Genomic DNA, 288,358 nt, shown 5'->3' with positions numbered 1-288,358 from the left:
TTAATGGGCCCCACGTTTTTATTTTAGTCTAATATGCCTAAAAGCTATTCTGCCTAGTACTAAAATATTTCTGAACTAGAAGGTCAAAATACCTACTTGTTATAGTGTGGGCTGCTTAGTTTACCTACCAAGCAAACCCTGGTATTAGTGTTCTCTCATGAACTGCCTTTCGGCCGCTGACATGGTTCATGTTATGACAACCACTACCATCAGAGATATTAATGACCGAGATCACCTACGTAGGTTGATAGGTAAGTAACTATTTATTTATTTTGTAGTTTTCAGTGCACATAAAATAAAACCGTTTAACTTAAAAGTTTTTTTACCAATTTTTATTGAGATAGAGGGCGCAAAACGCGCAGCGCTTAGGTATTTACAACATAATACAAAGTCAACCGTTCGTCTCGTTTTACAACACGCGATATAAAGTCTGTAAACCTTAAATAAATATATAATTATAGATAATTTTCTTTTTTATTTAATTTTTGCTCAATATTCAATAATATTTAATATCTGTTCGTGTAATTAAAAAATTGTTATCTGAAATTATAGATTTACTCTAATAACGTTTTAATTACATTTTAAGTAGGAAAAAAAGTTAAGGAAATTTTCTTTAAGATGTATAAATCTACATTACAACGATCCGAATGAACAGAGCACCTTCTGTTGGATAAAAAGAAGGGTAAAGGACAAACCTGGTTCACTTAGTCCCCGCGTGTAGGTGTTTTGTACGCGTTCTCGTTCTCTCTTCTAAATATCCAACACTTTTGTTGATATTGCTTAAGTATCACTGTATGTTGCGCGGAGATCGCGGCTGATTGACTAATTCGCAACTGGCGGAGAATTTTCGTAATCTTGGCGGAACTTGATCAGCTCGACACGCAGTTGTATTATAGACTGATTTTGTCCATCTACCCCCCAATGTGATCCTAGATTTGATAGGAAATATGGATAGGTTAGGAGGGTAGAGGGATATTGCGTTCGGAAACTTTTAATGCATATACAAATATTTACCACCTTCGATCCCGAAATCCTTGAAGATGTGGGGACAAATATTGTTGACAGCGAAACTAGTGGCAATGAATTGGAATTTTCCATGCGACTGGAGGACGGACTGTCAATGAAGAGCAAGAGGAAGAACGAATATAAGATATCGTCTCATTGTAGAAGTTTTTGTAAAACCTCCCTCCGCCCGCACCTGACTGTCAATTGTAATAATTGTATGAAATAATAGTACTAAATTTTTTTTTTTTATACAACTTAGAATGGCAAACAAGCTGACGGCCCATCTGATGTAAAGTGGTAACCGTCGCCTACACACATGAGCAGTACCATGCACATAACAGAGTATACTGTTTCGCCCATGATACCCCCCGTGCGTTGCCATTCCTGAGGACTCAGGTGTTATTCCCCTGTACCGTGTAAATTCACAGTCATATCCCACCCTTTAAACAGAAACACAACCATGCAAACACAACTGCTTCACGGTAGAAACACGTTAAATAAGAATATAATAAAATTTATTGTAATTGAAATAATTAAAAGTGCTTATAAACAAGTCTATTTGAATTAAGTTGTTCTAAATCCAAATATAATACAGTAAAATATGTGTTCTTTGTACAAACCCATTGATGTTGTTAATTGGATTCAGTTTTGTCCCCGCAAATCTTAAATAGTAAATTAGAAAAAAGTCTTTTTTAGTGCACACTTTGTGTTTTTAATTTATTTTATACATTACAAGTCATCTACTTAGATATATAATTAGTAGATTTAAAGACTTTATTCAGTTAAAACAACAAGCATTTCAAACGTAATGAAATTATTAATTGTAGTGTCAATCAATCAAGAATCTAAATCCTGTCGATTACAAAGTCACTTATTAACATCAGTTCAAAATAAACGGTTCCGTTTTTAGTCTGGTGATTGGTTCATTGCAGACGTTGATTCTTATTTCAAACAAAAGATGCAATGGACGGCTAACAACATCTCTTCCATGGAACCTTTGCATGGAGGGAACTAACTACCGCCACTGATTACATAATACGAGTACTATACCAGCACTACTACACATACAATATTATAAGTACATGTTGTAACACACATTCACTAATAATTCTAAACGAGAGGCATGTGTTGTATTTAATACCGACCCTGATGTCACATTGTGAAGGGATTTCAGGAATTCAACGAGGGAATTTAAACTTATTCCGGATGAGTGGCGCCGCGGGACTACAGCTAGGCTTAGTGACCCAAAGTAATTAACATTCAAGTCTCATATGAGCAACAAAGGAAAATATCACGTCAGAGGTCTCATGCTAGGCCGCGAACGGCCATGAATTCGTAAGCAGGCCCAGTATAAGTGAATATCCACGGGTGCACGAACATTGGAACTAAGGTAGCGGCAAGGGCCATGCACGGATTAGCTAAATTGCATTATTACATAATTAAATAAGTACAAACTGATTTCTTTTTATTTTTAATTATATGTATATATTATTAATGTATTTATTAATTTGATAACATTTAATAAAATTATATTTTAATGGTTTAAAAATATAAAGCACGCTGTTGTATGTAACTATTATTATATTTAGAGGCATCTAAATGTAAGAATAGTCAGTCCTAATCCACTAGTGTATTGTGTAACCACTTATGTTGCGGCCCTATAAATAAATAAATGAGAAATTAACGTTTATCTTAATTATTAGAAATTTAAAACGATTGCCTGATAATGGAAAACATATTTTTTCTACTTTTTCGTAATCTGAGCTTAAAATAGTTAACAAGCAAACGGCCTGATTGAAAGTAATAACCGTCGCCTATAGACATGGACAATTTAACAGCACCGTCCATGGATGTTAAAGAAAACACTGTGACGCCCGTGATACCCGTTTACGTTACTATTACTGTGACAACACCGTACTGAGGTTCTACCTTCATATACTGTAATATCACTATTTATGTACCACTCTTTATGCTTGTTTATATACCACTCTTGAAACGATCGAACGAATTTGAAACACACGTGAGGAGCCATTGTTCTAAATTTAAACACGATAAACTTTTTGTCTTAATTAATGCTGGAACTCATTCTATGTGATTCATCAAGTGAATAACAAAAATAGCCAAACTAAGTATAAAAAAATATACTTTAAAAAATTTTAAACATAGTAAATATGGTAGGAAAAAATGAAAAATGAGTATAAATAATCGATCGACTTATCCCCTTCTCCCTTTGGGAGATCATCGATAATACCAATATTTTCGCTGAGTTTTGAATTATTATAAAAGCTATTATATTTCATTTCTACTATACCTGTTTTTTTTTTTTGGATGGGTAAAAATGGAATGGTAACCCCGCCTGCGCTAACGGAATACGCAGGCGAAGCACCAGCGAAGGGTGATAGATGAGAATGAAAACAGGCCAGTTAGCCTATCATGATGAATTCATCAGGAATTAACCATGATAGTTTCCAGGGGGAACCGCGAGGAGGTCGACCTGGTTGGGTATATTGCTAGCAATGGGATTTTCAGTCTCCATTACTAACAATCCCTTTCTCCCCTCTACTATACCCTGTTGTATATTATACCTAGTAGCAGCAATAACATACAAGCTATATACTACTATCACTTTGGGGGGAAGGGGATTATTAGTAATAGAATCTAACTGTCCCATTGCTAGCAATACACTCTATCCGGTCGAGCTCCATGTGGTTCCCCTTGGAAACCATCGTGATTAATTCTAGTAGATTTGGCATAATGGGCTAATTGACCTGCTTTATTAGTTCTTACCTATCATACCTTACATATACCGATAGCGCAGGTGGAGTTACCATTCCATTATCACCCATTAAAAGACTGCTACTTTGGAGGATATGTACAGTACCAGAGGGAGACTTTGTACAAAAGTCGATTGCTTGGGTACCTCTGTCCCATTTGTGTTTCAACCGTGAAGCAGTTGTGTTTGCATGGCTGTATTTCGGTTTGAAGGGTGGGATATGGCGTGAGTTTACTGGGTACAGAGGAATAACACCCGAGTCCTCAGGAATGGCAACGCATGGGGGGTATCATGGGCGAAACAGTATATACTCTGTTGTGTCCATGGTACTGCTCATGTCTATAGGCGACGGTTATGGTATATATATCTGTGCCTCTAGTGAGAAAGGGTATAACTCAAGTTATAGCCTTTTTCTTTTTTAGGCTACTTTAAAAAAGCAAATTTTTCTCTTTCGAATGGTATAAGAATCGTAACGATATCTTTAAAAACAATAGAGATAGTAAACATGTAAAAGGCTACAATTAACAAAATATTTGTGGTAAAAAAGTCATAATTAGAAATAAAACTACAATATTTTACAAAAATTATTTTTGTAAAATGAATCAGTTCGATTTGAACCCTTTTACACCATTTAATAGCGATTATTTTTTTTATAGCGTAAAATACACATCATTGTTTTTCTTCAATACTTCAATAAAATAGTTTTAATTCAACTTAAAACTATTTTCACATCATAATTTTAATATTTTTGTTAAGTGTGATTAGGTATAATAGAATTATTTTTAAAACTATAGGTTTTACACAAAAACCGACAATTTCATAAGAAAGAGGAGAAAAAATTACTATAAATGCAATCATTGACTTGTTCAATTAGCAAATAATAAAAGCAGCAGAATTTTTTTTCTTTATTTAAAATAGTTTTTTGGCTCTCCTGAAAAGTGACCATTTTGAATTGAACCCTTTCTCACTAGAGGCACAGATATATGCTCAAATAAAAATATAGGCGACACAAAAATTGTGTGTCAATTTAAATATCTAACTCCCGATTATAAAAAACACCATTAACAAATCAAATTAATACAACTCGAGACCTGGATTTCGAATTAATCCGCAAATGCTCCCTTATCCTGCGAAATACAACCGAGTCGAGTGCTACGTTCGCGCAACGAGCTGCCCACTGAAACACCACCGCCTGGGATTACAGACCTCAGCATATTTACTTTACCTTCTTTTATCTGTTTCATATTTGTTTTTCGTCTGCGTTTATTTTTAAATGAGGACGCGAAGGTCATAAAAGGTCCCTCGCATCATCAAAAACGGCTGCTACGAGCGTAACGCCCGTGCGGGCTACGACGTAGCGCCGCTACGCTTGAATACGTCACTCCATAATCGTAATTGGTAACATACCCTCGTGGAGCCCGCATTACTTCGCGGAACCTTTTAACGTGCCCTCGTCTTGGCTAAATCAAATTCTGCATACGTTTCACGTTTTTCTGGGACAGCATTATGTATGTAAATGCTAAATATACTTTTATTTCTTACTTGATCGTGTTTTGTCCCAATTTATTATCAAGGACGAATACTTTGTTTATTTATAGCGCTGTTTACCATAAAATTTGCGGTACGTGAGACGAACTTTAACAGTAGTCTCTAGCAGTCAAAGTTTCTGTAAAGATATCTTTGGATGCGAGTACATAGATCTAGTGTAATGCGAGTTATGTGAATAAATATGTGAATTTACATACATCCAATACATATTAATAAGCGCAGTAATAATATATTCCTTATGTATATATCGTTATATACGTACACGTTTTAGAGAAACTATATTAGAATATTTGTGCCACAGAACTTGGCATCTTATTTGAAATGAGGCTGTATAAATATTGAGCTCAAACTAACAGACAGTGGTAGTTAATAAAGCTTTATGAAACATGACTTTATGAATATATACAGTTTATAGCTTTATAAAATTTGGACGAGTGGCGGTCCTCCACCGTGCGTTTTTCAAGGCACTTTCTATCACGTACAACCACTCTTTGGGATCAACTTCCAGCAGCAGTATTTCCGAACCGATATAACAATATAACCTTCAAGAAAAGAGCATATTCCTTTTTAAAAGGCCGGCAGCATCCCTGCAATGCTGCTGGTGTTGTGGGTGATCATAGGTGGCGGTGGTCACTTACCGTCAGGTGACCTGCATGCTCGTTTGCCCCCTGTGTTACAAAAATTTCATCATATTGGAAGTACGATTCTAATGAATGTTGGAATAATTTCTTACATCTAATATATCTCTGTATGGTGAAGGAATAGTGCCTTTTATCCTCACGATAACGTGATTACGAGAACAAAGCACAACACAGCGCAAGAGCAGAAAAAGGCCTAATAACACTATTGTGATCAGTGTAATAATGTTTGAGGAAAGACACGCGAGCAACAGCGATGTTGAGATTTACATTTATTTAAAAATAAGATAGATAGATAGATACTCTTTATTGTTTCCTCCAAAAGATTACAATAGTAAACCTATTATAAATATAAACAATTACAAGAAATAATGATTGAATAAAAGGTAACATTTCAAATAAGATGTGTACTCAGATTATATTAGATAGAACATCGAGCCTCAAAAACTGGTCTAGTTGACCAGTTTGTCAGCTAATTGTCAAATTAGCTAACTCGTTTTTTATTACTGTTGTATATACTTATGCACAAAATTTACTTTGACGTATCTATATTTAATTATTTAATATATAAAATGAATTTTAAAGCATTAAAAAGATGCAAAAATTAGAAGACAAAATATATATAGGTTATAAAATAAACACTCATAACTATTTGTCACGCAAATTTGTATGAAAAAGTCGACCAGCATTTCTCGAAGCATTTGTATGGAGACACTCTGTCTATATAGTCTAAGATGTATAAGTATTATTCGTATATCGTACTCAGTAAACTGACTTGACGTCACTGAAAAATAGCGCCATGTTGCCAACAAGACGCTGATTAAAAAGGTTATAATAAAATAACTTAGGCTTTGATGGTAATTTGTTTTTTACTTTTTAGAATCATCATATCATATCAGACTTAAACTGTTCACTGCTAAACATAAGCTTTCCCCTTGGGGGGTTTTGCTAGCAGTTGCCACGTTTGGCAAGCAAATTAGCAACCGCAGTTAGGCTTTTAGAGATGTTTTAAAAAGGACGCTACTGCCCGTCCCTCGCTCTCCCTTAGTCGTACCTTACGACACGCACGGGAATGGAAAGGGTAGTCTATCCTATGCCGGGACCAGACCATCCTTTTTCAATTAAAAGTAAATTAAGTACTTACTATGAATACAAAAAATATTTTTTATACGACATTGAATGTAAGTGTTTTTTTTTGTGCTTTAATTTATATGAAATATTAATTTGAGAGTGCTACAGTCTCTAATTGGATATTGATTGGACAATCTTCCAACTAACGATGCCTTCACAGATATACTTGTAACTGCCGACGACCTTTGTATGCGTCCACTACGGTCACCGTTCAACATTCTAGGTCGAATAACATACAATATAAGCAACATAAATCGTTAAAATAAAATTCGACGCGTGAAGGGTATTATGGAGCTCGTAAACCCTCGTCACCGTCGCTGCCAGCAGCACACGCGAAGAAGTGATGGCGATTGGCGTGATGACCTCCCGCCGGTCTGCGGCCGACGACGCGTCAATTTATTAAATATATATATTTGTCTATTTTATGACATCGCGGGAAATGTGTTCGATTACCGTGTACCATCGACCGGTTTAAAAAGAGGTCGCCATCTGTATTTTTGATATTGTTTTGTACGTAATATTGACTATTGAGTTACATAGCTAATATTTTTATTCGGGAGAAGCAAAATATATATATACATATACAATACGTTGACGTTGACATTTAAAACTAGTGATGTGCATGTAAGAGATGTTCTATTACAATTACCTTTTTTATAAGCGCCATCTATATTTACGATTATCAATTATGATATTATACCACAATAGCGAGCCACTATCAAGACTGCTGACACGGCATCGCATCCAAAACTGACGTAAATACCTTACTAGATAATTCCTGATGTTGTAGGACGAGGCTGGTCTACGTGACGACTTCAAAACGCACTCCTGGTGCACACTTCGAACTGAGCAGTCATTTTTTTAGAATTAGACAGGAGTTTTATATTACAACGTCTCCAATTTTCTAAAGTCTCTTAGCGTAAAGTAAATCTTATCGATTGGTTTGATTTACCTCTGGTCCAATCTGTTGTCTATTATTATTATTTGTTGGTCTAATAATAATTTCGTGACGATTGTATTTGCAGAAAAAAATCGTACTTTTTCTTACAATCACGAGAGGACTCTAATTTTTGATAGTTAGTTAAGAAGTTACTGAAGTAAGTCAGAGCTCTCTTTCCATGTTTCAATGTGATCGTTGTGTTTTAATAATTTACATTCTAGTCTACAATATTTTCACAATTAAGATAAACAGATAGATATATAATTTATTTACATTACTTACAGCATACAAGTAACAATACATACGAAAGAAAATAAATAAATAAAAGGGTATATTTCTATACAAAAAAAGGGAAATACATAAAAGAAGTAACATATTTTTTAATTTCGTGAGTGTACCCCAGTAACATTGTAAGATGGCTCTGAAATAACATTGATTAAATGGATCGTTCGAACTATACATTGTACATTGCAACCATTGACTATTCAATGAATTTTCCTGAATTCTGCCATAACCGGTAATTGGTTTTACTTACTTACCTTAATTAAATTAAGTAGCCTTTTAACAGATATAATTATCAAGATTACAAATCAATATGGCAACAATGATTGTTACGCGGTCTACAGGCTCTAAGAAACGATATTTGAAATAATTACTTTTATGTTCCATTTGTCTGCTAGATAAACTGTCATATCTGTCTGTTTACTGTATATCTGTCTATTTACTATACGGATAATCTGGTGGTATTGTTTTATTGTTACCCTATTCCCTTTGGCCGCAACAGAATATCAGTGCTTTGCTCCTTTGAGGGCGAAGCAATAAACTGAGTTGTGGCCATTTTGTATTGCTATGGCACACTCACAAACGAAAATTGTATTTAGCTTTGTGTATTTTTTTTTTTATCATTTATGTTAGCTCGCTTTTTTTTTGTATATGTATGTTGTAATTTGTGTGCTGTAAGTAAGTAATGCAAATAAATTATCTATCTATTTTTACAAATTGGAATCGAAAAAACGAATTTGGAGCGAGCACTCCATCTAGGACATTTAAACAAAATATTTCCCAGCAGGGACGGCGAATCAGTAATATTATTAATTATATATATATAGTCCTTATGCTCCCGGCAGAGTTCTAAAGACAACATAACATCGAGTACGTCAACCTTAAACTAATATCGTAGTTCACGAAGGAATCTAATTGATCCTTATATGTATTTAGAATATAATAGATACCATATTATAAATGCGTATTAAAAATGACAAGTGAATTATATGAAATTAGATATGTATTTAAATTCCAAAGGAATGTATAAAAGCATTAAAAAAAGAAAGTGCCAATTTAAGGCACTTTCTTTGATACTGACGAAGAATGGATTCCAACATTTTATTAGGTATGCAAGGCGCCTGGCTAGACGCGAGAGGTCTAATTTACAAATAATTAAATTAATTGCCTCACAATCTGAAAATTTCTTTTGCCAATTGACGAGGTGTTAACGAGAATATAGTGCCTCCAATACTCACACAATGATAAAAGGAGACAAGATAATTAATTTACTCTGTTCTCCAATATTCTTGCTCGGCGCAAGTGATTGATAAACTTATTTTTTTTCCACCGAACAAAATACTACGAAAGGTAAGAATGGTTAACAATATCGTGAGTCCTCAGGAATAGCAACTCATGGGGGGTATCATGGGCGAAACAGTATACTCTTTTATGTCCATGGTACTGCTATGTCTATAGGCGACGGTTACCACTTTCCATCAGGTGGGCCGTCAGCTTGTTTGCCATTCTAAGTTGTATAAAAAAATATTTGTTTTGGCCCGCGACTTTCTTTACGTTACATATATTATTAGGAAGAAAGTTAGATAGATAGATATATAATTTATTTGCATTACTTACAGCACACAAATAACATAAAGACATACACAATAAAAAGAGGTAAAAGAATGCATATATATTTGTTGAGTTTGGATTGCAGCTAAAAGTTCTCTCTTATGAGTTTGGCTCGACGTCGATGTTTTTATGTCTTATATACTTATATTAAAATTAATACTATATACTCTTTTATATATATATATATATATATATATATATATATATATATATAAAAGCTAACTATATAAAACAAGTAACAGTTTTATTCCTTCATGTCTGTGCCACAGTAACACAATGTGGTCACAATACAGTTTATTGTTTTGCCCTTAACTAGAGCAAAACACTAGTTAACCATCACAAACAGTTAACCCAGTTCATCTCAAATACTGTGTGTATAGAAAATTGTATGTATGGTTAGGCTTTTTTAATGGGTTTTAATGGAATCGTAACCCCACCCGCGCTATTGATATACACTGGCGGGGCACCAGTGAGAGGTGATAGGTGAAGATGAAGCAGATCAGTTAACCCGTCGTGACGAATGCAACAAGAGTTGTTCAGCATGGTTTCCAGGGGGAACCACGTGAAGGTCGGTCAAGTAGTGTATGGTATATTGCTAGCAATGGCGCTGTCAAACTCCATCGCTAACAATCCTTTCCCCCCAGACGGTTAGGTTAGATTACGTCAAGACGTGAGTTAACAAACAAACACACTTTCATACTTTTAATATTAGTAAGATGGTATACATTTATATGCATACAATATAATTTAATATGCTCACGACCTATAACCCCTGATGGGGTATTCTGACACGTTTATCGACAGTTGCCCTTATGGTAAATAGAACATATTGAAATCCGACATGACACGGGACAAGCCCACCGCCGCCCTCAATGTTGACAGGCAATAAAAAATATAGCCGTATGAAGTATCTTCTCTCCTACTTTTAAAAGACGGTTAAAGAGACGTTGACTTGAATATCTAAATGTGAAATAACTGTAATTTTAAACGAGAATTATCAGAAGAAAGGCTTACAAACTGTATTATAATGTATCATGTTTCTTTTATGAAGGAGGGGAAAGGGGGAGAGCAGTTCTTCGTCAGAAACCATCATGATTGTTTCCCCTAAAAAAGCCATTATGGGCTAACTGTTCCGACATCTTCCTTATTGTTTCATCTTTCCTGGTGTTCCATTTTTTTTATACGACTTAGAATGACAAACAAGCTGACGGCCCACCTGATGGAAAGCGGTAACCGACGCCTATAGACATGAGCAGTACCATGGATATATCAGAGAGTACTGTTTCGCCCATAATACCCCCCATGCGTTGCCATTCCTGAGGACTCAGGTGTTATTCCTCTGTACACTGTAAATTCACGCCATATCCCACCCTTCAAACCGCAACACAGCCATGCAAACAACTGCTTCACGGTAGAAACACGAATGGGACAGAGGTACCCAAGCAATCGACTTTTGTACAAAGTCTCCCTCTGGAATACTTTGTACGAGTACCATTAGACACCATTCCATCTTTATGCATTAAAAAGTGTCCTTTATCTTTTGATATTGTCATACGGCCCACTTACTGGTATTTGCTTACTGTAAGCACTATTTCGGTACCTTTCTTGGAATGAACAAAAATCTATTTCGAAATAGTTCAAATTATTTTTTGCTACTCTGTAATTATACACAAAGTTTTATCTCGTAAACCATCAGGGAGGCGAGCGGCGCTGCCCGCCTCAGACTTTACAAACCTTAAATAATTCAAGTGTTGATATAGCCAATGGCACTGACCTTGCGCTACAGAGGACGTTTTCATGTGACCTTTATAGATATTTTAAGGCGTTGTCAAATCTTCAGTGAACCGATAGGTTGGAGATGTTATCAGAGTCAATTTATGATTGCGTACTATAGAAACATGTGTATATATTGCAATATTATATCATCATATTATACTAATTATATAAATATTAATCAAATATTTATATATTTGTCTATAATAATATATCCTATGTTAAAAATGCTGGATTCTGGATAATATTATTACTCAGTAAATGAGTTTTTAAATGATAAAAAAAAATATATAAATTATAATTAGATATTTTTTTTTATACAACTTAGAATGGCAAACAAGCTGACGGCCCACCTGATGGAAAGTGGTAACCGTCGCCTATAGACATGAGCAGTACCATGGACATAACAGAGTATACTGTTTCGCCCATGATACCCCCATGCGTTGCCATTCCTGAGGACTCAGGTGTTATTCCTCTGTACCGTGTAAATTCACGCCATATCCCACCCTTCAAACCGAAACACAACTATGCAACCACAACTGCTTCACTTTGTTGCAACGTTTATAATTATGTATGTTATTATTGAATTTATATTAATAATGAATTGTCATGACTACATAAACAATTAATATACAAAAAGTGACAAAACATTATTGCTATATGTATATGTAATTCTGATGAGATTTGTTTTTTTTGTATATTGTTTTAATTAGGTTTTAAGATTTGCACGCCTACAGCGCGATAGTCAGCGCCTTACAGTCCGACTCGACCCACTGAAACTGCGCAGAGATGTTGCATCTCTGTGCATCTTCTATCGAATTTATCATGGGGAGTGTTCTGAGGAATTGTTCGGATTGATACCTGCTGCTGATCTTCACCACCGTACAACCCTCAAGTTTCATCCCAATCCTCTGGACGAATGGAAATTTAAGGGTTTCTAATGTGATGTGATGTGCACCCGTGCGAAGCCGGGACGGGTCACTAGTATATTATAATGTGTGAAGGTAAAACAGTAAAATAATAACAATACCGCTATATGGTTGCAGCAATCAACGGGCCATAAACAGACGCCCGTCCGTCCGTCCGCCGATACGATTACGAGATATTACAATAATAGCCAGTGTGCCCATTGATTGGCAATCTTCTCTTTGAATGGGGACTGTTAACCTAATTCATTATGGTAGCCAACCTTAATTAATTAAGTGAACAGTGGTTAATTAAATTATATATATATATATATATCTTATACACAATCATTATATTTAATTAATACATAATTACGAGGAACATGAAGTTTAGAAGAAAGATAATTATTAAGTTCATGTTCCGCGTGAATGGAAAAAACGGAATATATGTACTATGTATTGTGAGAGCTATGCCGTGTGTAACAATTACACAAAATGCAATGCAACATCGGTGTCACGATATATTTAGTGCAAGTGATGTCTATAAGTGACGACTAACACTTATCATGTAGTAGAACTTCAATTTATTTAACATATGGCAGTGAAATTATACGTGACAGTTACCATTTTCCATCAGGTAGACTGCCAGCTTGTTTGCCTTTCTAAGTTGCATAAAAAATCCAAGTTATAAAATGTGCCACACCTTTCTTTCCTATAGGAATCGTAAGAGACGACTAAGTGAGCGCGAAATATGGCAGCAGCGTCCCTCTTAAAACATTTCTAAAAGCGTAACTGCGGTTGTCAACCCGCCTGCCAAGAGTGCCAACTGCTGGCAAAACTCCCCTTCTTTCGAAGGCTTATGTTAAGCAGTGGACAGTAAGTTGACATGGTGATGATATGTATTAAAGAAAACCCATGTAGACAGAATTAATTAATTATAATAACAATCAATAAGAACGGAACAGTGATACATCGATCAACGTCGCCACTAACGATGCCGCACGTTACATTACGCTCACCTTGTCCACTTCCAACAGATTTGTGTGTATAATTTGTGAAGCATTACGTGCCGGGACAACTGTTGTCAAATTTAACGTAAACTAACAAACCCAAACCCCAACTGCCTCACTAGCACTATTCCACTAATGATGAACAAACACAAACGCTGTTTGTATATTCTAATAGTAATCTCATTTTGCAAGCGGTTGATTATATATAATGAGATCAGATTAGCTGAGCAGACAATAACGTAATGGTACCGCGTGATAATTATGTAGCGAAGAGAGTGCTGTATATACTCTAGTGGATTTTTTTAATAAATCTTATATTCTGAAGTGAATAAAAATAATAAACAACATAAATATAACAAACAGAAGTTACCCCAAAAGTAAAAAGTAATTGTAAGTGATTAGCAAAGTTATCCCGACAGTAAAAAGTAATCGTAAGCAATTATTGAAGTTACCCCAAATGTAAAAAGTAATTGTAAGCGATTAGCAAAGTTATCCCGACAGCAAAAAGTAATCGTAAGCAATTATTGAAGTTACCCCAAATGTAAAAAGTAATTGTAAGCGATTAGCAAAGTTATCCCGACAGTAAAAAGTAATCGTAAGCAATTATTGAAGTTACCCCAAATGTAAAAAATAATTGTAAGCGATTAGCAAAGTTATCCCGACAGTAAAAAGTAATCGTAAGCAATTATTGAAGTTACCCCAAATGTAAAAAGTAATTGTAAGCGATTAGCAAAGTTATCCCGACAGTAAAAAGTAATCGTAAGCAATTATTGAAGTTACCCCAAATGTAAAAAGTAATTGTAAGCGATTAGCAAAGTTATCCCGACAGTAAAAAGTAATCGTAAGCAATTATTGAAGTTACCCCAAATGTAAAAAGTAATTGTAAGCGATTAACAAAGTTATCCCGACAGTAAAAAATAATCGTAAGCAATTATTGAAGTTACCCCAAATGTAAAAAGTAATTGTAAGCGATTAGCAAAGTTATCCCGACAGTAAAAAGTAATCGTAAGCAATTATTGAAGTTACCCCAAATGTAAAAATAGTCAAAGGCATTCTTTTTACTGTTTGATAATGGAATAACAACTCCGTCCGCGCTAACGGTATACACTGGCGGAGTACCAGTGAGAGATGATAGATGAGGAGGAAAAGGCAGGTCAGTTAGCCCACCGTGATGAATACACCTGGGATTCAGCACGATGGTTTCTAGGGATGGTTTCTATTATATAGAGTTCGACCTAACATGGTATATTGCTAGCATTGGAACTGGTAGTCCGCATTACTAACACAACAGAATATCATGGCCACAACAGAATATCAGTGTTTTGCTGTTTTTAGGGCAAAGCAATAAACTGAGTTGTGGGCATTATGTATTACTGTCGCACACGCATGAAGAAAAAAAAATTGTTACTAATTTTATGCATTCTGATTTTGTTTTTGTTTTTATTTTTTTTTTTTACTTTTTGTACATGTATCTTTTTTTATCTTTTTTCACTTTGCATTTGTGTCTGTCGCTGTTTGTGTGCTGTAAGTAATTCAAATAAATTATTTATCTATTTATCTATCTATCTAGAATTCCCTTCCCCCCAGTCAAAGGCACTTGTCGACTATGACCGTTCTGGTGAACGTAACACTCAACATGATATCATATGGCGGATTTTATTTGAATAGGGGGAACATACCGCTGTCATTTCGATGAATTTGGTTTGGTAAGAATATTTTTCATTACTAAAGATTTAGTCTCAACTTTAAATTGACACAATTTCATTAGTATTTAACGTCTTCAAACTAACGTCCGTTAGTTTAAACCAAATCGAAGTAGTATACACTAAAACAAGAAAGTTAAACTGTATAGTTTATTTAGTAAATTTTATCTGAAGTAAGCTTTGTACAAGGTCGTTTGCATGGGTATCTATGTCACGTATTACTCTGTCGCCAATCTGTTTGCGTGTTGTGTTTGTAAGGAGAGCTATAGCAGTGATATTACTAGCTATTGTGTCAGGATCTTTGTCTGTAGGGCCGACAATGTGGAGTAACAATATGAATGTATTTATAAACAGATGTGGTTACTCTCCATTAGGCAGACTGTCAGGGTATTTCAACAATATTAAGTTAATTAGGCGTCATTAATTCAAATTGATATTATTATCCCATTAGCCTAATTATGTACATGCATGCCCCTACATTTGACTCTGAGTTGCCGCTACAACACTGACCTGTTGATATTAAAAAAAAGTGTTTATAGCTGTGGATGATACTGGCACCCTGGTTTTTTTGGTTTCTTTTTTTATTATTTCTTAATATACAAAATTATCATTTTACGTATTCTAAAAATCTGTTGTTTATATACAGTTATTTTCCTTGTTATTGTACTAAATAATTTATTGTTAATAAGTGTCGTAAAGTATGCACCATTTGAGAAATCTTGCGATTGCATCAATAGGTATGCGTGCTATGTCTTTCATCAAATTATGTTTGATTTTTATTAAAATAAATTTTAATAGAATTAAAAGAATTTATATTTAAATGTGCAAACATCCGAATTATATATCAATTTTATTTAAATATTTCTTGCACTCTACAATGTTGTAAATTTTTCAAAATAAATATAATCGTTACTAGTTCTAAATGATAACGTTAAAAGTATTCTACAACGGCGAACTATAACGTTAATTATGCAAATGTTTTTGTTAAACTATGTTGGAATTTTTAATTTAGGCAGTATTAAAAAATATTAATTAATATAAAAAAATTAAGTATTAGAAACTTCAAAAGCAAAATGCGATATAATTATAAAATTTTCAACGCAATAATTATGCTTTATAAGTAATTATTACTTAGATAACTTAGTTATTACTTACATTATTAAATTTACCACTATTCAAAATTTCATACTAATCCATTCAGCAATAAACTTTTTTTTATACAACTTAGAACGGCATACAAGCTTAACGGTCCACGTGATGGAAAGTGGTAACCGTCGCCTATAGACATGAGCAGTATCATGGACATAACAGAGTATACTGTTTCGCCCATGATACCCCTCATGCGTTGCCATTCCTGAGGACTCAGGTGTTATTCCTCTGTACCCAGTAAATTCACGCCATATCCCACCCTTCAAACCTAAACACAGCCATGCAAACACAGCTGCTTCACGGTTGAAACACGAATGGGACAGAGGTACCCAAGCAATCGACTTTTATACAAAGTCTCCCTCTGGTAAACATACAAACATCAAAATTATCACACTTATAAATAGTTTTTTTTTTAAACTCAAAAACGCATATTTTCTCACATCTGTGTATGAGCATAAAGTAGTACAAATAATATAGTACCTTGCCATGGATAATAAGAGGGGAAAGGGATTATTAGTAATCGAGTTTAACTGCCCCATTGCTAGCAATATACCCTAACAGGTCTACCTCCACGTGGTTCCCCCTGGAAACTATCGTAGTTAGTTCTAGTGTAATTATCACGATGAACTAACTGACCTGCCTTTTCATCCTCATCAATTATCACTCATAGGAGCCCTGCCAGTGTAAACCGACAGCGTGGGCAGGGTTACCATTTCATTATCATCCATTAAAATAAACCATGGATAATAAACATACTATGTCATTCTTCATATTTTTCATCGTGCCTCCCACCAAATTGTTTATAATTACTCCTCTCCATCCAAAGGTTGCCTGCAAGAGATCGCTCTTAGCGATGAGGCCGCCTATTGTTTTCTCATTGTGATTATTTCTTGTAATTATTTATATTTATAATAAGTTTACTATTGTAATCTTTTGGAGGGAACAATAAAGAGTATCTATCTATCTATCTATCTATCTATGTATAGATAATTAGAGATATTGCAGAGCCGACCTATCGATCTAAGCCACTGTAGTCAGATTACATTGATTACGGGCCATTAAACGACTTCTGAACTGGATGTGAACTATTAATCTTGAACCGATTACGTACAGGCGCACACTGCGCTCATCACCACACTTCCCATAATTATAGAAGACTCAATTTAGAAGTAATTATCTATTTTTTTTTATACAACTTAGAATGGCAAACAAGCTGACGGCCCACCTAATGGAAAGTGGTAACCGTCGCCTATAGACATGAGCAGTACCATGGACATAACAGAGTATACTGTTTCGCCCATGATACCCCCCATGCGTTGCCATTCCTGAGGACTCAGGTGTTATTTCTCTGTATCCAGTAAATTCACGCCATATCCCACCCTTCAAACCGAAACATACCCATGCAAACACAACTGCTTCACGGTTGAAACACGAATGGGACAGAGGTACCCAAGCAATCGACTTTTGTACAAAGTCTACCTGTACTTCTGTAAATATTTGTGTGGTGTTTGAGAGCTCTGGTAGACATGATCTTTAATCTATGTACACGTGATACAAGTATATAATATTAAAATACATCCCCAGTTTATCTCCCTACCTTAAAGATTGATAGTCGTGTGCAGCGCAGTTTCAGTGATGCTTCCTTCTACGAACACTCAGGTTACAGAATGAGCTCTCTGTAGATGTTTTCTCAAGAGACTACAGTATGGGGTACTTCAAAAAAGGGTTAAATAGGCTTTTTCACGGTCGTTATGCACCTGGTATTACAGGCGTTCATAGGTTATATACTAGTGGAAAAAATTAAGGGATCAGAAATAAATGATAAATTGTTTGAAGTTTTTCAAGTAGCTGTATTTCCTTTAAAAATGATCGTATTGGAATTAAAAAAAAAGGATTTTAAAGCTCAAAGTTTCTAGTTTTGAGATCCTATGATGAAACAATTTTTTAAGCAACGTGTTCTGCTCAATCCTAATGATTACCGAAACGACAATTTTTTCAAAACTTTTTGGTTCTTTTTTTTTGGTTTTTTTCACTAGTGTAGTAACCGCATGCCATCAGATGGGCTGTATGTTTGTTTGCCACCTCAGTAATATATGAAAATGCAAATAAATAATTAATTAATTGTAAATTAAAATAAAAAAGTACGTCGTTCTGTACGTCAATTCAAAAGAATGTTTCCTTCTGTGCACTTACATTTTATCAAAAATCCATTCAACCTTTCAACCGACTTCAATAAGAAGATGGTTCTTTAATCTGTGTATTTTTTTATATATCATAACCTCATAACTCCATCAGTTGTGGTCCGATTTGAAAAATTCTTTTTTTATTTGGAAGAAAATATTAATAGAACGTTCTCATAGGAATTTTATTAAAATCCATTCAGTAGTTTAGTTTTTAAATAAAAATAACTGAGTTTTGCCACAATTGAAGTCGGTTTTTTGTAAAATACTCTTTACGGTTACCTGGAAGAGATCGCTCTTAGCGATAAGGTCGCCCATTGTTTTCTCATTGTGATTATTTCTTGTAATTATTTATATTTATAATAAGTTTACTATTGTAATCTTTTGGAGGAAACAATAAAGAGTATCTATCTATCTATATCGAATATATGTCTATAGTCGAAGATATTTGTATGGGCGTTTAGACATTTCATTCTTAAAAGCAATTTAAATAAAATCAATACACACAGGGACATAAGTTTTTTTTAATGGATGATAATGGAATAGTAACCCCGCCCGCACTATCGATATACATTGGCGGGGCAACAGTAAAGGATGATATGTGAAAATGAAGCCCATCGTGACGAATTCAACAAGAATTGTTCCCGATGGTTTTCAGGGGAGGTCGACCTGATAGGGTATATTGCTAGCAACGGGGCTGTCAGACTCCATTGCTAACAACCCTATTTCCCTCCCGGACATAGGTTGATCATGATAGGTTGCATGATGGATACACATAGGTTATTTGTTATATACTTCACGCAAACAAGTCCACGGGGCACAGCTAGTGCTAAAATAATCCTGTTATTTAACTTCAACCAATTCAAGTCAAGAGTAAACAATAAGGCGTGAACTTGACCGTCAAGAAACAACAAACAAAATTATAGAGAGACAGAGAGTAAATGGAAAGTCCTTCGCTCCGGATCTCCTAAACAAATAATAATATTCTCGTTAAATAATTTCACTAAGTATTTAAACTGTAACACTGTTTAAATGTACATTTATTTGTATAATTTGAATACAGAAGTATAATTAATTTATTTATTTATTCTTTATTGCACAATGAAACTATGTACAAGTGGCGAGCTTAATGCCATATTGGCATTGGCATTCTCTACCAGCTGACCATTAGGTAATAACAGAAAACGCATGAAAGGCAGATGTGGTGGAAAATATGTAACATAATTATAGCAACGTACCGAATTTATGCAAATTACGAAATTTTTTTTTTTGTTAAAAAAGTAATAAAATATTCTGTGCTGTCATTGATGCGATTGATTAATGAATTGGTTTAAGTCGATGTTTCTCGCAGTTTCCTAAACATAAAACATAAATAATATACAATGGCGAGTATTCACTATATACGAATGTTAATTAATGTTATAAAATTGAAAATTTATAAAGAATTTTTTTTTACAACACAGGGGGAAAACGAGCATGCGGCTCACCTGATGGTAAGTGACTACCGCCGCCCATGGTCACCCACAACACCTACGGCATTGTAGGTGTGCTACCGGCCTTTTAAAAAGGAATATGCTCTTTTCTTGAAGGTTATATTGTCGTATCGGTTCGGAAATACTGCTGCTGGAAGTTGATTCCAAAGAGTAGTTGTGCGTGGGAGAAAGTGCCTTGAAAAACGCACGGTGGAGGACCGCCACTCGTCCAGATGGTTGGGATGAAATTTTAGTTTATGGCGGGTTGTACGGTGGTGAAAATCAATAGCAGGTATCAGATATTAGGCAGATATTTGGACATTTATTACATAGAATTAAACAGGTGAGTGGATTGTACCAAAATTTCATAAAATCTCTGTTTGTACTGTAACTTCTTGATAAAAATAAAAACAGTGGAACAAAATACTAGTATTATGAGTAATATCATATAATAGCAATTTTGATAAATAACACACAGTATGTTTATATTGAAATTACAAAACCAAAGTAGAGGACGCAGCTAATAGGAAATATATCGTTAATTTTCAGTATAAACTTTGGGAAATTTTGGAACAGGTGATCCAAATATCTACACGCAGTAGTCTTTGGGGGAAAAGCGCACAGAGAAGTAATAAATTAAAGCCGCCCAAACTGTACGTGCATCCCCCGCAGGCTGCGAGGTAGAAAATGTTAATAGGACCTATTGACTAAGTTATTTTGATTGCAGACAGTTTGATTAAGATTCCACGAGGATTTTAAATTGCCTAAGTTTTGTTCACATCAAAACTTCACTCGGAACAATAAATATGCAATGAGTATTTTGTACCGACTTCAAAATAGAAGGTTTTCGATTCAATTGTATTTTGTTTATGTTTGTTACTTCCTAACTGCGTCATTTTTAAACGGATTTGGAAAATTCTTTTTTTTTTTATCTGAAAGTTAATACTTTCAGATTCTATTCCAGATTCCGGTGCTATAGAAATTTTAGACAAAATCGAAAAAACAGTTTGGTTTTTAAACAAAAATAACTGGTATCTGCATTATTGAAGTCGGTTTTTATCCTTACCACACCTTTGATGTAACAGCTTTATACTGTGACAATACTTAATAGTTGCAGCTAGTATTTATACCAACTTATGAAATACCTACCCTGTAAGTTTGCTCTGTTATAAATTCAAGATACAGGTCGTTTTTTTGTTTAATTTCATTTGAATCTGTTCTAACGTTTATGCATATTTGAGTGATAGACAAGTAATAAAAATCCAAATTATCTTTCTTGTATATAGTACTACTTAACCACCCTGGCTTCTGTAACGGTTCGTCATAGGGGGGAAAGGGATTGTTTTGAATGGAGATTGACATCTCTGTTGATAGCAATATACCCTATCAGGTCGACCTCCACGTGGTTACCCCTGGAAACCATCGTGAACAATTCTTGTTGAATTCGTCACGATGGGCTAACTGACTTGCTTCATCCTCATCTATCATCCCTCACTGGTGCCCCGCCGGTGTATACCGATAGCGCAGGTGGGGTTACCATTCCATTATCACCCATTAAAAAAAATGGTTCGTTATATGTGTAAAAAAATACAGTTAACGCCATCTTGTGGAGAGGTGTTGAACTTGCAATAAATTGAAATAGTAAATTAATATTTTAATGTTTACAAAATATTTATAAAGCTAGAAAACGATCTAACAAAATTAATACTATATGAACATTCATTTAATATTAATTTATGATGTTTGATATTGATGCATTGTTAAATCGATGTTCAAAATTGTACGTCATAACGGATTTGAATTAATAAAACTACTTTTTTCTTATGAAAATCATTAATGTTACAATATTTATGAATTAGAACATTTAATAAATTTTGAGGAGGCCTTAGTGAACTTATAGGCATACAATAAGCACTTACAATTAATTATTTCTCTGTCGAATTTTACAGAAGAGTAGGAAGTTGGAAACATATTCTACATTTTAACGTGAAGAGGACGCTTTGCATATACAAATTAATAGAAATCCATTGATTATAGGATATTATTTTATGATAAAAGTTTGTAATAAAATAAAAAAGCATTATTGTGAACGTGTGATTATTTAACTTCAAAAAGAAAAATCTATTTAATCGGACACTAAATTTACTACCACAGATAAACTATGAATTGAATGATATTTTATGTATGTAGGCGGGAAGAATTTAAATTTATTTCCTGACTAGGTAAAGTAATGAAAGAAAGTGTACGATTATATGTCCATTAGTTTCATTAGTAACGAATGTTATCGTAGATTAGTTATTTATACTAATATAAACTACTAGTATATAATAGTACTATATAATACTATAGATCTAATATGATTAGATCAGTTGGCCTATCATAACAAGTTCACCGTGATAGTTTCCAGGGAACATCGCGTGGAAGTCAACCTTATACCGTGCACCTGGCAGGAGAAAGGAGATTGTTACTGATAACGGTATACCATCGGTAACGGTATTAATCCATGATACAGGCTTCACTTATTTGCAAACATACATACAAGCAGTATAGTCAGCTAAAATTGTATCCCTTTCTTGTCTGGCGTTGCTGTACTTAAGTAAAAAAAAATTGTATATGATAAATATTTACGTCAAGATTTTGTTTTACTAATAGAAGTTGGGGGGAAAGGGATTGTTACTAATGGAGACTGAGAATCACATTGCTAGCAATATACCCAACCAGGTCGACCTCCTCGCGGTTCCCCCTGGCAACTATCATGGTTATTTCCTGATGAATTCATCATGATGGGCTAACTGGCCTGTTTTCATTCTCATCGATCACCCTTCACTGGTGCTCCGCCAGCGTATCCCGTTAGCGCAGGCGGGGTTACCATACCATTTTCACCCATTAAAAAAAAAAACTAATAGAAGTTATTCAAGTAAATTTTGTGTAAAATTAAAACAAGAGCTCTTGTTGCTAAACCTTTTTTTATTCAAATCACATCATAAAATACAGTATGGAATTGCCAATAAACAACAATGTGTAGGTACGTTGCTTTGTGTAAATGTACAGGGAACAATCCTTAATAGGACAGATTCAAACTATTCTACAATTGCTCGGGTTTGCGTAGACTGAGTGTGAGTGGTCGTGTCTCTCTGACTGTACTCAATTGAATAAAGTTAGCAACTGTATGTGCTGTGTCGTTAAATTCATGGAAGACAAACGGAAGTGAACCCATATATATTATAAGATATCTTTCACCATACCAAATATTGCGTGTTGTATATGCTACATTTTATGACGATTATTAGCAGTAAAATGCTAGAAATAATAAATTTAGTCGGACATTTTTGAATTAGGAAGGGTTCCAACTAACTGCTCACTGCAGCTTCGTCCACCCAGAACTCTTTCATTTACGTTAAGTTTTTATCAATTTCAATGGAAATTTGGAACGAAAACCATTATGGTTACGTTTCTACTCAAGCGGTTATAAATGTCCATCAATAGATCCGTCACTCAGCATAATTTTTTCAATCAACCTCAAGAAACTTTCTCCTTCCACAGAAGAAGAAGGATTTTTCCAAAAACAATAAAACTCTATATAAAACTTAATAGAAATTATGAAAATTTATGTTAGAAATTACTTTGTTTTTTTTTTTATTATAAGAATATAAATATTTGTTTGTTACGTATTATCTATAGGTGTGCATATCAGCATGCTACACAAAAATGTTATTTAAGTTGTGTATAATATGTATACTGTTGGTGTGCCTAATTCGAAATAAATAAATAAAATAAATAAATAATATATTTTTTTATCATTTCAACGGGTTATGTGACCAGTATCAGTTAATATTATCCTCTAGAAGGAAGTCTGCGAGCCTCTCGCCAAACGCGATGACAGCGGCGGCGACGATGCCGCGCGGCAGCCGCGGCAGTGCGCTCGCATCGGCCACGCGCAGTCGCGCCACCCCGCGCACGCGCAGCCGTGCGTCCAGCACGCGGCCCAGCGCGCTCGTGCCCACTGTGTTGTATGTGGTGGCTGTCAAATGGCGCGCGTAACAGCGCCAGTACTCGTCTGAATCCTGCTGCTGGCCGCCGCTAAGGCAGTCCTTCAGTTCCAATCGCACCAGCGACGCGCCCGCAGCCTTGAACACCGGCGTCTCTATCAACTGCTCAATAATCCGAATGCCGCGCACCATCTCATCCAAGTCACGATCATCAGACAGATAATTAGGGAAAATGGCAGGTGCTTGAAGCGGATCCACGCTTGCCAAACGAATCGTTCCGCTAGACTTCGGCTGCAATGGTACTGTCGCCATCGTTATAAGAGAATAATTTTTAATAACCTCAGTTAATTGATTAACTATAGAGTCACCCAATCCCAGATATCTGAAGATGACTCCTTTGACTATAGGCGTACCACTACCTGTATACAAATGATAGAACTGTGTTGTTGGCAACTCACACTCCGTACTGTTTCTCGTAAGTTGTCGATTAACAAAATCATAACACAATGTGTTTACAAAAGTAGCTATATCAGTGATGCCGATGGAACCACTTGGAGATACCAACATACCCGATTCAGAGCTATTTAACGCCACTTTGATAAAAATTGACACCATCGATTGATCTTTCATATAGTTGCCTACTGGCAGATCTACGCGAACTGGAATACCCATTTCATTTAAATGATTAGCAGGACCAATGCCCGACAACATAAGTAGTTGTGGAGTGACGAGAGCCCCCGCGCTCAATATAACTTCTTGCGACGCATATAGTCGTAATGTAGCATTAGAAGATCCATGAACGACTGTAATGCCACGAGCCACATTGTCATCGTCTATGATAACTCCTGTGCACCTGGTGTACTTGGCCACTTTTAGTTTCCTCTTTACATCATCTCTTCCGAGATATCCTCGTGCAGTACTCATGCGCTTATTTTTATATGTATATCCAATAATTCGAGAAGCTCCAACTTGAGATACCCCGTTAACATCAGGATTACGAGGGATATTGAGAGCTTCGTACCCATCAATGATTCTCGAATGCCACGGATTTTTAGAGTCTTCGAAGAATCCTATCTTCATAGTACCTGTGGTATTATGATATGGTTTGGAAGATGGGGGCAGAAGATCCAAATCTTGCAAGCCTTCGTAACGTAAAAAATAAGGCTCCATATGTTTCCAGGACCAGCCCGTGATGTTCAGCTCATCGAAGTCGCGTCGATTACCGCGGATGTACATCATAAAGTTGATGCTGGTGCTACCGCCGAGACCCTTGCCGCGGCGGGTTTGGCATGCTCTGTTCCGTGACAACAGACACGACACATTGTTAGAAATTGTTTCATATCGATAGTTCATGGCCGGGTTCGCTGGCGTCACAAATGAAGCTGGTACCTGTAATAAATAGTAATTATTTGGTATATCTACTAGCTTCTGTGAGCGTGCGTGCGTGCGTGCGTGCGTGCTTTCGGGCGTGCGAAAATAATTAATATAATAGTAAGGGACAGGTCAGCAAAAACTGAAATAGTGAATTCAGACTATTATTCTGAACCGAAAGTAAAGTCGGAATAACCGAAAGGTAATTCTTTACGGATAAATTTCTTCCCTTATTTTTCTCATTCAAAATCATGTAATCTATGATATTGTGTCATAATATAAAGAAAAATTAATATTTTATAGTGACATACTATGAAATATACAAAAAAACAGTAACAGCAAACGTACCACGCGTCGTATGGATGGTAAAATTTCAAATACATTGTGCGGCGTCAAAACTAAGAATCGTTAATTATATGGCTGTGGTTCATTTTCGATGAGAAAATAATCTGCTATTTGATTCAGACCATTCATCTGGATCGGTTGTTTTTGTTTCGGCCAACCTATTCCTTACACCCTGTATATATTTGTTTGTATAGCACACATACATCCGAATAAAATGGCGAAGGAAAATAAAGGGAGAGAACACAGGAAAATAGTACTAAAGGGAGAGTTAATAGGATTTAACCGAGATTTTGAAGCTAGTGAAAGTTTGAGCGCATCGAACAGAGGCAATTAGTAAGTTCCATAGGCGAATTGCTTAGACAGTAAAGGATTTAGAATAAAAGAAAAAAGAATGAGCGGGAAGTTTAAGGCGGACGTTATTGACACTGCGTATAGTATGTTCATTAGCCTCACTGAGAAACATAAATCGGTCTTTTAGATAATCAGAAGCAACGAGTTTAAAAAGGATTGCATAAAAGAATCAAAAAGAAGAAGAGACAGGAGTCGCTGATATTGTAGCTTTATAGATGAAATTATTTTTAATGTCAGTTGAGTAGTTTTTGAAATTATCCAATATAAACAAAGAATTAAATCTTTCCTCTTTGTAATATTAGTATAGATTACATAACATACCCAGGATGTGGGGTCCGGGTCTCCGCCCGCCTCCACGAGCAGCACGCTGGCGCCGGCGAGCGCGAGCCGGGCGGCGACCGGCGCGCCCGCCGCGCCCGCGCCCACCACTATGTACTCGAACTCCTCGCCATCTGTACCGCCAAAACAGAGCGAGGGCATTACGAAGTTGATGATGGATAATGTTCACACCGAAACTGGGCCCGGTGATGTTTCGTTTATTATAAACCGTACTGTGAAGTATCCGGACAAGCAAAGTTGAACAATATGCGAATTTCTTTGATCTGATGGCACTGAGGATATCTGTCGGACATATCGCCATCCCAGAGAGTCACTCGAACATGTGCTCTCGGATTGTTCAGCTCTTGCCAACAGTGAGTTGGCAAGAATATAGCCACAACCAGGAAGTCGAAATACTCCATCAAGACTTGACTCGTATGACTTCATGAATGAGAGGCTGCCGTATTATAAATAGGAGCCTCAGCCGGTCCTTGTTGAGATTCAGAAGCGGTGCACTTCTGGGAAAAATGCAGAAGGCGGTGTTTTTTTATACTGCCCGCATAGAACGTCGGTTTCTCTTCCTGAGCTCCTGAGTTCCCACCAACTGTGTTTCTGCCGTAGGTAAATATATTGACTCGATGGAGTCAATATATTAATATAGCCTTAATTATAAATTCACTTAAAATGTTATATAAAAGTAAATTGTTTTTTTAATATTCAATAGAATATGTTAACTCCGGAGTTGTTCTGCTTACCTAGAACTCTATGAGAAATTAGATGGGTAATATGAATGTATCCGTTATGTAGGTCTTCTGGGTATTTATTGTGGAAAAAAGGTTATCAGCCATTTCGATATCGCCCATACCGGTCGGATATCTATTTTCGAATATGTTAAAAGCTTAGATTATATAGATAGTGCCTCCATAGAAATACATCGAGAAAAACTGATCAACTTTTTCTTACAACTTTGCGTGGTTAATAGTTGTGAGTGAATCCTTTATAAATACTATATTTAATTTGTCTTATAAAGTCTGCATCTTTTTAATGCATTTATACTCATTTTATTTATTAAATTATACGTCAAAATACATTTTATTCGTAAGTATATATAATTCTAATAAAAAAACGATAATTTGAGAATTAGCTGATAAATAGTTGACCCGTTTTTGAGGCTCGATGCTCTCTCTACCTATATAATCTAAGGTAAAAGTCTGTAATCCAATATTATTTTTGGATAACAGACTTTTAACATATTCGTTATTGGACCAATATATAAATATTGTAACTAAAATATATAGATATTACCATATGTTACCCACCGGTAATGGATACTACTAACATTCTGATACGGCACGCAAGTGATCCTATATAAATATTAGACTCAGTTTTAGTGTTCTCTCGTGTTGAAAGAAATGTACAAAATAGGAACTTTTGTACTGGAATGTATAATATCATGTAACAATTACGTTTTGTTTTTAACTTACAGATGAATTACTTTCATAAAATCCATACTTAAACAATTTTATCTTTCTAAAAAAAATTGTAGATATACGAGAAACTTTAGCGATAGGGCCGCCCGTTGTATTCGCGCCGTCATGGTTAAGCCAGCCATCATTGCGCTCAACCATATTTTAGGAAACTTAATAACCACGCCACTACCTGTCTGGACAGCAAATTAATCCCCGGCAAAAGCTGGCGTTTAGGGCCCCAGGGAGAGAAACCGGCGTGTTATACAGGCAGTATTCAAAAGCACTGCTTATGTATCTTTCCCATGAAGTTAGCTGCTTTGGAATCCCAATCGTCAGAGGTATTGTTTCAGACCGCTTGGGATAAGACCGTGCACCGACAGAACGATTGGAATGATTTCGGTGCATGTAACCCCTCTACATTTCGGTCACCTTGTGAGCCAAGTCGAGATACATTCTCTTCTTCCCGGTTTTAGCTTTCATGAGGTTCTCTTTATGCGGCATGGTGATATCCACCAAAAAAACCCTCGAGAGTGCTCGATCCATCAATATGGTACTATTTATAATTACATTTAATTTTAATTCCTTTAGGTAACTTCTTGACATTTTAAATATGTCTGGATGCAAGACAGTCTAAGATAGGTCAAACACTGACATTGCTTGCATGCACTGGCAATGCTTGCTATTACCTGTAAGGGTCACTCCAACAGGCATTGAGAAGCTCGGCAGGAGAGCTCTCGCAAACTGGGTGGTGCCAAGAACCGACAACAGTAGTAACACCAACCTGACGGTAACAAACAAAAAATATTATCTTACATTTCACTTACTTTTTGTTGTATTGTTATCGGTTTTATCATAACAATAAAATCAATAATGGTTTTAAATAATCAGTTTTAGAAATCTACATCATGACCTACGAATAAATATTTTTCAGCGAGAACACTTGCGTCAGAGAAGAAATCCACGACTTCAGTTGGTGTCTGAATGGGGTGATACTAAAACTTTATTACTACCAAGACATAGTTATGTCTCTTTACTTTCAACTTGATAAACATTTTACGTAATATATTTTTTCCAATTTCTAGGTAAATTTATCATCTATTCTTAACTTCGAGCGATATATCGAGTCCAGAGTAAAATTGCATCGGAAAAAATTAAATGTCCTTCAAGTGTCATGAAATACCTTACACCTAGATAGTTCTTAACACATTACCAAGCACAAGTAGAACAACGCGTGGAGTGTGTAAATTATTGTGTTGAATCCGTTCACTAGCAGCGCAGGACTCTATATTGACAATCGTACAAAAGTAATCGTTTAATATTAGTTATTTGTATCTGAAGATCCTCAGTCTTGGTCATCACCGTATGATAATGTGTTTGTCGATGTTCTTCGGGTTGTAATTTTTTTATTTTGTCTTATCCATGTTAGTAAATGAGCAGTCATGACGGTCTTGCATCGATAACCTGTCCCATTCAATATTTTAAATTGGCAATTGTCTCCAAGACACTGTTTGAACTAACACGCACCCTATTCAACGTAACATATATACATATATATGCACTGATTGAGACACCCTATTCATAAAACATAACATGTATATATGCACTAGTAGATAATCCAAACGTCTCAATATAATTAAATCTCCAACACAAACATAAAAATTGAAATTATCCATTTGAGAATTATATCTATGTCCCAAATCAAAATCAATTACAAACATTCCAGTAAATATAGAAATACAATAGCAATAATGCTGCCGAAAACACATATTAATATATAAAACCTTGATTCTAAATATTGCAATTATTCTTTTCTGTAACATTTTATTATATTCATAAAATAAACACTCAAACACGCAAATCAAGACAATACACGGGCGAAGATAGACATTTCAACTATTACTTATAATTAGAACTGAACTTGTATCCGCACCGCGCACCATAATGGAGCAGTTCTACACCCAAATATAGGCATATTTTTTTTCCTCTGGCTATTTTCTTTGCAGATTGTAAAAGGTTTAAGGATGTAAAAGGTTGATTGTACGAACTTGGAAATTTTTTTCTAACTTAATCACTATATGGATCGGATAGTTTGTTCATTTAGCTTTAATTTACTCTTTGACAAAAATGTTTAAATTTATAGATTTTTTTTTTAAATTAAAAAAAAATTATGAACAATTTTGTATTTTTTGAATGACTCCAAAAATTTAAAAGAAAAATATTTGCTATTTTTAACGCGATTCTGTTATTGCATTCCATGATTTTCCTGATTTTTAAACTTCAGCTGAATTAAAATTTTTATTAAATTTAAAATAAAATTGATATACACAATCGAATTTCACACTCGATCTACACTATTTCCAGAAATTGCTTATCATTAATTTTCGTGAACTCTTAGAACACTTAAAAACAGTTTTTTTCAAAATTACTCTTTCTGAATTTATTCAAAAGTTCAAAACCCTCCTTAATTTTTTTATGCGATCAGCAGTTACTGAGATATTGATGGTTAAAGACAAAAAGATCCTTTTTCATTCAAAGTTTGATATTTCAGCGAGAAGTAGTCGTATCGAACTTTGCAAACAGTAAATTAAAGCTGAATGAACAAGCTATCTGATCCATATAGTGGTTAAGTTAGAAAAAAATTTTCCAAGTGCGTGGACCAAAAAAAAGAACCGAAAAAAATTTGAAAAAATTTTCGTTTCGGTATTTATTAGGATTAAGCAGAACACGTTGCTTAAAAAAATTTTTATCATAAGATCTCAAAATTAGAAACTTTGAGCTTTAAAATCCTTTTTTAATTCCAATATGATCATTTTTAAAGGAAATACAGCTACTTGAAAAACCTCAAAAAATTTCGCATTTTTTTTATCCCTTAATTTTTTCCTCTAGTGTAAAAAAAAAACTATTCAATATTTCGTTTAATCTTAATTAGCCCTGTGTAAAAGTTCAAATTTTCTTTTATATAGGAAACTTGCAGGAATTTAGCCAGCTTAGATATGGAGAAATTTAATTTTGACCTCAATTTTGAAATTATTTTTTTTCTTGATATTCTTTGGGTGGCTGGATTTAAAAACTAAATTATATTGTAGCTTAGGCTAATGTTGATATGCCCTAATATTTTGAAACGTGTAACCCGCAGGATCTGCGAGTTATGAAGATTCTAAAAATTAGGTCAGGGTTGCTACCTGCTCTTGAGATCAAAATTACTTTAGATTTTAGTTTTGGTACATAATTAGATAGAATCAATTTTATCCACAACTTGCGCGGGCGATGCTTTGTATATCCCTAAAACCCCCACTATCCCTCCTACACACCCTTTTTTATAGCGGGATCAACCCGTATTGTAGTCCTTTAGAACTCGGCGTGCCAACCCTAAAACCATAGAAATAAATACAAAACTCGAGAAGCTTGTAACTCAAAGATCCTGCACTATTAGGATTTGATTTTTTTTTCGTGTTACTGGTTCTATAGGGGGCTAGTTATTTATTAAGGTTTTGAATCCAGCCAGGACAAGATATAGCTATAAAAAAATAAAACCTGAAATAACGTTTTTATTTTTTATCTCGCGTATCTTTCATACGTCACGGTTCATATTTTTGTGTTATTTGTGTATGTTAAAGCCGCATAGAAGGACACTAGTAGATTTATAGAAACACATATGGAATCGAAGATCTTAATAATTTTAATTTTTTCGAATATTTATAAAAAAAAAACATATTTTTTGATCAAAGCACATTTGAACATCGGGAGTTCTATTCTTACTTTTGTAATGATCTATTCTATAAAATAAAAATATAAAAAGAGGATGGTTGTTTTTTGGGTCAAAAAACACACTGTGCGCTGCCTGTGTACTTGGATACTCACATTGTTTCCCCTGGCCCGAATAGCACGTCACTGTACTAAGCGACAGCCGGCACTCACGCTATATATTGTATACTTGCTAATTGTGACGTGACGTAGGCTTTAAATATTTATTTATAACTAGTCGAGTTGGTTTCGTCCACGTGGTAGTAGATAGTATTTTGGTGGGAAAGGGATTGTTAGTAATGGCGTGAATTTACAGGGTACAGAGGAATAACACCTGAGTCCTCAGGAATGGCAACGCATGGGGGGTATCATGGGCGAAACAGTATTCACACATTGAACTGGAAAGAACAAATTAAATTTTTATGTGCCCGGATTCGTGAGCTCAAGATCTTATCTGCTAAAGAAAGTTGCTGACCTTGGCGCAATAAAAATGGTTTATTCCGCACTTTGCGAACCTATCTTGACATATTGCATAGTAGCTTGAGGATCTGTTCCCAAGACTTTTCTTATAAAGTTGGAACGAGCACAAAGGTTAATATTAAAAACTGCTTTCAATAACGAATACAGATATCCTACTGATGCTCTATATAAAGAAACCGAAATGCTAAGTGTCCGGCAACTATATGTACTATGCAATGTGCTACGTTTTCATAATACAGCTCTTGCAAATATCTACACACAAAATCGTTCCCAAAGGCGAAACAAATGGATCACTCCTAAGATGCGCACAAAATTTGCTCAAAGGTCTTATTCGTTCACCGGACCTTTCTTATACAGCGTTGTAAACGATCACTGTAAAATATGTGATGTGACCACTGTAAAAAAAAAGGGTCAAACATTCGTTGAAAGAACTCGCGACTCTGACGTATAGGCGTCAAAATCGCAACGTTACTCGCCTATACTACGTAATTATTATAGTTATTAAAATTTCTAAATCTTTTATAACCTTATAGTATAGTATTATATTATCTGTGCTTATAGTCTGTTACGTCCATAGTACTGTTCACGTTTATAGGCGACAATTGCCAATTATAGTCCTAGATTGCTTTCACTTATCGAAGCTAGCTTCATGGTGTGGGGGGGGGGGGGAGAAGGGATTGGTAATAATGGGGATTAGTATCCCCATTGCTAGCAATACACCGTCGACCGGTCAGGTCGACCTCCTCGCGGTTCTCCCTGGAGAATTTATACAAAAGTCGATTGCTTGGGTACCTCTGTCCCATTTGTGTTTCTATCGTGAAGCAGTTGTTTTTGCATGGTTATGTTTCGGTTTGAAGGGTGGGATATAGCGTGAATTTACAAGGTACAGAGGAATAACATCTGAGTCCTCAGAAATGGCAAAGCATGGGGGGTATCATGGACGAAACAGTATACTCTGTTATGTCCATGGTACTGCTCATGTCTATAGGCGACGGTTGCCACTAGCCATCAAATGGGCCGTCGGCTTGTTTGCCAGTGTAAGTTGTATATAAAAAAAAAAAAAAAACTATCATATTTAATTCAGAGTCAGTTGGTTACAATGGGCTAACTGATCTGCCTTTTTATTCTCACCTATCATCCCTCACCAGTGCCCCGCCAGCTTATACCGATAGCGCGGGCTGGGTTACCATTCCATTATAATCCATTTAAAAAGCTTCATGGTGTTTGTTAATTTTGTCAAATTATTATGGAATGAAAATCTATTTTTAAAAGCAATTTTATTTATATGTTGACAAACTTGTGTATCTAAAGTTCAGCTCTTAAAGGCTAATACAATAAAATGGTAGTTTAACTACAGTAAATCAGTAACAGTTGAATGTCTCATCTATACATAACTTATTAATTAAATATGGAGTTTTATAAAATTAATTGTACTTTTCAATACATATTTAAAAAAGCAAATATTTAAAATACAAATATACAGAGTGTCTCAAAAGAAAGGTGACATTTGTTTTGGTTATTGCATGAACGCAACTACTCTGAGGGGCGCGGAGGGTATGTCATTCGGTAGCCTAGCTTCTGGGAATTTAGTCGCTATGAAGCGTTTCTCGGGAACGGGCCGTTCCTTGTGCGTACACGAGTTTTACAAAAACGGTAATTCAGCGACTGTAGCGCATAGAAAATTTTGCAATATTTGACATTTAAATGACGCGCGAAGCCCTAAACTCATTGATAAATGGGTCAAAAAGTTTGAAGAGACCGGTTCAATGCTGGAAAAATCAAAATCTGGACGTCCAAGGTCTTCGAGAACGGTCGAAAACATAGTGTTTCTCAATCTGTTCGTGACAAGTCAGACCTTTGGATTCGGAAGCGTGCTGATGCTTTAAACGTGCATAGATCGTCATTGTTCCGCATTTTACACAAAGATTTAAAGCTGCACCCCTACAAAATTCAATTAGTGCAGGAATTAAAGCCTCAGGATGCTGGGCAAAGGCTTGACTTTTGAATCTTTTCCTGGCATATTGATATCCAGGAGAGGTAACATAAATTGGCCTCCACGAAGTCCCGATTTAACACCTATGGACTTTTTCCTGTGGGATTACGTCAAATCTAAAGTTTATGCCAACAAACCGACATCTTTGGTACAATTAAAAGGAAATATTCATCACGAAATGACAGCCATTACGGACGATACATGCCGAGTCGTCATAGAAAATTTAGAGCTCGATTAAATGAATGCTTGAACACAACGGTTGACATTTGGATGATATCATTTTCCAGAAATAAATTACCAAAAAGTGTATTTTAATATGTATTAAACATTTTCTTAATAAATTCCTTGTTTAATTTTTTATCGATTTTTTTAAATGTGAATTCTCTTTTGAGTCACCTTGTAGTTTAAATATTTGCTACTTTATCTCATAGTAAAATACCATTTACAAAACCAATTTGAATAATAAAAGAGTGCTATCAGCAAAGATACATTGCAGGTAGTGTCTCAAAATAATTTAGGGTAACAAACATGTTTTATAAAAATCAACCAGTTTTGGCAATGCGTGTTCTATGAAGCCTTTGTCTTTTTCTGTTATTATTATTTATATTCTAGTTGATATACATCAATAAAACAAATCAAGTAACAATAATTCTTGACGAAGGTCTGAGCTAATGTTCTATCTGTAAAGGAAATATATATATATTACAAAAAAGTATTTAATAAATAAGTTCTGTCGAGTATTTATTTATTAAACATTCTTGAAAGAATATTTCCTTATTTATTATTAATGTCTCTTCTGTACTGCTATGTTAAAGTTGTGTTTGCATGTCTGTGTTTCGGTTTGAAAGATGGGATATCGCAGTGAATTTACTGGGTACAGAGGAAAAACACCTGAGTCCTCAATAATAGCAACGCATGGGGGGTATCATGGACGAAACAATATACTCTGTTATGTCCAAATTTATTTACAATAAATATAAAATTATATTATTACATTGCCGTGTGGTCCCGGCATAGAATACGCCACCCCTTCTTTCCTATGGGTGTCGAAATCTGTCTTTTTTCGTTGTTCGTATTATGAAAATTAATGACAAAAGCTTTGGAGATAAAATATTTGACATTTGGAAATAAAAAAAATCTGCTGACGGTTAGCGTTATGCTGCAATCGAGAAGCTACAGCGCTGATTTCCAAGCCCAAGTAAAAGCCCGTCAGGTTGTATGATAAATATAAAAATATAATCGTATTTATTCCACTAATTAATGTCATTATTTATACGCTGTATTCTGACTTTAAGAATGTAATATATATTAGGGATACCACTTTGTATTGGTCGGCACAAGTGAACCATAAGAACGGATAATTACCAGAGGGAGACTTTGTACAAAAGTCGTCTACTTGAGTATTGGTGTCTCATTCGTATTTCTGACGTGAAGCAGTCATGTTTGTATGGCTGTGTTTCGGTTTGAAGAAGTTTGAACTGGGATATGGCAATGAAATTATCGTAACATTATTCTGCCTATGAATATTTTATAAAACATGTTCAATTTACTCAATACTATTATCGTCTATTTACAATTTGCGTTATATTTTATTATACGTCTGTTTCCAAGTCCATTTTGGTTAGATATATTTTAACGTAATGTTAGAATAGGTCTGGAACATATCACATTGAATTAACATTTATAATAATTTAAATAATTAAATAAATAAGTTCCAATGTTTATTTTGTTTAAAATGTTTAATCGATTTCAATGATATTTTTAAATGACATTTCATTCGAACAATAATACAGTACTTTTTCAATAAGCCCATTACAGTAATTTAACTAAAATTAAGATATTGATAGCCTCGCTTAAAAACACCATAATTACATCGATTTTCATGATGCTTTATTTAAATGCCATTTTGCTGTTAAGCTGATTTTAATCATTTATTTTGTTCTTGATTAAAGCCATTTCAACGACTATTTTATCTAGTTATTATAGTAATGTAATATTAATTAGGTAGATTCGATTATTCTTTACTTAAATATTATTTTACTTCATTATCCAAATAAGCTGAATTTTAACCCGAATTTAGCGAACTATTTATTTAAATACTACATTTTATATTAAGCGATTTCGATTAAGTTTATTTTGAAGTTTTTTTTGTATTTACCATCTTTTACATTATCTAATAAACTGATTATAACTACTTTTATTGAACCATTAGTCGTTCCCCGCGGCATTGCCCGCTTCTAACTATGTAGTTTCGTATATCATTCCCAAAAGGAGTACTCATAAATCCGATCTTATATAATATTATATATATAAATGATAATTACGTATCTAATACCTTCATAAAGCTTCAACCAAAGCAATTGATCGGTCATTTTATAGCATTTCGTAAACGATTATTTAGATTCATATAACATTTTTATTTATGGACCGATTGAAATAAAATATACACTAAATGTCGAATGAAATAAGCCGCAATGCATTGGTGATGACCGCGTTCAAATCATTCAAACCGTTTCTAAGATTATCGTGCACCAACGTACAAACAGTTAAAACAAAAAGACGTTGTTTTTAGCTTTATTACAATTATAAATATCTTTATATATATTTCTTATATTTACGTCTTCTATGAACGGACGGCGACCTGTTGCAATTTTATTATATGAATTAATCGCGAAGCCGACTTTAACGAATCATTTATCTAAATACTGAGTTTACATATTAACTAAGCCGTTTTAAATTACTTTTCTATTTAGTTATTATAGTAATGTGTTAAATTATTAGGTAGACTTTACATTTCTTTACTTACACACCATTTTAATTCGTTATTCAAATAAACTGTTTTTTAAGCAGACTTCAATATTAAGCACATACATTTATCTTATCACTGCGTCTTACATACTAATTTAACCGTTTCTAAATAATTATTATAGTTATGTATTATTCTTTTATTACTTTACTACTGGATAGATTAATTTATTTAAAATGTCATTGTATTTCATTATCCGAATAGGCGGTACACGTAGAATCCTAGTACGTGCAGTGCTAAATTAACTTTACTTAGTAAACCAATAATTTTATCCCCTTACGAACATAGATAGATCTGGCTCCATAGTTTAAATGACGAACTCCAGTCAAATTTCGTTGCGTGTTTAATAAAAAGTAAACGAAAGCGTCGAAGCAGATGTGAACGGAGTCTTTCTTTTATATTTATTTAGAGACAAGTTAGATTCAACTTTAACCATAAAAACTCTGTACTCTTTAATAACTTTTCCAGTATATAATTACTTATTTCTCCGGTGTCGTTTGTAACGCCGATAACAAAAAGTAATTCGAACAGTCAGGGGTTGAATCAATTAAGAAGTTTCCTGTTGGAAGCTGTAGTAATTGCGCCAAGAATAATTCAATACGAAGAGAGAACTCATTTTTATAGCGTTTTGATGTGTAATTAAATTATCTGCTGGAAAAAGTCCGGTATCGAGCTGCCCGCTGTAATCCAGCCAACTTCCGAACAAAGTTAAGGGAGTTCGGGAACCGTTTTGCCCGCCGTTGCAGTATCGTTGACCCAAACACTCGGCTTAGCTTCTCGTTAATTTTTATTTAACTGGGTAATAATTTTCGAGTGTGTATGACATGTCTAGATGTTGACGGACATGGGTCCTTATAGGTAAGGGTATATACCCTTAAAAAATTTTATGTATATAATGTATAAATTTACATTATATACATTAAATTTTATACATTTATGTTTCAGTTGTACTCGTATAAAATAATTCCTTCGTCATCATTTTGTGAATGCTGTAATCTGTATGCTTGTCTCAAAAACATTCCAGTAACAAACTTAGCTGAAAACATAAACAAAAACAAGAACATTAACTGTTAAATAACTAATAACTAATAACCAAAAACTTGCCTTGTGATTCCGCCATAGACTGGGCCACTATTTCCTATCTCGTTCTTTGAAGTCGATTGAAAAAACATTTATCTACAATTTAGTAGTGTTTTATATTTCATGAACAAGATTTTTTTATGCAACTTAGAATGGCAAACAAGCTGACGGCCCACCTGATGGAAAGTGGTAACCTTCGCCTAGAGACATGAGCAGTATCATGGACATAACAGAGTATACTGTTTCGCCCATGATACCCTCCATATGTTGCCATTCCTGAGGACTCAGGTGTTATTCCTCTGTACCCTGTAAATTCATTGCCACATTCCACCCTTAAAAATGAAACATAGCCATGCAAACAATTGTTTCACGGTAGAAACATATTCACCACGATTACATCCTTGTGAGCTCCTTATATTATACTTACACTGAGTAAACGCAAATAGCTGATCATAGAGATGTGTTAATTGGGAATACCTTTGCAAAATTTTATATTGCTAGATTCAGCAATTTTAACTGCACGTTCCTCAGATAAGCAGATTAGCAGTTTCTTCAATTTTATAACACTAGTTGTTCCCCGCAACTCATTATATTCAGTGAGAACATTTTGTTTCGTAACAATTAAAAATTGTATCCCAGATTTTATCGATATCCAGATTTTTTGACCTCAAAACTAAATTACTAAACCGATTTTGATAAAATTTCTATAGGAACTATCTGTAAGTATATCCTTTCGGACCAAAAAAGTATTTTCCATATCGGTTTACAACTGACGGAGTAATGACGTAACAAACAATAAAAGAAATGCAGCCGAATTGGGAACCTCGTTATTTTTAAAGTTTGCCGAGAAAATATACTTCGATCGTGAACTACCGAAGCTGTTAACTGTCCATTGCTGAGTATAGTCTACAACATATGGCAGGGGGAGGGGCTGCCAGTAGTTGCCACGCTTGACAGGCGAGTTCGCAACTGTAATTTGGCTTTTGGTGATGTATTAAAAGGGGACGCTTCCCATCCTTCCTAATTCATAAGCTCCCATAGTCGCCTCTTACGACACCCACATGGGAAGGGGTGGCCTATTCTATGCCAGGACCACACGGCGATATTATAGTGAATATTGAAACCATATATATTCTTTATTGCACTAAAACATACAATAACAACAATAAGTTAATAACAATGTTATAAACTATTTGAATTCATAACGAGGAATCGCGTGTCTACCTGCCAGTGGTATTTTATTCCGCAAAGAACTACATTCATCACAAAATGATAGTGGGCCTAATACAAAAGTAAGTTGGGGGGAAAGGGATTGTTAGTAATGGAGACTGAGAATCCTATTGCTAGCAATATACCTAACCAAGTCGACCTCCTCGCAGTTCTGCCTGGCAACTATCATGGTTAATTCCTGATGAATTCATCATGATGGGCTAACTGACCTGTTTTCATTCTCATCTATCACCCTTCACTGGTGCTCCGCCAGCGTATCCCGTTAGCGCAGGCGGGGTAACCATACCATTTTCACCCATCAAAAAAAAAAAATACAAAAGTAATTCTTAATTATGGTAAAAAATATTATGAAAATAATTTCAGAATTGGCGATGTAATCACGTGACGTAGCAAAAAAAATTTTTAGGCATTGAGAATTATCTTTTTTGGAAATTACTTATTTATTTATTTATTTAAAGAAACACCAACAGCATATTGCATTATAACATATATAACAAACATTACTATAATACAATATTAATGCACACGCCTATTATAGGTATTCACAGCATTCACTTTAACATAGTTATACAGTGCAAGAAAATGAAGTAACAATTATAATGAATTAAATAACACTAGACTATAAATATTTTAAAAGTTGCATAATAATGCAAAATAATGCCTAATAAGGCTTCTTTATTATTACCAAACGTTGTAATATAAAATATTATAATTAGACTAATACAATGGTATAGACCGTGCCACAGGTAATATAATACTATACCGTGCTATGGCTATTAATGGCTACCTAGCTATTAATCAATAAAGTTCAAATATTTTACCGTTTACTTTTTCAATATACTAAAAGTTTTGCTCGGAGACTGTAGGCCCGTACCCTTGCCACCTCTCCGCAATCCACGTTAATTGAATCCTTATCGGACCAACTTGCCGCTTGTAGTTCACTCCTCTCTCCTGAAACGGCTCCCCCTCCCCGCTTCGCCCCTCCCGTCCCGGGCCAATCGATCCGATCTTAGAACAATTAGACGAATGCTGTCGTTCACCAATTGACGAATTACGAAGGACTTTGTCCTGTTTAGAATTTTTATTTTATTTATTACGTAAACTACCTATTTCATTATAAATCTATACCAATATTGTTGAGGAGAAAGATTTGTTTGTTTGTTTGTTTGTAATGGAAGAACTCAAAAACTACTCAAACGATTTTAAAACTTCTTTCGCCTATAAAAAGCTACAATATCAGCGAGTGACATACATATATACATACTTTTTTCGAAAATTCTATTTACCTGTGAAAAGCCAGGCCGCAGCACTAGTAAATTTATATACTCGTATGTTTAAGAAATTTTTTCATAATACATTTTCATTATTTTTTACGAAAATCAAGAAAATCCCGCTCAAATGTCAAGACAATGTTGATTGTTTTTTTCGATGTTCGGGGGATTGTCCATCAAGAATTCGTCCCTCCAGGCCAGACAGTTGATGGAAAATTCTACATCGATGTGCTCAGACGCCTCAAAGCTCGTGTGGCACGAGTTCGTCCAGAATTGGCGCGAGAGGGGCGTTGGATTCTTCACCACGACAATGCCCCTGCCCACACCTCTCTTGTTGTCCGTGAGTTTTTGAGTAAAAATTCCATTACGGTGACCGAACTCCCGCCCTATTCGCCGGATTTGGCCCCGTGTGACTTCTTCTTGTTCCCAAAAACCAAATTGGTACTTCGGGGGCGGCATTTGGGGGACATAAATGAGATAAAAAAAGCTACGACGGGGCAGCTGAGAAACCTACAACCAGAGGACTTTCAAGGAGCCTTCTCACAGTGGAAACGGCGTTGGCACAAGTGCATTATGTCACAGGGGGAGTACTTTGAAGGGGATAAAATTGATTTACCTGAATAATTGTAAAATAAAATTTTTAAAAAACTTTTATACGTACTTTCCGGACAAACCTCGTATATATATATATATATATATATATATATATATATATATATATATATATATATATATATATATATATATATATATATATATATATATATATATATATTTTAAAGTGCAATAAAGAAGATAATTTAAAACTTTATACAAAAAATCATTGAAATTCAATCACAAATCGCAATTGAAGAAAACATATTACGTATTTTTTTTTTACGCAATTTAGAATGGCAAACAAGCTGACGGCCCACCTGTTGAAAAGTGGTAGCTGTCGCCTATAGACACGAGCAGTACCATGGACATAGCAGAGTATACAGTGTCTTCCATGATATTCTTTACGCGTTACCACTCCTGAGAACTAAAGTGTTAGACCTATGTATCCTGAAATTTCATGACCACATCTCACAATTCAAACCAAAACACATCAATACAAACATATTATAATACAGTATGTATTTCTATGTAGGTACATAATATGTTAGTTATATAATTCAGTTTAAAATGCCTGTCTAAAGCTGGTTTAATAGATACATGGACAAATTTATTTTTAAGTTAATAAGTTATTGATGTAGAAAATTGTCTAGAGACGACATAGTATATGCGTATGGTTTTTTAAACAGGGAATAAATAGTAAGGATTCCTATTGGCAATGTACATTTCTTCCTCTGTTTTCACGGCATTCATAAACTTTTACCATCAGACTGGCCTTATTCGGGTTTATATATGCTTTCTGCCACCATTGTAGGTAGATATTTTTCTGTTTTATTTTCTTTTATCTGCTGTATATATATTATATTACAGCACTTCACAACTCAGTAAAAATAATATGAAAGCCTATTTACTTACTATATTTACATCCTTTTTATATATAATCAATAATTTAACACAGTTTGCCAATTGCTTTAACCATGCTATTTGTACAACTGCCTGGGTCTCAATCTAGTTCATACCATTGTTGTTCTATAAATATTATTAAGTATTTGTAATAATGATGTAAAAATGGTGGGGATAATTAGAGCTTAAATTTATCTGTTTCGTTCTGCATTATTCAAGTCACATTCCACATAATGCTATACTCTAAATTTAGCTCCAATCATATTCTATCTTTGTTTATACTTAATTACTGATATATTTAGTTAGTTTTAATATTTAGATTTATTTTATTTAATTCCACTACCATTAGTATGACTATAGACTTCGAAAAAGCGAATCTGTCTAATTTTCTTGGGGTGTTTTATTTTAAGGTAGCGCATTGGGCCTTTTAAGGTATGGTAAGCTATGCCCCTCAATGCCCCCCCCCCCCTTATTGCTTATGCTTACGACTGCCAGCACTCCAAGGTTGATTACTATTAGATTTATTAGAATTTCTACAACCCTCGATCATAATTATCTCAGCCATTACCTGTCCGCTGCTGAACACAGGCTTCCTCCATACACAGCTCATATTGCCCCATATTTTTCAAATTTAGTTAGTTCGAGGAGAGAATTAGTTACTTCTCTCCTATAAATCTGCTTACATAGTTTTCTGTCATAATCTATCAACATGTCGAAACCACCGCAATACACCTTTCCTTCTTTATTCCAGTCAATACTTCCTTTTTTAAACTACACCACGTTCTAATGATACTATTTCTCATCCTGTCACGCAAATTTATTCCATTTATACTATGGAAAAAACACCATATTTCAAGTTAGCGCATTATACCAAGTAGCTTGCAAAAAATGAGGTTTGAAAGTAAATAAAAAATCTATACTGATATACTAAAGTGGATGAGTTTGTTTGAAAGCACTAATCTCTGCAACTACCAATAGGATTTAAGAAAATATTTTTGCATTGGTTAGCTTATTTCTTGAGGAAGATGAGTCAACGCCAATATACGACCACGGATGATGCCGAGAAACACAACTAGTATTAAATAAAAAATAGCCTAGCCTGGCTATAAATTTTTTTTTTTTAAATGAAAAATATTTATTTCGTAACAAAATTGATACAATACTAAGATCGTTGTTGTGACCTTCTAGTAAGTGTTATCACCTGTATCAGAAGGTCACGCTCCTCCATAACCATGCAAATACATAAATCATAGTACCATAAAATTAAGACATAAACATTATCTAATATTAGTAATAAGTATATCTAAATGCATGCATGCGTGTGTGTGCATGCATGCATGTGTGTGATGTGTGTGTGTGTGTGTGTGTGTGTGTATGTGTGCATGTACGTGCGCCATGTACCAACTATTGTGTGGTGTGTATGTTGTATGAGTGTTTGTGTAGTTTTACGCTAATCTGTATTGTTAAGATTTTTTAAAAAGTAACTCATCAATATTTTAATATTTGAAAAGTTCTTCTGTTTCGTGGTAATTTAAAGTTTTTAACCATTTAGTAATTACATCTTTACAATCAAATTTGTTTAGTTTATAGATATTTAATTTATTATTTAATAACTTGTATAAATGTGTTGATTGTTTACTATATTGTCGCATAGCAAAACTTGTCCTAACGTTATTTTCCTGGTCCATACAATTTATATCCATATACATGGATGTAAATTGTATGCATAGAATTTTTTTATAGAAAATATTTAAATAATAATGAAATCCGTATTATAATCCGTTGCGAGGAATTGTTAATAATGGGATCTAACAACCCCATTGCTAGCAGTATATCCTATCAGATCTACATCCATGCTGTCCCCATATTGAAATTGTCGTGGTTAATTCTTGTGGAATTTGTCACTATAGGCTAATTAACCCATGGCCGTAGCTAGACCCAAATTTAAGGTAGGGCAAAAGAACTTTTTGGTAGGGCAAAAGTCATAATTAAGTGACTTCGAAAAAGCGAATCTGTCTAATTTTCTTGGGGCATTTCATTTTAAGGTAGGGCATTGGGCTTTTTAAGGTATGGTAATAGGCCTTTTAAGGTAAGGCAATGGGCCTTTTAAGGTAAGGCAATGGGCCTTTTAAGGTAAGGCATTGCCCCTCAATGCACCCCGCTTTCCCTAGCTACGGCCATGAATTAACCTGTTTTTATTCTCACCTAATTAATCAATTGACTTCATATAATAATATATATAATATAGTATTATAATTAAATAACTCTACAATAACATTTGAACAAGTGAGAACGTTCAATGCCTTCTCGATTGTCATTTATAGCAACGCTTCTACCCGCAAACATAAGAGCAAGTTTGCAAAACGAGACGTTCCCAGAGGAATATTGAAAATCGATATAAACGATTCATAGAAATGTATATGCTATCATAAGTCACGTCAACGGAACCGAGCGATTGATTGTGGCACATTAGTACAACGCTTTATAAATATAGAGCAGAGCGTATATTTTCCACCTGCGCCGAGACGCCGACTCGACAAGCCGCGCCGCGCCGCCGGCTAACGTTCCCGCGAAACGTATTTGTTTATAAATACGAACGGTGTTTACATATAGTAATAGGAAATCTAATTTTGTCATTTAATTAAAGTACAAATAATTGATCTGGAAATAACTGTCCTGTCAGGTTTGTTCAGGTGATGGAAGGTGTTGCGTCCCAAGTTTATAACTTTATCGTCGACGAATGGGCTTTAAAAAATATCTACATCTGTGATCATAAGGTTTCTAGTTGATCATCACCAAGTTGTAGCGCGAACTCCTACAATTCATACTCAGCGGGTCGAGATGCCGTAGTCGGGCTCGCGCTAGCGTCACGTCCGCTTATAACTAAAGGCCCCGGATGACTTCGAAACTAGTCCAACATTCTCGATTAAAGTACACGTAATATATAAATCAGTAATTATTATATTAAAATATTATCAAAATAATTGAAATTTAAATAAATTAAATTAATTTTAAATTCATTTATAACCGACTTTCAAAAATAGAAATTTCAAAATTCTTCTGAAATTTTTTGTTAGTGTATTTACATTGTTTTTTCAATCCAATTGATACGATTTATTTTAGGTGTCGAGTACATTTTTTTTAAAGGATTGACCTCTATTTTTTCTGAATTCATATATCTCCACTGAAGTCGCTATTTTTTTTTAAATATCATCATCATCCTACCCTTATCCCAATTATTATTTGCGGTCGGCGTAATATGTTTCTATCCATATTACAAAAAGATTTGACTTATAGTTTCGCAACCGGCCGCCGACCTGACGTCAACCCTCTTTGGGAAATTTGGGAATTTCTATTTTTTTACAAAAGTTGATGGTAATGGCTTTTTGCGGTCCGGTAGCGACAAATGCTCAAAATATCTTTGCGACTTCATATTAAACGGTATTATAGTTAAGACCGCCTTTTGTACTAAACTATACTTATTGAAAATTCTTGAAGGAATCCTGTAATATATAAAATAAAATTAATAAATAGTTTCATAGTATATTACTTTGCCTCTTATTACACTAAGTAATCGTTGAGTGAGGACACGGCTTCAAGTGCCGAATAAATAAATCAATCCCGAGATGAGAGTGTGTAGTACGTTGGCGCGCTCGCCTCCGCCACACAATTCCCAAGTGAGTCCCAGTTATAAGTGAGAGGCAAGTGGGGATCAACTCGCATAGAATAAAGACTCGAGGAGCCGAAGTACGATATATACGCTCTTATACGAGATACCTTCATCAAAACGCGGCGAAATAATTTACCTTTTTACCGGGAAATATTAGTGTTTTCTTTCATTCTTCTCCTCTGAATTCGCTTGTATCCATTCGTGTGTATGACACACGATACCTTTGCTAATTCTAGATAGATTTAATAATAACTTTTGCAATCAATAGGGTTTCCTCTCATTACAGATAATATAATGTTTCGTGTTAGCCGCATGTTAATATATTTACAAATATAGTTGCTCTTTTTAGTTCAATATCTCGTAACGTTTCTCAATATTTTCTTAGATCGAAACAAGATAAATATAATACTATTTTATGACACTGTTTGTAAGATAAAAAATACACTTTTTACTGTAAAATTATCTATACCGATCACTAAAGTTCATATCTAGTATAGATAGGTAATATCCGATATATATATAAGAGTTTTTCTGGACATTGATTTATGCAACATACTGACGCAATAATGCGCAAACAAACTGACGGCCCACCTGATGGAAATTAGTAACCGCCGCCTATAGACATGAGCAGTACCATGGACATAACAGAGTATACTGTTTCGCCCATGATACCCCCCATGCGTCGCCATTCCTGAGGACTCAGGTGTTATTCCTCTGTACCCAGTAAATTCACGCCATATCCCACCCTTCAAACCGGAACACAGCCATGCAAACACAACTGCTTCACGGTAGAAACACGAATGGGATAGAGGTGCGCAAGCAATCGACTTTTGTACAAAGTCTCCCTCTGGTAAGTAATCTGGTGGCCAATATCTGTTTATATATTGTAACTACTATATTTAGATATTGCTATATATTAAATTTATTTTAGCTGGAATAATTGAAACTGATATTTAATCCATTACTGAGGTTTATTTACGGTTTCGTACCAATATAGAGAATTCAAATTTCTGTTTCAATATCCGAATAATAAAAGTTACTGACGCGTTATAAAACCTATTAAAATGGAATAACCAATATCCCGATTTTATACTTTTTGTTTTATTGAAGAACTTTTATTTTGATATTGGCAATAAAATTAAGCTGTTTATCGTTAACGTTATTCGTTGTTTGCTGCCGAACAAGCCTTTTAAGGACAAGCCGTGAATCGCCGTGGGCTCATACTTTTTTCTTATAGCCAGCACACACATACACGCACGCACACGCACCCACCCACACACGTATATACGCACACATAACACACACACACACACACACAGAGAGAGAGAGAGAGAGAGAGATGCACGCACGCACGCACGCACACACAAGCAAACACACACACACACACACGCACGCACACACATAATAAGTTATTGTATTATGAAATCTATTTGTGTAGGCCGAAGGTCCAACGCAAGATTGCATCTAACCTGCGATCTATACGGCTGGCTTCAATACAAGCCTCTTGAAAAAATCCAAGTTATAATTGACAAGAAACACAGATCCCGGGAGAATATTCCGTAACTCGATGTTGCGAGACTGTAAGAGCTGTCAAACTTTTTGCTCTTAGTACGAATCTCATAAAGAGTGTACGAATGTATTTTCTTTGCTGTTTTCATACTAGTCACTACTGTTACTAAACTATTAGTAACTGTATGTATGTGTATTAGTAACTTTTTTTTTATTCAACTTAGAATGGCAAACAAGCTGACTGCCCACCTGATGGAAAGTGATAACCGTCGCCTATAGACATGAGCAGTACCATGGACATAACAGAGTATACTGTTTCGCCCATGATACCCCCATGCGTTGCCATTCCTGAGGACTCAGGTATTATTCCTCTGTATCCCACCCTTCCAACTGAAACACAGCCTTGCAAACACAGCTGCTTCACTGTTGAAACACGAATGGGACAGAGATACCCAAGCAATCGACTTTTGTACAAAGTCTCCCTCTGGTAAGGGCAGGTCAGTTAGCCCATCGTGATGAATACGCTTGGAATTCAACACGATGGTTTCCAAGGAAGACCATGGGGAGGTCGACTTAATAATAATATATAGATAGATATAAGGAGGATATATTGCTAGCAAAAGGACTGGTAGTTCACATTACTAATAATCCCTCCCCTCTCCCCGGGTTGCAGGATTAAATGGATTGTTCAGTGGTTTCAGGTTTGTCGGTTTGCTCAGGTGGAAGAAGCTCACATTGTTGTAATAATAGTAATTATTAACACAGCATTATTATTTGTAGTTATCGTTGTTATTGTACTTGTAGTAGCAATTAGTACTACAAGTACCAGAGGGAGACTTTGTACAAAAGTCGATTGCTTGGGTACCTCTGTCCCATTCGTGTTTCAACCGTGCAGCAGCTGTGTTTGCAAGGCTGTGTTTCAGTTTGAAGGGTGGGATACAGAGGAATAACACCTGAGTCCTCAGAAATGGCAACGCATGGGGGCTATCATGGGCGAAACAGTATACTCTGTTATGTCCATGGTACTGCTCATGTCTATAGGCGACGGTTACCACTTTCCATCAGGTGGGACGTCAGCTTGTTTGCCATACTAAGTTGTATATAAAAAAAAATAATATCGTTTATTGTTTAAATACACTTGTGGATCACAACTATATAAGGAGGATAATGATTCTAACATCATTCTGTAGTGGTTTTAAGCTCGGCTGTTATTTAAGCTGCAGCTGAATAACATGGTCTCGGGGCTATTTGAAAATAATTGTGTTAAATTTTCATTTTTGCATCTCCTGTGATGTCCCTTTAATGAATAGAACCTTCAATAAATTTCCTGTGAAATAGATTAGAACAGCCCTTAAAACAGCGAAATGAAGTTTTCTTGATGAAGTCCTTTAGAAGAGTTGTCGTTGCATCCAATTATATTAAATATTGGTAATCCCAAATTTATAAAAACTATACGTTTGTTAAGTTGAACCTTTTTTATACTCAGGTGGCAAACAAGCTTTCGATTCACCTGATAGTAAGCGATTACCGTAGCCTATTAACACCTGCAATACAAGAGGTATTACGCGCGTGTTGCCGGCCCCGAAGAAACCTCTTTACCTCTTTTTTGAAGAACCCCATACTATAGTCTCTGGGAAAGACCTCGACAATCAGTCGCTCTAAATTTTACTGTTTACCAATATGTCGTAAACCGGTACAGTTCTCGACCTGTCATATAAAGTCAACTTGGGTTTTATTAAATGTTAAAGCCACATAGTCATTAGGCAGTACTAGGTAACTCTTAATTTGTTTGACAGGGGGGAAAGGGCTTGTTAGTAATGGGGTCTAATAGTTCCATTGCTAGCATATACCCTATCAGGTCGACTTCCACGCGGTTTTACTTGGAAACCATTATGGTTAAATTATGTTCAATTCGTCACAATGAGCCAACTGACCTGCTTTCATCCTCACCTATAATTCTTCACTGGTGTCCCGTCAGTGTATATCGATAGCGCGGGTGGGTTTACCATGTCATTTTCACCCATAAAAAACATGTTCGACACTTGCATGTTGCATGACACTAATTGCCGCACAAACTAATTAATCCACGCGAGTGGATGCAACGCAAACCGCAGTGTTCACTATTGCATTTCTTTTATAATCATGAAATTGCTGTGTCGTCCCGGCTTAGAATGAGTCAATCCTTCCTTTCCCGTGGATGTTGTAAGAGGTGACTAAGGGAACTTAATGGTCTAGGAATAGGCAGCAGCGTCCCTTTTAAAACATCGCCACAACCTAATTGCAATTGTCAACCCGCCTGCTAAGCATGGCAACTATTAACAAATTCCTTCTTATGGGATCTTAGGTTTAACCGTGGACTAATATAATAATATATATATTCAGTATTTAAAGTGATAAAGCATATAACATTGAGCTAAACGCGAAAGACTATGTGCATCGTGTACGTTTTTTTTCTATTTTCATCATGTGCATGCATTTGCAGCAACGATGTCAACATTGTAGCGTAAAATCGGTGAAGAAATGACTAGTTACTGAAACATCATTTTGCCATTTGCTCTGAAACCCTGAAACGCTGGAAAACGAAAGATGCACGTCGACCTCATCATGTGGGACGACATTTCACAAACACCAATTGACATCCCGTTGGTAAATATTAGTTCACACTAATATTTACATTTAGTAGCACAATAACTCCAATTTTAATAAATCAAGAGTCAAGCCAATCGCATGGTCTTCAAGCTAGTATACGTTACACACCTTGTCTTGCTCATACCTTGTTTATAAATATGCTGGCTCTTTTATTTATGTTGTTATTTATTAATTGTATTAATTTTAAATGAAAATACCGTCTGTTGATCCGGCTCGAAGGACCACTTAATTATCTTTATAAATATGTTGTCTCTGTTTATTATGCTGTTATTTATAAATTGTGTTAATTTTAAATAAGAATATCGTCTATTAACGCGAATATTAATTTATTTGTAATGTTCTTTTTTTAGAAAAAAAACTGTAATAGTAAATATGTATAAAGGTTCATTTTGAACATACCTTCATATTTATTTTGTCACCTTCATCTTTACATTGTATAAAGCAAATAAAGTATACGCCCTTACCTTGTGATATGAGAAACCAGGTTACGAACGACTAAGGCTAAAACCCACAACATTCAGACCCGAACCAATTTAGAAAATTTCAACTCTTTAGACATTGAACGAAACTAAATTAACCCGATCAGAAATGGAACTTGGGATCTCATTAGGCAAATCAGTATGTTTTATTTCAAGTTGACATTTTCTTTTACTAGTGTATGACAGTAAAACATATTTGTGATAAAAAGTAATGGGTAACAGGTTATGTTCTTAGTCGAGCGACGTGTTGGGCATCAACTATTGCTCTGTGAATACATGGCTTTAATTAAGCTGACACGCGGCCGTAAACCGGACACTTGGAGCGAAACATTTTCCTGATTAGTTGCTATAGGTGCTGACACATGTCTGTGTTTCGGTTTAAAGAGTGGGATATGGCAGTGAAATTACAGGGTACGGACGGCATAATACCATAATCCTCAAGGATGGAAACGCAAGAGCGTCCCGGATTATTCTGTGAGTTTCATGGTGCAGTTTATATTTATAGACGACGCTTATTATTTTCCATACATTTATTATTTCAAGTTGCATAAAGAGTACAGTTAAGGCCGGGTCCACACTATAGTACCGCTCTTGGTTCGCTCTCGGCCTGGTAAAACATTATTATGTAAGAAACAATGTCTGTATTCACACTACAATCAATGGTATGACGATAAACTTCAGAGCAGAGACTATGGGATTTTATTCACCTGCTTAGAAAACATATTAGGAATCCTTGAAATCCAGCAGAAGAGCATGCATTGACGGATATAGAAAGAAGAAAGTAGGACTCACCGACCGGATTAACTTGCTGGATAGTTCAAGACTTTGGATGCGCCCTATGGCTTTGACTCCTTTTCCAAACACCAAAACTGGTTAGATTCACAATTAGGATGTAAAAGACATGCGAACTTTTATAGATTTTCTTATCTTTTTCCACTTAGAGTGAGCAACACAAGCTAAGGAACTAGCGACCGCCATAATGTTATTTTTTTATTTGACATTTAAACACAGATGTCGCTGATTGGCGCGAAAATTTGAAACAGAGTTGTTAATGAGTTAATGAAAATATGTTATTATAAATGAAAAGAAGAATTAGGAAAGAATGTCGGAATATTCCAATTAGGAACGTTCCAATTAGGCTCGAACTATTTGTACTGGCCATATCGAGTGTAGTGTGGATCAGGCCTAAAATGTTCGCCAGCGACTTTAATTCATTAATTCGCCGCCTACCGCCACCGTTTGCGGCCGCTGCGCCGTTCGCGGTGGACGAGCGTGGCGGCGCCATATTTGTGTCGCGAGGCCCTTATATTTTAATTAGCGAGCCTCAAAACGTCCCTGCCCTCGAAGCGACAACGGTAACACAATAGAAACAACAAAGGCTAATCTAGCCTAATGCATGAAAGGTGGGTGGGCAATATGCCATTTTAATTTCGAATGTGTTAATTAAACGGGAATGTTTTGCGTCATTTGCATACCTGCTTGTTTGTACGTGCTGCCAGTGAATTTGTTTTTGCGACTCTATTATGTGATTACGTCGCCAATTCTGAGCCATTAATTTTTGCAATTATTTTTTTAATCCATATTGTTTATTGCTGTAATGGTTGAATGTTTATATTAGACTAAGGGTCCCGGATGGTCCCGAAACTAGTCGAGTTTTCTGGACCAAATTATATATAAGTTAAACTTTTAGTTATTACATTAAAATATTAATATTGTAATATTTGAATTTTTTTTTTTATTGGAGTGTGTATATTATCACTGTCATATCTTTCGTATTTTTCTATTTTTTTTTTTGAGAATGGTAATCAAGATAGAAATTACTAGATAGAGACTTTGTACAAAAGTCGTTTGCTTGGGTACCTTCGTCCCATTCGTGTTTCAACCGTGAAGCAGTTGTGTTTGCATGGTTACCACTTTCTATCAGGTGGGTCGTCAACTTGTTTGCCATTCTAAGTTAAGTATAAAAAAAATATTGGAATTTAAATCTAATCTGAATTTTGTATAATTCCAATTAGATTTCGGAAAAATCAGGTTTTTTAAACCTATACGCTAAAAATACCTAGTCTGTGTAATGTCCGCTCACGGGACGCTACAAATGTGGATTTTCCACCATTTTGCATGACACAGTTGAAAGGATATTTGATGAAAAAATACCTTACTAAGTCAATACAACAGCAAACAAGTATTACAATCTCACAAAAGATTATATCACTCTGCGTACATAACTCGTCTAACAATTGCCAACTTTTTACAGCGACTGTTTTCACATCAAGACGTTAGAAACAAGTTGATGACAACAGTGAGTGCGCGGCGCGGCACGGCCTGACAGATGACGGGCCGGGCGGCGACGCTCTACCCGCATTCCAACTTCTCACATTACTCTCCCGCTCAACCAACTTTCCCACTTAATATGTCGCCAAACATATTCTCTATGATATAACACTCTTCAAGTTTACGCCCCGAGTTATAGTCGAGAAATCTTAAAAATATTACAAGTGTTGTTGAAAGAATACGTTGATTTGCATTTATATGTATATTATTTAAAGATTTAATCTGTTAAATGGGGAAGAGGGATTGTTAGTAATGGGATCTAGTTTCCCCATTACTATACAGGGTGTATTGCTCAGGTCTTTTTAAATAGAAGATAATGGAATGGTAACCTCACCTGCGCTTCGGTTTGAAGGGTTCCCACCCTTCACACTAACACGAAACACAGCCATGCAAACACAACTGCTCCACGGTTGAAATTCGGTTCTAAATTCTACTAAGTATATCTACGGAACGTTTAGTCGAACCTAATTAGAAATTAGAAATTTACTATTTTCAATCACCAAGCACTATTAATGTATAGATATAAACAGTTCCATGATTATCACAGAATATACTGTATCGCCTATGATACCCCCATGGTGAGTATTATACCGTCCACACTTGGACGCTTGGATAAAACTATTCAAGTGTAGTTTTTAGGAATTGCCATTCCTAAAAACTACACTTGAATAGCTTTATCACCATACCCTGTAATTTTAGTTTGTATTTTTTTATATGTTTATCATATCTATTACACTGAACAGTCGTATTCTAATATTAATTAAACAAACGCAAAACGTAGCTACGCCATTTAATTCCCAAGGCACGAGAGAGCGCCACGCCGCAGCGTCGCCGCGTCGCCGTCGCCGTTGCCTGCACGTGTAGGATTTTTTCAAACCACAAAAGGGCGGGACTCGGAAAAACAATAATTGTTTCCATTAAAAAGCTTTTACTCACCAGTAATTCTAGGCACTTAAAAGATTTGTTATTTGTTGTTACAGATTAGGTACGTAATGGCGATAACGCAAGTATCGCCATGGGCTGGGAAGGAAATTAGGTGGCTTTGAACTGAGAATGCCTATACTTTTTACAATAATCTAAAAATCTAACCAAAACATGTCGGATGTGAAATAATTTTAATATACTCATAATCTACCTTATATATAACGTACCTTTCCTACACTAGATTACTCGCCAATTATTTATTTTTTCTCTAACTGCACTGGGTTAGCTGAAAGAGATCTCTTTTAGAGATATTTTTTTATACAACTTAGAATGGCAAACTAGCTGACGGCCCACTTGATAGAAAGTGGTAACCGTCGCCTATAGACATGAGCAGTACCATGGATATAACAGAGTGTACTGTTTCGCCCATGATTCCCCCCATGCGTTGCCATTCCTGAGGACTCAGGTGTTATTCCTCTGTACCCAGTAAATTCACGCCATATCCCACCCTTTAAAGCGAAACACAGCCATGCAAACACAGCTACTTCACGGTTGAAATACAAATGGGACAGAGGTACCCAAGCAATCTACTTTTGTACAAAGTCTCCCTCTAGACCTCCCTTGCTAACGCTTCCTAAGAATATATAAAATGGAATGGTAATCCTGTCTGTACTATTGGTGTACGCTAGCGGGACATCAATAAGAGATCATAGGTAAGGATGAAATAAGGTCAGTTAACCTATTACGGCGAATTTACTAACTCAATCTTCTCAGCAAATTTTCCCCACCATTTTCCTGCACTACACTTCAAAGAGCTTAAATTTATCTGTTTCGTTCTGGATTATTCATGTCTCACATTCACATAATGCTATACTCCAAATTTAGCTCCAATCAATAATTATGTTCCATCGTTTCATCAATCAATTGGTTTTGTGAAATTCCAAAAAATCTAAAAATGGGACGCTTTTTATAACGGCACAAACAACAAAATCAGCGGAGCAAAATAATGAATCAAAAAGCAATGAAGTAAATTAGAAACTTCAATTCTCTGATCTCCTTAACTTTTAAGAGGCGAAACTGAATGGAGTTGTGAATAAGTTTAAAATGTAATAACGTTTTAATCGAGCACCTTGAAACCCAGAGTGAATTCCGAGAATCACTGGAGTGGTCTTGAACGAGATAAAGTACCCAGTAGCCAGCTGCTTGGATAGTCGGCGACTACACTCTGCCGAGGAGGGAAAGGGATTGTTAGTAATGGAGACTAAGAATCTCATTGCTAGCAATATACCCAACCAGGTCGACCTCCTCGCGGTTCCCCCTAGAAACTATTATGGTTAATTCCTAATGAATTCATCATGATAGGGTTACCTGGCCAGCTTTCATTCTCATCTATCACCCTTCACTGGTGCTCCGCCAGCGTATCCCGTTAGCGCAGGCGGGGTTACCATACCATTTTGAATTTGAAAATTTGAATTAACTGACAAAAAGTTGAGCTGTTTTTGAGACTCGACGCTCTATTTATATAAACTAAGGGAGTAAATTATATTATAAAGAAATTTGTTAACTGTTAATTTAGCAGTGAGCGTGCTAAGAGTGCCAACAGAGATATTACTCCATAATATCTAAACTTGCTACATTAGAATGGTGATGTTCGAGGCAGTGCGCAGTGCAGATGCTTTCCGGTGAGTGCTGGAACAAAGCGTGTTTTACTAATGCAACAGCCCGCCGGCGATGCTGGCTTTCAACATAGACAATTCCAGTAAGAAATACGATTCAAACAGCTACAATATTCTAGCTTTTATAATAAATAGGTTTTGAACAATTTCTAAAAGAAAAATGTTCTAAATTAGCCTTAAATATTTTAAGACACAATTGCACAATTATATCGCCAATTATGAATCGATTTCGATTATTCTTTTTAAAATAATATGACCAAAAACTGTCCTATATGAATAAATTATATTCGTTTTATCTTAATTTTTAGTTGTTCGTGGAGGTCGACCTGACAGAGTACATCGCTAGTAACAGGGCTATTTGACCCCATTACTAACAATCCCTTCCCCCCACTTCACACCTATTTACCAAACCGACAGCGTTTAAATATTACAGTTTAAATGTAAATAGTGATATTAAAAATGTGAATCCAAAAATAGTCCGAGGTTAGTGACGGCGATGTGCTGTGTTATTATTATTTCAGCGTATGTAATTAGAGCTGCTGGAGGCCAGCGCTGAGCTCCTGAGGCGGGTGGGTGCCGCCTCACCACACTCACCACAGACTACTGTAACCAAGTAGTGCTACGCGCTTTCATCTACATTACTGAGGCCCGCGAATGATTTTTTATGCAACTTATAATGGCAAACAAGCTGACGGCCCACCTGATAGAAAGTGGTACATCGTCGCCTATAGACATGAGCAGTACCATGGACATAACAGAGTATACTGTTTCGCCCATGATCACCCTATGCGTTGCCATTCCTGAGGACTCAGGTGTTATTCCTCTGTACCCTGTAAATTTACTGCTATATCCCACTTTTCAAATCGAAACACAGCCATGCAAACACAACTGCTTCACGGTTGAAACACGAATGGGACAGAGGTGCCCAAGCAAATGACTTTGGTGCAAAGTCTCCCTCTAAATATCGTAGTCGTTTGAGACGTAGACTGACCAAGATAACAAGCAATATTTCCATAACATATTAGTGTCCGACTGAGCATTCGGTTTCGGTATCAGTTCAAGAGTTTTCGGATTCAATACAAAATTGGCCAATGCCAAAACTAGATTAGGGTTATTTTTTATGTTATTTTGACTCACCGGGAGACTTAGTACAAAAGTCGATTGCTTGGATACTCAGGTGTTAGTCCTCAGGAATGGCAACGCATGGGGGGTATCATGGGCGAAACAGTATACTCCGTTATGTCCATGGTACTGCTCATGTCTATAGGCGACGGTTACCACTTTCCATCAGGTGGGCCGTCAGCTTGTTTGCCATTCTAAGTTGTATAAAAAAAAACAATTTTGTAGTTTTTATCTATTTTTTTAATGGGTGATAATGGAATGGTAATCCCGCCTGCGCTATCGGTATACATTGACGGGGCACCAGTGAGGGTATGATGAAAGCAAGTCAGTTAGCCCATCATGAAAAAATCCACAAGAATTAACCATGATGGTTCTCAGGTGGGGCCACGTGGAGGTCGACCTGATTGCTGGCAATAAGTCCGTTAGACCACATTACTAACAATCTTTTTCCCCCAGTTTTTATCTAATAGCTTTATAGTTTCTCACGAATTGAATATGTTATAGCTTTCAGCCAAAATTGACGTAGGATCCTAAATATTACTTCATTGTGAAACCTTGTTCCGATCTAATATAAACCCTCGTCTTATATTGAAAGTTACTTGATAACCTCACGTGTTATTCGCCAATTGAATTCTATTAACAAGTGGCCATCGAGAGCTCAGAGACTTAGCGGCTATCTAAATGAATTATCTTAATTATGATTACAAACCGCACGGCAACCCAACCTGGAGATAATGTAGCAATAATATTACAAGTCCCGACCTACACGAGTCAACCTTTGAAGATGGAAATATCTAAGTCTCGGATTAGATTAAATTGATAACGAGAACGTAGATAGACTAGGCTAATTGACAATATTAATAGAATACTGGCTTTTATCCGCCACTTCGACCACGTTTTTTTATAATACAGGGTGCAAACGAGCATGCGGCTCACCTGATAGTGGCTACTGCTGCCAATGGGAGGACAGGGATTGTTAGCAATGGAGTTTGACAGCCCCATTGCTAGCAATATGCCTTATTAGGTCGTTCCACGTGATTCCCCTGGAAACCATCGTGAACAATTCTTGTTGAATTCGTCACGATGGGCTAACTGACCTACTTCATCCTCATCTATCATCCTTCGCTGGTGCCCCACCGGTGTATACCGATAGCGCGGGTGGGATTACCATTCTATTATCATCCATCAAAAAAAAAACTGCCGCCAATGATTACCCGCAACACCAAAGGCATTGCAGGTGTGCTGCTGGCCTTTTAAAAAGGAACATGTTTTTTTATTGAAAGTTACGATGTCGTATCGGTACAGAAATACTGCTGCTGGAAGTTGATTCCAAAGAGTGGTTGTGCGTGGAAGAAAGTACCTTGAAAAACGCACGGTGGAAGACTCGTCACGTCACGCCACTCGTCCAGATGGTTAAGATGGAACTTTAGTTTATGGCCGGTTGTACGGAAGTAAAAATCAGCAACAAGTATCAAAATTTATTAATAAGTCTGGATAAAAATTAACATGTGTCTTTCTCCATTCCAAATAGTAAATTACCAAGTACACTGCAATGGCAATGGTACTCCTCATTCCTCTAGCGTTACTTCTCCTAAGGACTAAGGTGTAGACGCATAACATTGCGTCCATAGCCTGTAATTTTACTACCATGCATTCTTCAAACCGAATCACATTTATGTAAACTGGTGGCAGGAATACAAGTGACGCAGTAATGCCCAAGCAAATAACTTTTAAACAGCCTCCCTGAAATAAAAAAACAATCGTTTTTTTTCTCAATGTCCTCTAAAGAAAAATTGTACGCAAGAATTTTTTGGCGATAAGGTCGCATTTTTGTTTACTTCGCAATAAAATTTACTGTGTTTATATTTTTTTATACAACTTAGAATGGCAAACAAGCTGACGGCCCACCTGATGGAAAGTGGTAACCGTTGCCTATAGACATGAGCAGTACCATGGACATAACAGAGTATACTGTTTCGCCCATGATATCCCCATGTGTTGCCATTCCTGAGAACTCAGGTGTTATTCCTCTGTACCTTGTAAATTCACGCCATATCCCACCCTTCAAACCGAAACACAGCCATGCAAACACAACTGCTTCACGGTTGAAACACGAATGGGACAGAGATACCCAAGCAATCGACTTTTGTACAAAGTCTCCCTCCGGTATATTTAAAGTATAAAAATAATCACATTACTTAAACATAATATCTGTAAGTAAATAAATAACAAACTAAATTACATTAACATTTCTTTTAGTCTAAATTGTATTTTAATTCACTAAACAGCATTAGACTACTGCTCCGCCTCAATCTTACAATATCCTGTGACGCCCAGTTTGAAATATTCAGCAGATTAACAGAAAGGTTTGCAGCTCAGTTTGAAACATTAATGTGTAGTTAGTTGCAAGGGCGCCGCGACGCGCCGCGGTGCAAACTGGACCTCTGACATTTCAAGCCACGTTTCCATGCGGTCAGTTGTTGCTATGGTAAACGGTGAATTGAATTTCATTTTCTACCGACTTCGAAAAAAGGAGATTTTCAATTCGATTTTTATTTCTTTGTTTATTACCTTATAATTGCGTTAGTTGTAAACCGATTTGGGAAATTCTTTTTTATCTGAAAGGATATACTTATAGGTTGGTTTCATAGAGATTTCATCAAAATCGATTTAGTAATTTAGTTTTTAAATCAACTTAACTGGTTTTAACAACACAAATGGGGGGTATCATGGGCGAAACAGTTTACTCTGTTATGTCTATGGTACTGCTCATGTCTATAGGCGACGCTTACCACTTTACATCAGGTGGGCTGTCAGCTTGTTTGCCATTCTAAGTTGTATAAAAAAAAAACCTGTAAATTCACTGCCATATCCCATCCTTCAAACCAAAACACAGCCATGCAACACTACTGCTTCACGGTAGAAACACGAATGGGAAAGAGGTACCCAAGCAATCGACTTTAAGCCTAACTGCAGTTGCCAGTCCGCCTACCAAGCAAATACTAGATAGACCTGCCTTATAAAGAACAGGCCTAGGTCCAGCAGTAGACAGACGGCTGATATGTTAATGTATATGCATTATTTGGAAGATTTTATTTGTAAAAGTGTTTACATAATGACCACGTTAAAATGACTGAAATAACTGGGATAAACATTGTCCAAATGGAGACAGAATAATTTTTATTGTAAATCACAATTTCAAATCAGGATATAACAAACCGACGGCGGCGTGGTGAAGCTTGAGCGAGTTAATAATAATATTGTTAGGCAGCTTAATTGAAATACTATTAAGTGAGTTTCAGCCACAATTCCGCTCGGATGGAATCCTTCCCTCATCTTTCTTGAATTTCAGCACTTTACTGTACCTACTTGATCTTTTATCCCTTCTTTGTAAATTAAGTACACATTTTAAACTTATTTAAATGTCTTTTTGATCTCGTCTTTATTTAACCCTGAGAGATTTAACTAGAGATTTGGATGGACTGTTAGTACTCAGTAATACCTGTTGATATTATTACATAAAAATTATGTTCCACAAGTTTTTTTTTTTTTTTGATAAATAAATACCAAATAATAGGTTTTTTTTTCTTTTGTATACAATTTAGAATGACATACAAGCTGACGGCCCCCGTGATAGAAAGTGGTAACCGTCGCCTGTAGACATGAGCAGTACCATGGACATAACAGAGTATACTGTTTAGCCCATGATACAGCCCCATGCGTTGCCATTCCTGAGGACTCGGGTGTTATTCCTCTGTACACTGTAAATATATAGAATATTATGAATTATGTATAAAAATGTTACATGCCAAATTGGCTGAATGTGCAAGATACTTATTGTCATTAATTCCATCCCGTTACGTCACGTACATTCACAGGAACATCATTTCTTTATATAAATATAATTTCATTTAAAAAAAAAAACTAACTTCAATTGTAGCAGAATCAATGATTTTGATTTAAAACTAAATTACTGATACGATTTTGATAAAAGTTTATTTATTTTATTTATTTATGTATACTTTTGCTCACATTGAAATATTCACATTTTCAACCGTGAACCAGTTGTGTTTGCATGGCTGTGTTTCAGTTTGAAGGGTGGGATATAGCAGTGAATTTACTGGGTACAGAGGAATAACACCTGAGTCCTCAGGAATGGCAACGCATTGGGGGCAGGGGGGTATCATGGGTGAAACTCTTATGTCCATGGTACTGCTCATGTCTATAGGCGACGGTTACCACTTTCCATCAGATGAGCCGCCAGCTTGTTTGCCATTCTAAATTGTATAAAAAAAAATGTCTACAGGGCGGACTTAATACCTGACATTCTCTACCAGTCAACCACCATGCCAGACAGAGAGAGCAAAAAGTTCAATGTAACCAATCTGTAAATATATCCTTTTATATAAAAAAAAAGTGTTTTTAAAATCGGTTTGCAACTGACGGAGTTTAAAAAATACACATTAAAAAATACAACCGAATTGAAAATCTTTTTTTTTTTTAAATCTATTGAAAATATAATGTAAATTTTATACAAAAACCAATGTTATATTTCAATTTCTTTATTTATTTCATATAACTTTGAGTCCATTTTTTATTAGTACTTAACGTATTAATAGAACGCTGATAAAAAACGAGTCAACTAATTTGACAATTAACTGACAAATGGTTGATCCGTTTTTGAGACTCGATGCTCTATCTATATAATCTAAGATTATAACAAATTTGTATGCTCTTTTATCTTATTTTTTTTTTTCAATTAAAATATTGTACTAGTTCTTAATATTTATTTCAAAGTGAACCAATAAATGATATACCCATTTGGCAGTTCTGTTTCTATGGAATTCCGTCATGAATACGTGGAGTCTGTTTTAATGTTCTTCTATGTGTTTTAGTGCAAACGATATGAGATATAAGATATTGTGAATTAGCATGTGAAGTACACACGCGAGACTGTCTACGTGTTTATTTAACAGATAAAAATAACTGTTTTTAACGAGCGACGAGCGCTCGTAAATAGTGCACGGCGAGCACTGAAAAATGTAATCGGAACATTCCAGAACATAGTGTATATAGCTTTACGAATGGGACAGAGGTACCCAAACGACTTGTACAAAGTCTCCCTTTGGTGAATATTTTTACCTGCAGTTTTCTTCATACAAAACGCAAAATTATATTCGTAAACAACAAAAATAGTCACGTCCGAAAAGTAGATTTCATTGTCAGCATCCTTTTTTGTTTTCGCATTCAATCGAGAGGATTTTATACAAAGTCGTAGCCCGTTATAAATTGGCACCGTCACTAGAAAACCGACAGAGGAAAACGATTTTGTTTCATAAGTCGCAAAGGAAATGACTGTTAACGATATGCCAAATAAAAATTCGATCTGGAACATTCTCATAATAACTTTTTTTTTATATAATTTACAATGTCAACAAGCTCACAGCCTGTTTGATGGACAATGGTAATCATTACCTGCAGTAGTAACCTTTTCAATTAGTGTCCGACTGAAACAGGTTTTACAGGCGAAACCGAAACCGAAACTTACTGAAACATATTTAAAATTTCTCTTCTATACTGAAATCTAGTGTATTTTTTACACAATTATTTACACAAACACACAGATAGTTGAAGGGATAGTTAAAATAAACACTAATTAAAGTATGTAACAAACATGTTATACATATTTATATGTCTCTTGATACGCATGGGGGGTATCATGGGCGAAACAGTATACTCTGTTATGTCCATGGTACTGCTCATGTCTATAGGCGACGGTTACCACTTTCCATCAGGTGGGCCGTCAACTTGTTTGCCATTGTAAGTTGTATAAAAAAAATTATAGGAGGCAAAATTATTTTATTCATTTAATTCTGCAATATTATTTTTAAGACTTACGTTAACTTTTTAACAATGTCTATCTATGTACGAGGTCTGTCCGGAAAGTTCGTATAAAAGTGTTCTGGAATGCGAGAAAGAGGAGTGGGGAGGCCAGGTAAGCGCAGGACCCCTTCCTTATATCCCTAACAATGCTTCAGTTCTGGTCTGACCGCCGTGCGGTGCGAACTGGCTTGTCACGCCATCTGTGAAGTTACCTCTTAACGAAACCCCGTCGGCATGGAGCCCGCTTCCGTTGAAGAGCAGCGCGTCGTAATCAAGTTTCTCTCGAAACTCGGCAAGAATGGCCGTGAAATTTTTGCCGATCTCAGAACAGTTTATGGGGATGATGCTGTGAAGGAACCAACCGTCCACAAGTGGCTAAAAAGATTCAGAGAGGGCCGAGAAAGAGTTCGATGTTCGGGGGATTGTCCATCAAGAATTCGTCCCTCCAGGCCAGACAGTTGATGGAAAATTCTACGTCGATGTGCTCAGACGCCTCAAAGCTCGTGTGGCACGAGTTCGTCCAGAATTGGCGCGAGAGGGGCGTTGGATTCTTCACCACGACAATGCCCCTGCCCACACCTCTCTTGTTGTCCGTGAGTTTTTGAGTAAAAATTCCATTACGGTGACCGAACACCCCCTATTCGCCGGATTTGGCCCCGTGTGACTTCTTCTTGTTCCCAAAAACCAAATTGGTACTTCGGGGGCGGCATTTGGGGGACATAAATGAGATAAAAAAAGCTACGACGGGGCAGCTGAGAAACCTACAACCAGAGGACTTTCAAGGAGCCTTCTCACAGTGGAAACGGCGTTGGCACAAGTGCATTATGTCACAGGGGGAGTACTTTGAAGGGGATAAAATTGATTTACCTGAATAATTGTAAAATAAAATTTTTAAAAAACTTTTATACGTACTTTCCGGACAAACCTCGTATATGTAAGTCACATCCGAGCACACCAATGCCAACAACAGCCCTCTATTTATTTATTTATTCATTAGTATATGTATGTATATAAGACGGACTTAATGCTGCATACTTTCTTCTCATTCCTTATCAAAATCATCATGATTTTAGCCATTATTTGTCCACTGCTGGACATAACCCTTCCCCATAGACTGCCATAAGGAAGGGTCCTAAGCCACCTGCATCCACTGACATTCTGTAATGCATTTGAGATCGTCACTTCATGTAGTGGAGGGGTCGTCCTACACTTCGTTTGCCCGTACGGGGTCGCCACTAAGGAGCCTTTCTTCCCCACCGGTTGTCGGTTCTTCGAGCCACTTGACCAGCCCATTGCCACTTCAGCTTGCTTATTCGGGCTATATCAGTTACTTTGGTTCTTTTGCGGATATCCTCGTTCCTTATGCAAACAATTAATAATAGCGGAGTCAAATCGGTTGCCAAAAATGGAAACAGGACTCATCATCGTCATCGTATATAACAGGAATTTTATGAACTCGCTATGTTTGTCGTTTGTCATTTATAGGAAACTTCTTCATAAATTAGTTATTATATCCCCATATATTAACTACAATTTCGCTATAATATTTAAAAAAAATATAGATTATTACTAACAGACCTGGCAAATGTTTATTTGTCCATGCCGCCACCCACCGGGTTCATTTTAATTTTCCAGAATGAAACTATTACTCAAGTGGGTACGTTACACCCTTACCAACACGGAATTTTCATATATGAAAGAACATTCCAGTACGGTCCACCGTCTGTGGAAATATTCACTCAGGCAAAATTTTGAGCTGGTTTTGGCGAAATGTTTGTAAAGGAATACTCCATCAAGCTCTTAATAAATTAGTTTGGATCCAACACTTACAGAGTCAGATTAAAGACCTTCTGGAGTCACTAACAAAGTTATTTCTGTAGAATCACCAAGTAACTACGAAGCAGTTTCCTACAAAATAATACCAATGAATGACAGAAAGAAAACTGTTTATAGTTCTCTTTAAAAAATGATACAGATAACAATGATTCCAGTTATTCTATTAAAATCATCATCAACATCATATCAGCTCTAAATTGTCCACCGCTGAACATCTTGGGGGAAGGGGTATTGGGGTTTTGCCATTAGTTGCCATGCTTGGTTGGCAACAGCAGTTAAGCTTCAGAGATGTAAGATAAACGATACTGTCCATCCTTAGCCCTCCATTCCTCTTACGACAGCCACAGGAAAGGAAGGAGTGGCCTATTTTATTCTGGGACTACACAGCCAATCTAATACAATGATACTAATTAAAGTTACATCACCTGGATGCTATAACATACATACATATGTATATAACGGGAACTTATTATATATTCTTTCTTGCACTTGTAAATTACATTGTTAATGCATTTATAAATATTGTGAGCAAGGGTGGACTTATCTCTGACAGAGATCTCTTCCAGTCAACCCAATACAGTTAGAAATTATGTTGTTAGCGGGCAGCTGAAGTGCTACAACTATTAATATTTAGAGTACATAAACAAATATACAGTTAAATAAAATATTAAGATACATAATAAAATATTACATAAATACATATACTATAAATAAATATAATACCTACCTACCTACCTACTAATACAATGGATGTTAAAATAAATGAATATACTACCTACAATAGAAATTTAGTTCAATGATTCTAAGGTTTGACAGTTCAATTATAAAAATGAAAAATTAAGATTATGACTCAAACGAAAGAAAATGTAACTTCAACCTTTTCTTGAAAGAGGTAATTGAAGGGCTCTCTTGTATGTGGGAAGGGAGTTTGTTCCATAATTGGGCAGCTCGATACGAGAAAGAGTTGTCCATAAAATGTGTTCTACACAAAGGTAGGTCGAGAATCCTGGACTGAACTTGACAGGAGTGTTTGGGACGGATTGGTGGTGGTAATAATTTAAACCGAGAGCGGAGGTACGATGGAGAATTGGGGTTATTAGGTATGTTATAAAGGAAAGAAAGGATGTGCATATCACGTCGAAGTCAGATAGGGAGCCACTTTAACTTATATATAGATATAAGTAGAAATGAATCTAAGTTTTAAGAATAATATCACCTGGATTGGTAATTCCAGCGTTTTCTTATGAGTAGACATTAAAAGCGATATGGGAAGCTGTCTTTATACAAACTGTATCTATAACAAGATATCACTCAGACTAATTTGCATGGAAATTACTAAAATCATGTCGTTCACTGAAGTCCTGAGCAGACGAGAGATATTTTGCTCCAGGATAAACACTTTTCTTCTTGGAAGCAGTGTACTCTTACAACATAAAGTGCATCGGGGACATAGCCTAGGGATGAGGGGAGGAGGGCATTGAGAGGGGATACTCTACCTTAAAATGAAAGGTGCCTAAAAAATTGGATAGATTTGCTTTTTCGAAGTCATTTAATTATGAGTTCTGCCCTTCCTTAAACTTGGGTCTAGCTACAGCTCCGATCGGGAGACATTGTTAGTTTTTTAATGGATGATAATGGAATGGAAACCCCGCCCATGCCAACGGTATACACTGGCGAGGCACCAGTGAGTGATGACAGGTGAATATGACCTGGTCAGGTTCAACAGATCAGGTAGCCTATCGTGATAAATACATCTGTGATTCAGCACGATAGTTTCCAGGGGGGATTATATAGAGGATGACCTGACAGCAAGCAATAGGACTGTTTCTCCACATTACTAAGAATCCTTCCCCCCCCCCCCTAAAGGGGCTTTTGTTAATAATGACGACTAGGAGTACCCTATCAAGTCAATCTCCCCTTGGTACCACTGAAAACTATCCTGGTGAATTGCGATGAGTCAACTTACTTGACTTCATTCTCATCTATCATTCATCACTGGTATCCCGCCAGCGTAAACAAATACAAAAAAAAAAAAACCATAAAATATTACGTATAGCGCAAGCGAAGTTACATTCCATTATAACTCAAAAAATTACGCCTCGTGGCGTACAATTTCAGGGGTTTCATTGTGATTATTTTACGCCCAGAATTGTCTCTCGTTTGATTTGAAAAGTGTGGGAAGACGAAGTATATATAAAAGGAAATTTTATTTCTCGTGTACTCAGCTCATTAGATTCACACAGGTGCCTCTCGATACCATACATTATACATTATGTGCTTGGAAAAATAATAATCTGTTGACATCTCTCTGCCGATATGATTTATTTTGTGCTTATTTCATTAATTTATTTATAACTTACCAGAGGGAGACTTTGTACAAAAGTCGTTTGCGTGGGCACCTCTGTCCTATTCGTGTTTCTACCGTGAAGCAGTTGTGTTTGCATGGCTGTGTTTCGGTTTGAAGGGTGGGATATGGCGTGAAATCATGGGCGAAACAGTATACTCTGTTATGTCCATGGTACTGCTCATGTCTATAGGCGACGGTTACCACTTCCCATCAGGTGGGCTGTCAGCTTGTTTGCCAATTCAAGTTGCATAAAAAAATAATTTGCATTGTTGCATATAATTTAAAAACGGAAATTTGAAACAATATTACGTTTCGTTAAATATTTTTTAACGTTTTATATTAAATTTTTAAGCGGCATCCAAAAAAAAAATCTCGACTTATTTTTTACCTTAATCGCAAAGGATTCGTCATATTTTTATGCTATGACGCGATGATGGCGTCAATTTTGAACCGATTTCCACAATAAAACATACTTAATTCCTGTATTTCGGTATGAAGGGTGGAATATGGCGTGAATATACAGGGTACAGAGGAATAACACCTGAGTCCTCAGGAATGGCAACGCATGGGGGGTATCATGGGGGAAACAGTATACTCTGTTATGTTCATGGTACTGCTCATGTCTATAGGCGACGGTTACCACTTCCCATCAGGTGGGCCGTCAGCTTGTTTGCCAATTCAAGTTGCATAAAAAAATACATATCTTTTCTTCTTGTAGGGGACCTTCAAGTTGTATTTGTTCGGAAACGCTACTGCAGTATACCTAGTCGTCATTACTAACAATCCCTCCTCCCCGGGTGGAAAGGGATTGTTAATAATGGAGACTGAGAAACCCATTGCTAGCAATATACCCAAACAGGTCGATCTCCTCGCGGTTTCCCCTGGAAACTATCATGATTAATTCCTGATGAATTCATCATGATGGGCTAACTGGCCTGTTTTCATTCTCATCGATCACCCTTCACTGGTGCTCCGCCAGCGTATCCCGTTAGCGCAGGCGGCATGGCGGGGTTACCATTCCATTTTCACCCATAAAAAACCCTCCTCCCCTCCCCCCACTCCCTACACACACGAGTAGGAAGGTATATACGTGTATACGGATTACATCTGTTTCCAATACGCACATACATCTCCTTCATAATAAGAGATATTGCGAGCTTTGTAACGTTAAATTAAAACATTTTACAAAAGGATTACAGGAGGTGATTAAAAAGCCAACTCCAGGTGAGTAGCTGCAGTAGAGTTGCGTCGACTCCTATACAATTTATAGACTGTGGTCTGAGCTCGCTATTAACCGCTACATACTGTCGAAGCATACCAACAGTAAGCCCGAGTTCACACTGAACATAATGTCAGCAGTTAACTGAACAGTGTGAGAATAAGAGGTTCAGTGCCGACGTGACGTCAAACTTCCTTAAGGAGTGTTCACACCAATGTATAAACCGCTGCCGAATACTAGCGTGTATTACATTTTATTTGAAAAGATTTTAAAATGATATCTAACTATATATACATACAAAATGGGAATTTAACAAACCTACTGTAAGTGGGAGGGAGAAGGGATTGTTAGTAACGGAGATTAGCAATCCCTATTTAGGCATGTGTGCGTTGGTTTGCCCTTGCCGATTGGGTACTTTCAAGTTTATTTTACTGAATTTACAGTAATAACGAATTGTTGTTGTTTTGGATTAAATGCAATTAAATTATAACGAATGACGTGAATGTGGCTGCTGATTAGTGGGTCGTCGCAATTTGCTTCACCCTTCACGATCCTTTCAGAAACCATAGATTATGCAGTAACAATCTCATTGCTAGCAATTCTCCCATTCCCTTCCGGGTCGACCTCCAAGCGGTTCCCCAGGAAACCATCTGCCAACTAACCTACTTCATCATCATCTATCATCTCTCACTGGTGCCCCGTCAGTGTATACCGATAGCGCGCGCGGGTTTACCATTCCATTATCATCCAATCCCTTTACAATACCATATGGAGAATTTCAAAAAACGTGCCTACAAACATTTAAAAGACCTGCAACGCACAAACAACTCCTCACGTGTTGCAGGTGTTCATGGGTGACGGTAGCCGCTTCCCATCAGGCGGGCCGTCGGTTCGCTTACCACCCTAACAATAAAAATAAGTCGAGACAATTGTTGGAAACGACAAATACAGTAAGTTAGTTAAATTACCGGCGTATAGTTATATATAGTAGTATATACATATTATAAAAAAAAACCGGTCAAGGGCGAATCGGATTCGTGCAACGAGGGTTCCGTATAAAATCATCAGGTTTATATTTTTTGCGAAATATCTGCAAATTTACGGTTTTCGGATTTTTTCCATTACTTGTGCTTCATGACATTGCTTCTTAGCAAATTTCATGCTTCTAGGTCAATGGGAATTACGAAGTATGAACAAGTAGGTTTTATTTCCTTTGCGAATAATAAAATATACGATAAAAATGGCTTTATCTTTTAATTGCGTCGATTTAGAAGCTTGATTTTTTCACTGTTTTAAGATGTTGCAGGCCTGAGTATATGATAATAATTTCAACTTGATATCTCCACGAGTTCCTAAGAAAAAGGGTCTTGACGGACGGACGGATGGACGGTCGCACAACGAAAGAATCCAATTAGGATTCCGTTTTTTTCCTTTGGAAGTACGGGACCCTAGAAATGAACATAAGTTTTAATAATAAGATTTTAAAACGCGTAATCTTGTATTCGGGAAATCTAAATAACAATTAATAATACAATTTACCGATTTCAGATACATATGCAAATTTCCATTCGCTCTACACTGATACGTTATTTAGCTTCATGAATAAATAATAGTTAACTCGAGGGGGCTTCGTTTATAGTATTAAGATTGTTGTAATGTAAGCTGACTTCAAGTTCACGGTACGGTTCAAATGAACCTGCTTAGAGTCGTTCGCTGATTTGCTGATTTTGCTTTTAAAGGGAACAAAGGCTCAATATACTCTGAAATTTGTAGCACGGTGCGACTGACAGCTGAAATGAAATGAATTTGTATTACCATCATTCATCAGCATTTCAGCCATCATCCGTCCACTGCTGGACATAAGCCTCCCCCATAGACTGCCATAAAGAACGGTCCTGAGCCACCTGCATCCACTGACTCCCTACAATGCATTTCAGGTCGTCACTACATCTAGTGGAGGGTCGTCTTACACTGCGTTTACCCGTACGCGGTCGCCGCTCAAGAACCTTTCTTTCCCATCAGTTGTCGGTTCTTGGAGCTATGTGACCAGCCCATTGCCACTTCAGCTTGCTTATCCTTCGGGCTATGTCGGTTATTTTGATTCTTCGGATATACTCGTTTCGGATTCTATTACGCAAAGAAACTCCGAGCATAGTCCTTATTTATATTACTAGAGTGTCGGTAATTTTAGATGATAGAGGTTTACATTTCCCGTATAAGAAATTTACTTTTCTTCTTTTTTTTTTATACAACTTAGAATGGCAAACAAGCTGACGGCCCACCTGATGGAAAGTGGTAACCGTCGCCTATACACATGAGCGGTACCATGGACATAACAGAGCTGTTTCGCTCATGATACCCCCCATGCGTTGCCATTCCTGAGGACTCAGGTGTTATTCCTCTGTACCCTGTATATTCACGCCATATCCCACCCTTCATACCGAAACACAGGAATTAAGTATGTTGTATTGTGGTAATCGGTTCAGAATTGACGCCATCATCGCGTCATAGCATAAAAATATGACGAATCCTTTGCGATTAAGGTAAAAAATAAGTCAAGATTTTTTTTTGGATGCCGCTTAAAAATTTAATATAAAACGTTAAAAAATATTTAACAAAACGTAATATTGTTTCAAATTTCTGTTTTTAAATTATATTTCTTTTAATGATCAAACTGTTTATAATTACTCCTCTCCATCCAAAGGTTGTCTGGAAGAGATCGCTCTTAGCGATAAGGTCGCCCATTGTTTTCTTACTTTAATTCTTTATATTTATAATAAGTTTACTATTGTAATCTTTTGGAGGAAACAATAAAGAGTATCTATCTATCTGTCTCCATCGATGTTATTGTTTAAGTATATAATGAAATATTACAGACTTGCTCAGAACTGAGCAGATTTGCATGTAAGTTAATTTTATTATTTGTTAATTAATATCGATGACAATATTGTATCTAATGTGTACCTTTTGATATAAACAATTTAGATAAAATCGTAAACTGCATAACATCGGCCCACAGTCGCCGGCTGACTCTGAGTCTAATATGAACACTCCCTAACTGCGAATTAGTGATGTGAAGGCATATTGACTTGAGTATTGACTCGAATACCTTACTACTAGAGTACTTAATATACGTCAATATTCGTATAATAAAATATTAGAGTACATATTACGATTATTTACAGTATTCGAATACAAATTGTATATTTATAGTAAATTTTGTTTGTATTTTCCTTAATTATATAAAATAAACCTATTAAATGACGAAAGATTTATTACAATTGACAAGTAAGCTTCAGAAATCAATTTGAAAAATTATTCGAGTGTAATGAAGCACTCGAATACCCGTACTCGAGTGCTTGCCCAAATTCTCAGACTCGAGACAGGATTTGATTACTTTTTGTAACAAGTACAAAAATACTTGAATACCAAATATTGGCAACTCATCATATACAGCAAAAAAAAACTTATATTTTCATTATCTAAATGTAAACATGCTGTGTACACATGTTTTTGGGTTATAACCTAATCTAATAATAAGTATCATCATCGTCATATCAGCCTTAAACTGTCCACTGTAGAGTAGAATAGAACAGAATAGAACAGAACAGAACAAAATAGAATAAATATTTATTGTGAGCTGTACATTACAATTTTTCGTAAGATGTTATTAACGTCTTAAAGGAAAACACACCCATACATCGTGCATACAATACAATTAATTACATAACTGTCGAACATAAACCTCCTTCTTGGGGGTTTTGCTAGTAGTTGCCATGCTTAGCAAGCAGATTGGCAACCGCAATTAGGCTTTCTAAATATTTAAAAAGAGACGCTGCTGCCCATCCCTCGCCTGCCTTAGTTGCCTCTTAGGACACTCACGGAAAAAAGATGGCCTATTCTATCCATGCACCGACATGGTGACCTAGTATAAACCTGGTATAAAAACTGTAATTACCTATATATAAATCTAATATGGTTATAATTTTTTGAAGCCTCATTAAAATAAATAAATAAACTCGTCACATGGTCCCATCACTACTGTGACTGTGAGCTGAGCGAGCGAAGTTACAAAGCGACGCTGAGATACACGTTTGCTGACGAGACAGTCGATCAGCCCATCCTGGACTTAATTGGAAGGATTTAATATTCAAAACGGTTAACCGTTCTCGTCTAACGCCTGGATTTGGAACACAAAAATTGTTTCCGTTGCCTTACACAATATCCGCCGGTAATCCGGGATTTTTTAACTCAATTAAGGATTCTCGTATACTACAAGACTCATACACTGACTCCAGTTCATACAGTTTTTACTAGTATTTATAAATGAGAAAGAGAATTCGTTTGTTTTCTACCTTATGGCGCCTTAATGTCTTAATTAATCGCTATGAAATTAATTAACATATGGCAGTGAATTTACAGGGTACAGAGGAATAACACTTGAGTACTAGGGGAGAAAGGGATTGTTAGTAATGAAGACTGAGAATCCCATTGCTAGCAATATACCCAACCAGGTCGACCTTCTCGCGGTTCCCCCTGGAAACTATCATGGTTAATTCCTAATGAATTCATCATGATAGGCTAACTGGCCTGTTTTCATTCTCATCTATCACCCTTCACTGGTGTTCCGCCAGCGTATCCCGTTAGCGCAGGCGGGGTTACCATTCAATTTTCACCCATTAAAAAAAAAAACACCTGTGTACTCAGGAATGGCAATGCATGGGGAGTGTCATGGGTGAAACAGTATACTCTGTTACGTCCATGATACTGCTCATGTCTATAGGCGACGGTTACTACTTCTCACCGGGTGGGCCGTCAGTTTGATTGCCATTCTAATTTGAATAACTTTTTTTTATACATATAATGTGGAATTAAATAGGCTACTTTTTATCCCGGTCGGTAAGCATATCTCGGTCATGCAGACGAAGTTGCGGGTAAAAGCTAGTGTGACAATAATAGCTTTATATTTTTAGATATGTATTTATGGTGTTTTGATAGTGAGCGCGAACTGTGAGAAAAGTTATAACTGTTCTATCCCATGGGAAATTAGAAAGACGATTACGTGTTTACTGACATATATTTTTTTTTTAACTTTCCTGTATTGAGAGGGAAGTATCCTAAGTAACGTCAATACGTTACTTAGGATATAATACATACATATACATATGTAACGCCTGTCTCCCATTAGGGTAGGCAGAAACAATGGAACGCCAAATGCTTCGATTCAAACAAACCTCTTTCGCTTCTTCCACATTCATCAATCTTTTCATACATGCTCGCCGGTTACGGGTACTTTTAATTTGGCCCTTCTTCAGCACGTCGCCTCTTTGATCGACATACGTCCAACTAGGGCAGCCTCTACCAACATCTCCGTTCATTCTTGCTCGATAAATCTCTTTCGTAATTCTTCTTTCATCCATCCTCTCCAAATGACCTTACCAATATATAGGATATAATAAGTTGTAAAATACATATATTTATTATTATTAATACAACGATGTAATGACAGAGCTAGAAACAAGCACATTGTGGTGGTGTTGGTATGTTTCCAGTAATTGCCACGCTTAGTAGGCGGATTGGCAACCGCATTTAGGTTTTGGATATGTTTTAAGAGGGACGCTGCTGCCCATTCCTGGCATTCCCATAGTCGCCTCTTACGACACCCATGGGAAAAGAAGAGGTGATCTATTCTATGCCGGGATCACACGGCGATTCTCACGTCACCAGAGGGAGACTTTGTACAAAAGTCGAGTGCTTGGGTACCTCTGTCCCAATCGTTATTCAACTGTAAATCAGTTGTGTTTGCATGGCTGTTTCGGTTTGAAGGGTGGGATATGGCGTGAATTTACAAGGTACAGAGGAATAACATCTGAGTCCTCGGGAATGGCAACGCATTGCGGGTATCATGGGTGCAACGGTGTAATCAGTTGTGTCCATGGCACTGCTCATATCTATAGGTGACGGTTACCACTTTCGATCAGGTGGGCCATCAGCTTGTTTGCCATTCTAAGTTTTATAAAAAAAATCTAGCTAAACAATAGATTTGCGGTTCAGTTTAAACAGAACGTTTATTATTCCCAAATACGTCACTTTACAGACTTCAATCTGGTCTTTTTACATCTGATGTGGCAGGAACGGATACGCAAACCAATACTTTTTTTATACGTTCTTGTAATAACGTAAATAACAGGCAACTTCTTTATTTCAATGGATGGACACATTAATCTAATCAAACATTGTTCACAGGACCGTATGACAGTTTATTAATGAGCAAAGAACGTAAAATCTATTCAGTTCTCTCCCCATTATGCTACCTACCTGTCATGTTACAAAAGTTAAGGAAGAAAAAGACAGAAGCTCGTTAGAGAAAGAGGGGCGTACAATGAGCTAACGCCGGATTAATTCATTAACAGAATTCATTTGCTGTAATTACAGGAGTCTGCCGAGCAGCCACTTGCTTTTAAAATTCTATACGAATTATTCACCATTTAATTTATATTAAATAAGTAATAGGTAGACATTTATTGGATTAAAAAACTTGGTAGTTAATTAATTATTTCTTGGTACAGAGACGCCGTGTACAGTGGTTGGCGGTTTCGAGGTGAACGTCCAGTGAAATGTTTGAAATAAAAAGCTTAAGAGGACGTGTAGTCCCGGCACAGAATGGGCCATCTTTTCCTTTCCCGTAGGTGTCTTTAAAACCAACTAGGAGACTTTAACGGTCGATGGATGGGCAGCAGTGTCCCTCCTAAAACGTTATCAAAGACATACTGCGATTGCTAAATCGCCTGTTAAATGTGACGATTTTGGCAAAACCCTCCCAAGGGGGAGACCAATGTTCATCAGTGGACAGTTAAGATATAATAATCATGACGATTTATGATCATTATATCTTCATCATCTTCCTACCCTTATCCCAATTATTAATTGGGGTCGGCGTAATATGTTTTCCTCTTCCATTCTTCTCTATTCCCAGTCATTTCCGCATTCACTCCCATTCTGGCCATATCGTCCCTCACACAATCCATCCATGTCTTTTTAGGTCTTCCTCTGCTCTCATTGCCATCTACATTCATTCTTAATACTTTTTTTTTTAAATATGCTCCTCATTCCTGCGCATCACGTGCCCATACCAGGATAAACATTTACTTCTTAACTTTTCTATCACTGGCGCTACTTTCATACTTCCTCTATGATCATTATATCTTAATATTATAAAATTATATATCAAAATCAGTAACAGATTACAGGATATACAGTATTACATTATTGTTTTCAGGAATGACAACGCACGAGGAGGACCGTGGTATCAGGGGGGAGAGATAGTTAGTAATACATTTTTTAGATTACCAGTCCCATTGCTAGCAATATATCCTGTCAGGTCGAACTCCCCGTGGTCTCCCCTGGAAACCATCGTTTTGAATTCCAGGTGTATTCATAACGATGGGTCAACCGACCTGCCTTTTCATTCTCACCTATCATCCCTACCACCGTATAGCATTAGCGCGGGCGGGGTTACCATTTCATCATCATCCGGTAAAAAAACAGTGGATCAATTTATTACTATTATAAACGTGAAATCTCAGGATGTTTGTTGCTCTTTAACGCAGAAACTATTGAGCGGATTTCAATAAAATTTGGTACACGGATAGGTTATATCCTAATTTAGCACGTAGGATTACGTGAGCAAAGCCATGGGATACAGCTAGTACAATACAGCTAAATTACAATTTACCAAAAAATATAAACAATAGTAAATACAATAGCCCGATCCTCTCATTGCGAATTAAAATTATTATAGAGGCCATAAAATGATTTGTTTTGTATTTTTTTTACTAACATAGTTTAAGTTAATTATTACTAACAAAAATAGATCTTAGTTATCTGTAATAAAGAATTATTATTATATAACACGATGCTTGTATACACATAACTACACCAGAGGGAGACTTTGTACAAAAGTCGATTGCTTGGATACCTCTGTCCTATTCGTGTTTCAACCGTGAAGCAGTTGTGTTTGCATGGCTGTGTTTCGGTTTGATATGACGTGAATTTACTGGGTACAGAGGAATAACACCTGAGTCCTCAGGAATAGCAACGCATGAGGGGTATCATGGGCGAAACAGTATACTCTGTTATGTCCATGGTACTGCTCATGTCTATAGGCGACGGTTACTACTTTCCATCAGGTGGGCCGTCAGCTTGTTTGCCATTCTAAGTTGTATAAAAAAAAATATATAAAAAATAAAAATCAATAATAACGCATCACTCAGCGAACAAAGACAGCGCACATTGTTATAATTCACGTACTTCGCTCTACTCGCATTTCGTCGCTAATTTGACGTTCTTTTACATTTTCCATTTCAATCGCTCCACTGAATGACAATTGATTCAAAAGAGATAAGTTCTTTTTATTGTGTACTCTGTGTTCACATACGAGTACAGTTGACGTAACAAAAAGTATTTATCTACATTGTTTTGTTCCTTTTCAAAACAGGAAGCTGTGTTCTTTGATTTTTTACGCGACTTACAAAAATAAGGGTGATGATGAGTGTTGAGAACGCCACTAGATATCTACCTTTTATATATTTTTGTGTTTATACCTAACAAAGAGTTTAATTCGGTTTACGTAACGATTTGTGCGGAGATACAATAATTATTGTTATTTTTTTAAATTCTAACATTGATACTAGATGGCGCTTTTTTCTAAAATACGCTATAATTTAATTCGCTTGAAGTCAGATTCTGGCCTAAGAACAAGGAATTACATAGAATGAATGATAAAACAAAACCTTTAAATCATATGGTTGCCTCCAAAAAGAGGACGAAAGATACACCATCAGTTGCTATTTTACGCAATTCGTACTTATAGCAGAAAATGTTTGATATGTTAATTATTTGTCAATGATAAAATTTACTTTACTAGATTATATATTAAACACAGTTTATGTAAGTATGTTAGCAGGTTGTATCTGAATTTGGTAGGGTTATATGGCCATATAACATTTTCTATACACTAGGCTGCTATGAATTGTCAATTTTATCACGCCTTCTATGTAATTCCTTGTTCTTAGGTTCTATCATTGCAAATTTAATATTTATTTGAAATATATATATATATAAATCGAAGTCTTTTAAATCGTCATTCTTCTGCTAGAATCTGAATGTTGTTATCCGCTGAGAAGAAACCGCAAGAAAGATATCAGTTACTCTTTTAAATAATAAACTTTCTTTCTTGCACTAATCTATATAGGTAGTAATAGTAACTATTAGAAATAATGTAAGCAAATGTAATCATATTTCTAAGAGAAATCTCTCCCAGTCAGTCTAACGCAATGATAGTAGTGAGTGGACAGCAACAGCAGTAGTGTAAAAAAGAAATCTAAACAACAATAGTTTTTTTTTTTGGCAGTGAATTTACAGGATTCAGAAAAATAACACCTAAGTCCTCTGGAATGGCAATACGTAGGGGGTGTTATGGGCGAAACAGTATACTCTGTTATGTCCATGGTACTGCTCATGTCTATAGGCGACGGTTACCAGTTTCCATTAGGTGAGCCGTCAGCTTGTTTGCCATTCTAAATTGCATAAAGTAAGTATGTATCTTAAAAATTACCTAAATTTACATATTATTTTATCTATATATGCAATACGATAGCCCGATCCTGTATTTTGGGTCAAAATTATTATAGGGGCGATAAAATGTTTTTTGTATTTTTTTTTTTCTCTACTAAAATAGTTTAAGTCAATTGTTACTAACAAAAATGGATTTTTGTAATCTATAATAAAGATATATTATTATTATAATATACAATATATATATATATATATATATATATACATATTATATAAATGAGAACACAATGATGACAATCAAGCGACAGTGGAAAGGTAATGTGATTTTAAACTTTTCTTGAAAGAACCAATAGAGAGACTATTTTGAATGTTCACGGCAAATTTATTCCACAGCTGCAAAGTTTCAGTAGCCTCCACTGGTTTAGGCAAAGGCGCCAGGGTTTAGAAGGAGGGGGTGACACTTGGAACCGGGAGAAAAGTTATTTGTGGTATTCAGAGATATGATAATATTTACGAAAGTTGAAAATATAAAAATAGTCACGTAGAGTGCAGTTTTAAAGGAATTTACTCCCGGGAACGGTCAGGCTGTGAATAGAGAACCCTGCCGAGGTTTTACTTAGAAACTACAGAAAAGGGTTTTTTTTATAAAAGGTATGTTAAGATTTCTTCAGGGTCGGCAACGCGCACGTGACACCTCTACGCAGGTTGCAGGCATGTGTAGCAGACATTCATAGGCTACAGTAACCGTTTACCATCAGACAGGTTGTTTGCTCATTTGCCATCTTTGCGGTTTATAAAAAAAAATTGTATTTATTTAAATATCTAAAATAACATCGTCCATTAAAAAACCTGAGCATAATCAACTAACACCATGCACGCTTACATTACAAAACTTTGCCCAAAAACAGTTTTAAACTTTATATATATATATATATATAACTTAGAATGGCAAACAAGCTGACGGCCTACCTGACGGAAAGTGGTAACCGTCGCCTATAGATATGAGCAGTACAATGGACATAACAGAGTATACTGTTTCGCCCATAATAACCCCCATGCGTTGCCATTCCTGAGGACTCAGATGTTATTCCTCTGTACCCTGTAATTTCACGCCATATCCCACCCTTCAAACCGAAACACAGTCATGCAAACACAACTGCTTCACGGTTGAAACACGAATGGGACAGAGGTACCCAGGCAATCGACTTTTATACAAAGTCTCCCTCTGGTAAAACCTGTCCCTTCCAACCTATATAGTAGGATTGTAAGAATGTTTTACGGGGTTATATAATATAAAATATCGGCCATTATAGAGCGCGGCGCCCACCGTACCGATATAACAAATGTTACGCGACTGAGTTATGACCGAAACAATTAAGTTATAGCTAACGGTCCATATTTGCATATTAATTGTATTTTCATGTGGCGATGTTACACATACGCCCTCTCATGTACCTACAGGATGAAACTGAAATCTTTAGCAGCCTTTAAAAATAAACACGTGAAGGTAAACAGTAATTAATAATTGTAATAATTATTATTATTATTTTGTAATTATTTCTATTTATAATAAGTTTACTATTGTAATCTTTTGGAGGAAACAATAAAGAGTATCTATCTATCTAACTATCTATTTATTTAGATAGCATAAGACCCATTTTGTTAATTAGAAATTGACTTAACCTATGTTAGTGAATGAGCGGTCGTGGCGCTCTTGCATTGATGACCTGTCCCATCCAATATTTTAGGATGAGACAGTCCATTTTACCGGGAATTGACCCCAGAAGACTGTTTGAGCTAACACGTACCCTACCCAACAGCAAAACAATTCGTTTGCGCCGTATTGCGTAAAAATCATCTATACGCTCTCGTGCAAACATGTGTGAGGCACTATAGCGATAGGGTAGATCCAACTGAGCCTTGAAGGCTTTATAAGTCTTTCAGTGTAATTAATAAGACCCTATGTAACTGTTTATTATAAACAAAATAATTTATACATAATATTAATTTAATAATAATGATGCATAGTGAAATCGACCAGGCGTGCATGGTCACTGCGACTGGGGAACAATAAAAAATATGCGAGTCACGTAAACTGTGTATATTTCGAACAAACAGAATGAAGTGCCAAAAATATATGTACTAAATTCTATCTCGATTCCTCACGCCAAGTCTCTTGGGGGGTAGCCAGAGAGAACCGAGTGCTTAAGACATCAATCCTTACATACATCTCTTACTTTCTGCACTTTCATAATTGATATCATGCATGCGTACCGATTCCGGTACCTTCTTGCTTTCCTTTATATATAAGGAATAAGTATTTTGCTTGCTTACAATTTTATTGGTATTCTGTGGGCAATGGACTGGTTATGTTCGTTTTTACATCGGTGCTGCCCTCTCTCGCCGAATGACTCTCTGTTTCGTACTTTGTGCAAGTAACCGCGACTGGCTACCGTTTTATTTAGCCAATATTATTCTTCTATGTTTCGTGCCATCTTTGTGACTGTTACAACACCGGCCTCTGTAGAGACTACTGTCATTATTCGTAGGTGAGTACTTATTCTATTTTCTACAATAAATTACGAAAGCCTAGGTAAAAAACCGACCAGAGATCTTAAATATAGAAGGGAATAATTGTATTTTTTTAATATTAACTTTTTTCGCCATGTTCTATTTCCCATTGTCAAGGTGAAATACTTAACACCTACCTAAACATAAATATCTTTAACTAACAACGCATTTGTTAAGCAAAACATTGTCGTCATCTATTTACCCCTTTCACTCAATACACGCCTGCAACAAATATCGTTTACTAGCTCAATCCCGCGGCTTTATCCATGCGAATCAGTATATAAAGTATTCTGTGTGCTAAGTTAGGACATAACCTTTATTTATTTATTTTAATAATACCTGCGATTCACTATTCGGAACAAAACGCCCTCCTCCTCATTGCGGGATTCCAAAACAAACCAAGTACGACGTTTAGTTTAGTTAGATTAATGAAAACAGTTTTTTTTTTCTCTAGCGACTGTAATAATTCAAAAAAATTAAAATTTAAAATTGTAACCCGCATGTTTATGTAAAATTGCGTGCGCGTGTGCAAATACGTGTGTTTGTGTGTCAATAAGATTTGAATTGCTGACATAAAAATAATAAATCAGTCTTTTACATACATTTTACATTAGTTATGCACATATATTATGTACATAATAAATTTATCTTATAAATGTATAAATTTGTATAAATTATGTATAATTTTTTGACAATTTGGATTACATTATTGTAATAGAGACCTCTTTACAATATTTAATAACATAATACGTACAAAGTATAAAAAATATTGCCCCATTACTATATTCCTATAAAGAATAGCATGATGAAGTGTATTCTAGTTAATTTCCACACCCTTATGCAATACATTACAAATAACAAACTAAAATTCTTGCCTTTTAAAATTCTTTCACGGCTGTTTGCGTGTTACTCCAACCATACATAGAAACAACAATAATAAACATCTTGGATTCTGTATCGATAGTAAACGATATACTCAGATTAAATTTTCGGTAAAAAATATTTGAAATAACTACATACAAGCAAAATGGCATTGCTGTTTTATACCCATATATCTATATGATAATTGACAATAGATGGCGCTTGTCCTATTATGGAGAAATATTGACTATAAATTGTCTTGACCTTTTTATCAATATAAAATCCGTAAACAGGTGAAACATATTTTCATTAATTTATATGTATTAATATTAAATTATTGATTAAAAATATGTATTAATATTTTTATTTCAGTGTGACAGTGTTTGAGCATCTTTTTTATTGTTCTTAACTGCACCTTTTACTTCATAATAGATTACATTGGCCTCATTATGAATTATAATAATAAATAACTTTTATTCAAGTAAGCTTGATAATAAGCGTTTTTGGATCGTCATTTTTAATGAAACTACCGCTCTATTCAGGATGTAATTTCAGCTGAGAACACAGCTGTTGCTTTTTTCAAATAAAAGTTTACATCAAAACAATATATGAATAAATTATTTATTACATCAATTTTATTAACCTCTTTTTGCTTGTATATTTGCCATATTTATCTAAAACATACTCAAAAACTACTCGACCGATTTTAAAAATTCTTTCACTTATGGAAAACAAACTTAATCCTCAGGGGGGAAAGGGATTGTTAGCAATGAAGTTTGCCAGCCCCATTGCCAGCAATATGTCCCATTACTGGACTGTCAGCTTGTTTGCCATTTTAAGTTGCATAAAATAAAACATTATCAGCAAGTGGCATAGGCTTTATATTGTTTTCTGATATACGATCTACCCGCGAGATGTTGGGCCGGATTACTTTGTTAAAATTTTATTTAAAATTATAATATTAAACTAACTACTGTAACTTGTTTAAACTACAGTTATGTTTTTATGACAATAAAATTTCATTTAATTTTAATATATTTCATAATATATTTTATCCTTTCAGATAACAGAGAAGAAAATCCAAATTTCCTCACCATATAAAAATAACTAGCTTAAAATACAGTAGAATCGTAAAAAAATGTTAAATAAGATAGATAGATAGATAGATCGTTTATTTGTTTGTTACTAATCACACACAACATGTACATAAGAATAGATAATATTTGAATTGATAAAACTGATTTTGATCTTATACTAATCCGATTTTTATAAAACTCTTATGGGTCCGATCTATAAATATATCCTTTCAGATAACAGAAAAAAATCATAAACAACATAAGATTTATAAAATTGTGTTATTACACACAACATGTGTGATCTGCAGCAATACAAAAAGGTCGAAGCTCAGCGTGTAACATTGTTCAAGGAACAAAACACTGATTTTCAGCTTCAACCCTCACCGGTCGATAACTGATCAATTACCAATCGATCAGTTACGTCACGGAGTAGGGATGAGAACGAAGCCGGCCTCCTTTCTCTCACTCTCTATACAGTTTTTGTACATTTTTTTTTTGTGTTTTATTGTATTAATGTCTCGATCGTAGCAGTGACTGTAATACATGATCATATCATTTTAACTTTTCAGTGCGACTCTCATGTTAATTTTATTCTCATAGTGAATTTATTATTATTTTTCAGTGTTATTATTATTTATTTAGATTTTATTATTAATCAGTAAAGACAGTTTTCTTTTTTAAGTTGATTAAGTAATCTGATATAAATCAACACGTGTTGTGATCTTTTGCCAACAACGGCCGTTACTTTACCTGTATATCATACTTAATATTTTGTGAAAAAAGTTTAAATCTCAAGAGGCACGAGATGAACGGAATGAACAGAGACAATTAGAACGAAGAGAAACGCATAGATTTGTAGTCAACGGACGTAGAGCAATTGACCAACAACGCCATTACACAGATTCATTCCTTGTCCAAAAACTTTGGACAAGGAATTCCCGCATTAAGATGTATAAATTTAAATATGAGCCAGTTGGAATGTGTTGCTCAGCAGGAAAAGTGTAACTAACGGAAATTGAAACACCACCTTCAGATCCAGATTCAATCCTTTTTCTAAAGTCAATTAACACATTCAATTCATATTTCCAAATAACATCTTTCGAAGCTCCAGAAATAATTCAAAATATTGCTGCAAAACGGTCAACAATTTGATGGCACGTTCAAAATCAAAGGCAAAGTTTATTACAATGTGGGCTCATTACTGCCAATGCTAGAGAATCTCATAATTTTTTACAAATTAACTTCATGGGTGGCGAGAATTCCGAATGTGCACTTGCGTGGCTTGTATAAAGTATATTTTAATTGTGTACAACGCTTCATTCCTCTTTCAATTGTAATTACATACCTACACACTTATAGTGTTAGTTATTTTTTATTAAACTAAAAAAATATTTTCTAGAAATAATGTATATGGTAAAACAACGTTTGCCGGATCTATATATATATATATATATATATATATATATATATATATATATATATATATATATATATATATATATATATATATATATATATATATATATATATATATATATATATACATATACACACATACATACAATACATGTAACAGTAAGTGCATAGTTTTATGTATTATTAGTTATAAGAGTGAAATTTCAACCTTTTCTTAAAGGAAGTAATGAAAGAACTATCTCGTATATTAAAAGTAAATCTGTTCCACAGTTACACAGCGCGTAGTTTTTTAACTTGGTACCAAGAAACTATATAGGTTATAAAATAATTATAATTTAACCGAAAGTGCCTAGATCAGAATTCACGCTGCATTAGTAGAATCATTACCTATATAAAATGATAATATTTTACTCTTCGACTCGAAATTGTTTCGATTGACTCGAATCACGAATTCTCAGCACAAATCGAAATATCGATTCGAATACGTGATTTGAGATAACTTCGAAATTCGAGTTTTTATACTACAAAAAGGATTCCATTCACTATCTCTATTTCAAGAATATGTCGAAAGAATCGAGACCTGGCCTTTTGGTCAGAAATTTAAGATTCAGCAAACCAATTGTAATTGTTTTGTTTGCATAGTACGTTGTCAAGTATGCACTCGTGTGGCACCTGCGCACACACAACGTTGCGTGACGTCAGCTAATGCTTTATATTGTTTATTAACATTAACTAAAATCAGCTATTAGCTATAAATATTAAAAATAACACTACAATATTATAGATTTTAAGAGCTGTGGATTTCATAATAAAAAAATAAATAAATAAAATAACATAGCGACTGATAATACATAAATATTTTCTATGGATCTTATATATTTATTCTACATATATATCTTTATTTTATTTCTAAATATGAAATAAATATATAATAATTAATTAATTTGTTTTACCCCCTGTCACCGCGAGTCCATTTTTGTAATTGTAATAAAAACTATCCTATCAATTAAATGATACCCAATTTTTTGACGCAATTTGCATCTGAAACCGATATATCGCTCGAAATGTTTGTGAATGTTAAATGAACTAAACTACGAATTGTGGACAATCAGAAATCATGTCAGATAAATGACATAAACTGGGCATCATTCGTGGCGTATTTGAAGTAAAAAAACGTAACTATACGGTATCATTCCATTTAGATACGAACTGAAATAGTTAAGTCATTTATTGAATCTGATCCTTTTGCTAAAATGACTTATTTATAATATTAATAGGAATTCAGACTAAACATAGCAAGTCGGGATAATGATGATTGCGAACTTGAATAATTTAAAAACAATTTAATTATTATGATAATAGCTTTGTTAATGTGTAGTACGAATACACTATACTCAACGACAAAATAAAGAGTTAGTTATTATAAATGTACAGAAATATTTTTTGTTTAATACCGCTAGGTTGGTGTTACTGCTGCTGTTAGTTCTTGGTTCCACCCACACTGCGGTAGCTCTCTCGTCGAACCACTCGCTGCCTCCTGGAGTGACACTTTCAGGTAATATATGAGAACTAGGTACCTACACCAGCATTAGGCCTATCATAGACGGTCTTGCATACAGTCATATTTTAAATATTTAAATTAAATTTTTATTCGTACTGAAATCGGCCTAGTAAATGAAGTGTAACATTTCGTTCAGCATAGTTCCTACCGCAATAGGCCAAAAGAACGAGAACTTAAAATTTTTAATATTTTATAACATATATGTATTATGTAATTTTAGCATCAAATTTGTATTTATTTCGGCCTTGAAATTTTGGAAAATATTTCATGATGGGGTCTCTGTTTTGGCGGTACAGATGGCGAGGAGTTCGAGTACATAGTGGTGGGTGCGGGCGCGGCGGGCGCGCCGGTCGCCGCCCGGCTCGCGATCGCCGGCGCCAGCGTGCTGCTCGTGGAGGCGGGCGGAGACCCGGACCCCATATCCTGGGTATGGTATATACACATCGAAAAAGTCTAAGCAACACATACAAATTTAAATTTTACAATGTGTTTTCGCATCCTTAGTATTTTCTTATTTATATTATTTATAATGCTTTTTTGATATTAAATAACAATTGTTTTTTTTTTATTTTTTTTTAATAATCTTAATTAACAATAATTACGAGTAAGTACTGTATGTAAGTAGTAAAAAGTAAGGCACCTTATCAACTAAACTTAAACTAAAATTGTAAGGTTGTAAAAAATTTGCATAAATTAATACAAAGTGTGGCCTCCTCTGTTATGGAGAACTTGCTGGCATCGATTATTCATAGAATTGATGAGACTGCTAAATATTATCCTGCGGCAATTGCTCCCAATGAAATTTTAGTAAGTCCATCAGTTGTTGGGTTGTTGTCACTCCATGCAAGTCCTTTAAGACACGTCTCTGGAGCATGTCCCATGCATGCTCGATGGGGTTGAGGTCTGGCGATTGTGCAGGCCAAGGCAATACCAAGATGTTTTCCTTGCCAAGTACTCCCGAAGCTGTATGGGAACGCACATTATTATGCATGTTTCTGCGAATGGACGAACATAAAGCCCTAGAACATCCTCAACGTAATTTACAGCGTTTATGTTACCATTTACTAAAACGAGCTCAGTTCGTCTGTTCTTCATAATACCCGCCCATACCATAACTGTTGAACCGTTGTATGGATGCACTTCCTGAACGCACCTCAGTCTTTCAGTATTTTCAGGACGACGGTACACTCTTACCCTTCTAGTATCAGGCTTGAACCCAAATCGAAACTTATCACAAAATAAAAGTTTATCCCATTGTTCCCGGGTCCATGTAATGTGTTCCCTACACCATTCATTTCAACGAGCGCGATTCCCGTGACGTATCGGTGAGCACCTAATTGGCCGTCATGCTCGTAAGCCATACTCATGCAATCGTTTTCGCACAGTTTGACAGCTAATAACAACACCACTTGAATTTTGTAGCCTTAAACCTATCTCTCGGGCAGTTAACATCGGCTGGCGTCTTGCAGTCAGTTGTATGTATCGATCTTGCCGTGTGGTTGTACACCTTCCTCGATCTGGGTGCTGCTCAGCAGGATCTCCCATGTTAGTGTAACGCTGATGAAGACGACAAATAACGCTTCTGTTGACACCAAAATACCGAGAAACCTGAAATTGACATCTTCCCGCTTGCAATATCTCTACAGCTCTTTGCATTTCATCTGCGTTCAAATGACGTCGCTCCATGACGTAAAAAATATCTCAAAATCCAAATTTGTTAAAAACTTTTTCAAATTATTATTTAAATCATAAAATGTACTTGCTGAGAGAAAGCGCTTTGACTAAGAGACGGACAGACGAAGTCACACCATAAGAGTTAGTTTGTACCATTTTTATAAAATCCTAAAATTAATACTTCATATCGTTATATGGTTAGGTATTCATATACCTCTGAATAAAAGATAAAATCTATCTAATATAATCTTAATCTGAACACGGTGTATAAAATTAAATACGTATGTACACATGTATCATTCGCAAACAGAAGCTAATAGTTAACTGCTTATTGCAGGTACCAGCTGCATATTTGTCGCTATATGGATCAGCCATGGACTATCAGTACGAAACAATTTCTAACAACGTGTCGTGTTTGTCATTACTGAATAGAGCTTGCCAGGCCAGCCGCGGTAAATGTCTCGGGGGCTCCACCAGCACGAATTCCATGATGTACGTCCGCGGTAACCGACGCGACTTTGACGAGCTGAATATCACGGGCTGGTCCTGGAAACACATGGAACCTTATTTTTTGCGTTACGAAGGCTTGCAAGATTTAGATCTTCTTCCCGCATCTTCCATACTATTTCATAATACCACCGGTACTATGAAAATAGAATTCTTCGAACAGTCTAACAATCCATGGCATTCGAAACTCATTAATGGGTATGAAGCGCTTAATTTCCCTCGTAATCCTGATGTCAACGGGGTATCTCAAATTGGAGTTTCTCAAATCATTGGGTATACGTATAGAAATGAACGTATGAGTACTGCACGAGGATATCTCGGAAGAGATGATGTGAAGAGGAAACTGAAAGTGGCCAAGTACACCAGGTGCACAGGAGTTATCATAGACGATGACAATGTAGCTCGTGGCATTACGGTCGTTCATGGACCTTCTAATGCTACATTACGACTCTATGCGTCGCGGGAGGTTATATTGAGCGCGGGGGCTCTCGTCACTCCACAACTACTTATGTTGTCGGGCATCGGTCCTGCTGATCATTTAAATGAAATGGGTATACCAGTTCGCGTAGATCTGCCAGTAGGCAATAATATGACAGATCACGCGTTGGTGTCAGTTTTTATTAAAGTGGAGGACAAGTTAAATTTATTGAAAGGGATTGAAAAAAATAGCTCGCTAGCGAGTATGTTATTAACTCGAGGTGGATCTATCGGCGTTACTGATGTGGTTAGTTTCGTGAACACTTTGTGCTATGATTTTGATAAACGACAGCTCATCGGAAACAGTTCCGAGTGTGAGTTGCCGACGACACAATACATTCATCTGTATGCAGATAAAGATTTTATTACGATCGGGGGACCCGAACTCAAAATTCGCATGGGATTAGATGACTCTGTTGTTAATCAATTAAGAGAAATTAATAAAAAATATGCCATTATAACGGTATGGGCAGTAGTTTTGCAACCAAAGTCTAGCGGTACGGTGCGGTTGGCAAACGTGGACCCGCTTCAACCGCCTGCCATTTTTCTTAATTATTTGTCTGATGACCGCGATATGGAGGAGATGCTGCGCAGTATTCGGATTACTGAGCAGTTGACGGAAACGCCGGCGTTCAAGGCTGCGGGCGCATCGCTAGTGCGGCTGGAGCTGGAGAGCTGTCCCTCCAACTCGCGAGATTCGACAGCGTACTGGCGCTGCTACGCGCGCCACCTGACTTACTCTACGTTCCATTCCATGGGCACGAGCGCGCTGGGCCGCGTACTAGACACACGGCTGCGCGTGCGCGGGGTGGCGCGCCTGCGCGTGGCCGACGCGGGCGCGCTGCCGCGGCTGCCGCGCGGCAACACCGCCGCCGTCGTCATCGCGCTTGGCGAGAGGCTCGCAGACTTCCTTCTAAAGGACAACATTAATTAATACCAGTTAATTAACTTGTTAAAAAAGAAAAAGAAATGTTTATGAAATGGACTTTTATTGTTTCTATTTTTTTTTTATACAGCTTATAATGGCAAACAAGCTAACGGCCCACCTGATGGAAAGTGGTAACCGTCACCTATACACATGAGCAGTACCATGGATATAACAGAGTATAGTGTTTCGCCCATGATACCCAGCATTCGTTGCCATTCCTGAGGACTCAGGTGTTATTCCTCTGTACCCTGTAAATTCACGCCATATCCCACCCTTCAAACCAAAACACAGCCATGCAAGCATAACTGCTTCACGGTTGAAACACGAATGGGACAGAGGTACCCAAGCAAACGACTTTTGTACAAAATCTCTCTCTGGTAAATGGACTTTGGACTATGGACTTTCTTCTGCCTTTTATAATCTAATAAAGCTGACTAAATTGTTTTCATTTGTTGGCATTGTTCCCAGATTCTTATTTTTTTTTTCGAAATTATGAAAGGCAAGGTAAAAAACCGGCCGGAAACCTTAAATAAAGAAGGAAATAATTGTAATTTTTAATATTAACTCTCTACACTATGTTCTATTCCCCATTGTCAAGGTGAAATACTTAACACCTACATAAACATGAAGACGTTCAACTAATAACGTATTTGTTACGCAAAACACAATCATCATCTATGTATCTCTTTCACTCAATACACATCTTCAACAAATATCTTTTACTATCTCTATCCCGCGGCTTTACCAATAACGTATTTGTTACGCAAAACACAATCATTATCTATGCGTCTCTTTCACATTGACACATCTTCAACAAATATCTTTTACTATCTCTATCCCGCGGCTTTACCAATGTGAATTAGTATGTAACATATCCTGTGTGCTAAGTTATAACTTTTATTTATTTTGTGAATTTGTGTGTGTACGCGATAAGTACTCATGTACTACTGTATAATATTAATAAGATTTGAATTGCTGACATAAAAATGATAAATCAGTTATGTACAAAGTACATAACTGATTTATCATATAAGTATATATATATATTTATAGCTAACAACGCGTAATGGTTGTTAAAAGTTGATACCTACATAAGTATCAACTTTTCATTTTTATTTGCAATTTCTATTTAGCAGTGTTTGACACTGGTCTCACCATCACGAATTAACAATCCAGCTTCACACGGATAGGTGGAACTTTAAATTACGTTATTGTAATTTTCGAAGAGATCTTTTTGTTTTTATCTTTAGCAGGTTTGCAGTTTTTGTTTTTATTTTTACGAACAAACAAGCAAACGTATAAAAATTCCTCTTTACAATATTTCATAACATAATACGTATAAAGTATAAAAAATATTGCCCCATTACTATGCTCCTATAAATAATAGCGTGATGAAGTGTATTCTAGTTCATTTCACACCCTTATGCAATATATTACTAATAACAAACTAAAATTCTTGCCTTTTAAAATTCTTTCACGGCTGTTTGCGTGTTACTCCAACCATACATAGAAACAACAATAATAAACATCTTGGATTCTGTATCGATAGTAAACGATATACTCAGATTAAATTTTCGGTAAAAAATATTTGAAATACACTTACAAGTAAAATGGCATTGCTGTTTTATACCCATATATCTATATGATAATTGACAATAGATGGCGCTTGTCCTATTATGGAGAAATATTGACTATAAATTGTCTTGACCTTTTTATCAATATAAAATCCGTAAAGAGGTGAAACATATTTTCATTAATTTATACCGATTAAAAATATGTATTAATATTTTTATTTCAGTGTGACAGTGTTTGAGCATCTTTTTTATTGTTGTTAACTGCACCTTTTACTTCATAATAGATTACATTGGCCTCATTATGAATTATAATAATAAATAACTTTTATTCAAGTAAGCTTGATAATAAGCGTTTTTGGATCGTCATTTTTAATGAAACTATCGCTCTATTCAGGATGCAATTTCACCTGAGAACACAGCTGTTGCATTATTCAAATAAAAGTTTACAACAAAAAAATATATGAATAAAAATTGTTTCCTTTTAATACATCAATTTTATTAACCTCCTTTTGCCTGTATATTCGCCATATTTATCTAAAACGTACTCAAAAACTCCTTGATCAATTTTAAAAATTCTTTCACTTATGGAAAACAAACTTAATCCTCAGGGGGGAAAGGGATTGTTAGCAATGGAGTTTGCTAGCCCCATTGCTAGCAATATGCCCTATTAGGTCGACGTCCACGTAGTTCCCCCTGGAAACCATTGTGAACAATTCTTGTTGAATTCGTCACGATGGGCTAACAGACCTGCTTCATCCTCACCTATCATCCCTCACTGGTGCCCCGCCGGAGTATACCAATAGCACAGGTGGGGTAATCATTCGATTATCACCCATTAAAAAAACCTTAGTCTTCAGGAATGGCAACGCATGAATGTATCATGGGCGAAACAGTATAATCTGTTATGTCCACGGTACTGCTCAAGTCTATAGGCGACGGTTACCACTTTCCATCAGGTGGACTGTCAGCTTGTTTGCCATATTAAGTTGCATAAAATAAAACATTATCAGCAAGTGGCATTTGCTTTATATTGTTTTCTGATATACGATCTACCCGCGAGAAGTCGAGCCGGATTACTTTCTTAAAATTTTATTTAAAATTATAATATTAAACTAACTACTGTAACTTGTTTAAACTACATTCATGTTTTTATGACAATACAATTTCATTTCATTTTAATATATTTCATAATTTCCTATGTTTTCTACATTATTTCTTACTCTTGAATCTTATAAAATAAATTAGCAACAATATCATCGAAATCCATTCATATTTGCAAATGATACGCAGTAAACTTGAAAAGTATAGTGTTCAACTGCTCAGCTCCTATATGAAATAGCGTAATGATATTGCTCAATACATAAGTGTAAGTCTCGTCAAAGTTTACCCACGCATTTTTACGTAATACTCAAAACAGAGACAGGCAGAAATATTAAAAAAAAACATTGTTTCGGGTTGGGGAAATATTAGTCAAATATTAAATGTACAAACAAACTGCTGTTTTGCTTTTATTATGGTATAAAAAAGAATATATATATATATAGACAGTGAGTGGCGAGTGTTACTCAGTGTAGTGACTTTAATAAAACGTTGTGTTTGTAACAGTGACGATATACAGTGATCAGGTGATCAGGGGGACGATGTGAGTAAACAAGTGGACAGCCAGCGGGCGGCCGCGACTACGCTCGCTCTCTAACATTTATCAACCGACTACAACAATTATGTATTCCACAAAAATCTGAATTCAATTATGGCTAAACCAGTGATCTTGATCTAAAAAAATAAATTACTAAACTAGTTTTGATAGAATTCCTATGGGATTAATCTATAAATATATATCCTTTTGGACAATAAACAAAATACCAATTTTTCTTAACAGGTAACAATAACTTTTTGAAAATACGATAGAAGCGTGATGAAATGAAAATCTGTACTATAAATTTGTGAATTTGGATGTTCAGGATAACCTCCGGTACTACTGATCCTATTTTAAAAATTCGTTTACTGATAGAAAGGTATATCATCCCTGAGTGCTGTAGTCTACTTTTTGTTTTACTAAGTACATCAATTTTACAATAATAAATGTATTTGAAGTCGGCAAAAATTCTATAATAAGTATGACATGCACTGCCTGGATGGTTTAAAATAAAAAAGTAAAATATTATATATAGCAAAAATGTCCATTGCTTTTAACCTTACCGCGACCGCAACATCATATATCTCAATTTAATATCTCAGCCAAAAATAGACTTTATGTTGAAAGTAAAATAAATATTACAAGATTAAGTTTGGATACAGGTTTGACGTTTACTTTACAAATTCTTATAAAAACAAATAGATAAATCAAAATGATAATTTCATGAAGATAAGGTTTTCTTTTGACTACATGTTAATTGATGCAGTTGGTCAGGAGATAGTGCGAAATAAAAACAATAAGCCAGTAAAATGTTTGCATTGCTGCTGCCGCTGGCTGTGCGGATATAGTAAACGGGGCGCGGTGGTAAGGGGCACAGGTGGGACTATATAAACGCGCCCACATCAGGTTCGCGCACAATCAGGTCTGTGCCTGAGCGCATCTCTTCTATCTCTCCTCCTCGCTCGTTACGACAAACCGACCCTTCGTACCTCGACGGGGGTCAAAGTGCAGCGGCCTAAACCGAGGTCTGAGCCGTTCTGGCGCCTTTGGGCGTATACCGAAGTCCATAAGGAAGAGTCGACACACTGTCGCTCCCCTCTCGCAGGTTCGGAGTGCCATCTGCACTCGCCACTGCACACGCGCCTTGCGAACGTGTAAAAGCCATATGTGGCCAGAAACAATTGTTAAATACCAAGCAAAACAATTTTTAAATAGGCGGTTTATTTTAAAATCGTATAGATATTAGTGCATTACTTACACAAAAAATAACAGCTTTACTTAAATGTGTCAAATAGTTAAAAAGTTACACAAATAAATATTACACACGTGCGAAGTCGGGACGAGTCGCTAGTTTATTATAAAAGCTTTTTTATATAGTATTAAAATTATCTTATGAGGCAAAGAGAAACATGACGTAGTCTTATCAGAATGAGTCTTTATATAAAAGCCGCGTTTTAGTACTTTTGTCTATTTGGCAGACTTTGAACAAAAGTCGATTGTTTGGGTACCTCTGTCCCATTCGTGTTTCAACTGTGAAGCAGCTGTGTTTGCATGGCTGTGTTTCGGTTTGAAGGGTGGGATATGGCGTGAATTTACTGGGTACAGAGGAATAACATATGAGTCCTCTGGAATAGCAACGCATGGGGGGTATCATAGGCGAAACAGCATACTCTGTTATATCCATGGTACTGCTCATGTCTATAGGCGACGGTTGCCACTTTCCATCAGGTGGACCGTCAGCTTGTTTGTCATTATAAGTTGTATAAAAAAAAAAAGTTAAATTACAACATTAGATTACTAGGTACATAGGCATAACATCTTAGTCCTGGAGGGAAAGGGTAATGGGATCTAACGGTCCCATTGCTAGCAATATATCTTATCAGGTGATTATTATAGTTTGGATGCTGGTTTTTGTATGTTTATCCTTGGTTTGTTTTTGAATAAATGACTAATGACTTTGTTGATGTTCGCCATGAATTCAAACCTTCTTTATCCTCACCTATCATCCGTCACTGGACCCCGCCAATGTATACTGATAGCACAAGCGGGGTTACCATTCCATTATCATACCATAAAAAATATCTTGCGTAGCGACGCATATAGGACCGATTTTAGGTCGCCATTCCTGAACACTAAGATGTTATGTTACCGTATTCTCTAATTACACACATTCCATTCTTTAAACCGCAAAACTGCCAAGTACGAATACAGCCACTTCGCGACAGGACACGAAGCATGTAGTGGCGGCAGAGAAATCTGTTCGAATATACGACTATTGCATGAACTCTCTCCCTGGTCAGGAGCAAACCACTTGTACGTTGTCAAGTATGTACTCGTGTGGCACCTGTGCATACACAACGTTGTGTGACGTCAGCTAATGCTTTAAGTTGTTTAAATTAAAATCAGCAATTGGCTATAAATACTAGAAATAACAATACAATATTATAGATTTTAAGAGCTGTGGATATTGTAATAAAATAAAATGAAACAAAATTATATAGTAACGATACTCAACGACAAAATAAAGAGTTAGTTAAATGTTAAACAATATTTTTTTATTTGATACCGCTAGGTTGGTGTTACTGCTGCTGTCAGTTCTTGGTTCCACCCACACTGCGGTAGCTCTCTCGTCGAACCACTCGCTGCCTCCTGGAGTGACACTTTCAGGTAATATACGAGAACTAGGTACCTACACCAGCATTAGGCCTATCATAGACGGTCTTGCATACAGTCATATTTTAAATATTTAAATTTAATTTTTGTTCGTACTGAAATCGGCCTAGTAAATGTAGTGTAACATTTCGTTCAGCACAGTTCCTACCGCAATAGGCCAAAAGAACGAGAACTTAAAATTTTTAATATTTTATAACATATATGTATTATGTAATTTTAGCATCAAATTTGTTTTTATTTCGGCCTTGAAATTTTGGAAAAAATTTCATGATGGGCTCTCTGTTTTGGCGGTACAGATGGCGAGGAGTTCGAGTACATAGTGGTGGGCGCGGGCGCGGCGGGCGCGCCGGTCGCCGCCCGGCTCGCGCTCGCCGGCGCCAGCGTGCTGCTCGTGGAGGCGGGCGGAGACCCGGACCCCACATCCTGGGTATGCTATATATTTTTTTATTATAACACACCTCTATGACTGAAGAGACTCTGTATTATGAATACAAATAATCGTAAAGAAGATATTCTTCCCTCAATAGTGTACAAAAAGAGTCGGAGCCTCTAGTGCTTTTTAGATTGTCACATGTGCATTTTACTTAGCAAAAAAATAACACTTTTAAGTATGAATAAGTCGATGAATGTGAATATATATATTTCGTCATTAGTTATCAGGGGAATTGTGTCTACAAGTTTCCTACTACGTAACAAGCAATTTTCTGTTCACAACAGCAACTTCAATAGTCTCAAAATTAATACAAAACCAGGATAGAAGTGAATGTGATCGACTACAAAAAGTATTGTTACCGTCAGTTTAGAGTGGGCGACGTAAACGCAAAAATAAAAAAAATTAACATTTGTACTTGCCGAGAGAAAGCGTTTTGACTGAGAGACGGACAGACGAAGTCACACCATAAGAGTTACTTTGTACCATTTTTATAGAATCCTAAAATTAATACTTCATATCGTTATATGGTTAGGTATTCATATACCTGAATAAAAGATAAAACCTATCTAATATCTAACTTAACCTTAACACGGTTTATAAAAATAAATACGTATGTATCTCTCGCGAACAGAAGCTAATAGATATATACCAACTAATGACTGCTTATTGCAGGTACCAGCTGCATTTTTGTCGCTATATGGATCAGACATGGACTATCAGTACGAAACAATTTCTAACAACGTGTCGTGTTTGTCATTACTGAATAGAGCTTGCCAGGCCAGCCGCGGAAAATGTCTCGGGGGCTCCACCACCACGAATTACATGATGTACGTCCGTGGCAACCGGCACGACTACGACGCTATGAATATCACGGGCTGGTCATGGAAACACATGGAACCTTACTTTTTGCGTTACGAAGGCTTGCAAGATTTAAATCTTCTTCCCCCATCTTCCATACCATATCATAATACAACGGGTACTATGAAAATAGAATTCTTCAAACAGTCTAACGATCCATGGCATTCGAAACTCATTAATGGGTATGAAGCGCTTAATTTCCCTCGTAATCCTGATGTCAACGGGGTATCTCAAATTGGAGTCTCTCGAATCATTGGATACACATACAATAATGAGCGCATGAGTACTGCACGAGGATATCTCGGAAGAGATGATGTGAAGAGGAAACTGAAAGTGGCCAAGTACACCAGGTGCACAGGAGTTATCATAGACGATGACAATGTAACTCGTGGCATTACGGTCGTTCATGGACCTTCTAATGCTACATTACGACTCTATGCGTCGCGGGAGGTTATATTGAGCGCGGGGGCTCTCGTCACTCCACAGCTGCTAATGTTGTCGGGCATCGGTCCTGCTGATCATTTAAATGAAATGGGTATACCAGTTCGCGTAGATCTGCCAGTAGGCAATAATATGAAAGATCACGCGTTGGTGTCAGTTTTTATTAAAGTGGAGGACAAGTTAAATTTATTGAAAGGAATTTTAAATACTGCTGAAAAAAATAGTTCGTTAGCGAGTATATTATTAACTCGAGGTGGATCTATCGGCGTTACTGATGTGGTTAGTTTCGTGAACACTTTGTGCTATGATTTTGATAAACGACAGCTCACCGGAAACAGTTCCGCGTGTGAGTTGCCGACGACACAATACTTTCATCTGTATGCAGATAAAGGTATGATTGCAATCAGGGGGCCCGAAATCAAAATTCGCATGGGATTAGATGATTCTGTCATTAATCAATTAAGTGAAATTAATAAAAAATATGCTGTTATAACGGTATCGACAATAGTTTTGCAACCAAAGTCTAGCGGTACGGTGCGGTTGGCAAGCGTGGACCCGTTTCAACCGCCTGCCATTTTCCCTAATTATTTGTCTGATGACCGCGATGTGGAGGAGATAGTGCGCGGCATTCGGATTACTGAGCAATTGACGCAGACGCCGACCTTCAAGGCAGCGGGCGCGTCACTGATGCGGCTGGAGCTAAAGGGCTGCCCCTCCAGCTCGCAAGACTCGGCCGCGTACTGGCGCTGCTACGCGCGCCACCTGACGTACTCCACGTTTCATTCGGTGGGCACGAGCGCGCTGGGCCGCGTGCTGGACGCGCGGCTGCGCGTGCTCGGGGTGGCGCGACTGCGCGTGGCCGACGCGGGCGCGCTGCCGCGGCTACCGCGTGGCAACACCGCCGCCGCCGTCATCGCGCTCGGAGAGAGGCTCGCGGACTTCCTTCTAGACGATAATATTAACTAATACCGGTCACATGACTTGTTGAAATAAAAGAAAATTGTTTATGAAATGAATTTTTATTATTTTTGATACACAGTATGGACTTTCTTCTGTCTTTTATAATCTAATACAGCTTAATAAAAGTTTTAATCGGCACGAGTACTTATTCTGTGTCCAGTCTGCTACAAAAATATCTTCAGTTAGTAATCCAAATTCATCCATTATTTTCTACATCCAAATAGGTCATTTTTTAAACGTTGCCTACAGTGATGACTTGTAAGACCGGTCTTTTTAATACAGTATTAAAAAGACTTGGCTTGCAATCTTTTTGATAAAAAATGATGTAATTTTTATAATTAGACGATGCAGCTTGTCCCAATATTAACTATGGTATAGAAATTTAGGTCATTTTTGTCATTTTGCTTACAATCATTAAAAGACCTGGAAAAATTCCCCTTGGAAACTATCGTACTGAAATCCAGGTGTGTTCATCATGATGGGCTAATTGACCTGCCTTCTCATTTTCACTTGTCATCCCTCGCTAATGGCCTGCCAGCGCATACCGTTAGCAAGCAGGATCACCATTCCATTATGATCCATTAAAAAAATCAAGCCAGTCAATTATTCTATTTGCCAGTCAATCAGTCAATTTTTTTGGTGATCTTTTGGTTTATTTAACACACCGATGGGTAGTGGCAATCGAGAGTAAGAAAGAGGCTTTAGCTGTTAGTCTGGATATCGCGAAAGCCTTTGATCGGCTGTGGCATAAAGCACTAATTTCAAAACAAGGTAGTTTTGGAATTAGCGCTGGGGTTGCCTGCAAAATTATGTAGTTTGGGTCGTCAGTTTTCTTAAGGAACGTAGCATTAAGATCGTAGTCGACAGAGCATGCTCTGATTTAAAACCTTTAAATGCTAGTATCATGCAAGGCTGTGTACTATCTCTGACCCTGTTTCTTTTGCATATTAATAATATATTACAGAGATCAGTAATATTCATTGCTATGCGGATGACAGTACAGGAGATGCATTATATAGCAGTCATGCAAAGATCTCGCAGACACATACCGATGAATGCCGGAACAGATTGTGTCTGAATTCCAAACTTCGCTCGATCAAGTTCCAATTTGGCCCGAATGCAATTTTGTACAATTCAACCCTAACAAGTCTGCGCGTTTACCGCAAAAAAGACGCCGTTTGTTGTATCTCGTCACTTTCAGGGCACTTCCATTGATAATAAGTCGAGTCTAGGGGTTCTTGGCGTTGATATATCTAGCAGTTTTGCGGTCATCTGGAGGAAAAAGCTAAGATAGCTTCCAAAAAGTTAAGAGTGCTCAGTAGAGTGAGACGGTATTTTACGCCGGAACACCGCCTTAAATTATGTATAGCTCAAGTTAGGCCACATATGGAATTCCGTTCTAACCTAATGAGCATAAGCGCCACAGGACCAGCTCCTTCCATTAGACCACATTTAAGTCAAGCGGCTCGAATTGTTTTTAATTATTGACGATCAGCGCCTTACTGTCCGACTCAATTCACTGAAACTGCATGAAGATGTTGGATTTCTGTGCATTTTCTACCGAATTGAGCATGCGGAGTGGTCTGAGGAAATATTTGGATTGATGCCTGCTGCTGATTTTCACCACCGTACAACCTGCCATGAACTAAAATTTCATCCCAACCATCCGGACGAATGGTGGTCTTCCACCATGCGTTTTTCAATGCACTTTCTTCCACGCACAACTACTCTTTAGAATCAACTTCCAGCAGCAGTTATTCCGGAATAATACGATATCATAACCTTCAAGAAAAAAGCATATTCCTTTTTAAAAGGCCGGCAGCACACCTGCAATACCGTTGGTATTGTGGTGATCATGCGGTAGTCACTTACCATCAGGTGAGCCGCATGCTTGTTTGCCTCCTGTGTTGTAAAAAAAATCGCCAGCCAATCAATTCATTAATTAACCTATCATCACACCTACCCAATCAACTAATTAGTCAAATGGTTAGAAAATCGACTTGTTATTAAGTCAGTTGGGTCGACATTGATCCACCTACCAGTTACTCGGTGACGATCATTCTCATGTACAAAGTTAGTATTAAAGGGACGTAGGCAGTATAAAATAAATATCGCCGATGGGTAATACGTAAAAATGCCAAATATACGTACGTTATTTATTTACCTCCACCTGAATTACGACTTCAAGTAGATAGATAAACACTTTATTTGAACCATTTATGAGCCACGCAAATTAACAAATGAGTTCATACAAAATATTAATTACACTTTTTTTAATATAAAACAAAAGATAAAATACGAAAATATATTTTCGTCATGTGTGTCGCAGTGACCCAAATACGAGTGACTACAGGAGGAGTTCGAATTCGAACTTTTCTCAATTTCGTAATTGATTTGAATGCACGATTTAAAGGTCTGGAGGCCAATTCTCGTGGTGAATGCACGAGAATTGGCCTCCAGACCTTTAAATTCCTTAGGATGGTCAACTTTAGGAAGAGGAGTAATTAATGCCTTTTACCATTGATGAGTTGAAAGAGATGAAAAGAGACAAGTATAAATTAGTATAAAAAGTAGCCAATGTTCCTTCTTCATCCAAAATACTACGTGTAAACCAAATTTCATGACGATCGATGGAAAGAGGTTAGAAACAAACACATTATACCATTACTTTAAGAAGGATCTGGTTTTATTGTCATAAAAAATATAACCTATGGCCTACCAACTGGCGAGCAACTCTTTTTTATTTTATATTTATTTGTACCTATACTACGAAATGTATTCATTTACATTTTCTTCAACAATCAACTTCCGAACCCTTTTCTTCGACGGAACAACTCTGCACAGCGCTACTCTTTGTCATCGCGATTAAGGTATAATAAAGCGACTTCCATATGGCCCACGGTCAAGTACGAATGTAGCGCCTTAACATATGTTTCCAATGCAGATACAAATGGGTTCTTCTCCCCATTTCCCATCAAGGCCAAATAGTTAACACCTACTTAAATATAATACCATTTATACAAAATGTATTTGTTGTACAAAATTGATATTTATTATGTCTGTGTTTATTTCGTTCATTCAATACGCACCATCGACTAATTAATATTTCTTATTTGAAAGTGCTGACGTAAAACTAATAAAATACACTTATTATGTACAAAGTTGTTAAGTATTACGTAGGTGTCGATTGTATGGAAAATTTAATTTGTGACTAACAACAACTCTGCCCGTGAGAGGAGAGGTCACTACGATTACTTGGTCAAAACAATTATTTCTGACACATATAGTCGTTGGGCTCCTTATAATACGGTTGAACACAACGATGGCTGGTTCGTCCGTTATACTCGTGAACAGGTGCTTCTTTACTTGCTCCCACGTCGGCACCCGAGCTGCCTGATATAGAAGTTCAAAAAGTTTAAAGTTTGCTCGAGATAGATTAAACTTAAATCATCTGTGTTCCGTATATTTGTATATTATTTGTGTTGTGACCAGTGCTGGACACGGCCGGCCAGGAGGAGTTCAGCGCGATGCGCGAACAGTACATGCAGTACAGCAATGGCGACGGCTACTCGGTCACCGACAACCATAATTTTTGTACAAATGTATTACAAATGGATGCCAAATCAGTGTTCAGATATTTTTTTTTACAACACAGTGGGAAAACGAGCATGCGAATCACCTGATAATACGTGACCACCGCCGCCCATGATCACCCACAACACCAACGGCATTGCAGGTGTACTGCCGGCCTTTTAAAAAGGAATATGCTCTTTTCTTGAAGGATATGATATCGTATCGGTTCGGTAATACTGCTGCTAGAAGTTGATTCCAAAAAGTGGTTGTGCGTGGAAGAAAGTGCCTTGAAAAACGTACGGTGGAGGACCGCCACTCGTCCAAATGGTTGGGATGCAACTTTCGTTTGTTTCATATTTAGTATTAAAAGATTTTAGTGGTATTTAATTATTTTTATGTTAAATATATAAAACAAACAGTTCAAAATTTAGTTTTAATAAAGTACATATCTTCATTTTCTGTTTTATAATGTCAGTAAAATCTTTTTTAATAATTTAATTTCTTTAATAAATTTTTGGTGAAATTGTTTTACTTTGAGCATCTATTTTGTAACTGACAATTTTATTCTTAAAATGACATGCAGTTATATATTATTTTGTATATTAATATATTTCAAATTTAGTTTGCAACAAGCTTTTAGACTTACGAATATTAGATGTGTTTGTAAGGTTTTTATTTAACGGCTTTGTTTTTTTTTTAAATTTTTGTCTATCTACACTTCTACATCTACACTAATATTATAAATAGGAAAGATTTGTATTGTTGTGTGCTTACTTTACATTTAAGAATAGATTTTGTTACATACATTAAATTAAATTAGATCTATTGTAACAAACGTTTTGTTTTTTTTTATACAACTTTAAATGGCAAACAAGCTGGCGGCCCATCCGATGGAAAGCGATAAGCGCCGCTTATAGACATGAGCAGTACCATGGACATACCAGAGTATACTGTTTCGCCCATGATACTCCCCCCCCCCTCATGCGTTGCCATTCTTGAGGACTCATATGTTACTCCTCTGTACCCTGTAAATTCACGCCATATCCCACCCTTCAAACCGAAACACAGCCATGCAAACACAACTGCTTTACGGTTGAAATACGAATGGTACAGAGGTACCCAAGCAAACGACTTTTGTACAAAGTCTCCCTCTGGCGATTTATATCATTTATCAATAAATGTATATCAATAATATTCAAAACAGAACAAGAGCAATCACATACAAAAAAAAGTTATTAAATTTTAGATTGGTACAGAACCGGAGGAATATTACGGAAATCTTATTTCACCGCTAAGATCAGCTAGGTAACTGCTTTCCATGTGGATATTTCATCATTGACGGCAGTTTTAAAACTAATTAAGTAATCTTGCCACCTGTTGGTTGTAATCGCCTCCAGTTTGAGGTGCATACCTCGACGTAATAAATGCCACTTTAACGAGAGATATGCTCTTGAAAAAGGATTGTATATTTTACGAAATATTGTGTATAAAGAAGCGTTCTGCGCAATGAGTATTACCGAGAACTAAGCGACGCGATAAGAAATTTTTAACTCGACCGGGTACAGTCTCGTCATCCTGTAGAAACAAAGGATTGGTTAGTTACTTCAATCACTATATGACAACTGCATTTTTTTTAATGGATAATAATGGAATGGTAATCCCACACGTGCTATCGGTATACACCGGCGGGGCACCAGTAAAGGATGACAGGTGAGGATGAAGTAGGTCAGTTAGCCCATCGTGACGAATTCGACAAGAATTATTCACGATGGTTTCCAGGGGGAACCACGTGGAGGTTGATCTAATAAGGCACATTGCTAGCAATGGGGTTGTCAAACTCCATTGCTAACAATTCCTTTAGCATCCTAGACATACTGCATTATTAACTGTATTGTTAACTAAATAGTTCACATACACAAATCAGCGCGATTTGAGGAGTAAGTTTAAATTATTAGGAATTGTTCGGATTGATACCTGCTGCTGATTTTCACCACCGTACAACACGCCACAAACTAAAATTCCATCCCAACTATCTGAATGAGTGGCGGTCCTCCACCGTACGTTTTTCAAGGCACTTTCCTCCACGCAAAACCAATCTTTGGAATGAATTTGAAAACAGACCAGCGATTCACAATAAAGAATAAATCTACTGATCTTTAACGAGTATAAACAATAATTCCGGATTTATATTATTGGTAAGAACTTTCTGATACCACTGTAATAGCTCCTCACGATCGAACTCGAGACCTGACGCCGATATCATCAGTACAAACTTATACCGCTTAATTAGCAAGATAATTGCCTGCTTGAGTCAACAACAATATAGTAAATGACACTGCCTAAATATTATTTAATTTTGACTCGTTTCCGGATCAGTAAATATATTCTTTCAGTAAATAATTTCTTTTTCTTAACGTTGGTTTTTTTTTTTGATGGATGAAAATGGAAGCTCCACCTGCGCTACCGATATACGCTGGTGGAGCACCAGTAAAGGGTGATCGATGAAAATGAAAACAGGCCAGTTAGCCCATCATGATGAATTCATCAGGGATTAACCATGATATTTTCCAAGGGGAACCGCGAGAAGGTCGACCTGGTTGGATATATTGCTAGCAATGGGATTCTCAGTCTCCATTACCAACAATCCCATTCCCCCCTCTTAACGTTGGTTGTCCCTGCATCAGTCTTCGGTAATGCTAGTCTTTTCTTCAGCTTCACAGCTTGTTGAGGCTGTTTTTTTTTTAATTTGCGGGGCTTAACTTATGTGATATATAAAGTCCTTCTTCATCAGTTTCAAACGAATTAGCTAAAGAGCCTGCAATAAGAAATTGCGGCAAATAATCAAGGCTAGTGCTATCCCTCTCGCGAGCTGCCTAAGCGCCCGACGGTCGTCCTTGAATCGGAGAACTGTTAGATATCATTACTAACAATACTTTTCCTACCAAAATACTTATGTTATCTACTATCTATCATCACGTGGACGAAACCAACGCAACTAGTTATAAATAAATACTTAAAGCCTATGTTACGTCACAATTAGCAAATATATAATATATAGCGTGAGTGCCGGCTGTCGCTTAGTACAGTGACAACCTTCTCCAGCCAAGGAAAACAATGTGAGTATCCAAGTACACAGGCGGCGGGCGGCTGCCGCTGTCGCTGCGGCTGCGCTGGCGCGGAATGTGGCGGCCCCTTGCGGTAATATTGTCGTGCTCATGTTAATATAATGCTTCTATTCTTGATGACAGTGCGACCTTTTTTATACCACTGAGGTGGCAAACAAGCATACGGCCCACCTGATGGTAAGTGGTTACCGTAGCCTATGAACACCTGCAATACCAGAGATATTACGCGTGCGTTGGCGACACTGAAGAAACCTCTTTACCCCCTTTTTGAAGAACCCCATGCTGTAAGCTCTTGGGAAAACCTCGAGCTCATTCCACAACTTGAGTGTTCGTGGGAGGAAACATCTCTGAAACCGCGCAGTACGCGACCATTGAGGCTGTAGGACATGAGGATGAACACCCTATATATGGCGAACCGTACGATGGTAGCAAGTGGCTGTGGGCATCATATTGAACAATTCCTCTGAGCACATTCCGTTGTACAAGAGGTAGAACACGCAGAGTAACAAGATAAATCTCTCCTAAGACTTAAGGGTTCGATACTGCTTGTGAGCCTGGGATCATCGACAATTCTCATAGCTAGTCGTTGCAATGAGTCGAAGGGTTCAACCTGGTATTTAAGACAGCAGTACTCCATGTGGGGCCAGAGTTGCGATTTGTAGAGCATAACTTGATGGTTGACATGGCAGAAAATATAAAGAACCCGATGATTAAAACCATTTAAACAATCATATATATAAAACTTCTTATCTCGAGTCAAATAGCTTAAGCTTATAGCTTAAGTGTTGTGACGTTGGTTTACAGGGGGACAATTTCATATATTGTAATAACCACCTCATAAGCTCAAACAAAATCCTTTTACAATCGGCAGAAAAAATATACAAAGGAAAAAATTATGCCTATATTTGGGCGAAGAACTGCTCCATTATGGTGCGCTGTGCTTGACATAACATGGACATAACAGAGTATAATAGAGGAAATATATCGTAGCAAATCTCTCCTAAGACTTGAGGGTTTGATACTGCTTGTGAGCCTGGAATCATCGACAATTCTCATAGCTCGTTTAAAGATTAAAGATTTTCAGTTACAAATAATTAATATTTTACAATTATTCTTGCAAGATTGCAATATAAAGTCCTGCGCTGCTAGTGAATGGATTCAACACGAAATTAAACACACGTCACGCATTGTTCGACTTGTGTTTGGTAAAGTGTTAAAATCCGTCCAGGCGTGAAGTATTTCATGACATTTGAAGGACGTTTAATTTTTCCGATGCAATTTTACTCTGGACTCGATATATCGCTCGAAGTTAAGAATAGATGATAAATTTACCTAGGAATTCTAGATTACCAGAAATTGGAAAAGATATATTTCGTAAAATGGCTATCAAGTTGGAAGTATAAAAACGTAACTATGGCTTTACAGTATTAAAGTTTTAGTATCACCCCATTCAGACGCCAACTGAAGTCGTGGATTTGTTCTCTGACGCAAGTGTTCTCGCTGAAAAATATTTATTCATAGGTCATGATGTGTAGATAATTTCTAAAACTGATTATTTAAAACCATCGTTGATTTTATTATTATGACAATAGCGATAACAATAAGAGTAAGCTAAATGTAAGATAATATTTTTTGTTTGTTACCGTCAGGTTGGTGTTCCTACTGCTGTCAGTTCTTGGCACCGCCCAGTTTGCGGGAGCTCTCCTGCCGAGCTTCTCGATGCCTGTTGGAGTGACTCTTACAGGTAATAACAGGCATCTATATCAGCGTTTGACCTATCTTAGACTGTCTTACACCCAATTATATTTAAAGTTGAGAAGTTACCTAAAGAATTTAAAATTAAATGTAATTAATAATAATATCGTGATCCCTCAATCAAAAATCAAGGGATTTTTAGTGGATATCACCATGCCGTATGAAGAGAACCTCATGAAAGCCAAAACCGGAAAGAAGAGTAAGTATCTAGACTTGGCTCACGAGGTGACCGAAATGTGGGGTTTACATGCACCGAAATCATTACAATCGTCCTGTCGGTGTACGGTCTTATTCTAACCAGTGTGAAACAATAGCTCAGACGATTGGGATTCCAAGGTTGCTAATTCCAAGTAAAGATACAGAAAACGGCACTTTTGGATACTGCCGGTATAACACGTCGGTTTCTCTCCCTGAGGCCCTAAACGCCGGCTTCTGCCAGGGGTTGTGGCGTGGAGGACCGGGTTATTAAATTTCCTAAAATATGGTTAAGTGCATTGATGGTAAGTGGTTACCGTAGTCTATGAACCCCTGCAATACCAGTAAGTCTTAATCCACAAGTCGCTCTTATACACTTCTTCTGAGCTATGAGTACCTTATTCATAAGTTTAAAGATTCTATACATCAACATTGACCTAACGTAACCATGATACTGTGTTTATTCATATATTTTCACTATGTATGTTAATCTTTTGAGTCTGTTGTCTTTACGTAAGCAAGGTGAATAAATAAACATTGATGTATGTATGGTATATGCGACTGTAATATTGACTTAAGTCCTAATGAAACACTACTCATAGTTAAATGTATATTAATAGTGAGTAAATAATGACAGATTAATTCTATTACTTAATCTTGTTTACTACCTCTTTATCATTCTATTATGTTTGTGACTCTAATATAGTTTCCGAATGTAAATGTCTGCTGATAAGAAACTAGAATAGATTCGGCGGTTACTCTTTTAAAATCAATGTGTTACGTGATATTTACGTCCACTGAGTCTATATTTTTTTTATACCACTGAGGTGGCATACAAGCATACCGCTCATGTGATGGTAAGCGGTTACCGTAACCTATGAACGCCTGCAACACCAGCCGCTCGTTGTCGACCCCGAAGAAACCTCTTTACTCCCCTTTTAAAGAATCCTATACTGTAGTCTTTTGAGAAAACTTCGGCAGGGAGCTCATTTCATAACCTGTAGAGTATGAAGATGCCGTACAATGGTAGAAAGTGACCGTGTCATATTTACCCATGATAATATGCATACACAAATTTATTTATTTTTGACCACACATTGGCAACGTGATTTCTCCCTACTCTCGTTGCCAGCGACAGTATCAATGAGTAGCAGCTTCTCTTCGATCCGTGGTTACCCTCCCTATACCCCTTCTGAGTGTTATCATCTTATATCCGTGCTCATGACGAGAGATTTCGAACACTTTTGATAAATGCGACAATAATGTAATAGGTCGGTAAAAAGCCAATTATTTTAGTTATTGCCTTTCTTTTGTAAAGACTTCAATCAATGGCTTTCTTTAGGTTTTCAGGAAATATATCTTGATTTAATGACTCATTAATAATATATGTTAATAGGTGCTATTATGTCAGCACAGGACTTAGTTTTTTTTTTTTTTTATTATATATGCATTTTTCAACAACTTACTGTTTATTTATTTATTGACCAAAAGAAGATATAGTGCAAAAGGTGGACTTAATGCTAATAGCATTCTATACTAGTCAACCTATATTAGTATACTGTTTAAAACATTGTATATTTCCATTAGGTTTTTTACGTATATACACGTAATATATACATACATATAAGACATATGTCTTAACTTTCTTTTATTGCTACACGATATCTTGTATCCTTTAATAAACCATTTAGGAGCAGAAATATTCTTCCTTATATTTATTTTTATAAATGGAAACTATAATTCATGCTACGTCACAAAGTTATCTTGAAAATTCACTACCTACAAACTATATCTACTTTATCTAAAACATCTTGCCATGATAGGCTTAACAGATAATCTCTGAACTTGGCTATATTGTCCTGACTATAAGGAAGCCAAAGAAATTCTTGCATATTGTTCAACTTTGCTTGTCTCGTCCGTTCACAGTACATTGTCCATCATCAACTTCGTAATGCCCTGGCTCTGTTTTGGCGGTACAGATGGCGAGGAGTTCGAGTACATAGTGGTGGGCGCGGGCGCGGCGGGCGCGTCGGTCGCCGCCCGGCTCGCGCTCGCCGGCGCCAGCGTGCTGCTCGTGGAGGCGGGCGGAGACCCGGACCCCATATCCTGGGTATGTTATGTAGTCTAACTTTGTTTAAATATGACATCATCAATTCGCTTCACAACAGCTTACCAAGCTCACATCACACAGGCATTTGAATTATTCCATAACTAGTGAATCTATAAAAGTATTTAAGTATAAGCAAATATCTGGTCTCTGTCGATTATCTAAAGGTAGTCTGTAAGAGATTTTCCTAGTGCTAAGATCATCTTTTACACAAGAGTTAAATAAATAAATAAAAGAAAAGATAAAATGTTTTTAAATTTAACTGATTAACAATATGATTTAATTATGGTACATAAAAGTAGATATGAACTATGGAATCCCTCGCAGACAAAGTAGCAAATAAAAGCTAGTAGATATACCAAACAATTACTGTTTTATACAGGTACCAGCTGCATTCGCAGCGCTAGTGAATCCAGCCATGAACTATCAATATAAAACAATTTCTAACAACGTGTCGTGTCTGTCATCACAGAACAGACAATGCCAGGCCCATCGCGGCAAGGGTCTCGGGGGTTCCACCAGCATCAACTACATGATGTACGTCCGCGGTAACCGACACGACTTCGACGAGCTGAACATCACCGACTGGTCCTGGAAACAAATGGAGCCTTACTTTTTGCGTTACGAGGGCTTGCAAGATTTGAATCTTCTTCCCGCATCTTCCATACCATATCATAATACCACGGGTACTATGAAGATAGGATTCTTCGAAGACTCTAAAAATCCGTGGCATTCGAGAATTATTGGTGGATATGAAGCGCTTAATTTCCCTCGTAATCCTGATGTCAATGGGGTATCTCAAATTGGAGTTTCTCGAATTATTGGATATACATATAGAAACGAGCGCATGAGTACTGCACGAGGATATCTCGGAAGAGACGATGTGAAGAGGAAACTGAAAGTGGCCAAGTACACCAGGTGCACAGGAGTCATCATAGACGATGACAATGTGGCTCGTGGCATTACGGTCGTTCATGGACCTTCTAATGCTACATTACGACTCTATGCGTCGCGGGAGGTTATATTGAGCGCGGGGGCTCTCGTCACTCCACAACTACTTATGTTGTCGGGCATCGGTCCTGCTGATCATTTAAATGAAATGGGTATACCAGTTCGCGTAGATCTGCCAGTAGGCAATAATATGACAGATCACGCGCTGGTGTCAGTTTTTATTAAAGTAAAAGAAGAATTAAATTTATTGAAAGATATTTTGAATACCACTGAAAAAAATAGTTCGCTAGCGAGTATATTATTAACTCGAGGTGGATCTGTCGGCGTTACTGATGTAGTTAGTTTCATGAACACTTTGTGCTATGATTTTGATAAACGGCAGCTCACCGGAAACAGTTCCGAGTGTGAGTTGCCGACGACACAATACATTCATCTGTATGCAGATAAAGGTTTGCTTGCAATCGGGGGGCCCGAACTCAAACTCCACCTGAAAATTTTATGACTCTGTGATTAATCAATTAAGTGAAATTAATCAAAATTATGCTCTTATAACGGTATCGCCCATAGTTTTGCAACCAAAGTCTAGCGGTACGGTGCGGTTGGCAAGCGTGGACCCGCTTCAAGCGCCTGCTATTTTTCCTAATTATATGTCTGATGACCGCGATGTGGAGGAGATGGTACGCGGTATTCGGATTATTGAGCAGATGATGGAAACGCCGGTGTTCAAGGCTGCGGGTGCGTCACTAGTGCGGTTGGAACTAGAAGGCTGCCCCGGCAGCAGCCAGCAGCAGGACTCGGCCACATACTGGCGCTGCTATGCGCGCCACCTAACATACACCGTGTGTCACGCGGTGGGCACGAACGCGCTGGGCCGCGTGCTAGACGCACGGCTGCGCGTGCGCGGGGTGGCGCGCCTGCGCGTGACCGACGCGGGCGCGCTGCCGCGGCTGCCGCGCGGTAACCCCGCCGCCGCCGTCATCGCGCTCGGCGAGAGGCTCGCAGACTTCCTTCTAGAGGATAATATTGATTAATGTCGTCATTTGTAAAAATAATAAAAAATTATGACGTGTGTTTTGTTTCTAATGAGTTTTATTGTATTTATTGAATGAATGAGTATACGAATACTTGTTTCACATCCGTTCTACAATAAAAATCCTTCGTCGGATCGTATTCGTGTGTGATGCAAATTAAAGATTTATTTATAGCAACTGAAATTTTTCCATCATAGAAGAGTTACTAAAAAAACATGTGTATCGACTTATCCAATGTGGAAATAAAAGGGCTCCATTTCCCATTATCAAGGTCAAATACTTAACACCTAAATAAGCATAAATACGTCTATTTGAATTGTATTTGTAATATACTAGGTCACTCAAAAATTATTGCGAGAAAAAGTTTTTATGTATGTGAGATTGGCCAGTTATAATTTATTTTAAAATATAATTACTTATAAGTAAAAATAGGTACGTTCTAAATTCAAAACTTCCCTCCACATTTTTTGCGAGCTAATTACAATAACGAGTTACACACCAAGAGATTCAGCATATACTGCATGATGTTGATGAATAGACAGGTAGGTTTACACTTGGTACGTAAGACACAAATATATTAGGTAAAGATGTGGATATATTGGTTGTTCACTTTACCATAGTGAAATAGTTAACAGATGTCTCTGATAATATCATTTAAGATTAAAGTTATGGAAATATATATTTAATACACCCCCCCCCCCCCCCGCCCAATACGACAAACGGTGTCTTTTTTGCGATAATGCATAGACTTGTGTCTTCTTAGGGTTGAAGTGAACAAGATTGCGTTCGCCCCAGATCGAAACTTGATCGAGTGAAGTTTCGATTTCAGTCTGTCTGTTCCGGACACAAGTCTGTTCCGGAGCTCATCGGTATGTGCCCGCGTAATTTTTGCATTTTTTTTTTACAACACAGGGGGCAAACGAGCATGCGGCTCACCTGATGGTAAGTGACTACCGCCGCCCATGATCACCCACAACACCAGCGGCATTGCAGGTGTGCTGCCGGTCTTTTAAAAAGGAATATACTCTTTTCTTGAAGGTTATGTTGTCGTATCGGTTCATGACCGGTGTATAATGCATCTTTTGAAGAACCCCATGCTGTAGTCTCTTGGGAAAACCTCGACAGGGAGCTTATTCCATAACCTGAGTGTTCGTGGGAGAAAACATATCTAAAACCGTACGATGATAGAAAGTGGCCGTGGGCCATTGAATAATTCCTCTGACTAAAGACCCCTCTCCTAAGACTTAAGGGTTAGTTGTATACGATGTTTCGAATGGATAGTAGATAATTGTAATTAAATTCTGCTTGACACTAAAAGTGTGGTTAACGTAATTTAAAAGATAATTAAAGGTTAGTCGTGTAGGTCCCGGTATAGAATAAGCCACCCCCTCCTTGCCCGGGGCGACTAAGGAAGCTTATGGGGCGGTGGGGGACAGGAAAGAGAATGGGCAGCAGCGTCCCACCCAAAGCCAAACTGCGGTTGCCAATCCGTCTACCAAGCGTGGCAACTATTGGAAAAAGGAAGGCTCGATATAAATCACTATACTCACCAAGTCTACTGCGGCAATTTAAACAAGTAATGAGCAGCCTACTATGGCAACGATTTTTTTTTGATGGGTGAAAATGGTATGGTAACCCCGCCTGCGCTAACGGGATACGCTGGCGGAGCACCAGTGAAGGGTGATCGATGAGAATGAAAACAGGCCAGTTAGCCTATCATGACGAATTCATCAGGAATTAGCCATGATAGTTTCCAGAGGGAACCGCGAGGAGGTCGACCATATGGCAACGATTGGTTAACATTCTTCTCCCGGAGGAAAGGGATTATTAAGAATAGGGTCTGTCTGCCACATGCTAGCAATATACTCTATCAGGTCAACTTCTAAGCGGTTCCCCTCGGAATTATCGTAAAAAATTATTGTTTAATTCGGCACGATGCGTAAATTGTTTAACATAACTATTTCATCCTCACAGATCATACTTCACTGGAGCCCTGCTATTGTATACCGTTGGCTCAGGAGGGCTCACTGTTTTCACCCATTAAGAAAAATAAAAAACAAAAGAAAATAACATGAATCCTCCTTCATTCATTACATACGGTTCATTACATACAGTTAGTAATGTCAACAGAACTAAAGATTCAAAATTACTTCAAAATCGGTTCAAATAAATTTGATCCCAATTTAAATTATAAGATTTTACCTAAACAAATAAAGTAATATACATATATGTAAATTTAATAAATCTATAATAATAAAAAAATGACGTCGACATTTCACGATATCGTGGACGTCCACAGCAAAGTATAAAAGCGATCATTTTCACGACATATCGTGAACTGCACAATAGTTCGTGCTTCCACGTTGGAAGTTCACGATAAATCGTGCACGAATAAAAGCGCTTATTGTCTTATCCAGTGTTACTGGCCGTAATATCTCGTATTCCTTTTAATAACTGTCTACAGTCTTAAAGCTTGCAGCTCTTGCACTTTTTTATGAGTAAAAATATAATGATAACACGTCATAAACCATTAGTTAACACTGGCAACATACCTATAGAGGACGTAACTGAGACTGAAGGCAGGTCAGTTGTCATTAAGTCGATCAATAATGGCGATGGTCTCCAGAGACCGAAAAAAGTTAACCTGATAGGGTATACTGCTAGTAATTGGGTTAGTAACTTATGTGGACCTGGTAAAAGAGAGGACACTGTTACTAGTAACTGTTCAAAATTAACCTTTTTACATATATTATAGTTTTTTTTTTTTTTTTTTTTATAAAAAAAAAAATTAATAAACAATTGAAATAGAACAAAATATATACATACAATACGTCAAGTCAACAGACGACAATTTTATCTTACAATTAATATAATTAAATAATACCTATATACAACAAGAACCAGCATATTTTACAAACATAATTAATAAATAGTAACAGATTAATGATAAAAGAATTATATTAATCCATGATACATGCTTTTCTTACTTGCAAATATACATACAAGCAGCATAGTCAGCTAAAATTGCATCCCATTCTTGTCTGGCGTTGCTGTACTTAAGTAAAAAGAACAGTCTATGATAAATACTTACGTCAAGATTTTGTTTTACTAATAGAAGTTATTAAAGTAAATATTGTCTAAAATTAAAAAGAGCTCTTATTAACAACAACTTAATAACAACAAATTTTGGGAACCTAGTAACTCAGTGGTGTGTAGGTATGTTGCTTTGTGTAAATGTACAGGGTACAATCCTTGATAGGACAGATTCAAACTATTCTACAATTGCTCGGGTTTGCGTAGACTGAGTAGTGTGAGTGGTCGTGTCTCTCTGACTGTACTCAATTGAATAAAGTTAGCAACTGTATGTGCTGTGTCGTAAAATTCATGAAAGGCAAACGGAAGTGAACCCATATATATTGTAAGATATCTTTCACCATACCAAATATTGCGTGTTGTATATGCTACATTTTATGACGATTATTAGCAGTAAAATGCTAGAAATAATAAATTTAGTCGGACATTTTTGAATTAGGAAGGATTCCAACTAACTGCTCACTGCAGCTTCGTCCACCCAGAACTCTTTCATTTACGTTAAGTTTTTATCAATTTCAATGGAAATTTCATAAAACCATTATAGTTACGTTTCTACTCAAGCGGTTATAAATGTCCATCAATAGATCCGTCACTCAGCATAATTTTTTCAAACAACCTCAAGAAACTTTCTCCTTCCGTCCGTTATTTTTTACCCCTTCTATTGACATTTTTTAATATGTAAATTTATTGTATTTATTTATTTATTTATTTATTTATTTTAATAAGGCACACATAACAAATTATAACCTTTTGTTAGGTTTATATATAGATAATTATGGTGTTAATGCTAGGTTATAATTCAAAAACATGTGTACACAACATGATTAACATTTAAACATAACATTTCAATTTCGACATGTGACAGACATAATAATTAATTAGTAAACATTATATACATATATCATAATTTACATTAAAAGAAATTGAAACCATAAAACTATCATCACACAAGAAAAACAGCCCAGCCTTAGGATGGCCTTAACATGAACCACATCACTAAATACCAGTAAACGTGCAAGTTCATTCCAAACGGCTCACGCACCTCCTGAATGATGACAGTTTCATGTCGAATATATCAATGAATTTGTGGTTGAGCATAAGATCATTATATTGTCGGCACATTCTGACAAGTGGATTATAATAAGAAGTATTGGTTCTGTGAACCTGAAGAGCAAACAATTTATGACTAGGATTTCGTGACTTAAATCTTGTATTAAGGCGTATGGCTGAAAGAAGAGGAGGTGATTCAATTATGTTATTGACTATTTTAAATAAGCAAATTAGGTCACTGCACCAGCGACGTGTTTCCAAAGATGTGATACCGAAATACCTAAGTTTATCTTCATAAGACTTTAATATACGGAGTTTATTTGACTTAAATGAAAGTATTTTTAGACACTTTTTTTGGACATGTTCAATGCGATCATTATGGATTTTATAGAACGGAGACCAGACAACGCTATTGTACTCTAAAATACTTCTGACAAGTGCAAAGTATAAATATTTTAAACTCTGATAATTCTTAAATTGTTTAGTACATCGAGTGATAAAACCTAATAATTTGTTACTCCTGTTAACTACAGCGTCATAATGTTCGTGAAATGTTAATTTTTCGTCAAAAGTTATACCAAGATCATTCACAGATCGCTTGCGCTGCAATATTTCTTCATTTATTTTGTAATCATATACAATTTTACGAGCGTTACGTGTAAAAGATACAATAAAACATTTTTTCACATTTAAAAACATATTGTTGCGATTACACCAATCAGTAATAATATTGATGTTGTCTTGAAGCAATTGACTATCACTTTCATCCTTCACCGCACAAAAAATCTTAAGATCGTCTGCATATAACAGGGTAGGGCACGTTAAACTTTCAGCGAGCTCATTAATGAAAATATTAAATAGTAATGGGCCTAAATGTGATCCTTGTGGAATACCCGAAGAGGCAACAACGGATGAAGACAGATATCCTGCCAATGCCACTAATTGACTTCTATTAGCCAAATAAGATTGAATCCACCTTAAAAGATTCCCATGAATGCCATACTGTGCCAACTTATGATAAAGAATCAAATGACTGACTTTGTCAAATGCCTTAGAGAAATCTGTGTATATAGAGTCCACTTGTAATCTTTTAGCGAACGATCTGCATAAATAATCCTTATATTCCAACAAATTACTTGTAGTTGATTTATTACTTATGAATCCATGCTGTTTAGTTGATAAGATTGGTTTGACGTGATTATAAATGAAATCGCAAATAATACCTTCAAATATCCTTGCAAAATGAGACAAAATGCTGATTGGTCTATAGTTCTCACACTGAGAACGGTCACCTGACTTATGAATAGGCACAACATAAGCCATTTTCTTAAAAATATCGTTTTCAGACAACAATATATGATAGATTGAATAATTATGATATATATTGTCGCTGTCATTGCACATAAGATTAGAAGAAGAGGTTTCATAAACTGACCCAAAATATTGAGCAAAAAGTTCACATGCCTCTTGACCATTTGAAGAAATAAGGCTTCTGAATTTCATTGATACTGGCATAGAATTAACAGTTTTTCTACTTTTTACGTATTGCCAAAAAGATTTTACATTAGTCCTAAGTGAGTGTTCAATCGAAGATAAGTAGCTGTTATAACATGACTTCATTAGATTTTTACTTCTCTTCCTAAGAAGAGCAAATGTGTCGTAATCTCTTGGATTTCCGTATTTTTTAAACCGTTTGTGCATTCTATTTTTCTCAGCGATACATTTTTTAAGAGGTAAACTAAACCATGAAGGATATTTTTGTGTATTAATTTTGGTTAGTGGTGTATATTTATTTATTATTTCTCTTAGTTTAGTATAAAAGGTTTCAACGGCGCAATCAGTATTTAAATGAGATAATATAGATTCCCAATCCACTCGATGAAGTTCACTTCTAATTTTTTCGAGATTACATTTTTTATAATTAAGACTCTTATATGCCTTCGGCTTAATATAATGGGGTGATAAGTCATCAATATCTACATTAACTAAGAGACAAGGATGATGATTATCAATCCGAATTAATGGATCACTAGTAGTATGAATTTCAGATAAATTCAAATTAGACAATACAAGATCAAGTAGACGATTATTTTTATTTGGAATATTATTATACTGGTTAAGATTACAAAGAAACATAGTGTCGATTAGGAGGTTAGATTTTAGATCCTTAGGGTCACTCGGCATCATTATATTAGATGAATCTGACCTTGTCCACTCAACTCCAGGTGTATTGAAATCACCAATACAGATGAAATCATTAAACTCATTTGCTTGTAAAATTGTATTTTGAAGTTTCTCGTAAAATTGTTGTAATTCGACAATTGGTAAATCGGGCGGTAAATAACATAAATTAATATTGAGAACATTTTTCTTTGACGAATTTACAGGGAGTATGCTCAACCACAAATCCTCGACTTGACTTTCCCATGATGTCTGACGGACAAACCTGAGATTTTTTTTTATAGCTATAGCTATACCACCCCCTTCTTTCTTATGGACGTTAGTGAAACTACGGTCACGGCGAAGAATGTTATAACGAGCATCCAGTAATTCCGCGTCAAATATAGTAATCAGGTTTGTCTCGGTCAGACATATTATATCATAATTACAATTCAAAATACCTAAATAAAGTTCAGTTATTCTAGTACGAATTCGATTTACATTCTGATAATATATAATCATTTTACAACAAAAAAAAATTCCTTAATGTTTTACCTTTGAATATTTAATTTAAAATAATAGTAATAAAATATGTTAAAAAAATATTATAATGAAACTAATTTAGACTTATTTGGACTTATTTGTCGAGCAGTAGGCACATACTACAGTCGTACCAAATTATCTTCGTTTTTTATGAGAATAGCACCTGAATGATCATCCTTACGCACGTATATACGACCATATTTGACCCAGACATATTTATAATTTTTCTCGGATGCAGTTTGTCTTGTTTTGAGATGTAAAATTTTACATTCAGGAGAGAAATGCTCCGCCATATATATCCTACAGGATTCACCTTGTAGATCCAGGTGCGATGAGTTAAGAGGTTCCTTGGCATGAGCTTTATTATATCGCATGTATGATGATAAAATTGTGTCGCGTAATCGGGGACTAGACACCGTAACTAGAATATTACGCGGCCGTTTGGATGACCTATTCATTTTAGCAACCCGTCTGCATGCTTGTATCTGGATGTCTTCAAGTGGGACTTTTATTGTTTCACATAATTTTTTTAATAGCGATATTAAATTCTCATTGAGGTTTTCTGGGACAGCCTGTATCTCCAAATTACAACTCCTAGAGATCTTTTCCATATTTGATATACGACTCGTCAAGGTGCCGATTTGTTCTTGTAATAATACATTTTTTGATTCTAAAGTTTTTATAATATTACATTTATCGACAATTTGAGACTTTAAAGTCGCTTGTTCTTCTGTAACAAATTCCAATGAAGCAGCAAAATCATTCTTTATTTCCTGAATCACAGTCTTCATCTCAGAGTGAACCAATTTTTTTATATCTTCTTGAAGGAGCTCACGAAAATCACTCATAAATTTGGAGAAACCAGTTTTCAACTTTGAGTCGAGCAATTCACCAATTTTTCCCATAGTGACCAACTCAAAGATCACCTGAGATGAACTGCAAACTGAGCCCATCTGCGTGCTGTCTAACTGAGTGTGGTTTATGTTATCCAGTGACATGTCAATTGAGTCCTCTCCATAAGGAATCTGATGATGTTTAACTGGGGTTTTTATGTTTGATTTGGTACGGCGAGTTATATTATGACATGACGGACACACCCACGAAGAACGATAGTCCTGACTGAGGGATAAAAAATGTTCCTTATCAATATTTAGGCATTGATGATGATATTTTCCGTTGCATTGTTTACATTTCATCATTAGATTTGATGATGATATGTCACGCCGGCAAGCTTCGCAATTCATTGTCACAATATTATTAATGTTGCTGTTATTCTGAGACACGCCGCCCAGCAGTGCCCTCTGCTCGACACACTGATAAATAACTCAATAAATATACCAATTATCCCTCAATAGCATTAGAGTTAACCATACCTATACTTGCTTTATAATTCAACTTGATTATTGAAATTATTCTCTTAATAACAATGTATGTTTATATTAATTTTTAAATAGCGTTGAAAGTATCTGAACTTAGTACATAAATTGGACTGCACATAGTCCAATAATCAATAAAACTTATTCCAGCAATTTTGATCACTTCAGATATCAAATCATACACCTACCAGATCACGTAATTAGTTGTTATGTGTAGACATATGTATAAATGACAATGTACTATAATCTAGACTTTTAATATGTGAGGTCAAATTAAATAATGTAATTGAATTATAATTTAGTTTACCGGTTTTTTTTTTATATAAAATGTAAAATATTTACATGCCTACATCTTGTAAGGCAATTAAACAGGTGCCAAAATAATACCACGTGGCTTGTAATAATTTTAAACTGTTTAATGCAAATAAACTAATTTCATTTAATTTTCACAGAAGGAGACAGATTTTTCCAAAAACAATCAAACTCTATATAAAACTTAAAAGAAACTATTAAAATTTAAGTTAGAAACTATTTTTTTTTCATTAATATCTTATATTAAAAAAAAATGTAAAAACTTGTTCGTTACGTAATATATTTTTTATCATTTCAACGGGTTATGTGACCAGTATCAATTAACATTATCCTCCAGAAGGAAATCCGCTAGCCTCTCGCCGAGCGCTATGACGGCGGCGGCGGGGTTGCCGCGCGGCAGCCGCGGCAGTGCGCTCGCATCGGCCACGCGCAGGCGCGCCACCCCGCGCACGCGCAGCCGCGCGTCCAGCACGCGGCCCAGCGCGCTCGTGCCCACCGAATGGAACGTAGTGGATGTCAAATGGCGCGCGTAGCAGCGCCAGTACTCGTCTGAATCCTGCTGCTGGCCGTCGCTGAGGCAATCTTTCAGTTCCAGTCGCACCAGCGACGCGCCCGCAGCCTTGAACACCGTCGTCTCTATCAAATGCTCAATAATCCGAATGCCGCGCACCATCTCTTCCAAATCGCGATCGTCAGACAGATAATTAGGAAAAATAACAGGTGCTTGAAGCGGATCCACGCTTGCCAACCGAACCGTTCCACTCGACTTCGGCTGCAATGGTACTGACGTCATCCTTATAAGAGCATAATTTTTACTAACCTCACTTAATTGATTAACTACAGAGTCATCTAATCCCAGATATCTGAAGATGACTTGTTCGACTACAGGCAAACCTCTACCTATATACAAATTATAGAACTGTGTTGTTGGCAACTCACACTCCGTACTGTTTCCCGTGAGTTGTCGATTAACAAAATCATAACACAATGTGTTTACAAAAGTAGCTACATCAGTGAGGCTGATAGAACCACTTGGAGGTACCAACATACCCGATTCAGAGCTATTTAAAATTTCTTTCGGTAAATTTAACGATTCTTCTGCTTTAACAAAAATTGACACTAGTGATTGATCTGTCATATTATTGCCTACTGGCAGATCTACGCGAACTGGTATACCCATTTCATTTAAATGATCAGCAGGACCGACGCCTGACAACATAAGTAGTTGTGGAGTGACGAGCGCCCCCGCGCTCAATATAACCTCCCGCGACGCATAAAGTCGTAATGCAGTTTTAAAAGGTCCATGAACGACCGTAATACCGCGAGCCACATTGTCATCGTCTATGATAATTCCTGTGCACCTGGTGTACTTGGCCACTTTCAGTTTCCTCTTCACATCATCTCTTCCGAGATATCCTCGTGCAGTACTCATACGTTCATTTCCATATGTATATCCAATAATTCGAGAAACTCCAATTTGAGATATCCCGTTAACATCAGGATTACGAGGGAAATTGAGAGCTTCGTACCCATCAATGATTCTCGAATGCCACGGATTTTTAGAGTCTTCGAAGAATCCTATCTTCATAGTACCCGTGGTATTATGATATGGTATGGAAGATGGGGGCAGAAGATCCAAATCTTGCAAGCCCTCGTAACGCAAAAAATAAGGCTTCATGTCTTTCCAGGACCAGCCCGTGATATTCAGCTCGTCGAAGTCGTGTCGGTTACCGCGGACATACATCATATAGTTGATGCTGGTGGTGCCGCCGAGACCCTTGCCGCGGCGGGCTTGGCATGCTCTGTTCCGTGAAGACAGACACGACACATTATTGGAAATTGTTTTATATTGATAGTTCATGGCCGGGTTCGCTAGCGCCACAAATGCAGCTGGTACCTGTAATAAATAGTAATTGTTTCGTATATCTACTAATTTTTATGTGTGTGCATGCGTGCGTGCGTTCGGGCGTGCGAAAATAATTAAGATACAGGGTGTAAGGGACAGGTTATCATAAACCGAAACAGTGAATTCAGACCATTATTCAGATCCGAAAGCCAGTGGTAATTCTTTACGGAAAATTTCAATTTCTTCCCCTATTTTTCTCATTCAAAATCATGTAATCTATGATATTGTGTCATAATATAAAGAAATAATAATATTTTATAGTGACATACTATGAAATATACAAAAAAAACAGTAACAGCAAACGTACCACGCGTCGTAAGGATCGTAAAATTTCAAATTTCAAATACACTGCGCGGCGTCAAAACTAAGAATCGTTAATTATATGGCTACGGTACATTTCCGCTGGGAAAATAATCTGCCATTTAGTTCATCTGGATCAGCTGTTTTTGTTTTGGACAACCTGTCCCTTACACCCTATGTATAGCACACATACATCAGAAGAAAACAGCGAAGGAAAATAAAGAGAGAGAACACAGGAAAATGGAAAGGGAGAGTTAATAGGATTTAACCGAGATTTTGAAGTTAGTGGAAGTTTAAGCACACCGAACAGAGGCAGGTAGTAAGTTCCACAAGCGAATTGCTTGGACAGTAAAGGATTTAGAATGAAAGGAAGAAGTATGAGCGGCAAATTTAAGGCGGACGTTATTGACACTGCGTAAAGTATGCTCATTAGCCTCACTGAGAAACACGAATCGGTCTTTTAGATAATCAGGAGCAACGAGTTTAAAAATAATTGCATAAAGAAGAGACAGGACTCGCTGATATTGTAGCTTTATAGATGAAATTATTTTTAATGTCAGTTGAGTAGTTTTTGAAATTATCCAATATAAACAAACAATTGAATCTTTCTTCTATATAATATTAGTATAGACTACATAGCATACCCAGGATATAGGGTCCGGGTCTCCGCCCGCCTCCACGAGCAGCACGCTGGCGCCGGCGAGCGCGAGCCGGGCGGCGACCGGCGCGCCCGCCGCGCCCGCGCCTACCACTATGTACTCGAACTCCTCGCCATCTGTACCGCCAAAACAGAGCCAGGGCATTACGAAGTTGATGATAAAATAAATTATACACCGAAACTGGGCCCGGTGATGTTTCGTTTATTATAAACCGTACTGTGAAGTATCCGGATGAGCAATGTTGAACAGTATGCGAATTACTTTGATCTGATGGCAATGAGGATATCTGTCGGACGTATCGCCATCCCAGAGAGTCACTCGAACATGTGCTATCGGATTGTTCAGCTCTTGCCAACAGTGAGTACTTACATATCCACAAACAGGAAGCCGAAATACTCCATCAAGACTTAACTCTCAAGTACGGCTTTATGAATTAGAGGCTGCCATATTATAAGTAGGAGCCTCAGCTGGCCCTTGTTAAGATTCCGAAGCGGTTCACTCCCGGGAAAAATGCAGAAGGCGGTGCTCTTGGATACGACCCGCATAGTACGCCTGTTTCTCACCCTGGGGTCTTGAACTCCGGCCGACTGTGTTTCTGCTGGGGGTAAATACATGTAATGACTCGTTGGAGTCAATATATGGCCTTAATTTAAGATTCACTTAAAATGTTATTTATTTAGAATCTATATTAATAATTTAAATTACATAAAATATCACATATTTTTTTAAATAACTATGGTATTATATTATTGTATTGATATTGTGATTTAATTAAAATATTGTAAAATTTTTTTGAATGTTGTTTACAACAGGATTAGTAAAATATTACGTAAGTATGTTATATTAAGTATTCTATGAAATAATGTAACAAACGTAATAATAATTTGTTTTTGTTGTAAATTAGTTTATTTATTTATTTATAGGATTATCAACACAAGATACAGCTAAACATTTCAATACAATACACTGGTAGATTAGATCTAACTGTTCTTACATTTATAGGCGACCACAGCATGCTTTGTGGTTGGTAAACATTAAAATAGAATTAAATTATTAAATGTCATTATATGAGTAAAGTTATTAACAATATGAATAATAATATAATATAAATAATGGAAATTGTAATTAAATTATTATAAATTATAAATAAATATAATGTAATGGGAAAGTACATCAATATTTTAATTTAGCCATGAACACAGAGTGACTATCGTTGTGAATATCAAGCACTAAATGTAATATGAAAACGTATGAGTGATATATTAGCTATTATTAATAACTTAGTTTCACTACGAAAGTGTTGTTGATAAGTATAGATTTGATAAGTTAATTTTAAATTTTCGCACTGTTTACATATATTTTATTTTAAATACACAATCGGGACTTGACGAGATGAAAAAACTTGAAACGTCGTCAATAAAGAAGCAAGTATAAGCAAGTACTATTTATCTGGAAAGGATTTTTTCATTAAGTCCCGATTGTATATTAAAAATATGGATTTGATTATTGTTGAATAGTAGCGAGTATTCGATGTATTAAGCACAGTATTGATGTTAATCCTGTATTGGAATCTTGTAGCGACAGACATTCTAACAGTCTAGTGTGGTCCGTCGAACTATAAGGAAATGTGTATTTATATTATATAAAGAAGTTGTTGTTTTTATGTTCAATTAATTAATATATTAATATACCTAATTGCCTATTTGAGATACAATATTGTATGACGTAAATATTACGTAACACAAAGATTTTAAAAGAGTAACTGCTGAGTTCGTTCTAGTTCCTTATCAGCAGACAAATACATTCGAAAACTACATTAAATATACTACAAAAATAACATAATGATAAAGAGATAAGAAACAACATCAAGTAATAGAATTAATCTGCCCTTATTTACTCACTATTAATGTACTATAACTGTGAGTAGCGTTTCATTAGGACTACAGTCGCATATATGTTTATTTATTCATCTTGCTTACGTAAAGTCAACATATTTAAAAGATTAAGACATACAGTTTGTGAAAACATAGGTCTTATTGTGTATCATGGTTACGTTGGGCCAGTATTAAGGTATGGAATTTTACTTAGGGAAATCTTTAAACTTATGAATAAGGTACTCATAGCTCAGAAGAAATGTATAAGAGCGACTTGTGGATTGAAACTTACTGCGATATGTAGGGGTGTTTTTAAAAAGCGTGAAGTGTTGACAGTAATCTCTCTATATGTGTATTCTAGAAATTGACCTCTTTGTATGAAAGCATCACATGATATAATAGTAAATATGTTCAGAGAGCCCTATCTAAATTACGGGCACCTAACTGTAATAGTTTTTTTCAGCACAAAAATATTCAAGTAATGTGCATTAAAGTATTTACGGGCTTCTACAAAATGTATACCATGTGATACAATTCAATTTATTTAAAACTTGTCTACGTAAATGGCCGTATATAAGAAATGTTTTTTTCAATAATAAAAATCTAATAATAATTAAATTAAAGAACTTAATTTATTAATAATTATATAGAAGTTAAGCATAAACATTGGTAACAGCGTGATATAAACCGTATTTCTAATTGGAATTCAATATTTCATTGTAACGTTCTTAACTGTGCCAAAAGTGGATATCTTTGGATATTCAATAATATATATTTGTTGTTCTGTAACATTAGTCATATTATATTATTGTTTCGTTGTTTTAAAAATTAACCACATAGTGCAGGAACAGAGATGGATTGTATTTAATTTGAAATGAAAGTAATTGATTAAAGCAGCATGCCTTTTAAATTAGTTGGAACGAACACTAATTACAATTATTTTATAAATGTTTTTACTTAGCTTTTCTGTTACGTTTTGTCGAGATAAACATTCTAGTCATAAAGACCTAGCATCTGATTCATATTCATGCTAATGTTTTTGCAAATGATTGATTGATTCAGTCCAAACTTTGTTCGCAATGCTAGGTTCATTAAATTTGTTGTCATCGTATCTAGTATTCCTACCATCACGCAGGCTGTGTTTCGATATAAAATCAGAGATATAAAAATAATTTGTTTTTTTTAATATTTAATAGAATATGTTATCTAATACCTCCTTAGTTGTTCTGCTTACCTAGTACTCTATGAGAAATTAGATGGGTAATATGAATGTATCCGTTATGTAGGTCTTCTGGATATTTATTGTGGAAAAAAGGTTATCAGCCATTTCGATATCGCCCATACCGGTCGGATATCTATTTTCGAATATGTAACTTAATATATAACTTAGATTATATAGATACAGTGTCTCCATAGAAATACATTGAGAAAAACTGTTTAACTTTGCGTGATTAATAATTACGAGTGAATCCTTTATAAATTCTATGTTTAATTTGTCTTATAAAGTCTGCATCTTTTTAATGCATTTATACTAATTTTATTTATTAAATTATACGTCAAAATACATTTTATGCGTAAGTATATAGAATTCTGATAAAAAAAAACGATAATTTGAAAATTTGCTGACAAATAGTTGACCCGTTTTTGAGGCTCGATGCTATGTAATCTAAGGTTCTATCTGTAATCCAATATTATTTTTGGATAACAGACTTTTAACATATTCGTTATTGGACCAATATATAAATATTGTAACTAAAATAAATACATAGATATTACCATATGTTACCCACCTGTAATGGATACTACTAACATTCTGATACGGCACGCAAGTGATCCTATATAAATATTAGACTCAGTTTTAGTGTTCTCTCGTGTTGAAAGAAATGTACAAAATAGGATCTATTGTACTGGAATGTATAATATCATGTAACAATTACGTTTTGTTTTTAACTTACAGATAAATTACTTTCATAAAATCCATACTTAAACAATTTTATCTTTCTAAAAGAATTGTAGATAATCGAGAAACCTTAGCGATAAGGCCGCCCGTTGTATTTGCGCCGTCATGGTTAAGCCAGCCATCATTGCGCTCAACTATATTTTAGGGAACTTAATAACCACGCCACTACCTGTCTGGACAACAAATTAACCCCTGGCAGAAGCCGGCGTTTAGGGCCCCAGGGAAAGAAACCGACATGTTATACAGGCAGTATCCAAAAGCACTGCTTTCTGTATCTTTCCCCGAAGTAAGCTGCCTTGGAATCCCAATCGACAGAGGTATTGTTTCAGACCGCTTGGGATAAGACCGTGCACCGACAGAACGATTGGAATTATTTCGGTGCATGTAATCCCTCTACATTTCGGTCACCTTGTGAGCCAAATCGAGATACATTCTCTTCTTCCCGGTTTTAGCTTTCATGAGGTTCTCTTCATGCGGCATGGTGATATCCACCAAATATATTACATATATATTATATATCTATTACATTTAATTTTAATTCCTTTAAGTAACTTCTCGAGTTTTTAAATATGTCTGGTCTGTCTATATATATAGGTGCTTGCTATTACCTGTAAGTGTCACTCCAACAGGCAGCGAGAAACTCGGCGGGAGAGCTCCCGCAAACTGGGTGGTGCCAAGAACTGACAACAGCAGTAGGAACACCAACCTGACGGTAACAAACAAAAAATATTATCTTACATTTAGCTTACTCTTATTGCTATCGCTATTGTCATAACAATAAAATCAACAATGGCTTTAAATAATCAGTTTTAGAAATTATCTACACATCATGACCTATGAATAAATATTTTTTAGCGAGAACACTTGCGTCAGAGAACAAATCCACGACTTCAGTTGGTGTTTGAATGGGGTGATACTAAAACTTTATTACTGAAAAGATACAGTTATGTCCCCTCGCTTCCAACTTGATAGCCATTTTACGAAATATATCTTTTTCAATTTCTGGTCATCTAGAATTCCTAGGTAAATTTATCATCTATTCTTAACTTCGAGCGATATATCGAGTCCAGAGTAAAATTGCATCGGAAAAAATTAAACGTCCTTCAAATGTCATGAAATATTACTCACACCTGGATAACTCTTAACACATTACCAAGCACAAGTAGAACAACGCGTGGAGTGTGTTAATTATTGTGTTGAATCCGTTCACTAGCAGCGCAGGACTCTATATTGACAATCGTACAAAAGTAATCGTTTCATATTAGTTATTTGTATCTGAAAATCCTCAGTCTTGGTCATCGCCGTATGATAATGTGTTTGTCGATGTTCTTCGGGTTTTAATTTTTTTATTTTGTCTTATCCATGTTAGTACATGAGCAGTCATGACGGTCTTGCATTGATAACCTGTCCCATTCAATATTTTAAATTGGCAATTTTTTTTTATATATTATTTTAAGGGCTTTTACCTTCTTCAGGTATATCAGTCCTATTGTACCCTGAACTGATTTCTCAAACAAAACTTTATCTACCTTCCCTAGACGCGGAAAGAGAAGAATTAATGGGCATCAATAATTTACAGAGATGTTAAAAAAATTCTGGTTTAAGTTCAGCTAACATAGATTGAATAAGACCAACATTCAATTTATTTAAGTTAAAGTGGCGCATGAATTCTTCTCTTTCCTTCGTGTTAATACGACACTCTAATAGAATATGATGCACATCATCGATGGTATTACAAGTTTGACAATGGGGTGACAAGGACTTTCCCATCATATGTGCAAATTTTTTTGATGGATAATGACCAGATCGTAGACGAACAGCTAATTTAATACAGTACCTATTGATTTTAGTTCCACAAAACCAAGGAATATGTGGAGGTTCAGCCTGAATAGTTTTGTAGCAAATGCCTTTTTCTTTTGAAATTTCGTTAAAATATTCTTTCCAATCTTTTTGACATAAACTTTTGAATTTAGATATATAATCAGTAAAATGTGGTAATGACTGATGTTCCCTACCTTTCTCTATGCCCAGTTTAGCTAAACGATCTGCTTCTTAATTTCCCCGTAAACCAACGTGTGCTGGAATCCATTGCAGTATTAGATCAATTTTACTTAGGTTTAATTTATGAATGAGTTCTAAAATTTTGTAAGCAATAGGAATTCCTCTTTTTCCGGATGCACAATAAATTAAGTGTTATAATCCCTCCAAGACACTGTTTGAGCTAACACACACTCTATCCAACGTAACATATATATATATGCACTGGTAGAGAATCCAAACGTCTCAATATAATTAAATCTCCACAACAAATATAAAAATTGAAATTATCCATCTGAGAATTATATCTATGTCCCAAATCAAAATCAATCACAAACATTCCAGCAAATATAGAAATACAATAGCAAAAATACTGCCGAAAACACGTATTAAGATATATGATAATATAGATGTTATATTCACAAAGTAAACACTCAAACACGCAAATCAAGACAATACACTGGCGAAGATAGACATTTCAACTATTACTTATAATTAGAACTGAACTTGTATCCGCACCGCGCACCATAATGGAGCAGTTCTACACCCAAATATAGGCATAATATTTTTCTTTGGCTATTTTCTTTGCAGATTGTAAAAGGATTTTGTTTGAGCTTGTGAGGTGGTCATTAAAATATATGAAATCGTTCCTCAGCAAACCAATGTCAGAACGTGAACTCGAGAGCTTTAACTCGAGATAAAAAGTCTAAATATATGATTGTTTAGACGGTTTTGATTATCGGATTCTTTATATTTTGTGCCATGTCAACCAACAAGTGGCACTGTTCACACTGTCAACAGGAATAGAAGCATTATATTAGCACGAGCACGACAATATTACCGCAAGGCGCCGCCACATTCCGCGCCAGCGCAGCCGCAGCGACAGCGGCAGCCGCCCGCCACGTGTGTACTTGGATACTCACATTGTTTCCCCTGGCCCGAATAGCACGTCACTGTACTAAGCGACAGCCGGCACTCACGCTATATATTGTATACTTGCTAATTGTGACGTGACGCAGGCTTTAAATATTTATTTATAACTAGTTAATTTCGTCCACGTGGTAGTAGATAGTAGATAACATAAGTATTTTGGTAGGAAAGGGATTATTAGTAATAGTTGATAATAAGATGGTATAAAATCTCGATCGCTAACAACATACCATATCAGGTCGAACTCCATACTCTGTAGTCAGCGAATAAAATGCAAAGTATTAAAATTTACTCTTTTTGTTAACGTATAAGCCGGAATAGCTGCGTATAGACAGCTGCATTTCTTTAACGATAACAGTGTTTGAGCTACATTCTTAAAAAAAAAGGAAAAAATTAATAAATAACTCAAATTTCATATTGATAAAAACTACAACCAAATACAGTATTTTTGAACAGACTAGTCCCTACTAGAAGCACTCGTTCACGAATATGACGGATAAGCCAGCCATCATTGTGTTCAACCGTATTATAGGGAGCCCAACAACTCAGCCCACAGGGGGGAGAAAGGATTGTTAGTAATGAGGATTAGTAGCCCCATTTCTATCTATATATCTTGTCAGGTCGATCACCTCGTGGTTCCCTCTGGAAACCATCGTGAATGATTTATTGTTAGATTCGTCACCGTAGGCTAACTGACCTGCTTCTTGTTCACCTATCACCCCTCACTGGCGTCCCGCCAGTGTATACCGATAGCGCAGGCGGGGATACTATTCCATTATCATCCATCAAAAAAGAAAACTAGACCCACAACGGCACAACACGTTCCCTGGACATCAAAGTGAGCATGACTTGTTTCAAGATACGGGTCAAAAATATCGTTAGCGGCGGCTAGCCGCCGTTCGCCAAAGGGCTGGGGTGACGACCGCGGGGGCGGTCCCACCCCAATCAACATGGCCTTGGGAAGTCCCGCGCGTATCCTCGCGCGCTTCCCATTGAAGAGTAGGCGGGCGCTTGACATCAGGTGCCTGCTCCATATTTTGAGTCGGGGCCCGCAAGCCAGTGCATGCCAACGCCGTTGGAGCTCGGTGGGCTTCGAAAGAGAACCCGGGTCTCCAACACTTTGGCGCGGCGAGGGATGCCGTGGTGGTTTTAGCCGGTAGGAGTCCGGCAGTACCCATACGCCTCCCCCGGGGCATATGGGTCTACAAGATGCACTTCCCCACGATAAAAAAAAATGTCACTCAAAAATTACTGCGAGAAAAAGTTTTTATGTATATGAGACTGGCCAGTTATAATTTATTTTAAAATATAATTGTTTATAAGTAAAAATAGGTACGTTCTAAATTCAAAACTTCCCTCCACATTTTTTGCGAGCTAATTAAAATTACGAGTTACATACCAAGAGATTCAGCATATACTGCATGATGTTGATGAATAGACAGGTAGGTTTACACTTGGTACGTAAGACACAAATATATTAGGTAAAGATGTGGATATATTGGTTGTTTACTTTACCATAGTGAAATAGTTAACAGATGTCTCTGATAATATCATTTAATATTAAAGTTATGGAAATATATATTTATAAATAGATAGATAAATAGATACTCTGTGTTGTTTCCTCCAAAAGATTACAAAAGTAAACCTACTATAGGTACAAACAATTACAAGAAATAGTCACAATGAGAAAACAATGGGCGACCTTATCGCTAAAAGAGATCTCTTCCAGGTAACCTTTGGTTGGAGAGGACTAGTTATAAACAGTTTGATTGGAGACACGATGAAGATGCTATTATTTCTAAATATGGAGATGTAATCCATGTAATAATGTAAATATATATCCCTATTATATATTCTTTATATTCTTACTAAATACAGATCATATTTCGAGTGACCAGGATAAAAATAGCCAGTGTTCTTCTCCATCCAAAATACTACGTGTAAACCAAATTTCAGGATGATTAAAGGAGTTGTTAAGACGCCGAGAGGTTAGAAACAAACACAATGATATGGTTTTATTGTCATAAAAAATAAAACGCCTACCAACTGGCGAGCAACTCTTTTTTATTTTACACTTATTTATACTTCTACAACGAAAAGTATTCATTTACATTCTGTTTAATAATCAACTTCCGTCCTTTTTTCTTTGACGAAACAATTCTGCACTATCGAGGGCCTACCATGAAATGTTTCCCGAAATTTATGAACGAACCACAAATTTGATGTTAAATTTACATGATGCTTACCGTTTAAAAATATAAATAATCATTCCTTCGGTCTTTTACAATAGGATTTATGATATTATTTACTGGGTATTACTTTATTTATTATTTATTTACTATATTTACTGGCTCTATTTACTGGGTTGATCTCCTTATGAACAGAAACACGAAATTGAGTCCGAAAATTCGGATTTTCATTTCATGGTAGACCCCTGATTACTCTTTGTCATTGTGGCATAGGTAGATAAGCGAAAAAGGTAAAGCTACATCCATATGGCCTAAGATCAAATAGGAATAAAGCACTCAAGTTGAAATATTCAAATATCCTTTCTTAATGGATGCTTACATTATAATTCTAAATTTTAAACTTCTAGCAGTTTTGGCTTTGCGTTGACAGACAGTCAGGACGAACGATTTATATTTAGGTATTTTATTGACATTTTAGTACACACACAAACCTCATCAAACTATTGAAGCGATTATGAAATAAATAAAAATATTTTTTTATTCAAATGAAGTTAATTATAAGCATTTTTGAATAGTCATTTTTTATGAATCTACCACCCGGTTCGGAATGCAATTTCCGCTGAGAAGCACGGGCAAGAAACTCAGGAAACTCAGCTGCCTTTGATAAAAATTTCTAAGGGTCCAATTTGAAAGTGTATTCTTTCAAAAAAAAAAGGATGTTCCAAACAGGTTTATACTCGTAAACGACGAAGTTCTGAGGTAAAAAAAATAAAAAATATAACTGAATAGAGCACTTGCTCTATCTTCGAAGTCCGTTAAAAATACTTATTACTGACAGCTTGACTGGCTGATTTTTATATGTACATTCTTGTCATCGTCATTATCATCATATCGTTTGTTAACTGTCGGCTGCTGAACATACGCATTTGCATTTTTATTTTTTATTAGATTATGTAGATAGAGTGTTTCCACACAAATGCTTCGAGAAAAACGGGTCAACTTTTTCATACAATTATGCGTGATAAACAGTTATAAGTGTTTCCTTTATAACTATTATATTAATTTGACATTTAGCTGACAAAAAGTTGACCCGTGTTTGAGACTCGATGTTCTATATATATAATTTAAGATTCAAACATACGGTTTACGTGACGTGAATTGTTTTTATTGCTCCTCCCGTGATCCCGTCACAACACTTGTTCAACAACTTACTTTTGGTGACTTCGCGTGTGGATTTTGGAAGTAGGTCAGCGTATATTTTTTCCCTCCACATAATAAATAATATATAGTGTACTGTGTGTGATCAACTTATATTAATAGTATTTATGTGTATAGAGTGAGATAGATATGTTTTCCTTTAAAAAAACAAATACTGTGTAAATATCATGCGAACTCACAAACGACCTTCAGAGACAGAAGTATAGTAGTTTTTGCACAACACACAGACAACAAACAATTTATAAATATTATAGCTATGGCTTCTATTGTTCTTATTTAGATACCTTATCTACCTACACATACACTCATATATATATATGGTGTCAGGCGCGTGGTCCTGACATAGAATAGACCACCCCTTTCTTTCCCATGGGTGTCGTAAGAGACGACTAAGGGAGGGCGAGAGATTGGCAGCAATGTCCCTCATAAAACATCTTCAAAGCCTAACTGCGGTTGCCAATCCACCTACCAAGCGTGGCAACTACTGGCAAAACCTCCCTTATGGGGAAGGTTATGTTTAATAGTAGACAGTTAACGGCTGAGCAAATAACAAGTTTAGTATTGCAAACGTACACGTCAATCGCCATTATTGTCTAGAAGGAAGTCTGCGAGCCTCTCGCCGAGCGCGATGACGGCGGCGGCGGGGTTGCCGCGCGGCAGCTGCGGCAGCGCGCCCGCGTCGGCCACGCGTAGACGCGCCACCCCGCGCACGCGCATCCGCGTGTCCAGCACGCGGCCCAGCGCGCTCGTGCCCACCGAATGAAACGTGGAGTACGTCAAGTGGCGCGCGTAGCAGCGCCAGTACGCTGTCAAGTCTCGCGAGCTGGAGGGGCAGCCCTCCAGCTCCAGCCGCAACAGTGATGCACCCGCAGTCTTGAACGCCAGCGTCTCGGTCAACTGCTCTATAATCTGAATACCGCGCACCATCTCATCCACGTCGCGTTCATCCGATAGATAATTAGGGAAAATGGCAGGCGCTTGAAGTGGGTCCACGCTTGCCAACCGTATTGTACCGCTAGACTTCGGCTGCAATACTAGAGATGAGATTATAACAAGAGCATAATTTTTATTAATTTCACTCAATTGATTTATCACAGAGGCTGCTAAACCTATTCTTTGTTTGAGGATGGGTCCCCCGATTACAAGCAAACCTCTAGCTGCGTACTGATGAATAAATTGCGTTGTCGACAACTCACACTTCGTACTGTTTTTTGTGAGTTGCCGTTTATCAAAATCATAGCACAATGTGTTCACGAAGGTAGTCACGTCATTAAGACCGATAGATCCAAGAGATCTACCTCGAGATATTAGAATATCCGCTAACAAACTAAAGATTTTTCCGGCGCTATCTATAATTCCTCTCAGTAAATTTGTTTCTTTTTCTACCTTAACAACAACTAACACCAACGTATGATCTGTCATATTATTACCTACTGGCAGATCTACGCGAACTGGTATACCCATTTCATTTAAATGATCAGCAGGACCGATGCCCGACAACATAAGCAGCTGTGGAGTAACGAGCGCCCCCGCACTCAATATAACCTCCCGTGACGCATAGAGTCGTAATGTAGCATTAGAAGGTCCATGAACGACCGTAATGCCACGAGCCACATTGTCATCGTCTATGATAACTCCTGTGCACCTGGTGTACTTGGCCACTTTCAGTTTCCTCTTCACATCGTCTCTTCCGAGATATCCTCGTGCAGTACTCATGCGCTCATTATTGTATGTGTATCCAATGATTCGAGAGACTCCAATTTGAGATACCCCGTTGACATCAAGATTACAAGGGAAATTAAGCGCTTCATATCCATTAATGATTCTCAAATGCCATGGATTATTAGAATATTCGAAAAATCCTAACTTCATAGTACCCGTGGTATTATGATACGGTATAGAAGATATAGGAAGATGATCTAAGTCCTGCAAGCCCTCGTAACGCAAAAAATAAGGCTCCATATGTCTCCAGGACCAGTCCGTGATGTTCAGAGCGTCGTAGTCTTCCCGGTTGCCGCGGATATACATCATATGATTGATGCTAGTGGAACCTCCGAGACACTTGCCGCGGCTGACCAGACATGCTCTGTCCTTCGAAGATAGACACGATACGTTATTAGATATCGTCTCGTATCGGTAATCCATTTCTGACCCCATCAGCGCCATTGCCACAGCCGGTATCTATAATGAACAGTCATTATTTAATAGACTAGCTTCAGTTTGCGACTTCGTTCGTTTGGGGTGCGGTAGCTTACTTCTAAATACATCCTAATCATATTAAATCTCAATAATATTAAGTTTTACTCGAGTAGTTAAATAAGATTATTAATTACATTTTTGTTTTTCATAGCTTTAATAGGTAGAATGTCAAATTTTTTTTAGAATTCAAGTATAAAGAATTAAAATATAACAGTATTTCAATTATTAATAATGATATTTAAATTAATTCATGAAGTTTATAGTGTCCAGAGATCTATTGATAAAGCAAGTTCATATATTTTTTATTGCACTTGAACAAAACATACAGCGATTAGTTTAACAACTTGTTAGCAAGGGTGGGTCTCCGAAAGAATGAAGTCCTCAATTTGTGTCTCTTATTTATTACGAGATCACATCATCCATTCTGAACTGATTTTGATAATTATTTCTATGATCATCAAAAGTTCATCTCCGTGTTGGTTGGATGTGTGTGTTAACGACCGAAGCCTCAGTTTTTTTTAAATGTGCCTGTGACTTTTCTTATGTAATTTCCTCTGATTGTTCATATTCATAAGCACACCGTCTCTGTGCTGATAGAGTCAGTGTTATTATGCAAAACTCCATAACATACCCTGGAGATGAAACTTGGATCTCCACCTGCTTCCACAAGAAGCACGTTGGCGCCAGCGAGCGCAAGCCGGGAGGCCACCACCGCGCCCGCCGCGCCCGCACCCACCACTATGTACTCGAACTCCTCGCCATCTGTACCACCAAAATAGAGCTAGGGTATTACGAAGTTCACGAGGTGGATGTGATTGATGATTTGAGCAAAATTATTGATGATAGCATTTCATTTATCAAGTTCACTTTCACTTGGTTTAAAAGTTATGATGTTTTTCATATGTTGTTAGTATAGTCCGTAAGGTCCCGATCTAGAATAGGCCACCCCTTCCTTTCCTGCGGGTGCCGTAAGAGGCGACTAAAGGAACTTAATTGTAGAGAGATAGGCAGCAGCGTCCATTTGTGGGGAAAGGATTGTTAGTAATGGGAGATTAGTCCCCATTGCTATCAATATACTCTATCAGGTCGACCTCTACGCGGTTGCTCCTGGAAACTATCGTGACTAATTTATCATTGAACTTGTCATGATGGACCAACTGACCTGCCTTTTCATCCTCACCAATCATCCCTCACTGGTGCCTCACCAGTGTATACCGTTAGCGCAGGTGGGGTTTCCATTCCATTATCATCCATTAAAAAAAAGCAGCGTCCCTCTTAAAACATCTCTAAAAGCCTACCTGCAGTTGCCAACCCGCCTGCCAAGTGTGGCAACTACTGGGAAATCCTTCCTTATAGGGGAAGGCTTGTGTTCATCAGTGAACAATTAATAGCTGAAATGATGATGATGATTGTTAGTATTCTCCACTATTTAAAATCATTGAAAATTTATATATGATATTATGAAAATTTATTATTCAATAGAGGAAAAAATCGAAGGTGAAAATAAAAATACGTACCTACTATGAAATATAATTGTTATATTATTAATAGATTGTTTGTAATTTGACATCAAATTAATAAATTATTCATTAAACATTATTACAAAGGAAAGTTCACGAATAGAATAAATCATTTACATAAATATTATGACGTTAAAACTTTTGTTTGACAAGGCGACGGCTGAGTTATTTGCCCGTTTTTCTCAGCTTCAATTGTATTCCGAATGGTCATAAAAAATAATTATGAAATTTAATGCTTATAACTAAATTGAACAATAAATGTTTATTTATTTTTTAACAATTTCATATTCTTAAAAAATTATGAAGAATCGTAATAATGTTTATTGACTACAATGACTAATTGTAGTTTGAAAGATTAATTTATTTATTATAACTGAGTACAGCATATGATATCCGAATGTACAAAATACAAAACACAAAAGGAAGTATTGGTACAGAGGAACAACACCTGAGTACTCAGGGATGGGAACGCATGGGGGTATCATGGGCGAAACAGTATACTCTGTTATGTCCATGGTACTGCTTATGTCTATAAGCGACGGTTACCACTTTCCATCAGGTGGGCTTGATATTACCTGTAAGTGTCACGCCAGGAGGCAGCGAGTAGCTAGACAGGAGAGCTCCCGCAGTCCGGGCGGCACCGAGAACTGACAGCAGCAGTAACACCAACCTGACGATATGAAGGAAAATTTAATATCTTACACTTGACCGACTTTTTACATCATCGTGGAGCAAATTAATACTTTTTTTACATAATAAATTTTTTTTTAGTATGTCATCGTTTCTGAAGTTACGTTTTTTTTATGGCAAACAAGCTGACGGCCCACCTGATGGAAAGTGGTAACCGTCGCCTATAGACATGAGCAATACCATGGACTTAACAGAGTATACTGTTTCGCCCATGATACCCCCCATGCGTTGCCATTCCTGAGGACTCAGGTGTTATTCCTCTGTACCCTGTAAATTCACGCCATATCTCACCCTTCAAACCGAAACACAGCCATGCAAACACAACTGCTTCACGGTTGAAACACGAATGGGACAGATGTACCCAAGCAATCGACTTTTGTACAAAGTCTCCCTCTGGTAAATATACACATATTTTATTGTTGCAACCTTGAGAGTATATCGTGGACAGGAGACGATAAAACGCCACTCCGTAAGCGCTTCCGCGGGTTTGCAGTATCACCTGCACTAGTCTTCTTTATACTGTAACTGTAAATACCATATATGGCCAAAAGCACTAGAGTAGTTCCAAAAAAACAAAGTTACATAGAACGAACGCAATAATATGACCGGGATCGAATTGGTCCACGCGAATACAGCCGCCGTCGCCCGCAGTATGCGTACTCGGATACTCACATTGTTTCCTCTTATCGGAATAACTGGTTACTGCACTGAGCGACAGCTGCCACACACATTATATATTAACTATTTGCGAATTAGAATGTTTATGTTATACGAATAATTAGTAATTACTAATTTTATAATTCGACTACAAAATAAGTTATATTCTAATTTCCGTATTCCAATGATTTTACTCATTACCAATTACAAGAAAGTCCTTTCTCTGAATCTGTTTACTACTAAATTCATTCCATAGGGTGCATCCATTACTACTACAGTAGTATCTCAGTAAAACCGACGACAAAAGAAAAAGAAACGCCAAATTATAATACGTGTTTTTTTATACAACTTAGAATGGCAAACAAGCTGACGGCTCATCTGATGCAAAGTGGTAACCGTCGCCTATAGACATGAGCAGTACCATGGACATAACAGAGTATATTATTTCGCCCATGAATCCCCCCATACGTTGCTATTCCTGAACATTCGAGTGTTATTCCTCTATACCGTGTAAATTCACTGCCATATCCCACCCTTTCAAATCGAAACACAGCCATGAAACAAAACTTTTTCACGGTAGAAACACGAATGAGACAGAGGTGCTCAAGCAAATGACTTTTGTACAAAGTACGTGTTGTAATACTTTTGCAATTTCCTATAAAAACTGTACTTACTTTTATCAAAACTTTGCAATTTTTACTAGATTTAAATTAGCAACACTTTTAGCCATTAACAAATTAAGACATTTCAACGATCGGGTCGATTCGTACTTAACGCCTACTAATGAATGATATTGGTAGTCGAATGAATCAAATAAGTAGTCGAATAATTTGAAAATCATTCGAATAATACAAATCATTTGCCCAGTCGAATAATTAGTAGTCGAATTAGTAAAGTGGCACATCTCTACTGTGTATTATATACCTGCTCACGGTGACGCGAACGACCATTCTTAGGTGTTTGTAACTAGATTTTCCACTTGGTAATGGAAATTCAATATTTTGCAAGAATTACGTATAATACCAGCCATAAGTTCTGTTAAAAATGTAAATGCATTTTTTTATGAAGTAATGTAATATTACTAACATTTATATCTACATATTTATGACAGTCGCAGCAAAAAATAAATAAATATTCTATTCGAAATTACTACCTTTGGCTTTTGTGCAGGCCTTTAATCTGTCTGACCAGGAATCTATGGATTTACGCATTGTTCTATGGGAATTTTCTCCACTGCTTGCTCCAAAGACTTTTTAAGAGACTCAATGTCGTCATATCGTTTAGAGCAGGCCATGTCCTCTAATACTGACAGCTGCCAGTTTTAGAGGACATGGCCTGGCGGGTGTGCGTGCGTGCGTGCGTGCGTGTGTGCGTGCGTGCGTTCGTGCGTGTGTGTGTGTGTTTATTTGTTTTGTGTTGAATAGATCAATATTGAAGTCAAACAATAACTTGTTAAATTTAACTGGAACTTTGCAGGAATATGAATTTCGTCTAAAGTTGACTCTGTACCGCGGGACATATAAACACGACGGTTTCCTGCGAACTACACAAGGAACAAAAAGATATTTTAAACCAATCCAGAGCAATTAATATCACCTCTTATGATACTTAGTCGCAAACATAGGTCAGCTATATCCCTTCTAATAACAGGAGGTAAGAAATGAAAATGCTTACACGTGGATTCGTAATCTAGGCCGAAAATAGTTCGCGCCTTGTGTTATAAGTACTTTATGAATCTCTTCTGAATGGATTCTATTCTATTGATATAACACGAATTCCACACCTGAAAAGCATCCTCGAGTAACCTACGAACAGTATCTTGATGGGTTTCACTCAACTGAAATTGACTGAGGACCTAATAACAAGAAATAACAAACAAACAAATTCTTGATGCTTTATTGGCACTTGGCACCAAATGCACCTGCATTTGGTGCCAAGTGTGGGTTTTGACCACGTCGATTGTACGTGACTTTTAAAAGATATTGCTAGGCTGCAAAATCAAGCGAGTTCTTTGCAAAAGAAATCCGTTATGATCGAAATGTTTGAACAACTAAAATTTGAAGTGGAAATCATGAAACACGCGTCTGTTGTGAATAATTTCTCTTCTCAAAAATGCATTAACAAAAGAAGAGGAGCATGTTTACAAGACAGTTATTATTGTTACTAAATCCCTGACATGGTCTACCCTCACAGCTGCGAATCCTTCAAGCTATAATTAAATTTTAAAGGTATCAAAGGTATAATTAAATTTTAAAGAAAACAAGCAATTGTTATATAAATTCATTTTATTTATTTATTGAATATTGATCTAGGCTCTCATTTCACATTATGTTTTCGATGAGATTAGACATTAGCAGACTGTCTTATGTCCGGTAGAATTATTCGTTTGTTTACATTTTCATTAACATCTATTGAAACAGATTATATATTTTATGTACTGAGGTAATATGTTATATATAACATATTCTATTATTATTATATAAAGTTATTTTACACTGTCATTCGAGTATTATGTTTTTTTTTTTTCTTCATTTACGTTAAGTGGCACAATGAAGAATAAAAATATATTTTATTTCGGTGTACAATAATAATATTAATACACTATATTATATTTTTTTATGCAACTTACAATGGTAAACAAACTGACGGCCCATTTGATGGAAAATGGTAACCGTCGCCTATAGACATCGCCCGCATTCGCCCATTGGCGAAACAATATACTCTGTTATGTCCATGGTACAGCTCATGTCTATAGGCGACGGTAACCACTTTCCATCAAGTGGGCCGTCAGCTTGTTTGCCTAAAATATTTTTTTTATACAACTTAGAATAAGTTGTATAAAAAAGAAAAAAATTGAATTAGGAAAGATTAACGATTCCAATTAACTGCTCACTGCAGCCTCGTCCACCCAGAACTCTTTCATTTACGTAAAGTTTTTATCAATTTCAATAGGAATTTCATAAAAAAATATTATTATTATGTTTCTACTCAAGTGATTAAAAATGTCCCTTGATAGATCCTTAAGTCAGCACCTTCTATAGAAGAAGAAGGGTTTTTCCTAAAACAATCAAACTCTATATAAAACTTAATAGAAACTATTAAAATTTATGTTAGAAACAGTTTTGTTTTTTTTTTATTATAAGAATATAAATACTTCTTTGTTACGTAATATATTTTTTTATCACTATATATCCTCTAGAAGGAAGTCTGCGAGCCTCTCGCCGAGCGCTATGATGGCGGCGGCGGTGTTGCCGCGCGGCAGCCGCGGCAGCGCGCTCGCATCGGCCACGCGCAGGCGCGCCACCCCGCGCACGCGCAGCCGCGCGTCCAGCACGCGGCCCAGCGCGCTCGTGCCCACGGAGTGAAACGTGGTGGATGTCAAATGGCGCGCGTAGCAACGCCAGTACTCGTCTGAATCCTGCTGCTGGCCGCCGCCGGGGCAAGCTTTCAGTTCCAGTCGCACCAGCGACGCGCCCGCAGCCTTGAACACCGTCGTCTCTATCAACTGCTCAATAATCCGAATACCGCGCATCATCTCTTCCAAATCGCGATCGTCAGACAGATAATTAGGGAAAATGGCAGGTGCTTGAAGCGGATCCACGCTTGCCAACCGAACCGTTCCGCTCGACTTCGGCTGCAATGGTACTGACGTCATCCTTATAAGAGCATAATTTTTACTAACCTCACTTAATTGATTAACTAAAGACTCATCCAATCCCGGATATCTGAAGGTGACTCCTTCGACTATAGGCAAACCTCTACCTGTATACAAATGATAGAACTGTGTTGTTGGCAACTCACACTCCGAACTGTTTCCCGTGAGTTGTCTATTAACAAAATCATAACACAATGTGTTTACAAAAGTAGTTACATCAGTGAGGCTGATAGAACCACTTGGAGGTAGCAACATACCCGATTCAGAGCTATTTAAAATTTCTTTCGGTAAATTTAACGGTTCCTCCACTTTAACATAAATTGACACCATTGAATGATCTGTCATATTATTGCCTACTGGCAGATCTACGCGAACTGGTATACCCATTTCATTTAAATGATCAGCAGGACCGATGCCCGACAACATAAGTAGTTGTGGAGTGACGAGAGCCCCCGCGCTCAATATAACCTCCCGCGACGCATAGAGTCGTAATCTAGCATTAGAAGGTCCATGAACGACCGTAATGCCACGAGCCACGTTGTCATCGTCTATGATAACTCCTGTACACCTGGTGTACTTGGCCACTTTCAGTTTCCTCTTCACATCATCTCTTCCGAGATATCCTCGTGCAGTACTCATGCGCTCGTTTCTATATGTATATCCAATAATTCGAGAAACTCCAATTTGAGATACCCCGTTGACATCAGGATTATGAGGGAAATTGAGAGCTTCATACCCATCAATGATTTTCGAATGCCACGGATTTTTAAAGTCTTCAAAGAATCCTATCTTCATAGTACCCGTGGTATTATGATATGGTATTGAAGATAGAGGCAGAAGATCCAAATCTTGCAAGCCCTCGTAACGCAAAAAGTAAGGTTCTATGTGTTTCCAGGACCATCCCGTGATGTTCAGCTCGTCGAAATCGTGTCGGTTACCGCGGACGTACATCATATAATTGATGCTGGTGGTACCGCCGAGACCCTTGCCGCGGCGGGCCTGACATGCTCTGTTCCATGACGACAGACACGACACATTATTGGAAATTGTTTTATATTGATAGTTCATGGCTGGGTTCGCTAGCGCCACAAATGCAGCTGGTACCTGTAATAAATAGTAATTGTTTCGTATATCTACTAGCTTCTATGTGCGTGCGTGCGTGCGTGCGTTCGGGCGTGCGAAAATAATTAATATACAGGGTGTAAGGGACAGGTTAGCAGAAACTAAAACAGTGAATTCAGACCATTATTCTGAATCAAAAGCCATTGGTAATCCTTTACGGAAAAATTCAATTTCTTCCCCTATTTTTCTCGTTCAAAATCATCTAATAATATGATATTGTGTCACAATATAAGTGATATACTATGAAATACCAAAAAACAGTAACAGCAAACGTATCACGCGTCGTATGGATCGTAAAATTTCAAATATATTGCGCGGCGTCAAAACTAAGATACGTTATTCATATGGCTATGGTGCATTTCCGGTGGGAAAATGATCTGCCATTTGATTCAGACCATTTATCTGGATCAGCTGTTTTTGTTTTGATCAACCTGTCCCTTACACCCTGTATATATTTGTTTTTTATAGCACACATACATCAGGAGAAAATGGCGAAGGAAAATAAAGAGAGAGAACACAGGAAAATAGTACTAAAGGGAGAGTTAATAGGATTTAACCGAGATTTTGAAGCTAGTGAAAATTTGAGCGCACCGAATAGAGGCAGGTAGTAAGTTCCACAGGCAAATTGCTTGGACAGTAAAGTATTTAGAATGAAAGGAAGAAGTATGAGCGGGAAATTTAAGGCGGATATTATTGACACTGCATAAAGTATGCTCATTAGCCTCACTGAGAAACACGAATCGGTCTTTTAGATAATCAGGAGCAACGAGGTTAAAAAGGATTGAATAAAGAAGAGACAGGACTCGCTGACATTGTAGCTTTATAAGTGAAATATTTTTTCCAATTTTTTTTAAACAAACAAGCAAATCTTTCCTCTATATAATATTAGTATAGACTACATAGCATACCCAGGATGTGGGGTCCGGGTCTCCGCCCGCCTCCACGAGCAGCACGCTGGCGCCGGCGAGCGCGAGCCGGGCGGCGACCGGCGCGCCCGCCGCGCCCGCGCCCACCACTATGTACTCGAACTCCTCGCCATCTGTACTGCCAAAACAGAGCCAGGGCATTACGAAGTTGATGATAAAAAAATTTCACACCGAAACTGGGCCCGGTGATGTTTTGTTTATTATAAACCCTACTGTGAATTATTCAAACGAGCAATGTTGAACAGTATGCGAATTTCTTTGATCTGATGGCACTGAGGATATCTGTCGGACGTATCGCCATCCCAGAGAGTCATTCAGACATGTGCTATCGGATTGTTTAGCTCTTGCCAACAGTGAGTACTTACATATCCACAACCAGGAAGCCGAAATACTCCATCAAGACTTAACTCTCAAGTACGGCTTTATGAATTAGAGGCTGCCATATTATAAGTAGGAGCCTCAGCTGGTCCTTGTTAAGATTCCGAAGCGGTTCACTCACGAGAAAAATGCAAACGGCGGTACTCTTGGATACTGCCCGCATAGTACGCCGGTTTCTCTCTCTGGAGTCCTGAATTCCGGCCAACTGTGTTTCTACCGTAGGTAAATATATTGACTCGGTGGAGTCAATATATTAATATGGCCTTAATTATAAATCCACTTAAAATGTTATTTATCTATATTAATAATTAAAATTTCGATTGTCATAACATATCACATATATTTTTTAATAACGTTGTTTTCGAAATTAGTCACGTAGAGCAGGGGCACAGATGACTTGTATTTAAATTGAAATGAAAGTAATTAATTGACTTTAGCCAATTAATTATTTTCGAATATGTTAAAAGCTTAGATTATATAGATAGTGCCTCCATAGAAATACATCGAGAAAAACTGATCAACTTTTTCTTACAACTGAATCTTTTATAAATACTATATTTAATTTGTCTTATAAAGTCTGCATATTTTAAATGCATTTATACTCATTTTATTTATTAAATTATACGTCAAGATACCTTTTATGCGTAAGTACATAGAAATCTGTTAAAAAAAAATGATAAATTGAGAATTAGTTATTCATTATAATTGTTACTTCATTTTCTCGCACTGTCTATGTTAAAATAAATGCTAAAATGTTCACACACCTTTAACAGGCATGTACATTAATATTGTATTATATTTAATGTTTGTTATATGTGTTATAATGCAATATGCTGGTGGTGTTTTTATATAAATAAATAAATAAAATAAATTAGCTGACAAATAGTTGACCCGTTTTTGAGGCTCGATGCTCTATCTATGTAATCTAAGGTAAAAGTCTGTAATCCAATATTATTTTTGGATAACAGACTTTTAATATAATCGTTACTGGACCAGTATACAGATATTGTAACGAAAATATATAGATATTACCATATGTTACCCACCTATCTGGACAACAAATTAATCCCCGGCAGATACCGGCGTTAAGGGTTCCAGCAAGAGAAACCGGCATGTTATAAAGGCAGTATCCAAAATCACTGCTTTATGTATCATTCCCATGAAGTTAGCTGCTTTGGAATCCCAATTGTCAGAGGTATTGTTTCAGACCGCTTGGGATAAAACCATACACCGACAGAACGATTGGAATGATTTCGGTGCATGTAACCCCTATACATTTCGGTCACCTTGTGAGCCAAGTTCTTCTTCACGGTTTCAGCTTTCATGAGGTTTTCTTCATGCGGCATGGTGATATCCACCAAAAAACCCTCGAGAATGCTCTATCCATCAACATGGTACTATTTATAATTACATTTAATTTTAATTCCTTTAGATAACTTCTCGACATTTTAAATATGTCTGGGCACAGATAATATAATACTATGTCTGGGAGCAAGACAGTCTAAGATAGGTCAAACACTAACAATAGGTGCTTGCTATTACCTGTAAGGGTCACTCCAACAGGCAGCGAGAAGCTCGGCAGGAGAGCTCCCGCAAACTGGGTGATGCCAAGAACTGACAGCAGTAGGAACACCAACCTGACGGTAACAAACAAAAAATATTATCTTACAGTTAGCTTACTCTTATTTTTATCGCTATTGTCATAACAATAAAATAAGTATTTTTTAGCGAGAACACTTGCGTCAGAGAACAAATCCATGACTTCAGTTGTTGTTTCATTCATGGATGGATGATATTAAAAGTTTATTACTGCAAAGATACAGTTAAACTTGATAGCCATTTTACGAAATATATTTTCCAATTTCTGGTCATCTAGAATTTCTAGGTAAATATATCCTCTATTCTTAACTTCGAGCCATATATCGAGTCCAGAGTAAAATTGCATCGGAAAAAATTAAACATCCTTCAAATGTCATGAAATACTTCACACCTGGATAGATTTTAACACTTTACTAAGCACAAGTAGAACAACGCGTGGAGTGTGTAAATTATTGTGTTGAATCCGTTCACTAGCAGCGCAGGACTCTATATTGACAATCGTACAAAAGTAATCGTTTCATATTAGTTATTTGTATCTGAAAATCCTCAGTCTTGGTCATCACCGTATGATGATATGTTTGTCGATGTTCTTCGAGTTTTATTTTTTTTATTTTATCTTATCCATGTTAGTACATGAGCAGTCATGACGGTCTTGCATTGATAACCTGTCCCATTCAATATTTTAAATTGGCAATTGGCTCCAAGACATATATATGCACTGGTAGAGAATCCAAACGTCTCAATATAATTAAATCTCCACCACAAACATAAAAATTGAAATTATCCATCTGAGAATTATATCTATGTCCCAAATCAAAATCAATCACAAAAATTCCAGCAAATATAGAAAAACAATAGCAATAAGACTGCCGACAACACGTGTTAATATATAAAACCCTGATTCTGAATATTACAATTATTCATTTCTGTAACATTTTATTATATTCATAGAATAAACACTCGAACACGCAAATCAAGACAATACACGGGCGAAGATAGACATTTCAACTATTAACAACAACCAATGTCAGAACGTGAACTCGAGAGCTTTAACTCGAGATAAAAAAATATGCACGAGCACGACAATATTACCGCAAGGGGCCGCCACATTCCGCGCCAGCGCAGCCGCAGCGACAGCGGCAGCCGCCCGCCACGTGTGTACTTGGATACTCACATTGTTTCCCCTGGGCCGAATAGCACGTCACTGTACTAAGCGACAGCCGGCACTCACGCTATATATTGTATACTTGCTAATTGTGACGTGACGCAGGCTTTAAATATTTATTTATAACTAGTTAATTTCGTCCACGTGGTAGTAGATAGTATTTTGGTGGAAAAGGGATTGTTAGTAACGGTCGATAATAAGATGGTCTAAAAGCTCGATCGCTAACAACAGTATCTCTGTAGTCAGCGAATAAAACGCAAAGTATTAAACTCTTTTTGTAAAACGATCAGCCGGAATTTTTTTTTTAATGTTAAATTATATATACAGCTTTGTTATAGTTACTCTATATCAGTATTATTTTCCCCATAATACTAGAGGAGGGTTGGGGCTGTGACTCCTGTTATTATATTAACCTATTTAGGAGCCCAGTTCTAAAACCATAATTACTGTACCCTTATAAAACTATAATATTAATATTAGTTAAGAGACAGTTATATTTTTTATGAATAAATCTCATTTCATTCGTTTCGTTTTTTTTTTTCTATTTTTGAAAATTGAGGAAAATAGAAAGGGATTGTTGGAAATGCGTAAAGGAAATTGGTAAATGAGAGGAATAAGGAACTTATGTAGGAAAGGAAAGGAGGGAAAACTGCAGTAGCGGAAAAGACTGCGACACTGCAGCGGCTCGGCAGGCCGGGGTTGCATACCCGTATACCTTTATTCTAGAGTCGGACAGATTTCTAGAGAAGAACATCCCTGACGCTGTATTCCCATATTAAATGTATTAAACATAACTATTATTAATATGGTATTATAATTGAGAACTTTTCCTAAATATATAAAGCATATAGAAATACATCAGCTCGATCACGTAACGTGGTGGATCAGCTGAATCTATACTAATAGTATGAAGAGGTAAATTTGTGAGTTTGGATGTTCGGGATAATCGCCGCTACTATTGATCCGATTAGAAATTATTCCAAAGGTATATTATCCCTGTATGCTAAAAAATATTTTTTATATTGGTAAATAAATATTTTCAATAATTAATCGCAATAAATGTAATTAAAGTCGGCAAATATGGCGTGCGTTGCCTGAACGGTTTGAAATAAAGGAATGAAATCTATAGCAAAACTGTTTATTACTTTTAACATTACATTTTTCCGCGATACAAATATTAGCAGTAAAATGCCTATAAATAACAATCTCACTTGCACATTTTTAATTAGGAAGTAGTAACGATTCTAATTAGCTGTTTACAGCGGCATCATCCACCCAAAATCCTTTCAGTTACGTTAAGTTTTTTTTTAATGGAATTTTTGAAAAATATATTGTTATTTTGTTTCTAATCTAGTGTTTTAAGAAACATTCTCCTTCCAAAGAAAAAGAAGGTACTACCAAGAAGGACAATAAAACTCTACGCTAATAATAAAGCTCAATTACACTATTAAAACCAATGTCTGAAACTCTTTTGTTTTTTTATTATAAAAACATAAATACTTGTACGTTACATAATATAGTATGTTTTTATCATTTCAACAGATTATGTGACCACTATCAATTAATATTATCCTCTAGAAGAAAATCCGCGAGCCTCTCGCCGAACGCTATGACGGCGGCGGCGGGGTTGCCGCGCGGCAGCCGCGGCAGTGCGCTCGCATCGGCCACGCGCAGGCGCGCCACCCCGCGCACGCGCAGCCGCGCGTCCAGCACGCGGCCCAGCGCGCTCGTGCCCACCGAATGGAACGTAGTGGCTGTCAAATGGCGCGCATAACAGCGCCAGTACTCGTCTGAATCCTGCTGCTGGCCGCCGCTAGGGCAGTCCTTCAGTTCCAATCGCACCAGCGACGCACCCGCTGCCTTGAACACCGTCGTCTCTATCAACTGCTCGATAATCCGAATGCCGCGCATCATCTCTTCCAAATCGCGATCGTCAGACAGGTAATTAGGAAAAATAACAGGTGCTTGAAGCGGATCCACGCTTGCCAACCGAACCGTTCCGCTCGACTTTGGCTGCAATGGTACTGACGTCATCCTTATAAGAGCATAATTTTTACTAACCTCACTTAATTGATTAACTACAGACTCATCCAATCCCAGATATCTGAAGATGACTCCTTCGACTATAGGCAAACCTCTACCTGTATACAAATGATAGAACTGTGTTGTTGGCAACTCACACTCCGTACTGTTTCCCGTGAGTTGTCTATTAACAAAATCATAACACAATGTGTTTACAAAAGTAGTTACATCAGTGAGGCTGATAGAACCACTTGGAGGTAGCAACATACCCGATTCAGAGCTATTTAAAATTTCTTTCGGTAAATTTAACGGTTCCTCCACTTTAACATAAATTGACACCATTGAATGATCTGTCATATTATTGCCTACTGGCAGATCTACGCGAACTGGTATACCCATTTCATTTAAATGATCAGCAGGACCGATGCCCGACAACATAAGTAGTTGTGGAGTGACGAGAGCCCCCGCGCTCAATATAACCTCCCGCGACGCATAGAGTCGTAATCTAGCATTAGAAGGTCCATGAACGACCGTAATGCCACGAGCCACGTTGTCATCGTCTATGATAACTCCTGTACACCTGGTGTACTTGGCCACTTTCAGTTTCCTCTTCACATCATCTCTTCCGAGATATCCTCGTGCAGTACTCATGCGCTCGTTTCTATATGTATATCCAATAATTCGAGAAACTCCAATTTGAGATACCCCGTTGACATCAGGATTATGAGGGAAATTGAGAGCTTCATACCCATCAATGATTTTCGAATGCCACGGATTTTTAGAGTCTTCGAAGAATCCTATCTTCATAGTACCCGTGGTATTATGATATGGTATGGAAGATGCGGGAAGAAGATTCAAATCTTGCAAGCCCTCGTAACGCAAAAAGTAAGGCTCCATTTGTTTCCAGGACCAGTCGGTGATGTTCAGCTCGTCGAAATCGTGTCGGTTACCGCGGACGTACATCATATAATTGATGCTGGTGGTGCCACCGAGACCCTTGCCGCGGCGGGCCTGACATGCTCTGTTCCATGACGACAGACACGACACATTATTGGAAATTGTTTTATATTGATAGTTCATGGCTGGGTTCGCTAGCGCCACAAATGCAGCTGGTACCTGTAATAAATAGTAATTGTTTCGTATATCTACTAGCTTCTATGTGCGTGCGTGCGTGCGTGCGTTCGGGCGTGCGAAAATAATTAATATACAGGGTGTAAGGGACAGGTTAGCAGAAACTAAAACAGTGAATTCAGACCATTATTCTGAACCAAAAGCCATTGGTAATCCTTTACGGAAAAATTCAATTTCTTCCCCTATTTTTCTCGTTCAAAATCATCTAATAATATGATATTGTGTCACAATATAAGTGATATACTATGAAATACCAAAAAACAGTAACAGCAAACGTATCACGCGTCGTATGGATCGTAAAATTTCAAATATATTGCGCGGCGTCAAAACTAAGATACGTTATTCATATGGCTATGGTGCATTTCCGGTGGGAAAATGATCTGCCATTTGATTCAGACCATTTATCTGGATTAGCTGTTTTTGTTTTGATCAACCTGTCCCTTACACCCTGTATATATTTGTTTTTTATAGCACACATACATCAGGAGAAAATGGCGAAGGAAAATAAAGAGAGAGAACACAGGAAAATAGTACTAAAGGGAGAGTTAATAGGATTTAACCGAGATTTTGAAGCTAGTGAAAATTTGAGCGCACCGAATAGAGGCAGGTAGTAAGTTCCACAGGCAAATTGCTTGGACAGTAAAGTATTTAGAATGAAAGGAAGAAGTATGAGCGGCAAATTTAAGGCGGATATTATTGACACCGCGTAAAGTATGCTCATTAGCCTCACTGAGAAACACGAATCGGTCTTTTAGATAATCAGGAGCAACGAGGTTAAAAAAGATTGCATAAAGAAGAGACAGGACTCGCTGACATTGTAGCTTTATAAGTGAAATATTTTTTCCAATTTTTTTTAAACAAACAAGCAAATCTTTCCTCTATATAATATTAGTATAGACTACATAGCATACCCAGGATGTGGGGTCCGGGTCTCCGCCCGCCTCCACGAGCAGCACGCTGGCGCCGGCGAGCGCGAGCCGGGCGGCGACCGGCGCGCCCGCCGCGCCCGCGCCCACCACTATGTACTCGAACTCCTCGCCATCTGTACCGCCAAAACAGAGCCAGGGCATTACGAAGTTGATGATAAAAAAATTTCACACCGAAACTGGGCCCGGTGATGTTTTGTTTATTATAAACCCTACTGTGAATTATTCAAACGAGCAATGTTGAACAGTATGCGAATTTCTTTGATCTGATGGCACTGAGGATATCTGTCAGACGTATCGCCATCCCAGAGAGTCATTCAGACATGTGCTATCGGATTGTTCAGCTCTTGCCAACAGTGAGTACTTACATATCCACAACCAGGAAGCCGAAATACTCCATCAAGACTTAACTCTCAAGTACGGCTTTATGAATTAGAGGCTGCCATATTATAAGTAGGAGCCTCAGCTGGTCCTTGTTAAGATTCCGAAGCGGTTCACTCACGAGAAAAATGCAAACGGCGGTACTCTTGGATACTGCCCGCATAGTCGCCGGTTTCTCTCTCTGGAGTCCTGAATTCCGGCCAACTGTGTTTCTACCGTAGGTAAATATATTGACTCGGTGGAGTCAATATATTAATATGGCCTTAATTATAAATCCACTTAAAATGTTATTTATCTATATTAATAATTAAAATTTCGATTGTCATAACATATCACATATATTTTTTAATAACTTTGTTTTCTAAATTAGTCACGTAGAGCAGGGGCACAGATGAATTGTATTTAAATTGAAATGAAAATAATTAATTGACTTTAGTCAAAATAATTAATTGACTTTAGTCAATTAATTATTTTCGAATATGTTAAAAGCTTAGATTATATAGATAGTGCCTCCATAGAAATACATCGAGAAAAACTGATCAACTTTTTCTTACAACTGAATCTTTTATAAATACTATATTTAATTTGTCTTATAAAGTCTGCATATTTTAAATGCATTTATACTCATTTTATTTATTAAATTATACGTCAAGATACCTTTTATGCGTAGGTACATAGAAATCTGTTAAAAAAAATGATAAATTGAGAATTAGTTATTCATTATAATTGTTACTTCATTTTCTCGCACTGTCTATGTTAAAATAAATGCTAAAATGTTCACACACCTTTAACAGGCATGTACATTAATATTGTATTGTATTTAATGTTTGTTATATGTGTTATAATGCAATATGCTGGTGGTGTTTTTATATAAATAAATAAATAAAATAAATTAGCTGACAAATAGTTGACCCGTTTTTGAGGCTCAATGCTCTATCTATGTAATCTAAGGTAAAAGTCTGTAATCCAATATTATTTTTGGATAACAGACTTTTAATATAATCGTTACTGGACCAGTATACAGATATTGTAACGAAAATATATAGATATTACCATATGTTACCCACCTACCTGGACAACAAATTAATCCCCGGCAGATACCGGCGTTAAGGGTTCCAGCAAGAGAAACCGGCGTGTTATAAAGGCAGTATCCAAAAGCACTGCTTATGTATCTTTCCCATGAAGTTAGCTGCTTTGGAATCTCAATCGTCAGAGGTATTGTTTCAGACCGCTTGGGATAAAACCATACACCGACAGAACGATTGGAATGATTTCGGTGCATGTAACCCCTCTACATTTCGGTCACCTTGTGAGCCAAGTTCTTCTTCCCGGTTTTAGCTTTCATGAGGTTTTCTTCATGCCGCATGGTGATATCCACCAAAAAACCCTCGAGAAGGCTCTATCCATCAACATGGTACTATTTATAATTACATTTAATTTTAATTCCTTTAGATAACTTCTCGACATTTTAAATATGTCTGGGCACAGATAATATAATACTATGTCTGGGTGCAAGACAGTCTAAGATAGGTCAAACACTAACATAGGTGCTTGCTATTACCTGTAAGAGTCACTCCAACAGGCATCGAGAAGCTCGGCAGGAGAGCTCCCGCAAACTGGGTGGTGCCAAGAACTGACAGCAGTAGGAACACCAACCTGACGGTATCAAACAAAAAATATTATCTTACAGTTAGCTTACTCTTATTTTTATCGCTATTGTCATAACAATAAAATAAGTATTTTTTAGCGAGAACACTTGCGTCAGGGAACAAATCCATGACTTCAGTTGTTGGCGTCTCATTCATGGATGGATGATATTAAAAGTTTATTACTGCAAAGATACAGTTACGTCTCTTTACTTCCAACTTGATAGCCATTTTACGAAATATGTTTTCCAATTTCTGGTCATCTAGAATTTCTAGGTAAATTTATCCTCTATTCTTAACTTCGAGCCATATATCGAGTCCAGAGTAAAATTGCATCGGAAAAAATTAAACATCCTTCAAATGTCATGAAATACTTCACACCTGGATAGATTTTAACACTTTACTAAGCACAAGTCGAACAATGTGTGGAGTGTGTAAATTATTGTGTTGAATCCGTTCACTAGCAGCGCAGGACTCTATATTGACAATCGTACAAAAGTAATCGTTTCATATTAGTTATTTGTATCTGAAAATCTTCAGTCTTGGTCATCGCCGTATGATGATATGTTTGTCGATGTTCTTCGAGTTTTATTTTTTTTATTTTGTCTTATCCATGTTAGTACATGAGCAGTCATGACGGTCTTGCATTGATAACCTGTCCCATTCAATATTTTAAATTGGCAATTGGCTCCAAGACATATATATGCACTGGTAGAGAATCCAAACGTCTCAATATAATTAAATCTCCACCACAAACATAAAAATTGGAATTATTCATCTGAGAATTATATCCATGTCCCAAATCAAAATCAATCACAAAAATTCCAGCAAATATAGAAAAACAATAGCAATAAGACTGAAAACACATATTAATATATAAAACCTTGATTCTAAATATTACAATTATTCATTTCTGTAACATTTTATTATATTCATAAAATAAACACTCAAACACGCAAATCAAGACAATACACGGGCGAAGATAGACATTTCAACTATTAACAACAACCAATGTCAGAACGTGAACTCGAGAGCTTTAACTCGAGATAAAAAAAATATGCACGAGCACGACAATATTACCGCAAGGCGCCGCCACATTCCGCGCCAGCGCAGCCGCAGCGACAGCGGCAGCCGACAGCCACGTGTGTACTTGGATACTCACATTGTTTCCCCTGGCCCGAATAGCACGTCACTGTACTAAGCGACAGCCGGCACTCACGCTATATATTGTATACTTGCTAATTGTGACGTGACGTAGGCTTTAAATATTTATTTATAACTAGTTGAGTTGGTTTCGTCCACGTGGTAGTAGATAGTATTTTGGTGGAAAAGAGATTGTTAGTAACGGTCGATAATAAGATGGTCTAAAAGCTCGATCGCTAACAACAGTATCTCTGTAGTCAGCGAATAAAACGCAAAGTATTAAACTCTTTTTGTAAAACGATCAGCCGGAATTTTTTTTTTTTTTTTAATGTTAAATTATATATACAGCTTTGATATAGTTACTCTATATCAGTATTATTTTCCCCATAATACTAGAGGAGGGTTGGAGCTGTGACTCCTGTTATTATATTAACCTATTTAGGAGCCCAGTTCTAAAACCATAATTACTGTACCCTTATAAAACTATAATATTAATATTAGTTAAGAGACAGTTATATTTTTTATGAATAAATCTCATTTCATTCGTTTCGTTTTTTTTTTCTATTTTTGAAAATTGAGGAAAATAGAAAGGGATTGTTGGAAATGCGTAAAGGAAATTGGTAAATGAGAGGAATAAGGAACTTATGTGGGAATGGAAAGGAGGGAAAACTGCAGTAGCGGAAAAGACTGCGACACTGCAGCGGCTCGGCAGGCCGGGGTTGCATACCCGTATACCTTTATTCTAGAGTCGGACAGATTTCTAGAGAAGAACATCCCTGACGCTGTATTCCCATATTAAATGTATTAAACATAACTATTATTAATATGGTATTATAATTGAGAACTTTTCCTAAATATATAAAGCATATAGAAATACATCAGCTCGATCACGTAACGTGGTGGATCAGCTGAATCTATACTAATAGTATGAAGAGGTAAATTTGTGAGTTTGGATGTTCGGGATAATCGCCGCTACTATTGATTCGATTAGAAATTATTCCAAAGGTATATTATCCCTGTATGCTAAAAAATATTTTTTATATTGGTAAATAAATATTTTCAATAATTAATCGCAATAAATGTAATTAAAGTCGGCAAATATGGCGTGCGTTGCCTGAACGGTTTGAAATAAAGGAATGAAATCTATAGCAAAACTGTTTATTACTTTCAACGTTACATAAAAGTCCGCGACACAAATATTAACTGTAAAATGCCTATAAATAACAATCTCACTTGCACATTTTTAATTAGGAAGTAGTAACGATTCTAATTAGCTGTTTACAGCGGCATCATCCACCCAAAATCCTTTCAGTTACGTTAAGTTTTTTTTTTTAATGGAATTTTTGAAAAATATATTGTTATTTTGTTTCTAATCTAGTGTTTTAAGAAACATTCTCCTTCCAAAGAAAAAGAAGGTACTACCAAGAAGGACAATAAAACTCTACATAAAGCTCAATTAAACTATTAAAACCAATGTCTGAAACTCTTTTGTTTTTTTATTATAAAAACATAAATACTTGTACGTTACATAATATAGTATGTTTTTATCATTTCAATAGATTATGTGACCACTATCAATTAATATTATCCTCTAGAAGAAAATCCGCGAGCCTCTCGCCGAACGCTATGATGGCGGCGGCGGGGTTGCCGCGCGGCAGCCGCGGCAGTGCGCTCGCATCGGCCACGCGCAGGCGCGCCACCCCGCGCACGCGCAGCCGCGCGTCCAGCACGCGGCCCAGCGCGCTCGTGCCCACCGAATGGAACGTAGTGGATGTCAAATGGCGCGCATAACAGCGCCAGTACTCGTCTGAATCCTGCTGCTGGCCGCCGCTAGGGCAGTCCTTCAGTACCAATCGCACCAGCGACGCACCCGCTGCCTTGAACACCGTCGTCTCTATCAACTGCTCGATAATCCGAATGCCGCGCATCATCTCTTCCAAATCGCGATCGTCAGACAGGTAATTAGGAAAAATAACAGGTGCTTGAAGCGGATCCACGCTTGCCAACCGCACCGTTCCGCTCGACTTTGGCTGCAATGGTACTGACGTCATCCTTATAAGAGCATAATTTTTACTAACCTCACTTAATTGATTAACTACAGAGTCATTCAATCCCAGATATCTGAAGATGACTCCTTCGACTATAGGCAAACCTCTACCTGTATACAAATGATAGAACTGTGTTGTTGGCAACTCACACTCCGTACTGTTTCCCGTGAGTTGTCGATTAACAAAATCATAACACAATGTGTTTACAAAAGTAGTTACATCAGTGAGGCTGATAGAACCACTTGGAGGTAGCAAGATACCCGTTTCAGAGCTATTTAAAATTTCTTTCGGTAAATTTAACGGTTCCTCCACTTTAACAAACATTGACACCAGTGATTGATCTGTCATATTATTGCCTACTGGCAGATCTACGCGAACTGGTATACCCATTTCATTTAAATGATCAGCAGGACCGATACCTGACAACATAAGTAGTTGTGGAGTGACGAGAGCCCCCGCGCTCAATATAACCTCCCGCGACGCATAGAGTCGTAATGTAGCATTAGAAGGTCCATGAACGACCGTAATGCCACGAGCTACATTGTCATCGTCTATGATGACTCCTGTGCACCTGGTGTACTTGGCCACTTTCAGTTTTCTCTTCACATCATCTCTTCCGAGATATCCTCGTGCAGTACTCATGCGCTCGTTTCTATAAGTATATCCAATAATTCGAGAAACTCCAATTTGAGATACCCCATTGACATCAGGATTACGAGGGAAATTGAGAGCATCATATCCATCAATGATTTTCGAATGCCACGGATTATTAGAGTCTTCGAAGAATCCTATCTTCATAGTACCCGTGGTATTATGATATGGTATTGAAGATGGGGGCAGAAGATCCAAATCTTGCAAGCCCTCGTAACGCAAAAAGTAAGGTTCCATGTGTTTCCAGGACCATCCCGTGATGTTCAGCTCGTCGAAGTCGTGTCGGTTACCGCGGACGTACATCATATAGTTGATGCTGGTGGTGCCGCCGAGACCCTTGCCGCGGCGGGCCTGACATGCTCTGTTCCGTGACGACAGACACGACACATTGTTAGAAATTGTTTTATATTGATAGTTTATGGCCGGGTTCGCTAGCGCTAAAAATGCAGCTGGTACCTGTAATAATTAGTAATTGTTTCATATATCTACTAGCTTCTATGTTCGTGCATGTGTGCGTGCGTTCGGGCGTGCGAAATTAATTAATATACAGGGTGTAAGGGACAGGTTAGCAAAAACTGAAACAGTGAATTCAAACCATTATTCTGAACCAAAAGTCATTGGTAATTCTTTACGTAAAAATTCAATTTCTTCCCTTATTTTTCTCGTTCAAAATCATCTAATCTATGATATTGTGTCATAATATAAATGATATACTATGAAATACCAAAAAACAGTAACAGCAAACGTATCACGCGTCGTATGAATCGTAAAATTTCAAATGGCTGTGGTGCATTTCCGATGGGAAAATGATCTGCTATTTGATTCAGATCATTTATCTGGATCAGCTGTTTTTGTTTTGGCCAACCTGTCCCTTACACCCTGTATATAATTGTTTGTATAGCACACATACATCAGAAGAAAATGGCGAAGGAAAATAAAGAGAGAGAACACAGGAAAATAGTACTAAAGGGAGAGTTAATAGGATTTAACCGAGATTTTGAAGCTAGTGAAAGTTTGAGCGCATCGAATAGAGGCAGTTAGTAAGTTCCACAGGCGAGTTGCTTGGACAGTAAAGGATTTAGAATAAAAGGAAGAAGAATGAGCGGGAAATTTAAGGCAGACGTTATTGACACTACGTAAAGTATGTTCGTTAGCCTCACTAAGAAACACGAATCGATTTTTTTAGATAATCAGAAGCAACGAGTTTAAAAAGCAATTATGCAATAAAACTGTATTATAGCTTTATAAATGAAATTATTATTATTTATTATTTTTAATATCAGTTAAGTAGTTCTTGAAATTATTCAATACAAACAAAGAATTGAATCTTTCCTCTTTGTAATATTAGTATAGACTACATAGCATACCCAGGATATAGGGTCCGGGTCTCCGCCCGCCTCCACGAGCAGCACGCTGGCGCCGGCGAGCGCGAGCCGGGCGGCGACCGGCGCGCCCGCCGCGCCCGCGCCCACCACTATGTACTCGAACTCCTCGCCATCTGTACCGCCAAAACAGAGCCAGGGCATTACGAAGTTGATGATGGATAATGTTCACGCCGAAACTGGGCCCGGTGATGTTTCGTTTATTATAAACCGTACTGTGAAGTATCCGGATGAGCAATGTTGAACAGTATGCGAATTTCTTTGATCTGATGTCACTGAGGATATCTGTCAGACGTATCGCAATCCCAGAGAGTCACTCGAACATGTGCTCTCGGATTGTTCAGCTCTTGCCAACAGTGAGTACTTACATATCCACAAACAGGAAGCCGAAATACTCCATCAAGACTTAACTCTCAAGTACGACTTCATGAATGAGAGGCTGCCGTATTTTAAGTAGGAGTCGGTTTCTCGTCGCGTATTTGAAATTCGCGTATTTCCATCACGTAATTGAATAAAGCATGTTCCTTTAGTCAATTACGTGATTAATTTTAAAAACAACATTATTAAAATATATGTAATATTTTATGACAATCATAATTTTAATTATTAACATAGATAAATAACATTTTAAGTGGATTTATAATTAAGGCCATAGTAATATATTGACTCCATCGAGTCAATATACCTACGGCAGAAACACAGATGGTGAGAATTCAGGAGCTCAGGAAGAAAAACCGGCGTGTTATACAGGCAGTATCCAAAAGCACTGCTTTCTGTATCTTTCCCTGAAGTAAGCTGCCTTGAAATCCCAATTGTCAGAGGTATCGTTTCAAACTAGTTGGGATAAGATCGTACTCCGACAGAACAATTGGAATGATTTCAGTGCATGTAACCCCTCTACATTTCGGTCACCTTGTAAGCCAAGTCGAGATACATTCTCTTCTTCCCGGTTTTAGCTTTCATGAGGTTCTCTTCATGCGAAATGGTGATATCCACCAAAAAAAACACTCGAGAGTACTCGATCCATCAACATGGTACTATTTATAATTACATTTCATTCCTTTAAATAACTTCTCGAAATTTTAAATATGTCTGGATGCAAGACAGTCTAAGATAGGTCAAATACTGACATAGGTGCTTGCTATTACCTGTAAGGGTCACTCCAACAGGCAGCGAGAAGCTCGGCAGGAGAGCTCTCGCAAACTGAGTGGTGCCAAGAACTGACAGCAGTAGGAACACCAACCTGACGGTATCAAATAAAAAATATTATCTTACAGTTAGCTTACTCTTATTTTTATCGCTATTGTCATAACAATAAAATAAGTATTTTTTAGCGAGAACACTTGCGTCAGGGAACAAATCCATGACTTCAGTTGTTGGCGCCTCATTCATGGATGGATGATATTAAAAGTTTATTACTGCAAAGATACAGTTACGTCTCTTTACTTCCAACTTGATAGCCATTTTACGAAATATGTTTTCCAATTTCTGGTCATCTAGAATTTCTAGGTAAATTTATCCTCTATTAGAATAGAATAGAATAGAATAGAAATCATTTATTCAAATAAACTTACATTGAAGCACTTTTGAAAAGTCATTACATTTTTTTTAATCTACCGCTCGTTCGGAAAGCTGTCTCATCACAAGAAGAACGAGCAAGAAACTTGCGTGTTGCTCTTTTAAATAATTTTATTATTACTTTACATTTTTAAGTTTAATTGTGTGAATACAAACCACCAATTAGCACTAATTCAATTAAATACTCAAAAAGAAAAAATATTGAATACATAACCAACTGGTTAAACAATTAATAAGAGGAAATCAGTCATAGTGATTAGAGCAGACCAGTCCCTACAAGCAGCACCCGTTCACGAGTATGACGGATGAGCCAGCCATCACTGCGCTCGACCATATTTTAGGGAGCCCAATGACCCGGCCCACCACGCCGCCACAAGTCTGGACATTTTAGTGAGCATGACTACTCAAAACACTAGACCACGTCAAAGCTACTCACAATTGCCATCTGATAGTTATAGTATTCACATTTTACATAAGAATGCATGCGGCAATTAATACAAAAAACCGCTACGCTTTCATATTTCTAAAATTAATCAATTAAATCAAGAAAGCAATGAGAAAATAAAATTATAACGTTGTATGCTAATAAACTAATTATTTACTTGATATGTTGTCATCTATGAATTCGTCTATCCTGTAATAGGCTTTCTTACATAAAAATTGTTTAATATAAGATTTGAATTGCCTCTCTGTCAGATTTAATGCAGATTCCGGCAGTTTATTATAAAATCTTATGCAATTACCATAGAATGAATTACTTATTTTGTGCAGACGGCATTTAGGTAAAATAAGCTTATTTATATTGCGTAAGTTTCTACTTGTACAGTCTTTGAGTTTTTTAAAACTCTCTAAGTTCTTCCGTGTATACATAATATTTTCATAAATGTATTGTGAAGTAACTGTGAGGATATTTGAGTCTTTAAAGCACTGACGTAATGACTCTCTTGAACCCATACCATAAATAGAACGTATGGCTCTCTTTTGTAAAACAAATATAGTATTTATATCGGCTGCTTTACCCCACAGCAAAATGCCGTAAGACATTATGCTGTGAAAATAACTAAAATAAACAAGTTTAGCCGTCGCCACGTCTGTTAATTGCCTAATTCTTCTAATTGCATATGCAGCAGAACTGAGTCTACTGGCCAATTTTGAAATATGGGGCCCCCATTGTAATTTCGAGTCCACTGTTATACCTAAAAAAACTGTATCATTAACAAAATTTACTATTTCGTCATTAAGCAATAACTGTGTATTTATTAGTCTTACATTAGGAAGTGTAAATTTTATACACTTTGTTTTGCTGGAATTTAATAATAGGTTATTACATGTAAACCAATTTAATATTGCAGACATAGCACAATTTACATCGTCTAATTGATTACTTTGACGTCCAATTTTAAACACTAACGAAGTATCATCCGCAAACAGCACTATATCTGCAATTTTCTCTACCATAAAGGGAAGGTCATTTATGTAGATTAAAAAGAGAAAGGGGCCTAAGATTGACCCTTGTGGAACGCCCATCTTAATATTAGCTCCCTTAGATTTTACACCGTCAATATCTACAGTTTGAACCCTATCCTCTAAATAAGTTCTCATTAATTTTAGATCATTATCTCTTATACCATAATGTTCGAGCTTGTACAAAAGCGTTTTATGATCCACACAATCAAATGCCTTTGATAGGTCACAAAAAACTCCGAGTGCATCCTGTGACCTCTCCCAAGATTCGAAAATATGTGTCATTAGCGCAACTCCTGCGTCAGTGGTAGACTTGCCGGCGGTGAAACCATATTGCTGACTGTGAAGCAGTCCGTTAACTTCGAGCCATATATCGAGTCCAGAGTAAAATTGCATCGGAAAAAATTAAACATCCTTCAAATGTCATGAAATACTTCACACCTGGATAGATTTTAACACTTTACTAAGCACAAGTCGAACAATGTGTGGAGTGTGTAAATTATTGTGTTGAATCCGTTCACTAGCAGCTTCAGTCTTGATCATAGTCGTAAGATAATGTGTTTGTCGATGTTCTTCAAGTTTTATTTTATTTTTTTATTTTGACTTATCCATGTTAGTAAATGAGCACTCATGACGGTTTTGCATTGATAACCTGTCCCATTCAATATTTTAAATAGGCAATTGTCTCCAAGACATTGTTTGAGCTAACACGCACCCTATCCAACAGCGAAACAATTCGTTTGCGCTGTATTGCATAAAAATCGTCCGTACACTCTCGTGCAAACATGTGTAAGGCACTACAGCGACGGGATAGCCTCAATAATTTCTAATAAATAATAATTCATAAAATGTGACACATATATATGCACTGGTAGAGAATCCAAACATCTCAATATAATTAACTCTCCACCACAAATATAAAAATTGAAATTATCCGTCTGAGAATTATATCTATGTCCCAAATCAAAATCAATCACAAACATTCGAGTAAATATAGAAATACAATAGCAATAAGACTGAAAACACATATTAATATATAAAACCTTGATTCTAAATATTACAATTATTCTTTTCTGTAACATTTTATTATATTCATAGAATAAACACTCAAACACGCATATCAAGACAATACACGGGCGAAGATAGACATATCAACTATTACTTATAATTAGAACTGAACTTGTATCCGCACCGCGCACCATAATGGAGCAGTTCTTCACACAAATATAGGCATATTTTTTTCCTCTGGCTATTTTCTTTGTAGATTGTAAAAGGATTTTGTTTGAGCTTGTGAGGTGGTCATTAAAATATATGAAATCGTTCCTCAGCAAACCAATGTCAGAACGTGAACTCGAGAGCTTTAACTCGAGATAAAAAGTCTAAATATATGATTGTTTAGACGGTTTTGATTATCGGATTCTTTATATTTTGTGCCATGTCAACCAACAAGTGGCACTGTTCACACTGTCAACAGGAATAGAAGCATTATATTAGCACGAGCACGACAATATTACCGCAAGGCGCCGCCACATTCCGCGCCAGCGCAGCCGCAGCGACAGCGTCAGCCGCCCGCCGCCTGTGTACTTGGATACTCACATTGTTTCCCCTGGCTCGAATAGCACGTCACTGTACTAAGCGACAGCCGGCACTCACGCTATATATTGTATACTTGCTAATTGTGACGTGACGCAGGCTTTAAATATTTATTTATAAAGTAACTAGTTGAGTTGGTTTCGTCCACGTGGTAGTAGATAGTATTTTGGTGGGAAAGCCCAGTTCTAAAACCATAATTACTGTACCCTTATAAAACTATAATATTAATATTAGTTAAGAGACTACAGTTATGTTTTTTACGAATGAATCTCATTTTATTCCATTCCATTTCAGTTCATTTCATTTCAATGTTATTATAATACCTACTAAGTGTTAGCTGAACATATTTTAAATGTAAATCCGATAATAAATAAAGATGCGTTGTAATGTTGTAATAGCTGCGTATAGACAGCTGCATTTCTTTAACGATGACAGTGTATGAGCTACGCACTTAAAAAAAAAATTAAAGGAAAAAATTAATGAATAACCCAAATTACATATTAATAAAAACTACAACCAAATACAGTATTCTTGAACAGATCAGTCCCTACTAGAAGCACTCGGTCACGAGTATGACGGATAAGCCAGCCATCATTGTGTTCAACCGTATTCTAAAAAGCCCAACAACTCGGCCCACAGGGGGAGAAGGAAGTGTTAGTAATGGGGATTAGTAGCCACATTGCTAGCTATATATCCTGTCAGGTCGATCTTCTCGTGGTTCCCTCTGGAAACGATCGTGAATGATTTATTGTTAGATTCGTCACCGTGGGCTAACTGACCTGCTTCATTGTCACCTATCATCCCCCACTGATGCCCCGCCAGCGTATATCGAGAGTGCAGGTGGGGTTACCATGGAAAGGAGCCTGCCCTCACCATCAGAGGGCGGGTCGCTACCGTCGAAGATGTGGTAAGTGCGAAAGCGAACCTGTCTCCAACATACGACAGCTTGAGGGTATATCGTCTGGTTTTTGGTGGGTACACCCCCGCCTAACGGGGGGATTCCCACAGTACCCATTCACCTCCCACAAACTGTATGGGTCTGCATAAAGCATTTTCCAGACGTTAAAAAAAAAGTGGGATTTCCATTCCATTATCATCCAACAAAACAAAAACTTGGCCCACAACGCCGCAACACGTTCCCTGGACATCAAAGTGAGCATGACTTGTTTCAAGATACCGGTCAAAAATATCGTTAGCACATTGAATTGTTTTGACCAATTAAGTGACCTCTCTCTCTCTGGCAAAGTTGCTACATATTATTCACAAATTAAATTTTCCATACAATAGACACATGCATGTGTAGTAATTTTATTAGTTTTACGTCAGCACTTTCAAATATTAATTATTAGATAGTGCGTATTGAATGAACGAAATAAATACAGACGATGGCAATGTCAATTTTGTACAACAAATACATTTTGTATAAATGGTATTATATTTAAGTAGGTGTTAATTATTTGACCTTCAAGGGAAATGAGGAGTAGAGCCTATTTGTATCTGCATTGGAAACATATGTTCGTATTGTATTTGTTTTGTGTTGGAAAATTTTCAATCTCTCTGAACTCCGTCGAAGAAAATAGTTCAGAAGTTGATTATTGAACAGAATGTAAATGAATACATTTCTTAGTATAAGTACAAATAAATATAAAATAAAAAAGAGTCGCTCGCCAGTTGGTTGGCCATAGGTTAAATTTTTTATGACAATAAAACGACATCCTTCTTAAAGTTATGGCATAATGTGTTTGTTTCTAACCTCTCAAGCTCTTAATAATTCTATCATCCTGAAATTTGATTTACATGTGTATTTTAGATGGAGAAGAACACTGGCTACTTTTAAACGGACTAATCGTATATATATTATTAAGAAATTTATTGGAAAATAATAATCTACGATATAACAATAATACTTTTAGATACCAAAAAGCAAACGTTAAAATATCACAAAATTCACAAAGTTACCAAAGATCGCAAAGTTCGTTTAATAAAAGCTACATTCTAAAAGCATTATTGCATCTAAACCCAAATTATCAAACTATATGCATTACAAAAATCGGGCCTTTAAATAATACCACTATGAGATAGGACCACAGCTGCGAGGCACAGAACGCAGGAGGTGTTTGGTTATTACTAAAAGGTAACATAGAGTACATAGAAAGATATATTGTAAAATATTGCAGATATGCCAACCAATATGTATTGGAATTGTGCGTGATAGCGTGGCTATATGATATTAGATATATTGATTCCGTAGAGTTAATATATGGCATCATTTATAAGTTAAAAGAAGGTGTTAAATTGATAGATAGATATATAATTTATTTGCATCACTTACTTAAAAAGGTAACATAATTTTTCGTGAATGTGGTAGGTCACAGTAGGCAACACAAAATGGTCACAACTCAGTTTATTGCTTTGCCCTCAAAAGAGCAAAACACTGATATTCTGTTGTGGCCAAAAACCAAAAATCAACTGCAAGAATTCTTGACCAAAAATATATATAAATAAATTAAACTAATTGTGTGTGTCCATTATTAACCACTATTTAATATTTTCATCTAAATTAATAAATGAAAAATATTATTTAGAATGAGGTCACACTCGATCACATTCAAACATTCTAGTGATCAATATTTCCGTTACGTACCTATTTTTTGTGGGTGATAATGGAGTGGTAACCCCACTCGCGCTATCGGTATACACACCAGTAAAGAATGATACCGGCGGAACACCAGTAAAGAATGATAGGTGAGGATGAAGCAGGTCAGTTAGCCCATCGTGACGAATTTAACAAGAATTGTTTACGATGGTTTCCAAGGGGACCCACGCAGAAGTCAACCTAATAGGGCATATTGCTAGCAATGGGGCTATCAAACTCGTTTGCTAACAATCCCTTTCCCCCCGCTACGTACCTATTAGGTATGCCAATTTTCTGTTTATCAATGAAAACCTTTTTAAGGCTCTTATAAATATATATTTAATACTACATAATCTTACCGGTGGTGGTATATTGTTCCAGCAAGTGTGTATTTGTGTGTGTAGCAAGTGTATAGCATTATCTATCTATGTTAATAATTATAATTAAAATTGCCATGAAATATTACATAATTGGTAACAAATGTGACGTTATATCACTTACATATATGTTGACAATGTAATTTAATGAAAATATTGTATAAGCGCTTCGAATGTTGTTTACAACGTGATTAGCAATAGTGTGATAATGTGATTAACGTAATAATCTGTTTTTATTGTGAACTAGTCTAAATATAATGTTTAAAACATGTGAGTGACGTATTAGGAGTTAATAACGTTAGTTTTAATACGAAAGTATTGTTAATTAGTATTGATTTGATTGTTGTTGAATGATAAACATATAAAAACGGGTATTCGATGTATTAAGAACAGCCTTATAAGAGTCTTGTGTGATCCGTCGAACCGTAATGTGTATAAAAAAAAATCAAATATAAGGTATTTGTTATTATTATGTTTAATTAATTAATATATTAATATTCTTAATTACTTACGTTATTATGGTATTAAATTTATTTATTCGTAACAATACTACATTGTGTTGTATATTATTTAAAAGTAACAAAAAGATATCATAATCTTATCTTATAACCGCATATGGGGTCAGCTAAGCCATTGCACGTCGACCCATCGGGATCTTTTGTGCTTCCCCCTGCCTTATACCATCATTTCATAGATCCTTTGTGTTACCTTAACGATATCCCGCGGTTTAAAACATCTGCAGTCCCCTGGCTTTGGATAAGCCGTTCCCAGTAGCCTCATGCGCATGCTCGCTAACGAATCACAGTTGCACATCAAGTGTTCCATAGATTCCGATTTCTCTCCGCACAGTCTGCACAGTGTGTCCGAAGATAGACCCATCTTGTGTAGTACGAGTATATGCCTTATTAGCATATGTCCAGTTAAGGCACCTATAATGAGTCTTGCCTGTTGTCTGCCACCGCTGTAGATGAGTTTATCCCATTCTTCAACATTGTCATTTAAGAACTTTTTAGAATGTTGAAGACCCTTTAAAGTCCTCCATTCCTTTTGCTGTTTTTTCCTCACATACTCCTCAAGGGCAGAGTTAACAACACTTGATGCAAGTTCAACATATGGTTTGGGACCTATCATTTTTGATTCTGATCCCTTTATCGCCAACTCATCGACCTTTTCATTACCTTTAATCCCAATAAAAGATATCTTAAAATACAAAACAAAAAAAAAATGAAGCACCAAAAAAACCAACAATAATTGTCAAAAATTACAAAATTAAAAAATATCATTAGCAAGGCATAGTATAGAGTACATATTAAAATTGCTTGTTCACTCTATGTTCAAAGGATTCGAGATCTAATGTTTTAAAATTCATAATTCATCATATGCACCTTTCCAACAAAAGAGTATTAAAGTTTTATTTTCAAAATTCTATATATATACACATTTTTATACAACTTAGAATGGCAAACAAGCTGACGGCCCACCTGATGGAAAGTGGTAACCGTCGCCTATAGACATGAGCAGTACCATGGACATAACAAAATATACTGTTTCGCCCATGATACCCCCAAGTGCTGCCATTCCTGAGGACTCAGGTGTTATTCCTCTGTACCCAGTAAATTTACGCCACCCTTCAAACCGAAACACAGCCATGCAAACACAACTGCTTCACGGTTGAAACACGAATGGGACAGAGGTACCCAAGCAAACGACTTTTATAAATAATTTCAAATATATATCCTATTGTATAAAATAAACACTATAGGTATGTATCATTGATTTTTAAAGAGTAACTGCTAAGTTTCTTGTAATTTCTTCTCAGTAGATATCTACATTCTGAAACTACATTGGAGTCATAAAAAAGATATAAGAGAATATATTCATAAAGAGATACTTTTTTTAATCAACTTAGAATGGCAAACGAGCTGATGGCCCACCGTGCCACGGGAAAGTGGTAATCGTCGCTTATAGACATGAGGAAGACAAGGACATAACAGAAACTGTTTCGCCTATAATGGGGGAGGCATCTGAGGACTCGGGTGTTATTCCTCTGTACCCTGAAAATTCACTGCTATATCCCACCCTTCGAAACGAAACACAGCCATGCAAACACGACTGCTTCATGGTAGAAACATGAATGGGACAAAGGTGCCCAAGCAAACAACTTTTATACAAAATTTCCTTCTAGTAAATAGATAATAAACAAGTATTGAGTAATGGAATCATTCTATCTTTATTTATTCACCTTTAATTATGAGTTCGACTTTCATCTTTACAAAATCCATCCCCCTATTTACTTAAATGTAACATGTACAATATTGTACAATTGAACTACCAACGTAAAAAATATATTGAAAGTGATTTATTAGAACAGAAGGACGTGTTTTATAGTCATTTAAAATTAATAGATACTAAAACACATAAATATATATTATTTTTTATTCTTTATTGACCACATTACAAAAAAATGTCTGGTACAAATTGTACAAATTGGAACCCCGAAGATACTGTTATTGTAGACTGGGCACAGAACAAGTGTTCATGCCAATCAAAACTGTTTTTAAGTTTACTGTGTTTAAGATTATGGATGGAAGAAGAAAGTCCATGCTGTGTATTAGAAACAATTAGCACAAACTATTTTTTTTATTTCAACAAATTAATTGACCGGTATTAATTAATATTATCCTCTAGAAGGAAATCCGCGAGCCTCTCTCCAAGCGCGATGACGGCGGCGGCGGTGTTGCCACGCGGTAGCCGCGGCAGCGCGCCCGCGTCGGCCACGCGCAGGCGTGCCACTCCACGCACGCGCAGCCGTGTGTCTAGTACGCGGCCCAGCGCGCTCGTGCCCACCGAATGGAACGTGGAGTACGTCAGGTGGCGCGCGTAGCAGCGCCAGTACGCGGCCGAGTCTTGCGAGCTGGAGGGGCAGCCCTCCAGCTCCAGCCGCACCAGCGACGCGCCCACAGCCTTGAACGCCGGCGTCTCCGTCAACTGCTCTGTAATCCGAATGCCACGCACTATCTCGTCCACGTCGCGTTCGTCCGATAGGTAATTAGGGAAAATGGCAGGCGCTTGAAGTGGGTCCACGCTTGCCAACCGCACCGTACCGCTAGACCTTGGTTGCAGTACTAGAGATGATAGTAATAAAAAAGCATATTTTTCATTAATTTTGCCTAATTGTTTAGTGATAATATGATTTAGTCCTGTACTTTGTTGAAAGAAAGTTGATCCGAGTTGGATCAAACCTTTATCTATATACGCAAGTATGAACTGTGTTGTTGGCAATGCACAGTCAGCACTATTATTCTTAAGTTGTTCTTTCTCAAAATCATAACACAGTGTATTCACAAAAGCAATGATGTCAGTTATGTCGATAGAACCGTGAGACTTGCCTTGTGTAAATAATACATCAATTAGAAAATCAATTATTCTCCCAAAACTTTTGAAGAAGGCTTTCAATAAGCTCGAGTTTCGCTCGACCTTAATAAATATCAAAGACAATGCGTGATCGGTCATGTTATCACCTACAGATAAGTCTACGCGAACTGGTATACCCATTTCGTTTAAATGATCAGCAGGACCAATGCCCGACAACATAAGCAACTGTGGAGTGACGAGCGCCCCCGCGCTTAATATAACCTCCCGCGACGCATAGAGTCGTAATGTAGCATTAAAAGGTCCATGAACGACCGTAATGCCACGAGCCACATTGTCATCGTCTATGATAACTCCTGTGCACCTGGTGTACTTGGCCACTTTCAGTTTCCTCTTCACATCATCTCTTTCCAGGTAACCTCTTGCTGTACTCATTCGTTGATTTTTATATACATATCCAATGACTTGGGAGACACCGATCTGTGAAATTGCATTTACATCAGCATTATACGGAATATTTAATGCATTAAACCCATCAATTATTCTGGAACGCCAAGAGTTATCGGAGTTATTGAAGAAGCCAATCTTCATAGTGCCCGTCGTATTGTGGTACGGTATGGAAGACGAAGGTAGCTGACTCAAATCCGTTAATCCTTCGTAACGTAAAAAGTAAGGTATCATGTCGTTCCACGACCAGCCTTCGATGCCGAGGCTGTCGAAGTCTTGTAGATTTCCGCGGATATACATCATGTAATTGATACTAGTTGAGCCTCCGAGACACCTGCCCCGGCTGGCTCGACAAGCTCTATTCTCTGACGAGAGGCACGATACGTTGTTCGATATAGTCTCGTATTGATAATCCAGATTGGAGCCCAACAACGCCATTGACGCGGCAGGTACCTTTAATGGTTAAAAATAAATTTACAATAAATATCAAATATTTAAATACATTTAATTATTATTTATATTATATTATTATATTGCCGTGTGGTCCCAGCATAGAATAGACCACCCCTTCTTATCCTATGGGTGTCGTAATTCTTTTTTCATTGTTCGTATTATGATTAATGATAAAAGATTTGGAGAATAAATGTATGATATTTGGAAATCAAAAATCTTATCCGATAATCCTGACAGTCAGTGTTATATAAGGGGATCAAAAGAAAGTTCACATTTGAAAAATCGATAAAAAATTAAACAAGGAATTTATTAAGAAAATGTTTAATACATATTAAAATACACTTTTCGGGAATTTATTTCTTGAAAATGATATGATCCAAATGTAAGCCGTTGCGTTCACGGCACTCATTTAATCGAGCTCTGAAATTTTCTATGACGGCTCGGCATGTATTGTCCGTGATGGCTGCCATTTCGTGACGGATATTTCCTTTCAGTAGTGCCAAGGAAGTCGGTTTATTGGCATAAACTTTTGATTTGACGTAACCTCACAGGAAAATTAAATCGGGACTTCGTGGAGGCCAATTTATGTCACCACACCTGAATATCAATTTGCCAGGAAAAATTTCACGAACTCGTGGTAAAAACCTGTTGGACGTGTGTGAAATTGCTCCGTCCTGCTGAAGCCCTGTTCTTTGATTATAACCAGAAAAGATCTATGAAGATCTATGCACGTTTAAAGCATCAACACGCTTTCGAATCGAAAGGTCTGACTTGTCACGAACAGAGTGAGAAACACTGTCTATGTTTTCGAACGTTTTCGAAGACCTTGGACGTCCGGATTTTGGTCATGGTTGGTTTGATTTTTCCAAGAAACGCTCCATAGCGACTAAATTTCCAGAAGCTAGGCTACCGAAAGACATACCCCCCGCGCCCCTCAGAATAGTTGCGTTCACGCAATAACCAAAACAAATGTCACCTTTCTTTTGAGACACTCTGTATAGCAGTCGAGAAGCTACAACGCTGATTTTCAGTAAAAGCCCGTCAGATTATGTGATAAATATCAAAATATAATCGTATTTATTCCACTAATTAATGTCGTTATTTGCACGCTGTATTCCGACTTTAAGAATGTAATATATATTAAGGATACCACTTTGTATTGGTCGGCACAAGTGAACCATAAGAACGGATAATTACCAGAGGGAGACTTTGTACAAAAGTCGTCTACTTGAGTATTTGTGTCCCATTCGTATTTCTGACGTGAAGCAGTCATGTTTGTATGGCTGTGTTTCGGTTTGAAGAAGTTTGAACTGGGATATGGCAATGAAATTACAGGGTTTAAAGATATCTTAGTCTTCAGGAATGGCAACACATGGGCGACACTCTATTATTGTCAGGTTGTATTGTATACTCTGTTATTGTCAGGGTACTGTTCATTTCTATAGGTGACGGTTATCACCTTCCGCTAAACGGGTACCTTGGAGATGAGGCCGGGGTCTCCGCCCGCCTCCACGAGCAGCACGCGTGCTCCGGCGAGAGCGAGGCGGGCAGCAGCGGCCGCGCCCGCCGCGCCTGCTCCTACCACTATGTACTCGAACTCAGCGCCGTCTAAACAAAAGTGGAAATTTATAAAGTTATCTTCTTGTAAAAAGGAAAAATTAGGTTTTTGCATGTTTGTCTGTAATGGATGAACTCAAAAACTACTCGACCGATTTTGAAAATTCTTTCACTCACAAAAACTACATTATCAGCGAGTAGATATATATAGCAGCCAGAATTTTAAGAAAAGCTTCATTCTACAAACGCTCAAGTCGTGAAATGACCTCCCTGCCGAGGTTTTCTCTAGAGATTACAGTATGGAGCTCTACAAAAAAGACGTAAGAAAATTGTTAGGGTCGACAACGCGCGCGTTTTATTCCTGGTGTTACAGTCGTCCATAGACTACAGTAACTGTTGACTACATGCTTATTTACTACCATAGTAGTATTGTCACAGATAATATACCAGGTATTATTACTGATTTATAATATCACTTTTAAGTGTTACTCCCTGTGGTAGAGATTGCATCGACGTTGCACGTGGTCCAGTGAGCAGTAACAGGACCAAGAACCTGTGGAAGAAATAAAGAAATATTTTGATTTAAATAAATTTAGATATACTTTAAATTATAAAATTAAATTAATTAATTTCAGTTTATAAAATAAACTTTTTGAAAAGAGCAGCAGTTCAGTTTCTTGCCCGTTCTTCTTGGCTAAAATTGCGTTTCGAATGGGCGGTAATGGGGGGGAAAGGGATGGTTAATAATGGAGACTGAGAATCCCATTGCTAGCAATATACCCAACCAGGTCAACCTCCTTGCGGTTCTCCCTGTAAACTATCATGGTTAATTCCTGATGAATTCATCATGATGGGCTAACTGGCCTGTTTTCATTCTCATCTAGCGCAGGGGTTACCACACCATTTTCACCCATCAAAAAAAAAATGGGCGGCATTAAAAAATTTACTATTCAACAAATGCTTAGATCTATATTTACTTAAATAAAAATATTTCTCTATTTCTTTCTTTCTTTCATTGCTTATATGAATTCTACAAAGCCTATGTCACATCTTTGGAAGCTCTTACATTTACAAAATTAATAGACACCTACTTACTCTGCATGCTAATTCTGTTGTCTTATACCTAATTGCCGAGACCAATGTGACATTTCAACGTCTGTTATTTCATTGAAAGTGGAATATTTTGTTTAAATTTAAATGGGATCCAATTCGAGGTAAAATTCTTTGTACAATAAAAAAGGAACACTCAATTTTCCTTGTTAAAAGTTACGGTATGTGGTCGTCAAATTGAATTCTTTGTTGGTTAAAAATAGTGTATAATATAAAAAAAATTGTGTAAAATAATATGTACTGAGAAAAATATACAATCACATTATTAATATTGTTTTCAAACACTCAAAAAATCCTTATTACACGTTCAAGAAAAAGGTCTCGGGCAAGCGCGAGTCGTCCTCAGTCCTCGGGACTTGAGAGAAAAACATTACATTATCTCATATCCTACGATCACAATCAACAAATGAAGGCGTGATCATGTTTTAACAAGCTAACAGCCCACCTGATGGAATGTGGTAACCGTCGCCTATAGACATGAGCAGTACCATGCACATAACAGAGTATACTGTTTCGCCCATGATACCCCCCATGCGTTGCCATTCCTGAGGACTCAGGTGTTATTCCTCTGTACCCAGTAAATCCACGCCATATCCCACCATGCAAACACAACTGCTTCACGGTTGAAACACGAATGGGACAGAGGTACCCAAGCAATCAACTTTTGTACAAAGTCTCCCTATTTGCTATAATTTGACCATAAAAACCAACAACCTGAGTTAACCATATCGGAATAAAACTTACCAATCCCATATTTTCCACGCACATCTCTGAATTATGTACATAATATTTTATTTTTATTTTATTTTTTTAATCTACATTTAACATAATATTTGAATAATATTCGTCTCGATCACAGAATAACTGCTATAAAGTCTCTATAGATCTGCTTGAATGGACCCACTACTGCCATATGAATACTGTTGCTGTAGAAACAGACATAACGTTTTTGTATGTTTCAGATGATGGCCTGTATCCAATTACGGCTGTTCATTGTCATTTCGAGATAACCAAATAGGCTCATCGCTTAATCCATGTATTTTTACAACGAAACAAAACACGAACCTTGAAAATGTCGCTACAGAACTCGTCCGATGATATAATGACCTACATTTGTCGGAAGTTCCAAACGTGTTACATTCATTAAATTTATCGTTATTCAATTGTATGTAAGCATATTCCTTTTTAAAAGGCCGGCAGCGTACCTGCAATGCCTCTGGTGTTGTGAGTGATCATGGGCAGCGGTAGTCACTTACCATCAGGTGAGCCGCATGCTCGTTTGCCCCCTGTGTTGTAAAAAAAATATAGGATAAAATGGAAATCATTAGTAACTACCAGTAAATAAATACATTTTTTCCAAAGAAAAATGGACGAAAATTGAAAAAATGTAACTGCCAGACGCGCCATATTGCTATGGTGGGTTATAATTTTTTTATTTATTTATGACATTAAACTAATATTAAAAAACAACAAAAATAATTAGGTATGTACATAAATATTCAAGTGTACCTGCAGAATACATACATACATACCCTTTAGAATATGATACAAGTGAATAACAATACTTAGTTTGTCTATACAAATACTAGCCGACCCCGTAAACGTTGTATTGCCACTTATAATCGCAATTAAAATACAGAGGTTGATCGTAAAACGATGAAAATTTAAAGTTGTATGTATTTTTCAATGCTAAATTATAATAAAATAAAAAAAAAATAAATATGACAAAAAAATTAAAAAAAAATCATGCGGCTCACCTGATGGTAAGTGACTACCGCCGCCCATGATCACCCACAACACCAGCGGCATTGCAGGTGTGCTGCCAGCCTTTTAAAAAGGAATATACTCTTTTCTTGAAGTTTATGTTGTCGTATCGGTTCAGAAATACTGCTGCTGGACGTTGATTCCAAAGAATGGTTGTGCGTGGAAGAAAGTACCTTGAAAAACGCACGGTGGAAGACCGCCACTCGTCCAGATGATTGGGATGAAACTTTAGTTTGTGGCGGGTTGTACGGTGGTGAAAATCAGCAGCAGGTATCGATCCGAACAATTCCTCAGAACACTACCCATGATAAATTCGATAGAAGATGCACAGAGATGCAACATCTCTGCGCAGTTTCAGTGGGTCGAGTCGGACAGTACTGAGTCACCCCACCGATCGCCGTCGACAGCACACGCGCAGCAACATACAGCGCGCTGGTCGCGCAGCGCTGCTCCCCAAGTGGGTGTCCTCAAATTTTAAAATTACAAAAATAATGATCTTAATTTTGATGCAATAGTAGAGTACGTTGCTTTGCAAAAATAAGATCCTGAGCTAATTTCTACCCTGGGCCAATTTAGGAAAAAAACTGTTCTTAATTGACTCGAGTCTAAGTGTTGTAACTAATAGTACTGAAGTTCGTTGCCTGATTTCTCACAATAAAATAGATTCTAGCTTCAAAACCAAGCATTTGCTATAATTGTTTGATACTTACCTCTTTATTTATTTATACAATACGGGGTAAAGGAATTCCCAAAAGCCTGAGTGTGATGTGGTGGAGTTTTTAGAAGTAATCGTGTCTGAGGGCGAAGATTTTAGTTCCAATATGTATATACTGGTCCAATAACGGATATATTAAATCTGTTTTTAACTTTTAACATATTCGAAAATAAATATCCGACCGCTATGGGCGATATCGAAATGGGTGATGACTATTTTCAGCTATCAATGTCCAGAGGAACTTAAAATATAGATATTGGATCGGTATCCATATCACCCATGCCTAATACCTATGGGGTGTACTATAGGTTACTTACACTTACATATGTGGTTGCCATTTTATTAATTTCGGGAGAAAGGATTATTAGTAATGGAGGCCATCGTGTTTTTGTTTTTGCACAGTCTGCGCTAACGGGATACGCTGGCGGAGCACCAGTGAAGGGTGATAGATGAGAATGAAAACAGGCCAGTTAGCCCATCATGATAAATTCATCAAGAATTAACCATGATAGTTTCCAGGGAGAACCGCGAGAAGGTCGACCTGGTTGGGTATATTGCTAGCAATTGGATTCTCAATCTCCATTACTAACAATCCCTTTCCCCCCGAGGCCATCGTGTTTATTCGCCAGTGAATTCGTCACGATAATTCAAATTGATCTAATTTCGTCCCCATATGTCATCATTCACTGATAATTTCCAGGTTTACCGACAAAACGTGCGAAATTATCTTATTCTACAATTATAATTCAAAACTTTAAAATTGTAACAATATTCCAGTGTATAAAGTGAACTGTACCGCATCCGAGACATACAAGATTACGTCTAATTTACGGCCAGCCATGATCTCTGAAGCTGTCGACCCTTCTCAAAAACCAGGAACATACAGTACAGTGTAGATGAATCAGATCAATAACACGACCAGACTGTTTTGCGTTATCAAAATCACGGCTCAGTTATCTGTCACATGAAGTTTCATGTTTCACATACTTAAGTATGTAAGTTAACATAAAGTACCTAAATCAAAGACACTTCATTAATTGATGGTATGCGAGAATATAAGTGGACTGTACGAGTATGTACGACGAGTTTTAGAAAATAGATCCGAGAATGCGAAAACGATAAATTGTTTTAAATGTACTAGTAAACTACCTGGATTCCTTGGGTACCTCTGTCCCATTCGTGTTTCAACCGTGAAGCAGTTGTGTTTGCATGGCTGTGTTTCTGTTTGAAGGGTGGGATATGGCGTGAATTTACAGGGTACAGAGGAGTAATACCTGAGTCCTCAGCAATGGCAACGCATGGGGGGTATCATGGGCGAAACAGTATACTCTGTTAGTTAGTCCATGGTACTGCTCATATCTATAGGCGACGGTTACCGCTTTCCATCAGGTGGGCCGTCAGCTTGTTTGCCATTCTTAGTTGTGTAAAAAAAAATTCTAACTTGGTTCAAATGACTTACCCTTTGATTAGCGAAAATTCCTTTTATAACATACTCAGATCACTCAGTTCCCTAAAGCATGCTAAAGTTACCTGAGATTACCTCGTAAATGTTATAAGAACTAAGGGTTGCGATCTTGAGTCGTCCGATAGACGTTTCAAACTTGAAATGTCTTTTAGCAACACAAGAAATTACTTTTTGATAATAAAAAAATATTAAATTCTAAAATTAAAGTCTCACGATTGTGCAATTAAATCTTTTACTTAATAAATACTTTAAGAGCGACAACGACAAAACTGTTCCATTTCTGTTTTTTAAAAGCAGACCAACGACCTTTTTTTTTCTTTCTACCTCCAATGAAAATTATGCATTGCCACATACGAGAATTAAATGTTATTAATAATTATCGATAATGTTGCCATGCAATTATTACATCTAAAGTGAAAAGATGGGATTTAAAGAATATATGAAAGTACTTAAAGTAAATCAATGCCCATTCTTTGCATTAAAGATTATTCGTTCTGATTCTCTGTGGGGTCATTCCGACCGCACTTTGTCAAAGTGGTCCGATTAACAAATGAAAGGGCCAACAAAGTGGAACGAACAACCGTAAAATGTAACTTTACTTGTCCCTAAAACAAATAAATAAAAAGTTGATACTGACTGAAACCAGAGCAAAGACCTAAAACCAGAGCAAAGACCTAAAACCAGAGCAAAGACCTAAAACGTAGTGATATTATCCACTTGGTCAATATTGCCACAGGTACTACCGATGATATTTAGAATGAATGAATGTATGAATGAATGAATGAATGAATGAATGAATGAAAATTTATTTCCATAATAATAATAAACTCTTTATTGCGCACAGTAGAGATGTATACAAGGAGTGTTTATACAGAATGTGCATATACAAAAGGCGGCCTTATCGCTAGAAGCAATCTCTTACAGACAACCTGGATAATTCAATAAACCATAACACTTACATATACTTATTTAGCATATTTGTTATACTGTTATAAGTACATAATATTTTATTATTTGTCTATTCTTTTATCGCTAAATATTAAAAAATGAAATAAAATGTACAAGACATAGTTTAAAAAAATATCAGTATATTTTCTGTCCAACAAACCCTCTATCTAGTTTGTTATCTGACCTGATTAAGAATTGTAAAAGCTTTTCAATTCGACATTTCTCGTGTGTACATACAAATCATCACCAGTTCTGATGGTTTGACAGAGTTCGATAGAGTTGACGGGATAGATTAGGGACAGGTAGGAATCTTGGTCTCATACTAATCTGGTATTGATTTTGTGTTACTATGGCACACGCATGAAGGAAGGGAAAGAAAGGAGATTGTTAGTTTATATATTTTGTTTTTTTATTTTTTTATTTGCGCTTTTTTATTTTCATTCTTTTATCTCTTTTACTAATAAGTATATGTGTATTTTTTTATGGTAATTTGTGTGCTATAAGTAATGTAAATAAATTATCTATCTATCTATCTAAAATCTGTTTTTATGGTATAAAGCATTCCCAAATTCTCAAATGATAACTCCATTATTTATACTTTTTTTTTAAATAATTGATTTTATTACTTATTCTCTGGTTAATAAAATATATATTTATTTATTTAACTCAATCGCACCAGGAACATAAAACTAAACAATGACATATAAATAATTTAAATTAAATACAGTAACATAAAGTGCAGATTAAAATATATACATAAAGGTACAAAAGACGGTCTTATCGCTAGGGCAATGTCTTACAGACAATCTCTGGTTAAAGGAGAACGTATAGAATTAATAATACAATATATATTGCAATGAAGGACGATAGCTAAACTTTAGCGGCGAATCGGCAATCCAAACAGCGCACTATCTGAATCTGTTTATATTGAGACTCGGTGTGAATTATTCAACAGTCTCGAGGCATAGTCGAGACGTAGTAGACGGAGACGGGGAATTATTACCAACAGATGAGTTTTCTATCTGATTGCATCCCACTTTTAGGTCTTTACCATGGTAGGTGTTTTCAAATAACCGTTTTTTTTTATACCACTGAGGTGGCAAACAAGCATACGGCCCACGTGATGGTAAGCGGTTACCGTAGCCTATGAACGCCTGCAATACCAGAGGTATTACGTGCACGTTGCCAACCCAGAAGAAACCTCTTTAACCCCCTTTTGAAGAATCCCATGCTGCAGTCTCATGGAAAAACCTCGGCAGGGGATTCATTCCATAACCTGAGTGTTCGTGGGAGAAAACATCATAGGTTTACCATAGGACGAACGGAATTATTAGTAACTGATAAAATACTTGAATTTTTACATTTTTATTATGCAACTTAGAATGGCAAACAAGCTGACAGCCCACGATCTTAGGGTGACCAAGACTGCAAATCCGCCACTGCCTGTCATCTTCCACTGGTGCCTCGTCGGTGTATACCGATAGCGCGGACGGAATGAAATAGTAACCCCACCCGCGCTATCGCTATACACCGGCGGGGCACCAGTGAAGGATAATAGGTGAGGATGAAACAGGTCAGTTAGCCCATCCTGACGAATTCAACGAGAATTGTTCACGATGGTTTCCAAGGGGAACTACGTGGAGGTCGACCTGATAGGGCATATTGCTAGCAATGGGGCTGTCAAACTCCATAGCTAACAATCCCCCCCCCCCCCGCACGAGCGGGGTTACGATTCAATTTTCACCCATTAAACATACCCCAACGACCCGCGCGTTTACATGTGCGGTGATAGGATGCCACTTGAGGGGGCTATACGCCCGAACAGGTTTCCCTAACTCTGCCGCAGGAGGAACGCGAGAAGACATGCTAGTGGAACAAAGAATTCTTATCTGATACAGCTCAAGTGTGTATTTATTTATTGAAACCTAAATTAAAATTCATCTATACTCGTGGATATGAATAAGGGTTTATCAGCAAGTATTTTGTACTTCTGACTCCTAAAATGTAATCTGAGGTCACAATCCAGCTAATTTCGCCTACGGGGAAATTTAGGAGAGACCTGCGTTATAGAGACGACCAAGGGGACTTAATGATCGAGGAATGGGCAGCAGCGTCCCTGTTAAAACATCACCAAAGCCTAACCGCGGTTGCCAACCCGCCTGTCAAGCGTGGCAAACACTAGCAAAAACCCCCCTTACGGGTGAAGCCTATGTCCAGCAGTGGACAATTAACGGCTGATATGGTGATGATGATGATGATGATGAAGTATGAATAAAACAATAAAATTTTCTACATTAATATTTATTTTACAACATATAAAACATAGATTAACAACGATATACATTCATTATTATGTTACATATACTTACGTACTTACTAACATATATATAATATAATCGTTTTGATCGCATTCCATACAAATCTATTTGTATGAGTCGATTAAAAATGGCTCTCTGTAAGTCCACATTGCGTGTTTCCTATCATTTATTGGGAATTATACTTTTTTCTCATCTAAGTATTCACAATTTCCTTTACGTACCAGGATTCGAACCGAATCACCAAATGTTTTTTAGACCTTAGGTTTTCTCAAAGGGCAGACATAACTAATGGAGAGACGGATGGGCCCTGTCCACCGTAAGATCCCAGCAAAACCTTACACTATGTACATAGACATCTCTGAGTGAAATTATCTACTTTTTTCATGGAGCCACCCCCCTTAACTCTGGAACATAAACACGCCATTGGCTGGTTTTCGTCAATCCATCTCTAAAGGATGAATTCAAAATCATTAACAGCACTCTAACAAGTTAGTATATATTCAAGGAAAACTAAATATTTTACTGTGATAACGACCGGTTTAACTTACGTGTAATTAGATTGAGAGAGCTCGACTAGTTTTAGGATCATTTCGTGATCCTTTATCACGAGCGGCTGTGACGCGAGCGCAAGTTTACTACGCGACTTGACTAGCTGAGCGCGAGCTGTAGGCGGCCGCGGCACCGTCACAGACAAATGTTATTCCCAAAACAAAAAAACAAAAATATTGAAAACTAAAAACGGTAAAATGAATCGAGGTTTCTATGACGCGGCGTGTCACATGAGGCTCTCAATATTAAGACGTCTTTCGCCCTATGTATTTTTAGAGAATATTTAGATAGAACAAAGTATCTATTCCTTTAAAAGAAACTTTTGCTAACGATTTCAAATTCATCCTTAATACATAAAAACACACGCAGATTGATTGTTCTCTATAAGTACTCTGTACATAAACATAAGCAAAAATAGTTTGTTTTTTGTTAACTCCTATTTTTGTCGCTTTATGTACAGCGCCTTTTATCTATATTGTTGCTACTTGTGAAAACCTATTAGTGCCTTTGTTTGTGACCATAAACTGTACCTATTTACTCTAGTGTAACACTGGTTTTCCTGTTAAAAAATAAATAAATAAACTACACAGAGTAGAATGAAATATAGCAAAATTTTAACTAATTTACAATAATACTTTTTCTTTGACGCGACCTCTTAAAGCTACGTATTATGTTGCGTCGATGGAACTAGTAGTTTTCCATACAAGTGTTGAACTAAAACGTCGAGAGAGAAGTTTGTAAGACCCGTAAGCCTTGTAAGTATTAAAAGTTGAACGGTTGGGCTAGTCCGTATTACGTTAGACTAACATTAAAGCTATGTATTATATAGTCATACGATACTTGTGCGAGTCTCGGGGGTTTTTGTTACTTTGTTATCGTTATTAATATCTATATTTATAATGAATGACTTATAATAGAACGGTATTAAATATCTATTTACAAGTTATTGGTAAAATATATAAATTTTACAATTAAAAGGTGTTTTAATTGCAATGAACAGATGTTAAGTGTTTATAGATTTAAAAATATCCCAATTTTTATTGTCCAAAATTAAAGGTGACCAAAAAACCGATTTTAAATATGACAAAACCAGTTCTTTTGATTTAAAAACGAAACTATTGATTTCGATAAAATATCTATAGGCCCAATCTATAAGTATATCCATCCCTACAGATAAAAAAAATATTTCCCAGTTGATTTCCAACTGAAGGAGTTTTGAAAATTCTTTTTAAAGTCGGTTAAAAATACTATTGAACGATTAAGAATTGTAATTATATTATATAAATGAATATTAAATAAAGCAATTATGTGACCTAAAAACTCAGTCATTTTGTAAGTTACTCATTTTAAAACCGAAAGAAACTTTTGCTTCTGGCAACCCTGAACACAGAGATGAAGATAATACCGCTTGACCGTCTATAGAGCCCATTAGGATATCGTTACATACAAGTATAAAACGTACAACGCATACACCTATCCCTAACTATTGATACACTTATTAATAGTTTCAATTCCTTCTCGTTTCTCATTAATTTACTTGATTGCCTAATTTATTATACAAACTTCACAAAAATCTGCGTACACTGTCATGAGCCAACATTTTTTTTTTTTTAATTAATAAACAAACTTAAGAGGCGATAAACAAAACTGAAGTAGTCAACATAAAAGTGGAGACAATTTTGAATACGTATCATAGATATGTATTCTTTATCGTTTAGGACATCTTCCGTCTCGCTTGCACCCTAATGTAAAACATAGAGTAGCTAACAAAAAGAGACTATTAAAAAAGAGGTAAAATAAAAAGATATTTATGCAATTGTTAACGAAAATATTAACTCGGTAAAATTGACGAAAATATCATTTTTTTTACTCTGGATTAATGGACAATATTATTATTTATTACGCATATTTTTATAAAGTATCTTACGATTAATATTTTTTTAATTTTCTTATATTATTATTATTACATGATTATATCTTTGGGATTCGGTTAAAACAATGTTACTGGTACAACATTTCAGCCTTTATATTTATGGTAAATGACATTAGATTATACATCGACATTATTCAGTTAACACACGCATAGACATGGTTAACACATGCAACATACATTTCATTAAAAATATATTTATTATGCGATAAAAATAAATGCGACAAAATACTACCTATGTCATTATTATCTATGGAGTAAATATTTATTTTTAATAACCTATTGAAGACTGCATGTTTTTACGGCACTGGACTCTAGCCATTATGCGCCGGATTAGGAACAGATTTAGTTTTATCCATTAAATGTTATATTAAACATCTGGCAACACTACTGAACAGCAATATAATATCTAAATTACCAACTGTGGTATTGTTCATAACATCTTTGGCCCTAGTTTGTGTTTAGTAAAAATATATAATCTCAAATACACGACAAATGGAGTTAAAAAAATCGCTTTGTGTGAATTGCAATACGGTTAACGTATAACCCGCCGAGTTTAAAAGATGTCCATAAGAGAATTTACAGGGAGAATGGCGACAGGTGGGCCGTACTCGCCTCAGAATTGTCCGGTACCCAAGACTTTAACTGCAAAAACATGTCTATGAATGTTTGTGCGCCATTTCCAACAACAACATGGTCTTCTCTTGCCCGCCGGATAATGAGTGAGCGGGCGAGGTAGGGGCCTCGGGGCGTACCCCATTACCCCGGCTTCTACTCCGGAGGCGACGACCTCCGAGTCACGAAATAACCTCAAATACACGAGACATTTTTTAAAAAGTAGTTTTAATTTGACTGCATGTCGCTAGATGGCGTTGAATATACAATATTAACAAACTAGTACATGTCATCGGCGGGTTATAAGGACCCGTATTATAATTCGTATAAAGCGAGCTTTACCCGCCAGTACGAGTACGTTCAACAAACGCATTGCTATATCTATAATCGTTGTGCTGGGGTTTCTATTCTATAAATATACATACAGCATCAAATATATCATTTCAATTAAAGGCCTCAAAGACAGCTTATAGCAATAAAACAAACTTGTTTTTAACCTATTTCTATTCATATTTGCATCAAATATGTGAAAATAAAGAGTATTTTATATATTTCGATTCGAGGTTGAACTCCATCACTGCAATCAAAGTATCACTTGTAACGCATATCTGACAAAACCAGCTGAATATATTTAAAACGATTCACGAACGAGATTCCAAAATGTGTAAATTTGTTAACAATTATAAAATTAAAACAATATTGAGAGTTAGTAATCCAGAAGATGGAGACTGAGAGAGAATGCTATTTAGTATTAAGTCCGCCTTTTGTACCAGACATTTTTTTTTGTAATGTGGTCAATAAAGTATAAATAAATAAATAAATAAGATGTAATCGGAGGTTAAGCTCTTATTTACTACATATCAGTGAGGCGTTATAATCGCCCCACTTAGTAATTAGAAATATAATATTTGAAAGCAATTGCCGGCAGTCAAAGATATATTTGACGCTGTATACATATTATACGAGGTTTGTCCGGAAAGTACGTATAAAAGTTTTTTAAAATTTTATTTTACAATTATTCAGGTAAATCAATTTTATCCCCTTCAAAGTACTCCCCCTGTGACATAATGCACTTGTGCCAACGCCGTTTCCACTGTGAGAAGGCTCCTTGAAAGTCCTCTGGTTGTAGGTTTCTCAGCTGCCCCGTCGTAGCTTTTTTTATCTCATTTATGTCCCCCAAATGCCGCCCCCGAAGTACCAATTTGGTTTTTGGGAACAAGAAGAAGTCACACGGGGCCAAATCCGGCGAATAGGGGGGGTGTTCGGTCACCGTAATGGAATTTTTACTCAAAAACTCACGGACAACAAGAGAGGTGTGGGCAGGGGCATTGTCGTGGTGAAGAATCCAACGCCCCTCTCGCGCCAATTCTGGACGAACTCGTGCCACACGAGCTTTGAGGCGTCTGAGCACATCGACGTAGAATTTTCCATCAACTGTCTGGCCTGGAGGGACGAATTCTTGATGGACAATCCCCCGAACATCGAAAAAAACAATCAACATTGTCTTGACATTTGAGCGGGATTTTCTTGATTTTTTTGTTCGTGGTTCCCCGGATGTCTTCCACTCTTTGCTTTCACGGCCATTCTTGCCGAGTTTCGAGAGAAACTTGATTACGACGCGCTGCTCTTCAACGGAAGCGGGCTCCATGCCGACGGGGTTTCGTTAAGAGGTAACTTCACAGATGGCGTGACAAGCCAGTATCAGACCAGAACTGAAGCATTGTTAGGGACATAAGGAAGGGGTCCTGCGCTTACCTGGCCTCCCCACTCCTCTTTCTCGCATTCCAGAACACTTTTATACGAACTTTCCGGACAGACCTCGTACTGTATGTGACTGTACCAACAATGTTGGCAAAAACATAAAACAATAAATAATAAAATAAGCATCACTATTTATTAATTCTAATGCAGCACAAAATTCTAATCATTAGTCGCCTTTCAATAAAGCACCCATTACACGATCATTCGCCATCGTTTACGAAATGTTACCAGGTCTAAATATACGCGAAGAATTATACCGTAAAACAATGAATTTAGACTGCATTTTCCGCGCTTAGCCTGACATTTGGATCCTTGTATATCATATTCAAAAGTAGTATACATATACATATACATATACATATATATATATATATATATATATTTAAGTTACTTAAATAAATAAAATTTTAAGAATGACCGAATATAAATACTGGTCAATAGGATGTAATTGTAGTTTGTTACTTATGATAAACAACTTGGGTAAGTATTTTATTCAAAAATCGCGAATGTCCATTTTTTTTATCAGTTAATCACTAATTAAAATTATGAATCAAAAATATATTGTTTACCAATTAAGTAATAAAAACTAGACAATACATTTTACCTAGCTAGTATTATTAATTCCAGAATATTCCAATTTCATGCTGCATTCGAACACGTCCTAATTAAAGGAAGCCTTACACTAAGATAACACAGCGACTTACTCACTAAATAAATGCTATACTTTGGTTAAATATAAATTAATAAATAAACACTCAAATAATAACACTATGTATTAAAATAATAGAATTTAATACTGCAGAAATAGACTAAACATTCTCCCGTAAGGTTCAATACCTTTTAACTGACCAACTAGGCATAAAGTTATAAAAATCTGTTACAATTAAAATATATTAAGCTTTCATGGATATAAATAACAAATTAGTTACCAATACCAATAGAAATTGTGAATTATTCTAACTAGATCCAGATGGGGGAAAGGGATTGTTAGTAATGAGATTTAACAGCCCCATTGCTAGCAATACACCCTATCAGGTCGACTTCCACGTTTTTCCCCCTGGAAACCATAGTGGTTAATTCTTGTTCAATTGGTCACTATAGGCCAACTGACCTGTCTTCATCCTCACCTATCACCCTTCACTGGTGACCCCGCCAGCGTATACTGATAGCGCAGGCGGGGCTACTATTCTAACTTCACTCATTAAAAAAAGCTATCTCCAGATAAATAGAGATAGAGTGAATAGACCAAGAACAGCATTATACATCCTAAACATATATTCACATTTCTGTACATGCCTTATATGATAGACAAGCTCACAGATAGCGAACTCATAAAGCCGTCCATACACGATCCGATAAACAGCAGCTTTATCTGTGCCGTTCAAATTATATAAATAAATCGTATTACGGTCGTATATAATGATTCTCGTTACACATTTATAATTCATCATTGTAGATGTAACTGATTAAGGATTTATCGGAGTGTGTAAGAATGCATTAAATCATTAAACATGCATTAAATGCCTGCAATCAAATCTTCTATTACATTACTGACAGGCTATGTATCCAACATGAAACAACATACATAACACAAATATCCATTATCAGATAAATACCACAGTTATACCACCATGTTCGTCAAGCAATTCAAAAGCTAGCTAAAAATTCGGCCACTGGTTAGTAAAGACATTTATTATGTAGTTTTAAATTAGGGATAGCCACTTTTGGTCAAACACTGGCTTATTTATAAAAACAAATCATGATACTGAGTGAAAAATTAATAATAATAAGTAATAGATTAATTGTATTTTTTTTTTTATCATTATCCTATTTTAGTTTTTTCAGATTTCATAAAAACACAGCTGTATGGACTCGCTTCCTTTGCATCGCGTAAAAAACATTTATAAATAATTATTTTTATATAACAAATAGTATAATACTATTTAGTAAATAAGAATTAAATTAGCATTTATAATTAAAACTGTAAAAGAGTATTTGGATAGACTGTAATCCCATTACATTTTGTTATGAAAGAAAATATTAAAAACATAAAATTAATAACTTACAGTAAAACAGAGCTACATCTACGCCTCCGCGACATCCGACCAACCAACCAACTATACCATACCTAGTAGATCCATCCAGCCAGCTAGAGCAGCGCAGCACACAATTTAGAGGAACATGGTCGCGTGTGACGCATGTACAGCGCATGGGCGGCGTGTGCACACGCACGTGGCGTGCGTGTTGCGCGTGCGTGGAGTGCGCGCTGCAATTTCACAGCAGAGTACATTTGCCGAACTTCCTGCGGCGGCGTTGCTTCTCCTCTTGCTGCGGGTGGTTTCGAATAATGCGCACCAGCTGCGGATCAAACAATATAATTATATATTATATATTATATATATATATATATATATATATATATATATATATATATATATATATATATATATATATATATATATATATATATATATATATATATATATATATATATATATATATTATATATTATATATATATATATATATCCTCAATCTTCCCCGTCCTCCTGGGGAAAAGGAATTGTTAGTAATGGAGACTGAGAATCCCATTGCTAGCAATATACCCAACCAGATCTACCTCCTCGCAGTTCTCCCTGGAAACTATCATGGTTATTTTCTGATGAATTCTTCATGATGGACTAACTGGCCTGTTTTCATTCTCATCTATCACCCTTCACTGGTGCTCCGCCAGCGTATCCCGTTAGCACAGGTGGGGTTACCATTCCATTGTCACCCATCAAAAAAAAAATCCCCTTGCTCTTTTGCTTCCTTCTACTATGCTCTTTATGAAAATCTTCATGTCGTATAAGATGACCCAGCATTTTCCCCCTTCTATTATATAATATTATCATAAATTGATTATAATTTACTGGGTACAGAGGAATAACAACTGAGTCCTCAGGAATGACTACGCATGGGGGGTATCATGGGCGAAACAGTATACTCTGTTATGTCCATGGTACTGCTCATGTCTATTAGCGACGGTTACTACTTTCCGTCAGGTGGGCCGTCAGCTTGTTTGCCATTTTAAGTTGTATAAAAAAAAATTTCATCCAAAACCTAAACAATAATAACGATATCAAACTTCAAAAAATTTAACCCTTTTAATTTATTACAACATTAATTAACCCTTTGCACTCGAGGTCTTTTTTGGCTACAATGTAAGCAGAGCCTAGTCCACGAAAGTACTTCCGAGAAAACTATGTGATCGCATATTGTAAATAAGGAGATTCAGTTACAAAAGACCGTAGCGTCGTAGCAGCGTAGTTCGATTTGAAGTTTTAAAACACTCGGGCGCCGCAGCAGCGCCGCTCGAGTTGCCACTTCGAATCGGCCGGGCGCCGTATCGGCGCCACTCGAGTGCAAAGGGTTAATAACATATTTTCCTTTTCTTACTTGAACTTTATTCTGCCTATTTAAGGTAAACATCATCATCTTCCTACCCTTATCCCTTAATTATTATTTGGGGTCGGTACAAAATGGTTTTATCCATGTTACAAAAAGATTTGGTTTTTAATTTTACGACCGGCCACCTGCCTCACGTCAACCCTTTTTGGGAATGCATTTGTCGGTGGTTTCCGCCACCTACGGTATGGAGGAAAGGATTGAGGAAAAAGGGAAGGGAACGTTGGAAATGTGTAAAGGAAACTGGTAATGAAAAGAATAAGGGACTTATGTGGGAAAGGAAAGGAGAGGACACTGCAATTGCGAAAAGGACTGGGACACTGCAGCGGCTCGGGGGACCCGGGTCGCATACCCGAATGCCCTTATTCTAGAATCAGACAGATTTCTAGAAAAGAACACCCCTGACGCTAGATTAAGATATACAATTTAATGATTATACATGACAAAATCGTAAATAGTCAACGTTTCAGTCAACGCCATTGACGACGAGGTGATATTGTATGAGGAGTGTCGTGTGACCTCGTGGAAGGCGGCGTCGATGTTGAGCGGCGGCTCCTTGGCGCTGGTCTCGATGTAGGGCGCCGCCAGCTGCCGCGCCAGCTCGCGGCCCGCCTCCTCGCCCACCGCGCGCGCCGCCACCAGGTCCACCTTGTTGGCCGCCAGCAGCATCGGGTACGACTCCCTGCACCGCGCCGCCAGCCACACGGCCAATATTATAGTGGGGAGAAGGATGGAGACATGTAATAGGGAGGTCAGTGGCCATTACTATTATTATACCCTATCAGGTCGACCTTTACGCGGTTCCCCCTGGAAGCCATCGTGACTAATTTATCGTTGAATTCGTCACGATGGGCCTGCCTTTTCATCCTCACCAATCATCCCTCACTGGTGCCCAGCCAGCGTATACCGATAGCGCAGGCAGGGTTGCTACCTCATTATCATTCTTAAAAAAAAAAAGCAATTTTATAATCTAGTCAACGTCTACGTAGTCTCTCCTGGAATCCATCATGACTAATTCCTAATTACTTTGTCACAATGGTCCCACTGATTTGACTTCATCCTCATCTATCACCATTCACTTTTACCAGAGGGAGACTTTGTACAAAAGTCGATTGCTTGGGTACCTCTGTCCCATTCGTGTTTCAACCGTGAAGCAGCTGTGTTTGCATGGCTGTTTCGGTTTGAAGGGTGAGATATGACGTGAATTTACTGGGTACAGAGGAATAATACCTGAATCCTCAGGAATGGCAACGCATGGGGGGTATCATAGCCGAAACAGTATACTCTGTTATGTCCATGGTACTGCTCATATCTATAGGCGACGGTTACCACTTTCCATCAGGTGGGCCGTCAGTGTGTTTGCCATTCTAAGTTGTTTAAAAAAAATTCACAGATATCCAGCTAACACAAAATATCAAAAGCACGGTTACCATTCCATTTCCAAGGGGAAAAAATTGTTAGTAATACGAACTACCAGCTCCATTGCTAGCAATATACCCTGTCAGGTCGACCTCCATGTGTCCACTCTGGAAACCATCGTGCTGGATTCCAGGTGTATTCATCACGATGGGCTAACTGACCTGCCTTTTCGTTCTCACCTATCAAACCTTACTGGTGCCTTACCAGCGTATACCGTTAGCGCAGGCGGAGTTACCATGCCATTTATCATCCATTATTAAGCCATTCTATTTCCATTCATTTTAATAGATAGATAATTTATTTACATTACTTACAGCACACAAATTACAATAAAAAAAACATACACATAATACACAGTAAAAGAGATAAAAGAATGAAAATAAAAAAGCACAAATAAAAAAGAAAACCAAAAACAAAATATATAAACTAACAATCTCCTTTCTATCCCTTCCTTCATGCGTGTGCCATAGTAACACAAAATGGTCACAGCTCAGTTTATTGCTTTGCCCTTATAAGAGCAAAACACTGATATTCTGCTGTGGCCAAGAGTCAGTCGCGGAACTCTTCATTAAAAATAACAATAAAAAGAAATATAAATAAACTGCATTGTATGTGTCCATTACATTCGCCTCCATTTGACATTATATTCTAAATAAATAACAGATAGCACAGTCAACACATGGACATGGAGCGGGGGGGGGGGGGGGGGGGCAACAAAGCGATTATCTTTAACGGCCAATCTCATTTTAATAAAACTATGTAGCACCTGTCCTTGACCCTCAGTATCTGTGTGTGGAAGTGGCGTATGTTCTCGTAGCTCTGCTTGTCGGTGACCGAGTACACAAGCAGGAAGCCGTCGCCCTTGCGCATGTACTGCTCGCGCATCGCGCTGAACTCCTCCTGGCCGGCCGTGTCCAGCACTGAGACAAAGAGATAATTAAATAAAGATATATTTATTTGACAAAGTATGTTTGTATTGGCACAGAATTTATCATTGCTTCCTACACTAGGCTGAGCATGTCCTGTTTTGATGGATGAAAATGGTATGGTAACCCCGCCTGCGCTAATGGGATACGCTGGCGGAGCACCAGTGAAGGGTGATCGATGAGAATGAAAACAGGCCAGTTAGCCCATCATGATGAATTCATCAGGAATTAACCATGATAGTTTCCAGGGGGAACCGCGAGGAGGTCGACCTGGTTGGGTATATTGCTAGCAATAGGATTCTCAGTCTCCAATACTAACAATCCCTTTCCCCCCGAGCGTGTCCTGTAGGAAGCAGTACTCGCGTTATCATATACATGCATACAGATATTAAACATAGGCTTCTTAGCAGTACTGACAATTGTGTAACTAATCTGTATAATACAATTATTTCATTTAGATCTCACCACCAATACACGTGTATGGATAAGTATTATGAATGTGCGTGTGTGTGTGTGTGTGTATGTAGTGTGTGTGTTTTTGTGTATGTGTCTGAAACTGGCCGCATCACAAAACATTCTCAATATAAAAAAAAAACAGTAAAAAGCGACACGCGGTCCCCCCTGGAAACCATCGTGCTGAATTCCAGGTGTATTTATGACAATGGGGTAACCTACCTGCTCTTTCATTTTTACTTATCGCCCTTCACTGGTGCCCCGCCGGTGTACACCGATAGCGCAGGCGGAGTAACCATTTCATTATCATTCATTAAAAAAAAAATTAAATACACTATGTTTTTCTTTCTTTAAGTAAACAACTTATTCAAATAGATACAATCACATATATGTTGTTTAATATATATATATATATATATATATATATATATATATATATATATATATATATATATATATATATATATATATATATATATATATATATATATATATATATATAGGAAGCTTACTTAAGACAGGGACGTACGATACGAAGTATGAATGGATTTCATATATAGAAAAACCAACGAAATAGTGTACTTCTAGATGGCGTATCAATACGAAACATACATCAAATTTTAAGTTACACCTTTAGGAATACGACTGCGAAAATCCTCTCCAATTTGGTGCAGTAGGTTTTGCGTAAAGCCAGAACAAACATACAGATAGACAGGTAGACAAAATTTCTAAAAAATGATTGTTTTCACTTCTATTAATCTTATTAAAACATTTTTCTCTCTGATAATTTTTCTTAAACATCCGCTATGTACAAACGTTATTTAGTTAGTTGTTATACTTATTTCCTCTGAACAACTATAAAAACATGCATGAAAAATTGTATATAAAATATATTATAGCAATGTATTACCATCAAGTATGCACCACTGTCCGTCCACCTCAGTGTGCTGTATGTACGAGTCCTCGATGGTGGGGTCATAGTCCGTCACGAACAGCTTCTGGAAGAACTGGATCGTGATGGCGCTCTTGCCGACGCCACCATCTCCCACCACCACCAGCTTCACCTGCAAACCGGAGCACCAATATTGTACACATATGTTTTAATTAAACTAGTTATTTATACAAACAAATATTATCACTACATTTACAAGCGAAGCTAAAAATACAAAAAAAAAATACAATTGACAAATCGAATGTAAGAATTTGGGACAACTCAAGACTAAATCTAGAAATTTAGCCTACGACCAATGTTTTTAAATGCAATTTAGTAACAATTAAAAAGAAAAAGACTTATAAAAATGACAGTGATATTCCAAATAAGGTATGCTTCAATAACACTTGCGCTATATGTAAAACAGTCTCACTTGGCCCAAGTTAGATAATAAAGTTTCCTAAATTGGCTCTGATCTGACGGCCCTTAGTTAAGTGCCCATATCTTTACAGTCTAATTTAATGACACAGTATTTTTTTTTTATGCGTGAAAAAGGGCATGGTTACCTCGCCAGCGCTATCGGTATACACTAGCGGGGTTCCAGTGAGCGGCGATAGGTGAGGATAAAAAGGCAGATCAGTTAGCCCATTGTGACAAATTCAATGATAAATTGGTCACGAAAGTTTCCAGGGGGAACCGCGTGGAGGTCGACCTGATAGGTTATATTGATAGTAATGGGGACTAAACTCCCCATTACTAACAATCCCTTCCCTCCAATGACACAGTATTCTACTCTGGTTGACGTTTGACGGTTACAACTACTGCCACCAGCCCCATTTCTAGGGAGAGAATAGATTACTAGTAATTAGGTTTAACAATCCCACTATTATTAGATCGACCTCCACACATTTCCCCCTGGAAACCATCGTGATTGATTTATTGTTGAATTCGTCACGATGGGCTATCTGACCTGCTGCATCTTCACCTATCATCCCTCCCTGACGCCCTGCCAATGTATACCGTCAGCTCAGGCGGAGTTACCATTCATTCACACCCATTAAAATAAAAAAAGCCCTGTTGTTAGCAATACATATACTCTGCAAAGTCAATTACTGCGCGGCTCCCTCTGGAAAATATTATGATTGATTCGATGGGCCAACTGACCTGCTTTCATCCTCACCTATCATCTCTCACTGGTGCCTCACCAACGTGTACCAATAGCACAGGTGAGAATACCATTTCATTATCATTCATTAAAAAAAATTATCGCCTCTAAACTTCTGATCTGCATGATAGTATAAATTATAAAAAAGTATATTATGGAAGTTTATTATTTACAGTATAAGTGATAATAATATGACAAATTCAAAATTTATTTTTTACATATAATTTAAAAATAATACCACGGCAAAAATGAGAATAACACAGTAAATTGTCGAATTTACAGATGAACTAGTCTAAACAATGTAAACACAGCTAAAATGGGACTAAAAACTATGGAACATGAGTGAGGTTATTTTTCTGCTCGATTTCTGTCTCTGTAACAATTATTGTGAATTGTAATCTGATATTTATATTAAAAGTGAATGTATAAAGGCGTATAAATATATAAACAATTAAAGCGGAGCATGAAGTAGCTTGTGAAGAACAATAAAAGAAAAAATTAAACATTAACTGACCTTCTTATTAAAAAAATAAAATAAAGAAAAACCTATTCCAATTTATTTATTTATTTAATACTTTATTGTACACATTAATTATAAAAATATGACAGAGGTAAACAAAAGTACAAAGGCGAGCTTAACTCTGATAGAGTTCTCTTCCAGCAACACCCAAAGTGGAAAGAAGCATTAATGTCAGCGGATACAGCAGTGTACAATTTTTAAACAGCCAAAATTAAATGAATTACATTATATTTTATCGTACAAATACACATATACATACACATAAATATATACCTACATCTATGCATATACATACACATACATACACATATACATACAATATACCTACATATATAGATAAATAAATATATGTTCATAGAGATAGAAGATGCTGTTTAAGTCTACTCTTAAAAATATTAAAAATATATCCTATGTTATTTATATAGAAATAATTCACATATATATATATGAACATACTTAAACATTATATAATTATTTTATATAGAATTTATTAAAGAAAGTCCAATCCACATCCATACAGATATAAAGGAGACTTATAGAATAATAACTCAATATTATATTTTATGTTGATTTGAACATTTGGAATCCTCTCCAAATTTTTAATAAAAAAAATTTTATGAAAGAAAAATTACGAAAGAGATTTATTGAGCACGAATGTCTGGAGATATCAATAAGGGCTGTGCTAAACGGATGTAGTCCACCAAGTTGTTTTTGCCTCCCCCAATGGAAGACAGGCGGAGATACGCCTTAATACTTTAAGAGACAATTAGAAGAAAAACAACCTCACTCAATTAAAAAAAAGGTAATTCAGCACATACACTGTCACTGTCTTTGAATATAGACATGATACTGCATATGGCAAAAATAAACGTCAGCTCTGAAAACAAATAAACGCCACTTAATGGTGAAGCAAAACACAATACCAAATAAATAGTGAACAGTCTTCCAGCATCCTGAGCATGTTAGTGATGAACATTTGAACAGTTTTATTATCACAATTACTGGTTTTTGTGTTGATGCTGAAGACCATTAACACTTGATAGAATTTGAAATTTTAACTAAGAAAAAACACCAGAGGGAGACTTTGTACAAAAGTCGATTGCTTGGGTACCTCTGTCCCATTCGTGTTACAACCGTGAAGCAGTTGTGTTTGCATGGCTGTGTTTCGGTTTGAACGGTAGGATATGGCGTGAATTTACAGGGTACAGAGGAATAACACCTGAGTCCTCAGGTATGGCAACGATTGGTGGGTATCATGGCGAAACAGTATACTCTGTTGTGTCCATCAGGTGGGCCGTCAGCTTGTTTGCCATTCTAAGTTGTATAAGACATAATGTTGGAAAACTACAAGTGTTCTCAATTATATTGGGTGAAATTGAAATTATTTACATCTTTTTAAAGGAGTATTCCACCCACAAAACTTGAACACTTTTACCACAGATGAAAAAATGACAAATTGGAAACTCCGATACTATCTTGACAACCTAACACTTCCTGGAAGTATTGAAAATCCAATGTTTTTCAACCATTAATTCTTTGAAAAAAATGCTTACTTGACTAATAGAACACTCCTTAACAAGAATGCTAATAACTATTATTATTTTAATATTAAACAATACAGCCTTATGGCCACATAGAATAGGACACCCCTTCCTTTCCCATAGGTGGAGATTAAGAGATCTTATGGTCCAAGAATGGGCAGCAACGTCCCTCTTAAACATCATCAAAGGCCTATCTGCGATTGCCAACCTGCCTAGCAAGAGTGGCAACTGGTAACCCCCCCCCCCCCCCCAATTACGGAAACTGCCTATGTTCAGGAGACAGTTAACAACTGATATAGTATGGCTAAATACAAAATACTGTTTTTTTTTTAATAAACCCGCCAGCGCTAACTGGATACGCTGGTGGAGCACCAGTGAAGGGTGATGAATGAGAATGAAAACAGGCCAGTTAGCCCATCATGATGAATTCATCAGGAATTAACCATGATAGTTTCCAGGGGGAACCGCGAGGAGGTCGACATGGTTGGGTATATTGCTAGCAGTGGGATTCTCAGTCTCCATTACTAACAATCCCTTTCCCCTTACAAAATACTGTTATGTACTGTTAGTATAAACAGCTCAATTATTTGTACTTTAGGTTAAGATCTTTTATTTTGGGTTTTTAATTATAGTGCAGGCAAAATGACTTGTCATTCAACTGATAGTATGTGATCACTATAACCCATGGGGTAAAGGTTTAAATGGATGGCAAATATTAACCAAATATTGATTTATAATTCAGCAGCTTCTTAATTGGGATAAGATTAAGACAATTTTAAATATATTTTTAAATAAGACAAGAATTATGGCTGCCTCTATCAGTTCAGTAGATTTTATGTGACAAAAAACAATTTTGTTTGTGTGCACACTGTTAATCTTTATAAGTCGTATCATTCTTTGAAGGAAATAATAAAGAGTTTTAATTCATTCATTCTAAATGAATGAATGAATATTTAAAAATAATAAATCATATTATATAATTGTAAATTTTAACATAATTAAGATATAATAATTATTATTAACAAACTATCAATACAGCCTGTACAAGCTTGATGAGAGGCAAAAACATAACTGAAGTTCACAGATTTGATACTAGAAAGGTAAATTGCATTGCTAGTTGCAAAATAGAAAGTACAGTGGCACAATTATAATAAGTGCAGGCTAGAACTAGGGTATGTGTGTATCATTACACACTTCATTTAAATACATCAAATATGTGTTTTTTACTACTGACAATGATGTACTGTTAATCTGTAGAGATGTTCTCCAAAAGTACACAACGCTATATGTCTATGCTGCTATGTCCATTTAAAAATATATATTAAACACAGTAATAACTATTCTCCAAATAAAGCGACAAACCTATACCAATAAACTATATATAATATTATATTAACATGTGCAAATATTATATGAAATAAAATGTAAAACATATGTGTGTTTATACATATTTATATCAAATAACAAATGTTACACATAACTAAAATAGATACACTACTGTTTGTATGATAATTATTTAAATGTATTCAAACATTTGTTTATTTTTATAAATACTAATGATATAATTAAGCAAACATTGTATGTAACACTTGATCTTTTTTCATTTTGGTCACTCAAATAAATAAACTAAGTATTACATTTTACTTAGCAATATTTTCCTACTGTTGTTCAATTAAAGGTCATAATATTAAATAATATCATAATAAATTCAGTGATAAATTCCCAATATTCAATACAAGTCTTACATAAGTAAACACATCAGGTTATTAGATCTGAGATAATCAGCTTATCAACATACAAATACCAATCATTAGTAATATAACAACAGTACATTACCGTGGGTAAATTTTCATTAGGGGGCCCGGGTCTCGTCATGTTGCCGCGACGCAGTCCTCCGCCACCTCTGTCCGTTCAACCACCGGCGCGACACGATCATGAGATATTATCTGGAATATCGCCACCAACTCGATAACATAGGTGCTTTGTTTTTACTTACACTAGTTGTCTGTCATAAGAATAGCGTTCTGTGGTCATTAGTCAGTACGTGGGCGACCTTCGTTTAGTAGTCGTTCGTTCGTCGACAATACAATCTGAATTAATGTGTTATACATCCGCAACTTACCTCATTGTCGATCTGTCCAATTGATGAATATTTGTAAGTTGCCGGAATGTTTGTGCCACCGATTAAAATGTGTACAAAACAAATAATAATAGACAAAACGTCGAAAACGCTATTGGTAAAAAATATATTTTACCTGCTAGTCCTGTCGCTGTCATTGGCCAAGATGACATTTCAATGACGTTTGACATTCTTGACGTGTATGTCAAACCACAGATTGCACTAAACGTTCTTGTTTTTCGTAGATAACGGATAGTAACGATTGTTTTACCATTTCCGCTCGGAATTTTGTGATAAGTGACTTTTCTTCAGTGTAAAAAATTTCTCAAGGAATTTATATACTATGTAATGTTACGTAATATATAAATTCCTTGTAATTTACAAGTTACAAATCCAGAAATGTGGGGTAAGTTTTTTTTACTTCTCATAATCATCCATAGATTACGAATTTAAGTCATTATTAAATCCAAAATCATCATAGATTAAAAATAATAGAAACTCACTAATTGACTACTCTCTACTACCCATTCTTCCTCGTCCTAATTTACAAAGAGGACACCTCCAAAATTAGGAATCTCGATACTCCTTAAAAATTAATCTATTTCAATTATTATCAAATTAAAATTCAATGTAGGTAATTGATCAACTGGCCGTTTATCTTAGTAAAAGCTTAAAGTTCCTCAATGAACTATGAAGAGAACTATACTCTTAAATGTAAATATCCATCAATGAGCTAAAGTGACTGATGAAGCACAAAGGATATATAAAATAAAATGGCAATGAACTAATCATTATAGTTCGGGAAACCAACAAATGGTGAGAAAGAAAAGTTCCCATATAGTAAAATAGTTATCTTAAATATATTACCGGTGGCAGGCCTACATTCGTCTGTGGACAATAATTTAACGGCTAAAATTATATAATGATAAAGTGATATTAATACTAATAAGTCTATTTTTATAACCATCTTATGTCCACTAGTTCGCATCTATACAAGTATATCTTCATTAATATTATGAATATGACAGTGAGTTTGTTTGTTGTCATTGTTTTTATGAAAACTTAGAATGGCAAGCAAACTGACGATCCACTTAATGGAAAGTGATAACCATCGCCTATAGACATGAACAGTGCCATGTATGTTACCTCCTGATACCCCATAATGTCTTGATTGCCTAATTGTAATTGTATCAGCCGTTAACGTCCACTGTTGAACATAGCCTGCCCCATAAGGATAGCTTTGCTAGTAGTTGTCACGTTTGGCAGGTGGGTTGGCCAACGCAGTTTGGCTTTTGGTGATATTTTAAGAGGAACGCTGCTGCCCGTCCCCTTAACAACTCAATTAATCAGTGAAAATTGAATTTAGTACAGATATACTACCTATATGGGATAGAGACAAATATAAACTGTATTTTTATTCCGGTCTATAGACGTATACCAGACGCACGGAAGAAGTTCCGGATGAAAGTTAGTACTTTTTATACCTATAAAATTGAATGCTTAGAAGCAGCAAATCATAGCTGGCTCCTGTTGCCAAGATTAAATCACTCAAAAGCTTTGATTAAGGGATTTTCAGAAAATTACTTTAAGAAATTAATTCTTTTGAGTAAAAATAATGTGTGTTAACATTAACAAGGGCTCTCACTGGGCATTGCATACTAAATAAGGGTATGGCCCGCAGTACTTAATATGCGGCTGTAGCCCACTCATTCATGAACGATGTATCTCCTTAGGAAAACACACTCTATATCCTGAGATAAAAACGTCGCTACAAAGAACATCTTAAAATTCCTATCATTGATAGGAATTAGCAGCGAACTTTAAAAAAGGACGAGTACAAAAGATCATAGACAGGTCGCAGTGACTCAGGTATTCTGCCTGAAAATCCCGTAAAAAAAATACCTAAAAAGTTTCCATTCAAAATTTCTACCTATTTTAATATGTGTACATAATTTCACAAAGTGCCTACAATCACAACTATTAAAATACCTATTTTCAGGTTTTTAAGAATGTTTTGTTTTTATTACCGTCATATCAGCCGTTAACTTTCCACTGTTGAACATAGGCCTCCCCATATAGAGAGACTTTGTCCTTAGTTGCCATGTTTGCCAGGCAGGTTGGCAACCGCAAGCTTTGGTGTCGTTTTAAGAGAGATGCTACTGTTCATCCTTCGACCCTTAAGTTCCCTCAGTCGCCTCTTACGATACCTACAGCAAAGGAAGAGAAGAATGTTATTTCTTTGTATATACTATACGAATATACATACATATCACGTAAATATTATCAGATATTTCAGAATCGGAGGCAAACACCTACCTTCTACAACCAACTTTCTGCTGCTTGCAACTCCGTACTGTAGCCTCTTTTATGTTACTCACCTGTAACGCTATTCTATAAAGACAAACTTTAATTTCACTAGCGAAACCATTGGTATTCTGAAAATAAATAAGCTCGTAGAACCGATAATCGATGGAGAAGAAAAGTTCTCGAGTGGCTACCCCGTACTAGATGGAGTGACGACCTCAAATGCGTTACAAGGAGTCAGTGGATGCAGGTGGCTCAGGACCGTTTCTTATGGTAGTCTTTGGGAGAAGCCTAAATCCAGTTATGGGCGGATAATGGCTGAAATGATGATGAAACAAGTAATTTCGCTGACAGCACTATTTTGTTATTGTGGCGACATATTGAACTGGGTTAAGTGTGCTCCCATTCTTGGGTACTCAGTTTTCAGTACTCATACTTTTATTTGTCATACCCAAAGCTTACAGATTAGAAAATATTAAATTAAAACATGGGAAAATTTAAATGAATTCAAAGTGAATTATGTTGCGAAATCAATGCGAATCCTCATAATAATGGTATAGCTAGGTTCATTTTTTTCAATGGGTGATATGGATGGTATGGTAACCCCGCCCGCGCCATCGGTATACACTGGCGGGGCACCAGTGAAAGAAAATAGGTGAGGATGAAGCAGGTCAGTTAGCCCATCGTGACGAATTCAACAAGAATTGGTCACGATGGTTTCTAGGGGGAACCACGTAGAGGTCGACCTAATAGGGTATATTGCTGGCAATGGGGCTGTCAAACTCCATTGCTAACAATCCTGTAAGCGACGCGTCCTGTGCCTCAAAACTAAATTATTAATAAAATAGTTTGTCTATGTCATTGTCTCTGCGTGCAGTCGTTTTTAAACTTATAATCGGCGCAACGGACGCCACACGCCCAGTCTGCACCTAGATACGATCGACATCACACGTCTATTTATTTATTACCTGTAATTAACGATTAAAAACGTAAAATAATATCCAATTGTTAAAGTCTTCGTTTTCTTGCCATCATTCGTGACCTACCATATTCCATACCATACAAATCCCTTTTCCCCTAGCTAGGTTCATTAAGTAGTAAGTAGTTTTTCTGATACTATCTCAAATATAAGCCGAAGTTAGATAGGTTTTCATCAAAGTAAAGTAAAAACAAAGCCACACGAAAAACAATGTATTTCAGGAACGATTGTCTGTAAGATTCTAAGAAATCCAGTTTCGAAGAAACGAAACACTCTCCGATAAAGCACTGTCCGATACGGATTCTATAAAACATGGGAGCAAATACGTACGTAAACGAAGTGGAGTGTTTTGCCTGTAGGATCCCTAAAAATCTAATCAACGTGATGATCGACCTCAGATGTAGTAAATTTATCCCCAATACGTTCGCAATTTATCACTCCCCTGTCTCAGGACAGCAGCGGCACGGGACAGGCACACCCTATAAATACATTTCGCGCGCCCTCGCATAAAACATGCATAGACACGTGTTACCAGATGTATCTAAAGCAGGCCATTTGTATCTACTGAAATATTGGTGAAATAAAGTGAAAAATTTCACCTGCTGCAATAAGAATGTCTGTCTGAAACTACAAGCCATGAAGACGGGTCCTTGAGCATGCATTGGCAATATATATGGGGTAACATGGGCATCATTGAGCATTTTGTGTCTTTATAATGTCCATGATGATATTTAGGTCTAAAGCTAAAAATTACCAATACCAAAGTTAAATGTATCGTTTATTTATTTATCTAAAAACTTACCTGGAAAACCCTTTACACAAAATCGTCCACTTTCATTTTACCTCATATGGTACCTTTGTCTCACATTTCTATCGATCCCCAAGACCAACAAGAGTGTTGACTACAGGCTGTGTTCTGCTTCAAGGGGTAGATTATCAGATATTATGAATCAAGATCTTCTGGTCACTAGATTCTACAAAGTGTTTATGACCTACTTAAATCACAGCGACCATCAGGGTTGTTTACCATCTAATCGAATCATATACTTGCTTGAGAGCCACTCTTGTCTAAACTCGTTTGACTCTTTCTGCAAATGCTTTCGCAGCCGCTGATCAACTGGACAATGGTCTCAAAAAACTATAAATTTATGCAACTGTTGAATTAATTCGTTGCATTCAATACACTAGATCAAAGCGAAAACCAATGAATCGATCACGTGGAAATGATTTTCAATGATTAAATGATTTGCAGCTTGTCTTTAGGGTTTCGTGATAAAATGGACACAACAAAAACTAACCAAATTATCTGTAAATTGTATACATCTGTCATATTATGTAAAATAGCTCGTTTGGGTTCACCAATTGGGTCACTGCAACACATATGGTGAAAATATATCTTCGTATTTTATTTATTTATTCATTACTACATATATGTATACATGGCGGACTTAACACTAAAAGCATTCTCTCCCAGTCAACCATAGAGAAGTGTCAGAATATTCGAACGCGGTACTACTAATTATTGATATACATACATACTAAAATTACATATGTAAACGAACAAATATATATGAATAACAAATATACTTACACATATATGATATATACTATATTATTCACCAAATTGAGAATAATATAAAGCACTTACTGCTCGGATAAAGTAAAAAAGTCAGCGTGAACGCTTTTTTTTGAAAGACGGTTTAGTCTATAGCCTCTTAATGGTTTTCGGAAGCGCGTTCCAGAGCCGTGAAGAAAGTAGGAGAAAAGAGTTTGTTATTTTATCTTTTGTTTTATATTAAAAAAAAAAAGTCTAATTAATATTTTGTATGAACTCATTTGTTTACGTCATAAATGGCTCAAATAAAGTATTTATTTAACTATTTATCACAATCTTTTTTAAGTGACTTACAAAAGAAAAATTCCTAAATTCGTCTGAATATTTTTGTGTCTATTTTACAAGATTACGTTATCCATATAGACAAATACACTTTCAAATGCGTTCTTTTAATAATGCAGATTTTTTTTTATTTATTCAATTAAATCAAAACCCAGCCATAATCACCCAATTAGGGTGTAATGTGTAGTCCAATGGCCGAATCCATGCGTTTGCGTGCCGCGCCAGTCACGAATACGATACGGGAAGGCTGACGCATTGTATTTCCCTACTGTGTCCCACATTCCTTACCTCCATTTAGGAAATGAGGTAATTTAGAATGCATAATGGGCGATTTTGGCCTCACCCATACACCTAATTGTGGAACCCATTCCGTGTATCACTATTTCGTTTCGAATGTGTAACACATATGAAACGAGAGGGAGACTTTGTATAAAAGTCGATTGCTTAGGTACCTCTGTCCTATTCGTGTTTCTACCGTGAAGCATTTGTTGCGTTTGTTTTGTTTTAGTTGTGTTTGCATGGCTGTGTTTCGGTTTGAAGGGTGGGATATGGCGTGAATTTACTGGGTACAGAGGAATAACACCTGAGTCCTCAGGAATGGCAACGCATGGGGGGTATCATGGACGAAACTGTATACTCTGTTATGTCCATGGTGCTGCTCATATCTATAGGCGACGGTTACCACTTTCCATCAGGTGGGCCGTCAGCTTGTTTGCCATTCTAAGTTGTATAAAAAAAAACATAGCGATAGTATTTGATAAATAACTATCTACCCGCCCCGACTTTACATGAGTGTACTAATGAAGAAAATGAGACTGAGTAATTCTGAAACCAAATATTTAACTTTAGTGTACGATTTTTGAACACTTTTTTTTCGTATAAAGTTCGTCTTGACAGTTACCAATACAACAAAAAAAATAACCAAAAACGAGTAAATGCATTCGTTAAATGATGCCCTTATAAGCATACATTCGGAAAAAAATACTTTCGGCAATTGTTTTTTATTAATATAAATTATATTATTCTAAATCTAATTGTTTTTATTTATTTATATTTATTCGCATATTATTAATTATAATATCTAATTTGTACCACGTGGCGGTACAAATTAGATATTGGGGAAAGGGATTGTTAGTAATGGAGACTGAGAATCCCATTGCTAGCAATATACCCAACCAGGTCGACCTCCTCGCGGTTCCTTCTGGAAACTATCATGGTTAATTCCTGATGAATTCATCATGATGGGCTAACTGGCCTGTTTTCATTCTCATCTATCACCCTTCACTGGTGCACCGCCAGCGTATCCCGTTAGCGCAGGCGGGGTACGGGGTACCATACCATTTTCACCCAACAAAAAAAAATTAGATATTATAATAAGTAAGCACATAAGACACGTGACACCCCGTAGCGGCACCGCAACATACAGAAAGAACCATCCACTTTTCATGACAGTTTAATTTACATATTATTTATTTTTATTTATATTATTATCTATCTATCTATCCATTTAAGAGCTGCGCTCTTGTCGGTGGAGCTCTTGCCACTCACTACGATTTTCAGCGAGTCTCTTCACCTCTTGATACGACACGACACCAACTCCTTCCTTGATCTGCCTGATGTAACTATGTCTCGGTCTCCCTCTCCCCCTTCTTCCTTCTATCTTACCTTCTATTATAATGTTCATAAGTTCGTCGTGTCGTATCAAGTGTCCCAACATTTTATATTATTATATAATTAAATGTAATAATACATATTAGCTACTTATCTTAAAAAAAAATCTTTTAATGTATAATACGCTTTATTTATTAGGTACTTTTTTACACAATTGCAAATGTTGTATGACTTTCTAAGTTTTTTATCTCATTAAGTATTTTGTTATATATTTGGAATGTCATTAATTGGGCTTTAAATTAAATACTATTATGGTTACAACAGCAAGGCAACCTAATAATCTAAAGCAATGATTCGTTTTATTTTATCCATTGATATGTCGTTGAAGAGATAGTCACAAATGTCACTAACGATGCCATTAATCTTGTCCGTTTGTCATTTAGTTGTATTTATTTAACGCTAAACAGCCAACGAGCAAGCGGTAAATCCCTTTGCAGTGTCTCTGCTTACTTACCTACCCTCCCTTCTGCGTCTCTGAGGGCCATAAATTTCCGCTAAATATTACACGTGTACTAGGTTTCTAATGTCATATTCCGCACCTTTATTCATCTTAGATCTGATTTTTTTTAATGGTTAATAATGGAATGGTAACCCCGCCTGCGCTAAAGGTATACGCTGGCGAGGCACCAGTGAGGGATGATAGATGATGAAAAGGCATGTCAGTTAGCCCATCGTGTATTCATCACGATGGGCTAACTGATGGTTCCAAGGGGGACCACGTGGAGATCGACCTGACAGGGTATATTTGCTAGCAATGGGGCTCTTAGTCTCCATTATTAACAATCCGCCGCTAGTTTTGTGGGTGATCATGGGCGGCGGTAGTCACTTACCATCAGGTGAGCCGCATGCTCGTTTGCCCCCTGTGTTGTAAAAAAATCCCCCCCCCCCAACACAAGTATGTGCCTAACAAAGTATTAACCTCCTGAGGTCAGAAGTCCTAATACTAGAACGAAAGAAAATAGCAATTTGGAGTCAACGCCCACTGTACTAATACTAGAACAAAATATTTTCCGTCATCTGCCGCGTTTGAATTACGTGCCACGTTGTGTATTCAATGTCGTTTAGTTTGTAAATATATTTGGTATTGTGGCAGTGCACTGCTTTCAATGGACAGGGATTTTTTTTTTCGTTCTTCTGTCATTCTAAGTCGAAGCGATAGTAAGTACAACGATAAAAGGTTTGTTTAATTAATTTATATCTTTTAAATCTTTGTGTTATATTTACGACATTTTGTTTTTTTATCGGGACAAAGGGATGCAGTTTATATAAACACTATTATTTTATCGTAATTTTGTCAATATCAATATGCTTTTTTAGTGATTATTTTTTTGTACTAATACTAGCACTATAAGCGTTTATATGGTTTTTTAGTGATTTTATTTCATGTTAATACTAGTACGGGGGGCATTTATACCTTTAATTATTTTCCTTCTAGTTAGTCTCCGCCATTGTGCTGACACAGTTTTCCCTTTCACAGATAGTCAAATATTAGAGATACTATATCAATCAGATTTCGAAGACGACGAGGGAGATTCTTTTACAGGAGAGGATACTGGCAATGAGTTCGTTCCAGATAGGAATGATGCAAGTGAAACCAGTACCAGCTCAGAATCAGAGTCTAAGAGCCCACCACCAATTCTGAAAAGTAGTCGAGGACGAGATCGATCGCACATGCGAGCCCGTAGTCATGCACATTACAGCAGAAGATGTGAGCGCACTCCGCGATTTACTAGTGCTCGCGGTGGCAGCAGTTCAAATAATCAGTTTACATGGGCTGTAAAGAATTTCACAAAAAACCTTCCTATGCTTTCTGAGCCATCGTACTCGATACAAGACAGAACAAATTTTTCAAAATTAGACTATTTTACTCAATACTTTGATGATGAGCTAATAGATATGATCGTAGATAAAACGAATCAAACAGCCGTTTATAAAACAGGAAAGAGTCTGCTAATAACAAATGGCGAGTTAAAAGTTTTCATAGGCTTGTTCTTGATTATGGCATGTATTGAATATACAGTAATAAGGATGTACTTATTGGGAATTGAATTATTTGTTATATCAGGTGTTTAAATTTCCATTTTCTATGGGTCTTCAGGTTATATGTAGCATCCCAATGTGATAAATATAGAACAAAATATTTTGGACTCTTTTTTTTCTGTCGGGCAAGCCTAAATCAATATTAAAGTATCCCTAAAATATTACACCTTTATCTGTTGTGGTTACCAAGATATGAACAATTTTTGGTCTGGGCGTTTAGGACTTAATTAATTTGTTCTAATATTAGGACACTGGGTCTTCCTTGGATGTACCCACTTTGAAACCGGGCCGCAGGAGGTTAAGACCAGAAAAAATAATATATTCAATAAATTCATGGTTAACGTAATAAGGTTATGGTTAAGGCTAAACTGATGAAGCTATAGGCAGATCGTCTCGTTGCCATAGCAACGCGCTCCCCAAAATGGCGAGCCGGAATTTCCCGCGCTTTCATCGCTTACATTCTCTATTGATTTATTTGTATCATACTTCATACGTTCTGAAATGTTATGAACTTATTGAATGTATTTATTTCTACCTATTTTCATACTATACAGTAGTACAACGTATTTTTAATTATAAATAGATTATTTAAGTCAGCAGTTTTTTTTTTTAAACTAGAAGTCGTCAAGCTAGCCAACCGTTTAGTAACAAATATAGGTGAGTTTACATGGATGATTAAGGAATGTTAACCCTGCCTTCGCTATCGATATACATTGGCAAGATACCAGTAAGAGATGATAGATGAGGATAAAATCAGGTCAGTTGACACATCATGACGAGCTCAACGAGAATTAATTGTGATGATTTCCAGAAGGAACCACGTGGAGGTTGATCTGATAGGGTATATTGCTACCGACGGGATTTTCAAACCCCATTACTAATAATCCCTTCATCTAATTACTTTGTACCATTATACAATAGGGGATTTTGCGCAATTTCTCTTAACAGTAAAATCGATCTTTGGTATATTCATAATTTCATAGGGCTGAAATTTTACTAGCCCTAACAATAGATCGGAGTTCAACGACTGTCCCAGAGTGATCTTCGTACACTACCCTGTTGTCATAATCGCATCCTTTTTACACCAACTGGGTGGCAGCTATAACAGGGCCTCTAGACAAGTGGCAAGCGAATCCGTCGATGGAATCGACATCGCTAGCGAGTCCATGAGTTGAAACGAGTCATTCGGTGTTGCTATCTCGTTCTATCTCACGGACTAGATAACGATGTCGATTCCATCGACGGATTCGCTTGCCACTTGTCTAGAGGGCCAGATAAAAATGAGATCATAGATTTATAAAAAGAGGAGTGCCTATCATAAGTACTATAAATGTAAATGTTCAGTTGCGTGTTGAGCAGCCATACCTCTGCGGTGCTGTGCTAGCGTTGTTGTTTTTTAGTACACGAAGGTCGCTCTGGGACGGTCGTTGAACTCCGACCTATTGTTAGGGCTAGTAATATGATAGCCCGATCCTCTCATTGTGAGTCAAAAATATTGGAGGAGGATAATAGGAGCCATAAAATTATTTGTTTTGTTTTTTTTTTACTAACAAAATTTAAGTCAATTGTCACTAACAATAAAAATCGGTAAAAAATCTTTTAAGTTAAACGGTTTTATTTTATGTGCACTGAAAACTACAAAATAAATAAATAGTTACTTACCTATCAACCTACGTAGGTGATCTCGGTCATTAATATCTCTGATGGTAGTGGTTGTCATAACATGAACCATGTCAGCGGCCGAAAGGCAGTTCATGAGAGAACACTAATACCAGGGTTTGCTTGGTAGGTAAACTAAGCAGCCCACACTATAACAAGTAGGTATTTTGACCTTCTAGTTCAGAAATATTTTAGTACTAGGCAGAATAGCTTTTAGGCATATTAGACTAAAATAAAAACGTGGGGCCCATTAACTATTTCTGTATTATTTTATATTATACTAAGTGTGGATTGCATCGACTTATTATAATCGTCATCATCATCATCCTAGCGGTTTATCTCGGTCGCATCCGAAACCTCATAGCTCCGGAGTCCAGGGTCCGCTGAATCGACTTACTATAATCGTAACTGGAGGTTTTGACCATCAATAACCAGCCGTTACGGCTTCACCAGCGAACGCCGAGCTCATGATCTACCAAAGTATAAGATATGCTCTGCTATAGGTATGATTTCAGAGGGGCCCCACGTTTTTATTTTAGTCTAATATGCCTAAAAGCTATTCTACCTAGTACTAAAATATTTCTGAACTAGAAGGTCAAAATACCTACTTGTTATAGTGTGGGCTGCTTAGTTTACCTACCAAGCAAACCCTGGTATTAGTGTTCTCTCATGAACTGCCTTTCGGCCGCTGACATGGTTCATGTTATGACAACCACTACCATCAGAGATATTAATGACCGAGATCACCTACGTAGGTTGATAGGTAAGTAACTATTTATTTATTTTGTAGTTTTCAGTGCACATAAAATAAAACCGTTTAACTTAAAAGTTTTTTTACCGATTTTTATTTTCTTGTTTTTAGTATTTAGTGAAATTGTTTACCGAATATTCCTCATTCTATTTAATTAATTCAGTGCATCATTATTACATGGTTTCTTACCTGATAATTTAGTACAATCTAATTCCTCAATACATAGCCCTTCCAGAGACTTGACTCGACTTAGAGCCACGTATGCTTGTTCTTCCTCAAACCATTTTGAGGCCAAATATACTACTGCATGGTCGACGGTGCTGCCCTGCATTTTATGGACGGTGAATGCTCATGACAAAACTAAGGGCAACATCCTTTTTTCAGCCGTACCATAATTGAATTTTGCTGGAAACTGTATGGCTTTAGGGTAAATAACGTGCATGTCGTCTGTGCCAAAGTCAATTAAAACTGATGATATATCTGTTTAGTACATTTGGGTTCGACGGAACTGAGGCCAAAAAATTTCTGTAATGTGGCCTATAGCGTCATTTACCAATCCTTTTGTAACGTCAATGTTGGACCGCAACATTACTTTTGCACCTACAAATATTTCAAGTACTGATGGTAAGCCTCCAGTCTTATTTATATTTGTTGGTATTTTTTGTTTATTGTTACCATGTTGTTCTCACGATTAAGGGGCATTTTGACGGTCGACCCCCCCCCCCCCCGCAGTCCAGTAAAGGGGCAAGGCTTAATATACAACAAGATGCGCTCAATCTTGAGGGGGAAGCGCTTACGACATTACATTTTTATCCACCCTAATGCCATACAGTCCTCGGCACGTTTTAACCTATTACCTTAACTTGGGTGGTATAACTACCACTTACTAACGAGGTATCTAATTACCTATTTTTTTTTATCTGCCCCTCTAACGTCACACAATCTTAGACGCAACTGTTCTCGATACGACTAATCATGCCCCCACCTAATACGCCATTTTGTAACAGCGTCCATCTTGAATTTGATATTTTGACATAATGACAGTATTCTGCAGTGTAGTCATATTATTTGATACCCATATTGTGGTGGTTGTGGAAAAATATGTACCTAGTCCGCCATATTGGAACGGCTTCCATCTTGAATTTTAATTTTGACATAATCATCGTGTTTTACTAGTGTAGCCCTTTCATTTGATACCCATATTGCGGGGGTTAAGGAAAAATATGTAATCCGCCATTTTGTATCGGCGGCCATCTTAGATTTATAATGTTATTGATTTTATTATATTGTATTGTCATCTAAATTAAATGTGTGTACCAAATTTCAGATCAATCTGACAACGGGAAGGTGCTTAAATTCTAATTTCTAATTTTGACCCAAATAAATAAATACCGTACAGGTCGAGCTAAATAAAACCGTTTAAAAATGGATCGGAGTTACATGTAATAAAGATTATTATTATTGTAAATGCTTATTATCCTTATGCATAGTTATAAATTAAACAGGAAAATACAGAAATATTGCAATATGAAAACTACAAATATTCCAATAATTGTAAGATTGTAAAATCTTGAAACGGTATTGTCTAATGCACGGAGAAAAGTCTAACGAATAGGTACTTTTGCACATATTAAAGCATGCAAATGATTAAACAATTTGATGGAAGCATGTGGATTTTAATCAAGTAATTAGTCAATTATTAATTATAATTTTGTAGACATTTAAGGTACAGTAGTGAACACGTCCCTTTACGTAAATGAGGTCCCGGGCTCGATTTTTGATTGTGTCAGGTTGTGGCCCCAAATGTCCTTTCCACGATGAACACGTCCCTTTACGTAAATGAGGTCCCGGGCTCGATTTTTGATTGTGTCAGGTTGTGGCAAATGTCCTTTCCACGATTCCCCATAACACAGGAATTCTAGCATGAAGACCAGGCAATTGGTGTGATTGTATGGCACTTGTTATATTTGTTTACAATTCTTTAATAACAATAAAAAAAAATCATTAAATATTATTTGGGGTGTGTTTAACACATATAAAATGTTTTGGTAAAAAAGAATATAAGTGTATCAATCAAAAAAGTTCACGTGCCAAATACATAGAGATACTCGGAAGCAGTCTAAGCGATAAAATCAACGCGCGTGATTCAAGCCACTTGACCGTCTATGAACTTCAAATTCTGCGGGCTGTACAACCGCGTTCCTGACGCAGTATGTCAATAACGTCCGCAGCAAACTCTAGTCCGTTATCAATCATGCTCGTTACGCAAAATTCAAATATCCCACGCACTGACTTATCCTGCGCGCTGAGAACCGAACGGTTCCGATTTCCGAATAGCCCGCGACGCCGTCGCGCCGCTAGAGGCTCGACCTCAGACCCTCAGTGCGTCACGCTACGCGACGCCCGCGTCCCGTGCGTTCTCAAGCTGCCCAGTTCAATGCACTCGCTCGAATATCACATATACGCAAGACGTTCGTTTCATCAGTGTTGTTTTACCAAAACTAGAATATAGAATGTTAAATAGTATATAAATACTAATCGTGAGTGCAAAGTGCTACTTGTCGATGGTGTGTTGACAAACACGACTGGATGGGATCCTGAGGGGCCGGTAAGTAGAATTCTTGGTGAGGGAGACAGCGGAAGCAAAACCCGTGACGCGTGCCGAGGTTTACTTACTGATGTCGAATAATTGGAAATACGAGGGGTCATATGGGGTCTCGATATAATTGGTGATTATTGGACCACTATTCATTGTTGTACCTCGAGTACAGTGAAGCCGTATCGGTTGTTAATTAATAATGAAATAATACTATTATTGTCTATCAAGTAAATTGTTGTAACTATAAATAGTTGACTGTTTTCATTCATTCTTTGAATTTAATTTTAAATTTAAAATTAAAATTTAATTATTTATTTAAATTATTTATTTAAATTTAAAATTTAATTTAAAATTCTTTGATTTAATTTTAATGAAAAGTTAAGCAGTATTGTATATTAATGTTTTTGTTTCACGTTAACCAATTAGAGGGCATAGATATATTTTCTTTCATTTAATCATATTTGGCGCCCAACGTGGGACTGCGTAGAATTTATATAACAATAAAATTACATTAATTATTTTATGTATTTTTCAAAGTGTGTGATTTGTAAAACTTCTAGATTTAATATATCATTTATAAATTGTTCCTTTTCATGTTATTAACATATTTTGTTTACTAAATATTGATTCTGAACTTGGCTTCGACTCTTGGCCAATTAATTGTGTCTGCATATTGTTCACAATAGATACGCTTACTGCTTCAATGTAAGGTCGATAATTTCTCTGGTATGATATTCGATTACCTGTTCGGACACCTGTTATATAAATATAGTTAGATCTTATTATATTCCTTATAAGAATTTACGATAAAGTAAATGCCCCAATGAAAGTTTACGCCGATTTTTGACTATTTAAAACAATTATTAGCCGTTCCCTAAAATCCTTTGTTATTGAAAACTTGTATTATTTTATGTGAGGCGGTAAGTGGTAATAATAAATACACATTTATAATATTAATATAGATTTTATATAAATAAGTAACTAAGTGTCGTGCTCGAACAAAAATCTGCGACATAGCTATTGTAAAATCATATCCGAGACTATAGTACGTTCGCTGTCAAAGAATTCCGTGATAGCTCAGCAAACAATTCCCTTACCGTGATAAATGCCCCCCCACAGCCCCCAGCGATTCTAGCTGATTGCGCCCATTAGACATTAAGGAGATAAAACCCCCACAGTTTCAGAGACTGTTGCTTTACAGCTGAGCAGTATCTTTAATTTTTCATTATCGCTTTTGACAACGTTTTTTTGTAAATAGTTTTTTATAACTCATGACAATACTATAACACATTTGAACAACATGCAAACCGGTGTACTGTATTATAATAAAAATTAAAAAAAATCCGCCATAGATTATAATAGAAAAAAATAGCGGGAAAGAAGTCGCTTGTCATAATTAATATTGGTTATATCCCACTGTTCTTATTTTTAATCACAAAACATACGAAATGAACTACAAATATATGTTACTCATGTATGTAGTTTAATATATACAATACAATAGTACAAACAAATTGACAATACAAACACCACAAAGAGACAAGGAAATGATTACACTAGTGCGCGTGTTCTGTAAAGAGTAGTATTCGTGTGACAGATCGAAATTTATATGGAATTGAAGTTGTAAAAAAAAGCAAAACATCACATATTACATATAAATCATATATTACAGTATAAAAGATTGTGTGTGTGTGTGTGCGCGGGTGCGCGTGCGCGTGCGTGTGCGTGTGCGTGTGCGTGTGCGTGTGTTGTGAACGAGTATGAGCAAATTGCTGCTTATATATATATATATATATATATATATATATATATATATATATATATATATATATATATATATATATATATATATATATATATATATGACATGTATTGTATATAGGATTATTGCCTACTTAAATATATTAAAATGTAAATTACTACTTATTCATTGCATAACAATGTAGGCCTCCTAAGCCACCTCTTAAGCTTGTTAAGAGGTAGAAAAGTACTACACGTTTGTTCTATGTACAACCATAATTCTTCAATACTCTCGACCGATAAAAATGATTTGTAAACATGTACAGACTATTAGAAGCATTACCGCCCTGACTTGCCGACGTGACAGACAAACACACACCGTTGCATAACATTGCTCTTGGGAGGCTCGCGAGGGTCGTTCACCCTCCGCACAGGGGCTGACGACCGTGGCACATCGGAAATAAATAAATACACACTCTAATTATACAGTCGTAAAGTTTATATTACAATAATAGGTGTCCAGTAAACCATGTTCTACAGGAAACTGTCTATAAAAAGTAAACCTTATTACCTGCTCATTATGGGTCATTTTCATTTACGGGGAAGTAAGGAAAATACGAAATAACGAAAAAATTTAATTCCAAATATTGCGTACAAGCGCTGTCGTAACAAAAGAGACTAATTGACATAGTATTTACTAACTACCCGCCCCGGCTTCGCACGGGTAGATAAAGAAAATATATGTATTTTTTTTTAATAAAATACAACCCATATTACTGGCTGACAATGTAGCTTTATATAGGTGGAAATTATTAAAATTGGTTAAGTATTTTTTATGTTTATTATTCAGAAACAAAAAATCTAACTAGCGAGCTGCCCCAACTTCTCACGGCTGCAAGTTGAACATGGAACCCTTACGTATAAAACATCGAAATGATTGTGAAGCCTACATCAATATTATCCATTCCCTAGTTGAAACAAAAAGACATGGACAGTAACTTTGTTTTCTCAAACATGCTTGGAAATGTGAGCATTATTTTGACAATCTTTTTCGAGATAAATCAAAATTGCCGTACTGGCCAGATGTATGCGGGCAGCGGCCGGCAAAGGTTGTATGAAAATCCATATCTGTCGTGTTTTGCGGCCAGATATATTACTATGTAAACTCATATCTGTCCTGTAATTTAAAAATGGAATGACCTTTTACTTCGAAACATGGCTACCAAGGACGTAACTAATAAAAAGTTTTATTTAAATTTCGAACTGCAACTAGAAAGCTGTTTATTGAAAAAAAAAACAAAGGAACATTATGGCGCGTGAAAAATTATTATTGTTCGTTATTCATCATTGAATTTAAAAAGTAAAATTGTGTTTTTGATTTCCGCGCATTGTTTGAGAAAAGTACTATACAAGCCTTGGCCACAACTAGGCATTGATGGACTCACGTATGTGTGCCTCGGCTACGCCTCGGTCCACATTTGTACGTTCGTCCATCAATGCCTCAGTTGCTGGCCGCTGCAGTAATGTAGGTGCTATTAATACTGTTTATAAATAAAATAATAATGTGCATTACTAATGCAATTTTTTTTTATTGTGAGTTATTTTTAACAATTATAAACCGATTTTAATAACTTTTGAAATAAACTTCACATGCGATTATGGGTTCTAAATTCAAATATTTCTCTCAATTAACGTAACTATTTTTCGCAGAGCTACTACATCTACATGTTTTTGTCAACATTTTGAGCAATTAGTTTATATATATATATATATATATAAATATATATATATACACACATATATACATTTACAAGTTCTATCTTGGCATGTACCACTAGAATGTGATATTATTTATTGAACAAAACAAATCCAAAAGGAAACATTTACGATTTACTTACCAAATATAAAATATCTGTTATTACAGATGTCTACAGGTACGAACTATATGCACTCTTTTCATGGAATACATGGAAAATTTAATTTACACTACACTGTTGTTATACTATATGATTACATACTATACAAATACGTTATGTTATTTACTAATACTATTAATAGATGGTCAATTGATTGTTGTTGACGTTATTACAAATAGAAATAGCTTTATTTTGTTTGAAAAAATGGTATAAAAGATGGTATATAATATTTAAATATTGTTCACATTTTTCACCAGGATCTGGCGTACAAAATTTATTTAATTGTGCCACTATACTATGCTAACACAATTTTACTTAAATCGTCATATTATATAAATGTTAATATATTTACGTATTAATAATAAATTATACAGGTTACAAATTACAATTATTTTACAAATTACATTAATTGAGTCACATATTTAAGCAGTAAAATATTCAAAATATTCATTAACCGAGTAAAAGCATTTTTCTATCAGCCATCTTTTTAGTTTTTTTTTTTTTTTTTAATATATTCAAGGGTAGTGTTTTTATTTCGTCCGTTAATTTATTATAAATGCTTATTGTCATACAGTAGGCATTTCTGCTATACAAAGTTAATAATAATTCAATTACTAAATGTTAATATAATATTTTAATAAATACAATACAATGTTAATAATATATTGCCACGTAAATGCTAACTAGATTATTGGAATGTCAATTGTTTTAATTATGAATTTAAGTATTGCAATTGATTCGATCACATATTGGTTTCATTATTTTTGTATTTATAATTTTTGGAAAAGGCAATAACGAATAGACTGGCTGTCATTCATTCCTGCTTTAATTTTTGCCGAGGGAACACGTATTAAACACACGTATCCAAGATTAAAAATATGTTTTATTTCTAATTATAGTCAGTAAATAATCATCCAGCTATTACTTTTATAAATATTTTTTCCAAACGTTTCGTCCTTCTAGTGCCAAGACTCAGCAGCCCCCCGGTCCCGGCCACCGTCCCGTAATCCAGACAGAGTGGTTACAAACGCGCGTTGTTCGCACACAAAGGTGGATGTAGGTGGAAATGAGATTCGCACCCTTCGTCTACACGCCCTTTTGATTTTAAATTTTAGTTTTAACTAAAGATCCGTCTAGAAGTTTGATAATACTCGTATCTCTGTGAATACAAACATTATTTTACATTTAGAACTAACAAAATTTTTCATCGCACCTCCCACCAAACTGTTTATAATTACTCCTCTCCATCCAAAGGTTGCCTGGAAAAGATCGCTCTTAGCGATAAGGTCGCCCATTGTTTTCTCATTGTGATTATTTCTTGTAATTATTTATATTTTATAATAAGTTTACTATTGTAATCTTTTGGAGGAAACAATAAAGAGTATCTATCTATCTATCTATATCTTCTTTGGAAAATACACTTTATATCCTGAGCAGATAAAAAAATTGCAGCGAATTAAAAAACAAGGGTGAGAACAAAATATCATGGGAAAGACGTAGTGTCACAGGCTTTTCTGCCTTAAAAAAGCCTCTCTTTCAATAATAATAAATAAAATCTTTCTTATAGTTTTATAACTACCATATTGTGGAATTCTGAGCCGATAATATGTTTTGCAATCTATAGAATTTACCTCTGCTTTAGTCATAAATAAGTCGTATACCCGAAGGAAAATGTTGCTTTTGGTTGTGGAACAAAAAAAATATTTGTTGCAATGAAAAATCTTCTTTATTGTAGATACACGAGTCCACAATATATTATATATTCAAATATGTTTAATATGACGTGTCTACCATATATAACATTCTTTATAGGAATTAGTATGTTTGTCACGAATGAAGCTGCTTGTATTATTTAGTCCCACTTCTAAGATGCAGCACAGCAGCGCCCCCTAGACAGCCGCCCCGTAATCCAGACAAAGAGTGCGCTGTTCGCGCACAAACACACAAACGAGGGATACCGACAGAAATACGATTTGTTCCCTTCGTGTACACGCCCTTCCGATTTTAAATTTTGTTTATTTTTCAACAACGGGGAGAAAGCTTTATGAACTTATCAAAAATATGGCAAATATTGTAACATAGATTTTTTATTTCAGTGAAATGTATTTTGTTTAATTGTTTTTTTGAACACATATCCGGTTGGGGGCCTGGTTATCTGTAGTACAGGTTTTAATCTATTTCGGACACCAACTCCTCACAGCAGAGTTCCGTATTATTTTAATTTTATTTTATCCTAAATACCTCATGTGTAAATTTAAGTTGTTTTTTAGGAGACATATATAAATATATTATTATAGATTTTATAAACATATTTCAAAATTTTCGACCAATGTATTACTGAAAAACATACCTACAGAATATCAGCTATTGAAATATTTTGTTTTTTTTAAGTAAATTAATAAACGTGTACTTTAAAATTTTATGTAAGTTTATGGGTTGTGAAAAAATCACTAAAGCACTCAAAAGGCTGAATAAATTTAAGTGAAATTTGGCTAATTTAAGAATATTTTTATTCAAGTAAACTTAATTACAAGCATTTTTAATAGTCTTTTAAATTTCACAGGATTCATGTGATTTCGAAAATTCATAAATCAGCCATATCCTAAATTAATATACGAGTACAGGATATGTTTCATAATTTAAGCATATAAAGTCACGGTATTAGATCCATGGCATATACTGATTTAATATACAAATATTTTGTGCAGTAGGTGCAAACAGTCTTGATCTCCCATATATAGGGCTGCTATCCGTCCGGAATTCCCCGGATTGGTCCTAGTTTGAAAGGGTTCCGGGGGCCGTCCGACAGGGGTTTCTGGTTCTTTTGTTGACAGGGGAAATCCAATTTTTTTATAGGTAGGCTATCAATTGAAATAAATCTTAGTTACTAATTCATCCACAATAACCTTGTTTTTATATATCATTGTTTTTATTTGTGTTACAAAAAATATTTTTTTTAAGAAGTGTCCGAATAAAAAACCATATTTCGCCCAAATGTCCGGTATTTTTGCCGTGTTTATCCGGTGTCGGCAATTAAGGTGATGGCAGCCCTACCCATATAGTCCGTTAAATTAGCAGAGTCCAAAAATAGCCACAATTCAAAGCAGAGAACTTCCTATGAACTTCCTCATCTTGAATTATTCATAATTTCTTTCATTTTCATTTAAATGCCGGTTGAATTCTCTTAAATTGTGCTGATAAAGATGTGCTTTCCCCCCAAACGGAGCGGCGGCTGTCGTCAGCCTCACAATTTGCATAATACACAGCTCCGCAGCCGTGCAGCCGTGGCCATCAGTATTCATGGTCGCCATCCACTCGGAAAATGCATACAATTACCGTTGATTGGTCTCTGTATCTCACTAAGTCTACTAATCTAATAATTTTATAAAGTAGCCATGTCTCGCGGCTTTGCTCGCATGAATTTGGATAAAAAATATCCTGTGTGTTAATGTTATCCCGTGTGTAAGATAAATCCGATCAGTACTTAACGGACTAACATACAGGTTTTTTTTTATACAACTTAGAATGGCAAACAAGCTGACGGCCCACCTGATGGAAAGTGGTAACCGTCGCCTATAGACTTGAGCAGTACCATGGACATAACAGAGTATACTGTTTCGCCCGTGATACCCCCCGTGCGTTGCCATTCCTGAGGACTCATGTGTTATTCCTCTGTACCCTGTTAATTCACGCCATATCCCCCCCTTTAAACCGAAACACGGCCATGCAAACAACTGCTTTACGGTTGAAACACGAATGGGACAGAGGTAGCCAAGCAAACGACCTTTGTACAAAGTCTCCGGTAAAATCAACTAACTGCAAATATCAAATTTGTTAACATTATTACATCTAATAGGAATACGAATGCTTGGAGGTTTGTTAAATGCCACTAAATCACTGATGTGAATAGGATTTGATATTTGGGGCAGCTATATTTAAATCATCATTTCAGCCATTATCCGTCCACTGCTGGACATAAGCCTCCCCCATAGACTGCCATTCCTTATGGCTCCACTGACTCCCTGCAATGTATTTCAGGTCCTCACTCTATCTAGTGGACAGCGTATCCCGTTAGCGTAGGCGAGATTACCATTCCATTTTCACCATCTAGAGGAAGATCGTCCTATACTGCGTTTGATCGATGTGGTCGCCACTCAAGAACGTTTCTTCCTCATCGGTTGTCGGTTCTTCGAGCTATGTGATCAGCCTATAGCCTTACTTCAGATTGCTTATCCTTCGACTAATTTCCAGTGACTAACTTATAACTGACAAAATTAACAAAAAAAACTATCTTGTATACTAAATACAAATATAAGAATACTAAATAGAAAAGAAAGAAAAAGAAAAGAAGAAATACAAATATATTTCCATGGATACTTACCGCAACATTTTTGTTACTATGAGAAATACTCAACCAAAGACAATCTCATTCAGGACAATTCCATTTGGAAATAAAAACTTATAACTTATGAAACAGTACACTGTCACATTTATTTTACTGCATTATAGAAATGAACTCGGAATTGTTCCATAACTTCATGGTCTCATAAAGACTAGGGAATGTTACTGTGAAACAAGATTTATCTACTCCAATCTTAGATATTGAATTTAGCGGCCAAAATACTAAAAGTTATACCAAATGTTTACTTTGATTATGCTTTTTCTGCGTAAAAATTTTAATAACATAAGTATAATTTAATGCATGATTTGGATACCAGTGAGAGATGATAGGTGTAGACGAAAACAAGTCGGTCCATCTTGACGAATTCATAAAGAATAAACTACGTTGGTTTCCAGGGAGAACCGCGTAAAAGTCATCCTGACTGTACTGTACTGATGTACTCTACATTGCTAGCCAATAGAGCCGCTATCCCAATAACTAACAATCCTTTCTCCCCTCCTGGACCAATACCCTGATACCAGGAACTTTGCTGAATAGTAAAACACCCCTCTTGCATTACAAATCCTGAGAAATCTTTTAAATTTTCGAACCTCTTGTTAGGTCACCTCCAAAATGTTTAAAATTAAAGCCATATAAACATCAAATTAGCAGGAACACATTAATATTATTTTATTAAATGCTCAATTAAATATACTAACTAGACATGACTGAACTTCCCTTCCCCTATTGGGGGGTTTTTGCTAGTAGTGGCTACGCTAGGCGGGCGGGTTGACAACCACAGTTGGGCTTTTATGAGGAACGCTGCTACCAATCCCTCCACCATTAAGTAGCCTCTTACGACACCCAAGGCTTGGAGTGGCATAAGGAACAGTCCATTCTATACCGGGACCACACGAGCTATTACCTAGTATTTGGTATTATTATTGACCCGTGATTTTGTTTTTGAAATATACTGATTAACTGAATAGAAAATAACCTACAAATATATTCTTTCAGCGATGTAGCTAGACCCAAATTTAAGGAAGGACAAAAAAACTTTTTGGTAGGGCAGAAGCCATAGCTTTGAAAAAGCTAATATCTAATTTTCTTGGTGCCTTTTATTTTAACGTAGGGAATTGGGCCTTTTAAAGTAGGGCAATGGGCCTCAATACTCTAGCTACGGCTATGTATTATTTTCAATTCCAAATACTTTTACCAAAATATTATGCTGATAATACGTCAAGCCGTCGTTATGTAACAAACGTACTTTCACATTTATTATTAGTAAGGATTGGATACAATTTTATAAACCCATTTACAAAAAGATGAAAGCGTTGGGACGACTTCCAATTAACCCGTCTGATGCCGCGGCTTTCCGTTAGCCGCTAAGCGTTGGGTCGAGGAGATAACCGTCCCCCTATCCCATCCCCTGGTCCACCACGTCCCACCCATGTCCCGTTGGCACCGCTCCCCGCCCAATAAACATCTACTCCCGATTTCTAGACAGGAAAGTGTCATTCGTTACAGCCAATTCTATATTGCAGCCAGCTAGACAGTTCTTAAAATAAACTGAAATACTTTTGATATTTTATACATACATACATATCTGTTACGCCTGTCTCCCATTAGGGTAGGTCCAGAAACAATGGAACGCCAAATGCTTCGATTCAAACAAACCTCTTTCGCTTCTTCCACATTAATCAATCTTTTCATACGCGATTACGGGTACTTTTAATTTGGCCCTTCTTCAGCTCGTCGCCTATTTGGTCGACATACGTCCGTCTAGGGCGGCCCTTACTGACATCTCCATTCATTCTTGCTCGATAAATCTCTTTCGTAATTCTTCTTTCATCCATCCTCTCCAAATGGCCAAACCAACGCAATTTTATATGACATAAGTATTTACGATAGTACGACCGGAATAGAAGTGAATGCGGAAATGACTGAGAATAGAGAAGAATAAAAGAGAAAAACATGTTACGCCGACCCCAAATAATAATTGGGATAAGGGTAGGAAGATGATGATGATGATGATATGACAGAAGTATTTAATTAAAAAAAAACTCCTGAAGTACAGTTCTAAAACTGCTCGAACAAATTTTACTAATTGAAAAAAAATGAATCAGAATCGTTATTGGTGAATTACTCATGAAAAAACTTGTAAATTAGTTGAAAATGACCTCTTTTACACGACCGTCTAAAAAGGAAATGTAATATTTTCATAGTACTTGTGTGTATGCGATTTCTTAAAGAAGCAGGTTCTCGATTCGGTTATAATATTTTTAATGTTTGTTCTCTCATAACTCCGTCATTTATAAACCGATTTGGGAAAATCTTTTTTTATCTGAAAAGACATACTTACAAGTTGGTCGCACAGTGGTTTTATCAAAATCGGTACAGTAGATAGATAGATACTCTTAATCGTTTCCTCCATAAGGTTATAATAGTAAAGAGGGAGACATTGTACTAAAATCGTTTGCTTGAGCACCTCTGCTCCATTTGTGTTCATGTCTACGGTTACCACTTTCTATCAAATGGGCCGTCAACTTGTTTTCCATTCTACTTTGTAAAGAAACTCCAAATATCACATTACTCGATCGAGTACGACGGATATAACTTCCTTCAGAATTATCTCTGTTTTCTAGTAGCGTACTCGCGGAGACGCGGCCCGCTCGTGGGAGGGTGAGTAGGTACTATAATATATCAGGCAGCGATTGCTATCTGCCCTCCGTAGATAGATCTAAATGTGCACAGTTCTATAGATATCCACGGGGAAGTCGACCTGGTTGGGTATATTGCTAGCAATGAGGCCCCTAATCTTCATTATCTATATTATAGTAATCCTTTCCCCCCGTGAACGTGAGTTTGTTACCCCTTGACTGGAACAATCGTTATTAAATTTGGTATACACGTTATGAACATATCCTGATCATACAGAAAAAAACTGGTAATTATATACGAGTAAATATGTTATACTGTGTCACTCTGGCGATTGCGAGGTCATTCACTTGACCGTTCACCTCGTTTCACTTCAACAAAAGACCAACCCCATTTTCTTTTTATGGCATTTTTCCGCAGGGGAAGTGTTGTATTCGGTAGTCGCGGTGGCCATGGTAAATAAAGGGTTAGCGCAATGGGGCGACGAGGGTGACGGGGGACACTCTCGTAGTAATTGTTATATTACGCACACGTTAAATATTTAATGAAGATTTATAGGTACGCTACCTGGCCTGGCAAACGGTCCGACGGGCAATAGAATCCTCTGGAATCACCCATCAAACTATCCTAATTCTAAAATCCGGGATAACAATACACGTTTTGAGAATTCATTAAAATCTTTACAGAGAGTAATATAAACGAGGATCGATTTTTGTATACTGGTGCCACGCCCTGACTTCACGTGTAGAGAGAATAAAATACGGCCCATGTTGATCGTTGGTAATATAAGAATGAGTTTATCAGAGGAAATATTAAAATAGAGCTTGTTATAAAAAAAAGTAAGAAGTAACGGACTATCCTGATATGGACGCGTGATGCGCGGAGATGTTGAGCATGTTTTAAGTATTAAGTATAAATGTGGATGGATATAAGAGCAGAGGAAGACCTAAAAAGATACGGATAGACTATTTAAAAGATGATTTGACCAGAATAAAAGTGAATGCACAAATCCGAATGCTTCATGTCTATAGGCAACGGTTACCATTTTCCATAATCCGTAATCTTGTTTAAAGGTTTGTGCGCTACCTTTCTAAGTTGTATAAAATAAATTACTGTGAATAGATGAAAGAGAAGAATATGTAATTGAGAAAAGGATAGAAAGATGGTGATGATTAATCGTTGATAATGTAGCTATCTGTAGATGCATATAGATTTTTTAAATCCATTACAATAAAAAAACAAACATTTCCTCTATATAATATCTTTAGAAGACAAGCTTCCTTATTGTATAAGACGATTTACTTGATCCACGAGAGTCTGTCTCGATCCAGCCTATCGTTGATTATGATAGACAATTCTCGAAGGCACGTCGTTGGCGGAATGCCAAAAGTTGTAGGGGAGTTAAGAAAGTTTTGTCGCAACTTCATCTTACACTCGACGTGGCGGATTAGGGAAGTCATTAATTTAGATTATTGCAGCCGACACTTAGTATTCTTTATGTATGGCGTATTTAAAATCATTTTCTAGGAGGGGGGAGCATGGCTCATACCTACCCCCTTATATACTTTTATAGGATTTAAGAGATTTCTAATAGAAGGCAACTTACCAAATATTTTTATGCCTATGTTACACTATTATGTTGGAAACTAAACCAATTTTCATAATTATTTTTTAATTGATAGAGTTTACACCCATATTGGTTCCAAGTTCCATTTTATGACGATTAAAGCTGTGGTATTTCATTGTAAATACACGTTCAAGATTCAATTTTTTCCAATATCAATTCCGCGACACATCTGTTCATTTGTTATTGTATTTAGGAATGTAGTTTTTTTTCCCATTCGTGTTTCAACCGTAAAGCAATTGAGTTTGTATGGCTGTGTTTCGGTTTGAAGGGTGGGATATGGCGTGAATTTACAGGGTACAGAGGACTAACACCTGAGTCCTCAGGAATGGCAACGCATGGGGGGTATCATGGGCGAAACAGTATACTCTGTTATGTCCATGGTACTGCTCATGTCTATAGGCGACGGTTACCACTTTCCATCAAGTGAGCCGTCAGCTTGTTTGCCATTCTAAGTTGTATAAAAAAAAATTGTTGAATAAAATTCACTTATTGTCTCAAGTGTGTAAAGCTTTTGCAATTTTCGTCAACACACACCTGACTTCAGTTCCGAATAATATTTACATGTTGTAAACGTTAAGTTGCTGAGTAGACCCTCGCTAAAGTAAAGGGCGCAAATTCTCAATAAGCAATACTTATAGAGCAAGGAAGAGGAGGGTCGAGAAACAAGCCCAGAGGGACGCCGGCATTTCATTTCCCCCGCATATGGGACACTTGGTGATTTTATAGGGAGTAATGCGTCTCTCAGATGGGGGATGTTTTATGGAAATGTCTCTGAATTATAACTTGACTTGCTATGTAATGAATTTGAACCCAAAATATTGCTGTATATTCGTACTGTAGGTATATACAGGCGCGGATTAAACCCTAAAAAAGGTTGTGGTTACAGCCCCCGAAAATCGGCCAAATGCGAGTCGATCGATCAATATAGTGCATTCAAAAGAAGATGTTTACAAAATAAATGATGCCCTGACGAAAACCTTGTACAGTGTATAGTTCCACGTAAGCAAAGCCGCGTGACAGATAGTAGTAAATTAATAAACCTGTAAAATGTTATTTTGTACGCTCACGAAAATTACAAAACTTTTTTAGAATAGAATAGAATAGAATAGAATAGAAATCATTTATTCAAATAAACTTACATTCAAGCACTTTTGAAAAGTCATTACATTTTTTTTAATTTACCGCTCGTTCGGAAAGCTGTCTCATCACAAGAAGAACGAGCAAGAAACTTGCGTGATGCTCTTTTAAATATTTTTATTATTACTTTACATTTTTAAGTTTAATTGTGTGAATACAAACCACCAATTAGCACTAATTCAATTAAATACTCAAAAAGAAAAAAATATTGAATACATAACCAACTGGTTAAACAATTAATAAGAGGAAATCAGTCATAGTGATTAGAGCAGACCAGTCCCTACAAGCAGCACCCGTTCACGAGTATGACGGATGAGCCAGCCATCACTGCGCTCGACCATATTTTAGAGCCCAATGACCCGGCCCACCACGCCGCCACAAGTCTGGACATTTTAGTGAGCATGACTACTCAAAATACTAGACCACGTCAAAGCTACTCACAATTGCCATCTGATAGTTATAGTTTTCACATTTTACATAAGAATGCATGCGGCAATTAATACAAAAAACCGCTACGCTTTCATATTTCTAAAATTAATCAATTAAATCAAGAAAGCAATGAGAAAATAAAATTATAACGTTGTATGCTAATAAACTAATTATTTACTTGATATGTTGTCATACCACTGAAGTGACAAACAAGCATACGGCCCACCTGGTAATAAACTTGGGCCGCGAATCACCTATCGTCCCCTTAAGGCGTCTGTATAACGATATTGTAAAAACCAAGCCTGAACTTGATATTCACAACGATAGTCACTCTGTGTTCATGGCTTAATTAAAATGTTGATGTACCTCCCCATTGCATTATATTTATTTATAATTTATAATAATTTGTTCACAATTTTTATTATTTACTTAAATTGTTAATATCTTTGTTCATTTAATGACATTTAATAATTTAATTCCATTTTAATGTTTATCAAACACAAAGCATGCTGTGGTCGCCTATAAATGTAAGAACAGTTAGATCTAATCTACCAGTGTATTGTATTGAAATGTTTAGCTGTATCTTGTGTTGGTAATCCTATAAATAAATAAATATACTTTTAAATTATAGATACTTAGAATAGCAAATAAGCTGACGACCCGCCTACTGGAAAATGATAACCGTCGCCTATAGACGTGGACAGTAGCATGCATATAACAGAGTATACTGCGTCACCTATGATACCTTTCATGCGTTGCCATTCCTGAGGACTGAGGTGTTGTGCCTCTGTACCCTATAATTTTATTGCCAAATCTAGAGCCCTATTGACGTGAATATTTCTTCGCCAGTTGACATGTGGAGTTCGGTGGAGAACGGGTCGGAAGGACCGCGGGCGGCGCCGTGTTCCCGCGGGAAGCACTCGGCCACATTGCTCGGCGGCTACGTATATGTACTGGGAGGTCGCGGCGCCGGTGGCTCCGTCCCTCTGCGGGACTTCTGGAGGTACTGTTTAGGTAAGTTGCAATATCATTTAGGGAAATGTCGAATTTGGTTCCACTGAATTCAATTGCCAGATGTAATTTGCGATCCCATTAGTTTTATTAAAATTAAGTACCTGTATGACAAATTAATAATAAATGTGGTAGTTCATCTACGTATATTGCTTACCCTATGAACTCATTACAGAAATAGTAGCTAATCTTTATCTTTTATTTATTTATATATTACTTATATTTTATATTATTTACATTTCATATATCTCTTTAGTTTTATATTCCTTTATATTTATGTATGTATTACTTATTTTGTATTACATTATTAGTTGTTATTTTCTTTACCTATCCCAATAATGTAGTACCGCGTTCGTAATTCGCTGTTCATCCCAGGAGTTGACTGGTAGAGAACGCTACTAGCATTAAGTCTGTCTTTTGTATCATATTTTATTTTGGTCAATAAAGTTATTTAAATAATTATATTAATAGTCAAATCAAGCATTTTCACAAGCGTTCGCATATGTAATAGATTAGCTATTTCCACCAGCTTTGCCTGCGTAAATCGTACACATACATAGTATCCTATATGCTAAGTTCAGTTTTACAAATCTCATTCAAACCCATTGAGTAGTTTTTGCGTGATAAAGTAACTAGATGTTTTTTTATACAACTTAGAATGGCAAACAAGCTGACGGCCCACCTGATGGAAAGTGGTAACCGTCGCCTATAGACATGAGCAGTACCATAGACATAACAGAGTAACTAGATAGATAGATATATAATTTATTTGCATAACTTACAGCACACAAATAACAACAGATATAGAGAGACATACACAGTAAAAAGAAGTAAAAGAATGCATATGCAAAAAAAAAGGAAAAAAATAAAATAAACCATTTTTTTTCCTTTCATGCGTATGCCATAATAACACAAAACTAACATCCATCCGTCCATCCGTCTATCCATCGTTTCAAACTTTTATAACATAAAAAATCAAATAGATAATATCACGCGCCGTCAAGGAAATAATACTCTCTCTATTCAAAAGGGGTTCCCTTGAGAATACCATAGTCTTGTAATATTTTTTTTTCTCTTAAATCCTTATAATATAATAAGGTATTCATTTATTTATTTATTCAACTTAGAATGACAAACAAGCTGACGGCCCACCTGATGGAAAGTGGTAACCTAAAAACCTGTTCAAAATTAACCTTTTTATATATTGACAATTGTAGTTTTTTAAAAAAAAGAATATTTATAAACAATTGAAAAAAAAACAAAAAATACATATATAATACTTCAAGTCAACAGACGGCAATTTTATTTACAATTAATATAATATAAATAATAACAAGAACCAGCATATTTTATAAACATAAAAAGTAGTCCTTCGAGCCGGATGATGTTATTTTGTGTAACGGATGTGCACACGCACTGGACCTGGCTATAACAGTGCTTGCTGAACCAGGACAAAACCTAAAATAATTTTATTGAAAACATGAACATAACAACATACAGCCGCAACTCACAATTTGATACATGCTCTGGATCTACAAAGTTCTATATGTACAGTACTGCAATGACTTTAGATACTTTTCATGTAACCAAGGCTGTCCTCACATATTACTCCTCTCACGTTGGATATGACTGCTATATGTTCGTGACACCGAATTCCATGCATCTGTTAGAAGAAAAGGCAGTTTATTATTTATAATATTTAATATATATATAAAATAATATGTGGGGTACTACGTAATACTAACTTTAAATATATGTATATAATATTCTTTGCCATATAAAGGTTGTAAGTCTCTTGGTAATAAATAGAAATAAAGCACAAGTTCACTTAGTTCATTTAGTCTAGATCATATTAAATCATATATTTACTTATTTGATCTTGTATTTGATATATAACAAATAATATAACATAAATACCCAACTTCTGTTAGTCCATTGACACTTATTTAAATATAGCTTCTTTAGGACTTCCATTAACAATAATTGTGATATATTTTATATAATGACCACGTGGTTCACTATACTTGTTCACTCTCGATACGTCAGGGAGCTCCGCTCTGTTCAACGGTTGAACAAGAAGTGTCTCCCCACCCAAATAACAATCTTTTATATCTACAGGGCGGAATTCGAGTGAACAAGTCAGTGAGACCGCGTGTTCTTACAATTTCATTACTTTTTATTTAAGTATCATGATAATAAATAATTATAAAATAAATTAAAATATAAATAAAAATGGGTAAAAAAACTTTTAAGTTAAACGGTTTTATTTTATGTGCACTGAAAACTACAAAATAAATAAATAGTTACTTACCTATCAACCTACGTAGGTGATCTCGGTCATTAATATCTCTGATGGTAGTGGTTGTCATAACATGAACCATGTCAGCGGCCGAAAGGCAGTTCATGAGAGAACACTAATACCAGGGTTTGCTTGGTAGGTAAACTAAGCAGCCCACACTATAACAAGTAGGTATTTTGACCTTCTAGTTCAGAAATATTTTAGTACTAGGCAGAATAGCTTTTAGGCATATTAGACTAAAATAAAAACGTGGGGCCCATTAACTATTTCTGTATTATTTTATATTATACTAAGTGTGGATTGCATCGACTTATTATAATCGTCATCATCATCATCCTAGCGGTTTATCCCGGTCGCATCCGAAACCTCATAGCTCCGGAGTCCAGGGTCCGCTGAATCGACTTACTATAATCGTAACTGGAGGTTTTGACCATCAATAACCAGCCGTTACGGCTTCACCAGCGAACGCCGAGCTCATGATCTACCAAAGTATAAGATATGCTCTGCTATAGGTATGATTTCAGAGGGGCCTCACGTTTTTATTTTAGTCTAATATGCCTAAAAGCTATTCTGCCTAGTACTAAAATATTTCTGACCTAGAAGGTCAAAATACCTACTTGTTATAGTGTGGGCTGCTTAGTTTACCTACCAAGCAAACCCTGGTATTAGTGTTCTCTCATGAACTGCCTTTCGGCCGCTGACATGGTTCATGTTATGACAACCACTACCATCAGAGATATTAATGACCGAGATCACCTACGTAGGTTGATAGGTAAGTAACTATTTATTTATTTTGTAGTTTTCAGTGCACATAAAATAAAACCGTTTAACTTAAAAGTTTTTTTACCGATTTTTATTTTCTTGTTTTTAGTATTTAGTGAAATTGTTTACCTGTTTGTCTAGTGTCTGAGTGTCTAGTGTCTGAGTGTCTGAGTGTCTGAGTGTCTAGTGTCGAGTGTCTGAGTGTCTAGTGTCTGAGTGTCTGAGTGTCTAGTGTCGAGTGTCTGAGTGTCTAGTGTCGAGTGTCTAGTGTCTAGTGTCTAGTGTCTAGTGTCGAGTGTCTAGTGTCTAGTGTCTGAGTGTCTGAGTGTCTAGTGTCGAGTGTCTGAGTGTCTGTCTAGTGTCTGAGTGTCTGAGTGTCAGAGTGTCTCGTGTCAAGTGTCTGAGTGTCAAGTGTCTGAGTGTCTAGTGTCTGAGTGTCTTGTATCCGAGTGTCTAGTGTCTGAGTGTCTAGTGTCTGAGTGTCTTGTGTCTAAGTGTCGAGTGTCAGAGTGTCTGTCGTGTCTGTCGGTGTCTGTCGAGTGTCAAGTGTCTGAGAGTCTAGTGTCTGAGTGTCTTGTCGATCCGAGTGTCTAGTGTCGAGTTTCGAGTGTCTAGTGTCTGAGTGTCAAGTGTCGAGTGTCTAGTGTCTGAGTGTTGAGTGTCGGAGTGTCTAGTGTTTAGTGTCTGAGTGTCGAGTATCGAGTGTCGAGTGTCGAGTGTCGAGTGTCGAGTGTCGAGTGTCGAGTGTCGAGTGTCGAGTGTTGAGTGTCAGTGTCGAGTGTCGAGTGTCGAGTGTCGAGTGTCGAGTATCTGAGTGTCTAGTGTCTGGTGTTTAGTGTCTGAGTGTCGAGTGTCTAGTGTCTGAGTTTCTAGTGTCAGAGTATCTAGTGTCGAGTGTCTGAGTGTCTAGTGTCTAGTGTTTAGTAACTGAGTGTCGAGTGTCGAGTGTCGAGTGTCTAGTGTCTGAGTGTCGAGTGTCTGAGTGTCTAGTGTCTAGTGTCTAGTGTTTAATGTCTGAGTGTCGAGTATCGAGTGTCGAGTGTCGTCGAGTGTCGATTATCTGAGTGTCTAGTGTCTGGTCTAGTTTAGTGTCTGAGTGTCGAGTGTCTGAGTGTCTTGTATCCGAGTGTCCAGTGTCTGAGTGTCTAGTGTCTAGGTGTCTAGTGTTTAGTAACTGAGTGTCTTGTATCCGAGTGTCTAGTGTCTGTGTGTTTTGCTGTATTTTTGCTGTAGGGTCTGTGTGTCTGAGTGTCTAGTGTCTGAGGGTCTAGCGTCTGAGTGTCTAGTGTCCGAGTGTCTAGTGTCCGAGTGTCTAGTGTCTGGGTGTCTCAGTGTAGTCCTATTATTTGATACCCATATTGTGGTGGTTGTGGAAAAATATGTACCTAGTCCGCCATATTGGAACGGCGTCCATCTTGAATTTTAAATTTTGACATAATCGTCGTATTTTACTAGTGTAGCCCTTTCATTTGATACCCATATTGCGGGGGTTAAGGAAAAATATGTAATCCGCCATTTTGTATCGGCGGCCATCTTAGATTTATAATATTATTGATTTTATTATATTGTATTGTCATCTAAATTAAATGTGTGTACCAAATTTCAGATCAATCTGACAACGGGAAGGTGCTTAAATTCCAATTTCTAATTTTGACCCAAATAAATAAATACCGTACAGGTCGAGCTAAATAAAACCGTTTAATTAGTGTTCTATATATATTACAAGAATAATTTATTACCAAATTTGGTATAATAACAATTTTAACGTTATATTATATTTAAAGTAGTTAAACTGATTTTTATTAATAAATGTAGGTACACATTTTAACACAAGATGTTTAATTAAATTAATATAATTTAAAATAAATATCTAACACGTCCATATATAGGGGGAAAGGGATTGTTAGTAATGGAGACTGAGAATCCCATTGCTAGCAATATACCCAACCAGGTCGACGCTGTTCTCCCTGGAAACTATCATGGTTAATTCCTGATGAATTCATCATGATGGGCTAACTGGCCTGTTTTCATTCTCATCGATCACCCTTCACTTGTGCTCCGCCAGCGTATCCCATTAACGCAGGCGGGGTTACCATACCATTTTCATCCATAAAAAAGAAATGAATATACATATATAGAGATGATGATTCAAAAAACGTGCCACAATAATAATTTAAACAGATCTGTGTATCGTGTCCGCCGCGAGATATGCACTCCACACATTCAGCATTCCTTTAACGAGCATTCACGGCTCGCTCGGCTGTCTCGCTGTAATTAGGTCGAGCGTATGCTGACACAAGTGCCTTTATTACTGGTCCATTAGCATTTTATCGTGTAAAGAGTCGACAGTCTTCCATATCGTACCTACTGTATTATGTTAGCTTTCTGTACCTGCATTCAAAATTCTGCATGGATCGTCGTCCATTTTGAATATTAATTCAAAGTATGACGTGATATGAAGTGAAATAACTGTGTAGGAACACATAATTATTGTTTATACTGCTGTAGTGACAAACAAGCACACGACCCGTCTGACAATACAACAACTCTGGGAACGTCATAAGCGCATTGCACCATACTATAATACCATAGTTCCAGCCCCATTGCACTATACCCAATACGGCAATAATATGGCAATATACCCTGTCAGATCGACCTCCACGCGGTTTCTCCTGAAATCCATCTTTGTTAATTCTTTATAAATTCCTCCTCACCTCTCATGTCTCACTGGTACCTCGCCAGCGTACACCGACAAAGCAGACGGAGTTATCATTCCATTATCACCTATTAAAAAAACTTTAGTTCCGTTAATTTCGTTAGTAGAATAAGAACACGTGAAGTTATTATAGTATCACTAGTTCTCTTAAGAGATGAAAGATGAAGATGAAAGGAGAAATATGATACATGAGGTAGAAGTGAAGATAGTAAGCCTAATGTGAATAATTCACCAGCTAACCATGACAGTTTCCAAGAAGAAGTGCAAGGAGGTAACCTGACCTTCCTCCCTGATCAACCCTAGTTCATTCTGCAATTTCCAGGGTAGTGTTTAAAGGCAACGACTACCACTTTCAATAAGATCGACCGTCAATTACATCGGGCATAATAAAAATCTTAAAACTTTTCCAGCAAGCGGTGTATGGGAGCGTATAGAGGCGCGCGGAGAGGCCCCGCCGGCTCTGCAGGAGCACAGTGCCAGCGCGCACGGCCAGCGACTGTATGTGTTTGGTGGAGAAGCAGGTGCCTTGTCCAGCGAGACACCGCTCTGGATATATGATACGGAGGTTAATAATTTTTTTCCAAAATTTTACCGAATTTATCATGGAAAGTACTCTGAGGAATTATTCGGATTGATACCTGCTGCGGATTTTCACCATTGTACAATCCGCCACAAACTAAAGTTCCATCCCAGCCATCTGAATGAGTAGCGGTCTTCCAACATGCGTTTTTAAGGCACTTTCATCCACGCACAATCACTTTCTAGAATACACTTCCAGCGACAATATTTCCGAACCGATACGACATCATAACCTTCAAGAAAAGAGCATATCCCTTTTTAAAAGGCCGGCAGCACCTGCAGTGCCTCTGGTGTTGCGGGTGATCATTGGCGGTGGTAGTCACTTACCATCAGGTGAGCCGATTGCTCGTTTATTCCCTATGTTATAAAAAAATTAAAGAACAAATCACACTCCAAGTGGACATCTGAGAAAGACCACTTAAAAAGATAACTCTGCTACCAATTCGCTTGTTCAACGTGGTAATATAAGTTGGTTGATATTCTTCTCTGAAGAAGAGGAGTCCTTCCCCTTGCAATACGACGTCCTTTTGCTAAAATGTTGTAAAAATCAACTTAAAATATAACTTATTCATGTATTCACGGGCACTAAATGATACAGACCACCATACGACCGCCATCAGGGCACGAATCTCTCCATAAGGGCAGGATATTAGTTTACTATTTCACGCTGGCCCACGGTTTAAGTCTGTAAAGATTTTTCCATCTTTGACATTAGAATCTAATTAAGCTTAGTTAGTTTCTTTGCTTGCCTTCTATGACATTCTATAGTTGAAATGTAGTGGTAACATTTAAGATTTTTAGTCACCACACATAGAAAAAACACACGATAGAACTTCAAAAATTATTACAACTGACAGTCTTTCTATGTTTTATAATCCCTACAGTATACCTTAATTTTTTCATAACATCTTGTTCCAGATTCGAGTATGGCGCAAGCTGGCAGGCCAGCCGACGTACACGACAACACTGCGACGACGCGGCTCGAAGGACGCGCGCGGCGCGTGCGCTGGCCCCCGCGGCCGCCGCGGCCACTCGGCCCACACGCTCAAGGACTGCCTGCTTATATACGGGGGGTACAAAGACTTGAGAGGGTCTACAAATGAGCTCTGGGCTTTTCATTACGGTAAGGATTTCACATAAATTTATATGAAATTTTGTCATTAGATTTAGTTAGGTTAGCATTAGTGTTTTGTTTTACTTAATTCTATATTTACCGCACACTGTATCACTTTAACTATGTTTTGTTTGCGATCATGACCATCATCAGCATTTCTTTGTCCAGTGCTGATTATAGTCCTACCCATCCATCGTGGAGGTGGTTTACCTTTCTAATCTCAGTGAAATCACCTCCGAATATTCGGGACCTGAGATGCATTTAAACAGTTCACACACTGACTGCGACGCTCTCCACGCACTTACCTCTGTGACAGAGGATGGGAATCGCGATGGAGCGCGATCAGGGTGTGAAGTGTTCTAAGGTTATATCCCCATTTTTTCTTGAAAATGCAAATTGAAGTAATGTTGAGTGTTGCGTGCGTGCGTGCGTGCGTGCGTGCGTGCGTGTGCAGAGTCGGAGTCGTGGCAGGCGGTGCGCACGGCGGGCGCGGGCCCGGCGCGGCACCGCCACGCGGCCGCGCTGCACCGCGCGCGCCTCTACGTGCACGGCGGACAGTGCGACCTGCGCGACTGCGCCGACCTCTGGCACTACGACACCAGTAACCTCCTCGCACTTATACATATTTTGTTTTATACCACAGAGGTGGCATACAAGTATACAGCCCGTCTGATTATGATCTGACCTATTGCTAGCAATACACCCTATCAGGTCGACCTCCACACGATTCTTCCTGGAAACCATTATGATTAGTTGTAATGAAATTCGTCACAATGGGCTAATTGACCTGCTTTCATCGTAACCTATCATCCCTCACTGGTGCCCCACCAGCGTAAATGAAATAGTAGTCCCGACTGCCTACCTGCTTGGTATACGCTGTCAGGGCATCAGTGGATAGAAATACGTGAGGATGAACTTCTGGTCATTGAGCGTATTGTGATAAATTCATCAGTAACTAGCTACGATAGTTTTCAGAGGAACTACGTTACAGGCGAATCTTATAGAATATTTTGCTAGCAATGGAAGCAGTATTTTCCATTACTAACGATCTCTTCCTTCCTACTAATACCTATTCATTGACTCCTTGCAACTTACAAAAATCATTGCTAAATTTAGTAGAAATCGCGTCTAATTTGTGGACATGATTCTAAAAACTTTTATTCTTCTTGCGCTAATTTAAGCTCTTGTGAGCATCTATAGATTCTGTAATGTTTTCTCAATCACAGTATCCCGTGTGTGGACGCAAGTCCGCACTCCAGCCAAGTTGTCGCCGAGCGCGCGCAGCGGCCACGCGGGGCTGCGTGCCGGCGCTCACTTCTACATATTCGGCGGGGAGGCCAACGGCCACTCCACCAACGAGCTCTGGAGGTTTCATTTTGGTATGCTACTCTATCTTTTATAATAGAAGAATTACTAATCACGTAGATACATTGTTTGATATTGACTACTACATCGTTACATTTTGATACAGAATCGGAAACATGGGAGCGAATAGTCCAAAGCTTAAAGTGGCCCTCCCCGCGAGTGGACTGCAGCGCGCTGCTGGTGCCGTGGGCGCCGTCGCGCGCGGCGGACGCGGCGGGGCGCGGGCGCGGCGCGGCGCCGCCGGCGGCGGGCGGCGGGCTGCTGCGCGAGATCTCCAAGCTGTCCAGCGTGCACCTGCGGCGCGGCGCGCGCTGCTCGTACAGCGTGCTGGCGGCCGAGCGCGACTCCACCGAGAGCCTCGTGCGCCACGAGGCCGCGCTCGCCAAGTCGCACTCCGCCTACGCCATCGACGAGCGGCAGCCGGCCGACGGCCACGACGGGCCGCGCGAGGCCGACCCGCCCGACGGCCGCGGCGAGCTCGCGCGCGAGCCCGTCTCGGTGCCCGACTTCGTGGACGTGGTGCCGGCGCCGGCCGCGCCGCCCGCGCCCGCCGTCACCAAGCTCGTGTACCTGGACTCGGACGAGGAGGAGGAGGCGCGGCGGCGGCGCGCGGCGCGGCTGCCCAAGTCGGCGTCGGTGCGGTTCACGCGCGGCGCGGCCGGCGACGAGGACGAGGCGGAGCTGTCGACGTCGGACTACGCGAGCGCGGAGCGCGTGAACCGCGTGGCGGGGTTCAGCAACCCGCACTACCTGGGCCCGGACGTGCGCGCGCTGGGCGCGGCGCGGACGCCGGACTCGGGCGTGGGCGACGCGCTCGAGCTGCGCGCGCTGGCGCCGCGCCGGCCGGCCGCGCAGCTGCACGTGCTGCTGCTGGGCGGCCGCGAGCCGCCGCACCTCGCGCTGCTGCAGGCACCGCTCTCCATGTGGACCTACCGCCTGCTGTAGGCCGCCGCCCCTGCCGTCTTCTCGTCCACTCAGTAGGTTCTAGGCTAGTTCGTGAGCTTCTTTCGCGGTAGTGTAGCCGTCGATCGTAGAGTAGCTTGCGGCTCCGAGAATAATGATGTTACGTCCAGCGGAGTCTTCGATATACTTTCCAAAAAATTGTTATTGTCTAGATTTATAGAGCGAATGTGTATTGTTCAGCCCGACGGCGGCGAGCGAGCAGAGAGAATTCGTAAAGATGTTTCATAGGGTCGTCGCTCACTGGCCTGCGGCGACATTCTTTGAACGAGTAACAAATGCTACCTTCTTAAAAAAGAATAACTAATCTTTTAATACGCGTTACGTATTATAAAATACGAAAAGTACGTATAAAAGTTTTTTAAAAATTTTATTTTACAATTATTCAGGTAAATCAATTTTATCCCCTTCAAAAACATAATGCACTTGTGCCAACGCCGTTTCCACTGTGAGAAGGCTCCTTGAAAGTCCTCTGGTTGTAGGTTTCTCAGCTGCCCCGTCGTAGCTTTTTTTATCTCATTTATGTCCCCCAAATGCCGCCCCCGAAGTACCAATTTGGTTTTTGGGAACAAGAAGAAGTCACACGGGGCCAAATCCGGCGAATAGGGGGGGGGGTGTTCGGTCACCGTAATGGAATTTTTACTCAAAAACTCACGGACAACAAGAGAGGTGTGGGCAGGGGCATTGTCGTGGTGAAGAATCCAACGCCCCTCTCGCGCCAATTCTGGACGAACTCGTGCCACACGACTGTCTGACCGTTAAACGACGGTCCCCATTAACACAAGTTCGAATTCTTTCCACGTTTTCGTCGGAATGTGAAGTGGAAGGACGTCCTGAACGTGGGTCATCTTGAACGCTTTCTCGACTTGTGGACGGTTGTTCCTTCACAGCATCATCCCCATAAACTGTTCTGAGATCGGCAAAAATTTCACGGCCATTCTTGCCGAGTTTCGAGAGAAACTTGATTACGACGCGCTGCTCTTCAACGGAAGCGGGCTCCACGACGACCGACGCCGGTCGGTCGCCGGGCCGACGGGGTTTCGTTAAGAGGTAACTTCACAGATGGCGTGACAAGCCAGTTCGCACCGCACGGCGGTCAGACCAGAACTGAAGCATTGTTAGGGACATAAGGAAGGGGTCCTGCGCTTACCTGGCCTCCCCACTCCTCTTTCTCGCATTCCAGAACACTTTTATACGAACTTTCCGGACAGACCTCGTATAATTGTATTGCTGTGGTTCAGTGAGTGAAGATCCGTACCCCGAGTGAGAAAAAAAATTATGTATGAGAGTGGGGAGGGCTCGCAGCCCCCCAAGTGTGTGCGACGTGTCGTAGAAGTTTAACAGTTCTAACGTCCAGTTATTGCGAACCAGGCCCATGGTTCGTCGGGTACAACGATGTGCCAACTCCAGTATTTTGAAATTTAGTACCTCATTTCTAATGTTTTTTACTATTAACAATCTTGTCGTTATTTTGACGTGTTGAATGTTGTAATATACCTAAGTAAGTATTATTTATATTTAATTTCACGTTAATTAGTTAATTTATTGTTTGATGTTATGTTTCCATTAGTAGATATGAGTAAATATTGTGTCCCAAACTGTGACGAACCAGTGTAACGTGATCTCTTTATCTAATACTATGTATACTAGAATACTGTCCATGAATATACAATTTAGGTTAATTTTGACGTATAATAAACAGAGGAGATGCAAAAAAAAAATCAACTGCTGTTTCTATGCAACCAATCTGGTTGATAAAATAGAATGATTGATAAAAATGTAATATGCTCATATTTGGTATTTTCTCCACTAAAAAAGTACATAGAAATGTTTTAAATAGCCAAAAACCTATATTTGTGTAAAATAGTTCTAAGCAGGTAGCCTTTTTCTTTCTTGTGAAATGAATATTTTAAATTAACATACCTACCTACCTACAATATACAGAAACAGAAGGCCTACCATGAAATGTTTCCCGAAATTTCGGAGCCGAATCGAACACAAATTTGATGTTAAAATTACATAATGCATACCGTTTAAAATTATTAATTTCGTTTTAAAAATTTTCTTTTTTTTTTTATTAATAATTAATCCGAATTTTCGGATATAATTTCTTGTGTTTCCGTTCATACCTTTCCATACGGTTCCTACCGTAAAAGTCCAAAAGAACGATATTTTATCATTTTTAATATTTTTAAACAGTATATATACCGCTTAAAAATATTAAATCCTATTATTAATTCCTGTATTTTTAACATCAAATTTTTGTTTCGTTCGGCCACGAATTTCGGAAAACATTTCATGGTAGGCGCTCTACTTTAGATAAATAAATCATGGGTTGCATCATTGCAATATAAGTTTTATGCAAAAACGTATAACGGGAAATATTGTCTTCGGTCGACAAACACTTATCTTGTCTGTACAGGCTTCAAAACGTTCTGCTGATGGGCAAACACCTCTATTTAAATAAATATGCTCACGCCCAAACCACCACATTCATACAAACCAAAAAAATATGGCTACCATATTACTAACATGTGTGTTACAAGTTGACCTCCTGGTTTTTTTTGATGGGTGAAAATGGTATGGTTACCCCGCCTGCACTAACGGGATACGCTGGCGGAGCACCAGTGAAGGGTGATAGGTGAGAATGAAAACAGGCCAGTTAGCCCATCATTATGAATTCATCAGAAATTAACCATAATAGTTTCCAGAAGGAACCGCGAGGAGGTCGACCTTGTTGGGTATATTACTAGCAATGGGATTCTCAGTCTCCATTACTAACAATCCCTTTCCCCCGCCTCCTCGCGGTTCCCCCTGGAAACCATCGTTGCTGATCCATTGGTGAATTTGTCGCGATGGGATAACTGACCTGCTTCATCTTCACTTATCACACTTTCTTTTTTCAATGGATGGCAACGGAATAGTAACCCCGCCTGCGCTAACGGTATACGCTGGGGCACCAGTGAGGGGTGACAGGTGAGAATAAAAAGGCCGGCCAGTTAGCCCATTGTGATGAATACACCTGGAATTCAGCGCGATGGTTTCCAGAGGGGACCACGTGGAGGTCGACCTGATTGGGTACACTTATTTTATTGTCTGTTTATTATATTATACTAATTCAAATACTAAATTCCCAAGATATATGCTACAATTGGTGACCGGTTCCCAACGGTGGTGACTTACCCATCAGCAGACCCAAGAATAAGATTGTCATTTTACGTATACATATATCAATTAATCAAGAAAAATAAAGAAACGGTAATTTCCATCTTCATTTAATACTGTTGCGTGTAATTATGTTCTCTTACGTTGTAGATTATGTGCTTATTATGTTAGGGTACAGTCAGCTTCTTACATATTTATTGACATGGTGGGCAATCCTCTTGACAGGGGGGAAAGGGCATGTTAGCATTGGAGTTTGACAGCCCCATTGCTAGCAATATGCCTTATTAGGTCGATCTCCACGTGGTTCCCCCTGGAAACCATCGTGAACAATTCTTGTGGAATTCGTCACGATGGGCTAACTGACCTGCTTCATCCTCATCTATCATCATGCCCCGCCGGTGTATACCGATAGCGCGGGTGAGGTTACCATTCCATTATCTCTATTAAAAAAAATCCTGTTGACAGCACCGTTTTTTTTTTACACAACGAAGAGGCAAACAAGCATACAGCCCGTCTGATGGTAACTGCATGGATGGCAACGGTTACTGTAGCCTAAAAAACCTTAATAGACTCTTTTTGAAAAACCCCATACTTAACGTTGTGTTCTTGAAATGAAGATGAGGATCTAAATCCGACGATGTGCAATCGATGGGGATTGCTCGCATGTTTTTTTTTTTCTTTTTTTAAATACTGATAATGGAATGGTAACCCCGCCTGCGCTATCAGTATACACCGGCAGGTCACCAGAGGGGGATGATAGGTGTGAATGAAGCAGGTCAGTTAGTCCACCGTGACGAATCTAATAATAAATCAATCATGATGGTTTCCAGGGGGCACCACGAGAAGGTCGACCTGACAGGGTATATTGCTAGCAATGGGGCTAATCCCTGTTACTAACAATTCCTTCTCCCCCCGTTGCTCGCGTGTTAGCCGTGATTAATTTTGTCATGATTGAAGTAGCAAATCAACCGGGGGGAAAGGGATTGTTAGTAATGGAGACTGACAATCCCATTGCTAGCAATATACCCAACCAGGTTGACCTCCTCGAGGTTCTCCCTGGAAACTATCATGGTCAATTCCTGATGAATTCATCATGATGGGCTAACTGGCCTGTTTTCATTCTCATCTATCACCCTTCACTGGTGCTCCGCCAGCGTATCCCGTTAGTGCAGGCGGGGTTACCATACCATTTTCACCCATCAAAAAAAAAAATATATAATTAACCATACTTATGATACATATATATGAAGCTGACTGCATCTATACACAACTACAGACTGTTCCGTCGTTCGTGTGGTATCCATGGCCACTTTTGTGACAATTTTACGGTTGATGTAGCGACCGGGAACGGTCGATTCGAAATGTTAATAAATGTAGGTACGTCCATATTTACGCTTGTTTGATTTGCACTCTTCCCAATAAGGCCTTATGCAGATAAGGAACTTGTTCGAGAAAACTACACTAGATAGATAGATAGATAGATAAACACTTTATTTGAGCCATTTATGACACACGTAAATTAACAAATGAGTTTATACAATCAGATTATTTACATTTTTTTCAAATATAAAACAAAAGATAAAGTATGGAAATATGTTTTCACCAAGTGTGTCGCAATGACCCAAATACGCTACAGCTCAGTGATTGTTTTACCTAAAAACAAAGCACTGATTTTCAGCTGCAGCCTGAAGTGAGGCTACACGGACGCGTACAACAAACCCAGTGTAACCTGTGTAACCAATTTAAAAGCCAAAGATAAAATTGTATTATATAGATACATACTTACATAAATGATGCATAAATAATATATTCGATTAATTAATTAAACATTATTAGATCGATCCTGCCTGGGACTCGTCCTGCAAAAATGAGGCATTTTGTCCGTAATCGAAACGTACCTCGTCTACGAAGGCCATTAACACACAAAAAGTACTGTAATATTAGCTCCTTATCTGCGAAAGCCCTGAAGTTTCTCCAGGTAACCAAATTATCTATTGAGGGTTTATGCCACACCTTCCCTCCAAAATACCTCAAACTTTGAAGACGAAGGTCTTTAACCAATAAATATCGCCAGTGATAACCTATGGAACCGCAACCGGTGTTGTGGGTGATCATGGGCGGGGGTAGTCACTTACCATCAGGTGAGACACATGCTCGTTTGCCCCGTGTGTTCTAAAAAAAGCCACGGTCCTATCCTATATCCTTAGCCTACTTATTATAGCCTTTAAACCATAACTTCAAGTTACCCATCAAGCTATGGAGATGGTTAAGCTCAAAGTTTCTTTACGTGATATAATCCGAAATGAGGAAATCTAGAGAAGAACCAGTGACCAACGTATACCGAAGGATAAGCAAGCTGTAGTGGATATTAGCTGGTCACATAGCTCGAAGAACCGGAAACCGATGAGAAAGAAAGTTTCTTGAGGGGCAAATGCAGTATAGAATGCCACAACCCCTTACTAGATGGAGTGAGGATCTCAAATGCATTACAGGAAATCAGTGGACGCAGGTGGCTCGGGACTGTTTCTTATAGCAATATTTGAGGGAGGCCTATGTTCAATAGTAGATAGATAACGGCTGATATGATGATGATGCCATACAATTTCGTCTGCTTGGGTACCTCTATCCCATTCGTATTTCTACCGTAAAGTAGTTGTATTTGCATGGCTGTTTTTCGGTTTGAAGGGTGGGATATGGCCATGAATTTACAGGCTATAAAAAAATAACACCGGAATCCTCAGGAATAGCAACGTATGGGGGGTACCATGGGCGAAACAATACGGCGACGGTTACCACTTTCCATCAGGTGAGCCGTCAGCTTGTTTGCCATTCTAAGTTGCAAATAGCCTTTATATTGCTGGCTGAGAATGATAGTAGAGGTTTTAATCAATTGATTGATTACAATTACATTTGTAGTAAAAATTAACCTATTATGTTTCACCTCTGTGAATGTTGAGTACAACTATAATTGGACTGCAGACTTATAATGCTACTGTTGTATTCTATTGTTAAAAGTTTTGTTTGTAATCTGTTGTTGTAACACAAAAATAAATAAATAAATATATATATATATATATATATATATATATATATATATATATATATATATATATATATATATATATATATATATATATATATATAAATGCTCAATGTCATTCATTTTCCAATATTGAAAACGCGTTTACATTTACCATAAGACAACAACGACCAATTTGACCCGCTACATTTCATAAGATATTCAAAATATGTGTACCATTAAATGAAACTTGTATACTTTTCAATACCGTATGGTACTTTAATCATTAAACAATACAATTACTAAATTATTATGTCGAAAATAATCTTATAGATAGGTATGGAGAATTAATACATTATACACTTATGTAAATAATCATAGACGAAATATAATGGACCTTATATTATATACTGCAATCATAATATTACTCTATATTGGATAATTATAAATAAAAATAAAAACATTACGTAGTCATTGTTAACTTAAGCAAAATGTACAAGTGTGTATGTATTGTCATACAGGACAAGACAACAGTACAAACTGTGATTGTAGAATAGTCTTCTTTATAATATAAATAGGGTTACCGACATAAAAAAATAACAACAACCATGTGTTATTGTTTCCTTCGTAAAGTGTCAAAGTTCAAATCTAAAATCTATTTTAGCATCCGAATGATTCGTCTCTCTAGCAAGTTCTCGATGTAAGTAGAGTGACCAAACCCTTCTCAATGTGTACAGTCATGCTTAGACAATATTACAAATACATATGGAAATGTGATCACACCAGATTATTGCTAATATTGCTACACTTAATCTACCTTATTACAAAACGCAAAATAAAGATGTAATAAACCACAGACTAAATCGATCCCTATTACAAAACGAAGTTTATCAATGAACCGTAGACGATCTAAAGATAAACCTCCAAAATACTTAGTCCTACAGTGGTTTAAGACCAAATATTCATTTTTGAGGTTATGATCACTCTTGTAATAAGACGAGAAATTATTATTTTTATATTCTTTCGTATTTAAAATATTATCCATAGATAGATAGATAGATACTCTTTATTGTTTCCTCCAAAAGATTACAATAGTAAACTTATTATATAAATAATTACAAGAAATAATCACAATGAGACAACAATGGGCGACCTTATCGCTAAAAGCGATCTCTCCCAGACAACCTTTGGATGAAGAGGAGTAATTACAAACAGTTTTTTTTAAGATTTTTATCTAATTTATAAGTTCTGACTTATTAATTAGTTTGTGTAATAATTTTATAAAAAAAAAAAATCGAACTTACATTCCGTTTCATGATACAACTGCTACGAAATAGCGATAAATAGCAATTGCAAAAAATATGTATTAAAATGTCAAAATATGTCAGAACTACTTAAATAGTAATGACGAGAAATTAAATATTATATACAAAACGTATTTCAATTTTATAAACATTGTTTTAAAGTAATAAATTTAAAAAAAAAAACAGTTTTCTGATGAAACGAAACGCACAAATAATTGATGCCCGACACGAATGAATGATTACTGTATACAATCTGTGGAAACATCACATCCACGATTTAAATATGGAATTAAGTATTTCTCTGTTACCTCAGCTGTTGTAATAAAGGCAAATTTACTCTACATATTATCTTTAGGTTTGGTATAAACCTCGACGTATTAAGTCCAAGTATTAACGAATTTTTTGTAGAAGACTGAACATACTCTCTAGTCAAGTGGCAAGCGAATTCGTCGATGGAATCGACATCGCTAGCGAGTCCGTAAGTTGGAATGAAACATACGGCGTTGCTATCTCATTCTATCTCACGGACTCGCTAGCGATGTCGAGTCCATCGTCGAGTTACCTTGCCACTTGTCTAGAGAGACAGGTCACAAAACTCCTCCAGAATTAATAAGAGCACAGCCCACTCATTTGTACTGTACGTATAAATCCTCTCATCTGTATATATAAAATTGGATGATTTGTATGTAATTTGTAAATTAATGATAAATTACAACAATGTAAACAGCAAGACGGTATTCCCTATTATATATAGTTATACAAATTATCATGATGTTACTGTTCAATGATTTAAAGTGGACATTTCTTCCATGAAAAAAATACATAATAATGTACCAAATTTTACGGTGACCATCATAATTTAAATTGCCAAACTAATATTCAATTTTATAAATACAGATTGTGATCGATTGATGTAGAATGTTCCGGAGGTCGATTCTTGCGTACCGTCCCAGCCGAACAAATACAAGGCTAACAAGGCAAGTATTAATGTCCGGAACTATGGTCACTGGTATGGTAAAAGGAAGGATAAGACAGATATTAGCGTGCAATCGGCAACCCTAGCGGTGCGAGGGCCGGTGCAGGCCTACTGCGGCGGCGGCGGCGCGGCGACGGGCGTGTTGGCGGTGGGCGCGTCGTCGAACTTGACGTTGAACAGCGCCTGGCACGCCGCCCGCGCCGCCGCCTTGCGCGCCTCCTTCTTGTTCGACGCTGCAATTAAACAAAATATTTGTTGTCGATTACCCAGTGATTTGAATTTCAGCAAAAGCACACCTAGTTCAATAAAATGTCTCTAATAATCTTCCTTTTTAAATTATATAGACAGAGTGTCTTCATACAAATGCTACGAGAGAAGCGGCTCAACTTTTTCATACAATTTTGCGTGATAAATAGTTACGAGTGATTCCTTTATAACTTCTATATTTATTTTATTATAAAACAAAATAAATATAGAAGTGTACGTCTTTTTAATGCGTAGAAACTCTTTTTATTTATTAAATAACTAAATACATAACACGTTAATAGTACATTACTGCAGCAGCCACCAACTGCGGCATTGATGGACGAATGTGCAAATGTTGGCCGAGGCGCAGCCGAGGCACACATACGTGAGTCCATCAATGCCTAGTTGTGGCCAAGGCTTGTATAGTATTTTTCTCAAACAATGCGCGGAAATCAAAAACACAATTTTACTTTTTAAGTTCAATGACGAATAACGAACAATAATAATTTTATAACGTACCTTTAATAATAGCCATAATGTACCTTTTTTTTTTCAATAAACAGCTTTCAATTTGCAAGCCAGTTCGAAATTTAAATAAAATCTTTTATTAGTGTACCTCCTTGGTAGCCATGCTTCGAAGTAAAAGGTCATTCCATTTTTAAATTACAGGACAGATATGAGTTTATATAGTAATTTATTTGGCCGCAAAACACGACAGATATGGATTTTCATACAACTTTTGCCGGCCGCTGCCCGCATGTATCTGACCAGTACGGCAATTTTGATTTATCTAAAAGAAGATTGTCAAAATAATGCTAACATTTCCAAGCATGTTTGAGAAAAATACATTGCGTGCGTAAGTATATAGAAAATTGATAAAACAACGGAGTCAGTTTTTTGACGAAAAGTTGAAAAACTTTGACGTTCGATGCTCTATCTATATAATCTAAGTGTTCCTTTTGTAGAAAGGGATTTGTTGTTCTGGCAATCTTGTATTCGCATATAGGGTCAGCTAAGCCGTTGCACGTCGACCCAACAGGATCTTCTGTTCTCCCCCTGCTTTATACCATCATTTGTTAGATCCTACATGTTACCTAACTATATCCCGCGGTTTAATATATCTCTAGTCCGTCAATAGTGGCATGTATGTATATATTGCCTACCTTTGCCGACGTAGGTGGCGCCGTCGATGTCGACGCCGAGCGTGAAGAGCATGTTCTGCGGGCGGTCGCCCTCGACGGCGAGCTCGCGGTACTCGAGATGCGGCCGCATGTAGGTGAGCAGCATGCACGGGTGCATGGCGGCGGCGTTCAGCGGCAGCACCTTCGGCGGCTTCACCGCCGCCGCCGCCCCCGCCGCGCGCGACGCTTCCGTTTCCGGCTCGGGCTCCGACACCTACCACAGCCACCTCGTCATCATCATACGTATATACCAGACCAAACGACAAATTATATGTACCAAAGTGCAGGTTAGATTTATATAAAAGAAACGCGTACTGTATGGCTATTAAAGTTTACAACCATCTACCAAATAACATTAGAGAAGTATAGCTATATATAGTATAGTATAAGTATAAGTATAGTATATATAGTATATATACAGTGTTTAAACATTTAAACTTAAAAATTGGCTGTTATGTAATGGGTTTTATACCATTAATGAATATTTCGCTAAATACAAATGTAATTCACTACGTACACTAGAGATACCATTGATGCTTCTGTTCTCGTACACTAATTAATTTTATTAATTTGGACAACTATTGTACAGGCTTTTATTTTCCGTTTACTGTAATAAATATATATATATATATATATATATATATATATATATATATATATATATATATATATATATATATATATATATATATATATATATATATATATATATATATATATATATATATATATATATATATATATATAAATTTCCTATTATTAGTTATTTACACGCCGACATAGAGGCAGAACGTACACGGGAAATATAAACCCCTATCGTCTAAAATTACCTGCATTCCAGCAAAATAAACTCATTACATTATTTCATCATGGGACGCTGCTGCCCATCCCTCACCATCCCTTAGTCGCCTCTTACGACATCCACGGATAAGGAAGAAGTGGACAATTGTATTGCGAGATCACATGGTGTAATAAATATAATGCATGGCACATATTGACTGACCGAAATGGAGGGCGGGCGCAGCTGCGGCACCTTGTGTCCCGCGTACTCCCACTCGAGGAACAGCTTGTGCAGCGCGAACGACGCGATCTGGATCATCGGCAGCGTCTCCTCCTCGTCGCCGTTCTGGGAGCCTGCGCACGCGCACGCGCCTCACATTACGCACCACAACAATATATATATGCATATAGTCTAGAGGCCCATTAGTGGATACGGAGGTATAAACATTAATCCCCAGGCTACCACTTTAATGTAGCAGTCTTAGATTATATATATATATATAGAGTGACTCCATAGAAATGCTTCGAAAAAAGCAACTTAACTTCATACAATTTTGCGTGATTAATAGTTATGAGTGATTTCTTTACAATTTCTATATTTATTTTTACACTTTTTTATTGCGAAAAAACTTATTTTATTTCCCAAAACAATTAAGTATAGATATGTCAAGGTAAATTGTGTACGCAAGTATAAGTATGTACAAAACACTAATCAAAAAACGAGTCATCTAATTTGACAATTAGTTGACAAAAAGTTGACCTATTTTTGAAGCTGCTACCTTATATAGATAGAGCATTGAGCCTCAAAAATATTCTATTATCTAAGTTAATTTGTACACAAGTTGTTGCGGCCAATAATTTAAATCATTCTCCGTCGTTATCCCAATTATTTGTAGTTTGTGTAATATAATTTTATTCATCTATATTTCTTCTGTTATAAAGATAAAAGATTTAAATTTTTTTTGTATGTTTATTTGTTTGTAATAGTTAAACTGTAAAACTACTAAACCAATTTTAAAAATTCTTTCGCTTATAGAAAGCTACATTATAATTGAATAACATACGACTTACATTATATTAAAAAAAAAATAGAGATCTCTAAAAATATTACAAGAATATATCAAAAATTTGTTGATATGAAATACTAATTTATCCTTCAATCCATTTCCCCATACGAAGTACGGAGGAGGGATTGTCAATAATGCAGAATACCAATCCCATTGCTAGCAATATACTCCTATCGGGTCGACCTCCCCGCAGCCCCTTCTGGAAAGCATCATGGTAAATTCCATGTGTATTCATCACGATGGAATAACTGACCTGCTTTTTCATTCTTCGTATATAGATAGCGAGGGGTGGTTAATATTCCATTAATAACAATAATAATAAAGCCTCCTTAATCTCATATTCAACAAGTCTTAAACTGTATTAATTACATTATGGTGAGTACTAAAAATATTAATACCTATGTGTTATGTAGTATTGTAAATATGACCCTCATATTGGGTATTGCCCTCGCCTTGGGAAATTTTAAATAAATTTAAATATAGTATAAATATTGTATATGCATATTTGATAGAATAAACACAACATGGAAGAAATATTGGGCTCAAAAAGAAATCCTTAAAAGGAACTACAGTCTCAACTTAAAAAAAGATAATTATGGATTCCTGCATCCTGCCAAGCCTGACATATGCATGCCAAACATGGACCTATACTGAAAAAATAAAGCACAAAATCCTATCATGTCAGCATGCGATGGAAAGAAGTATCTTAAAGTTAAGAAAAATACAGAAAATAAGAAACACTGATATTAGGAAGAAAACCAAAATAACAGATGCTCTTCAGTATAGTATGAAACAGAAGTGGAGATGGACAGGTCATATAGTGAGGTACAAAGATAAAAGGTGGACTCTCCAAACAACAAAATGGCGAGGTGCAGCAGGAAAAAGAAATGTTGGAAGGCAAAGAAAGAGATGGGCAGATGACATAATAAAGACAGCAGGAAAAAACTGGACAAGTATTGCTATAGATAAGGAGAAGTGGAAAAAGATGGAGGAGGTTTTTTTACCCTTGGGGACCACTGAAGTGGATAGAAAGCTATAATAATAATAATAATGCATATTTGTCCAAATAAAAAAAAAAATAAACTAATTATAAATATGGCCAGTACTAACCATTACCTTCACTGTTAGTGTCGTTGCACGCTTTTGCCAAGCGTTTGATGATGAGGTCCCTGATCGCCTGCTCGGCGGCCGCGTTGCGGGCCATCATCTTGTTCTCGCCTGTGGATCACCACACAAACGACATTTTAAACGGATTCAGTCACTAAATTGTTGATTTATATTAATAAATTATTTCCAACTCACCATAACCCTTGTAAGTCTGCCCTTCCAGTGTCAAGTCAGCACAGAAATTTTGTTTGTTTTGTGATTTAAAGTATGGATTGTTGTCTGCTGGCTCCACTTTAAATTGCTAAAAGATAGAAGCAAAAATAACAAATTTATTACTTTATTTATTTAACTCTCTATTGCACCATTAGTAAAGAATATACAAACATATTAAACATATTTCAACAGTAACACTAAACAAGAAACGCAATAGCGAATCATCTGGACAAGTGGCGGTCTTCCACCGTGCGTTTCTTCCACGCACAACCTTTCTTTGGAATCAACTTCCAGCAGCAGTATTTCCGAACCGATACGACAACATAACCTTCAAGAAAAGAGTATATTCCTTTTTAAAAGGCCGGCAGCACATTTGCAATTCCGCTGGTGTTGTGGGTGATCATGGGCGGCGGTAGTCACTTACCATCAGGTGAGCCGCGTGCTCCTTTGCCCCCTGTGTTGTAGAAAAAAACAAAGATATATTGTAACCACAAACATCATTAATGACGAGATATTTGATAGATAAATTACTTGGAAAAGATCCTAATTAAGGTCGTGAAATCATGTCACTTGAATGCCTAGCCTTTCAACAATTTTTATTTGTGAAAGTTTTGCTTCCCAAATAATATAGTTTCAGGAAAAAAATCAACTTCAATTGTGGCAAAACTAAAAAAAATATTTTGATTTAAAAACTAAACTACTGAACTGAACAGAGGGAGACTTTAGTCGATTGCTTGGGTACCTCTGTCCCATTCGTGTTTCAACCGTAAAGCAGTTGTGTTTGCATGGCTGTGTTTCGGTTTGAAGGCGTGAATTTACAGGGTACAGAGGAATAACACCTGTGTCCTCAGGAATAGCAACACATGGGGGTATCATGGGCGAAACAGTATACTCTGTTATGTCCATGGTACTGCTCATGTCTATAGGCGACGGTTACCACTTTCCATCAGGTGGGCCGTCAGCTTGTTTGCCATTCTAAGTTGCATAAAAAAAATTCACTACAATGAACCAACTGGCCTGTTTTCATCCTCACTGGTGTTCTGCTAGCGTACACCGATAGCGCAGAGATCACCATTCCATTCTCACCCATTAAAAGTACCCCCCCCCCCCCCCACTCCCCAGCGACAATTCTATTGTGAACAACTAACATTGTTCATCTGTTCCTGCAGCATCATCTCGTTGAGCACCATAAGCGCGTTCTTGGGCACGAGCAGGCGGCGGAGATGCTCGTTCTGCCGGCGGCGCCTCTCCCTCTTTGTGATCTTTCTTACTGTGCACAAAAATATCATCAAAGTATCAAACTGACGTGTCAGTATAAATAGATTTAGCTCCACAAAAGAAAAATAGCAATATCAACTAAATCTATGTTGACAAGTAACAAATCCCAATTGACAATTTTTAATTGTTTTAAATTCATTTATTGCATATAAATTTTATTTTGTCTTTGCCTCGACATTTAAATACATGTTATTATTACAATAATAATATTAATATATTATTTACTTCATTCTCGGCTAATTTGCCGGTTTTCTCAGACAACCCGTCCCAAAAACGTTTGGAAAAAAGAAAGCTGAGATCCCAACCCCTTTTATTACGTGTGTGTATGCAAATATGCATATATATTATACTTATGCTTCATAGCTCTATACGTGTGTGTGCGTGTCTGTAGTGGTGTGATGCGGTGCATCTTGTAAGTTTAGTGTGATTATTGTATTTCCTAGTACTTTACATATTATGATCGAGGAATGCATGGCTGCTTGTTTTTGTAATATACCTATATTGATGTTCGCGTGTAGTTGTTCGCAATACCTACTCAAGCTATTCGCTATTACACCTGTCGCTCCCACTATTATTGGCAATACTGTCGCTTGTGTTTTCCATAATCTAGTAATTTCGGTTTTTAATTTATGATATTTATTAAGTTTTTTCATTTCTTTAGCTCCAATATTATAATCTGACGGAACACTGATGTCTAATAGGTATGTTTTATTATGTATTTTATCTATATAGATAAGATTGGGTCGATTGTGATTGACTGTTATATCTGTCTGTACCGGCATTTCCCATAATATTTTTGCTGTATTATTCTCCACTGTTTGTGGTTGTAATGTAATTTATTAAATCATTTTATTTAAGTACACTTCAATTGAGTACACTTAAAAAACTCAGCTGTTACTTTTTTCAAACAATTGAATTTTATAAAATTATGAATTTGTGTGAATATATCACATTACATACAAATCATACAAAACGTTACTGAGAACATCCATTTCAAAAGTTGCTTATAAAAATGAAGAAATCTTATTATTTGTGACATTGTAGTAAGATCACGAATTGATTCAGAACTAGTCAAGTTTTTTCGATCTAATTACATTAAACCACACACGCACGCTCGCACGCACGCACGCACGCACGCACGCACGCACACGCGCATACATTTTTATCACAATTTCACTGAACCCATAAATTATTGTTTCTCTAAAATTATGGGCTCCATTGTAATTTTTGTTTTTGTATTTGTTACTTCTCTGTTTCATATTGTTTCACTAAACATGTAAAACAACAAGATATGGAAGAGGGCACTGACTCCTGAAACACAGGTTTTTTCATACCTACCTCGGGAGTTAGGGACTTAACACTATATTGTAACAAAGAGTGAAATAAAGATCATTTATTATTATTATTAAACCGGTAGTTAAAAATTCTCTGTACTATTATGAATAAGACTGATCGGCTCTATGCCAATTTACTCTATTTGCAAGTGACTCAAAAGGAACGTTGTCAATTCCGTTGTATTATAAAACAAGACTCACGGCCGGGTATTCTTGGTTTCATCCAGTGCGGACGAGTTGCTCCATCTGAATTGGAATCCTCCATATCTCCAATCTCTGGTTTCATTTCAATTTCAGCATTCTGTACAAAATAAAATATAAATATAGAAACAATAAACACAAACAGCTGTTTGCCATGCAAACAACCTTTTGAAAAAGGGATTATGTCAGAGATATGACTTTACAGGGAATGGAAGTACAACACGTTAATTTCTACGAATGGTAATGTATGTGGCGAACCATGAGTCCACAGTATTTTTTACGGGGTTCATGTCCATAGGTGACCACTTTCCACCAGATGGGCTTTTAGCTTGTATATTATTACATATTATGTAATAAAGTTTAATTATTCATATATAATTATTAAAAAATTATATATTTATTTTTTAAATTATTATTCAAGTGTAGTAGTCATACAGAAGTGTCACTGGTGAATCTCTACGTCAAACTGGGCTAACGAGCTGCATCCTTCCACAAGTTTATAAAGTGCTGACCTAAGCATTGATAGACACCTTAATAGATACAGGGACTATAACCAGATTGTCCCCGAAATTTCGGAATAATTTCCATAGTACGCTCTCCGATTCTCATAAAAACAGATTGTTCTCATATGCTTGAATTTGAAATTCATTTATGCTAGTATTCTATTTGGCTTTAGTATACTACAAAGGTAAGTAGGTTGTTTCCAACAAGCATACAACTACAATTTTTTTTTCAGCTAACAATATGAAAATACAAAAGAACAACATCTGACAACTTTATAATCTTAGATTATATAGACAGTGTCTCCGTAAAAATACTTCGAGAAAAACGAGTCAACTTTTTCACACAATTTTGCGTGATAAATTGTTCCGAGTGATATTTTTTTTCCTTCATTCCTTTGTAACTTCTATATTTATTTTGTCTTATAAATTCTGCATCTTTTTAATGCGTAAACACTCATTTTATTTATTAAATAATACGTCAAGATACATTTTATGCGGAAATATTAAGTTTCATCCCAATCATCGTGCGTTTTTCAAGGCACTTTCTTCCACGCACAACCACTCTTTGGAATCAACTTCCAGTAGCAGTATTTCCGAACTGATACGACAACATAACCTTCAAGAAAAGAGTATATTCCTTTTTAAAAGGCCGGCAGCACACCTGCACGCTGGTGTTGTGTGTGATCATGGGCGGCGGTAGTCACTTACCATCAGGTGAGCCGCATGCTCGTTTGCCCCCTGTGTTGTAAAAAATAATATAGAATACTGATAAAAAAGGAGTCAGCTAATTTGAGAATTAGCTGACAAAGTTGACCCGTTTTTGAGGCTCAAGGCTCTCAAGGTATATAATCTAAGTTTATATTATATAACGCTATTCAATACTGATATAGCAAAATAATTTCATATTATTGATGATGCATATGATTGGTGGAATTCATAGACTGTGGTGGGCTCTCACCATAATGCAAAACTTCTTTGCCACGGCTGTGATAAAAAAATGCCATTCAAAACTGTATAAAATCAAAACCAACATCAGATTCCAAATTAGATTCATAGTCCTGCTGCTGCTGTTCAGCCGGAGGCGGCTGCTGCGGTAGAGGCGGCTGCTGCGGCGCCTGGCTGAACTGCTGCTGTGGTATTGGAGGCGGAGGCAGCTTCGACTGCTGCTGCTGCTGCTGCCCATACTGCTGCATATTACCAAACTGCTGCGGCTGTTGCTGTTGGAATAATTATATATAGTAAGCATGTGAATTGTTGATGAGACTGTATTATACATACAATGAAATTTTTTTTTATCAAAATGAAAAAATAAAAAACTATAGAAAACAAGTTATGCACGTTAATTTTAATTTTATTTATTTTTTGTCTATGATTTGAAAACCTGCTAGTTTCAAGGGCTCTGGCTTACAAATAACACAATTTATATATATAAAATGTAAACTTACCTCTGTCAAAACTATATAATAAAGTATAATAAATTAATAACTTCCTAGAAGCATTCTTAACATACTCACTGCTGACTACATTATTTAAAAATGTTAATTGTAGGCAACACTTTATTTTTAACAGCTGATGAGAAGGCAAAACCTAGAGCAGGTACAATTACTATCAACTTTTCGATATCTAAACAAAATTATTCTTGGTTGAACTAGGATAGACATAGATCAATCCAAATCTAGACTCCCTCTGCTATGTACATCAACAATGAATGTGTTACACACTATAGGTACAGTACTTACACCAACAGCCTCATTGGTGCAGGCGACGTGTTCCGTAGCGCGCCGTCGCCGCCGGCCACAGCGCCGCGCCCGACCAGCTGGCCTCAGTCAGCTGCGTGAGCCATGTGCCACACCTCTCACTCACAAACATTCATCACACACACTCACAGCTGCAACGTACACTTGCAGCTAACCTCTTCCACTCATGCTAGCCATTTATGAAGTGTTGCATGTAACTGTCATCTCTTTCACACTGTGAGGGTACGCACACATCACCCATCTCCCTCCATATTCCTATCATGACTTTACCCAATGAAATTGCACCTTCAGTGTTTACTCACATACCATGTATTTCAGTTACAAGTACCTTCTAAGTAATTTCAGTTACAATTCCAGAGGACAGTCATGTGAGGAATCTTGAGGCAGCCTACAGTCTACTTAAGTCTAGAGAACCCCGTATGTGCACGATACCTATCAGTCTCGTGACCATAATGATTTCTCGACCCATTATCACTGCCCTCTGAGAGGCTAACACACTGCAACCTTGACGTAATTGTGCCCAATTATGAAAAAATAGCCTTCTTAGCCAAGGCTTTCTTAAGCAAGGCTAGACTTCTTAGGCAATCTTATTGGTGAGAACCATTCATTGTAATAGACTATGGAGCAAAGTACCATGCTCAAGTCTATGGCAATGCTGGTTGGCAGGTTGTCAGGGTGCAAGCACTGTCAGAGGGAAGCCATCGACTACATCGGGCCAGTGTCGGGGCATGGGCTTGGTAATTCTGTGATAACAGATACCAATTATTATTTTTTGCTTATATAACACTTATTATAAAATAATCTCAACAAGTACACTTTACCGACACAATTGACAACTTAATTATATGAAACATTAAGGACTTTGTATGCAAAAATACATATTGAGAGTAGAAGCCAAACATATTCACAAATTACAAACATTAATAAAAAATCAATAGTTCACTATAAATAAATACTTATTAAAAATAACTAGTGTTGATAAGAAAAATGCAAACCTCTCCAGCAGACACGAACTGTCCCGGCGTATTGTAGCGACCAGTGGAATTACGCGTTCGATCTACAGACAAAAATACCACGTTAAAATAGAACAGCAAAAATCAATAAGCCGAAATGGCTATCTACATAACTATATAATACTTTAGATAGCATCTAAAATAATTCAAAACTTTAAAAAGTGAACAGAAAATAATGGAATTAGTCCAAATTGTTTCATTATACGTCATGTAAAAATAAAATGCACTTACATTGCCTGTTGAAAGACATCTCAGTAAAATATTATAAGAATTCAGAAATATAAATATCAATTTAATTTAACTGATTTATTATTATCACACAATTATATTAAACACGTATATATATATTGTTATTATTGAATTAAGAGTTAAACAAAAAACGAGATATGAGTGACGATGAAGCCGCTCAATATCATAGAGTAGGAGGGACTTTTTTTTTAGTAAAGAGCAAAACAGAATTAAGTGCAACAAAGAGAAGATTTAAAAAATATCTATGGTAGTAATATCATAAGTGGATAGAGTCGATAGGTACTTTGGAACCTATAAGCGATTAACTAGCGTTTACTGCGATTTAGGAACAAAAATTACTGTTTACTAATTATATTTATCCTTTGGCATTAGATTATAAAAAGCAATGAAAAAAATTCTGGTGAATCAACATTTTATTCTTATTAACTACTTATTATAATAGAACTAACAATTGTTCGCAAAATGTTCGTAATATCAATGCGAACACTGTGCTAATGGAGTTTTTATCGATCATAGGTTTCATATTGCTCCTAATAGCCTCGTACACTGCCATAATTGCAAATTATCATTTTTTTGTCATGTTTTTATTTTACAAATAAATATATTTACTTGTTTACTTTATTCGAGTATTATGGAATCTTTAACAATAGTCTCTATTAGTAGTAATACTGTATACTTAAACATACTTAAATTACATGCTTTCGTCTGTATGTAAAAAGATAACAAGTAAACTTCCTTTATGTTCATATTACTAGCAAGGATAGCAAAGAATAGCAATATCGTTATATTTTCTCGTTGTAAAAGGGCGATAAGAAAGTAATACAATGTGGATAATAAGGACGGTACATCACTAATTTGTGAATTAACAGGCAATTTGAAAGAGACAATTATATAGAATGTGAAGAAATTTTTAATATTGGCGACATTGCAAAAACCAAAAATCAAGCCTGCAATTGTCAATGTCCATTGTCAAAGTCAAAACATTACAAAAAAGCCACTAGTATTAGAATTAATTAATTATAATTAATTGGAAATGAAGAAATGAAACACACTTTCACAACAAAATTGTTTGAAATTGTCGTCTTTTTATTAGTGCTTGATAATATTTTGTAGTTGTACTAAATTAACAACCATATCTTGGGCGTGTGACAGTGCAGTGGAGTTGTTTGCATACAAGTTAAAACTTGTGTTGATTGTGTAGTATTGTTCAACAATTTATATTTCCGCCTTTGTTATCACAGAAATGCTCAATATAATTGAGCAATGATTGTTTGTAATTTAAGAAATCATATAAACTCCACTCAACCGCTGTAAGTACCATATCCACAGTATAATTTATATTTGTAATAACCGACAAACGGGAAACTTCAAAATATATCAGTACTAGCTTTTATCCGTGACTTCGTCTACGTGACCGGAATATATATTTGCTGGGATAAAAAGTACCCTTTTTTTTTTTCTTTTCTAAAAAAATTGTTTGTACTAAATTTCATAATGATTTTTTATGCCATAAAAGCATCAAGAGGTAACAATTGAACTAATTCCTATTTATATTAGCTTTTACCCATTACATTGTCTGAATAACTGAGATATATTAATTTGTCATGATTAAAATAACCCGTCCTTCACCTTGCCAAATATGTACCAAATTAAAAAAAAATTGTTAAGTTCTTATGGTGATAAAAAGTATCAAAATAATTTTCACATTTATAATATTAATAACTAGCGACCTGCCCCGGCTTCACTTGGGTGCAATACCGCATCTGCTATGTTCTTGCATTTTAAATCTGTAATATCTTCGGAAATATTCGTTTTAATAACATGCTGTAAAGGGTCATATTGATCTAAATTAGATGGACATTGTATTTAAGGTACTTAATTGAATAAAAATTAATGCTGTTGTTTTTCCATAAAATGTAAAGGATAAAAAATGATTACTGGAAAAATATAGGTGATTTATATGAGTGAAGCTGCTGGATACAACTGGTATTAAATAAATTAGGTACTACGTAATAACATCACTTGTTGTATTCACAGACATATTTCAGACTCCCCAGCTTCCTGGGTGAGCTATCTCCTTCTAGAATTGTTGTACTCTGTATTTGTGTAAAACTCAGGTTTCTTTTGAACAGATAAAAATCGAATTGTAATTCTACATAATCTATTGATTTATATTGAACATGAAAGAGGAAAGAGATAGGTTTATTGGTTTACTGGGATAAGTTCATTAGAAATTTCGAGAGTAATTATGTGGAGGTTCATTTGATAAGAGATACTATATAAAATCATTATGATTGACAATCCTTCCACAATCAGATTGGATAACTGGTGGCGGCACAGAGGATGTGGCAGAGCGCGGGTGGAGGCGGCGGGCACTGCGTGGCGGTGTGGGAGTGGCGCGGCGCGGAGGGCTGGCTGCCGCTGGCGCCGGGCGTGAGCCGCACGCTGGAGCGCGCGCACGCCAAGCGGCTGACGCGCGTGGCGCTGGCCGACGCCGAGCCCGCGCTGCGCGGCCACCACGTGAACCTGCGCGCGCTCAGCATGAGCCGCGAGCTGGCGGCCGGCCGCGCCGCCACCTGCGCCGTGCGCCGCGCGCTCTACGACCGCCGCTCGCCCGCCGCGCGCGGCCTGCGCTGGGACTGGGCCGCCGCCGCCGCCGCCGCCGAGTCGTCGTACGAACCGCTGCCCATGGACGTGCAGTGCCGGCTGGAGGAGGCGTGCGAGGCGGGCGGCACGGTGTCGTTCGCGGGCTGGGCGCTGTGCGCGGCGCAGCGGACGGCGCGGCGCGCGGGGCTGGTGCGGCCGCTGCGCCGCGTGCCGCAGCCGCCCTACCCGCTCGCGCCCGCGCCCGCCGCCGCCGCCGCCGCCAGCAGCCTACACGACCCACCGCCGCCGCCGCCGCCGCCCGAGCGACCCGTGCAGGAAGGTATGTACACGTTTGTACACTGCACGACACCAGCATCATATTAAGTATATTTTCTATCACACAAATACTTACCATACAGGGTCTTTTGATTGGGCCATTGTGAGCATAGGCTACGGGTAATACAGCCAACCAGCTCCACCCAGAAGTACAGAAGCTTCCTGGAATCTTCACAGACCTCACACAGGGACCTCACCATTCTGAGAATTTTTTTTCTATCTAGATATAATAGACGTTTTAATACTCGTTTATTCAACATTGATACAACCAGTTTTGATTGTCTGCAATCAGTAGCCTGTATCCATCTTTTTTTTCTTTTATACCACTGAAGTGACAAACAAGCATACAGCCCACCTGATACCAAAGGTATTACGCGCGCGTTACCGACCCTGAAAAAACCTCTTAACCCCCTCTTTTGAAGAACCCCATGCTGTAGTTTCTTGAAAAAACCTTGGCAGGGAGCTCATTTCTTCATTAGTTTTGTATGTCAGCGAATTTTTGACGAATCCATCTTCGAAACTGCAAGAACGGAAGAGGAAGTGTATACGAGTCCACCACTTTCGTTCCAGAACCCCTTATAACTAGTGGATTTAGGTCTACATTTAGTAGACTGTTCTTACATTTAGAGGCAACCACAGCGTGATTTGTGTTTGAGAAACATTGAATTATATAGATATTAATACTATGATCAACTGAGGATGTCTAATGATATCGCCATCGCTCCTATCAGGGCGAAGAGCACACATCCCGCAGCAGCACACGGGCTCGAGCGTGCAGTCGGTGCAGTCGGCGCAGTCGCTGCAGGCCGCGCAGCCGCTGCAGCCGCTGCAGCCGCTGCAGCCGCTGCCGGCGCGGCAGGGCGCCCGCAGCGCCTCGCCGCGGGAACGCAAGCCGGGGCTGGCGCGGCAGATACTGCACAACTTGAATATATTCAGTTAGTCGACGTTTTTGTTTGCTTTATTTATAATCTATACTGATTTCAAAATCTATATTATACTAGCTGACCAGGCAAACGTTGTTTTACCATATATATTATTTCTAAAACTATACATGAAAATTCATCGTACTTTCAATTGCCATATTGCAACCTTGCCTATCCCTCGCCCTATCTTAGTCGCCTCTTACGACACCCACGGGAAAGGAAGCGGTGACCTATTTTATGCCGGGATAACACGGTTGTCAATTTATTCGGGTACAAATTTTAAAGGTGATATTATGATTGAAGGTAACAACAACAAAGCCAGCGGGCACGCGGACAGCAAGCAGCAGCTGTCGCGTAGCGCGGAGCAGCTGGGCGGCGCCGCGACCCGCGCCCGCCGCCACAGCGTCGACACCGTCTCCACCTACCTCAGCCACGAGAGCAAGGACAGCCTGCAGGTACGACTCCTCTCTAAATATTCATCTATCTATCTATCTATATATGGAATTTAGACTAATTAGAGAATGCTTGTTAAACATGTACTGCCAACATTGCATCTTGAACTTTATAGATAGATAGATACAATACAAATTGTACAAAAGTCGATTGCTTGGGTACCTCTGTCTCATTCGTGTTTCAACCTTGAAGCAATTGTGTTTGCATGGCTGTGTTTCGGTTAGCTTACTTATTATTATTCATGTATAGTTTATAGCTGCTTTTGTTGAGACAATGGTGGGAATTATCAAGTCACTTGTTCTCATATTTTATTTTTTTATTCAGTGAAAATGTCAGCAATGGAACTATTTAAAAATTATTATTATTATAAATAAACTAATATAATATATATAATAGTATATAAGTATATATAATTAGTAGGGATATATGTTTTACATTATTAGATGTATCAAATCTCTATTTTAAGAAATAATAGCATCTTCATCGTGCCTCCAATCAAACTGTTTATAATTACTCCTCTCCATCCAAAGGTTGCCTGGAAGAGATCGCATTTAGCGATAAGGTCACCCATTGTTTTCTCATTGTGATTATTTCTTGTAATTGTTTATATTTATAATAAGTCTACTATTGTAATCTTTTGGAGGAAACAGTAAAGAGTATCTTTTTTTATACAACTTAGAATGGCAAACAAGCTGACGGCCCACCTGGTGGTAAGCGTCGCCTATAGACATGAGCAGTACCATGGACATAACAGAGTATTATGTCCATGTACATTCTTGAGGACTCAGGTGTTATTCATCTGTACATAGTAAATTCACGCCATATCCCACCCTTCAAACCGAAACACATCCATGCAAACACAACTGCTTCACGGTTGAAACACGAATGGGACAGAGGGAAACCAGTGGGAGCTCGTATCATGAAGCAATTGCTTCTGTACTTGGTGTTCAAAACAAAAATATTGTAATACAAACTATGTCATATTTGTAAAATACTTTTTTGTTTCTCTTTTGTTTTAACAGAATGTTTCTTTTGTCTTCCTTATGACATCACAATACATGCACGTCTATAATACAGCATTTTTATCTAATTTTATTATTCTGGTTTAAAATTCCTGCCTAATTTATTTATAACAAAATTAACGACCAGCTAGGAGCTGTACATTGGGTGCAAGTTAGTGGAATATTAACCCTTTTAGTGTGTTAATGATGTGCGTTTGCGTTTCGATGATGAACGGATGATATGATGATAATGATGATGATGATGATGAATAAATACACCTCATATTTGAAGCGGTTTAACTAGCGTAAATAAAAAATAAATAATTTTGAATCGTTGATGTAATATAAATTTGATGTAATGCGTTGAAGTTTTGTTTTGCAAGTAAGTTACAGTTTGAAACCTGAAAGGTCATGTAAATTTCTCCTGCGTTATGATTGGCGTTCTCGTGATGTCGTGATGAGCGGCTCTTGTGACTGGTTGACGTTGTGTGTGATTGTCTATTAATAACTTAGCAGTCGTCCATTGGTGTTACCGCTGAAACCGCTTCATTATATGCAGGAGTGAATAATCTTCATGGCATATTGTTAATGCTTTAACAAGTGCCATTGATTTTTACTCATATCTACTTAAAATGCCAAAGAAATCTTTGTCGTGTTGATGTCATTTACGCTTGTCTCTAAAAAACTGTATCTCCTCTAAAAATTATCCAATTTTAATATTGTTTTTACTGCAAGTTAAACAGCGACTGATTTCACGAGCGCTATGACGCTCGTGGCACTTTTAGTTGCAATGCGCACGCGCGCGATGGCGCTCGTCGGCACTCAAAGGGTTAAAAAATCCAAAATGACGCGAGTTAGTATTAGGAACTTTTAGGGAAATTTTTATAAAGATGTTTCACTTGTAAAAACTACTTTTTTTTAATCTGTGATAATGGAATAGTAACCCCACCCGCGCTATCGATATACACCGGCGTGGCACCAGTGAAGGATGATAGGTGAGGATGAAGCAGGTCAGTTAGCCCATCGTGACGAATTCAACAAGAATTGTTCACGATGGTTTCCCAGGGGAACCACGTGGAGGTTGATCTAATAGGGCATATTGAGGGGGAAAAGGGATTGTTAGTAATGGAGTCTGAGAATCCTATTGCTAGCAATATACCCAACCAGGTCGACCTCCTCACGGTTCTCCCTGGAAACTATCATGGTTAATTCCTGATGAATTCATCATGATGGGCTAACTGGCCTGTTTTCAATCTCATCTATCACCCTTTAATGGTGCTCCTCCAGCGTATCCCGTTAGTGCAGACAGGGTTATCATACCATTTTCACCCAGCTAAAAAATATGGCATATTGCTAGCAAGGGGGCTGTGTAACTCCATTGCTAACAATCCCTTTTCCTCTGTAACAACTACTAGCCTAGTGTTACTGAGACACACATTTTAAATCTCACAGCAAGGTTCGGTGGGTGAACTGCTGAACTGCAGCGCGGGCAGCGACGACGTGTTCGACGCGCCGCTGTCGCCCGCCGAGCTCGACGTGCCCGACATGCCCGACATGCCCGACATGCCCGACATGTCCGACGTGCCCGACATATCCGACATATCCGACATGTCCGACGTGCCCGACATACCCCTCTCGGACGGCTCCATCGTCGGTCAGTGGGAGCATTCCATTTTTAAATTGATTATTTGATTGGGAGGGAATGCGTTTAGCATTAATTCTGTCTTGTACATATATATGTACTAAAGAGGATATTTGTTTTAACCTATACATAGGGTTAAAAACTTTTTTATTCTTGTTTTTCTCTTGTTATTATTGTTTTTACTGATGTTTTCTGTTTTTTTTTTTTTACCTATTGTTTTGCACATATTTGTGTATTATATTACTGTTAACCGTTCGTAAAATAAGATGTTACAAATTGAAATTAATCGTCCGGCAACGGTTATTAGTGGACTGTATGAAAATTATTATGATGATGGTAGGTAAATAATGAACACAAGAGGATAATGAAGGTGGAGACCACTGACCTGAAGCTTTGTAGTTAGCACGATTCGGTTCTGGCTTTAGGCTTTCCAGTACTTCTGACTCGTTCGAACTTACCCTCAGATCCGGGTTACCTATCCACCGCCTTGAACCGACCAGCAGTGCAATGCCCTGCTCTCAATCAGCCTCTTGGTTATATGTTATATAATTAAAAGCGATACGAAACGATATATATTTATTTGTAGGATATTCGCGGCAATATATGCACGCGAGCGATATTTGAAAACAAGAACGACGATAACGAACGCACGTCCTACCGACACATTTGATAACGATAGACAAGATTTTTTTTTCTTTTTTACGATATTGTTGCCAGGCGGAATTTATTAAAGCTACAATTCTTAACAATTACTCTAAATGTTAATTTATGTATTTAATGGATCAGGTTAGGTGATGAGGTGCTAATTGAAAATCAGCGTTTCTGCTTCTGCAGGAACTTCAAGCTGAATTGGCATCCCCTTTCATTTCCATAATAATTTCTGATTTTAACTATACTTTATATATAAAGTCGTTTGCTTGGGTACCTGTCCCATTCGTGTTTCAACCGTGAAGCAGTTGTGTTTGCATGGCTCTGTTTCGATTTGAAGGGTGGGATATGGCGTGAATTTACTGGGTACAGAGGAATAACACCCGAGTCCTCAGGAATGGCAACGCGGGGGGGGGTATCATGGCTCATGTCTATAGGCGACGGTTACCACTTTCCATCAGGTGGGCCGTCAGCTTGTTTGGCATTCTAAGTAGTATAAAAAAAAAACTTTATATATAAATGTAAACTTTTTTTTATGCTTTTTTTTTAAGTATTATTTGCAATCTAAGTATATGTAAGTGTTGTGGATTATTGAAATATTTTTTTATTTATTCATTCATACTAATGAATAATTAAAAAAAAAAACTATATACTTACACTCAATTAGAAATTGGTATGTTGAGTAATGCATGCATGATTTGATCTTGAATGTTTCGTCCACTGTTGAACACACCTCGGCCTGTGGCCTCTCTTACCGTGCCGCAGGCGTGGACGGCGCGTCGTCGGCGGTGTGCGTGTGGGTGCGGGCGGTGTCGCGGCCGCAGTGGGGCGCGCTGTGCCCGGCGTGCCTGCTGCCGCTCGGCGCGCCGCCGCCGCCGCTCGGCGCGCCGCCGCCGCCGCCGCCGCCGCCGCCCGCCGCGCCGCCCGCCGTCGCCGTCGCGCTCACCGGCTGCCAGCACATGCTGCACCTGCACTGCCTCAACGACCAGCTCGAGCGGCTGCGCGCTGTCGGGGTTAGCCTCTACTCTACTCTTGTTTGTAATGACATATTCATAATTATAAAGTCATAAATAAGACGTACAAACAGTTGACATTTATATTAGGAATCAGTAAATTATTTAGACAAAGCGCTCGATTATAACATTATAGATATTCCTGTTTTATTGAGTATAGTTCATTTTCTTGTGTTTCAAAGACGTAAACGAGATTATATTAATAGTACATTACTGCAGCGGTCAGCAATTGAGACATTGATGGACGAATGTGTAAATGTGGGCCGAGGCGTAGCCGAGGCACACATACGTGAGTCCATCAATGCCTAGTTGTGGCCAAGGCTTGTATAGTACTTTTCTCAAACAATTTCTCATATCTGTCTTGTAATTTAAAAACAGAATGACCTTTTACTTCGAAACATGGCTACTAAGGAGGTAACTAATAAAAGGTTTTATTTAAATTTTGAACTGGCTTGCAAATAGAAAGCTGTTTATTGAAAAAAAAAAACAAAGGGACATTATAGCGCGTGAAATAGTACATTACTGTAGCGGCCAGCGACTAAGGCATAGATGGACGAACGTGCAAATGTGGGCCGAGGCGTAGCCGAGGAACACATAAGTGAGTCCATTAAAAATAATAGATGATAAAATTGGTAATCTTAAAAAATGATTTGATTAAAGTATTGAGTTAACTTACTGTACAAATTTGTGCTTAGGTAGGCATTTTCTATATCATATGTTGTCGTGGGAGGCGATACGTTTATTGTTGTAATCGTATTTTGTATGTATTGTTAATTGCACCGTACCGCAGGAGCAGCTGTACATCTCGTGCCTGGTGTGCGGGCGCGTGTACGGGCGCGAGCAGGCGGCCGAGGGCGGCGGCGGCGCGCAGCCGGCCGGCAGCATGACGTGGAGCCTGCAGCCCACGCCGCTGCCGCCCTACCCGCACTGCGCCTCCATCGTCGTCACGTACAGCTTCCAGGCCGGCCGGCAGGGCGCGCTGCACCCGCGGCCCGGCGCCGCCTACTACGCCGTCGGGTTCCCGCGCCGCGTGTGGCTGCCCGACTGCGCGCTCGGCCGCCGCGTGCTGGCGGCGCTGCGCGCGTGCTGGCGGCGCGGCCGGCTGTTCGAGCTGCGGGCCTCGCGCACCACCGGCCGCGACCACGTGGTGGCGTGGCGCGCCGCGCCGCCGCCCGCCGCGCCCGCCCACTACGCGCCGCTGCCCCGCGCCCACGCCGACCGCCTGCTGCTGGCCGCGCTGCACCGCCTGCACCGCCTGCACCGCCACCACACCGCCTGACACCGCCACCACACCGCCACCACACACTTACACATTCACGACGACAAAATTAAAAAATTCAATTTAATTTACATTAAATTACATTAATTTTAAATAATTTAATTAAAATTTTAATTTAAATTAAATTTAAAGGTATATAGCTTTGTTCAACTTTAATTAAAAAATAATACAGCAGAAATCATTGTCTAGCTGTCAAATATATGATTATGCTGTATACATGTAAAAATTCACATTAATACCTTATACATTTTATGCTCCAATTCTCATGTTTATCAACTTTTTAACATACAACGCAATAGAGGGACCAGAAATGAAACATTCCTTAAACTGAGCTAAATATTTTACAGTTCATAGTACATATCCAGTTCCATTAGATAATTAATTGTTGAATTTATTAGAAACTAAGCTCTCTGTGTACTTGACACTCAAAGTTATAACATGACAAAAAGTTGAAACACACTAGTTAATCATTTCCCATTTTTTTTTTTTTCAAAAAAATTCCTCTTATCAGTGCAACTAACTCTAATTTATTATAATAAACAAAATTTATTACTTACTAATCAATGTCTATATATATATATATATATATATAAATAATCAATATACACTGTAAGATGTATCTATTTATATCGGCGACTGCACTTTGTGATAAACAGATGAAGGGAATGTTATAAAATTATTAGTATAAAAGCTAAATAGATAAGACAAGAAAAGAAAAAAGAAAATACTACGCCTACCCTAAATGATATGGAATAAGGGGAGAAAATTATGTTTAATTTGTCGTATTTATCATTCGGTGTCACAAATAATGTTAGACAACTTTTGTTATAATAATGCTTACGTAATTTAAATAATTAATATACACAGTGAATTTTCCAAACACATGTGAAAGGTCAATATAAGAATTACGATTCTAATATACTGGTAATTTTTTTTTCTTGTCTATGGATTCTATTGCCAGGTAGAAAAAATAGTTTTTAGAAATCCAGTGATACCTGTGTGTGTGTTACTATAATTGTCACATATTTTTTTTTACTACATCTGCCGTTCATACGCTCTCTGTTTTTACCCAATGGTTAGCTGGTAGAGAATGCCATATGGCATTAAACTCGCTATTTGTACAAAGTTTTATTGTACAATAAGGAATAAATTAAAAAAAAAAATATCTACAATTTTATTAGAATCAAAATTGGCCTTCCAGTGTTTTCAGCTATTATTTATAGTCTAGAATTTCTCCATTCACGCGCCAATACTTAATAAATTGACCTATATATAATATTAAATACATTTTAACCGTCTTTATAAAAGGAGAAGGTCTATGTACGACCGTATTTTTTAATGTAAATAGTACACTTGACGGCTTGTATTAATTGCCAAGACTGTTACAAGATCTGCATTTATTATTTAATTGAAATAATATTAATCATGTGTATTGTTTGATAATTAAGTTGAAAGAAATTTTAACACAGGGAGACTACAAAAGTCTTTGCTTGGGCACCTTTTTCTTACTACTATGCTCTTAAAAAAAATCTTCATATATTTACATCAAAAATGTCCAAAATAATCCTTAAGAAATTTATAAAAACTTATATTTGGAGCATAGCATTGTATAGGTGTGAAACATGGACAATGACGCAGAAGGAAGGAAAGATACTTGAGGCATTCGAAATATAATTGTTGTAATTATGTTAAATTTATTAATCATATTTATGTAAAGAGGACACGTAGCGCCATCTGTTATCGCTCTGAGAATAACTCTGCGCACGCCATATTGTATTTCTCCCTCTGATTTTCTCTGTTACTTGCGTCGCATGTCTAATATATATATATATACGATAAAATGTAAGGAAAGTATATAAAAGTGTTCTGGAATGCGAGAAAGAGGATCTCAACAATAACGCATTATATATATATTATGTCCCTAAAATATATTTCAGTTCTTGTCTGACCGCCGTGCGGTTCACTGTGTACAAGTCTGTGAAGTTACCTCTTAACGAAACCCCGTCGGCATGGACATTTCCGTTGAAGAGCAGCGCGTCGATACAAGTTTCTCTCGAAACTCGGCAAGAATAGAAATTTTTGCCGATCTCAGAACATTTTTGGGGATGATGCTGTAAATGAACCAACCGTCCACAAGTGGCTAAAAAGATTCAGAGAGGGCCGAGAAAGAGTTCGATGTTCGGGGGATTGTCCATCAAAATTCGTCCCTCCAGGCCAGACATTGATGGAAAATTCTACGTCGAATCGTGCTCATTTGACGCCTCAAAATTTGTGTGGCACGAGTTCGTCCAATATATAAGCGACAGGGTGGATTCTTCACACGACAATGCCCCTGCCCACACCTCTCTTGTTGTCCGTGAGTTTTTGAGTAAAAATTCCATTACGGTGACCGAAACCCCCCCTATGTTTTGGCCCCGTGTGACTTCTTCTTGTTCCCACCAAATTGGTACTTCGCGCGCATTTGGGGGACATAAATGAGATAAAAAAAGCTACGACGGGGCAGCTTGAAACCTACAACCAGAGGACTTTCAAGCAGCCTTCTCACAGTGTAAACGGCGTTGGCACCAGTTCATTATGTCACAGGGGGAGTACTTTGAAGGGGATAAAATTGATTTATATAATTGTAAAATAAAATTTTTAAAAATTTTATACGTACTTTCGGACAAACCTCGTATAATAAAATAAAATATAAGAAATATTAAAAGTTATCGTCTATCTTTCCATCCAACCATCTCAACAATAACGTTATTATATATATATATTAAAATAAATACGCCTAAAATATATTTATGATTATTGTTTGGAGGTTCGTTCACTGTGTACAAGTCTTCCGAGTGTCCCGTTATGTCTTCCTCGATATACATTTTAGTGATAAGAGACTGATACGAGAAAGTATTATGACAATAGACTCGCGGCACGGTGTGATTTTTTTTATTGTCAATGGTATATGAACTAGCGACCCGCCCCGGCTTCGCACGGGTGCACATTATATCGCATCACATTTGAAACCTCTAAAATTATCAGTGTTTCTCTACAATATTATGCATGTATTATACATATAAACCTTCCTCTTGAATCGGTCTATCTATTAGAAAGACCGCATCAAAATTTGTTGTGTAATTTTAAATTTATAAGCACACATAGGGACGGACAGACAGGGACAGCGATTTTGTTTTACACTATGTAATGATAATTAAAACATAAAAATTATGTTTTAAGAGTTATTTTAACGCAGCTGTCACGTCAAATGTATGATTCGCGCGCAGGTTAACATCGGAAATACCATCGTACCGTGCCGCTTGTTTAGTTATCAGACGGCCGCAGTACAAAACGTCTGATTCTATTTTAATATATTAACTCTTGCCAGTAAGTGCCTTATATATTATAAGATTAATGTTATATAAATTATAGTTTGCGGTCGTAGTTCAAAGTTTTTTTTTTTTATTATTTGAAATGATGTATCCTCTACTGCTGACCATAGACAAGTGAACTGTCAAGTTTTTTTTTTTTTATTTTAGTGATATATTGTCTACTGCTGGATATAGACAATTGAACTATCAATTGTTTAATGGTAAACAGAAGTTATGTGCCGCGAACTCCATTATACATTGCAATGTAATGTCTTCCTTTAATAACACGCATGTAAGCTTTATATTAGAGTATATTATTATGTAGAATGCTAAACTCCTGTTAATTATATCTTTTATTAAGTATAAAAATTTTGTTATATCAATTTAGTATATTTTAATATAACGCCTTTATGTTTAGGCTTTAGTATTATGAAATATTGCGATTTATAAGATAGTAAAGTTCTATTATACTAAATTATTGTATTATTTTATTATTATTATTGTTTCAGTCGATAACTGTCCACTGCTGGACATAAGCCTTCCCTTTTATTAATTTCTAACGTTCTAGATATGAACTAAACATATTTTCTCTGACTACCCACAAATTATTCCAAAATAATTCCATCTCATAGGGGAAGGGGATTATTAATAATGCGGTCTACCAGTCCCATTATTAAACAATATGTCCAACCACGTCGACCTCCACGTGGTCCTCCCTGGAAACTATCGTGCTGAATTCCAGGAGAATTTCCTGAATTCCAATTCATCACGATGGGTTAGACTTTAAGAAATGTTGTAAGAGGGACGCTGTTACCCATCCCTCGCCCTCCCTTAGTCGCCTCTTACGACATCCAAAAGGAAGATGTGGTCCATTCTATGCCGGGACATGGCATATTATTTTTTATTGTATTTTTTATTATTTGTTAATACAACGTCACACGCCCTGTACAAACTGTGGTTATCCAAACATTATAATCATGATATTTATATGATAACTCAAACAAATCGTTTTTCTAAACAATAAAAATACCTAATTTGATAAATTGAGATTACGTTCCACAAAAATAAAATCGGCGTCAACTGTAGTTGTATCAGTTATTTTCATTTCACAATACTAAACCGATTTGGATGAAGTTTCTATGGGACCAATCTATAAGTATACATACCCTTTTAGTTAAGAAAAAAAAATCAAATCGATTTCTAACTAACGGAGTTATAACAAACTTAAATAAAAATGCAACCGACTTGAGAACATTCTATTTTTTTGAAGTCGGTTGAAAAAGTAAAAAACAACAGGTACCTACGTTATGAGTCACGAACATTTTGAAACTGACACTCTGTTATATGGATGTTTCTTTTTATGTAATTTGAAATGGCACAGAAGTTGATAGGCCACCCCATGGAATACACGTCATAGAATACTGTGTGATACCCTTGGTGTTCTTATCCCTTTCAGACCTGAACGATACGGGTGTGAGTTGTAACTTTAAAAAATTCTAAAACCGCGCGCAATTCATTTTTGCGCACGAAGCTGAAATAATTTGATAGTGAGATTCTAAACCAGCCAATAAGAAATCAGTTTAACGGTTAGGTGGTGCAGTAGTCTCGTGCCGGCAAGGTGGCTTGGTTCCAAAACACGAAAATATATTTAATATGAATGAAAAAAAATCTTGGGTCTGAAAGGGATAAGCGTTAGTATTACTTTAGATTGAGAGGTTATGTCCCTGTACCTGGTAATCTCATTGCCATCTAGTTTTACTCTTTAATACGTAGCACCTTATAATACTACGTTTATATTTTAAACTGAAACACAGGCATACAAGCAATAGCTGCTCTCAGAAACACAGACAGGTAGAGCTACCATCACACCGAAAGACTTATACGTTTTAACCTTAGATTATATAGATAGAGTATAGAGCCTCAAAAACGGCCCAACTTTTTGTCAGCTAATTATCATTATTTTTTTATGGGTGTAATGGTATGGTAACCCCGCCTGCGCTAACGTGCGTAAACAATCATTTTATTTATTAAATAATACGTCAACATACATTTTGTGTGTAAATATATAGAATACTGATAAAAACAGACTCAGTTAAATGTATAATTATGGGGGGAAAGGGATTGTTACTAATGGAGACTAAGAATCCCATTGCTAGCAATATACCCAACCAGGTCGACCTCCTTGCGGTTCCCCCTGGAAACTACCATGATTAATTCCTGATGAATTCATCATGATGGGCTAACTGGCCTGTTTTCATTCTCATCGATCACCCTTCACTAGTGCTCCGCCAGCGTATCCCGTTAGCGCAGGCGGGGTTACCATTCCATTTTCATCCATAAAAAAAAATCCCCCCTAAAAAACCGTCGTGCTAAATTCCAGGTGTATTCATCACGATGGGCTAACTATCATTTTCACCTGTCAACCTTCACTAGTGCCCCGCCAGCGTATACTGTTAGCGTAGATGGGGTTACCATTGCATTATCATCCATCCGAAGCTCGTATTGGCGTTTTGACGTAGTTTGGCGTAAGACAGCTTCGTTCTTATATAGAACACGCGAGAGGGGTAACAGTATCCTGAACATGTTTGTAAATAAATAGTTCTCTCGTGAGAATGCTTGCCAAAAGGACAAGATCATTATTAGTGATTAAGTATTAACATAGTTTTTAAATACACTTACTAACAAAAATGGGCCCAAGTCGCCTAAAATAAAAAAAAAAACTCTTAAAACGTAACGTCTATGATCAGTTATAAACAGTACTACAAGAATAAATACTGGTAGCGCCTAATAATGATAAGCAAGTTTACCTTCCACTTAGCTACCTTCAGTATACAATCTAAATTTAGAACAAAGTACATTCAATATCACTATAAATTACTGAAGATACATTCAAACTAACAAATATTTGTATCACCGGCACTAATGTAATTAGATATCCTTTTATTACGGCTTACATCACATTGTAATCAATGTCGCTTTTTGAACAAATAAAGTTGAGTATATAACGAGAATTATGTGCTACTACATGCATTTGCAAAAGGTGAAGGGAGCAATGCAAGATGGTTGGCGAAAATGTAACAGTTAAGAACTTGTTGAAGTTGGAAGATGTTTTGAACGAGAAGCAATTGCATCGCGTTATAGAGCAATCGCTGACGGACCAGAGTAATTGGAAAATTTCACATACAGAGATACGATCAGCCACTGATGGTCTGGCGGGCTTCCTCGGCGATCACCTCAGGGCGACGTTGCACGTGATGGTGAATGGATCAACGGAGAAGATACAGCTGTTTATCAAACGCGTACCGTGTGGAAACAAGCCAAAAGCAGAGTTCATTGAAGCCAATAATTTTTTCAAACGTGAACAGATGATGTTTCAGTTAATTGAGGAGATGAAAGCCGCTAATGGTGAGAGAGATAGATTCAGATTTATATAAAATTTTATACTAGTACACTTATCAAAACTCTGTGCTCATATCTACGTGGGCTTCTGCTCCATTTTCTGGCTTATAAGTATAACTATATTTCAGATAATGATAGCTTTTTTTTATTACATAATTGTGTAGGTATATCACTGATTCAAATACTTCATCATGAAACAAACTACATATACTTTTTGATTTTTTTATGCAACTTAGAATGGCAAACAAGATGATGGCCCACCTGATGGAAAGTGGTAACCGTCGCCTATACACATGACCAATACCATGGACATAACAGAGTATATTATTTCGCCTATGATACCACCCAATGCATCGTCATTCCTGAGGACTCAGGTATTATTCCTCTTGATATTTCGGTCTGAATACTGTGGTATGCAATCCTTTATCGGTAAGAATACAACATGTGACCACTCTTTCGTCTTCAGGGTTTTGTGAACTGTAAACCGATCCAAATACATATATATACTTTTATTATTATTTCAGCCGTTAACTCTGTTTAAGTCCACTGCTTAAGCCTTCCCCATAAGGGGAGTTTTACCAGTAGTTGCCGCACTTGGCAAACCGCAGTTAGGTTTTTAGAAATGATATAAAAGGGACGCTGCTGCCCATCCCTCGCCCTCTCTTAGTCGCCTCTTATCACATTCACGGGAAAAGGAGTGGCCCATTCTATACCGGGACCATATGGCGAATACATAGGTTATTAAATAAACCATATGTTTTCAGATTCAAACCCTTGGTGTGCAAAAGCACTAATATACACGAAATTACTTCTCGTGATGCAAGATTTAAGCGAACAGGGATACTCGACACGTCCAACACTCGAAACGTTTGACTTGCCACATGTGCGGATTATTGCATCGACCATTGCTCGCTACCACGCAGATTTAGCCAACTACCAGACGAAGAGAAGCATCGATGAAAATCATCATTGGACCTTCATGGAACAATATCGGGACATACTACAAGAGCCTACGTTCAAAGATTCGCCGTGGATTCGCTGCGCTGCCAAATTAACATCTAACTTCCTGAAAATATTTTCTAATAAATACAATAATATACCAAATATTGAATCGAAACTAACGGAGCTATATATCGAAGGTTGTAACAGCTTTAAAGAATACAGTAACACCTTGAACGTGCTGAATCATAAAGATTTGTGGGCGAACAACATAATGTTCCGATACGAGAAAGGAGTGCCGTGTAATGCATTGCTCATAGACTTCCAGTGCTTGCGCTACGGACCGCCAGCCTTCGATCTCACCTTATTATTGTACTGCACAACCTCTAGATGTTTCCGGAAGCAGTACGAGAACGAAATCTTCCGTCATTACTACTCAGTTTTCTCGGAACAACTCGAGGATTATACTAAAGAGAAACTGGAACATTTAGGATACGATGAGAAGGAATTCTTGTGTTGGTGTGAAAAGAGTCGTATGTTCGGACTAGTGTTCGCGATTACTGTTTTCCCTTACGTGTTGATGGAGCCGAGAACAGCTCAAAGGAATTTCGACGATCCGGAGACATATGATAAATACTTGAATGACGATCGCACGGAACCCGTGCTGGCGCACTGCTATGAGAATGCCGAGTACATGTCAAGACAACTGGATGTGTGTGAAGAATTCGTAGAAAGATATGTCTTAAACTTGAACTGATGTAAATATATGAACAAAATATGCATACAAGTATTTAACAGCGTCCCAAGACCCCGAGATGCTAGTTAAAAACCATGTAGTCAACATTTGCAGGTATTTTAAAGTTAAAATAGAAAGGCAAACTAACCTCCACCTCTCGGGGTTTTGAGAGGCGATTTTTCTTATGGTCTTTGAGATAGTTATGAGCTTCAAAGATTTTTTTATGACTTAGTCCTTTTCCAGTGGCTAAATTTCTAAAGATTATCTTAGGGCTTTCAACTAAGGTGATCGAAGTGTTGCATTACTCTTTATAGAAATAACCGTATTAAACTATTTTTTTTTTTTTATACAACTTAGAATGGCAAACAAGCTGACGGCCCACCTGATGGAAAGTGGTAACCGTCGCCTATACACATGAGCAGTAAGGACATAACAGACACACACATCGAAGTGTTGCATCAGGACTCAGGTGTTATTCCTCTGTTAAATACACGCCATATCCCACAAACCGAAACACAGCCATGCAAACACAACTGCTTCAAGAAACACGAATGGGACAGAGGTAATATAAAAGTCTCTCTCTGAAAATAATGCTACAACTGAAAATATGTATTTTGAGTTTATTTATTTATTTATAGGATTACCAACACAAGATACAGCTAAACATTTCAATACAATACACTGGTAGATTAGATCTAACTGTTCTTACATTTATAGGCAACCACAGCATGCCTTGTGTTTGACAAACATTAAAATATTAGTAGGTTTTCGCTCAGAGTAGCGAGCGAGAGTACTTGTGGATTCCAGAAGTAGAAAAACCAATGAAACTATTCTAGATGACTTATCTATATAAAATATACGTAAGTTAGACATTCACGAACACAACTATAAAAAGCGCATCCAATTTAGTGCAGTATTTTTTTGGGTGATACCGGAACGAAGTTACAGACAGACAAAATTTCTAAAAATTATTGTTTCCACACCTATTGATCTTATTTGTTTTTTATGGATGACAACACAATGGCAACCCCGCCTGTACTAACGGTATATGCTGGCAGGGCACCAGTGAGGGGTGATAGGTGAGAAGAAAAGACAGATCAGTTAGCTCATCGTGATGAATACACCTGGAATTCAGCACGATGGTTTCCAGGGGGACCACGTGGAGGTCAAGCTAACAGGCCATATTGCTAGCAATGGGACTGGTAATCCGCGTTGCTAACAATCCCTCCCCCCATATTGGTCTTATTAAAACCGCTTATATTTCTTAAATATCTTCTATGCAGAGACATCGTCTTGTTACAATTATATTAGTAAGACCTGTGGAAGGGGGAGGGGATCGTTGGTAAAGCGGGCTACCAGTTCCATTGCTAGCAATACTCTATCAGATCGACCTCCACGTGGGCCTCCTGGAAACTATCATGCTCAATCCTAGGTGTATTCATCGCGATGGGCTAACTAACCTACATTCATTCTCACCTGGTGCCCCGCCAGTGTATATACCGTTAGCGCGGGCGGTGTTACAATTCCATTATCACCCATATTTATATTTTATTAAAAAAAAAAGACCTGTGGAACATTAAGTTTAAATATAAAAAATAGGTGTCATGATTTGTTACAACTGCTTCGATCAATATTAACATAAATAAATATGGCTACATTTGTTATCTTGCAATTTATATATTATTTAAATATATATTTATTATCAGACATCTAACGTATCTGTCTACATAAATCAAAACGTCAGTTTATAAGTAAACAAAGTTAAGAATATAATGACTGATTACTGTGAGAAGTCGAACCGTTTAATGACTCGTCAGTCGGGCTTGGTTCGTGTTTATAATAATGTAAGTATGAATAGACAGATAAACATGTTTTTCGATGTCTGCTTTTATAAGAACTAATTTTTATTAAAACATATTTTATTATGAAACCGTGATTATTTAAAGAGTAATAATAAAATTTAAAAATCATTGGTATTTTCTCTAGTCATCAAGTCAGTATAATTTGTTATAATAGGACTAATGAAAATTTAAAAAATAAATCAAAACCCGACCAAGGGTGTTCTTATGTCCAATAATTTTACCAAAGGGAGACTTTGTACAAAAATTGTTTACTTGGGTACCTCTGTCCCATTCGTGTTTCAACCGTGAAGCAGTTCTGTTTGCATGGCTGTGTTTCGGTTTGAAGGGTGCAATATGGCGTGTATTTACAGGGTACAGAGGAATAATACCTGAGTACATGGGCGAAACAGCCATGGTACTGTCTGATAGGTAAACGGTGGCAAACAGGCATACAGCCCGTCTGATGGTAAACGGTCACTGTAGCCTATGGACGCCTGCAACACTAGCGGTGTCACGTGCGTCTTACCGATTTTTAAAGAAATCTTAATACACGCTTTTTGAAGAATCCCATACTGTAGTCTCTAGGAAAAACCTCGGCAGAGAGCTTATTCCACAGCCTGAGCGTTCATGGGAGATTTTTTTATACAACTTAAAATGGCAAACAAGCTGACGGCCCACCTGATGGAAAGTGGTAATCGTTGCCTATAGACATGAGCAGTACCATGAACACAACAGAGTACACTGTTTTGCCCATTATACCCCCCATGCGTTGCCATTCCTGAGGACTCAGGTGTTATTCCTCTGTACCCAGTAAATGCACGCCATATCCCACCCTTCAAACCGAAACAGAGCCATGCAAACACAACTGCTTCACGGTTGAAACACGAATGGGACAGAGGTACCTAAGCAATCGACTTTTGTACAAAGTCTCCCTTACAAAGTTTGATCGCCGGGAATGAATACCTTTTCCTACTGGCGCATACCAACAAGTTGATGTTTATGATTGTAAAATATAACATAAGATTACCCTTAAACGACACACCCCAGTGATGCAAGCGGCCAGCTGTCGCTCGCCCGTTATGGTCACTACAATCGGTGTCACTCGCACAAAGCACATACGTGCACAGCACATACTGCCGCGACAAACTTCGCCATATTCAGAATGACAAATATCCATTCCCTAACTCGCTGAGCTTGTTTTTGCTATAACATGTTGCAAAGTTCCTTGATATCTGCTTAATATACATCATTACGTATAATTAATCTAATGAAAGTGCTAATGGCAGTTTGATGTATTTTTTTTATAGCGAGTAACGGAGATGTATCTATCATTGATCATGCACATTTAATACTAAATGTTTAAAACAGTTTTAGCGATTATATTATTTGCCGCCTTGACGGTTCTTCTTTTTTTTTTAGTAGGTACGTTTGTTCCGTTATGGAACAGGCTAAGGTCGGAGACCATGCTGCCTAATCTTCAGTATGATAAAATTCTTCAAAGATCTTGTCTATTTTTTTTTACAGAATTGAAGGCTCAGGAATAAACTGATACAGTCTCCTTCTGATAATATAATACTAATACCATCAGACGGGTTACTTGCTGGTTTGCCATCTTTATTGTAAAAAAAAAAAAAACAGAATAAAGAAATAATAAAATAAATTCTTTTTAGAGATAAATATTGCGTGACGCCTGAGGAAAGGTCTATATATTGTCAACTTCTGCTGTGAAGCAGCAATGCGTATATACTTCACTCTGTAGGTTAAGATGATAATGCTACCTCTAACCCTAGAAGAATTTCGGGAGCCCTATTAGCAGCCTCTGTGTGTTAATTAATGAGGCATAATCTGAGCGTTCAGTGTCGTGCTTGTTATAGGCAACAGATACCACCTTCAATCAGGTAGTTCTGTAGCGTTAAATTGTACAAAAGTCTAGCTGTATCCTGTGGCTTCGCTCGTGATTGTATCATAGTTAGCCATAAACTATCCACTGCTGAACATAGTCCTCCCCCTATTTGAAGGGATGGGGGGTTGCTAGAATTTTCCACGCTTAGCACGCAGGTTGGCAACCACAGTTAGGCTTTTATAATGTTTTAATAGGAACGTTGCTGCATATCACTCGACCATTTAATTCTCTTAGTCGACTCATACGACACCTACAAAAAGGGAAAAGAAAAGGGTGGCCAATCGTATTATAAACAGCCTTCCTTCCTTGATAAAGGAGTTACCAATGCAAAAACAATTTTTGAAATAAACTATTCCACTTTCTTAATATAGATTCATCACTTAAATGCCTTTAAGAAAATTTGTTTTTTGTAATCGCTGGAATTCTCTGAAAGCGTCCTATTTTGCAAGTTATGACTTGGTTACTGTAGTAGGACTCGAGTCCTACAGTGGACTTGAGCATAGTAGTGTTTATATCATGGAATAGGAATAATAAGAGTCGTGAAGGTCGGCCGGTGCATCCTGCAGCGACTACTCAGGCCGCGCGGTCGCGCTCGCCCGTGACCGGCCGCTCGCCCGCAGGACTAGAATGCATTATAATGCACGTACTTGTGTTTTACATTTACATCATAGTATATATTGCACAACACTAGGTTAAAACAGAAATACTTAATAGAAAAATAGGTAGGTAATCCTTCTAATCATTTCCTATCTCACTGCGTTAGATTGGCTGGAAGTATTATGGGAACAATCTGGAAGTCTTTTTCAAAATCGGTTTACAACTGGCGGAGTAACGTAATGTAATATAAAAATGTTTATTGTACATAATATACATTGAATACATTAAAAGACTGTGTTTGCATGGCTGTGTTTCGGTTTGAAGGATGGGATATGGCGTGAATTTACTGGGTACAGAGGAATAACATCTGAGTCCTCAGGAATGGCAACGCATGGGGGATATCATGGACGAAACAGTATATTCCGTTATGTCCATGGTACTGCTCATGTCTATAGGCGACGGTTACCACTTTCCATCAGATGGACCGTCAGCTTGTTTGCCATTGTAAGTTGTATAAATAAAAATATACGATGACGGACTTATACAATAGATCTCTTGCAGTCAACCTTTGAGAAGCTGAAAGAAAACTATAGAACGCTCATGGGTAAAAACCGTACAGCTAAAGATAAACTCAAAGTTATGAGGTAACTTGGAGTTATGAGACAACACATAAAAAAAAATTATCATGGGGAGTGCTCTGAAGAATTGTTCGGATTGATACCTGCTGCAGATTTTCACCATCGTACAACCCGCCATAAACTAAAATTTCATCCCAACCATCTGGACGAGTGGCGGTCCTCCACCGTGCGTTTTTCAAGGCACTTTCTTCCACGCACAACCACTCTTTGGAATCAACTTCCAGCAGCAGTATTTCCGAACCGATACGACAACATAACGTTCAAGAAAAGAGCATATTCCTTTTTAAAAGGCCGGCAGCACACCTGCAATGCCGTAGGTGTTGTAGGTGACCATGGGCGGCGGTACCAATCCAACCCAATCCAACATCTTTTTCAGACTTCCGTCCAATTTCCATTCTTCCATTTCTTTCTAAAGCTCTCGAGCGACTTGTCCATCAACAACTAAATGAATTCCTATCCAAGAATGATCTTTTTAATCCCTTCCAATCAGGTTTCCGTGCCGGTCATAGTACGACTACTGCTCTTGTCAAAATCACCGACGATATCCGTCATGGTATGGAAAACTCACAGCTTACGGTTTTAACATTGTTAGACCTAAGTAATGCTTTTAATACTGTCGATTTTGATATATTATTAGGAAGATTGCGTTCTCTCAACATATCTCCAGCCGTAATCGAGTGGTTTCAAAGTTACCTGAATGGGCGCCAGCAACGCATTCGTACTGAAGATAGCTCTTCATCATGGTGTCGCATGCTAGCTGGTGTACCTCAGGGTGGCGTCTTATCTCCTTTACTTTTTTCGTTATTTATTAACACCATCACTATTCAACTTCGCTCTTCCTACCACCTTTATGCAGATGATCTTCAAATTTACTCACACGCTCCATTTCATGATTTAGACTCTGCGATATATTCAATAAACAAAGATCTGGCACACATTTCGAGCTGGTGTAAATCATTTGGATTAACTGTAAACCCTAATAAAACGCAGGCTATTATTATCGGGAGCCCCAACTATATTTCAAGAATTTGCTGGGAAAATCTGCCTAATATAATGTTCGACGGGATATCTGTGGACTATAAAGATTTTGTAAAGGATCTCGGAATATATCTTGACAGAACGCTATCCTGGAGCACCCAAATAACAGAGATTAGTAGGAGGGTCTTTGCGATTGTGGGCTCACTCAGAAGATTACGTAATTTTTTACCTATGGCCACTAGAGTTGCGCTTGCTCACTCCCTTGTCCTTCCTGTCCTTGACTATGCTGATACCTGCTACATTGATCTCACCGAAGACCAACTTAATAAACTTGAGCGTCTCCAAAACCTGTGTATTAGATTTATATTTGGACTTCGTAAATACGACCACATCTCTAATTTTCGCACTCAGCTCAAGTGGCTCCCAATACGTCGACGCCGAGATTGGCATATATTATCTCTTCTTTATTCCATTCTATTCAATCCTCTTACACCTCACTATCTTAAAGAGCGATTTATATTTCTCGGTGAAGTTCAGAGTCACGCTTCGCGTACCTCAAATAGTCTCCGTTTAAAAACCCCAGCACATACCTCCGTGTACTACACCAAATCCTTTTCCGGTGCGCCTATGGAACTCGCTGCCACCGTCTATACAGAGTGCGCAATCCTTGGCTTCGTTTAAAGGACAAGTCAAATCACATTTTCTTTCACTGTAGTTACTCTTTTCCACTCCTTTGTAATTTTTGGACTAGATTTGTCATATTTCCTTGTGTGTGCTATGTATGTATTTATATGTGTATGTTTATGTATTTTGTATGTATGTTATATGTGTATATGTATGTATATATATATATGTGTATGTGTATGTGTATGTATGTATGTATATATATTGTTATAGTAAGTAGTTTAATAAATTATATGTATTTGATATTTTTGTGCATTACATGTTTTTGTATTTTGTGCACGAAAATTGTTGATTCACTCTTGCGCCACCTGCCCTTTTCTATCTGTTCTCCCTTAACTAAAGGTTGTCTGTAAGAGATTGCCCTAGCGATAAGACCGCCTTTTGTACCTTTATGTGTATACTTAAATCTGTATTTATGTTACTGTATTTCATTTGAATTATTCACTTGTCATTGTATATTTTTATTTATGGTGCAATAAAGAGTTAAATAAAATAATAAATAATAAATAGTCACTTACCATCAGGTGAGCCGCATGCTCGTTTGCCCCCTGTGTTGTAAAAAAAATACAACCTAATTGATAATTTCTTTCTTTTTAAAGCCGGTTAAAAAGACGCTCAAACCATCTCACAGTAATAGAAAAATTGCTGACTTTGCAAATGTTTTGTCTTGTATCAAATAATACGAGAAACATGCATGACTAATTGACTAGTTTATCAACGCACGAGATGCCATATGTAGGTTCAGTAAATCGAAGGTTGGTCGAATCATGCAGAGTTACGAGCACGACAGCCTATAAATCTTGTTCAAGTATTTCGCGAGATCATCTCAGCTTACATTTTAAGGTGCAATTGAATTTTAACATTTATTTGGTATATAGGGCTGAGTAAATGCGATTGTATTTCGAAATCGTTTCTACCGAATACTGACGCTCTTTTGAGGAATTTTTAGCTCAAAAACCGTATGACATTTAGTTAATATAAAGTAACCAAAGTTCTTCATTACACATTCACATTAAAATTAATTACTAAGTGTGTTTCTTATTCAATTCAAATTCAAATTCAAAAATCATTTATTCATGTAGGACATTTTAGCCGCTTATGAACGTCAAATTTTTACATTATAATTTTATATTTTCCCTACCGTCCAGTTCGGTATATAGATCCAATTGAGAAGAACTGGCAAGAAACTCAATTGAATTACTTTTTTTTTTAAAGCCAGTTTATTTACAATGTATATTTATATAGGTGTCTATGTCTAACATTAAATGAAAATTCAGTGCATGAACAACTATTGCCATGCAGGCTTTGCTCAGTAAATATGATTTAACAGATGTTTTGAATTTATTTAAGGGTAATTCCAACATATCCTTTGGTATCTTATTGTAAATTTTTATACCTATTCCCATAAAAGACCTATTAACTTTTTCTAAACGATAATTGGGGACAGCAAGTTTGTCTTTAAATCTAGTATTAATATTATGAATATTGCTGTTTTTTGGAAATAAGTCAAGATTTTTATGAACATATAGGATATTTGAATATATAAATTGAGAAGCAACGGTGAGAATATTTGCCTCTTTTAATTTCTCTCTTAATGAGTCACGACTCTTCATACAGTAGATCGCTCGAACGGCACGTTTTTGTAATATGAATATATTCTTAATATCTGCCGCTTTTCCCCATAGTAATATTCCATAAGAGAGTAAACTATGAAAATAACTAAATGTAGCAATGTATTTAGCGTTCTATTGTTTCTGCCTACCCTAATTGGAGACAGGCGTGACAGATATGTACGTATGTATGCACCGGTAGAACGCACACTCCCTTAAAATGATTTTTATTTAATATTACATCTGGAATCAACAGCTTGTATCTAGAATAATTAAAAATATTATATTTACACCATACATTAGCCAATTACAGATTCACAATTTGTATACCAGACAATATTACGCTTGTTTTTTGGAGGGTAGGTTAAATTAAATAGAAAAAAACAAAAAAATACAAAACCAAAATCTATGGAGATACTTATTTGAAACGTCGTATCACTGGAAGTTTAGCAATAATTCGTGTAAAAGTGTGTGTTATTTATGTGTGTGTGTGTAGTGTTGCGTGAATGTGGTGTACAAAGAAACATAATGTCATGTGGTGTAAAAAAAGTGTGATATATAGCGATATGAGTGAATAATAATACTTAATTTGTCTATATAAATATATAACAAGGACTTAATATTTGAATTACTAAACGATGTACTTCAGTTTACTACTTTTATAGTTCCACTAGTTATTTTATATTTATTTACATATTAAATTTATAGTTATAAAACATTACATAGAATAGAGATAAAGGAATGGTATGAAAAAAATTAAATGATTCTTTTCTTTTTTTTTTAATATGGCTATATGACTTCTTTCCAGCCATTACCAATCACCATGGGCCAACTGACCTGACTTCATCCTCACCTATCATCTCTCTATATTACTACTACTATTTTATTATCATCCGTTAAAAGTCCCTCGCTTGCTAAACGTGGCAACTACTGGAAAAACCTCCCAATGGCAAAGGCAGTCTATGGGGGAGGCCTGTATTCAGCAGTGGACAGTTCACGGTTAATTTGGTGATAATGATGCTCAAAATAAAACAAATAATACCTCCAGTATTTTATAGACTGCATGTTTAATTCACTTCACCTTAGATTTACAACGATTGCCTCCTAGAATTAAATCATTTAATATCAGTGGAGCTGTTTAAATATATAATCTTGTTTTAATTTACAATTCTGTATAAAAATATCTACCTATAAATATATACCTACACTATAAATAAAAAAAAAAATAGGTCAAGTCTGTGTAGTTTATTTTTGCGCATTACACAGTATTCTGAGGGTCTACCATGGAATGTTTTCCGAAATTTCGCAGTCGAACGAAACAAAAATTTTATGTTAAAATTACATAATACATACTGTTCAAAATAAAGCCTTACTTCCCTTATAATAAAACAAAGATTGTTCACAATATTGGAGTACGTCAATATTGTTTTCCTTCCACCTTAGTTTAACAATAATAAAAAGTACCGACTGAACGAAGGCGTGTACGCGGACGCTTGCTCCTGTACAATATATGTTATTGTGTGTTTTAAACTGTATGTGCCCTAAAGGACCCGTAAGAATTTGTGTGTGCATGCATATACGATTTGAGGAAGAACTGTCGATCATCTACAGCAGAGAGAAGTCACGAAGCCGATGCCAGGTTAGTCCTCCTCGACAGAGAGAATTTTTTATTTTTAATCTTTATAAAACGCTTGCACTGCGGTGTTTTACCTTACACATACCGTTTAAAAAAATATTAACTATGTTAAAATACTTTGATCTTACTACGGATTCATGATGAACGAAATGTTAAGCACAATTTACTGGGTCGATTTCGGTTTGAATGAAAACACGAAATTGAGTCCGAAATTTAGAATTTCATGGTAACCCCCCTGTTTTACCAGTATGCATTATAACGATTCGGATTTGGCAATTTTGTCGTACATACTGAAACAATCGTAAAATTGACAATTTACGAACACTTGAAGTGGCGCCAAGCGATTTTTGTATAAATATAGTTATCTTATGGCAAATTAAATACGATATTGAACGTTTATTTAAGAGTTTTGTAATTCACTAGCAATTTGTTCCGTAATCAAGTTTTTTTTATGGGTGAAAATGGTATGGTAACCCCGCCTGCGCTAACGGAATACGCTGGCGGAGCACCAGTGAAGGGTGATAGATGAGAATGAAAACAGGCCAGTTAGCCTATCATGATGAATTCATCAGGAATTAACCATGATAGTTTCCAGGGGGAACCGCGAGGAGGTCGACCTGGTTGGGTATATTGCTAGCAATAGGATTCTCAGTCTCCATTACTAACAATCCCTTTCCCCTTCCCTCGTGATCGAGTGAGAGTGTTTATTTATATACTAGTCTTGAACTGCGAATTCGGTCGTGTGACGAGGACAATCTTTGGATTGACTGAATTTAAAGTATCCTATGTCTTTGCGGTGTGGTCCCGGCATAGAATAAGGCACCTCTTCCTTACACGTGGATATACATCGACATCCCTCTTAAAACATCACCAGCCTGACTACTGTTGCCAACCCGCCTGACAAGCATGGCAACTACTGGCAAAACCCCCGATAGGTGGAGTTCTAAGATCAACGGTAGACAATTAACAGCTAATATAATATAATAATAAAAGAAAACAACTGCGATAACCGTATACATTCCTGAGTCCTCAAGAATGGCAACGCATGGGGGGTATCATGGGCGAAACAGTGTACTCTGTTATGTCCATGGTACTGCTCATGTCTATAGGCGACGGTTACCGCTTTCCATCAGGTGGGCCGTCAGCTTGTTTGCCATTCTAAGTTGCATAAAAATAAATACAATTTGGTGCAGCAGTTTTTGCGTGATGCCGGAACAAATATGCAAATGAACAGAGTAGTAACAATTTTAAAATAATTGTTTTGGTTTCTTTATCTATTCATATATACCAATCCCTTGAAATCCTTACTGATCCTTACTAAGATTATACCCAGTAAATTCACGCCATATCGCACCCTTCAAACCGAAACACAACCATGCAAACACAACTGCTTCACGGTTGAAACACAAATAGGACAGAGGTACCCAAGCAAACGATTTTTGTACAGTCTCCCTCTGTTAATATAAATAAATTTATTACTAATAAATAATAAAATTAAATTTTCTATTATTATATTATTATTTACGTATTGTCGATCAGTTTAATATATGCGCAACAGCCCTGCCATTCACCCCTGGCCGGCCAGCGGTGGACAGTGGGACAAGGGCGGCCTGTCTGCGTTGGAACACCGAATACGGAGAGATCAATGTCGCTCACATCGATCTCGTGTGAGTCTTAATACGTAATAACATCTCTGTTTAAGATATTATTGCTTAAAAAAAACTATTAAACGACTGCTGCCCATGTAATAATAATAATAAAAATAACGATTAACACGATTACTGTATTCAAAATATCATTAAATTATTTTGTAATAAAACTGATTCGAGAAAAATAACTGCTGAGTTTTTTACCTAGCGATAAATCGTAAGAAAGAGACGTAAAACAAGTATATTATTATTTAATTTTATTATTAAACTATTTATTAATTAATTTTACAATATGTATATAAATAATTATAAACTACAGAATATATTAAATAACTATATTATACTAATAACAATTACGATATGAATAGATACATACCGATCCAAAATGATACCAAATGTTTTTTTTTTTCTTTGAATAAAAATATAAAAATATCGTTTACTTTAGTTGTATATCACAGGTTAATTAAATTGATTTTATAAATTCAAATTATAAAAATAAACAATATGTATAGGAATCAAATCGTTTTGACCTTTTTACTATTTTTCCCCATTACTAAACACAGTAAAGGATACACTTATATATTTTTTTAATTTGATTTAAAAAATCAGTCTTTTAGGGGTTAATACAGTAAAGAATAAGATAATATTAAACGAACTGCTAGATCACAACATAAGTATTGTGACTTATTTTGATTTAAGCCAACTGGTAACTTAATTACCTAAGTACAGTCATCCAAATAAGGTGATCCAGTGTCACAAACAACCATACGACGCTCCGATTAAACGTGTTAGCAGGAAAATTGTTAATTTCTATAATAAACGCATCGTCTGCAATGAGCTCACCGGCCGTGGCATATTTATTGTTGTACAAAATATATTTTTGTGCATTACTTCATCGAGTAATGCATTGTGCTTCGAAGGCGACAATAATAAATGTACCTGCTGCGGTTAGTACACACGAGCAGGTTTTTTTTTTATACAACTAAGAATGGCAAACAAGCTGACGGCCCACCTAATGGAAAGTGGTGACCGTCGCCTATAGGCATGAACAGTACCATGGACATAACAAAGTGTACTGTTTCGCCCATGATACCCCCCATGCGTTGCCATTCCTCTGGTAAGTGACACTACAAATTCAACGTTCACTCTTAACCATTCCTGTTTTGCTAGAAACGTAAAAGTTTACTTCTATCTTCAGGCGTTCTAATGTACAATATCGTACAAATGCTTATATCAACGAAGCCAGTGCTTGTCTATATCTGATACGCCAAGTTTGTTCACAAATAGTCACTATTGATGCCACCAATAAAGCTTTCCTGATGCCTAACAAAACATATGTGGAAATGGCCCAGAAAGGCGTCATTATCATTTATAAAGGCGTCGGGCGGCTCTAGCACAGAGATCTAATCCATGTATAAATAAGAGAAAAATAACAAAAATATGGCATTCCTGTATAGATAGATAAAATAAAAATTAGCTCGTTTACAAGCTCTTCTAAATCATCACTTTCTTATTCTGCCTCTGGATTTGGAAATTTGTTATTTTTCAAGTAGTATTAGTAACTCAACAGTTACTCTTTTTTTTTTTACAACACAGGGGGCAAACGAGCATGCGGCTCACCTGATGGTAAGTGACTACCGTCGCCCATGATCACCCACAATACCAGCGACATTGTAGGTGTGCTGCCGGATTGACTCTTGTCAGATCAAGTATTTATTTATTTGTTTATAAAGTTAAATAAAATAAATTTAATTAGTCATAAGCACTTGAGCTCACCAGTTTCTATAAGCAGCAACCGTTCACGAGTATGATGAGTGAGCTACCCATCGAGACAAATTAACATTTACCAAGCCTAATGCTGTGATGATTAAACCATCATTGCAACTGGCTGTAAGCCAAAATAGGTTGTTAGTTTTGCGTAGTCTTGACCGGAATCTTAGATTTACCTACGTCCTTCTTCAGGTATTTAATCAGACATTTATATGCCTATGTTAAGACATGGCGGCAAAGCAACACCGCTAATTGCTGTAACCACAGGTACCCTGAATGCTAAATGTTCATAAAGATTCTATGACTAATGCATACATTTGTTCTATTCTATATCTTTAACAACTGATGAGAAGCGGTATCCATCGCATATAAATATACGTTTACAGTCCCGAATATGGTAGAATACAATGTGCCACTTATGATAGTCATGCGTTGGTATTCCTAAGGACTAACATGCTTCTAGTACTGATGTTAACTCTAAAAGATCCGGCTCGAAGGACCACAAAGATGTTGCAATTTGTACTTTATATTGCAAAACCACCTTTTAATTTCACAATATATTTATTTTAATTATATTTTTACAAAGACTTGCACATTGGACGATTGTTGTAACGGAAGAGAGCGAAGGCAATTTTAGAGTTGCCATAGTATAATATTAAACTTAGTGTTTCCAACAACCTTTACTGCTATATGTACACAGCATACGTGTAGAATACGCGGGAGTGGCAACAATATTCTGAACATGTTGAACATAAATAAATTAGATAGTCCTCTTGTGAGAATGCTCGCTGAGAGCACTAGATCATTATTAGTGATTAAATATTAACATTAAAATGGGCCCAACTTGTCTAAAATAAATAAATAAATAAAATAGAAATAAAGTCCCGTCCCATCCTGTTCTGTCCTGTTCTATTCTGTTCCATACCATACTTATCCTCCAGGGGGAAACGTTGACAGAAATAAGTGGAACTAGTCAATAATTTCACTGTCATATGTCGTCTTCAAATCAAATTTAATCTATAAGCATGTACTTACATGGTCTCGCTCATTTTCTTTTCTTGGGTATTTTTTTTTTAATGGATGATAATGGAATAGTAACCCCACCCGCGCTATCAGTATACACCGGTGGGACACCAGTGAAGGATGATAGGTGAGGATGAAGTAGGTCAGTTAGCCCATCGTGACGAATTCAACAAGAATTGTTCACGATGGTTTCCAGGGGGAACCACGTGGAGGTCGACCTAATAAGAGATATTGCTAGCAATGGGGCTATCAAACTCCATTGCTAACAATCCCTTTCCCCCTTTCTTGGGTATTTGGAATTTGTGTATACATAAAATATTGGTCGTCTCTCATATAATCTATAGGTTCCTTATTAACTTTTTTGTTTATATTTACTTTTTTTTTTAATTTAGAAATAAAATTACTAGGAATAAATAAGTATTCACAATATAAAACATTCGAAGATGACCCTAATACAATTGAACAATTCTTTCTCCGATTCAAAGTTGGTTAAAAATATTTTTTGCTATTTCAAAGAACCAATCTAAAATCGGACAGATCAGCAGTGTAAGACGTTTGTCACTGCCACATTATCCCGTAGTGAACACCGTATTTGTGATAAGACCCGGTCCGGACCACCGGTCCATTTATCACCGTCACGATCTGCCGAGGACTACACGTAAATATTTTTTGTCAATAGCTCACTCTCACTTTTGTGCAACTTTCCTCGTCTAATATATCAGGTGGGCACTTCTTAGAAAGTGATTTATTAATTATTTTAAGAGCTTTTTTATCTTTACAAAACGCTATTTAGTGTTATCATGTCCTTACGCTGATAAATCGCAGGCACGTTTGTGAATAATGACAGTTTTTAATCAAGTTTGAGAAGATTTCATTTATCTGAATTGGAATGGCAAACAAACTGGTGGCCCACCTGATGGAAAGTGGTAACCGGGCTCTATGAAAAGCAGCGCAGCAATAACGTTAGTTTATTTTTATTTACATACAGACACTGAGATCTCGTTGCAGTTACCAGCGCATTACCTTTCTTCCACGCACAACCACTCTTTGGAATCAACTTCCAACAGCAGTATTTCCGAATCGATAGAACATTATAACCTTCAAGAAAAGAGCGTATTCCTTTTTTAAAAGGCCGGCAGCACACCTGCAATGCCGTTGGTGTTGTGGGTGATTATGGGCGGCGGTAGTCAGTTACCATCATGTGAGCCGCATGCTCGTTTACCCCCTGTGTTGTAAAAAAATTACCGAACTAACTCTTTCAACAACAGACGTAGAAGTATTTCATATGTAAAAACTATTTTGAAAAACAGTCTCGATAGTCGACATCCTGGAGATGAATCTCCAATGGATCTCCATGGATTAAGAGGCTAATAACAAATTAAATAATAAATGAACAAAGCGCAGTACTCTATTTCCAGAGAAAGAAATCACGAAACACACTTTTATACCGAGCTTCCTGTTACAAGAAGAAATCTGAGCTTAGCAGTAAAGTGTTGTCTATTTTTTTATGGATGAAAATGGAATGGTAACCCCGCCTGCGGTATCGGTATACATTAGCGAGGCACCAGTAAGAAATAATGGGTGAAGATGGAAGCAGATCAATTAGCCCATCGTGACGAATTCAACAAGAATTAATCATGATAGTTTCCAGGAGAAACTTTCGTGGATATCGACCTGGTAGCATATATTAATAATGGAGTTCACACATAATCAGTATACTCTGTTATGTGCATGGTTACTGCTCATGTCTATAGGCGACGGTTACCACTTTCCATCAGGTGGGCCGTCAGCTTGTTTGCCATTCTAAGTTGTATAAAAAAAAACATCATGTAACTAATAATCCCTTTCCCCCCAGTATACTAATTCTGTAATGATGTTTAACTCTTTAGATGTTTGTACGTTTGTCATTGAATCACGATTAAACAAGTAAACGAATTTAAATAAAATTAAGTAGACAGATACGTTATATGCCAATTTAACATATACGATACTTTATATTTTAATTCACGTGGACAAAGTCGCGTGAAAAAGATAGTTGACTATGATAATA

At 36.9% G+C, this 288,358-nt stretch overlaps 17 protein-coding genes across 25 annotated transcripts; 7 read left to right on the top strand and 10 right to left on the bottom strand.

Moving 5' to 3' along the window:
• Nucleotides 1-23,944: 23,944 nt before the first annotated feature.
• LOC113512024 (ecdysone oxidase-like) lies at nucleotides 23,945-25,462 on the bottom strand. Its single transcript, XM_026895817.2, has one exon. The coding sequence runs from the start codon at nucleotides 25,460-25,462 to the stop codon at nucleotides 23,945-23,947; it is 1,518 nt and encodes a 505-aa protein (XP_026751618.2).
• A 61,472-nt stretch (nucleotides 25,463-86,934) lies between these two features.
• On the top strand, nucleotides 86,935-88,362 carry LOC113516368 (ecdysone oxidase-like). The gene has a single exon (XM_026900785.2). The coding sequence runs from the start codon at nucleotides 86,935-86,937 to the stop codon at nucleotides 88,360-88,362; it is 1,428 nt and encodes a 475-aa protein (XP_026756586.2).
• Nucleotides 88,363-91,507: 3,145 nt separating this feature from the next.
• On the top strand, nucleotides 91,508-96,968 carry LOC113510336 (ecdysone oxidase-like). 2 transcript variants are annotated; one of them, XM_052897322.1, is made up of 4 exons: nucleotides 91,508-91,572; nucleotides 94,139-94,233; nucleotides 94,536-94,666; nucleotides 95,345-96,968. In XM_052897322.1, coding segments are annotated over exons 1-4 (1,821 nt in total). In that variant the 5' UTR covers nucleotides 91,508-91,570; the 3' UTR covers nucleotides 96,938-96,968. The 2 variants fall into 2 exon arrangements, with proteins under 2 accessions (XP_052753282.1, XP_052753281.1); XM_052897321.1 differs by having other exon boundaries at nucleotides 94,139-94,251.
• Nucleotides 96,969-105,047: 8,079 nt separating this feature from the next.
• Nucleotides 105,048-109,668, top strand: LOC113510456 (ecdysone oxidase-like). The gene is given in 4 exon segments (XM_031910191.2): nucleotides 105,048-105,373; nucleotides 107,559-107,689; nucleotides 108,069-109,133; nucleotides 109,135-109,668. Coding segments are annotated over 4 exon segments (1,755 nt in total). The 5' UTR covers nucleotides 105,048-105,348.
• A 6,965-nt stretch (nucleotides 109,669-116,633) lies between these two features.
• LOC128201195 (uncharacterized) lies at nucleotides 116,634-117,125 on the bottom strand. Its single transcript, XM_052897395.1, has one exon. The coding sequence runs from the start codon at nucleotides 117,123-117,125 to the stop codon at nucleotides 116,634-116,636; it is 492 nt and encodes a 163-aa protein (XP_052753355.1).
• Nucleotides 117,126-118,107: 982 nt separating this feature from the next.
• Nucleotides 118,108-127,916, bottom strand: LOC113510455 (ecdysone oxidase-like). Its single transcript, XM_026893912.3, has 4 exons — nucleotides 127,862-127,916; nucleotides 125,510-125,607; nucleotides 121,053-121,183; nucleotides 118,108-120,099 (listed from the first exon to the last, which is right to left on the bottom strand). Coding segments are annotated over exons 1-4 (1,812 nt in total). The 5' UTR covers nucleotides 127,864-127,916; the 3' UTR covers nucleotides 118,108-118,518.
• A 1,972-nt stretch (nucleotides 127,917-129,888) lies between these two features.
• On the bottom strand, nucleotides 129,889-136,398 carry LOC113520739 (glucose dehydrogenase [FAD, quinone]-like). The gene is made up of 4 exons (XM_031910197.2): nucleotides 136,357-136,398; nucleotides 135,570-135,664; nucleotides 134,106-134,236; nucleotides 129,889-133,456 (listed from the first exon to the last, which is right to left on the bottom strand). Coding segments are annotated over exons 1-4 (1,833 nt in total). The 5' UTR covers nucleotides 136,359-136,398; the 3' UTR covers nucleotides 129,889-131,851.
• A 2,270-nt stretch (nucleotides 136,399-138,668) lies between these two features.
• On the bottom strand, nucleotides 138,669-145,940 carry LOC113520738 (ecdysone oxidase-like). Its single transcript, XM_052897394.1, has 5 exons — nucleotides 145,902-145,940; nucleotides 145,114-145,253; nucleotides 143,965-144,059; nucleotides 142,027-142,157; nucleotides 138,669-141,100 (listed from the first exon to the last, which is right to left on the bottom strand). The coding sequence occupies exons 1-5, from the start codon at nucleotides 145,938-145,940 to the stop codon at nucleotides 139,526-139,528; spliced, it is 1,980 nt and encodes a 659-aa protein (XP_052753354.1). The 3' UTR covers nucleotides 138,669-139,525.
• Nucleotides 145,941-146,743: 803 nt separating this feature from the next.
• On the bottom strand, nucleotides 146,744-153,209 carry LOC128201194 (ecdysone oxidase-like). The gene is made up of 5 exons (XM_052897393.1): nucleotides 153,171-153,209; nucleotides 152,373-152,512; nucleotides 151,208-151,302; nucleotides 149,251-149,381; nucleotides 146,744-148,324 (listed from the first exon to the last, which is right to left on the bottom strand). Exons 1-5 carry the CDS (start codon nucleotides 153,207-153,209, stop codon nucleotides 146,744-146,746), a joined length of 1,986 nt encoding a protein of 661 aa, XP_052753353.1.
• Nucleotides 153,210-153,433: 224 nt separating this feature from the next.
• LOC113520737 (ecdysone oxidase-like) lies at nucleotides 153,434-165,294 on the bottom strand. The gene is made up of 4 exons (XM_052897392.1): nucleotides 165,233-165,294; nucleotides 157,665-157,759; nucleotides 156,502-156,632; nucleotides 153,434-155,590 (listed from the first exon to the last, which is right to left on the bottom strand). Exons 1-4 carry the CDS (start codon nucleotides 165,292-165,294, stop codon nucleotides 154,010-154,012), a joined length of 1,869 nt encoding a protein of 622 aa, XP_052753352.1. The 3' UTR covers nucleotides 153,434-154,009.
• Nucleotides 165,295-166,830: 1,536 nt separating this feature from the next.
• LOC128201193 (ecdysone oxidase-like) lies at nucleotides 166,831-170,481 on the bottom strand. The gene is made up of 2 exons (XM_052897391.1): nucleotides 169,913-170,481; nucleotides 166,831-168,435 (listed from the first exon to the last, which is right to left on the bottom strand). Exons 1-2 carry the CDS (start codon nucleotides 170,105-170,107, stop codon nucleotides 166,831-166,833), a joined length of 1,800 nt encoding a protein of 599 aa, XP_052753351.1. The 5' UTR covers nucleotides 170,108-170,481.
• Nucleotides 170,482-183,231: 12,750 nt separating this feature from the next.
• Nucleotides 183,232-195,514, bottom strand: LOC113520735 (ras-related protein M-Ras-like). Of its 2 annotated transcripts, none has more exons than XM_052897327.1 (5): nucleotides 195,405-195,514; nucleotides 190,322-190,475; nucleotides 188,799-188,952; nucleotides 187,133-187,295; nucleotides 183,232-185,525 (listed from the first exon to the last, which is right to left on the bottom strand). In XM_052897327.1, the coding sequence occupies exons 1-5, from the start codon at nucleotides 195,441-195,443 to the stop codon at nucleotides 185,442-185,444; spliced, it is 594 nt and encodes a 197-aa protein (XP_052753287.1). In that variant the 5' UTR covers nucleotides 195,444-195,514; the 3' UTR covers nucleotides 183,232-185,441. The 2 variants fall into 2 exon arrangements, with proteins under 2 accessions (XP_052753287.1, XP_052753288.1); XM_052897328.1 differs by lacking the exon at nucleotides 195,405-195,514 and adding an exon at nucleotides 192,846-192,887.
• On the top strand, nucleotides 195,421-234,613 carry LOC113520736 (rab9 effector protein with kelch motifs-like). 3 transcript variants are annotated; one of them, XM_052897323.1, is made up of 7 exons: nucleotides 195,421-195,545; nucleotides 224,325-224,489; nucleotides 230,674-230,828; nucleotides 231,761-231,965; nucleotides 232,411-232,557; nucleotides 233,183-233,335; nucleotides 233,428-234,613. In XM_052897323.1, exons 1-7 carry the CDS (start codon nucleotides 195,503-195,505, stop codon nucleotides 234,264-234,266), a joined length of 1,707 nt encoding a protein of 568 aa, XP_052753283.1. In that variant the 5' UTR covers nucleotides 195,421-195,502; the 3' UTR covers nucleotides 234,267-234,613. The 3 variants fall into 3 exon arrangements, with proteins under 3 accessions (XP_052753283.1, XP_052753284.1, XP_052753285.1); XM_052897324.1 differs by lacking the exon at nucleotides 195,421-195,545 and adding an exon at nucleotides 195,817-196,093; XM_052897325.1 differs by lacking the exon at nucleotides 195,421-195,545 and adding an exon at nucleotides 209,340-209,596.
• LOC128201180 (uncharacterized) lies at nucleotides 203,509-204,870 on the top strand. The gene is made up of 2 exons (XM_052897326.1): nucleotides 203,509-203,696; nucleotides 204,016-204,870. The coding sequence occupies exons 1-2, from the start codon at nucleotides 203,645-203,647 to the stop codon at nucleotides 204,609-204,611; spliced, it is 648 nt and encodes a 215-aa protein (XP_052753286.1). The 5' UTR covers nucleotides 203,509-203,644; the 3' UTR covers nucleotides 204,612-204,870.
• Nucleotides 234,614-240,715: 6,102 nt separating the features above from the next.
• On the bottom strand, nucleotides 240,716-253,860 carry LOC113520578 (uncharacterized). Of its 5 annotated transcripts, XM_026905954.3 has the most exons (12): nucleotides 253,657-253,860; nucleotides 253,408-253,469; nucleotides 252,395-253,155; nucleotides 251,687-251,872; nucleotides 250,153-250,252; nucleotides 248,488-248,609; nucleotides 247,764-247,793; nucleotides 247,322-247,427; nucleotides 247,130-247,237; nucleotides 245,176-245,306; nucleotides 244,155-244,386; nucleotides 240,716-242,978 (listed from the first exon to the last, which is right to left on the bottom strand). In XM_026905954.3, exons 4-12 carry the CDS (start codon nucleotides 251,846-251,848, stop codon nucleotides 242,854-242,856), a joined length of 1,116 nt encoding a protein of 371 aa, XP_026761755.2. In that variant the 5' UTR covers nucleotides 251,849-251,872; nucleotides 252,395-253,155; nucleotides 253,408-253,469; nucleotides 253,657-253,860; the 3' UTR covers nucleotides 240,716-242,853. The 5 variants fall into 5 exon arrangements, with proteins under 5 accessions (XP_026761755.2, XP_026761751.2, XP_026761752.2 ...); XM_026905950.3 differs by lacking the exon at nucleotides 252,395-253,155; XM_026905951.3 differs by lacking the exon at nucleotides 252,395-253,155 and having other exon boundaries at nucleotides 247,136-247,237.
• A 763-nt stretch (nucleotides 253,861-254,623) lies between these two features.
• On the top strand, nucleotides 254,624-265,386 carry LOC116413103 (protein deltex). The gene is made up of 7 exons (XM_052897320.1): nucleotides 254,624-254,984; nucleotides 255,991-256,600; nucleotides 257,328-257,531; nucleotides 257,823-257,974; nucleotides 260,426-260,627; nucleotides 262,029-262,276; nucleotides 263,067-265,386. Exons 2-7 carry the CDS (start codon nucleotides 256,018-256,020, stop codon nucleotides 263,553-263,555), a joined length of 1,878 nt encoding a protein of 625 aa, XP_052753280.1. The 5' UTR covers nucleotides 254,624-254,984; nucleotides 255,991-256,017; the 3' UTR covers nucleotides 263,556-265,386.
• Nucleotides 265,387-269,930: 4,544 nt separating this feature from the next.
• On the top strand, nucleotides 269,931-272,023 carry LOC128201203 (uncharacterized). Its single transcript, XM_052897435.1, has 2 exons — nucleotides 269,931-270,310; nucleotides 271,069-272,023. The coding sequence occupies exons 1-2, from the start codon at nucleotides 269,965-269,967 to the stop codon at nucleotides 271,998-272,000; spliced, it is 1,278 nt and encodes a 425-aa protein (XP_052753395.1). The 5' UTR covers nucleotides 269,931-269,964; the 3' UTR covers nucleotides 272,001-272,023.
• Nucleotides 272,024-288,358: the final 16,335 nt, after the last annotated feature.

This window comes from Galleria mellonella, unplaced genomic scaffold (assembly GCF_026898425.1).
Source record: "Galleria mellonella isolate WM207_F2 unplaced genomic scaffold, CSIRO_AGI_GalMel_v1 utg36, whole genome shotgun sequence".
Classification (NCBI taxonomy): domain Eukaryota; kingdom Metazoa; phylum Arthropoda; class Insecta; order Lepidoptera; family Pyralidae; genus Galleria; species Galleria mellonella.
This window is presented reverse-complemented; position numbering and strand designations above follow the sequence as displayed.

Bases quoted from the DNA above. Each gene is read 5' to 3' on its own strand.
- LOC113520739 (XM_031910197.2), bottom strand. The intron at 134,237-135,569 runs GTAATATCAAGC...TTGGTGGTACAG, and splicing joins TCCTGGCGTGACACTTACAG to ATGGCGAGGAGTTCGAGTAC. The intron at 133,457-134,105 runs GTATGTTATGGA...TGTTCATTATAG, and splicing joins ATCCAAGTTTCATCTCCAGG to ATACCGGCTGTGGCAATGGC.
- LOC128201195 (XM_052897395.1), bottom strand. From the start codon at position 117,125: ATGGAAAAGATCTCTAGGAGTTGTAATTTGGAGATACAGGCTGTCCCA.
- LOC128201180 (XM_052897326.1), top strand. From the start codon at position 203,645: ATGGACAGGGATTTTTTTTTTCGTTCTTCTGTCATTCTAAGTCGAAGC. The intron at 203,697-204,015 runs GTAAGTACAACG...TCCCTTTCACAG, and splicing joins CATTCTAAGTCGAAGCGATA to ATAGTCAAATATTAGAGATA.
- LOC113520738 (XM_052897394.1), bottom strand. From the start codon at position 145,940: ATGTTCTTCTCTAGAAATCTGTCCGACTCTAGAATAAAG. The intron at 144,060-145,113 runs GTAATATTGTCG...TGTTACCGTCAG, and splicing joins GAATGTGGCGGCCCCTTGCG to GTTGGTGTTCCTACTGCTGT. The intron at 142,158-143,964 runs GTAATAGCAAGC...TTGGCAGTACAG, and splicing joins TGTTGGAGTGACCCTTACAG to ATGGCGAGGAGTTCGAGTAC.
- LOC128201194 (XM_052897393.1), bottom strand. From the start codon at position 153,209: ATGTTCTTCTCTAGAAATCTGTCCGACTCTAGAATAAAG. The intron at 152,513-153,170 runs GTATACGGGTAT...TACAATATATAG, and splicing joins TGTCCGACTCTAGAATAAAG to CGTGAGTGCCGGCTGTCGCT. The intron at 151,303-152,372 runs GTAATATTGTCG...TGATACCGTCAG, and splicing joins GAATGTGGCGGCGCCTTGCG to GTTGGTGTTCCTACTGCTGT.
- LOC113510336 (XM_052897321.1), top strand. The intron at 94,252-94,535 runs GTACCTACACCA...TTGGCGGTACAG, and splicing joins AGGTAATATACGAGAACTAG to ATGGCGAGGAGTTCGAGTAC. The intron at 94,667-95,344 runs GTATGCTATATA...TGCTTATTGCAG, and splicing joins ACCCGGACCCCACATCCTGG to GTACCAGCTGCATTTTTGTC.
- LOC128201203 (XM_052897435.1), top strand. From the start codon at position 269,965: ATGGTTGGCGAAAATGTAACAGTTAAGAACTTGTTGAAGTTGGAAGAT. The intron at 270,311-271,068 runs GTGAGAGAGATA...ATATGTTTTCAG, and splicing joins GGAGATGAAAGCCGCTAATG to ATTCAAACCCTTGGTGTGCA.
- LOC113520578 (XM_026905950.3), bottom strand. The intron at 250,253-251,686 runs GTTGGTTTTGAT...TATTTTGTACAG, and splicing joins AATCTAATTTGGAATCTGAT to AATGCTGAAATTGAAATGAA. The intron at 245,307-247,129 runs GTTAGTACTGGC...GCGCGTGCGCAG, and splicing joins CACTAACAGTGAAGGTAATG to GCTCCCAGAACGGCGACGAG.
- LOC113516368 (XM_026900785.2), top strand. From the start codon at position 86,935: ATGTACGTCCGCGGTAACCGACGCGACTTTGACGAGCTGAATATCACG.
- LOC113520737 (XM_052897392.1), bottom strand. From the start codon at position 165,294: ATGATAGGTCCCAAACCATATGTTGAACTTGCATCAAGTGTTGTTAAC. The intron at 157,760-165,232 runs GTATGTGAGGAA...TGATACCGTCAG, and splicing joins GTTAACTCTGCCCTTGAGGA to GTTGGTGTTCCTACTGCTGT. The intron at 155,591-156,501 runs GTATGCTATGTA...TAATTATTACAG, and splicing joins ACCCGGACCCTATATCCTGG to GTACCAGCTGCATTTTTAGC.
- LOC113512024 (XM_026895817.2), bottom strand. From the start codon at position 25,462: ATGAACTATCGATATGAAACAATTTCTAACAATGTGTCGTGTCTGTTG.
- LOC113520735 (XM_052897327.1), bottom strand. From the start codon at position 195,443: ATGACGAGACCCGGGCCCCCTAATGAAAATTTACCCACG. The intron at 187,296-188,798 runs GTGCTACATAGT...GGCGCGGTGCAG, and splicing joins ATACTGAGGGTCAAGGACAG to GGAGTCGTACCCGATGCTGC. The intron at 185,526-187,132 runs GTCACACGACAC...TTTGATCCGCAG, and splicing joins TCGACGCCGCCTTCCACGAG to CTGGTGCGCATTATTCGAAA.
- LOC113510455 (XM_026893912.3), bottom strand. The intron at 121,184-125,509 runs GTAATAGCAAGC...TTGGCGGTACAG, and splicing joins TGTTGGAGTGACACTTACAG to ATGGCGAGGAGTTCGAGTAC. The intron at 120,100-121,052 runs GTATGCTATGTA...TATTTATTACAG, and splicing joins ACCCGGACCCTATATCCTGG to GTACCAGCTGCATTTGTGGC.
- LOC113520736 (XM_052897323.1), top strand. From the start codon at position 195,503: ATGAGATATTATCTGGAATATCGCCACCAACTCGATAACATAG. The intron at 195,546-224,324 runs GTGCTTTGTTTT...TTTCTTCGCCAG, and splicing joins CCACCAACTCGATAACATAG to TTGACATGTGGAGTTCGGTG. The intron at 230,829-231,760 runs GTTAATAATTTT...ATCTTGTTCCAG, and splicing joins TCTGGATATATGATACGGAG to ATTCGAGTATGGCGCAAGCT.
- LOC116413103 (XM_052897320.1), top strand. From the start codon at position 256,018: ATGTGGCAGAGCGCGGGTGGAGGCGGCGGGCACTGCGTGGCGGTGTGG. The intron at 257,532-257,822 runs GTTAGTCGACGT...TTATGATTGAAG, and splicing joins GCACAACTTGAATATATTCA to GTAACAACAACAAAGCCAGC. The intron at 262,277-263,066 runs GTTAGCCTCTAC...ACCGTACCGCAG, and splicing joins AGCGGCTGCGCGCTGTCGGG to GAGCAGCTGTACATCTCGTG.
- LOC128201193 (XM_052897391.1), bottom strand. From the start codon at position 170,107: ATGCAAAAACCTAATTTTTCCTTTTTACAAGAAGATAACTTTATAAAT. The intron at 168,436-169,912 runs GTACCCGTTTAG...TAACCATTAAAG, and splicing joins ACCCCGGCCTCATCTCCAAG to GTACCTGCCGCGTCAATGGC.